Consider the following 288,358-nt stretch of genomic DNA (forward strand, 5'->3'; position numbering starts at 1 on the left):
AGCACACAAAGTGTTCCTCCGGTAAACGGGAGTTGCATAATCTCATAGTCATAGGAACATGTATAAGTCATGAAGAAAGCAATAGCAACATTCTAAACGATCAAGTGCTAAGCTAACGGAATGGGTCAAGTCAATCACATCATTCTCCTAATAATGTGATCCCGTTAATCAAATGACAACTCATGTCTATGGCTAGGTAACATAACCATCTTTGATCAACGAGCTAGTCAAGTAGAGGCATACTAGTGACACTCTGTTTGTCTATGTATTCACACAAGTATTATGTTTCCGGTTAATACAATTCTAGCATGAATAATAAACATTTATCATGAAATAAGGAAATAAATAATAATTTTATTATTGCCTCTAGGGCATATTTCCTTCAGAATTTACCACCGATATGAAGATATTACCGCTTGGAGCTTATGATGCCATTGTGGGCATGGACTGGCTAGAAGAACACAGCCCCATGAACGTGGACTGGCGTGGCAAGCATATGTTGATTACCACACCGCAAGGGCTGTCTCATTTGCAAGGTCACTCAGATGGCATCGCTCCATGTTCAGAAATCAACGGCCTGCAACTGTACTCTCTTCAGCGACAGGGGGCTTTGTCCCAGGTCATTCAGCTCTGCCAAATCACAGAGGGGGATGAAATTTATGCACCAACTCCTGACAACATCCAGGCCGTCATCGACAAGTTTTCAGATGTCTTTGGTGAGGATTCGTTCCGGAGTTGTGAGGATTCGTTCGACTCCGTCTGCTTGTCTTCTTCATGGACTCGTTCTTCTTCCTTGCGGGTTTTCAGGCAAGATAACCATACCCTCGAAATCACTTCTATCTTTGCTTTGCTAGTTGCTCGTTCTATTGCCATGCTGTGCTACCTACCACTTGCTATATCATGCCTCCCTTATTGCCATGTCAGCTCCTAACCTTTTCACCCTTCCTAGCAAACCGTTGTTTGGCTATGTTACCGCTTTGCTCAGCCCCTTCTTATAGCGTTGCTAGTTGCAGGTGAAGATGAAGATTGCTCCATGTTGGATTATGTTTATGTTGGGATATCACAATTTCTCTTATTTAATCAATGCATCTATATACTTGGTAAAGGGTGGAAGGCTCGGCCTTATGCCTGGTGTTTTGTTCCACTCTTGCCGCCCTAGTTTCCGTCATACCGGTGTTATGTTCCTTGATTTTGCGTTCCTTACGCGGTTGGGTGATTTATGGGACCCCCTTGACAGTTCGCCTTGAATAAAACTCCTCCAGCAAGGCCCAACCTTGGTTTTACCATTCGCCTACCTAAGCCTTTTTCCCTTGGGTTCTGCAGACTCAAGGGTCATCTTTATTTACCCCCCGGGCCAGTTCTCCTTCGAGTGCTGGTCCAAACCGAGCGATGTCTGGCGCCCCCTGGGCAACCAGGGTCTATGCCAACCCGATGTCTTGCTCATCCGGTGTGCCCTGAGAACGAGATATGTGCAGCTCCTATCGGGATTTGTCGGCACATCCGGGCGGCTTTGCTGGTCTTGTTTTACCATTGTCGAAATGTCTTGTAAACCGGGATTCCGAGACTGATCGGGTCTTTCCGGGAGAAGGTTTATCATTCGTTGACCGTGAGAGCTTATGATGGGCTAAGTTGGGACACCCCTGCAGGGTATTATCTTTCGAAAGCCGTGCCCGCGGTTATGTGGCAGATGGGAATTTGTTAATATCCGGTTGTAGAGAACTTGGCACTTGACCTTAATTAAAACGCATCAACCGTGTGTGTAGCCGTGATGGTCTCTTCTCGGCGGAGTCCGGGAAGTGAACACGGTTTCTGGGTTATGTTTTGACGTAAGTAGGTGTTCAGGATCACTTCTTGATCATTGCTAGTTACGACCGTTCCGTTGCTTCTCTTCTCGCTCTCATTTGCTTATGTTAGCCACCATATATGCTTAGTCGTTGCTGCAACCTCACCACCTTACCCTTGCCTACCCTTAAGCTTAAATAGTCTTGATCTCGCGGGTGTGAGATTGCTGAGTCCTCGTGACTCACAGATACTTCCAAAACAGTTGCAGGTGCCAGGGATACCAGTGCAGGTGACGCAACTGAGCTCAAGTGGGAGCTCGATGAAGATCTTGTTCGTTGTGTTGTTTATTTTCATGTTGATCAGTAGTGGAGCCCAGTTGGGACGATCGGGGATCTAGCAGTTGGGTTGTCTTCTTTTCTTTTGGTTCCGTAGACGAACCTATGTGTGTACTCTTGAATGATGTATGAATTCATTTATGTATTGTGTGAAGTGGCGATTGTAAGCCAACTCTTTATCCCATTCTTGTTCATTACATGGGATTGTGTGAAGATGACCCTTCTTGCGACAAAACCACAATGCAGTTATGCCTCTAAGTCGTGCCTCGACACGTGGGAGATATAGCCGCATCGTCGGCGTTACAAGTTGGTAATCAGAGCCATCCCCGACTTAGGAGCCCCCGGCTTGATCGAATCGCTGGCGTTGTTGAGTCTAGAACAAAAATGTTTTGAGTCTTAAGATTATATATATCGGAGAGTAGGATTCTTTTTACTCCTCAGTCCCTTCGTCGCTCTGGTGAGGTCCCCTAACGTAGAAGTTTTGACTATTCTCTCCTCAAATTTCACAAAAAAAAAAATTTAGGATCACGCGGGTATCTTGGAATCGTTCCGATGGTTTTGTGACGAGAACATTGTTCTTGGTGCCTCCTGACATTTAGGGGTTGTGGCAGTGTCCCGGGGAGTTGAGCTCCGAGGTGTTGTCGTCACAATTTTATCGTTGCAGTTCTGGAATACCTGAGTTTCGCCGACATCGAAATCTCTTTTATGCAGTTGTTGGTGAGATCACCTCGACGCCACCCAGTACTGGGGCGGGAGTTCGGGAGTATTGCCATAACTCGTATAACGGATGTTTTTCGAAGGTTGAGGTAAACGATTTTCGAAGGTTTCTTGGTTATGTGTTGACGGATGGATACAGCTGGATCTAGGGATTGCTAGTTTGGGTGATATATTTTGTGTCCCCTGTATCCCCAACACCAGATTGCATAACCAGAAAGTTTTCGGGAGTTTATAAGTGGGAATTCAAGTAGCTCTTAGGATATCTTTCCGACAGATGCATGATATGAGATTGGGGTTCGACGTCTAGTGGTCCGCCTGTACACGGTTGGTTTTACAGTGGTCTCGTAGTGTCTTAAAGAGTCCTTGGCTATGCCGACTCGGGGACGCTTCGTATGTCATGTGCACTGCCTTGTACATGATGGTGTTGTATGATCGAGCCCGTGTGGGCCCCACCACGAAAACTTCGGACGAAATCTCTATCATATGTTTGTTCCGGCTTATTCTGCGAGCCAATCCTTTGTTTTGTTTTTATTTGTGGTATTCGAGTTGCTTCGAAGTCAAATGTTGAATCCATACTTTTCCTAAATGGTGTTCTCATATTGCTATGTGAATACTAATCCTTCTTGATCATCGAGGTCGTCATGGTAATTTCTTTTCCAACCGGCGTGCTTCTCTTCAAGTGGATCCAATCATTTCAACATTCGCAAGATCACCTCTCAGTTTCCCAACATTGTTCGTTTCATCCGTTTCCAAGTTGTCTTTGTTTTCCCGCCCTCCCACCCTTCTTCCTTCAAGGAATCAGATTGCTTAATCTAGTATCCATTTTATTCATGTGAAGTCCCTTCATTCTTTTCAATCAATGTTCTTACCCGGTGGTTCTCATGAAGTTGTTCTTCAAGTTCATCATTCTTCATTCTTTTTCTTCTCCGGTGGATTCAATTCAAGCTTTGTCGATCATACCCTTTCCTCGTTTCAAATACTTTCTCATGTCGGTGCATCTCTTAATCATCCACCTCTTGCTATTCATGTTATCTGGAGTGTTGAAGATATCTATGAAGATTCGCATTTCCATTCCAAATCCATTCAAGCTATTTCGAGGTTGTTATCACATTCAAGCCATGTAATTCAACCGGCGTGATCTTTCTTTTAATCATTTCAACGGCGTTTCTTTTGAGTGGGCCTTAACCCACAGGTCTTTTTCCAGGATATTACCTGACTCTTCTAATTTTCCCGGAGTTTCTAAAATTCATTGCAAAGTTTGATGTAAGAATGAATTATCATCAGTCAAATGTCTTTCTCCTAGATCTTTCAAATTCTTTTCGTCATTGGTTCAACCTTTCCAATTTTCGTTCCGGAGTGCCTCAATAATTCTTGATGGTGTTTCTTATCATCATTCTCAACATTTGAAGACCGAAGAAGAATTTCTCCTAAATCTTGGTCCGTTCTCTTGAAGATTCATAGTTCTAACTTGATGCCATCCTCTCATAATTGTTTTCGATTGCGAGAATTCTTTTCATACCCATCCGGAGCATCTCATGAGTTGTTTTCGCTTCTTGATCATCCAAAGGCCATCATTTCAGAAGATTTCTTCCTTCTAAGTTTTCAGCTTCGTTCTCCAATTATTCTAAATTGATGTCTCTTCGTTCTTCTCCATATTCTCCTGGTGCATCACTCAAATATCCTCTAATCAGTTCATGATCTCTTCGTTTCACTTTTATCTAAATTCTGTCTAGTATCTTCATTCGTTTTTCCAATTCTTCCTGGTGAATTGCACCTTTGCTACTTTGTTTTCCAATTCTTACGGTGATTCGTTCTCTTTTCTTCATTCATTTTAAATTCTTACGGTGGTTCGTTCAAGAGTTCTCTTCCTTGGTTATCATATAAATTTATTCGTTCCTTCCAATCCTACCGGTGGTTCGATGAAGACCTTCCCAAGTTTTCGCTATATCTATCTTAATCCTTTCTACGAGAATAAGTAGTATGCAAAAATCCGTTGCTTGTCATCAATTTATATTGGTGAAGGATAAGCATAACATAATTCTTATCCTTGTTTCCTCCAAGTGATTAATTCCTTCTTCCGGAGTTCGTTCATGATATCGAACTATCGGTTCCAAGTTGTTCATCTTTCTTTCCGGAGTTCCAAGTTATTTCAATTATATCATTTCAAAGCTTCATCTAATCATTGCAAGGCTTCTCCCGGAGTTCTTTTCTACTTTCCATTTCGTTTGATCATTCTTTTATTACCGGAGTTCTTCATGGAGGCTCTACATGGTGGCTCATCAAGGATTCGTTTCATTCTTCAATTGTTCTTCAAGATTTCTCTCGGAGTTAAGATCCGCCAGGCTATACTCAAAAAATTAACATGGTGTTCAACACATGTCTTGTTTTGAGGAGTTCAAGTACTCTTCATCTTGCATTCCGAAGTGCAATTCTTTCTACCTCATTTTGAGATGGTGTTATGTCCTTCTTGACAATTTCCATTCATGTTCCATGTTTCACTTGTTGTTAAGAATGAGGTATTTTAAATCCATCAATCTCGTCGTTGGATTTATCTTGTGTCATGTTTCACCTAAAGCTTTCCCTAAGGATTTTGCTATTTATGGTGCTCATAAATGACCCAAGTTCTTCATTTGTCCTCCCGGTGAAATAAGTTTCTCGTCTCCTTGTTGATATCAATCTAATCATTTGTTTCCGTTGGTGGCAGAAGCTCACCTCATAATTTTGAGAAAGTGTTTCCATAAGCCCACTACAAGCTTATTCTTTTCGTTGTTGGTTTTTCCAACAAACTCCGTTCTAATCTTCTTGGAACGGTACTTTCCAAGCTCATTTGTGGCAGAAGTTGGCATTTTCTTCTCCATTCTTACTTCAAGGATCTATCTTCTATTATTTATTTCTTCCGAAGGCATCGTGATGTTGCTCTCTTCACTCATCTTCTCGGTTTGTGAGGACCGTGTTTTTTTTCGTGCTTATCCATTTAACCGGAGTGTCGTGTTTTCATTCGAGTTCTCTCATCTTATCAAGTTTTGTCTCCTCCCTCAACCGGAGTCCGGTCTGAAATCTTTTTTCCCCTTGTGCCATTCTTGCATTAGTTCCGGAGGCAATGTGTTGTTAATTTCATCGAGTATCCCCTCATCTTGTCAAATTCATGTTCAATTCCTTCCAGTTACAGTCGGAGTGCTGCCCAAATTATATCACTCTTATTCCTTCCCTATCTTGTTTTAACCGGAGTGGTTTAAATATCTATCGTGTCAATTAACCTCAAGGTTCACATGGTGTTCCTTGTCTCTCTTTTCTACCGGTGTGCTGTCATATTCCTTTTGATCCGTTAAGCTCTCGTTTCATATTCTTCAACCTATAAAGGTTCTTGTAATGGTCCTTGTTCCTCTTGCTGAACGAAGTGCTGTAAATTTTGTTCACCTTCGTCGTGTCATTTCTTCGAGCTTTGCAACATCTCAAGGTTCAATGGGTTCACTCATTTGTCAAAGAAGCAATTTGTTTTACCTCTTCCACTTCCGCTTTTCTCCGGTGCCATCCTAGATCTCAGGACGAGATCCTCTTGTAGTGGTGGAGTGTTGTAACGCCCCGAGGCCGACGCTTCAGAAGACTTCCTTATTTTCGTGATCACCGCGTGTTTCTTTTGGTGCTTGCTCTTTTATTTTTTTGCATTGCATCATGTCATCATGCCATCATGTCATTAATCTTTGCATCAACTCAACTAAATAAATTGCATGGATCTTCGATCCATTTAAAATCGAGGGAATTCACATGGTGTTTTCTCTTTATAACATATCCTCCCAATATTATTAGGGATCTATTAAAAATATTCCATTCTTTAGGAATAAACCATAACACACTTACAGTTTAAGTTTCATGCCTTTTCCTTCTCAATTCCCGGCCTCCATCCTTGCTATAAATTCTTTTGTCACCTTCCCAAGCTCCTCCATTAATGTTCATCTTCTACCCATAAATCTTGCTACATGTCCCGAACCTCTCTGCCTAATTTCACCTCTATTGAAGTTCTTTTGGTCAGGTTCAAAAATGACCCAAGCTTGAATTAATTCAAACTTGTTTAAATTTTCTGCCTCTAAAATTGCCCAACTCAATTTTATCAAATAGTGGGTAATTCCAGGAGCTCGAGGATATTTTTATATCTGCAAAACTCCTCTCCTAGCCCCCTGGCCTTTTTATTTTTCCTTGCAGCTGCTTGTTAGTTCTAGCAAATAAAGGGAAGGGAGCCCAGCAGCCAGGCCGGCCCATTTGCGTCATGCCCATCCATCCCTCCTAACCCTAGCCCGATCCCCTCGCAGCATCTCTTCCTCTCGCTCCCGTGCCCGCCGCCACACCCGCACGCAGCCCGGATCCCATCTCTCGATCCCCTGGCCACTCCTGCATTCCCCGCTCGTGCTGCCGCCTCCTTCCAGCAAGCGCGCCCGCCGGCGTCGACCACCACCACCAGGAGCTCCGCCGCGCCCGGCTCCGGCCACCCTCGAGTGTCGCCCCGCGCCGCAGCCGTCGTCATCCACGCTAGCAGGAGCATCGCACCGTCCTCGCACGGATCCCCTTCGCCATCCACAAGGCCCTGTGCCAAGTCCTACTGCCGGGCGCCTCCTTCTCCTCCCCGTAGCTCCTCCGCCGTGGCTGCACCTTCACCACCACACGCGCGTCGCTGCCCGCGCCACGACCAAGCTGGCCTCCTGCTCCGACGTGGTTGCGCTGCAGCGCGTCCTCCCTTGCCGGCGTGAAGCCTCGCCTGAGTCCGCCCTGCCTTGCCTCTGCGCCGCTCCGCCCCTCGTCTCGCCGCGTCCTCCCTCTGCCTCCTCGCCATGGCCCTCGCGAGCTTCCTCGCGCTGCACCCTCCGCTGCGCCCTCGTCCCGATTCCCTCCTACCCGTGCTCCTCGTCTGGCCCCGCCGTCCAGCCGCGCCGCGCCCTCAAGCGCCTCGCCTCGCCGCTGCCTCCCCGCCACCCAGCAGTATCTCGTCTACCGTCGCCGTGGGTTTTCCATCAAGTTCGGCTACAGCACAAGGATATGTACAACTACGCGTAGTCGCCGAGTACGATTACTCACGGGACCCGTCAAGTTCATCTACGTGCGTGCACGACTACACATCCGGGATGCGTCCAGTACCTCTACGGAAGACACGAACGTCTATGAACCGTGTACGACGAACATTGCCAAAGACCGTCGAGTACCACTACGTTGGCCAAGTACACCTTCGTCAAGACCGATGCCCGAACAAGCACCGTTGGCATGGATTGCGTCAAGTACCTCTACCGATGACCCTAAACATCTACGGAGTTTGCACGATTGCGAGATGTGAACCACTACTTCTAATACCGTCCCCGTGAACAACTACTTCCACTTCGAATGCGTTCCGCCCCGAATGCACGCTTCGAAGGTATAACCCCGAGACGACGTCCGTGGACCGAATGCATGTGTGTTGTATGAGATGCTCGTGGTTGCACCGTTTCCGAGTTGTCATTCCATGTTCCTCCTCGTTGTCATGCCATCGTCCCGTGGGAACCCGGTAACCGGGATCACCCCACCATCTTTTGCATGTTCCGCACATCCACATCTTCGTTTGCACCGGTCGCTCAATGAGTTATCGGAACCGGGACGTTGCCATGGCATCGTTTCCGTTTTTATCGCCGTGGCACCCAATTCTTTCTGCCATGGTGACCAAATGCTCCTAATCATCTTCATGTCAACATTTTCATAAAATTGCATATAACTTACATCTGTCATTCGCATCATGATAACAACATTTAAAATGTCTAAAATTGATGTTTGCATTAAAATTGCTAAATGACATATGGGGTTTTCCTGTATTGTCGTTTGTTATTTCCGGCCTCATTTAAATGTGCCTAGATAGGTTGTTTAATTATGCTTCACCCCTTGCCATGGTTAACAACATTTAATATTGTTGGTTACTTAAACAAGAGCGAACTAAATAATTAAATGTGGTGTTTCGTCAATATGCAACTCGTTGCATATTGAGCTCCACTTAATTTGTAGTGTTGTTTGTTGCACTTTGCCATGCCATGCCTCTTTAAACCGGACATGCATCATACTTGTTTGTGCATCATGCCATGTTTCTGTGGTGGTTGTTTACTATGTTGTTTGTTTCTTTCCGGTTTGCTTCTCCCGTTAGCTTCGGTTTCGTTCCGGAGTTGTGAGGATTCGTTCGACTCCGTCCGCTTGTCTTCTTCATGGACTCGTTCTTCTTCCTTGCGGGTTTTCAGGCAAGATGACCATACCCTCGAAATCACTTCTATCTTTGCTTTGCTAGTTGCTCGTTCTATTGCCATGCTGCGCTACCTACCACTTGCTATATCATGCCTCCCTTATTGTCATGTCAGCCCCTAACCTTTACACCCTTCCTAGCAAACCGTTGTTTGGCTATGTTACCGCTTTGCTCAGCCCCTTCTTATAGCGTTGCTAGTTGCAGGTGAAGATGAAGATTGCTCCATGTTGGATTATGTTTATGTTGGGATATCACAATATCTCTTATTTAATCAATGCATCTATATACTTGGTAAAGGGTGGAAGGCTCGGCCTTATGCCTGGTGTTTTGTTCCACTCTTGTCGCCCTAGTTTCCGTCATACCGGTGTTATGTTCCTTGATTTTGCGTTCCTTACGCGGTTGGGTGATTTATGGGACCCCCTTGACAGTTCGCCTCGAATAAAACTCCTCCAGCAAGGCCCAACCTTGGTTTTACCATTCGCCTACCTATTTCTTTTTCCCTTGGGTTCTGCAGACTCAAGGGTCATCTTTATTTACCCCCCCCCCGGGCCAGTTCTCCTTCGAGTGCTGGTCCAAACCGAGCGATGTCTAGCGCCCCATGGGCAACCAGGGTCTATGCCAACCCGATGTCTTGCTCATCCGGTGTGCCCTGAGAACGAGATATGTGCAGCTCCTATCGGGATTTGTCGGCACATCCGGGCGGCTTTGCTGGTCTTGTTTTACCATTGTCGAAATGTCTTGTAAACCGGGATTCCGAGACTGATCGGGTCTTTCCAGGAGAAGGTTTATCATTCGTTGACCGTGAGAGCTTATGATGGGCTAAGTTGGGACACCCCTGCAGGGTATTATCTTTCGAAAGCCGTGCCCGCGGTTATGTGGCAGATGGGAATTTGTTAATATCCGGTTGTAGAGAACTTGGCACTTGACCTTAATTAAAACGCATCAACCGCGTGTGTAGCCGTGATGGTCTCTTCTCGGCGGAGTCTGGGAAGTGAACACGGTTTCTGGGTTATGTTTTGACGTAAGTAGGTGTTCAGGATCACTTCTTGATCATTGCTAGTTCACGACCGTTCCGTTGCTTCTCTTCTCGCTCTCATTTGCTTATGTTAGCCACCATATATGCTTAGTCGCTGCTGCAACCTCACCACCTTACCCCTTGCCTACCTTAAGCTTAAATAGTCTTGATCTCGCGGGTGTGAGATTGCTGAGTCCTCGTGACTCACAGATACTTCCAAAACAGTTGCAGGTGCCAGGGATACCAGTGCAGGTGACGCAACCGAGCTCAAGTGGGAGCTCGATGAAGATCTTGTTGTTGTGTTGTTTATTTTCATGTTGATCAGTAGTGGAGCCCAGTTGGGACGATCGGGGATCTAGCAGTTGGGTTGTCTTCTTTTCTTTTGGTTCCGTAGTCGGACCTATGTGTGTACTCTGAATGATGTATGATTTATTTATGTATTGTGTGAAGTGGCGATTGTAAGCCAACTCTTTATCCCATTCTTGTTCATTACATGGGATTGTGTGAAGATGACCCTTCTTGCGACAAAACCACAATGCGGTTATGCCTCTAAGTCATGCCTCAACACGTGGGAGATATAGCCGCATCGTGGGCATTACAAGTTGGTAATCAGAGCCATCCCCGACTTAGGAGCCCCCTGCTTGATCGAATCGCTGGCGTTGTTGAGTCTAGAACAAAAATGTTTTGAGTCTTAGGATTATATATATCGGAGAGTAGGATTCTTTTTACTCCTCAGTCCCTTCGTCGCTCTGGTGAGGTCCCCTAACATAGAAGTTTTGACTATTCTCTCCTCAAATTTCACAAAAAAAAATTAGGATCACGCGGGTATCTTGGAATCGTTCCGATGGTTTTGTGACGAGAACATTGTTCTTGGTGCCTCCTGACATTTAGGGGTTGTGGCAGTGTCCCGGGGAGTTGAGCTCCGAGGTGTTGTCGTCACAATTTTATCGTTGCAGTTCTGGAATACCTGAGTTTCGCCGACATCGAAATCTCTTTTATGCAGTTGTTGGTGAGATCACCTCGACGCCACCCAGTACTGGGGCGGGAGTTCGGGAGTATTGCCATAACTCGTATAACGGATGTTTTTCGAAGGTTGAGGTAAACGATTTCGAAGGTTTCTTGGTTATGTGTTGACGGATGGATACAGCTGGATCTAGGGATTGTTAGTTTGGGTGATATATTTTGTGTCCCCTGTATCCCCAACACCAGATTGCATAACCAGAAAGTTTCGGGAGTTTATAAGTGGGAATTCAAGTAGCTCTTAGGATATCTTTCCGACAGATGCATGATATGAGATTGGGGTTCGACGTCTAGTGGTCCGCCTGTACACGGTTGGTTTTACAGTGGTCTCGTAGTGTCTTAAAGAGTCCTTGGCTATGCCGACTCGGGGACGCTTCGTATGTCATGTGCACTGCCTTGTACATGATGGTGTTGTATGATCGAGCCCGTGTGGGCCCCACCACGAAAACTTCGGACGAAATCTCTATCATATGTTTGTTCCGGCTTATTCTGCGAGCCAATCCTTTGTTTTGTTTTTATTTGTGGTATTCGAGTTGCTTCGAAGTCAAATGTTGAATCCATACTTTTCCTAAACGGTGTTCTCATATTGCTATGTGAATACTAATCCTTCTTGATCATCGAGGTCGTCATGGTAATTTCTTTTCCAACCGGCGTGCTTCTCTTCAAGTGGATCCAATCATTTCAACATTCGCAAGATCACCTCTCAGTTTCCCAACATTGTTCGTTTCATCCGTTTCCAAGTTGTCTTTGTTTTCCCGCCCTCCCACCCTTCTTCCTTCAAGGAATCAGATTGCTTAATCTAGTATCCATTTTATTCATGTGAAGTCCCTTCATTCTTTTCAATCAATGTTCTTACCCGGTGGTTCTCATGAAGTTGTTCTTCAAGTTCATCATTCTTCATTCTTTTTCTTCTCCGGTGGATTCAATTCAAGCTTTGTCGATCATACCCTTTCCTCGTTTCAAATACTTTCTCATGTCGGTGCATCTCTTAATCATCCACCTCTTGCTATTCATGTTATCTGGAGTGTTGAAGATATCTATGAAGATTCGCATTTCCATTCCAAATCCATTCAAGCTATTTCGAGGTTGTTATCACATTCAAGCCATGTAATTCAACCGGCGTGATCTTTCTTTTAATCATTTCAACGGCGTTTCTTTTGAGTGGGCCTTAACCCACAGGTCTTTTTCCAGGATATTACCTGACTCTTCTAATTTTCCCGGAGTTTCTAAAATTCATTGCAAAGTTTGATGTAAGAATGAATTATCATCAGTCAAATGTCTTTCTCCTAGATCTTTCAAATTCTTTTCGTCATTGGTTCAACCTTTCCAATTTTCGTTCCGGAGTGCCTCAATAATTCTTGATGGTGTTTCTTATCATCATTCTCAACATTTGAAGACCGAAGAAGAATTTCTCCTAAATCTTGGTCCGTTCTCTTGAAGATTCATAGTTCTAACTTGATGCCATCCTCTCATAATTGTTTTCGATTGCGAGAATTCTTTTCATACCCATCCGGAGCATCTCATGAGTTGTTTTCGCTTCTTGATCATCCAAAGGCCATCATTTCAGAAGATTTCTTCCTTCTAAGTTTTCAGCTTCGTTCTCCAATTATTCTAAATTGATGTCTCTTCGTTCTTCTCCATATTCTCCTGGTGCATCACTCAAATATCCTCTAATCAGTTCATGATCTCTTCGTTTCACTTTTATCTAAATTCTGTCTAGTATCTTCATTCGTTTTTCCAATTCTTCCTGGTGAATTGCACCTTTGCTACTTTGTTTTCCAATTCTTACGGTGATTCGTTCTCTTTTCTTCATTCATTTTAAATTCTTACGGTGGTTCGTTCAAGAGTTCTCTTCCTTGGTTATCATATAAATTTATTCGTTCCTTCCAATCCTACCGGTGGTTCGATGAAGACCTTCCCAAGTTTTCGCTATATCTATCTTAATCCTTTCTACGAGAATAAGTAGTATGCAAAAATCCGTTGCTTGTCATCAATTTATATTGGTGAAGGATAAGCATAACATAATTCTTATCCTTGTTTCCTCCAAGTGATTAATTCCTTCTTCCGGAGTTCGTTCATGATATCGAACTATCGGTTCCAAGTTGTTCATCTTTCTTTCCGGAGTTCCAAGTTATTTCAATTATATCATTTCAAAGCTTCATCTAATCATTGCAAGGCTTCTCCCGGAGTTCTTTTCTACTTTCCATTTCGTTTGATCATTCTTTTATTACCGGAGTTCTTCATGGAGGCTCTACATGGTGGCTCATCAAGGATTCGTTTCATTCTTCAATTGTTCTTCAAGATTTCTCTCGGAGTTAAGATCCGCCAGGCTATACTCAAAAAATTAACATGGTGTTCAACACATGTCTTGTTTTGAGGAGTTCAAGTACTCTTCATCTTGCATTCCGAAGTGCAATTCTTTCTACCTCATTTTGAGATGGTGTTATGTCCTTCTTGACAATTTCCATTCATGTTCCATGTTTCACTTGTTGTTAAGAATGAGGTATTTTAAATCCATCAATCTCGTCGTTGGATTTATCTTGTGTCATGTTTCACCTAAAGCTTTCCCTAAGGATTTTGCTATTTATGGTGCTCATAAATGACCCAAGTTCTTCATTTGTCCTCCCGGTGAAATAAGTTTCTCGTCTCCTTGTTGATATCAATCTAATCATTTGTTTCCGTTGGTGGCAGAAGCTCACCTCATAATTTTGAGAAAGTGTTTCCATAAGCCCACTACAAGCTTATTCTTTTCGTTGTTGGTTTTTCCAACAAACTCCGTTCTAATCTTCTTGGAACGGTACTTTCCAAGCTCATTTGTGGCAGAAGTTGGCATTTTCTTCTCCATTCTTACTTCAAGGATCTATCTTCTATTATTTATTTCTTCCGAAGGCATCGTGATGTTGCTCTCTTCACTCATCTTCTCGGTTTGTGAGGACCGTGTTTTTTTTCGTGCTTATCCATTTAACCGGAGTGTCGTGTTTTCATTCGAGTTCTCTCATCTTATCAAGTTTTGTCTCCTCCCTCAACCGGAGTCCGGTCTGAAATCTTTTTTTCCCCTTGTGCCATTCTTGCATTAGTTCCGGAGGCAATGTGTTGTTAATTTCATCGAGTATCCCCTCATCTTGTCAAATTCATGTTCAATTCCTTCCAGTTACAGTCGGAGTGCTGCCCAAATTATATCACTCTTATTCCTTCCCTATCTTGTTTTAACCGGAGTGGTTTAAATATCTATCGTGTCAATTAACCTCAAGGTTCACATGGTGTTCCTTGTCTCTCTTTTCTACCGGTGTGCTGTCATATTCCTTTTGATCCGTTAAGCTCTCGTTTCATATTCTTCAACCTATAAAGGTTCTTGTAATGGTCCTTGTTCCTCTTGCTGAACGAAGTGCTGTAAATTTTGTTCACCTTCGTCGTGTCATTTCTTCGAGCTTTGCAACATCTCAAGGTTCAATGGGTTCACTCATTTGTCAAAGAAGCAATTTGTTTTACCTCTTCCACTTCCGCTTTTCTCCGGTGCCATCCTAGATCTCAGGACGAGATCCTCTTGTAGTGGTGGAGTGTTGTAACGCCCCGAGGCCGACGCTTCAGAAGACTTCCTTATTTTCGTGATCACCGCGTGTTTCTTTTGGTGCTTGCTCTTTTATTTTTTTGCATTGCATCATGTCATTAATCTTTGCATCAACTCAACTAAATAAATTGCATGGATCTTCGATCCATTTAAAATCGAGGGAATTCACATGGTGTTTTCTCTTTATAACATATCCTCCCAATATTATTAGGGATCTATTAAAAATATTCCATTCTTTAGGAATAAACCATAACACACTTACAGTTTAAGTTTCATGCCTTTTCCTTCTCAATTCCCGGCCTCCATCCTTGCTATAAATTCTTTTGTCACCTTCCCAAGCTCCTCCATTAATGTTCATCTTCTACCCATAAATCTTGCTACATGTCCCGAACCTCTCTGCCTAATTTCACCTCTATTGAAGTTCTTTTGGTCAGGTTCAAAAATGACCCAAGCTTGAATTAATTCAAACTTGTTTAAATTTTCTGCCTCTAAAATTGCCCAACTCAATTTTATCAAATAGTGGGTAATTCCAGGAGCTCGAGGATATTTTTATATCTGCAAAACTCCTCTCCTAGCCCCCTGGCCTTTTTATTTTTCCTTGCAGCTGCTTGTTAGTTCTAGCAAATAAAGGGAAGGGAGCCCAGCAGCCAGGCCGGCCCATTTGCGTCATGCCCATCCATCCCTCCTAACCCTAGCCCGATCCCCTCGCAGCATCTCTTCCTCTCGCTCCCGTGCCCGCCGCCACACCCGCACGCAGCCCCGATCCCATCTCTCGATCCCCTGGCCACTCCTGCATTCCCCGCTCGTGCTGCCGCCTCCTTCCAGCAAGCGCGCCCGCCGGCGTCGACCACCACCACCAGGAGCTCCGCCGCGCCCGGCTTCGGCCACCCTCGAGTGTCGCCCCGCGCCGCAGCCGTCGTCATCCACGCTAGCAGGAGCATCGCACCGTCCTCGCACGGATCCCCTTCGCCATCCACAAGGCCCTGTGCCAAGTCCTACTGCCGGGCGCCTCCTTCTCCTCCCCGTAGCTCCTCCGCCGTGGCTGCACCTTCACCACCACACGCGCGTCGCTGCCCGCGCCACGACCAAGCTGGCCTCCTGCTCCGACGTGGTTGCGCTGCAGCGCGTCCTCCCTTGCCGGCGTGAAGCCTCGCCTGAGTCCGCCCTGCCTTGCCTCTGCGCCGCTCCGCCCCTCGTCTCGCCGCGTCCTCCCTCTGCCTCCTCGCCATGGCCCTCGCGAGCTTCCTCGCGCTGCACCCTCGCGCTGCGCCCTCGTCCCGATTCCCTCCTACCCGTGCTCCTTGTCCGGCCCCGCCGTCCAGCCGCGCCGCGCCCTCAAGCGCCTCGCCGCTGCCTCCTCGCCACCCCGCAGCATCTCGTCTACCGTCGCCGTGGGTTTTCCATCAAGTTCGGCTACAGCACAAGGATATGTACAACTACGCGTAGTCGCCGAGTACGATTACTCACGGGACCCGTCAAGTTCATCTACGTGCGTGCACGACTACACATCCGGGATGCATCCAGTACCTCTACGGAAGACACGAACTTCTATGAACCGTGTACGACGAACATTGCCAAAGACCGTCGAGTACCACTACGTTGGCCAAGTACACCTTCGTCAAGACCGATGCCCGAACAAGCACCGTTGGCATGGATTGCGTCAAGTACCTCTACCGATGACCCTGAACATCTACGGAGTTTGCACGATTGCGAGATGTGAACCACTACTTCTAATACCGTCCCCGTGAATAACTACTTCCACTTCGAACGCGTTCCGCCCCGAATGCATGCTTCGAAGGTATAACCCCGAGACGACGTCCGTGGACCGAATGCATGTGTGTTGTATGAGATGCTCGTGGTTGCACCGTTTCCGAGTTGTCATTCCATGTTCCTCCTCGTTGTCATGCCATCGTCCCATGGGAACCCGGTAACCGGGATCACCCCACCATCTTTTGCATGTTCTGCACATCCACATCTTCGTTTGCACCGGTCGCTCAACGAGTTATCGGAACCGGGACGTTGCCATGGCATCGTTTCCGTTTTCATCGCCGTGGCACCCAATTCTTTCTGCCATGGTGACCAAATGCTCCTAATCATCTTCATGTTAACATTTTCATAAAATTGCATATAACTTACATCTGTCATTCGCATCATGATAACAACATTTAAAATGTCTAAAATTGATGTTTGCATTAAAATTGCTAAATGACATATGGGGTTTTCCGGTATTGTCGTTTGTTATTTCCGGCCTCATTTAAACGTGCCTAGATAGGTTGTTTAATTATGCTTCACCCCTTGCCATGGTTAACAACATTTAATATTGTTGGTTACTTAAACAAGAGCGAACTAAATAATTAAATGTGGTGTTTTGTCAATATGCAACTCGTTGCATATTGAGCTCCACTTAATTTGTAGTGTTGTTTGTTGCACTTTGCCATGCCATGCCTCTTTAAACCGGACATGCATCATACTTGTTTGTGCATCATGCCATGTTTCTGTGGTGGTTGTTTACTATGTTGTTTGTTTCTTTCCGGTTTGCTTCTCCCGTTAGCTTCGGTTTCGTTCCGGAGTTGTGAGGATTCGTTCGACTCCGTCCGCTTGTCTTCTTCATGGACTCGTTCTTCTTCCTTGCGGGTTTTCAGGCAAGATGACCATACCCTCAAAATCACTTCTATCTTTGCTTTGCTAGTTGCTCGTTCTATTGCCATGCTGCACTACCTACCACTTGCTATATCATGCCTCCCTTATTGCCATGTCAGCCCCTAACCTTTACACCCTTCCTAGCAAACCGTTGTTTGGCTATGTTACCGCTTTGCTCAGCCCCTTCTTATAGCGTTGCTAGTTGCAGGTGAAGATGAAGATTGCTCCATGTTGGATTATGTTTATGTTGGGATATCACAATATCTCTTATTTAATCAATGCATCTATATACTTGGTAAAGGGTGGAAGGCTCGGCCTTATGCCTGGTGTTTTGTTCCACTCTTGCCGCCCTAGTTTCCGTCATACCGGTGTTATGTTCCTTGATTTTGCGTTCCTTACGCGGTTGGGTGATTTATGGGACCCCCTTGACAGTTCGCCTTGAATAAAACTCCTCCAGCAAGGCCCAACCTTGGTTTTACCATTCGCCTACCTAAGCCTTTTCCCTTGGGTTCTGCAGACTCAAGGGTCATCTTTATTTACCCCCCGGGCCAGTTCTCCTTCGAGTGCTGGTCCAAACCGAGCGATGTCCGGCGCCCCCTGGGTAACCAGGGTCTATGCCAACCCGACGTCTTGCTCATCCGGTGTGCCCTGAGAACGAGATATGTGCAACTCCTATCAGGATTTGTCGGCACATCCGGGCGGCTTTGCTGGTCTTGTTTTACCATTGTCGAAATGTCTTGTAAACCGGGATTCCGAGACTGATCGGGTCTTTCCGGGAGAAGGTTTATCCTTCGTTGACCGTGAGAGCTTATGATGGGCTAAGTTGGGACACCCCTGCAGGGTATTATCTTTCGAAAGCCGTGCCCGCGGTTATGTGGCAGATGGGAATTTGTTAATATCCGGTTGTAGAGAACTTGGCACTTGACCTTAATTAAAACGCATCAACCGTGTGTGTAGCCGTGATGGTCTCTTCTCGGCGGAGTCCGGGAAGTGAACACGGTTTCTGGGTTATGTTTTGACGTAAGTAGGTGTTCAGGATCACTTCTTGATCATTGCTAGTTCACGACCGTTCCGTTGCTTCTCTTCTCGCTCTCATTTGCTTATGTTAGCCACCATATATGCTTAGTCGCTGCTGCAACCTCACCACCTTACCCTTGCCTACCCTTAAGCTTAAATAGTCTTGATCTCGCGGGTGTGAGATTGCTGAGTCCTCGTGACTCACAGATACTTCCAAAACAGTTGCAGGTGCCAGGGATACCAGTGCAGGTGACGCAACCGAGCTCAAGTGGGAGCTCGATGAAGATCTTGTTCGTTGTGTTGTTTATTTTCATGTTGATCAGTAGTGGAGCCCAGTTGGGACGATCGGGGATCTAGCAGTTGGGTTGTCTTCTTTTCTTTTGGTTCCGTAGACGAACCTATGTGTGTACTCTTGAATGATGTATGAATTCATTTATGTATTGTGTGAAGTGGCGATTGTAAGCCAACTCTTTATCCCATTCTTGTTCATTACATGGGATTGTGTGAAGATGACCCTTCTTGCGACAAAACCACAATGCGGTTATGCCTCTAAGTCGTGCCTCGACACGTGGGATATATAGCCGCATCGTGGGCGTTACAGCTTTCTTGTTCCATCTTACTGAAAACGAGGCCTTTCAGTCATCTTGCCCATGTGGTATGATTTGCATGTCTCAAGTGATTCAAAATCAAGTGAGTCCAAACGATCCATCTGTATGGACTTTCTTCATGCATATATACTAATAGACATGGTTCGCATGTCTCAATCTTTTCAAAAACGAGTGAGTCCAAAGATCCATCAACATGGAGCTTCTTCATACGTTTTATACCAATATGACTCAATTGGCAGTGCCACAAGTATGTGGTACCATCATTACTATCTTATATCTTTTGGCATGAACGTGTGTATCACTACGATCGAGATTCAATAAACCATTCATTTTAGGTGCAAGACCATTGAAGGTATTATTCAAATAGACAGAGTAACCATTATTCTCCTTAAATGAATAACCGTATTGCGATAAACATAATCCAATCATGTCTATGCTCAACGCAAACACCAAATAACAATTATTTAGGTTTAACACCATTCTCGATGGTAGAGGGAGCATGCGATGCTTGATCACATCAACCTTGGAAACACTTCCAACACATATCGTCATCTCACCTTTAGCTAGTCGCCGTTTATTCCGTAGCCTTTTATTTCGAGTTACCAACACTTAGCAACCGAACCGGTATCTAATACCCTGGTGCTACTAGGAGTACTAGTAAAGTACACATTAATATACTTCTGTCGACCTTGCCTGCCTTCTCATCTACCAAGTATCTAGGGTAGTTCTGCTTCAGTGACCGTTCCCCTCATTACAGAAGCACTTAGTCTCGGGTTTGGGTTCAACCTTGGGTTTCTTCGCTGGAGCAGCAACTGATTTGCCGTTTCATGAAGTATCCCTTCTTGCCCTTGCCCTTCTTGAAACTAGTGGTTTTACTAACCATCAACAATTGATGCTCCTACTTGATTTCTACTTTCGCGGTGTCAAACATCGCGAGTTGCTCAAGGATCATCATGTCTATCCCTGATATGTTATAGTTCATCACGAAGCTCTAATAGCTTGGTGGCAGTGACTATGGAGAACCATCACTATCTCATCTGGAAGACAACTCCCACTCGATTCAAGCGATTGTAGTACTCAGACAATCCGAGCACATGCTCAACGATTGAGCTTTTCTCCCTTAGTTTGCAGGCTTAAGAAACTTGTCAGAGGTCTCATACCTCTTGACGTGGGCACTAGTCTGAAATCCCAATTTCAGTCTTTGGAACATCTCATATGTTTTGCGACGTTTCAAAAACATCTTTGGTGCCACAATTTTAAACCGTTAGCATCACACACTGAACTATCACGTAGTCATCAAAACATGTATGTTAGATGTTTCGCAACATCTACAGACGACGCTCGAGGTTCAACACACCGAGCGGTGCATTAAGGACATAAGCCTTCTGTGCAGCAATGAGGACAATCCTCAGTTTACGGACCCAGTCCGCATAATTGCTACTATCAACTTTCAACTAAATTTTCTCTAGGAACATATCTTTAGTAGAACTAAAGCGTAAGCTACGACATAATTTGCAAAGACCTTTTGACTATGTTCATGATAATTAAGTTCATCTAATCAAATTATTTAATGAACTCCCACTCAGATAGACATCCCTCTAGTCATCTAAGTGATACATGATCCGAGTCAACTAGGCCGTGTCCGATCATCACGTGAGACGGACTAGTCATCATCGGTGAACATCTCCATGTTGATCGTATCTACTATACGACTCATGTTCGACCTTTCGTCTCTTGTGTTCTGAGGCCATGTCTGTACATGCTAGGCTCGTCAAGTCAACCTAAGTGTTTCGCATGTGTAAATCTGGCTTACACCCGTTGTATGCGAACGTTAGAATCTATCACACCCGATCAACACGTGGTGCTTCGAAACAACGAACCTTCGCAATGGTGCACAGTTAGGGGGAACACATCTCTTGAAATTTTAGTGAGGGATTATCTTATTTATGCTACCGTCGTTCTAAGCAAATAAGATGTAAACATGACAAACATCACATGCAAATCATAAAGTGACATGATATGGCCAATATCATCTTGCGCCTTTTGATCTCCATCTTCGAGGCGCGGCATGATCACCTTCGTCACCGGCATGACACCATGATCTCCATCATCGTGTCTTCATGAAGTTGTCTCGCCAACTATTACTTCTACTACTATGGCTAACGGTTAGCAATAAAGTAAAGTAATTACATGGCGTTTTTCATTGACACGCAGGTCATACAATAAATTAAGACAACTCCTATGGCTCCTGCCGGTTGTCATACTCATCGACATGCAAGTCGTGATTCCTATTACAAGAACATGATCAATCTCATACATCACATATATAATTCATCACATCCTTTTGGCCATATCACATCACATAGCATACCCTGCAAAAACAAGTTAGACGTCCTCTAATTGTTGTTGCATGTTTTACGTGGCTGCTATGGGTTTCTAGCAAGAATTTCTTACCTACGCAAAAGCCACAATGGTCATATGCAAATTTCTATTTACCCTTCATAAGGACCCTCTTCATCGAATCCGATCCGACTAAAGTGGGAGAGACAGACACCCGCTAGCCACCTTATGCATCAAGTGCATGTCAATCGGTGGAACCTGTCTCACGTAAGAGTACGTGTAAGGTCGGTCCGGGCCGCTTCATCCCACAATGCCGCCGAATCAAGATAAGACTAGTAACGGTAAGAAAATTGAACAAATCATCGCCCACAACTACTTTGTGTTCTACTCGTGCATAGAATCTACGCTTAGACCTAGCTCATGATGCCACTGTTGGGTAACGTAGCAATAATTCAAAATTTTCCTACGTGTCACCAAGATCAATCTAGGAGATGCTAGCAATGAGAGAGAGGGAGTGCATCTTCATACCCTTGAAGATCGCTAAGTGGAAGCGTTACAAGAACGCGGTTGATGGAGTCGTACTCGCAGCGATTCAAATCGTGGAAGATCCGATCTAGCGCCGAACGGACGGCGCCTCCGTGTTAACCACACGTACAGCCCGGGGATGCCTCCTCCTTCTTGATCCAGCAAGGGGAGAGGAGAAGTTGAGGGAGAACTCCAGCAGCACGACGGCGTGGTGGCAATGGAGCTCGTGGTTCTCCGGCAGAGCTTCGCTAAGCACTACGGAGGAGGAGGAGGAGGAGGTGTATGAGGAGGGAGGACTGCGCCAGGGAAGAGGTGCGGCTGCCCTCCCACCCCTACACTATATATAGGGGCAAGGGGAGAGGGGGATGTTGGGGAACGTAGTAATTTCACAAAATTCCCTACGAACACGCAAGATCATGGTGATGCATAGCAACGAGAGGGGAGAGTGTTGTCCACGTACCCTCGTAGACCGAAAGCGGAAGCGTTAACACAACGCGGTTGATGTAGTCGTGCGTCTTCACGATCCGACCGATCAAGTACCGAACGTACAGCACCTCCGAGTTCAGCACACGTTCAGCTCGATGATGTCCCTCGAACTCCGATCCAGCCGAGTGTTGGGGGAGAGTTTCGTCAGCACGACGGCGTGGTGACGATGATGATGTTCTACCGACGCAGGGCTTCGCCTAAGCACCGCTACGATATTATCGAGGTGTAATATGGTGGAGGGGGCACCGCACACGGCTAAGAGATCAATAGATCAATTGTTGTGTCTATGGGGTGCCCCCTGCCCCCGTATATAAAGGAGCAAGGGGGAGGCCGGCCGGCCCTTGTTGGCGCGCCAGGAGGAGGAGTCCTCCTCCTAGTAGGAGTAGGACTCCCCTCTTTCCTACTCCTACTAGGAGGGGTAAAGGAAGGGGGAGAGGGAGAAGGAAAGGGGGGCGCCGCCCCCCCTCTCCTAGTCCAATTCGGACCAGAGGGGGAGGGGGCGCGCGGCCCCTCCTGGCTGCCCCTCTCTCTCTCTCCACTAAGGCCCATAAGGCCCATTACTTCTCCCGGGGGGTTCCGGTAACCCTCCGGCACTCCGGTTTTCTCCGAAATCACCCAGAACATTTCCGGTGTCCGAATATAGTCGTCCAATATATCGATCTTTATGTCTCGACCATTTCGAGACTCCTCGTCATGTCCGTGATCACATCCGGGACTCCGAACAACCTTCGGTACATCAAAACATATAAACTCATAATATAACTGTCATCGTAACGTTAAGCGTGCGGACCCTATGGGTTCGCGAACTATGTAGACATGACCGAGACACGTCTCCGGTCAATAACCAATAGCGGAACCTGGATGCTCATATTGGCTCCCACATATTCTACGAAGATCTTTATCGGTCAGACCGCATAACAACATACGTTGTTCCCTTTGTCATCGGTATGTTACTTGCCCGAGATTCGACCGTCGGTATCTCAATACCTAGTTCAATCTCGTTACCGGCAAGTCTCTTTACTCGTTCCGTAATACATCATCTTGCAACAAACTCTTTAGTTGCAATGCTTGCAAGGCTTAAGTGATGTGCATTACCGAGAGGGCCCAGAGATACCTCTCCGACAATCGGAGTGACAAATCCTAATCTCTAAATACGCCAACCCAACAAGTACCTTCGGAGACACCTGTAGAGCACCTTTATAATCACCTAGTTACGTTGTGACGTTTGGTAGCACACAAAGTGTTCCTCCGGTAAACGGGAGTTGCATAATCTCATAGTCATAGGAACATGTATAAGTCATGAAGAAAGCAATAGCAACATACGAAACGATCAAGTGCTAAGCTAACGGAATGGGTCAAGTCAATCACATCATTCTCCTAATAATGTGATCCCGTTAATCAAATGACAACTCATGTCTATGGCTAGGAAACATAACCATCTTTGATCAACGAGCTAGTCAAGTAGAGGCATACTAGTGACACTCTGTTTATCTATGTATTCACACAAGTATTATGTTTCCGGTTAATACAATTCTAGCATGAATAATAAACATTTATCATGAAATAAGGAAATAAATAATAACTTTATTATTGCCTCTAGGGCATATTTCCTTCAGGGGAGGTGCCCTAGGGTTTCCCCTAGGGGGTGGCGGCCAAGCAGATTGGATCTCCCTAGGGAAAATCCTAGGGAGACTTGCCCCCCAAGCCAAGCAAGTGGAGGCTTGCCTCCCAAGCCAGGTGGAGGTGCCCCACCTCCCCAAGTAACGTGGGAAAGGGTGTGGGGGCGCACCACCCCTTAGTGGGCTGGTTTGCCCCTTCCCCTTTCGCCCATGAGGCCCTCCAACACTTGCCGGGGCTCCCGAAACACCTTTCGGTCATGCTGGCCATAGCCAGGTACCCCCGGAACACTTCCGGACTCCAATACCCTTCGTCCAATATATCGATCTTCACCGCCGGACCATTCCGGAACTCCTCGTGATGTCCGGGATCTCATCAGGGACTCCGAACAACCTTCGGTAACCACATACTATTTCCCATAACAACTCTAGCGTCACCGAACCTTAAGTGTGTAGACCCTACGGGTTCGGGAACCATGCAGACATGACCGAGACACCTCTCCGGCCAATAACCAATAGCGGGATCTGGATACCCATATTGGCTCCCACATGTTCCATGATCTCATCGGATGAACCACGATGTCGGGGATTCAATCAATCCCGTATACAATTCCCTTTGTCTATCGGCATGTTCCTTGCCCGAGATGTGATCGTCGGTATCCCAATACCTCGTTCAATCTTGTTACTGGCAAGTCTCTTTACTCGTTCCGTAACGCATGATCCCGTGGCTAACTCCTTAGTCACACTGAGCTCATTATGATGATGCATTACCGAGTGGGCCCAGAGATACCTCTCCGTCATACGGAGTGACAAATCCCAGTCTCGATTCGTGCCAACCCAACAGACACTTTCGGAGATACCTGTAGTGCACCTTTATAGCCACCCAGTTACGTTGTGACGTTTGGTACACCCAAAGCATTCCTACGGCATCCGGGAGTTGCACAATCTCGTGGTCTAAGGAAACGATACTTGACATTAGAAAAGCTCTTAGCAAACAAACTACACGATCTTGTGCTATGCTTAGGATTGGGTCTTGTCCATCACATCATTCTCCTAATGATGTGATCCCGTTATCAATGACATCCAATGTCCATGGTCAGGAAACCATAACCATCTATTGATCAATGAGCTAGTCAACTAGAGGCTTACTAGGGACATGTTGTGGTCTATGTATTCGCACATGTATTACGGTTTCCAGTTAATACAATTATAGCATGAACAATAGACAATTATCATGAACAAGGAAATACAATAATAACCATTTTATTATTGCCTCTAGGGCATATTTCCAACAGTTGGTTCAGAGACCATCGGACCTCGACACAGCCTGCGCTCTGGCGCTACTTCAGGAGGAGGTGGCGGACGGGGTGGCTCGGGAGCGTGTGCGCACTCCACCAGCGAGGTAGAACACCACCGACTGGGCGGGGCGGGGCAACTCAAGCACGCCCATGGTATTGCCCCCGCCTCCACCTCAAGGGCGCCCGCCTACTCCAACGACAGCCACCGACCGGCGGGCGATCGACGCCAACCGCGCCGAGGGAACCAAGCTCAAGGCCCTGCGTGAGTATCGGCGCGCTCGCGGTCTATGCTTCAAGTGTGGCGAGCGCTGGGGGCAAGAGCACACCTGTCCTACCAGCGTTCAACTTCACGTGGTGGAGGAGCTCCTGGAACTCTTCAGCATTGACAGCCCGGACGGTCCACCCACTCCAAGACGCGAAGAACAACATACAGAGACAGCAATGGCAATTTCCCGTCACGCTCTCACTGGCAGTTCAACCCCGAAGGCAATTCGTCTACACGCGTGGCTGCAAGGGCGCGAGGTCCTCGTTCTAGTGGACTCGGGGAGTTCAACTTCCTTCCTCGATGCGGGCCTCGGTTCCTCACTGTCAGGCGTGGTACACTTGCGTCGGCCCTGCCGTGTCAAGGTAGCCGACGGAGGCGAACTCTGCTGTGTATCTCACATTCCCAAGTGCTGTTGGACAACACAGGGCCAAGAATTTGTTGGGGAACGTAGTAATTTCAAAAAATTTCCTACGAACACGCAAGATCATGGTGATGCATAGCAACGAGAGGGGAGAGTGTTGTCCACGTACCCTCGTAGACCGAAAGCGGAAGCGTTAACACAACGCGGTTGATGTAGTCGTACGTCTTCACGATCCGACCGATCAAGTACCGAACGTACGACACCTCCTAGTTCAGCACACGTTCAGCTCGATGACTTCCCTCGAACTCCGATCCAGCCGAGTGTTGAGGAAGAGTTTCGTCAGCACGACGGCGTGGTGACGATGATGATGTTCTACCGACGCAAGGCTTCGCCTAAGCACCGCTACGATATTATCGAGGTGTAATATGGTGGAGGGGGCACCGCACACGGCTAAGAGATCAATAGATCAATTGTTGTGTCTATGGGGTGCCCCCCTGCCCCCGTATATAAAGGAGCAAGGGGGAGGCCGGCCAGCCCTTGTTGGCGCGCCAGGAGGAGTCCTCCTCCTAGTAGGAGTAGGACTCCCCTCTTTCCTACTCCTACTAGGAGGGGGAAAGGAAGGGGGAGAGGGAGAAGGAAAGGGGGGCGCCGCCCCCCTCTCCTAGTCCAATTCGGACCAGAGGGGGAGGGGGCGTGCGGCCTCTCCTGGCTGCCCCTCTCTCTATCCACTAAGGCCCATAAGGCCCATTACTTCTCCCGGGGGGTTCCGGTAACCCTCCGGCACTCCGGTTTTCTCCGAAATCACCCGGAACATTTCCGGTGTCCGAATATAGTCGTCCAATATATCAATCTTTATGTCTCGACCATTTCGAGACTCCTCGTCACGTCCGTGATCACATCCGGGACTCCGAAAAACCTTCGGTACATCAAAACATATAAACTCATAATATAACTGTCATCGTAACGTTAAGCGTGCGGACCCTACGGGTTCGAGAACTATGTAGACATGACCAAGACGGGTCCGAGAACTATGTAGACATGATCGAGACACGTCTCCGGTCAATAACCAATAGCGGAACCTGGATGCTCATATTGGCTCCCACATATTCTACGAAGATCTTTATCGGTCAGACCGCATAACAACATACGTTGTTCCCTTTGTCATCGGTATGTTACTTGCCCGAGATTCGATCGTCGGTATCTCAATACCTAGTTCAATCTCGTTATCGGCAAGTCTATTTACTCGTTCCGTAATACATCATCTTGCAACAAACTCTTTAGTTGCAATGCTTGCAAGGCTTAAGTGATGTGCATTACCGAGAGGGCCCGGAGATACCTCTCCTACAATCGGAGTGACAAATCCTAATCTCGAAATACGCCAACCCAACAAGTACCTTCGGAGACACCTGTAGAGCACCTTTATAATCACCCAGTTACGTTGTGACGTTTGGTAGCACACAAAGTGTTCCTCCGGTAAACGGGAGTTGCATAATCTCATAGTCATAGGAACATGTATAAGTCATGAAGAAAGCAATAGCAACATTCTAAACGATCAAGTGCTAAGCTAACGGAATGGGTCAAGTCAATCACATCATTCTCCTAATAATGTGATCCCGTTAATCAAATGACAACTCATGTCTATGGCTAGGTAACATAACCATCTTTGATCAACGAGCTAGTCAAGTAGAGGCATACTAGTGACACTCTGTTTGTCTATGTATTCACACAAGTATTATGTTTCCGGTTAATACAATTCTAGCATGAATAATAAACATTTATCATGAAATAAGGAAATAAATAATAATTTTATTATTGCCTCTAGGGCATATTTCCTTCAGAATTTACCACCGATATGAAGATATTACCGCTTGGAGCTTATGATGCCATTGTGGGCATGGACTGGCTAGAAGAACACAGCCCCATGAACGTGGACTGGCGTGGCAAGCATATGTTAATTACCACACCGCAAGGGCCGTCTCATTTGCAAGGTCACTCAGATGGCATCGCTCCATGTTCAGAAATCAACGACCTACAACTGTACTCTCTTCAGCGACAGGGGGCTTTGTCCCAGGTCATTCAGCTCTGCCAAATCACAGAGGGGGATGAAATTTATGCACCAACTCCTGACAACATCCAGGCCGTCATCGACAAGTTTTCAGATGTCTTTGGTGAGCCTACGGAGCTGCCCCCGCGCCGCGCGTGCGATCATCGGATACCTCTCATGCCCGGCGTGCAACCGGTGAACTTGCGGTCGTATTGGCACAAGCCAGAGCACAAGGATGAGATAGAAAAACAAGTGCGAGAGATGCTGAAGGCTGGAATTATACAACGCAGTCATAGCCCTTTCTCTTCGCCGGTGATCCTAGTCAAGAAAAAAGATGGAACGTGGCGACTGTGTGTTGACTACAGACACCTTAACGCAATGACAATAGTGGGCAAGTACCCGGTGCCAGTGATTGAGGAGCTGCTTGATGAACTACACGGCGCCCGATGGTTTTCCAAACTAGACTTGCGCGCCGGGTACCACCAGATAAGATTGGCAGAGGGAGAGGAATTCAAAATAGCTTTCCAAACGCACTTGGGGCACTTTGAGTTCAAGGTGCTGTCATTCGGGCTAGCAGGAGGGCCAGCCACTTTCATCGAAGCTGTGACTGATACTCTACAGCCACTACTGCGTGAGTGTGTGTTGTCATTCTTCGACGACATATTGGTGTTCAGCAAAACATTGGAGGCACATGCAGAACACCTCCGACAGGTCTTCACCCTCTTGTGCCGTGATCAATGGAAGGTGAAGCTGAGCAAGTGCGCTTTTGGGCAGCAGCGGATCTCTTATCTGGGGCATGTTATCAGCATGGAAGGCGTTGCCACGGATCCAAGCAAAATCAAAGATGTGGTAGCTTGGCCGACTCCGACCAATGTCAAAGAAGTGAGACAGTTCTTGGGTCTAGCTGGGTACTATCGCCGCTTTGTCAGGCAATTCGGTATTCTGGCACGTCCCCTTTTCAATCTCCTCAAAAAAGGGACACCATTTGTGTGGACGAATAACACTGAGCAGAGCTTTCAACTCCTCAAGACGAGCCTGACATCCGCCCCAGTCCTTGCCTTACCCAATTTCCAGAAATAGTTTACAGTGGAGACAGATGCGTGCGATACAGGAATCGGCGCGGTATTGCAGCAAGAGGGGCACCCTATCGCGTTCATGAGCAAAGCACTCTGCCCAAAATACCGAGGCTTATCTACCTATGAGAAAGAATATTTGGCTATTATCGCTGCAATCGATCAATGGAGACCGTACCTGCAGTCTGCAGAGTTTGTGATCAAAACGGATCAGCGCAGCTTGGTGTATCTGCAGGAACAGCGACTCAGCACACCGTGGCAACAGCGTGCATTTACAAAGCTGTTGGGGCTCCAATACAAGATCAGCTACAAGAAGGGAAGCGAGAACAGCGCGGCAGACGCCCTTTCTCGCCTTCAGCAAGCAGAACAAGTCTTGGGCATCTCAAGTTGTCAGCCATCCTGGCTTGACGACATTGTGGCCAGTTACAATGCCAATCCACAAGCACAACGCCTACTCGAACAGCTAGCTGTTAAGCCAGACCCCAAGGGGCATTTCGCTCTGTCCCAGGGAGTGCTGCGATTTCGCGACCGCATCTGGCTTGGCGGGAGCACCTCTCTACAACAACGAATCATCTCTGCTTTTCATGACAGTCCCGTCGGCGGGCACTCGGGTTTCCCTGTCACCTACAAACGCATCCGGCGGCTCTTTGCTTGGCCCAAGATGAAGCATCACATACTCCAGTACGTCCAGTGTTGCACAATCTGCCAACAAGCGAAATCTAAACGGGTTGCTTCCCCGGGGCTGCTACAACCTCTCCCAGTTCCTTCTGCACCATGGGATATGATTACAGTGGATTTCATTGATGGACTTCCCCAATCAGGTCAGGCAAACTGCATTTGGGTTTTGGTCGACAAAATGACCAAATTTGCTCATTTCCTTCCACTCACCCACCCATATACTGCTTCTCGAGTGGCTTTTCTCTACATGCAACGCATCTATCCCATCCATGGGTTTCCTCAGTCCATTGTTTCCGACCGTGATCCGGTCTTCACAAGCCATTTTTGGCAAGAACTTTTCCGCCATGCTGGTACTGAGCTTCGGATGAGCACTGCCAACCACCCACAGACCGACGGGCAATCCGAGCGCGTCAATCAATGTCTTGAAACTTTCCTCCGGTGCTTCACTCACTCATGTCCAAAAAGATGGAGCCACTGGTTTCCTTTGGCGCAATTTTGGTATAATGCTGCTCCACACACAGCCATCCAAATGACTCCGTTCAAAGCCATGTTCGGCCATGAACCACGCCATTGGGGAATTAGTGCTACCAATGCTTGCTTCGTCCCAACACTACAGACTTGGCTGGACGAGCGCACTCTTATTCAAGAATTGTTCCAGCAACATCTTCAGTGAGCGCGCCTGCGCATGAAATAGCAAGCAGACAAGAGGAGGTCTGAACGAACCTTTGAGGTCGGCGACAAGGTTTTTCTGAAACTCCAACCGTACGTTCAGACTTCAGTGGCCAAAAGAGCAAACCACAAGCTCTCGTTTCGCTACTATGGACCGTATGAGATTGTCGCCAAGATCAATGAGGTGGCGTATAAGCTTGCGCTGCCAGCGCACGCCTCCGTACACCCGGTCTTCCACGTATCCATGCTCCGGCGAGCTGTTCTACCAAGTACGCAAGTTCAACAAACACTGCCAACACCTTCTGATGTACCTGCAGTTCCAGCTGCTGTCCTAGATACACGTTGGCGCCGCAAGAGAGGAGCAATGGTGGAACAGGTACTGGTTAGGTGGTCGGACCCTGCTGTGATCGCCGACACTTGGGAAGACAAGAAAGAACTTCAAGCCCGCTTTCCAGAAGCTGAGGCTTGGGGGCAAGCCTCATCACAAGAAGGAGGGGGTGTCAAGGCCACTGGCAGGAGGGCTCCATCAACTGACAGCCTCACGGACCCGTATGCGCCACGGCCCAACCGCCAGCGACGGCCCAACCCAAAGGTGCATGGGCCAGAGTGGGTGTGATCTGCCAACCGCTCCCTATACCTACACTGTGACGCCCCCGATTTGACCGTACACTAATCATGCACGCAAATGTGTACGATCAAGATCAGGGACTCACGGGAAGATATCACAACACAACTCTAAATCATAAATAAGTCATACAAGCATTATAATACAAGCCAGGGGCCTCGAGGGCTCGAATACAAGTGCTCGATCATAGACGAGTCAGCGGAAGCAACAATATCTGAGTACAGACATAAGTTAAACAAGTTTGCCTTAAGAAGGCTAGCACAAAAGTAGCAACAATCGAAAAGGCAAGGCCTCCTGCCTGGGACCTCCTAACTACTCCTCGAAGCCGAACTCCATGTAGAATCATCCTCGGGATCTCTAGCTCCTGGACTCCAGCATCTGGTTGCAACAACCAGGTATAGAAAGGGGAAAAGAGGGAGAAAAGCAACCGTGAGTACTCATCCAAAGTACTCGCAAGCAAGGAGCTACACTACATATGCATGGGTATATGTGTAAAGGGGCATATCAGTGGACTGAACTGCAGAATGCCAGAATAAGAGGGGGATAGCTAATCCTGTCGAAGACTACGCTTCTGGCCATCTCCATCTTGCAGCATGTAGAAGAGAGTAGGCTGAAGTCCTCCAAGTAGCATCGCATAGCATAATCCTACCCGGCGATCCCCTCCTCGTCGCCCTGTTAGAGAGCGATCACCGGGTTATATCTGGCACTTGGGAGGGTGTGTTTTATTAAGTATCCAGTTCTAGTTGTCATAAGGTCAAGGTACAACTCTGGGTCGTCCTTTTACCGAGGGACACGGCTATTCGAATAGATAAACTTCCCTGCAGGGGTGCACCACATAACCCAACACGCTCGATCCCATTTGGCCGGACACACTTTCCTGGGTCATGCCCGGCCTCGGAAGATCAACACGTCGCGGCCCCACCTAGGCTCAATAGAGAGGTCAACACGCCGGTCTAAATCCTATGCACGCAGGGGTCTGGGCCCATCGCCCATTGCACACCTGCACGTTGCGAGGGCGGCCGGAAGCAGACCTAGCCTAGTAGGCGTTCCAGTCCAATCCGGCGCGCGCCGCTCCGTCGCTGACGTCAAGAAGAGCTTCGGCTGATACCACGACGCCGGGATACCCATAACTACTCCCGCGTAGATGGTTAGTGCGTATAGACCAAATGGCCAGACTCATATCAAATACTAAGATCTCGTTAAGTGTGTTAAGTATCCGCGAACGCCGACCAGGGCCAGGCCCACCTCTCTCCTAGGTGGTCTCAACCTGCCCTGTCGCTTCGCCACAAAGTAACAGTCGGGGGCCGTCAGGAACCCAGGCCCACCTCTACCGGGATGGAGCCACCTGTCCTTTCAGCCCCCTCATCAGAATCACTTGCGGGTACTCAACGAGCCGACCCGACTTTAGTCACCACATGTGTCATGTATATAAACTATATAGTATATACCCGTGATCACCTCCCGAAGTGATCACGGCCCAGTAGTATAGCATGGCAGACGGACAAGAGTGTAGGGCCACTGATGGAACACTAGCATCCTGTACTAAGCAGTAGGATAGCAGGTAAGGGTAACAACTGTAGCAACAATGACAGGCTATTCAACAGAATAGGATTAACCGAAATCAGTAACATGCTACACTACTCTAATGCAAGCAGTATAGAGAAGAATAGGCGATATCTGGTGATCAAAGGGGGGCTTGCCTGGTTGCTCTGGGAAGTAGGAGGGGTCGTCAACTCCGTAGTCGAACTGGGCAGCAGCAGTGTCGGTCTCGTAGTCTACCGGAGAGAAGAGGGGGAAGAAACAGTAAATACAATGCAAACATAAGCATGACGATGCGTGAGATGACAATGAGCAGTGCTAGGTGTGTCCTAACGCGACAGTAGGTGGTACCGGCGAAGGGGGGGAACATCCGGGAAAGTATTCCCGCTGTTTCGCGTTTTCGAACAGACGGACCGGAGGGGGAAAGTTGCGAGTTCGATAGGTTAGGGAGGTGTGGTGGACAAACGGACTGCGTATCCGGATTCGTCTCGTCGTTCTGAGCAACTTTCATGTACAAAGTATTTTCATCCGAGTTACGGATTAAAAGATATGATTTTCAAAAGAATTTATTAATTTCTGGAATTTAATTAATTATTTAATTTAATTCGAAATTTGGATTTATGGCATCAGCATGATGTCATGCTGACGTCAGCAGTCAACAGGGGTTGACTGGGTCAAACTGACGCGTGGGTCCAGTGGGACCCACGTGTCATACTCTGTTAGGTTAATTAGGGTTTAGTTAAACTAATTACTGTTTAATTAAACTAACATGTTAATTAGATTAATTAATTAGGATTAATTAACTTAGTTAATTAATTAATTATTTTAATTATTAATTATTTATTAATTATATATATTTATTCATTTATTATTATTATTATAATTCCTTTTTGTTATTATTCATTTATTTATTTTTATTAATTAATTTAATTTTTTTAAATCATTTTTTATTAAAACGTTCTCTGGGGGTGGGGCCCCTTTGTCATAGGGCCCTGGGGCCAACAGGGTTAACGGGCGCGGGGTGTGGGCGTGGGCGCCCGTGCACCCGAACGGGGCAACAGGGGGCGCCGGCGGTGGCCGTAGCCCGGCGCGGCGGGGCGAGGCTCATGGGCCGGTGCGGGAGGAGCGGTGCGGGGCGGCGGTGAGCGCTGCCGCGGCGAGCAGGGCGAACACGGGGTGTATGGCGGAGCGCACGGCGAACGCGAGGGGCGGAGCCCCGGGGCGGCCACGGCGGAGCAGGGAGGCGCGGTGGTCGGCGTGCGATAGAGGAGAGACGGAGGGGGGTTCCTCACCCTACGTTGCAGGGGATCGGGCAGCGAGGGTCGATGGCGCTCGTTGGGGAGGAGGATGGGGATGAGCGGCGGAGACGGGGAGCGGTCCGGCGACGATGTGGCGTCCGCGAGGTGGTGGCGGGACGAGGCAGCGACGTCGGGGGCGACGGTGACGAAGAGGAAGCAGTCCGTCGAGGGCGGAGGCGCGGCGAGCTCCAGGCGGCGAGGGACGGCGACGGGCCGTCGGGGGCGACGCGGCAGGCGTGGCGAGGGGCGCCGCTGAGGGAGAGGGGACGGGAGCGCGAGGATGAGGGCGGGGGCCGGCGAGGTGGAGGAAGCAGGCCGGTGATGGAGCTCCGGCGACTGGCGGCGGCGGCGTCGACGTGCAGGAGGTGGCGAGGCGTCGGCGTTAGTAGGCGCCGGGTCGATGAGGGAGGAGCTGCGAGGAGGCCGGGAGGGGCGGCGATTGGCGCGGAGATAGTCCGGCGAGGGGGTCCGAGAGGCGACGGGGTTCGGTGCAGGGGCGCCCGATCTGGATTGAGGCGAGAGAGGAGCGGGCGTGAGGGGAGAGTGGGGATCGTGGGGGATAGGGTTTCCCCAGGGGGTTATGGAGAGGAGATGGGTGGGCCGGCTGGGTTAGTGGCTGGCCGGCTGGGCCATTTGGCCCAGTTGGCCGGGGGTTCTCTCTCTCTCTTTTTATTTCCTGTTTTATAAAATATAAATACAACTCCTAAATTAATGTTATAATTTATTCTACTGCCCAAAAAGTTTGACACCTAATTAAAGTAGTTTGCATCATTATTATTTTTAAAAGGCATTTAATTAATTGTCATAGCTTCTGTTTTAATTACTTTAGAGCCTTTAAACATTTTATAAAAGTGTGGTTTCTCCACAATAATTACCTATGCATTATTTGGCAACACCCCAACATTTTAGTTTTAATATTTAAAAATCTTTACCGTTTGACTTTATTTTAAGTTTGAATTTCGAATCGATTTTGAACTAACACGAGATTAACAACAGTAACCGTGGTGACGTGGCATCATTAACGTGGGATTACTGTAGCCTAATTATCCGGGCGTCACACGCTGGCGTAGAAGCGAAGACTCATCCAGTGGATCACCGAACCCGGCGGCGGCGGCTCTTGTTCTTTCCCTTCCTTCCTTCTCAATTCGTGTATTCCTAAATTGTACCCTGAACCACCACTGAATTCGTATGAGAAGCAATAGATCGAGAAGACTACTACTGGGCTGCTAACAAAATTATAGTACTCTTTCTAGATCACGGGTTATACTTGCTCTTTTTTAGGGCTACACTTGCTTGTTATTGTACTATCTCTACCTTTCTCAGATGGATTCCTGATCAAGGCTTGCACATGCACTGCAGCAAGGCGCTGTGATTTCAGTTGAAATTATTTAACATGTACTCCTATATGTGTGTAGTAGAAAAGAAAGGACCCTGCTACATATCTGATGCCAGATTTTTTAAAACGGCAATCGAACATTTTTATGGCAAATTACGTGTCACGAGGCTAGAAATTCCCTTATGCAAGAATGACAAATTCTGGAATGCTTATTTTATTTTTTCTGCTAGGATTTGTCATGTTTGCTGAAGAGAATTTTCATGCTCGGCACATAATTGTCATCTAAAATGCTCTATTTGCCATGCTTAAAATCTGATGTCGGATTTTTAGCATTGCCAAAAAGAAAGCATGATCTATGCATATGAAGCTAATTTGAAAGGACATGTGTTGTGCTTGTTCCGGGGAAAGTCACCTTCTTAGCATGAGCTCAAATGTTTTAAGAATTTCATCCTGAAATAACATTTGTGGAAGTCGAGGCAAAAAAAAAGAAACAAAATCGATGCTCCAAAATACTTTCGAAAGTACCATTGGCTTTCAGGAATGTTATTTTATAATGAAATTTTGCAAGCTCTCAGAGCATTTATCAATGCCTGTCATAAAAAAATCAGTTCTTTTTTGAATTTACTGTTCATCCGAGCTGATTTGAGCTCGGATTGAGAAACTCCACTTCGTTGAAGAAACTAGTCAATATACAGAAACCTATACAGACGAGAAGGTGCATCTGGTTGTTGGAGTAGAAAAGACTAATTACAGTCAGCGCTCGTGGGTCAATGACTATGGTAGATCGAGCGATGGATGATTCGATCGGGGAGCAGGACAAGAACATACAGTATTATGGAGTATCGTACTTTGCCTAGATGCTGATTTAATTTATTGTGTTGCAAGTGCACATGAATCTTGCGTGTCCCAACGGCCCGGTTAGGCAGCCCAGGCATGGTGTTCATTGGTGTTTGGTTCCGGCGCTGATTTGGCAGGGGCAAAAGCCGTTCCGTGGCCGCACTTGTTTACCCGATGATGAAGCGTGCCGGCTTCATGCCTGCCTCGGGCGGTTGAAGGAAAGGCCAAGAAGAGAACATGCCCGCCTCGCCGGCCGAAACCGAACTCCGCGCCGGAATGTACTGTTGCGCCGGACGCGATGGATGGTCCATGGACGGACAGCGGCACTGTTGCGCCGTTGAGCGGCGGCGGAGGAAGAGGAGGAGCGCCCTCTGTCTGTTCCCTGCGCCACAAGCAACAGCACCGCTCCCAATTTATTTACCCGCCGGCCAGGGCGCTTCGCTCCGAGATCTGCAGAAGCACAGTTCCCGATTTTAATTCCGCGCAGGCACATGCGGGGCCCACGCGGCAGGGGAAGGTCCCGGTCTCGGCTCTGACGCCTGCGAGATCGCGAGCTGCGACCGTACGCCGCGGGTTTGCTTGCTCGGCTGCTTTGGCCTTTTCAGCCTTGGGGGCCCGAGTCCCGGGTCAGTGCAGTTATAGTGTACCACAGGCCGCAGCCGCACAGACGCCATCTCCTCATGTTTGAACGAGCGTGGCCGTGTAGGCGTACGTGCGAAATGGTCTGCGTTGGGAGGGACCGCCTGCTTGCTGTTGAACGCAGACTGCCCGGTCGGTCGTGCCTGCGGACACCAGATTTTGTAATGATTTCTTGCTGTATCCGATCATTCATTCCATCACGCGATTCGATTTCGACCATGCACGTCTTCTCAAAACAAAAGAAATCCACCGAGTTTGTTTGTGGTCTCGACACCACCGTGGCAGTGCGCCCCTTCCATTAACGCGTTCGCGTGCGCCAAAATAATACTCCTATATACTCCGTTCCTAAATATAAGTCTTTGTAGAGCTTCCATTATGAACCACATACGAATGTATATAGATGCATTTTAAGTATAGATTCATTCATTTTGCTCATCTAGTGGAATCTCTACAAAGACTTATATTTAGAGACGGAGGGAGTACTTACCGTACATACAAAATCTGCAAAGCCTGCAGCCCCGCAGGTCAGTCGCTGCCGAGGCAAAGGAAGATCTCACGTGTCGCTGTTGGACCCAGTGGCTTGCTGCATAGAGTAGCGCATGGCCGCGACACGATTTTGCCCTGGCTGGTGGGTCCGTACAGGGCGTTCCTAGTGCATGGACATCTCGGACTAGTCGGCTGCCCTCCCTTTCCGTTTCGCCCCTACAGATAGGTGCCCACCGTTTCGTTTCGGAAGTTTCAGTGGCCATTTAGGAAAGCAGTAAAGACCACCTCAAGAAGAAGATGCGTTTTTTCTCTCCCTGCCTGACTGCTATGCCTCCTTCCGTTTACCCATGTTTTATAGGCCTTCTTTTCCGTTTCCGTTCGTTCGCAGTTGGAAGCCTCCCATCCCAACGAACGAAATGCAAGAACATGACGCAAACATGATTGAATTTGCTTTGCGCGGACCGATCGAATTTGTTCTCCACTAGCGACCTACTACTACTGATAAGAACTACTCCTACTACTAAAGCAGAAGGAAGCATACTACTACTAGGAGGGAATACAGTACAGTACTAGAGTACTAGTTGAGGTCGAGCACAAGCACAAGAGGCATTGGAGTTGGAGGGGAAACCCCTGCAGAAAGTGAAGATCTTATACCTAGCTTGCGAGCACCAGCCTATTGCCTGTCAGGCTCAGGTTCAGGCTTCCCGATTAAGAGATACCTTTCTCCTGCCATTACCGAACTTGCTTCATTCCCTCCCTTCCTATTGCCCGTCGCCCTCTGCAAAATGCCATCCGCGCGCTAGCTACCAAAGCGGTTAGTCGCCAAACCCCGAAGCGATTCCTCCTCCTCGTGCTCCTGGCGTGTCCTGCCTGCACGCACGTAACTCCTCCGCCGACTGGGCATGAAGGACCTGGTGTCGTGCTTCAGCGAGCACGCCGTCAGGATCTCCGACGTCGCCTGCTCCGGCTCCGCCGCCGCCAATGCGGCCGCGGCAGCGCCGACGGGGCCAGCGGACGGCGGGGGCAGGGCGGCGGGGATCAGCGCGGTCACCACCGTGTACCGCTCGCGCCTCTCGGCGTCCGGCAAGGACCTGCTCGTCGACGTCACGTGGGCGCGCTCGCCGGACGGCCCCGCGCTCTCCGTCGCCGTCCACGACGCCGGCGCCCCGCGCCACCGGGCCGCCGCCGCCGCCGCCCGCGCACCTGCACAGGCGGAAGGGGAGCGGCACCTTCACCGCGGGCAGCTGCGTGGTGGGCGTCTTTTGGGACTACGCGGCGGCGCGGTACGGCGCGGGGCCCGAGCCCGTCTCCGGGTTCTACGTCGCCGTGGTCGCCGACGCGGAGTTCGTGCTCCTGCTCGGCGACATGAGCCGGGGCTACGTGGAGCGGCTGCACGGCGGGATACCGGTGGCCGAGTCGCGGATGGCGCGGCGGCGGGAGCGGTTCGTCGGGTGCGGGTGCTGGCACACCAGGGCGCGCTTCCTGGAGTCCGGCGCGGAGCACGAGATCGGCGTCGGGCTGGAGGGCGACACGGAGGCGTGGGTCACCGTGGACGGCCGGAAGGTGGTGCAGCTGCGGCGGCTGCGGTGGAACTTCCGCGGCAGCCACACCCTCATCCTGGACGGCGGCGCGCCGGTGGACATGACGTGGGACCTCCACGGCTGGCTCTTCCACGCGATCGACCCCTCCGCCTCCTCGTCCAGCGCCGTCTTCACGTTCCACGCGCGCGGTGCGTCGGAGACGAGGCTGTGGATGGACGACGACGACGGCGCCGCCAGCAGCAGCGGCGAAAGCGACAAGGAGCACGACAAGCCTCTGGCGCCGGCGCCGGCGCGCGGCCAGCGACAGAAGCAGGGGCCGTCAGGGCAGGGGTTCTGCCTGCTCATCCAGGGCTTCAGGAGATCCTCCAAGACCACCTGATCTGTACATTCCGCCACAGGATTTCTTCACCAATCCTTTTCGACTTCTTCTTGGTTTGTGTGCCTGGAAATGAAATTTAGGGTCGATGTACTTACTGATTGATGCTGGTTGTGAATTGATCCGATGCTTCACAGAATCACACGAGCGTGAAGCTGTGAATGGTAGGTAGACGTGCGTGGGGAGGTTCATGTTGACATAAGAAGGCGTTGGTTTTCCGTTTTTTGCTTGCTGATTTGATTGATACCTGACTGTGAATGTGTTGTGGATTCCAGAAATATACAGCAAAGAACAAAGGTTGCAACATTTTGTTTTAACCGTTTGCTCCTTTTCATTACACATAGCCACAGCATTTTGTTTGAGCATGTTTGTATGGGTCGTGTAAGCTGATTTGCACCCTTAAAACCGCAATATTTGGGATGCTGACACGTGCTAATCAAGCAAGTTAAGAAAACTTTATGGATATGTCAAGCCGGGTGGAGATGGGCATGAAAACACTTTTTCTCCACAATCCTTGTCATTCTCTAGCTTTGAGTAAGCCGCGCACACAACCATAGCCATCGCCGACGTCGATTGTGAGCTTTAAACAAAACTTGTGTTTGTCATATCAACTCTTCTTCTAATCTAAAATAGAATTGGGTCCCTCTCAATTATTCCAGGACATGACTGCCACTCTAATGAATCCGAGAGGTCCCGAAGAGAAGAAGCAAATGAAGCATGGTCCAGCCTTACAATCGTGGAATTCTGAAATGAAACATGGCCCCTACTCAAATGAAACATTGTGGGATTCTGAAAAACAAAACCAATCAGATATTATATTGATTGCACAAAGATTTGGGGACGTTTATCCGATGCAATGATGGCATAAATTCAGGATTCGCTCGGAAACCAGAGTCGCTAGTGGCTATTCCTTCCTCCCTCTTGATCAAGATAAGCTTTGCTAATTTGTTGACCTACTGCTTGGCTTCGCTGTGGCCAACTTATGCCATTCACCTGCCGCGAAAGGTCAACATGTTAGGCTAGTGACAAGAGAACTAGCCCAACTAACCGGCCATTCATGGGATTCACAGTAACACAAGAGTACCCACTTCAGCAAAGTCTCCTAGTTTTAACTGTACTAGGTGTTTTCTTGGTTAATTCACACTCCCTCGGCTTCGAAATGCTTGAAGTTCTAGCTTTGTCCCAAGCCAGACATCTTAAAGTTTGGCAAGTCTACTACCAGTATCTACAACATCAAATTAGTTTCATTAGATTCATCATAAAATATATTTTCATACTTTATATAGTTGATGTTGTACAATGTACATGTTGACATTATTTTCTGCAAACTTGCTCAAAATTAAAAAATGTTTGAGTTAGGACAAACTTAGAACTTCAAGTATTTTGGAACGGGAGGATAGGATATCGCAACATAGAAAACATGCACACAATAAATCTGTAATTCCGGTACATGGAGGATACCTCTCAGCATCCAATGACCAGTTGGAAAAGGGGTGTACTACTTAAGCTGCTATACATTATTGCTTTATAAAGCTGATGATTCACGCAACAGTAGGTTGCGCAATACATCATCTTCAGACGTCAGCTCCTACGCTGAACTCACATGAACACAACAGACGCCATGACCATCACGCAGAGGCAGTACCTGTAGCTTCAATCAGGGCATGAGTGATTGGTTTATGCCAGCAGATTACATGTGGTCCAGGACACGTACAGGCAGCAATCTTCATCTTCCATTACTGCTGGGCGGCCACCATGCCTTCCTCTTCCTGAATAGAGGACAGCAACACTGATGAACAGACATCCGATCCAGGAGGACGGTATAACATGTGAATTGCGTACTGAACAAGACAATGATTCCAAATGAGGTACAATGGTACAAACTAGAGTTGAGTTTGTAATCAATGGGAAAAAAATAAGGAATCAAGGAGGGAAATGCCGATTTGGCAGCGAGCAAAATGACAGCAGGGACTCCTATCATATTTGAGCAGGAGCCTTGGTGTTTGTTCAGTGATCATGCCAAATGTTTGTCGGAGACAGGCGTGGAAGATGACAGTAACAAGTGTGAGTGATAAACATGCTAAGGCTTAAACATTATGGATCGCCAAGTCCAGTTGAGGTAAGGATCGATCCACTTTCTCCATAGTGCTGCACAGATGCTGTCACTTCTCAAGGAAACCGCACAAAGCCATAGCAATCACAGATGTTGATTACTCATTTTGTAAGAAAACAACTTAAGTTTGACTGATCAACTACTGCTGTAAAATGGACCTATGTGCGTTATACCACATAGTACACAATCTATGACATATCAATTTACCAGTACAAAGAAATGTGCAGGCTAGAGAGTGGTCATTTAACAAAATAGAACAAACCAAATAAAAATTTCTTCAAGCTTAAGGTCTTAATCATTGCTTTAACATTCCAGGCATATTGGACTGGCTTTAATCACGTCGGAATTATGAAAAATTATTTACCCAGACATGTCCACAGATTTTGTTCATGCACTGGTTCCAGAAAGGTATGGAATTTATACATGTTTTGTCAACTCTATAAGTAATTTTAAAAAATGTCGAAGTTAGGGCTTGTAAGGCACCCTGGTGTTGCAGTCCCCAGAAAAATGTCGATCACCTCTTTCTTGATCATGATAGCTTTGCTAATTTATTCAGCTACTAGCCCTAACCATGCCAAGAACTTTATGAAAACCTGCTTCACAACGCAACTTTACCTGCCTGCTAGGTCAGCATGTTAGGTTAGTGAAAACTAGCGACCTAGTCAGCCATTTATGGTACGACTGACACAAGAGTACCCACATTAGAAAGGTCTCCAATTTGATTGTGGATGGTTTATTTCACCGTCACAGCTGATTGCAAATGCACCTCTGGGTGGTCCGCTTTAAATTGCAACAGCAAAAACATGCACACAATTAAGTGGTAATTCCAGGACATTTTTTCCTTTCAAAAAGGATAATTCCAGGACATGGATGATACCTCCCAGCATCTGATGTCCAATCATCCATGGAACTTCGAGTGACCAAGAGACATGAGTGTGCTTCAGTTGGTAATCCACACGAACAGGACAGCAGTAGGTTGCAAAATACATCATCTGCAGACGCCAGGCCGTCTGTTGAAGCTTCACATGGACGGAACAGAAGTCATGAGGCAGTACCTGTAACTCAAATCAGAACATGAGTCATGCAAGCAGATTACTTGTGGACCAGGAAACATACACCAATCTTCTTCCATTACTGTCAGGCAACCATATGCCTTTCCGGATAGATGGTAGCAAGATGGACGAACGTCTGAGAGCTACAACGCTTTCAAGATGACAACAAAATATAAATCGCGTACTGAACAAGACAATTATTTGAGAGGAGGTACAAGGGTACAGACTAGAATTGAATTTGGAATCAATGAAGAAAATGAATTCACTGTTGAGTATCAAATCAATGAAGAAATTGTATCCCCTTCCTGTGTTTCCTGTCTTTTGATTGTCATCATTAGATCATCTGTACTAGGACATTAAATCGACATGAAAAGAAGAACCAGTGAGGAAAATGATAACTCGGGCTTGAATCATGGTTCAGTGATATCACAGATACTTGTTTAAGAAGATAGTCACATATTAGCCTTCAGCTCAAAAAAGTAGAAAATATATGCCATCGAACTATGTCGCTATACAAAAACTATCCCTAAAAAAAAACTATACAAAAACTTGATGCTGGAATACAATAATCAGGAAAAGGAAGCCTTCTGCTGCACTGCTAAATTAACATTGAACTAAACAAGTAATTGCATAAAAACTACAATGACCTTCTTGATGATGTTTAGAAAGGCAATCAGGGATGGCACCAAGGTAAGAAAAACAAAACAATGTTAGAATACATGCCACATGATTTCTTATTCCAACTTCCAAGTCTCTATTTGGAAGAAGTGTGATGTTACTCCCCATCAAAGAGCAGATGATTAGTCACATTGATAGTATGCTTAGTGCGGCTCAGTCACCAAGATAACGACGATTTTAGAATAGAGAAATATTGACTTCATCATAACACCAGTTTATTCACAGTGTCAAATTATACTTGGATGGACATGATGGTTTCTGAAGCAAAAGGGCATCTGAAGGTGGAAGCACTATGCACTTGCAGTATGATTTCAGAAGCAAAAGGGCGTTCTTAAGGTTGCAGCAGTATGCACTTGCAGTATGATTTCTGAAGCAAAAGGGAGTTCTTAAGGTTGCAGCAGTATTGCTTACAGTTCGTTGGGGTCTCATTTCTAGAATAAGGAGCACTATCTAAGGAATCCTTAAGCATCATTTGACACGCAGGCCCACATAACCCTACAGAGTGACGCGTGAGATGACTGGGTGGAAAAATAGTGTTCTGGGAACACCAAATCCACAATTTACGTAACACCAAATCCACAGTTTACATACTTGTGTTTCCCATGTCTTGAGGGAGATGTTGGGAAGCAATACTATGATTTTGAATACTGAACTATTGGGTGTATCTTTTTTCTTCTTCTCAACTCCTGTTTGGCTTCCTACCCTCTATTTTCTACCAACTTCTAGGCCAGTCTGTTGTACATTGTTAAGTACATTGACATCTCCTTTTTTTTTACTGAATAGAGAAGTCCAATCTGTTTTAGATCTACGATGAACCTACAAACCTCAGTTTCAAACATCTGCAGCGCGTCCACAGAAAATGCAGTTATACAATAACTGAGATGGCATTTTGACACACCCTACTATACTGCGATGAGAGAGCATCCTGATCTTCCTTCTCAGCTATGAAATGGTTTTTATCAGGTGTAAACATGCAGCACATAACATGGTGGCAAATGAAGGCGTTGTTATTGTTAAAAACTTTTATTCCTAAGATTAACCGAACCAATGATTTGGTATAGTAGTTTCTATGTTCTTTTCACCAAGTTTTATCTACTTTATTGAGTCATTAAGCATTGAGTTCACATTCTATTTATTGTGCAATCGTATCACTTTTCGCACTTGCTAAGTTGTGCTTGTTTAACCCCATAAGGATCAAGTAAACGGTTGAGTTAATTCATGCACAGTTGACTTCAAATTCTATTTATTGAATTCTTTTGTGTAGAACAATTGGCAGCAATGTAGTTGATTTATCTGCATTTTCATGCGGTGAGGTAGCTGATTCAACTGTATTTTTCGTGCAATTGACTGGATTTAAGTTCAGCTGCATTCCCCATGCAGCTGACTTGACTGAACTGCATTTTTTGGTACAGTTGAGAGCATTGCGGTTGATTCGACCGCATGTTTTTGGGTGCAGTTGACTTGATTTAACTGCATTTTACGTGTAGTTGACAGTTATGCAGTTGATTCCACAGAATCGTGTCTCAACTGCACTGTTTGCTAGTTAAGAAATTGTAAACATTTTCTCCAGAGTTATGCCCTACTTTTTTACATATGCCCAGTAGTTACAAAACCTGCTTTTCAGAATTGAATGGATTGAGTTGCCAAGCTAGTCACGCAATAACCAATCCGAAGCTACAATCCTTTTACCATACAATTGTTCTGCTACTTCCCAACTGGTAAAACCTAGCATCAAGGAAACAACATCTGGCGCCATTATCCAAACATACTGCATCTTTTTGGGGAGCACTCCGATATTTCACTCATACTAGCTAAACGAAATAACCTACAAAATTAATTACAGGGGATCATCCCCTAGACAGTAGACTAGGGCAGCCAAAAAATGGGTGGTGGAATGGCCCCGCCTCGCCTCTTTACGGCGGGTCGCACTCCCAACACTCCTAATCTCAAGTGCAACCAAGGAACAAAGATAACTGGGCAGACGCGCACATACAGAAAAAGTAATCAACAATTGTACGAGACGAACCGCGATGAAAACATTTTCTTAAAACCCAAATAGTTTTTGAAAATCCTTAATTTATGAAAAAAACATGAGATTTTTTTTTCAAATTCCCAAAAACACTAAAAGCAAAAACATTTTTAAAATGTTCGGACATTTTTAAAAAACATGAACATTTCAAGCTTGCAAACATTTTTCGAAATTCCTGAATACTTTTTGAATTTGAGAACAAAATTTAGAGAAGCTGAATATTTTTCGAATTTGTGAATAAAATTTGAAAAAGAAGGGATTTTCTTGAAGTTGTTAACAAATTCGAAACTTTGATTAATAATTGAAAATAGGAACGTTATTTGAACTTATTAATAAATAATGAAAAGCGCAAACATTTTTAGATCCCCGAACATTTTCTGAATTCCTGAAAATATTAGAAATAGGGTCAATTTTGAAGTTTGAAGAATTTGTGAAAAAGCAAATATTTTTGAAATTTACAGTTTTTTAAAATAATCAAGAACACTTAAAAAAATGTAAAAGTAATCTTGAAAAAAGGGGGGGAAAGAAAAAAGAGAGATAATAATAATAATAATAATAATAATAATAATAATAATAATAATAATAAAGAAGCAGGAAAAAAGGAAAAATGAAGAAGAAACAAAACAAACCTGGTTTAGGAACCTCCCAGAATTTCCCCAAACCAAAAAACAGCTTGGACCCTTCCAGAAGGTTCCTAAAATCAGGATCATGTATCCCTGCTGTGGGGTCGTTCGCCTCTGCGAAACCCCGACAACTTGACGCAGTGACCGTCCAATAGGGATTTCTGAAACACTAAAATCAGACGTCAGATTTTAGGCATGGCAAATCAAACTTTTTTATGGCAATTTATATTGGTGCGATAATGGCAAATTTAATTTGCAAGCATGGCAATTTCATCGCAAAATATTGAATTGAGACGGATTTACCATGCTCGCCAACTAAAGTTGTCATCCTCGATGAACATAATTTGCCATGAAAAATGTTCGATTTGGCACACCTAAAAATTTGAAGCGTTCGCGAATTTTTTTGAACTCTTGAACTTTTTTAAATCTACAAACTTTTTTTGAATCAATGATTTTTTTAATTGGTGAAACTTTAAAATCCATGATTTTTTGAATTCCTTTTTTATGATTTTTTTTGCATTTCCCCAAAAAGTCAACAGTCAACTACGAACCGAGCAAGCTGGCTCACCACACTGTTAGGCCGGCCCACTGAGCGACGGTATGAGCGTTGGTTCTCCTATCTCACAAGAAGGCCTAATTTGGACACCCCCGCTTCGAAACGTTGCAAGCACATCTTGATGATGACTTCGCACAAACGAATATCATGATGATCCCGTTCGTAAATATATGGTTGTAAGAGTAAGTCGTCATATCCATGCCTATTTTTATGGGTTTTTACATCTGTGTCCCTGGTTCCTTAGATGTACTCATTCATCCCACGCTCTTAACTTTTGCCCACTCCTTACCCGAAACCCTCAGAACTGGTCATAGCGGACGTTGTCGTCGGGTCAATGGCTTGACCGTTAACTCTAACGAGTGGGGCCGCGATGGACTGTGTCGCCCGTTGGACCTGAGAGCGGGTTGGACCTGACAAGTGGGGCCGCGTTTGGCGGTGTCGTTGTTTGACCGTTGGGCCGTGGTCTCGTTGGACTGTTGGGCCTTTGCATGAAACGCCTGCGTGCGCCGCCACGACAGAAGGCTGTTATGCATGCACGACGTATCCAGCTAGCCTGCTATGCATGCACCCAGCAAGCCTGCCTGCATGCGTCGATGCGCGTCGGCACGATGCGTTGACCGAGCCTACATGCGCCTACCGAGCCTGCATGTGCCGATGTGCGCCACCACGATGCGCTGACCGAGCTGCTTTCCTGCACATGAGCCGCCACGGACGCAACGACGGTCGCTGTTGCTGGTTCTCTCTTGTCGCACACGTGTCACATCGATTTAGCGTGGCAATTAAAACCGGTTGGCAATTAAAGTGGCATATCGATCGACGCGGCTCGTCTGAACGTAGCAAATGCAGAGCGCGGCCGGTGCCCTTATTTAAACCACCCCACCGCTCCACCTATTCTGCACACATCCATTTGCGCCGCCTCCTTCTCTTCTTCACCCAAATCCAGATCACTCTCCGAGCGAGGTGAGGATGCAGTACTACGGCCCCACCTTCCAGGTGCCACCCACCGCGCCGGAGAGGCGGTACCCCGCCGGCGTCGTCCTGGAGACGATGCTCCGTGTGTGGGCGATCTCACGCTGGAGGGGTGCCAGGGAGTTTGCCCAGTGGTTCCTCCGTGCGGGCTACACCCAGCTCCCGGTGGGCTCGCCGGTGATGTTCCGACTGGAGGAAGTGCGCCCAAATGCCAGCTCTTCGCCGTCAGGCCTCATCGCCCACTTCACCAACAGATTCGATGCGTACTACCTCCTCAGCAAGGTGTTTTTGTGTGGGTGGGAGTTCATCGCATTCACCACCTACAACATCTTCACGGACTTCGATAGCATCTTCCCCACCCGCAACGGCATGCACAACCTCCCCTACTACCTCGGCAAGGACGACATGGAGGAGGAGCACTGAAGAGAAGGTGCAGTGAAGATGGTGATGAAGGCCCGGCCGGTCTCGTGAAGCTTGTCTTGCCTGTTAGGGCTTTTTTTGTTGTTGGTTGTACCGTGAACTCTTTTATGTACAACGTGTTATATATTTTTATGTTATGTCGTTGGCTACCCTCGAAGCTGAACTATGTGCGTGTATGGAGGGTTTGTCATTATCTCTTCCAGTTATGATCCAGATGGACTCCCTTGTTGCCGTGAAGTTGACCCAGGCAAAAGAGGTGGATAGATCTATCTATGCATCGCTTATTAAGGAGATTAGATACTTTATGTCTCTTCATGAATCTTGTATTACTCATATCAATCATAGCCAAAATAAAGTTAGTGATAGCTTAGCTAAGTTTGCTCATTTAGAAGGCAGAACTATGACTTGGATAGGGTCGGGGCCTTTAGTAGCGACAAAGCTAGCTGTCATTGATTGTTTGAACCTTTCGTGATGAGTAATACATTATTTCACCCACAAAAAAATGTTTTAGAGAACCCTATGTTTTTTGTAAGAACTACGCTATGCTTGCTACTTTCTGTGTTATGGATGTATGCTTGCTACGTGAGATATCGGTAGATGGATATGGTGCCGTAGCCGAGCCCTAGACATGCTCTCTAGATGGATATGGTGGCTAATGGTGCCACCGGACATTACTTTAGACGTGGTTTCTGATGGATATCATGATCTACATAATTAAATCTAACATGCTCTTAATAATAAATTTGCCATGTTCTACAAAAAAATCGTGAATAAAACAAAAACAAAAACAAAACCAAAAAATTGTGTATACAATATTTTCTTGCAACAAAAACATGTTTATAATACCCGCATGTCAAAAATCAAAGTGTTGTGCCATAGGCTATATATAGAAGGAAATTGCCACGATATGTACAAATAAATTTGACATGGGCAAGTACAATAAATAATTTGTCATAGTATCTACACTAACAATGACATGGAAAAAGTTATTCTTAAGTTCGCCATGGCAATTATCTGTACAAAAATGCCATGGGACAAAAGTTGTACTGCTAACAATAAATCGATTTACCATCATGCACTATTTTTGTTCGGCATGGCAATAAATGGATTTACCATGGAAATAATCAAGAAAAAAACAAAGCCAGCGCGTGCACTATTTTCTAGGCCTCTTTTATCTTTGTGGGCCTTCGACACTCAACGCAAGGCGACAGCCCAACCAGAGCTTAGTTTCAATTTGGGCCCAAGAAGTACGTTTTTTTCCTTCTGCGATCGGTGTTGTCTCACGAAACTGAAGAAACTGAAAGTGTACAAAACTGACATGATCCACAAACTAAGCAACATAGAGCATAGAGAACATGATCCACAAATTTAAGCAAATCCTAGAGCACATGATCCACAAATTTAAGCAAATCCTAGAGCACATGATCCACAAATTAACCAAATCCTAGAGCACATGACACCACACTAATAACATCTCTAACGAGTGATGACCAGCAAGTAAGCAAATCGTAGAGCAACTATACAAAAATAAAATCCTAAAGCTATCAGATTCACTTGCTTGTTCAATTGAATCATCTACTTCAAGTTCTTGTTCATCTTCTTTAATTCCCCCCTTCAGATCTGCATCCCCAACTGTCAGAGCAGCACTTTGAGAGACCAAATTCGTTGGTGCTGACGGCAAATTGAGCTCTGGGGCTGGGGCCCCATTGAATTGAATCCGCTTAACGTAGTCATCCAGCCATTCAAAATGTGTGCATTTCTTCATGATCTGAAATGAAAACATGAACCCTAAATCCTAGATCCAAGGAAAAAGAATTAAAAGAAAATAGAAAAAGAAATCAGAGAAAAATCATGAGATCTAACCTGCCCCTCTAGCCTGCTCTTGCATTTCACGAACTCGCGCCCGTAGTTGCCAGTCTTGACCTTCTTCGAAGTCAGCCGTATTAGTGGCATGCTGCGTGGGCAGTCAGGACATCGCTCCATGGGAAGTGGACCATACTGGGTCCATGAGGGGCGGGAGGCTGAAGTGGAGCTCGACATATCGCCCAAAGTTGTCGGAGAAGAAGAAGCAGAGGAGTGGCTCCTCTCATTGCCAGAGAAGAAGCAGCAGAGGAGTGGCTCCTCTCGTCGTCGCAGAATAAGCAGCGGAAGAAAGGGGAGGCAAGGGTGGGCAAGCACAACCAACAACTCTCGCGGATCGCCCCACGATCCAACGATGCAGAGCCATCCATGTGATCCAACGGCGCGGAGCCTGCACGCAGCCTGCTCTCGGAATTCCTTCTAGAAGACCACATCTGAGGGCTGTCGCTTGGTGCTAGGGTATAATCGGATGGCTGACGTTCGGAGCTAGTGTTAGGCGAAACCACGCGGGGTTTAGAGGGGTTTTGAGTTGGTCAACGGGGTTTCCAAGGCTTTGACTGAGCATAACTAATTTTAAAAAAATCGAAAAAATATGAAACCTTCACCGTTCGTTGTTTTATAAGACACACTAACGAGGAAAAATACTAAACTCAGTATACAAACATTTACAAAAAAAACTAGCTGGCACGATCGAGGTCAAATGAGCACCATTAATTAAAAAAATAAAAAATAAAAATAAAACCCGCGCACAATGTTGTCTTGTGTGACATGTTACCAACCAAAAATCATAAACTTTGTCTATGGACATTCTCATGAAAAAACCTTCACATATATGAGCTATCACGTACAACATTTCATAAAGTCCAAGGAGAGGAGGTAGGGTTCCCTTCGGTTTTTGAAAATTAAAAAGAATCAAAAAAATCACCAAAGCTTGATTTCAAAGTGATCTGAACTTAGTTTTCCATTTTCATATTTTAAACGTGTTTTAATGGTTTTCTATCAAAGTATATTTTTTTTCAAAAAAATGTAAAATATGAAGATTAGTTCAGTAAATAGTGATACTTCGACTCTACACTATATAGATTGAATAAGTGTTAATAAAAAATATTTGGCCCAATTAGTGTAGGTCCAAAGAAAACTTGATTACAAATGGGGCCGTTTACCCTAGCTTGGGAGCTCATTTGGAGCATATTTCTCATGACTACAAGTTTTACCACGCAAAAGAGATCGGATTGGTCACCTAATGTTTATAATAGTTCAACAAACTTTGCAACTCACACCACAGAGCAATGGACTTCAAGTGTTGGTTCAAATTCAAACTTTGCCTAAAATTCAAATTTTGCCTCAGTTTTGTATTCTACCTCAAATTTCACATCAAATTACAAATAGAATTATTACACATTACAAGTTTTCATAGTAGTTCAAATTGATGAAGAATCCTTATTACAAATCCTTAAAGTTCAAAGTTTATGACTTGCATTCAAGTTCAAATTCAAATCTTTGCCTTGCTCCTTGTGTTCCGGGATGGGTTAATGTAAGTGCAGCTAGTGCCCCTTAGTGATTTTGGTGTATTGAAGACTTATAGGTTAAGGGACTAATGCGTTTGTGAGTGTACACAGGTCTATAAGTCTATGGGGAGTTTGATATTTACAGAGAAAGTCGACCCCTAAAAATGAATGTCTTCAATTGAAGACTTTGGCTTTCTAAAGACTTTGAAAGTGAAGAAATTGGCGTGACCGTGAAGACTTAATATTCATGCGAGGAATATGAAGCGTGAAGACTTTTGTTTTCGTAGTTTCATTTTCTCTTTCTTGAGTCATAGGAAACACCGTACTGTTAAAGGGGGTCGAGGTAAAACTAAGGAAATGTTTCCAAGTGATGCTCATCTCAAAATTCTACACCTACCAATCCTTTCGAGTGAAGCCATTGGAAATATCATACAGTTCAGTCAATTTCTTCAGTGACAGAGACGAAGATCTTCTGGTCTCTAAGGAATTTGTTCTGACCGAGGAGTTAGGAATTCGCCAGTGCGGATTGCCTACAAGTGAGGAACATGATAGCCATGGGGAATTTGAGAGCTCAAATTTCTGACCGTTGCTGTGCTACGCGCCAGCTGTTCCAAAATATCTACCCACCTAACGGTCATATCATTGAAGGGCATTTATGTCTTATCATGTCAGGCTGCTCCCTAGGCTATAAATAGCCGCCCCCTACAACCACTAGCTTGTAGCGATCCGACCTCAGACGGTCAAATCTTTGTGCATAAGTGTCATTCCTGAATCGGTAATGCTGACACACACAGTACTTGAATGGATTTATAACAGAGTAGCAATCACACACTTATTACATCGAATGTCTCAAGAGAGAACTTATTACAATAAATATGGCTTAAGGCCATGTAAATAAGATAACAGCGGAAGGCTTGGAAGATAAAGTGAGTCCGTCAACTCCAACGGCATAGCTGAGTGCACGACAAATGACCTAGCGCACCTTACTCTTCGTCTGAAAAGTCTGCAACATGATATGTTGCAGCCCAAAACGGGCCAGCACATGGAATATGCTGGCAATTTAACACAATAGAGCAATGAACAAATAAATGCTATCACTACATGCATATATGGCTGGTGGAGGCTCTATGGTTATAATGTTTTGCGAAAAGCCAATTTTTTCCTACATCAAAGGAATATATTTTGTTTAACTATCATGGTAGTTGAAACATTGAGAATGGTAAATCCCCATCTCAATCCCAATTAAGAAGTAATTAGCAACCCAACAAATCAATTTAAAGTGATGAGATCAACATGATAATTCAAGAACCAGATACTCAAGATGTCCATAACCGGGGACACGGCTAACCATGATTAGTTTGTACACTCTGCAGAGGTTTGCACACTTTTCCCCACAAGACTCGATCTCCTCCGTTGGATTTCTCGCACTTCATGGTGTTTGAGAAACGGATGACCGAGACACAGTCTTTTAGAAGCATTAACTCTTTACTCTGGATGGACAGTTACACCTACTTTCCCCTACATCTGCTAGCCCACCACTGAAAGAGGTCATGCAAGATACTCAACTATGCTAGAGCCCATAATAGCTTGTGGCTGCACACGGAAGTTTCTAGCATGAATAACCTTATGATCCCTTTGAGCCTGGGTGGCGAACCAAATGGACAGCACTGGTATATCCCCAGGTGCCCGCAACCAATGCACCAGATGTGTGTTTAAGTAGCCACCTTAAGTTAACCATTAATTAACAATCTCACATCTGTCATGGATACACTCAAACACAATCCTCGTCTACGAGCATAGCATGGCAACATGAGCATAGCGTAGAAGTAACTCCCAAGGTTTGATAATAAAAGGGCAATTGGTTCTACCTCATCATCTACTTCCCAAAACCCACATGTTATCAATCCTACTCATGCAATGTTTGAGGGTTGAGACTAATGCATAAAAACTGGGTATGAAAAGAGTATGATCAATGTGTTACTTGCCTTGCTGACGATCCGCAAACCCTTGAGACTCGTAGTAGCACGCTTCGAACTCCGGGAATTCTATCGCAAACAAACAATAGCATACATAAGCACTCAAGCATAGATGCACGGGTAAAACTCAAATAAGAAGATCGAATCTGAAAATTCAACTGAAGAGATTCGATCTGCAAAAAGAATCAATCGAATCGGAGCTACGTAACTGAAACTACGGTCAAAAGAACTTCGAATTCAAATCTGCTTGAAACCAAATTTTAAATTGTCAAAACCTTGTTCAAGTTGACTAAACACAAAGAGGGGCTTGAGACGAAGATTTTGACGTTGGTTTCACTGGATTTGGACAAACGGTTGTAAAGTTACGAGGGTTTAAATATCAGGGGCTAATCTGCAATAAAAATAATCGCGGATAGGTCCCTGGCAGAAAAAGAAAATAAAAAGAAAAGACTAACGAACGAACGTTCGCTGTCTGAACCTAAATGGTGAACATCGTTCGCTAAAACGAACGAACGGACGAACGTCCGCTAAATAAAAGAAAAAACCCGACGAAAACTGATCTAGAAAAAAAACGCATCTAGGGTTAAAAAACCGATCGGTTTACCTAACCGAAAAAAACAATGGCAGCTCGGGAGTCAACGGCTCGGTGGCTCCGGCGAGGCGGGGCTTCGGCTCCGGCGCGGGGCGGCATGCGGCGGAGCTGGCGGGAAGCGGCGCGCGGGCAACGGCGGCAAGCGGCGGCGCGAGCTGCTGCTGCGGCGGTGCGGGCGGCGATGTGGGGCAAGGGGAGGGCGGTGACGGTATTTAAGGGCAGGGGGTGCGGGTGCTTGGGGGAGGGGGCGGTCGAGGTGGCGGCGGCGTCGGACTCCTCGTGAAGTCCGGCGTCGGCCCAGTCGGTCCGGAACAGTTTTTTTTAAATAAATTCCACCGAGAAAAAATCCTAATAATCATTAAAAAAATCTAAAAATACCAAAAACAATTTTCACCGTCTAAATAAAATATTTAGAACAAAGTGAACATTTTCTTGACCTAAAAATGCAATTTTGAAAAATGCATATTTTTCTAATTCAAATAAAATTATTTATTTGATTTTAACATTTTTCCTCCAATATTTCATTTATTTTGGAGAAGTCCTTTTTTCCCCTCTCATATATTTTTAATATGAAATAATTTTGGAGAGAAAAATAATTAAAACCAAAGTGATCCCCTTTTCAGTATTTGAGAAAAATCAAATATGAAAACAGTTAAATCCCCAACTCTCTCCGTGGGTCCTTGAGTTGCTTAGGATTTTTAGGGTCACAACTGAGATGCAAATAAAATATGATATGCATATGATGACCTATGTATAACATTCCAAATTGAAAATTTGGGATGTTACATAGCTGGTTGGCTGCTCCGAGAGAAACTGACACTTGTCATTGAGAGCATCCCATCCTCCGAGGACTTTGAACGAAAATCATCAGTGAGGAAAACCCAAACCCAAACACCTACAAACCCAAAGTGATTGAGCATCACTGAAGAGATTGTTCCTGTGTGGAACCGATGCTTGTTACCTTTGAGTAATGTGCATCCTCCAGACGATTAGGCGTCATGGTCCAGAGCATCCAAGAGGAAACTGTGGATCGTCGAGTGACCGAGTCTGTGAAGGTTTGGAAGTCACCTGAAGACTTACCGCGAGTGATTGGGTGATGTCTGTGTGACCTTAGCTCAAGGAGAATACGGTGAGGACTGTGTGTCCGGGACTGTGTGCCCTCATGTTTAAATACCTACCCGCTCCAACCAGACGTACGACTGTCACAACAGTTGGAACTGGTCTACCAAATCACTGTCTTCACCGAGCTACTGGTCTATTTCCTCAACCCTTTCATTTCCTCATTACTGTGTTGTTATACTTGATCGTTTCTGTTTGAAGACCTTGACTGAAGACTTTCTCACTTTCCTCAGTCCTAATTCTTCAGTCACTTTGTCTTCAGCCCGCTTATCCTGTGTTTACGCTACTTGTACTCTGTGCTTGTTTTCATTTCATTGTGATGTATGTGCTACTGCTCTGTTAAGTTTGCATCTGAGGATTTATTCCGCTGCTAGTTGTTCATGACTTAGGAATTTCCTGACCTTGAAATTCCTCATAAAAATCGCCTATTCACCCCCCTCTAGTCGATATAACACACCTTTAATTGGTATCAGAGTAAGGTACTCCCTTGTTCTGTGTGATTTTGGTTTAACCGCCTGGAGTTTTAGTTATGTCGACTGCAGGTATGATCAAGGTCTCTGCTGGGTGTCCTACCTTCGATGGGATGGACTACCCCTACTGGAAGAATAAGATGCGAATGCATCTTGAGGCAATTGACAATGATCTCTGGTACGTTGTGGAAAATGGCGTTTCCCTCTGCTCACACCTTACTCTGAATGCTACTGTGTGAGAGATTTCAAGCAACTCGATTTTCCAGCGAAGAACATCAATATATGGCCATCTGACAAAGGAAGTGATGGAAGAGTGAGTGCTTTGGAGAACAACTAAGCTATCTGGGACTAGGCTGTCCAACGTGAACTGAATGGAGTCTCAACCTCAGAGCGTGATCTCGTGTTGCACGTTCTTCGCAATCTCTTCAACCGCTTCCAAAAGACTCGAACAATGAAAATGTTCAGCAAACCTTCGATCGCCTCACTGATCATCTCAAGGAGCCTTCAAAGCACTTGGGTGCCGACTGACATCATCGACCATGAGGTGGGTGAAAGAAATTGCTGAGATCACTTGATTCCTCATTTCGACACTCTGGCAGTTGATGATACAAGACGAGCTTGACTACATAGTCATTTTGTCCCACTGATATCCTCGAGAGACTAAACACTCATGAAGTTCCAGCTTGCTGAGAAGAGATCTCTATGGTTCGAGCTATGGCTATGTCACGTGCTCTGAAGGCCAAGGCAGTCTCTGAATCTGAAGGTGAGGATTTCTGGTAGCAGCCTGGTGATCCGAGAACTGATCCAGAGAGATAGCAATGCTTGTGAGGAAATTCCAGAAGTTCTCAAGGCGTGGTCGCTTGGTAAATCCTCAAAAGAAGTGATGACATGAGATCAGATTCCTCATCCCGTGACTACAGAGAAGAGAACTTGCCACAAATGCCAAGAAACCTGGTCAGTACATTCAAGATTGTCCACTGTGGGAAAAGAAATCAAAGAAGAAGAAATACAAGGATTGCAGTTCTGAGGACTCAAAGAAGAAGAAGAAATCTTCAAAGTCCTCATGGTCAAAATCCTCGAAGTTCCATCTCACAAGAAGAGCTGCTCCAAAAGGCTCGGGCATTCATTGGCAAGGAAATGGAATTGAAGCTGAATCTGAGAAAATGAGGAAGAGGGAGGCATCTGAGGAGTCAGAATCTGGTGTGGCGAGCCTAGCCCTCGCTACTGCTTTTGTCAGCAAGTCCATCTTCAACTCTGAGGAAAATGACTTCCCCAACACGGCTGACAACGGCGACGATGACTACGCTCCCAGCTATTGCTTCATGGCAAAGGGTTCCAAAGTACTCAAATATCCCTCCTCCGAATCAAGTGAGGATGAATCTGATGAAAACCTCAAGCCTAGCTACTCTAAACTTGCTAAGATTGCTGTGAAACATCAAAAGGCTTTTGAAAAGGTTCAAAATATGCTAGACAAAAGCGATGATCTGTTGGGTGAAGAAATGGATCACACTCAAACCTTGACTGATAATCTTCAGAGACTTCAGTCTAAGTTTGACAATCTTCAAAGTCATCATAACACTCTCTTATCTGGTCATGAGAAGCTTTCTTATGAATTTATTCAAATAAAGCAAGATCTTGAAAAGCTAAGGGAGAGTTATGAAGATCTTCAGAAGGAACGTGATTCATTGCTTGCTCAACAGATCAGTGCCGCTCAGGAAGAATTCATTCCACCGTGTTTGAAATGCATTGAATGTGAATTTGCTAATTCTTCACCTGAAAGTTCAAATGCTTCTATTGCTGCAAATTTTTCAACTGTCTCTGCTATCACAAATTCCTCATATGAGGATGCTACTAGTATTACTGACAATGCAGGGCTGAAGGAATTGTATGTGACAGGCATGTACAAAAGCCTCAAAGGGCATCAGGCTCTTTGCGATGTGCTTAAAAAGCAGATCCTCAACAGGAACCCTAGGAAACAGGGTATTGCCTTTGAGAGGAAACTCAATGCTGATGGGACCTACTGGAAACCTGAGCAGTATCCCAAAACCTCATGGGTTGCTGCAAAGGGACCTCCCGTAGATCCATCCACTTTATCTGGCTTTACATGTGAATCTTCATATTCTTCTGATGAGTATTTGACTCCAACTATAAACTGTTCAAAAATCAGAACGGTGAAGTATTTGCTAGATATGTTGGCACTAACTGCAGGAACGGTCCCCCTATGAAGAAAATCTGGGTTCCCAAAAGCTGCCTTGAAAGTCTTCAGGTGAATGTCATCATGACACCGCCTGTGAAGAATAGGAACCCCGGATCAAATTCTTCATATGGACCAAAGTCTTCTATGGATCCAAGTCCTCATATGGACAAAATTCCTCACGTGGATCAAATTCCTCATATGGATCAAAGTCCTCATATGAACATCATCGTGCTAACACTTCTGTTTGGCAGGGAAAGCCTAAGGGCTATGAATATGTGCATTATTCTTCAAATCATTATGTTCATATGTCCTCGAAGAATTTCTTTGCTTATTCATATGCTTACACTACAAAAAAAATACACTTCCGTGATGATACGTGTTTGTCACAGTAGGTCGCGTTTTTTGTCATGCATGTACATCCATGACGATTTTATGACAAATCAAGATAGTCATACCTGTGCTGTCGTAGAAGTTTCATGACATTACAAAATTATCATCAGGAAGTGTCCACTTCCATGACGATAAATCGCGCGTCACAGAAGTGCTTTCGTCAAGGGTGACCGACACGTGGCATCCACCGTAACGGAACGCCGTTAAGCTATCGGGTCGGGTTTTGGATCCGATAACCCGTTAACAGCCCCGACCAATGGGAAATTTCCACGTGTAAAATTCTTATTGGCCGGACGAAACACGTGTCAGCTCGTCAGTGGGTCAGATAGGCGCCTATGATATGTCGACACGTGCCACGGCCCACCACTGGCCCATTTAGCTTACAAAGCCGGCCCGTTTGACTTGGTGAAAAGTTAACGGGCTGGCCCATGAAAAGCCTGTTAACGGTCTCTTCGCAAATAGCCCATTTTACGGCCCGTTAACTCACGGCCCGTTAGGCCCTAAAGGAAATCGGCCCAACAACGTCATGTGGGCCGTCGAATATAACACCAGCCCATTTCACTTTCGGCCCATGTATGGCCCACGACGTCTTTCGGCCCATATGAGGCCTTCGTATCTTTCGGCCCTTTACAGGCCCACGGTGACTCTAGCCCATAATGAACAGTAATTTTCTTTATACCCGTTAACGACCCGTGATTTACATGGGCCGTTTCCAGCCCGTGTTAGCTTTCGGCCTATTGACGGCCCATACGTTCTTGGGCTCCTTTTCGGCCCTCGATTACTTCCGGCCCGTTACTGGCCTGTTCCCCTAATGGGCCAAATTCGGCCCATGGCAAGAGTCGGCCCGTTACTGGCCTGTTCCCCTAATGGGCCAAATTCGGCCCATGGCAAGAGTCGGCCCGTTACTGGCCTGTTACCCTAATGGGCCAAATTCGGCCCATGGCAAGAGTCGGCCCGTTTCTGGCCTGTTAACCCGTTGCGCCGTTTCCAGCCCGTCCTATATTCTGGCCCATTAACGACCCGTTATGCCTGTGACAGAATTAAGCCTTTGCTGTCCTACGCCTGTAACGCTGTTACCGTGCTGGGCCGATACCAATTACGCCCGATTACGGCCCATGTAGACCCATTTATCCGACGGCCCGAGGCCCACCGATTACAGGCCCATTTATCGACGGCCCGTAGGAGACCCATGGATCCTACGGCCCGTATATGGCCCATGGTAGTTGCGGCCACTAGCAAACCAGGGAAAAAGAAGACTAGGAAATAAATAAGGCCGAAACTAACGCTAGGCTATTAAGGCGATTGCACAGATTACATCCACTCGCATCAAAGATCGCCACCAGTGCAAATATAGGGAACACCCTACACTATACAAAAATGGCTTGCTGTTTTCTTCAGCCGGTGGCTGCACGTTAAGAATAAATTTTGTATCGCACCAAAACAAATTACAACTATATAACAAAAGGAAGGTTGGCATAAAACTTAATAGTCTAGCAGATAAATGCACCACCAGAAGTTCAGAAGCTCAGTTCATTTGACCTGACTGTTACGTTTTCATGCTGTATTGTCCGATGGAGCACCATAACCCTCGCCTTCATTTCCCCTAGGCTCCTGAACAACATAGCAAATGTCTGATAGTCTGGTTTCAAAACCATGCATATCTTGACGACATTGAGCAATGTTTCTCCTTGTTTCACAAAGGGTCTCTGTTAGGGAATGGACTTGTGTCTGGAGCGCAGATACAACATTGCTTTGAGCTTGCATATCTTGATCATGAGGCAGTTTGGACGATATTGCCTTAACAACCAACCCAGTATTACGCAGGAACGTGCTTTTGGCACTGTTAGTGGACAGGTACTGACCCACTGCAGCAAGAGCTGACATTGCGGTTATAGTTGCCTCGCCACCTTCAGAAGGTGGCGGTTCCACCATTTTTTCCATAGCTCGCTGAAAAGTTGAGGTTTTACATTAGTAGTACCAGAACAGAAGATATTAAGGAGGCAGCAAAACCAAACAAAATAGCTTTGGTCTATATACAGAACTTATTCTGGTGAACCCATGTAAAATATTAGTTGTATTTTATTGCAAAGTACATAATAAAACCAGGTTCCAAACATATGACCATGTACCATCGCTAATGTATTGTCTATTTCTTCACATTGTATTGAGGGCTAAGGATAAAGAGACGAAGTTTATAATACGGTAAGCATAGTATGACATCATTCATATCACAAAACAACTGAGAACAGACAAACAGGCAATTGTAACGTTGTGTGGGCAAGTCCAGCACGGAACTAGATTACGGGTCAAGATCAAAGGAACATCACTCCTCTCTTTTAAACCTTGTAAGGTGCAATGATACGCTAAGACAATTGTGTATAAAATTGAAAAGAGTAATAGACATTGGCTGCAAACCATGCAGTTCAAGGCACAAGTCAGAGTAAGTAGTAGTTAAAAGGCATGAGGATTAAGGACTTACAACAGCGGCTTTGACTGGTGTAGTCATGCCCTTCTTCTTGCTGGTGTGACAGTCCTTGAAGATTTCCACAACATTTGGTTCAGGTACTTTTTGGTCCTTGCGGGCTTTCCTCTGCATTTCGAACAAGTCAATATAGATCTGATAATATGGTACAGCGAAAAGAGTGAAACAGCAGCTAATTACAAGAGCCTCGCAGTGTGCAATATAGCTACGAGATCCTGTCGTCTGTTGGAATTTCACTTTCGTACGGTTGGCCTTGTTCTTTGAACAGTTCACCTACAAGAAGATAGATTTGTGTGGCACATGCGTAAATAGGACTTCAACATGTGATCTGATCACATATATATAATGTACCTGATACTTCGGATCAGACCAGTGTTTAACAAGGCCCCTCCAGTCTTCATCCGATATATTTTCCACTGGAGATGTTTGGGAAAGTTCACTGTTAGCCTTGCCTTCAAAGTGAGTTTTCCTCAAGTTATACCGATACTGTCGCAGAGCAGACTTGAAAACATGGGTGCAAGCTTGTCTGGTTGCATCATCTTGGCTATCCAACTTGAACCTCATCTGTTGAAAATTATGGGAGTCTCATTATCAGCAACCTAGAAAGTATGGGACAGAGCAAGACGATATTACTAGTTTCCATACATAACCATACTTACAGATAAATGGTCGAGGAAGGTGTTGAACTGGGTTTCGTCTTTGTCATTCCTGTACTGAATCCATGTTGGGAGGATACGTACATGACACCTAACGGCAACCGCTGCCTCTGATACTAACTTGGCTGACTCTGTAGCATCACGTGGCCTTTTTAAACCTGCCTCAAAACGGATCTCCATTCTTCCTCCTCTAGATTTAGTTAACCTATCGAGCATTATCCCTGATGTTTGTTTCCTCTTGCGCCTAGGTGCTAGTCCAACAACGAACATAGGAAGTGTTAGTGTACATCAAACTGTGAGACTACATATAAAGAAGCATGCAACTGTAACTTGACTCCAGCAACTACCTTCTTGTTGTTGAAGCTCACAAGGTTCATCTGATATTGCCAACTCGTCTTGTGTCAAGAGTGCTTGGGAAGTAGTGTCAGGTGGCAAGGGAGCTTGGGAACGTGCTGCTAGCTCAGTTGACGCACGAGTAAGTCGTGCAGCTGGTAGTACTGTGGTAGGTGTTGCAAGAACTAGGGCTGCCTCTGCTTGTTTGGTGGCAGCTATTTGTTTCTGTTTGGCTTTTTTTGCAACTCGTGTAGCATGGGATGCCGTGTTTGTAGAATTTTCTGCTGGACTTTGACCTTCTATTGCACCATCAGTACCAGCAGAATCTGCAGGATTCATCCGCTTCTCATTCCCTGCCATTTTGTGTTTCTTCCTCTTTCTCTGTGCCATGTTAAGTCAAGCCGACAAGAAAAACGAATAACAATTTAGTTCTTCAGAACAAATTGATGCGTGATGCAGACGAACTGAACTTTGATGTTAGACAACCACATGATAGGAGGATGTAATATGTATGAAAAACAGGACGGAAGAGATAACCAGAACTATGATGTGTAAACTAAGAAGAAGACATTTCACCAAATTAGAAGTAATGCAATGGAAGGTAGACACCATATGAAAGATGCTACAAATATCGCTCTGCCAAGTTAACAGTGTCTCATCATAAATGGCGTTTAAACAAATGTGAAGCAGTACAAGAAATAAATCATATGCAAGATGCAAACAACATCACACTACCATGTTAGAGGTCTCTCGTCATTAGTGCCATTGCATATTCACAGCATTGCATATTCACAGCTTATGATGTGTAAACTAAGGAGAAGGCATTTCAACAAATTAGAAGCAATGAAAGCTAGACACCATATGAAAGATGCAACGAATATCACTCTACCAAGTTAAAACTGTCTCGTCATAAGTGCCATTTCAACAAATTAGTAGTACAAGCTAGAAAAGAATGTGAGATGTAACCTATATCACACTCCGAAGTCAAACGTGTCTTATGATAAGTGATTGTTGCAGGTTACACAACAGTAGTAATTTGATGTAAGAACATGGTGTGATAGACAGATATTGTATGTTCTAGAAACAGGAACATGTGTCTTATTCAAGTATAATGTGTAAAGTAAGCAGATGGAATTCAACAAAATTAGAAGCAATACAAGCTAGACATCACACATAACATGCAACCACATATAACAGTGCCAAGTTAGAGGGAGCACCGATGATGCTGCACTAGGGGAGACGTGCTCATCATAAACACAGCTTTGTTGAGTGTCTATGCATGTGTTGTCTTGGAAATCATCTTGGGGTGTGGAGGAGTAGAAACTGTAGAGGCCCTCCATTCGGAAGGAGCACCTTTATCCGCTGCCTTGCTAACTTCCTTCCGCTTTATTGATTTTGAATTGTCAAGTAAAACCGACAAGAAAAAGCAATAAAATTCTCTCTTCAGAACTCATTCATGCATGATACTGACAATCACTACTTTGATGTAAGGCAAACACATGATACCAGGATGGAATATGTACGAAAAACAGGACGGCATGGCATGTTCACAACTGTTTGTGTAAACTAAGCAGAAACCATTCCAGCAAATAAGAAGCAATGCAAGCTAGACACCACATGAAAGATGCAACCAATATGACTCTGCCAAGTTAAAAGCGTCCCATCATAAATGGAATTTCAACAAATTAGAAGCAGCGCATGCTATAAATCATATGAAAGATGCAACTAATATCGCACTGCATATACTAAAGGTGTCTCGTCATGTTGATTGATGCGGGATACAAAAAACAATAGTTTTATGTAAGGACATGCTTAATAGACAGATGTACTATGTACTAAATACAGGAAGGCATGTCACATTAACAGGTATAATGTATAAGCTAAGCAGACTAGCACATGCAGTTTAACCAGATTGGAAGAATTACAATCTAGACACCATATGCAACATGCAACCACATATCACGCTGCCAAGTTAGAGCAAGCACCTGCGATGCTAGTGTAGGGGAAATGCTGTAATCAACTACAGAGCTACGTTCACTATCTTCATCTAGCATTTCTGTTTCTTGAGAATCATGTCGGGAGGCTGACGCTGCATTCTTTAAATGAGGAGTAGTCCCCTTGCCTGCCTGCCTCGTCATAAGTGATTGATGAGGGATACACAAGAACATTAGTTTGATGTAAGAACATGGTTAATACACAGATGTACTAGTATGTACCAAAAACAGAAAGGCATGTCATATTCAAAGGTATAATGTGTAAGCTAAGCAGATGCAATTTAACCAAATTGGAAGCAATACAAGCTAGACATCCGGCTGGAGTGGTGAGCATGATCATCTAGGACCTGAGAGCCTGGTGGGAGGCGGGCTGCTTCGCCACCATCGCAGCTTTTTAGTTGGCTTCCAGGTGATGCCTATCTTTGCTGGGCTTGTCACTGGCTCGGCCAGTGCCCTGACTAGCTATTTGTCTTCTGGTGCTCATGGGATGGTGGTTCATGTAAAAAAATATCTTTCCTTATCTTACCGACTTCGGCCTTTCGAATACAAGCTAGACACCATATGGAACATGCAACCACATATGACACCGCGAAGTTAAAGCAAGCACCTGGGATGGTGGTTCATTGCGAGCGAGGTCATCAACTCCAGAGCTACGTTTACCGTCTCCATCTGTTGACACTGCACCCTTTATAGCGCTGTAACGTGTCTTGCCTACCCGCATACGAAGCTGGAGCGACTTCTCTCTTTCTTTTTGGCTTCTCTCATGGCAGCAGAGTCTGAAATACCCTTGCATAAAAACACAATAGTGAGAGTAAGGGTGAAGTGTGTGCAGAACTAGTGCACTGTAAAAGTAGCAGATAGCAGGTGGCTGAAAAATAAATGACAGGAGACATATGATAGCTCTACAACATTGCATGGCAAACAAAATTAGATTCTACTCCGTATGATTTTGTAATATATGAGCACAGGAAATGCAGGTACTCCTCCAGCACACCACCACATGTGGTCATATCTAAGATAACAGTCGACTGAAAATAAATAGGTCAGTCGATTTTTTAATGAACCGTCCGATCTATAAGGAACGGGCAGATGGCCTTCGTCTACCTCCCGCCAGTCACTGTTGACGATCTTTCTCGAACCGCCAGCGACCACCGGCCCAGACCCCTGCCTCCGCCGCCCCGCCCTCCCATCGACCTCACACCACCGCCGTGCTTGGCAGCGCCCCCAGGCCATCCCTTTAATCCCGGCCGACCTCCAGATCGGGCGCCAGTAGCTCTAGGCCGCACACGCCCCTAAGATAAACACCAAGGCGCTGCTTCCCCGGCGTAATAGGCGTACTAGCGCCTGTTACGCCGGGGAATGCTTCCGTTAATTGGGAATCAACTGGCCAGAAATTGAAATTCAGGGGGCGACGGACCTCTAGCTAAGGTGAAATAGTATATGAGGAGAAACCTTGTGCATCGCGAGTTACTAGGAACATCTAGTATCAAGAAGAAGCGGTCAACTAGTGTCTTCTGTGGGATGAATACCGTGCAAGTCAGAGATGTAAGATTTGCACGAATAAGGGAAGAGGAGTACCTTTTTCGGTTGCCGGTGTGGTCACCTCCACATGTCGCGCCGATCTTCTTCTTTTTACCGGGGAAACCGATGTTCTGGAGGGTGCAGGCTTGGACGAACCCATGGCCAAATTGTTGACTGTGTTGCCGTGGCCGTATGTCGCGGAGGGGAAGCAGATCCGAGGCGGTGAAGGACGGCGTAGCAGGAACAGCTCCGGTGCGGTGGAGGGTGGCGAAGTTGGAGCGGCAGCGGTGAGGCGCAGGACGGCGTGGTTGAACTGGCTCGGGTACGGACGGCTCGGCCTCGGCTTCAACTACTAGCCGTGGAGGGCGTTGCGGTTGAGGTTGCGGTGGACGACGACGTCGGGGTATCGGCTCCGGCGTGATGGAGGAGGGCGGCGGTTGATGGGTGGGATGGGGTGGCGGACGGAGGACGCCGGGGTTCGCGGCTGGTGGAGAGGTAGTTTTGGCGCCCATGGAGTACGAATGGGGAATCGGACGGGTGGGGGGGGAACCATGTTTCGGTCTGGGACGCGCTTGTTTTTGGCTTTTTTGAACAGAAGATGGGACGCGCTTGTTTGAAATTTGGGGAAAGTACAAAACTTTGCCCCCCTCTTAAATTTCGGACCTACTGCGGGTCGGGGGTAGGATGGTAATCCCAGGTGTCCCAAATAGTGGGCGGGAGCGATTTCGGCCGCGCGCATGTGTGCTTAGGCGACCATTGTGTATGAATGTTTTTCGGATGCGGTTGCGTGGCGTCTAGATGAAGCTACAAACCTACCCCGGTTTAGACCTTTGGACGTCGGGCCGGTAGGTTTCACGGGTCGGAGTTATTAGAAAAGTAATTTCCTTGTACTACCAAACATTGGTCTCACGCGGTTTCGGGCGAGTAGAGGCTCTTTTGGCGCTTCGTTCGAAATTTTGAAACACAAGCATTCACGTTTAGAGTACTCTTGAACTATGAGGATTGACCTAAATAGACAACGTTATATTTGACCTTGTATGTTTGAAAACCTCATTAAATTATCCGCTTCTTTTTGAAATTTTGACACTTGAAAATCCTATAACTACGATTATTTTGGAATGGAGGAGCTAAATTTGAATCTATTTTGTACACGACTACATATGCTATTATGTACAAAATCAGAGCAAAGATTGGTGCCCCCATAATTTAGGTATGGTTTACAAATGCCATGATATCAAATTCAAATAATTGAATGGACTTCATGTTGAATTCGATTTTTTAAACCACCTTAAGTTGAAGTCAAATGTATGCTAGTTCATAGGTAGCTATTTATAATGTCCATTGTGTAACTTTCGTATGTGCTTTACACACACAACATGAACTATACTCACGTTTATATTCGATTGCTAAAGCGATGCATTGTCTGGAGTTCAAAATACTAACTATGTGGATCAATTGTGTCGAATAATAACATAGACATGCTCAAATTCGATAGAATCTAGATGTCTGATGGATCAATGACCGCTCCTTACGCGAATTGCAAATATCATGACCCCATCCTAATATTTGGATACAATTTATATCTTTAATCAATGTGTAGAGCAGTCTTTTACGTGTAGTTTCACTCTCCATCGGTGGTCTCTCACACATGCTCACACACTCTCTCCCGAGGTGTCTTTCTCGCACACATGCTCTAGATATAACCCTCCCTCCCTCTCGTAACCATTTACAACTGTTTTCACTAACCTTTATCACAAGCACTCTTCCTCTCGCAAACATACACACGCACAATCCTCATCGACCCTTTCTATATACATGGACCTGCCTACGTGTCTCATGTACGCACATTATCTTTACGCCTGTCTCTCACGCATTGTCTCACACCTCTCTTCCTAATCGACGAGTATGATTCTAGCAGAGCATTCTGTAGGATGCCCCTTAAAGTTAGGTTGGATGAATAGTAATATCAGAGATAAAGGGGTTACCTTAGTCCGAGAACCTAGGGTTACAAATCCTAGCCGGCTTTGTCAGTGGACACAGAGTCCTTCACAATTCTGCTATCTTTGTCTTGTACGACTAGTCATCCATGGGTCTTCCTAAATGCGTCACGGGCCGACCAATGTGGCGCAGGACGGAACCGAACGAAGGGCCTCACCTCGACCCACCGGACCTCACGCGGTGACACACCCTCTGCCCCCACGTCTCATTATCTTCTCACACCCACACATACGAACACAAACACCACACACACAGAAAATTTCTCCTGGTGCCTCTATTCCCTCCCCCCTTGCATATACACACTCAAGGGAATGGAATCTCTTGTCGTGACGTCATATTCGTCTCTCTCTCTCTAGACCACTCTCATTTCTCGTGCTATCTCTCCCACGCCCCCCGTCGGCCCCTCTATCCATGCCTCTCTTGAATACGTAATACACACACATACATCTCTAGGCCCCGCCAAATGCATCAACTACACATTCACACATGTTACATCACGTACCCCATTGATCTAAAAAGCCCTCTCTTCACGTTTATTTCACATATAACATTCCTTTTGAATAAAGTGTGGCCAAAAAATTATTTTAGAGTTTCTACATATATACAACATTACAAAGTTATGTGGAGGAGTACGAACGCTAATTTGCATTGCATGGTGCCCACAATGATATTTATTCCGCACTGTGAATTTGTATATTTTATACTATATACAAAGTTAGTCATAATAAAGAGAAACGAAGAGCATCTCTCTCCATCACATACCCCCCTGTACGCCCCTTTCACGTATGCACACAAAACTATCTCCAGGTCCTCTAAAAGTAAGCCCCCAGAAAATTCATGCATGTTTCATCTTTCTCTCGCGATATATGCAATGACGATCATTGTATTTGAAGCGAAAGCACGATACGTACATTGGACTTCAGAATCCACTCCTTACGGTCACCATTTACGTTTAGTGGTTATATACAGTCACGGGCTCACCGTACAACTCTGTATTTGCTCATGACATGACTAGTTGACCAGTTAAACGCTCCACATGGCACCTCTAGTGTTGCATCACATTATCTCACTACCATCGTGCCCACCTGTCGACTTGTATGTACTCTACATCTACACTCTTATAAAATACATAAAATACACTCTTATAAAAAACAGAGTTGGTGATGATGGTGTGCGTGCCATCCTGCAATATAGGCTGTCTGATTTATATCTGATGGATAGGAAAGAAACTATGGCAATTTTGCAAAAAGGTACCCACACACCTCTCCACATTTGCAAATAAGGCCTTCCCTCATTCATCCTTTTCTCTCACAAGATAAACAAGTCATACAAATGCATCTTGATGTTACGTGCAACGCACGGGCATCTTGCTAGTAAGAATGAAAACAAACGACAAAAAAATATTTGGACGGTGGTTCGAAGTCATGACCGCGGGCACAGCGGACAAGGTGGCCTTGTATTGGTATGCTGAGCCGTCTGTTTTAACACACAGGAGCTGGTGTGGTGATTATACACACATGCACGCATGCACACGAACTGCATCCACGCAACACTCACACAAACACATGCACCCACGCACGCACGCAACACTCACACGTACACACGCAGCCACGCACGCACGCAACACTCACACGCACGCACGCAACACTCACACGCACACACGCACGCATGCATGCACACACCAGTACACCACACGACCAACACACACTCTCACGCTCAAGTGCTCAACCTACACGTGCATGCGCACACATCAGGCCCTGACAGACACATACACAACCAGGTGATTCCCGCGCACGGGTTGGAGCCTTGTCGCGCCTGCATAAATTTGTGTTTATCTGACCTTTTGCCTATGCGAACTAACAGGTGGGACCCACAAGGAACGTGGTCAATTTAACTAGTCAACATGGCGCCACGCAAACTATTTGGCCGGTCAACAGAGTGCAATCCGATGCTGAACTGTGAGCAAGTGACCGTTTAATCACCGCAAAACGTATATAGTGACCGTAATCAGCTTATTCTGAAGTTCGGTGACCGTATTACGCTTTTCTCTCTGTAGGCCCTCCAAAACTACATCTCTACATGTTCTCGCATGTTACATCTAACAACTATGCAATACAGCACTACTACTACACTCTAACACAATAAATCATGTGTTTTTAGTTTTACTAGATATCATATTGTTACTTATAATTATTCAGTTTGCATACATTAAAATTGCCTTTGAAATGTATGGCCAGTATCATCTACCGTGCGGGAAAAATCCCGCGCTTTCCTGTTTAATCGGGTTTGTATCAATGGACCGTGCGAAACAGCAAAACTATAGTACTATACAGTACTACAAGTGACAGTTCACTGGGCCGTCGTGTCGTCTACTCCTCCGTCGTAAGAGTGGAGCGCTCGCTTTCATAAAGCTACCGGGTCCACGTGCCATACCGGAATACAGTGCAGAGCAGCCGGGGTGAAGCACCCCAGTCATGGCGCCGGCGTAGTAATGAGCAATGAGGCGTCAAATCACAAAGCTGCACCTTTCCCGCAGTTAAGTTGGAGGGACGAAGCAACCATCATTTCACTCGTTGCCGAATCCGCTTCTCCCTCATCTTCTTCAACTTAACCACGTGTTGCTTCTGCCGTTGTTCTGCCTCATGTGGGACGCAGATCGGCTTGGTAAAGCACTGACATGTGGGACTGCATGTTAGCAAACCGCCAGGACAACGTCCTCCGAAAATAAGAAGCCTAATCCTAGACTTACAAAGGGCTACGTAGCTGCTACGTATACTTTCCATCTAATCTATATATGCCCCCCTGATTTTCAGGTGGGGTGGGCCTAATCCTCTCCTTTAATCCAATCAAATAGTCCCACATCACATCAGTTCGTAACTTTACGTAAACCATTACGTGGATGTAGCATTGCTCAAATAAGAAACCTCCCCCGCCATCCGCGCGGCAAAATCACCTCCTTTTTACTAATCTTGATTCTATAATTTTTTAGATCAATATAATTGAGATTTGTATAGATAGCACACAGGAGCAAAACCAAGTGGTACGGTTAAGGGCATCCACAATGTGTAGCCAAATGTGAAAATAGCTTTTGGCATCGTGGGAACCATTGTGGACGGTGTTGCCAAAGCCAAAAAGATGGAACCGAAGCTCCCTGATTGATTGATTGAAGGAATAGAAAAATGCAACGTCTCTCCTCTTTCTCCCATGCTTGGACGCATGTAGTACAGTATAGAGCATAGAGTCTACTCCCCTGTCCCTTCTATCACAAATCACAAAGCAGTGAGGCGTCAAATCACAAAAGCACGGACGAAGCAACCATCATTTCACTCTTCGCTGACTCCGCTTCTCCATCGTCTTCTTCGAGAAACCATCTCACCGCACTAGTACTCCTAGTAGTACTAGTAAAGGACTTCCTGGATGCAAATAAGGCGGTTGTCTCGGCTTGCAGGCGGCACTTGCGAACGACTTACCGTGGTCTCCCTCAATGGTGTTCTCCGTCGAACGCACTTCGCCAAACCACCAAAAAAAAGATATCGTCGACGTCACCGCAATGGGGAAGGAAGTCAAATATAGTTACTACCTCCATTTTTTTGTACACAAGGCCAGTATATCAAAATTACAATTTGCAAAGGGCCACTAACACTAATCGAGGCAAAATTGATGGGGTTAGCAACCAAGGACATTAATATCCCCTGCATGCATGCGGAAGTGAGAAGGTTGGTTTGCATGGCGCTGCATTAATCAAGCGATGAGGAGTGAGATGGTTAGCTCTTTGGTCTTTGGAGAAAAAAATACGCATTAATTGACACGTGAAACGAGGATTTGTATCGATTAAATCCCGCGAAGGAAAACCCCGCCTTTCTTTTTTAACACTAGTACTCCTAGTACGTACGTACTTATCCTGTTTGGGTCTAGGCCTTGCATTGCCAAACTTCGTCACACATTTTTGCCAAGCTTGCCTAAAGTTTTCAAAATGAGAAGGAGGTACACTTGCGCACGGCTGTCGCGGTCGCACCGCATCCTCACACGGTCGCTCCTGCACGCCGCGGTCGCACCGCACCCTCACACAGTCGCTCCTGCACGCCGCAAACCCAACCAAGGGAACGCACCCTCACTGACACGTGCTGTCGCATGTGAACAAACCAAACTCAGCCATCCTATCGCTGACACATAATTTTCGTTCATAGAGTATGTTTATCCAACCGCATGTTGGGGAGTATCCGTACGGCCCGTGCGGTGGTCTGTTGGGGAAGAAGAAGAGGTGAGGAAGAAGGAAAGAAGGGTTAGGAGACGTAGGATATTCATCCAACCGCCTGGAAATGGTAGACTGACCCAAGTCAGGCGACTTGCATAACAAATATATGTTTTTACACAGCAAAAGATCCATAAAAACAACAACATAAAGAAAAACTATCACTGCTCGCGGAAAGAGACAGCCTCGTCGTCTTTGGCTGCCGGCGTGAACCAGCCATCGCTGCCGACGTGTGTCTCCGCACCGTGGTTGTCCTCGGCCTCCAGCTACTCGTTCAAGCGGAGCGTGCGGGCGCTCTGCACGGACGAGAGCACAGCCCGGTTCAAGTCGAGGACGTCCGGTTCCGCCTGCAGGAGGGCCTCGATGGCAGCGGCATCCGCGCGCTCCGCATCGAGTCGAGCCTCCGCCGCCCGGTTCAAGTCCAGGACGTCCGGTTCCGCCTGCAGGAGGGCGTCGATGAGAGTGGCATCCGCGCACTCTGCGTCGAGTCGAGCCTCTGCCGCCCGGTTCAAGTCCAAGACGTCCGGTTCCGCCTGGAGGAGGGCCTCGATGGCAGCGGCATCCGCGCGCTCCGCCTCAAGTTGAGCCTCCGCCGCCCGGTTCACATCCACGACATCCGGTTCCGCCTGCAGGAGAGCCTCGATGGCAGCGGCATGCGCGCGCTCCGCGTCGAGTTGAGCCTCTGCCTCCCGGTCCTCCTTTAGTATCGCCATGTTGAACCGCTGGTCCGCCTGCACCATGGGGGACTCGGACGCCGGCACGAAGTCGACGTCCATCGTCTCATACCCATCGGGGGCCTTCTATGCCGCGACCTCCGCCATGAACATTGGATCGTCTTCCTCCTCCTCGTAGCTTGGCTCCAGAGAACTCGAGGATTGGCCCGCCGCAAAGCGAGCTTGGGAACGGAGGTCTGTGGCGCCGACCGCCGCCGCGATTTCTGCGCGGCGCTCCGGCGTCAGCATCTTGTAGTAAGTGATCTTGCGGCGCACCATGGCTTTCCGGCGAACTAGGGGATGCTTGATGCGGGCTAGGGGATCGAAAGGTGGGGGAATGGGCTGGAGATTTGGTGTGGTTTTAGGGCAGTGGCTGGCGTAGGCCGAGCAGCGAAGGTTCTGGTGTGAATAGTGGTTCCGGTGACGACCGGTCAATCGGTTTTGACTATACATCGCTCTTGTTGCGTTCGCGTTGCAGCCCGGCACGCTGGACCCTCCATGTCGCTCACCGAATGGAACGCGCTTCGTCTTGCGTTTTCGCTCGCTTGTGGGACCGCAGTTGAGAGCAAACCGACGTCCCTCCCCCTCCCTCGCCCGCGTCATTTATTATACCACCACTCCCTCCGTTTTATGCGGAGTAAATAAAAACAGAGGGAGTATACTACGGATGAGGATCCCCTGACGTGGCCGAACCCATTGAGTAACTGACATGCGGGGCCTAGCAAGCATGGGGTCCGCCAGTAAGTGACCGAAAGGGAGGGTAAGGCAGGGATACCTACGTCAGAGGATCCACTTCCACTATACTACTTTGACCAAATGTTAGAGTAATAATATATGACATGCAACTTACACAAAGCATACAGGGTCTAATGTGTTTTTCGAGGCTAACTTTGACCAAATGTTAGAGTAATAATATATGACATGCAACTTACACAAAGCATACGGTCAAATTCGTATGTGAAAGGAGTTTCCAATGATATAATTTTCACATTATACATCTCATGTACTATTAATCTTGTCAATAGTGAAATTGGAAACCATCTCGAGTACAAATCTAGGAGTACGTACAAATCTAACAATATTGATTGGGCGTTGTTGAATGTTGATACCTTTTTGATCAAAGTAGAGATACTTTAACTACACATAAAACTTATATGTAAACTAGAAAGGATAGGGGGGGGTATATTGTACGTTCAAAAACGAAACGAACATTGAATACCCTTTATATATGATTTGTGGATGCTATGATCACCGGTTCAAAATTTTGAATCCGCCTTAGGTATCACGTGCCCCCACTCGTTCCCTCTTGATTTCATCTCGGGGTCCGGAGATCTATTGAAAGAGGACTAGGGTGGGTACATGCGAATGATACTCGGCGGAATGTTCAAATGAGGCATGCGGGAGGATGGACTCGACTGGAGGGCGACATGATCGATGGAGAAGAGGGTTGGAGAGGAATGAGAAATAAGCAAACGCCACATGATTATACTTGAACAGCTCAAATAAACAATAAGTTGTCTCGCTTGGCCTACATAGTGAAAGGCCTAATGCGGAAAACGTGGAGCACTGACACTTGAATATGGCCGGGAAAACAGGGAAACCGACATGTGGGGCACATCCGTCGGGACGACGTAGCGCAGACTAGTCCAATGGAGGAGCTGTCCCACGACCTCCTCGCCACCGACAACCGTTCATGTGGGTCATTGGGGCCAACAACGGGGCGCAGCTCCAGCAGCGCCTCTGGACACGGCGACCGCGGTGAGCGACACGCTCATATCGTCGCTAGACACGGTTGGTTTCAGTGTGCCGAGGGTGGCGTTAGTGCTGTGGCACGATCAACGGTATGTTTGGTTTGTGCCCAAGGTTGCCCCATCAAAGCATTGGGTAGCCAAAATTTTGGTTGAGGTATTGGTTGCCCATGATTTGGCCGACATTGGCAAGAAAAATGAACTAGAGTTGGCTAGAGTTCATTGGCATGCCAAAGAAATGGCTGTTGGAAATATGCCCTAGAGGCAATAATAAATGGTTATTATTATATTTCTTTGTTCATGGTAATTGTCTATTGTTCATGCTATAATTGTATTGTCCGGAAATCATAATGCATGTGTGAATACATAGACCACAACGTGTCCCTAGTAAGCCTCTAGTTGACTAGCTCGTTGATCAACAGATAGTCATGGTTTCCTGACTATGGACATTGGATGTCATTGATAACGGGATCACATCATTAGGAGAATGATGTGATGGACAAGACCCAATCCTAAGCATAGCATAAAAGATCGTGTAGTTTCGTTTGCTAGAGCTTTTCCAATGTCAAGTATCTTTTCCTTAGACCATGAGATCGTGCAACTCCCGGATACCGTAGGAGTGCTTTGGGTGTGCCAAACGTCACAACGTAACTGGGTGACTATAAAGGTGCACTACGGGTATCTCCGAAAGTGTCTGTTGGGTTGGCACGGATCGAGACTGGGATTTGTCATTCCGTGTGACGGAGAGGTATCTCTGGGCCCACTCGGTAATGCATCATCATAATGAGCTCAATGTGACTAAGGCGTTAGTCACGGGATCATGCATTGCGGTACGAGTAAAGAGACTTGCCGGTAACGAGATTGAACAAGGTATTGGGATACCGACGATCGAATCTCGGGCAAGTAACATATCGATTGACAAAGGGAATTGTATACGGGATTGATTGAATCCTCGAGATCGTGGTTCATCCGATGAGATCATCGTGGAACATGTGGGAGCCAACATGGGTATCCAGATCCCGCTGTTGGTTATTGACCGGAGAGGCGTCTCGGTCATGTCTGCATGTCTCCCGAACCCGTAGGGTCTACACACTTAAGGTTCGGTGACGCTAGGGTTGTAGAGATATGTGTATGCGGAAACCCGAAAGTTGTTCGGAGTCCCGGATGAGATCCCGGACGTCACGAGGAGTTCCGGAATGGTCCGGAGGTAAAGAATTATAAATAGGAAGTCAAGTTTCGGCCACCGGGAAAGTTTCGGGGGTTACCGGTATTGTACCGGGACCACCGGAAGGGTCCCGGGGGTCCACCGGGTGGGGCCACCTATCCCGGAGGGCCCCGTGGGCTGAAGTGGGAAGGGAAACAGCCCCTAGTGGGCTGGGCGCCCCCCCATGGGCCTCCCCCCATGCGCCTAGGGTTGGGAACCCTAGGGTGGGGGGCTTCCCACTTGCCTTGGGGGGCAAGGCACCCCCTGGCCGCCGCCCCCCACCCTAGATGGGTTTGGCCGGCACCCCCCTCCCAAGGGGGCCTATATAAAGGGGGGAGGGAGGGCAGCAAGATAGACAGCTTTGGGCGCCTCCCTCCTCCCCTGCTACACCTCTCCCTCTCACAGAAGCTCGGCGAAGCCCTGCCGAGACCCGCTACATCCACCACCACGCCGTCGTGCTGCTGGATCTCCATCAACCTCTCCTTCCCCTTGCTGGATCAAGAAGGAGGAGACGTCGCTGCACCGTACGTGTGTTGAACGCGGAGGTGCCGTCCGTTCGGCACTCGGTCATCGGTGATTTGGATCACGGCGAGTACGACTCCATCATCCACGTTCATTGGAACGCTTCCGCTCGCGATCTACAAGGGTATGTAGATGCACTCCTTTCCCCTCGTTGCTAGTATACTCCATAGATGGATCTTGGTGAGCGTAGGAAAATTTTAAAATTATGCTACGATTCCCAACAGTGGCATCATGAGCCAGGCCTATGCGTAGTTACTATGCACGAGTAGAACACAAAGAAGTTGTGGGCGTTGATGTTGCCAATTCTTCTTGCCGCTACTAGTCGTTTCTTGTTTTGGCGGCATTGTAGGATGAAGCGGCCCGGACCGACCTTACACGTACGCTTACGTGAGACAGGTTCCACCGACTGACATGCACTAGTTGCATAAGGTGGCTAGCGGGTGTCTGTCTCTCCTACTTTAGTCGGAACGGATTCGATGAAAAGGGTCCTTATGAAGGGTAAATAGAAATTGGCAAATCACGTTGTGGTCATACGTAGGTAAGAAACGTTCTTGCTAGAAACCTACAAACCACGTAAAAACTTGCAACAACAATTAGAGGACGTCTAACTTGTTTTTGCAGCATATGTTATGTGATGTGATATGGCCAGAAGATGTGATGAATGATATATGTGATGTATGAGATTGATCATATTCTTGTAATAGGAATCACGACTTGCATGTCGATGAGTATGACAACCGGCAGGAGCCATAGGAGTTGTCTTTATTATTTTGCATGACCTGCGTGTCATTGAATAACGCCATGTAAGTTACTTTACTTTGTTGCTAAACGCATTAGCCATAGAAGTAGAGGTAATCGTTGGCGTGACGACTTCATGAAGACACAATGATGGAGATCATGATGATGGAGATCATGGTGTCATGCCGGTGACGAAGATGATCAAGGTGCCCCGAAGATGGAGATCAAAGGAGCATAATGATATTGGCCATATCATGTCACTATTTGATTGCATGTGATGTTTATCATGTTTTTGCATCTTATTTGCTTAGAACGACGGTAGTAAGTAAGATGATCCCTTATGATAATTTCAAGAAAGTGTTCACCCTAACTATGCACCGTTGTGAAGGTTCGTTGTTTCAAAGCACCACGTGATGATCGGGTGTGATAGATTCTAACGTTCGCATACAACGGGTGTTGACGAGCCTAGCATGTACAGACATGGCCTCGAAACACACGCAATACACTTAGGTTGACTTGACGAGCCTAGCATGTACAGACATGGCCTCGGAACACGGAGGACCGAAAGGTCGAGCATGAGTCGTATAGAAGATACGATCAACATGGAGATGTTCACCGATCTTGACTAGTCCGTCTCACGTGATGATCGGACACGGCCTAGTTAACTCGGATCATGTTTCACTTAGATGACTAGAGGGATGTCTATCTGAGTGGGAGTTCATTGAGTAATTTGATTAGATGAACTTAATTATCATGAACTTAGTCTAAAATCTTTACACTATGTCTTGTAGATCTAATGGCCAACGTTGTCCTCAATTTCAACGCGTTCCTAGAGAAAACCAAGCTGAAAGATGATGGCAGCAACTATACGGACTGGGTCCGGAACCTGAGGATCATCCTCATAGTAGCCAAGAAAGATTATGTCTTAGAAGCACCGCTAGGTGAAGCACCAATCCCTGAGAACCAAGACATTATGAACGCTTGGCAATCATGTGCCGATGATTACTCCCTCGTTCAGTGTGGCATGCTTTACAGCTGAGAACCGGGTCTCCAAAAGTGTTTTGAGAAACATGGAGCATATGAGATGTTCGAGGAGCTGAAATTGGTTTTCCAAGCTCATGCTCGGGTCGAGAGATATGAAGTCTCCGACAAGTTCTTCAGCTGTAAAATGGAGGAAAATAGTTCTGTAAGTGAGCACATACTCAGAATGTCTGGGTTGCACAACCGCTTGTCTCAGCTGGGAGTTAATCTTTCGGATGACGCGGTCATTGACAGAATCCTTCAGTCGCTTCCACCAAGCTTCAAGAGCTTTGTGATGAACTACAATATGCAGGGGATGGAAAAAACCATTCCCGAGGTATATTCAATGCTGAAATCAGCGGAGGTGGAGATCAGAAAAGAACATCAAGTGTTGATGGTGAATAAAACCACTAAGTTCAAGAAGGGAAAGGGTAAGAAGAACTTCAAGAAGGACGGCAAGGGAGTTGCCGCGCCCGGTAAGCCAGTTGCCGGGAAGAAGTCGAAGAATGGACCCAAGCCTGAAACTGAGTGCTTTTATTGCAAGGGAAGTGGTCACTGGAAGCGGAACTGCCCCAAATACTTAGCGGACAAGAAGGTCGGCAACACCAAAGGTATATGTGATATACATGTAATTGATGTGTACCTTACCAGTACTCGCAGTAGCTCCTGGGTATTTGATACCGGTGCGGTTGCTCATATTTGTAACTCAAAACAGGAACTACGGAATAAACGGAGACTGGCGAAGGACGAGGTGACGATGCGCGTCGGGAATGGTTCCAAGGTCGATGTGATCGCCGTCGGCACGCTACCTCTGCATCTACCCACGGGATTAGTTTTAAACCTCAATAATTGTTATTTAGTGCCATCTTTGAGCATGAACGTTGTATCTGGATCTCGTTTAATTCGAGATGGCTACTCATTTAAATCTGAGAATAATGGTTGTTCTATTTATTTGAGAGATATGTTTTATGGTCATGCCCCGCTGGTTAATGGTTTATTCTTGATGAATCTCGAACGTGATGTTACACATGTTCATAGTGTGAATACCAAAAGATGTAAAGTTGATAACGATAGTCCCACATACTTGTGGCACTGCCGCCTTGGTCACATTGGTGTCAAGCGCATGAAGAAGCTCCATGCAGATGGACTTTTGGAGTCTCTTGATTACGAATCATTTGACACGTGCGAACCATGCCTCATGGGTAAGATGACCAAGACTCCGTTCTCTGGAACAATGGAGCGAGCAACCAACTTATTGGAAATCATACATACCGATGTGTGCGGTCCAATGAGTGTTGAGGCTCGCGGAGGATATCGTTATGTTCTCACCCTCACTGATGACTTAAGTAGATATGGGTATGTCTACCTAATGAAACACAAGTCTGAAACCTTTGAAAAGTTCAAGGAATTTTAGAGTGAGGTTGAGAATCAACGTGACAGAAAAATAAAATTCTTACGATCGGATCGTGGTGGAGAATATTTAAGTCACGAGTTTGGTACACACTTAAGGAAATGTGGAATAGTTTCACAACTCACGCCGCCTGGAACACCTCAGAGAAATGGTGTGTCCGAACGTCGTAATCGCACTCTATTGGATATGGTGCGATCTATGATGTCTCTTACCGATTTACCGCTCTCATTTTGGGGCTATGCTTTAGAGACTGCCGCATTCACTTTAAATAGGGCACCATCGAAATCCGTTGAGACGACACCATATGAATTATGGTTTGGGAAGAAACCTAAGTTGTCATTTCTAAAAGTTTGGGGATGCGATGCTTATGTCAAGAAACTTCAACCTGAAAAGCTCGAACCCAAGTCGGAGAAATGCGTCTTCATAGGATACCCTAAGGAAACTATAGGGTACACCTTCTACCTCAGATCCGAAGGCAAGATCTTCGTTGCCAAGAACGGGTCCTTTCCGGAGAAGGAGTTTCTCTCGAAAGAATTGAGTGGGAGGAAAGTGGAACTTGATGAGGTGATAGTCACCCCTTCCGAACCGGAAAGTAGTGCAGCGCGGGAAGATGTTCCTGTGGTGCCTACACCGACTGGGGAGGAAGTTAATGATGATGATCATGAAGCTTCGGATCAAGTTACTACTGAACTTCGTAGGTCCACAAGGACACGTTCCGCACCAGAGTGGTACGGCAACCCTGTCCTGGAAATCATGTTGTTAGACAACGGTGAACCATCGAACTATGAAGAAGCGATGGCGGGCCCGGATTCCGACAAATGGCTAGAAGCCATGAAATCCGAGATAGGATCCATGTATGAAAACGAAGTATGGACTTTGACTGACTTGCCCGATGATCGGCGAGCCATAGAAAACAAATGGATCTTTAAGAAGAAGACGGACGCGGATGGTAATGTGACCATCTATAAGGCTCGACTTGTCGCTAAGGGTTATCGACAAGTTCAAGGGGTTGACTACGATGAGACTTTCTCACCCGTAGCGAAGCTGAAGTCCGTCTGAATCATGTTAGCAATTGCCGCATACTATGATTATGAGATATGGCAGATGGACGTCAAAACGGCATTCCTTAATGGCTTCCTTAAGGAAGAGTTGTATATGATGCAGCCAGAAGGTTTTGTCGATCCTAAGAATGCTAACAAAGTATGCAAGCTCCAGCGCTCAATCTATGGGCTGGTGCAAGCATCTCGGAGTTGGAACATTCGCTTTGATGAGATGATCAAAGTGTTTGGGTTTACACAGACTTATGGAGAAGCCTGTGTTTACAAGAAAGTGAGTGGGAGCTCTGTAGCATTTCTCATATTATATGTGGATGACATACTATTGACGGGAAATGATATAGAATTCTTGGAAAGTATAAAGGCCTATTTGAATAAGTGTTTTTCAATGAAGGACCTTGGAGAAGCTGCTTATATATTAGGCATCAAGATCTATAGAGATAGATCAAGACGCCTCATTGGTCTTTCACAGAGTACATACCTTGACAAGATATTGAAGAAGTTCAATATGGATCAGTCCAAGAAGGGGTTCTTGCCTGTATTGCAAGGTGTGCAATTGAGCACGGCTCAATGCCCGACCACGGCAGAAGATATAGAAAAGATGAGTGTCATCCCCTATGCCTCGGCCATAGGGTCTATTATGTATGCCATGCTGTGTACCAGACCTGATGTAAACCTTGCTGTAAGTTTGGTAGGAAGGTACCAAAGTAATCCCGGCATGGAACACTGGACATCGGTCAAGAATATCCTTAAGTACCTGAAAAGGACTAAGGATATGTTTCTCGTTTATGGAGGTGACGAAGAGCTCGTCGTAAAGGGTTACGTCGACACTAGCTTCGACACAGATCTGGATGACTCAAAGTCACAAACCGGATACGTGTATATTTTGAATGGAGGAGCAGTAAGCTGGTGCAGTTGCAAGCAAAGCGTCGTGGCGGGATCTACATGTGAAGCGGAGTACATGGCAGCCTTGGAGGCAGCACAGGAAGCAGTCTGGATGAAGGAGTTCATTACCGACCTAGGGGTGATTCCCAATGCGTCGGGCCCGATGACTCTCTTCTGTGACAACACTGGAGCTATTGCACTTGCGAAGGAGCCCAGGTTTCACAGGAAAACCAGGCATATCAAGCGTCGCTTCAACTCCATTCGTGAAAGTGTTCAAAATGGAGACATAGATATTTGTAAAGTACATACGGACCTGAATGTAGCAGATCCGTTGACTAAACCTCTCCCTAGAGCAAAACATGATCAACACCAGGACGCAATGGGTGTTTGATTCATCACAATGTAACTAGATTATTGACTCTAGTGCAAGTGGGAGACTGTTGGAAATATGCCCTAGAGGCAATAATAAATGGTTATTATTATATTTCTTTGTTCATGGTAATTGTCTATTGTTCATGCTATAATTGTATTGTCCGGAAATCGTAATACATGTGTGAATACATAGACCACAACGTGTCCCTAGTAAGCCTCTAGTTGACTAGCTCGTTGATCAACAGATAGTCATGGTTTCCTGACTATGGACATTGGATGTCATTGATAACGGGATCACATCATTAGGAGAATGATGTGATGGACAAGACCCAATCCTAAGCATAGCATAAAAGATCGTGTAGTTTCGTTTGCTAGAGCTTTTCCAATGTCAAGTATCTTTTCCTTAGACCATGAGATCGTGCAACTCCCGGATACCGTAGGAGTGCTTTGGGTGTGCCAAACGTCACAACGTAACTGGGTGACTATAAAGGTGCACTACGGGTATCTCCGAAAGTGTCTGTTGGGTTGGCACGGATCGAGACTGGGATTTGTCATTCCGTGTGACGGAGAGGTATCTCTGGGCCCACTCGGTAATGCATCATCATAATGAGCTCAATGTGACTAAGGCGTTAGTCACGGGATCATGCATTGCGGTACGAGTAAAGAGACTTGCCGGTAACGAGATTGAACAAGGTATTGGGATACCGACGATCGAATCTCGGGCAAGTAACATATCGATCGACAAAGGGAATTGTATACGGGATTGATTGAATCCTCGACATCGTGGTTCATCTGATGAGATCATCATGGAACATGTGGGAGCCAACATGGGTATACAGATCCCGCTGTTGGTTATTGACCGGAGAGGCGTCTCGGTCATGTCTGCATGTCTCCCGAACCCGTAGGGTCTACACACTTAAGGTTCGGTGACGCTAGGGTTGTAGAGATATGTGTATGCGGAAACCCGAAAGTTGTTCGGAGTCCCGGATGAGATCCCACACGTCACGAGGAGTTCCGGAATGGTCCGGAGGTAAAGAATTATATATAGGAAGTCAAGTTTCGGCCACCGGGAAAGTTTCGGGGGTTACCGGTATTGTACCGGGACCACCGGAAGAGTCCCGGGGGTCCACCGGGTGGGGCCACCTATCCCGGAGGGCCCCGTGGGCTGAAGTGGGAAGGGAACCAGCCCCTAGTGGGCTGGGCGCCCCCCCATGGGCCTCCCCCCATGCGCCTAGGGTTGGGAACCCTAGGGTGGGGGGCTTCCCACTTGCCTTGGGGGGCAAGGCACCCCCCTGGCCGCCGCCCCCCACCCTAGATGGGTTTGGCCGGCGCCCCCCCTCCCAAGGGGGCCTATATAAAGGGGGGGAGGGAGGGCAGCAAGATAGACAGCTTTGGGCGCCTCCCTCTCGCAGAAGCTCGGCGAAGCCCTACCGAGACCCGCTACATCCACCACCACGCCGTCGTGCTGCTGGATCTCCATCAACTTCTCCTTCCCCTTGCTGGATCAAGAAGGAGGAGACGTCGCTGCACCGTACGTGTGTTGAACACGGAGGTGCCGTCCGTTCGGCACTCGGTCATCGGTGATTTGGATCACGGCGAGTACGACTCCGTCATCCACGTTCATTGGAACGCTTCCGCTCGCGATCTACAAGGGTATGTAGATGCACTCCTTTCCCCTCGTTGCTAGTATACTCCATAGATGGATCTTGGTGAGCGTAGGAAAATTTTAAAATTATGCTACGATTCCCAACAATGGCAACCATCCAAACAAAGACCAATCTTTGGGTCATGACCAAAATTTTGGTTGAGGTATTGGTTGCCCATGATTTGGCCGACATTGGCAAGAAAAATGAACTAGAGTTGGCTAGAGTTCATTGGCATGCCAAAAAAATGGCAACCATCCAAACAAAGACTAATCTTTGGGTCATGACCAAAATTTTGGTAAGGTTCACTTTGGCCACAATCCAAACACACCCCAACACCCGGCTCGTCGAGGATGCATGGGGCGCCGCAACGCGTCCGCGGAGTGGTGTAGCGCGACCAACTGCATCCTCTAGACCTGAGACCATGCCGGGTCGTCTTGCTTTTTCAGTGACATGCGGGGATCGCATGTGAGCAAAGGGCATCTCCAACGTTGCCACGACCGCAGCTGACTACCCTGGCACACCAAAACCCTTGTCCCTCGCGTCGTCGCGCGGTGCGTTCCCAGCCGGCGCCAGCTGCCCGCATTCATGCCGTCCGTTCGTATGTCGTCGTTAAGAGGCTCGGTGCCCGAGGAACCAACTCCGACGACTTAATGAGTAAGGTGGCGTGACACCAAATGAACTCTAGCATCAAGGTGGTGTGTCATGCAAGAAAATGGAGATATGCAGTGCGTAAGTGAGTCATGCACTTCGATGGCACCTAGTACTACGCAATATTTTTTCTCCTCGATGGCACGTGAATAGTGCACGTACTCAATGACAGAGCACGGGATGGTAGCCATGGACATGGTCGGCCCTTTTTGAAGAGAGTACTAATAAATAACTTTGATGTGTCCCGTCAACTCGCAGAACGACGAGAAGCTTGCTTACTATGCCTTCTCCCTCGCCAACGCGTGCACGGTGGCTCGCAGCACGAGGAGAAACTTTTGCTTACAAGCGGTGGACGTGCAGCAGTTCATTTGGTGTCAGATTGCCAAAAGTATTACTGTAGTACCATAATTATTGTTCGACTTCCGGAAGAGGAGAAGAGCCAAGCGCAAGGTCACCTACTAACCTAGTACAGTACTACTATAGCCAAAGTTGGTCCACCTTTTTAGAGCATGGTTAATTAATATAGGCGGCTCTTGCAGCGGCACATCATTTAGAGCAAGTACTCTCTTCGTAGGAACAAAGGAAGTGAAACAAAAGTTGGAGTGGATGCTAGATTGCCAATTAAAACATGATTACATAGAAAAAAATCCTATAGCATTTCCTATGAATCAAACGACCAATGTAGGAAAATTATGAGGGGGGTCTCTCCAACAGTGTTCCTTGGCTCGCACCTAGCATCACGGTGGTCGAACTTGGAGTCATTCATCTGGTACACGTGGCATCTCAGATCTTGACACAAGGTGACGCGACCTCTCACTTCCTCCGCCATTTGAAGCGGCGCGCCGGTGGAGGGCTAGCATACTCCAATATTAGGTTGGCTCTATGTGATGTGGCAACTTCATATATTAACCAGATGCTGACTATACTACTACGGTACTCACACTCCAAGAAGTGACTCGAAAACCATTCATAAATTGAGTCTATGACATGCATTCGCAACTGAAATGTACCATTCATTAAATACAACAAGTCATCAACACACAACGACAACGAGGATACATGTTGGATTATAGATTATTTCCAACAAAACATTCTAGCAAATACTAAAGTTTTCATCACACAACAAATAACAAGCAATGAAATGAACTTCAACTCAACCAATCCTCGGCGTTGGATCGCCTTTCACCATCATTGGATAGTTTTGTCCAAGGAAGAGCGAGTTTGCTCCAAGACTATCAATACTGAACCAGGGAGAAGGTGTTGGCGCTAGCACACTAGTATCCGTCCTGAATACCATGCAACGGGTGTTGGAATAGGTCAGGAGAGGGCGACCATGGGAGACAACACATGCTTCCTCAGTAGTAACAGTCTGAGTGCACTGTATACAGACAAGAAGAGGTGATCCATCGGAATTAGTTGTCAGGCACCACTGAGTATATAAGTTCTGCTCCTCCTCATGCTCGTGATCATCACCATCGTCATCTCCCCCTTGCTTATAATTTTTTTCAAGTATAGGTGGTGGAATGTTCACAGGACCTTGGAAACACAAGAAGAAGGTTAATTAGTAAAGGGAAACTTGCTAACCCGCATGCATGTGGATGAAACAATTATAATTACGGTGGAAGACAAACATACCGAAACTACGAGGATCCCATGCAAAAACAGTGCCACGAGTGGTGGCAGCAAACACAAGATCCTCGTATTCAATTGCATCACAGTACACATCCGTGTATAGAAACTGATTTTTAAGCAATATCCATCCAGTCGAACCACGAAGGACGGCAACAAGCTTGTCGAAGATAGCAACAACTTGATAGTTCTTGTAATTCCAAGAGCGGTTGGGAACTCAACAAATTGCTATCTTCAGTAGAAGACAGTCACCATGATCGTATTTGAACGTACGTAGATCATCTGTGTGCTCAACCTCAGGGCACTCTGAGATTTTTGGAAGTGGAATCCGCTGACGAGTGTACACATTCACAAGTTCCCACTCGAAATTGTACCCAATAAAAACAACCCAATCTCCATTTGCGCCAGCCCAGGACTTACCCTTAAGCGATGGCATCTTGACATCACACGTATCATTATCAAGAGGCATCAACTTGCAAGGCGAGGCCTCCGTCGTCCGCGCCCATGCGAATAGGCTTATAGCAAAGAAGATAAGGGAGATCAAACCGCTCCTGGACCCTTGGGTTCCTTGTAATGATGTTATTAGTTGAGTCGAGAATGGGCTTGAACGAACCAGCCATGCTAGCCGAGGTGATGACGTCGCACCGATCAATGAGTTCCCTCACCACGTCATCTTTCAGATCGGGGCAAGAATAACGGGGTCGTTTCCGGCTTGTTCCCTCCATGGAGAAGACGATCGAACAATGGCAGAAGGAAGGGTGAAGGCAAATGGAGGAGGGAGGAAGAGCGTGCGACAGCAGTTCCAAATCAAGAGGGAAAGGCGAAGAGTCGGTGGACGGTTGCCAGTTTGCCACGGTACACGAAGAGGCGCCCCGGCCTACACGTCCTTTCGGAAATTGTACAAAGGACTCGCCGTCGTCTCACTGCATGTTGGAACGGGACCACATGTCAACGAAACATCGTGTGTAATTTCTCGTGCAAAATGCGACCTGGCCACGTTGGCCCGAGGTGCCGCATTATTTCTCGACTTTATTTTTTTAATGGCGTGCCGTTCAGTTTTGAAGCACGACTAACTGGTACTGTTTGCAGAGAAAATATAAACTACTCTACCACTACTCCACCTCTAGTACTACTAGTATAAAAAAGATATATAGGCTGGAGCTTCAGAGCTTTCTTGCTAAGGGCTACCCACTTGCTTCTCACACTATCACCCTCTCTCCAGATCTAAAAAAGACGGCCTGTCTCTCCCTCCTCACCGGTGGTCACAGGTCCGCCGGGGAATAAAAGGACGTGCAGTGTTGACGCACTCGTCGTCGGCGAGCGAGGTCACGCACTGACGACAAGGCCGTCCTCTCAGACCTAGCGCCCGCGCGGGATGGCCTCCGTCCCCAAGCTCGCTGTCGTAGTGCGTGTGGAGGACGATGACCACGAGCGAAGCCACTTCCCGCTGACCCTCAGGTATGCTACCTCTTTTCGAACCATACCCTTGTTCTATTGCCCCATCTGCCATGTCGCTGCATGTGGATCTTTTTCCACTCCACCATCTTCCCAATTTGCTATCCCCTGCTCTACTGGTCATGCAGACGAAAACCTTAATTTGCACTATTAAAGGAAACCCTACTTCATGCAGACTAATCCATGTCTGGGTTGAATAAGGAAAGGAAGGGAGACTGTACTGTCCAAGAGAGTAGGCATCGAACCCGCATCTAGGTTGAGAAGGGGAAAATCAGTAGCTAAGGAACGAGTCTCGTGTCTCTTGGTTGAAGAAGGGTAGAAAGGCATGACAACGCAATAGAGAATGACCAGGTCGATCGGTTTGTTGTCCTCACATAGGAAAAAGGTGGCTAAATAACAAAAATGGGACGTAATCCACATATGCTACCTGGATATTTGTTGCTCTGGGCAACCATACCTCCCTCACCACTCTATGCGTCCGTGGAGGTACATCGTACTGGTGCGCCCACTGTCCGAATGGGCCTCGCATGCTCTTAGTCTAACTTTTTTGCTGTTAGTATAACGCCAGCAGTCAAATCAAGCAATGCTACTGCTAAAGTGATGCCACATTTAACTAATGCCGCACTCAGTCTAATGCCACCGATAAATTTAAGCAATGCCATTTAATGTCACTGGATTATTTCAGTGTTAGCTGTTGATTGTGGATGTATTAAAGATTTTTCAACTAAGGCATTCTAATGATGTTGCACAGCCAGTATACCAACGATGAAACTTGTTACTACCTTCAGATTTTTGCACTGTTAATGCTTATAGATTACATGCCTCACTTTCATGAGATAATTTAATTTTTTTGTACAGTGTCACCAAAATGCCAAGGCGCTGATGTCATTTTATTTTGGTTAAACTGCACAAAAAATTATGAAGACAAGAGGAAAGGTTAAGAGTGGGCACCTCCTCCTCCGGCTGTTCTCTTGATTCGTTCGATCAAGTTTTTATGTTTATCGATTATCAAGATTGGGATAGCAATTTTTAAGGTCCGCCCTAGTTTGAAATGATATTTACCTTGGAGGTACATGGTTTGCAATTTTTTTATACTGTCATTAGTTAATAATGCTAGTTACCTTCAGACTTTTGTATTTGGTTTAATGCTCATGCACAGCTAGTATACCAATGCTGAAACGTGTTACCTTTACATTTTGTATTGTTAATTCTTATAGAAATCTTCCAGTGCCAGAGTTTATTGAAATATGTTCAGTAAAACCATTGTACTGTACCCTGTAATAAAATAACTACTCTACTATTGCACTAGCCACTGGATTAGTGTATATTTGTAGTATTCGAAATTTCGAATGGTGTTGCATTAGCGTATGGACATAAATAAAGGGTGGCAAGCTTTCCCAGATATGTGCTCAAGAAAACTACTACCTGTTTTTCTAAATACTAGTAGATGTTTGGGTACTTTAAACTGAACCGGAAAAACCTCTTATATTAAGGAACAGAGGGTGTAGAGTTCACTCAAATTATCCCGGTAAAGCTAGTCACACCTTTGTTAAAATTAATGTTCATTATGTTATCGGAGGAGGTCTGTAAGTTTGTCTCTAATGCCTGTCGACTACATACCTGACATCATGATGTAATGTTAAGTTATTTCGTTTTGTACAGTATCACTGAATTGTCAAGGCGGTGATGGCATTTTATTTTAGTTGAACTGCACAAAATATGCTTAAAAGAAGAGGAAAGGTCAGGAATCGATCATTCTTTCAGAAAGAACTATATATGCCTTTCTGACATCAGCCTCTGTTGCCTTATTTATTCCTTCAAAAAGGTGGTTGGAAACAGTCTTGCTACCTTTTCCCATTAAGAAATTGGAATGCTTATATTTGTGAGTCTATGCTTAACCTAGTGCCACTTTTATAGTAATCACACTTTCAATATCTATGCAAACAGGGATGCTCGAGTTTAGTGGAACTGCACAAAAAGTCCAACTGGTTCAACATTAGGAGCATGTTTTCTCCCAAATCTTTATATCCAATTGGTGGCACTATGAGCTGTTCATTAAGAAGGTACATGGTTTGCTACTATCTTGCTACTCTTTTTGTACTGTCATTAGATAGTAATACTAGTGGTTTGCATGTGAATTTATTGGCAGGGTGGACCTACATTGGAGGTGCAGGACATGATTCAATGACTGGATGCTCAATTTCGGTTGTATCGATTTCACCTCTTCCATCACTGCGAACATGGATATCCTTGGTCTGATGAAGAATAGGCGCTATATTTCTGCTCTGAACAAGCAAATCAATTCAGTATGAAATTGTCCAGGGCAAAACATGACTGTATCAAATTGTCCAGTGCAAAACATGACAGATCTAAGCGGAAGAGACATGTTTAAACCGAAAATACAAGGTGGGGTATATGTTTACTAGCTGCTTGATATTTGTGCAGACAGAGATGTCTGCCCGTTGCTATTTAGCAAACACACAAAGTGACCGCAATTTTGGTTGAACTGCACAAGAGAATAGTATAGTCACTGCATGCAGTGCCATTTGAAAATAGACACAGAAAGATTGGATAGTCACTTCATGGACTGCAGAAAAGTAGTACTGTACTATTTATTGGCCAACACTAGGTGCTTCATTACTTTGGTCTGATTATACAATGGGCATCATTTTGCCTAAGTTAAAGTTTTTATTCCGAAAATAGTCTCGCCGTGTGATCAAGAGAAGACCAAATCATATTGCAGTGGATGTTCCTCCATCATGTGTGGTTCATTCCCATGGTTCCAGCTGTTGGTGAAACCACTTACTTTTGCAAGAGGAATTGTAGACTTCACAAACAAATTTGTCATTCAGTCTGTACTGAATGTTGGCCAAGAGAAGCATCCATGTTAGTAGGAAGAACATATGTTTTTTCTAGATCTTTGCTTTTGGAGCTACATATTTGTATATGATCTGTGAATCATTGAGATGCATTAACATGTTGATCTTATGTATGGGAATCGTACTAGTTGGTTTTAGTTGTGGCTGATCTTTGCTTTTGGAGCTACATATTTGTATATGTCTGTGAATCATTGAGATGCATTAACAGTTCCTTATATCTGTTCGCTCAGTGTTTACAAGTTACCGATCGATCACTAGCTAGCCTACTAATGCGCTTCTGGCTGTTTTAATTGCGACGCAAGATCCAAAGTGGTAGTTTTTTGAATAAAAATGCCTACCCCTGAAGAAACTGACAAGCATCTCTGAAGAAAATGCCACGTGAATCTGAAGAAACTGCTAGCAAAAACGTTCGCAAATGCCTTATCTCCCAGCTAAAGTTCATCAATTAATGCCCTCGGCTGCGACTCGTTGCATGCTGCTCCGCGTACTGGCTGTGAGCGATTTTGAGTGCCCGCATGCAGCCGGCCGTAATTAAGGCAGCTAACTGATGCGAAAAAAGATGCGCTTTAATTGTTGCGGGCCTTTTAAATCCGTGGAATCATTATTGACAAGGAGGGAGATGATTCGAGTGCACTCGTTTGACTGTAATGCCGGCGTGCGACCCAGCACGGACGGGACGGGACGGCATAGTCAGAATTTCAGTTTCTCTAGTTTTCCACGGCAAGCTGGCGCGCTAAGCCATGCCTGCTTCATTATGCATTGAATTCCGATGACCGTCGCGCTACCTTCCGCTTATAAGTACTGTTTCTCGACCTTCTATGGTGGCACCGTGACCCAACTCGCCCTATCCTCATAAGCCCCCACCGGCCCGACATTGCTCGCCACTTATCCTCGCTCTCGCCACATCCGCCATGCCCCCGCCCGTCCGTGATAGGCGTGGCCGGAGGCGGTCACCGCCGGAACTAGTGTTCGGTTTTTCACCGGAAGGCAGACGGAGGGAGGAGGCATTCTATCGGTCTTTAGATGGCAATGCGGAGATCGAGGAGTTGTTGGAGCGCGACCGCCTGGCGAAGGAGTAGGAGTTGTTGGAGCGCGACCGCTTGGCGGATGAGCAGCGTATCGCCGATTTGCGCCGCCAGCGGGACATGGAGCAGCAGCGCACCGACGCTCTGAGTCGCAAGCAGAGCGCCCGCACGTGGGCCGACTACGTGGAGGCCGGCGCCCGACAAATAGCCCTGGAGGCTGTCGGGCACGCACGCGTTCGCGACGCCGATTTTTACTACCAGCTCGTCAAGTGGGTTTCCCGCTTAGAAGCCGAAGCTTCGGTGGACCACGCCGGCATGGAAAGGGCCAACGCGCGCGAGCAACACGCCCTATCGCACCTCTGGCAAGTCCGAGGTGAGGCGGAGGACGCCGGTGCCGGCGTTTAGCGTGTACCGCAGATGGCGGCCGGCATCGTCTAGTTAGCTAAGAGTAAGTTAGTACTTGTACGCTACTAGAGTATTAGTGGAAGTAGATAGTTAACTTGGCTATGATGGTTGTCAACGTGGAAGTTCAGTACTCTATATGTGGATCAGACCTGTTACTTTGCTCTGAATGTTGAACTTTCTATTTGAACATATGGAATGGGCTGTTATTTTTTTAAATGGGTTGTATTTGTCCTCCACGGGTTTAGAGGCTGACTTGTGGGCCTACCAAGTTGACGCATACACAACCAGGAGATGATTGTACGTGGAGAGGATGACAGCAGGGACCCGCCAAGGTTATGGCAGTACGCAAGCAAAGTGCCTCCTTATTTCAATCCAATAAAAAAATGGCTCCTCGTACTGGATTTCTGACATCTGGGTCCCATGCCATTGTCAATGTAGTCAATAAACGAGAGAGTTGCACAACGAGCGGCTGACTCAGGGACCCAGCAGCTCGCCTAGTTATTTTTGGTTTGGGTTAAGTTGATAAATGCCACTCCAAATCTGGTGTTTCTAAGAAATGCCATTGCAATTTCCAAACTTTGAAAAATGCCATTTCATGCCATCCCCAGTGGCATTTTTCGAAGTCTGGAGTGGCGTTTTTCAAAGTTTGCAAATTGCAGTGGCGTTTTCCAAAGTTCGCAAAAATTGCAGTGGCATTTTTCAAAGTTTGGAAATTGCAGTGGCATTTTTATGAATCGCCATATTTGTTGTGGCATTTATCTAATTTTTTTTTGAGACGGAAGCAGGGTGTCAACTGGGCTGTGCGGGGCACTCTGGCATGTCTAGACAGCCTTCTCTTTTATGTTTACCACAGACCAGCCCAGTAGTTTTTTTTCTTTCCGAAAATGGCTAGCCCAGTTTTTTTGTGATTTGCCAAGTAAGTCGCTTTGTCAGGCCTATTGGGATGCAAATCTTTCAAGACGAGGAGCTTCATTCGGCTGGACGAGAAAATGGCCTATCAGTAATGAGAAATGGGCTGTACATTTTTAAAACACATCAAACCGACAATTACTTTCAAATTTCTTTTTTTCATTTCAAGATTTTAAATTGCATTAATTTTAATGCGTCGACAATTTGTTGGATTTTATATTGATATACATTTATTTTTAAAATCAGTTTGAATGTGACTCAAAATTTCGGGATTAAAAACAGTTCGGACCGCACCGAAATATGCAACATTTCGTATAATTTTTTAACCGTGGCCACAATATGGGCTGTAATGCTAACAAAGAGAATATGGGCTCCAAAAAAACCTTCAGAATTAGCAAATGGGCTGTAAATTATTAGAAATAATGGCAGATGGGTTGTATGCTATTTTCCACAGATTTGAGGCTTTCCTAAAAAAAGGTTGACGCACAAGCAGTGACTGTTGGATGTCCATCCAACAGCCGTCGTGCTTCTTCAATCTCTGCTCTTCCTGCTCCAGCCGCTCAAACAAGCGCCGGCGGGACTGCCTGCTCCCTCCTCCCCGCGGCCGGCTGTGCTACCACGCAGGCTTCACCACCCCATCGTACTCCCATCGCTGGCCTAGCCATCCCTCTACTCACCCACACCTGTTGTTATTCTCCGGTGACGGCAGACGAACCAGTAAACCCTCGTATAGTCGTACTCCCCTCCGCGTGGGAAACAACTGCTGAGTCTTCCCTGCCTCCGTGTCGTTCCCTTCCTAGGCCTCGCCGTCGTCCACCGCCCTGGTGCCCCAGCGCGGCCTGGTCAACGTGGTCAACGACCAACATGCATCTGAAGTGGACTGTACGTGGAGAGGCTGACAGCTGGGTCCACGGCCGCACGCAAGGAAATGCCTCCTTATTACGCGCAAAATAATGATTCCTCCACCTGACATCTGGGACCCACCGAAAGGGCCTTCGTGAAAAAAACGTTACCGCCGCTGACAGCTCGGACCCACCAGCTATATCTTCGCATGCAAGGAAGTGCATCCTTATTACGCACAAAAAAATGAATACTCCCCCTGCTAGCTAGGACCCGGTATAGTGGCAGGCTGACTTGTGGGCCTACTAAGTTGACGGGGACGGAGGGCTTTGTCAACTTAGTCAATATGCACGATTCTAGCTCCAGTGACCGTATGATGTCCATCCAACGACCGTAGTGCTTCTTCAACCTCTGGTCTTGTTGCTCCAGCCGCCCAAAGCAGCGCCGGTCGTGCCGCATGCTCCTGCCTCCCGTGGCCGGCTGTGCTGCCGTGGAGAACTCACCGCCCCCTACTATTCCCACCGCTGGCTAGGCCCTGCGGCGACGGCAGCCTCACACCGCAACCGAACCAGTGAACCCTTGTACTCCTCTCCGCGCGGGCTTCCACTGCCGCGTCTTCCCCGGCTCCGCGTCATCCCCTTCCTAGGCCTCGCCGTCGTCCACCGCCCTGGTGCTCTCCACGCGGCGTGGTCAACGTGGTCAAGGAACGGCTTCCATCGGACGTGGACTGTACATGGAGAGGCTGACAGCTGGGTCCACAGCTGCAGCAAGGAAGTGCCTCCTTATTACGCGCAAAATAATTATTCCTCCACCTGACAGCGGGGACCCACCAGACGGGCCACCGTATTTCGCAAAAAAAACGTTTCCCCCTGACTGCGGGGACCCACCAGCTACATCTTCGCACGCAAGGAAGTGCGTTCGGGCAAAAAAAAAACGATTCACCCCCCTGACTGCTGGGACCCACCAGCTACATCTTCGCAGGCAAGGAAGTGCCTGACAGTCGGGACCCACCTGGTCGAAGCGTACGTAGCATTGTCATTCTGGTCGCGAACGTGTACGTACATACTGATCGATGTAGAGGCGCGCATGTGTTGTAGTAGAGGCGCGCACGTAGCATGTACACATACGTACAGCGGCCAGTGTGCAAGAAAGAAAATACGGCCACGTACGTACATACGGGCAGGGTCTCGAACGCCTACTCGCGCATACATATGGCCAGGGCTCGTGTACATGGCTGGGTCGGAACGGAGAAACAGCGTCGTCGTCGTGTTCATGGGGAGCCAACCGGCTGGGTCAGAACGGAATGCGTCTTCGTGTTCATCGGGAGGGCTTGGATGGAACAGCCAATGGAAACGAGGCCTGGCGTACCGCAGAATGGAGGAAACGGCCTTGTGTTCGACCGGCCACGTTTGAAACGGGATCCTGTTCATCGGGAGGGGTCTGGCGTACCGCAAAACGGAGGAAACGGACCTCCTACGGTCGAAACGGGGGTCCTGTTGATCGGGAGGGGTGTGGCGTACCGCAAAACGGAGGAAACGGACTTGTGTTGGAGTGCTACCGTCGAAACGGGGGTCCTGTTCATCGGGAGGGGTGTGGCGTACCGCAAAACGGGACTCCACGGGATACTGTTCATCTCCACCGTCGACCCCTCCAGCCTCCACGGGCTATTGTTCATCCACCGGCGACCTCCTCCAGCCTCCACCTGCGACTGTTCATCCACGGGCTCCTGTTCATCCAGCCTCCACCACGCGCTACTCCACCGGCTACTGTTCAACCAGCCCTCTCCACGGGCTCCTGTTCAACCACCCCTCAACGGGCTACTGTTCATCCAGCCCTCCACCGTCTACTGTTCATTCTGCCCTCCACGGGGTGGTCCTGTTCATCCTGCCCTCCATGGGGTCCTGTTCATCCAGCCCAAACCGGCTCGATCGATCGGGGTCCTGTTCATCCAGAGGCAACACCACGGGGTCCTGTTCATCCACCCCCACCGGGAACTGTTCATCCAAACCCCCCAGCAACGCTCACTGTTCATCCAGAGGCAGCATCGATCGGCTTCAGTTAGCAGCAGTAGCGAAGGAATCGCTCGATCGGGTTCAGTTAACAGCCATCGATCGATCACTCGGGTTCAGTAACGCGTAGCCTGCAGTGCAATCACTCGAGTTCAGTTAGAGCCCAACGCTTCGCTCGGGTTCAGTTAGAGCCCAACGCCTCGCACCCACGCGCGTGCGTGTACGAGAGAAACGCGCATCGCTCGGCCCCGACCACCCACCGTAACCGGGAACACCCCGATATTTTCCTCGCCCTCGCTTCTACCACGGTTTTTTCGTCATGGACGGCCGAAAGAATGTCATGCAGCTGCGTCTCCGGCCCGCCCAGGACGAAAATCCCATTTTCTGTCATGATTTTTTGTCATAGAAGTAGGACCCCACCACATCTATGATGATACCGGGTTTTGTCACAATTATCGTCATAGAAGTGTCATAAGTATGACAGAAAAATTTTTGTTCGGCCCAAAATGTCACGGATGTGTCTTTTTTTTGTAGTGTTACTCTAACCCCTCTTATGTGAAACGAAGTGGACTGGCCTCTATGCCACCTTTCTCATATGGAGATTGCAGAATGATGAACTCTTTGCCACCCCTCCAGATGTGGGTGGTAAAGAAAAAGAACTAATCTCTTATGCAGGGTCAGGTCTCCAGACGAACCTAATCATCTAAAGAATTTACTGGAGACCTGAAAATGCTTGATAGGACGTAAGCTAATCATGAAGAAATGAATTTTCATTTCTCACATCCTCATACTGCTATAATCTGTTCTATTCCTTGATGAAATCGATCTGATGAATTGAATGTCATATTCTTCACTGATGAAGTATATGAGTTTGTAAGTTGCACTAATTCATCTGCAGGATGATCAACCAAAAGCTACTGAGTGGGTCCTCGACAGTGGATGTACAAATCACACGACTGGTGACAGGAACTTATTGATGGACACCCCTTTATCTCCATCGCATCTGAAGCATATCACCTACACTGACAAAGGCAAAAGCAAGGTATTGGGTCTAGGTAAGGTTGCGATCTCAAAGGATCGACACATGGACAAAGTCATGCTTGTCGAGTCCTTAGGATTCAACCACATGTCTGTCTCAATGCTTTGTGATCTTGATATGGTTGTTGTCTTTGGCAAGTATCGTTGTGTTATGATCATGGAAGCTGACCATTCCAAAGTCTTCGAAGGCTTTAGGAGAGGAGACTTGTATATTGTTGATTTCTCTACAGGACCACAACCTACTACATGTCTACTTGCAAAAGCTTCAGAAGGCTGGCTATGGCATCGACGACTTGGTCATGCTGGCATGAGGAACTTGCACACGCTCGCGAAGAAGAAGCATGTCATTGGCATCGAGGATGTCAAATTCCTCAAGGATCACCTGTGTGGAGCTTGTGAAGCTGGAAAGATGACCAAGACCAAGCATCCCTCAAAGACTATCATGACTACCACTTGTCCATTTGAATTGCTTCACATGGATCTCTTTGGCCCTATGAGGGAGTCCTGGACTAAGGGGTCCTCGGGCGTCTGGCCTGTTATCCATGGGCCGGACTGATGGGTTGTGAAGATACAAAGGCCGAAGACAATACCCGTGTCCGGATTGGACTCTACTTTGCATGGAAGGCAAGCTACGCGACCTGTTATGAAGATTTCCTCCTATGTAACCGACCTCATGTAACCCTAGATCTCTCCGGTGTCTATATAAACCGGAGAGCATGTAACACCCCGAGAATCATGCTACAGTAATCCCCTTCTAATGATGCCTTGTCATCATTGTTACTGTTGCTAATCTCACTTTGATTCTAATCCAGCCCAGATCTCAAATTCAAATTAAAGTCAAAATTAAAACTTCTCAAATATGCAAACTAAAATGTTCATTTTTGTGGGAAATTTTTCATTTGTTAATATTGGTGGTGAACCATTTTTTTGCAAAGTGGTTAATGCCCTAATCTAAAGAAAACAGGGAAGGTTAAATAAAAAAGAACCCCCTACCCTTGGGCCTCGGCCAACTAGCCGGCCCGGCTGGCCACCGTACCCACCCCCCTGGGCCAACCAAGTCGCCGGCCCACCCCTGCTGCCCCCTGGCCTTTTAGGCCACCCCACTCCCTGAACCCTAACCCCTCCCGATCCCCACTTCCCCCCACTCGCTTCCCCCGCACGCCTCTCTCCCCTTTCCCCGCCTGGATCGGGGCAGAGGACCCCGACCCCTTCGCCACGCCGTCGCCGCCCGACGCCTCCGACCACCCCTCGCCGGCGTCCGCTTCTCCGTCTCCTCCCGCAAGGCGCCCGCCCCACCTCGACCCAAGATTTATCGGGATCGACCCTGCTGCCCTGACGACCGCGCCCTGCCGCCCGGTGCTGCTCGACGCCATCGTCCACGACCACGCCATCGTTGGACCTCGCCCGAAGCTACCTGACTCCGCCTCCCCGACGCCGCGACGCTGACGCCCCGTCCTCAGCCTCCTCCCCGCCGGCCTCCTCAACCCTCGCCGCCCCCTGCACCTCCCCGAGTCGCCCCAACCTCCCCTGTGAGCTCCCGCGGCTGCTCCCCCTCTTCCTTCCCTCGATTATTGTCGTAGGCCGTCGTCCACGCCGCCCATTCTTCTGACCGAAGCCGTAGTCGCCGTGTGCCCTCATCACGGTCGCCGCGGTGGTTGACGCGCCCCCACGTGCCTGCGGTCCCGCTTGTTGTGCACCGGATATGCCCGGGCTGCGCCGCGTGCGTGCGCCCGCGCCTGCCCGCGATGCTGCCTACTGCTGCCTTGCCGCTGAAGCTCTGTTGCTCCTCTTGCTAGTTGTTGCTGCCCTGCTATAGCTGCTGCTGCTGATGGGCACGACCATGGCCATGGCCATGGGTGTGTGTTGTGTGTGCGTGTAGTGTGTGCGCGTGCGTGTGTAATTAGCTTAGGGACTAACTACTAGTTAGTTTAACTACTAGCCTATGACAAGTGGACCCCTAGACTAATTAATCTAGTTAACTAGAATGTGTTAGTTGCTGCCTATGACATGTAGGCCACACCCTCCCCATTTGACCAGTCTAGTTGACTTGGTCAACTCGAATTAAAATAAATCCAGAAATTCCAAGGTACAAGTGTTCTCCCTGAGTATGCACCGTTGCGAAAGTTCTTCGTGCTGAGACACCAAGTGATGATCGGGTGTGATAGGCTCTACGTTCAAATACAACGAGTGCAAAACAGTTGCACACGCGGAATACTCAGGTTAAACTTGACGAGCCTAGCATATAGCAGATATGGCCTCGGAACACTGAGACCGAAAGGTCGAGCGTGAATCATATAGTAGATATGATCAACATAGTGATGTTCACCATTGAAACTACTCCATCTCACGTGATGATCGGACATGGTTTAGTTGATATGGATCACGTGATCACTTAGAGGATTAGAGGGATGTCTATCTAAGTGGGAGTTCTTAAGTAATATGATTAATTGAACTTTAATTTATCATGAACTTAGTACTGGTAGTATTAGCATATCTATGTAGATCAATAGCTCGCGTTTAGCTCCCCTGTTTTATTTTGATATGTTCCCAGAGAAAACTGAGTTGAAAGATGTTAGTAGCAATTATGCGGATTGGATCCGTGATATGAGGATTATCCTCATTACTGCACAGAAGAATTATGTCCTTGATACACCGCTAGGTGACAGACCTATTGTAGGAGCAGATGCAGACGTTATGAACGTTTGGCTAGCTCAATATGATGACTACTTGATAGTTTAGTGCACCATGCTTAACGGCTTAGAATCGGGACTTCAAAGACGTTTTGAACGTCATGGATCATATGAGATGTTAAGGAGTTGAAGTTAATATTTCAAGCAAATACCCGGGTTGAGAGATATGAAGTCTCCAACAAGTTCTATAGCCAAAAGATGGAGGAGAATAGCTCAAGCAGTGAGCATGTGCTCAGATTGTCTGGGTACTACAATCGCTTGAATCAAGTGGGAGTTAATCTTGCAGATAAAATAGTGATTGACAGAATTCTCTAGTCGCCATCACCAAGTTAGTAGAACTTAGTGATGAACTATAATATGCAAGGGATGACGAAAACAATTCCCAAGCTCTTCGCGATGCTAAAATCGGTGTAAGGTAGAAATCAAGAAAACATCAAGTGTTGATGGTTGACAAGACCACTAGTTTCAAGAGAAAGGGCAAAGGGAAGAAGGGGAACTTCAAGAAGAACGGCAAGCAAGTTGCTACTCAAGTGAAGAAGCCCAAGTCTGTACCTAAGCCTGAGACTAAGTGCTTCTACTGCAAAGGGACTAGTCACTGGAAGCGGAACTGCCCCAAGTATTTGGCGGATTAGAAGGATGGCAAAGTGAACAAAGGTATATTTGATATACAGATTATTGATGTGTATTTTACTAGTGTTCGTAGCAACCCCTCGGTATTTGATACTGGTTCAGTTGCTAAGAGTAGTAACTCAAAACGGGAGTTGCAGAATGAACAGAGACTAGTTAAGGGTGAAGTGACGATGTGTGTTGGAAGTGGTTCCAAGATTGATATGATCATCATCGCACGCTCCCTACACTTTTGAGATTAGTGTTGAACCTAAATAAGTGTTATTTGGTGTTTGCGTTGAGCATGAATATGATTTGATCATGTTTATTGCAATATGCTTATTCATTTAAGTTAGAGAATAATTGTTGTTCTATCTACATGAATAAAACCTTCTATGGTCATACACCCAATGAAAATGGTTTGTTGGATCTCGATCGTAGTGATACACATATTCATAATATTGAAGCCAAAAGACGCAAAGTTAATAATGATAGTGCAACTCATTTGTGGCACTGCCGTTTAGGTCATATTGGTGTAAAGCGCATGAAGAAACTCCATGCTGATGGGATTTTGGAATCACTTGATGCTTGCGAACCATGCCTGATGGGCAAGATGACTAAAGACTCCGTTCTCCGGAACAATGGAGCGAGCAACTGACTTATTGGAAATAATACATACTGATGTATGCGATCTGTTGATTGTTGAGGCTCGCGGCAGGTATCGTTATTTTCTGACCTTCACAGATGATTTGAGCAGATATGGGTATATCTACTTGATGGAACATAAGTCTGAAACATTTGAAAATTTCAAAGAATTTCAGAGTGAAGTTGAAAATCATCGTAACAAGAAAATAAAGTTTCTATGATTTGATCGTGGAGGAGAATATTTGAGTTACGAGTTTGGTCCTCATTTGAAACAATGCGGAATAGTTTCGCAACTCACGCCACCTGGAACACCACAGCGTAATGGTGTGTCCGAACATCATAACCATACTTTATTAGATATGGTGCAATCTATGATGTCTCTTACCGATTTACCACTATCGTTTTGGGATTATGCATTAGAGACAGCTGCATTCACGTTAAATAGGGCACCATCTAAATCCGTTGAGACGACACCTTATGAACTTTGGTTTGGCAAGAAACCAAAAGTTGTCGTTTCTTAAAATTTGGGGTTGCGATGCTTATGTGAAAAAGTTTCATCCTGATAAGCTCAAACCCCAATCGGAGAAATGTGTCTTCATAGGATACCCAAAGGAGACAGTTGGGTACACCTTCTATCACAGATCCAAAGGCAAGATATTCGTTGCTTATAATGGATCCTTTCTAGAGAAGGAGTTTCTCGCGAAAGAAGTGAGTGGGAGGAAAGTAGAACTTGATGAGGTAACTGTACCTGCTCCCTTATTGGAAAGTAGTTCATCACAGAAATTTGTTCCTGTGACTCCTACACCAATTAGTGAGGAAGCTAATGATAATGATCATGTAACTTTAGATCAAGTTACTACCGAACCTCGTAGGTCAACCAGAGTGAGATCCGCACGAGAGTGGTACAGTAATCCTGTTCTGAAGGTCATGTTACTTGGCCATGACGAACCTACGAACTATGAGGAAGCGATGATGAGCCCAGATTCCGCGAAATGGCTTGAGGCCATGAAATCTGAGATGGGATCCATGTATGAGAACAAACTGTGGACTTTGGTTGACTTGCCCAATGATCGGCAAGCCATAGAAAATAAATGGATCTTCAAGAGGAAGACGGACGCTGATAGTAGAGTTACTATCTACAAAGCTAGAATTGCCGCAAAAGGTTTTCGATAAGTTCAAGGTGTTGACTACGATGAGAATTTCTCACTCGTATCTATGCTTAAGTCTGTCCGAATCATGTTAGCAATTGCTGCATTTTATGAAATCTGGCAAATGGATAAACAAAACTGCATTCCTTAATGGATTTATTAAAGAAGAGTTGTATATGATGCAACCAGAAGGTTTTGTCAATCCTAAAGGTGCTCAAAAAATATGCAAGCTCCAGCGATCCATCTATGGACTGGTGCAAGCATCTCGGAGTTGGAATATACACTTTCATAAGTTGATCAAAGCATATAGTTTTATACAGACTTGCGGTGAAGCCTGTATTTACAAGAAAGTGAGTGGGAGCACTACAACATTTCTGATAAGTATATGTGAATGACATATTGTTGATCGGAAATAATGTAGAATTATTCTGCAAAGCATAAAGGAGTGTTTGAAAGGAGTTTTTCAAAGAAGACCTCGGTGAAGCTGCTTACATATTGAGCATCAAGATCTATAGAGATAGATCAAGACGCTTGATAAGTTTTTTAAATGAGTACATACCTTGACAAGATTTTGAAGTAGTTCAAAATGGAACAGTCAAAGAAAAAGTTCTTGCCTGTGTTACAAGGTGTGAAATTGAGTAAGACTCAAAGCCCGACTACGCCAGAAGATAGAAAGAGAATGAAAGCCATTCCCTATGCCTCAGCAATAGGTTCTATAAAGTATGCCATGCTGTGTACCAGATCTATTGTATACCCTACACTGATTTTGGCAAGGGAGTACAATAGTGATCTAGGAGTAGATCACTGGACAGCGGTCAAAATTATCCTTAGTGGAATAAGGATATGTTTCTTGATTATGGAGGTGACAAAAAAGGTTCGTCGTAAAGGGTTATGTCGATGCAAGTTTTGACACTGATCCAGATGACTATAAGTCTTAATCTGGATACATATTGAAAGTGGGAGCAATTAAGCTAGAGTATCTCCGGCAGAGCATTGTTGACATAGGAATTTGCAAAATACATAGGGATCTGAATGTGACAGACCCGTTGACTAAAATTATCTCACAAGCAAAACATGATCACACCTTAGTACTCTTTGGGTGTTAATCACATAGCGATGTGAACTAGATTACTGACTCTAGTAAACCCTTTGGGTGTTGGTCACATGTCAATGTGAACTATGGGTGTTAACCACATAAATATGTGAACCATTGATGTTAAATCACATGACGATGTGAACTAGATTATTGACTCTAGTGCAAGTGGGAGACTGAAGGAAATATGCCCTAGAGGCAATAATAAAATTATTATTTATTTCCTTATATCATGATAAATGTTTATTATTCATGCTATAATTGTGTTAACCGGAAACATAATACTTGTGTGAATACATAGACAAACAGAATGTCACTAGTATGCCTCTACTTGACTAGCTCGTTGATCAAAGATGGTTATGTTTCCTAGCCATAGACATGAGTTGTCATTTGATTAACGGGATCACATCATTAGGAGAATGATGTGATTGACTTGACCCATTCCGTTAGCTTAGCACTCGATCGTTTAGTATGTTGCTATTGCTTTCTTCATGACTTATACATGTTCCTATGACTATGAGATTATGCAACTCCCGTTTACCAGAGGAACACTTTGTGTGCTACCAAACGTCACAACGTAACTGGGTGATTATAAAGGTGCTCTACAGGTGTCTCCAAAGGTACTTGTTGGGTTGGCGTATTTCGAGATTAGGATTTGTCACTCCGATTGTCAGAGAGGTATCTCTGGGCCCACTCGGTAATGCACATCACTATAAGCCTTGCAAGCATTGCAACTAATGAGTTAGTTCCGGGATGATGTATTACGAAACGAGTAAAGAGACTTGCCGGTAACGAGATTGAACTAGGTATTGAGATACCGACGATCGAATCTCGGGCAAGTAACATACCGATGACAAAGGGAACAACGTATGTTGTTATGCGGTTTGACCGATAAAGATCTTCGTAGAATATGTGGGAGCCAATATGAGCATTCAGGTTCCGCTATTGGTTATTGACCGGAGACGTGTCTCGGTCATGTCTACATTGTTCTCGAACCCGTAGGGTCCACACGCTTAAAGTTCGATGACGATTATATTATGAGTTTATGTGTTTTGATGTACCGAAGGTAGTTTGGAGTCCTGGATGAGATCTGGGACATGACGAGGAGTCTTGAAATGGTCGAGACGTAAAGATCGATATATTGGACGACTATATTCGGACATCGGAAAGGTTCCGAGTGATTCGGGTATTTTTCGGAGTACCAGAGATTTACGAGAATTCGCCGGGGAGTATATGGGCCTTATTGGGCTTTAGGGGAAAGAGAGAGGAGAGGTTGCGCGCCCCCCCTAGGCCTAGTCCGAATTGGACTAGGGGGAGGGGCTGCGCCCCCTCCTTCCTTCTCTTCTCTCTCCCCTTTCCTTGACTCCTACTCCTACTACTTGGAAGGGGGGGGGGAATCCTACTCCCGGTGGGAGTAGGACTCCTCCTAGGGCGTGCCATAGAGAGGGCCGGCCCTCCCCCTCCTCCACTCCTTTAAATACGGGGAGGGGGGCACCCCTTGGAGACACAACAATTGATTGTTTGATCTTTTAGCCGTGTGTGGTGCCCCCCTCCACCATAGTCCACCTCGATAATACTGTAACGGTGCTTAGGCGAAGCCCTGCGTCGGTAGAACATCATCATCGTCACCACGCCGTCGTGCTGACGAAACTCTCCCTCAACACTCGGCTGGATCGGAGTTCGAGGGACGTCATCGGGCTGAACGTGTGCTGAACTCGGAGGTGCCGTGCGTTCGGTACTTGATCGGTCGGATCGTGAAGACGTACGACTACATCAACCGCGTTGTGCTAACGCTTGCGCTTTCGGTCTACGAGGGTACGTGGACACACTCTCCCCTCTCGTTGCTATGCATCACCATGATCCTGTGTGTGCGTAGGAATTTTTTTGAAATTACTACGTTCCCCATCATGCCTACCTGTTTGAAGCTTCTTATTGCACCTTCTTACCTTGCTCTCCATGACTCCCTTGAATTTCAACTCGAGATATGCCTCTTTGCAACATTCACTAAGATAGTCCCCAGGTAACTATCTTGTGTTGAGCTCTGTCCTTCCCGAGTCTTTCCCCCTTACTCCACCCCTTAAATCTCGGGACACCCCGAGAATCAAGCTACAGTAATCCCCTTCTAATGATGCCTTGTCATCATTGTTACTGTTGCTAATCTCACTTTGATTCTAATCCAGCCCAGATCTCAAATTCAAATTAAAGTCAAAATTCAAACTTCTCAAATATGCAAACTAAAATGTTCATTTTTGTGGCAAATTTTTCATTTGTTAATATTGGTGGTGAACCATTTTTTTGCGAAGTGGTTAATGCCCTAATCTAAAGAAAACAGGGAAGGTTAAATAAAAAAAAGAACCCCCCTACCCTTGGGCCTCGGCCAACTAGCCGCCCCGGCTGGCCACCGTACCGACCCTCCCTGGGCCAACCAAGCCGCCGGCCCACCCCTGTGCCCCCTGGCCTTTTAGGCCACCCACTCCCTGAACCCTAACCCCTCCCGATCCCCACTTCCCCCCACTCGCTTCCCCCGCACGCCTCTCTCCCCTTTCCCCGCCTGGATCGGGGCAGAGGACCCCGACCCCTTCGCCACGCCGTCGCCGCCCGACGCCTCCGACCACCCCTCGCCGGCGTCCGCCTCTCCGTCTCCTCCCGCAAGGCGCCCGCCCCACCTCGACCTGAGATTTATCGGGATCGACCCTGCTGCCCCGACGACCGCGCCCCGCTGCCCGGTGCTGCTCGACGCCATCGTCCACGACCACGCCATCGTTGGACCTCGCCCGAAGCTACCTCTACTCCGCCTCCCCGACGCCGCGACGCTGACGCCCCGTCGTCGTCCTCCTCCCCGCCGGCCTCCTCAACCCTCGCCGCCCCCTGCACCTCCCCGAGTCGCCCCGACCTCCCCTGTGAGCTCCCGCGGCTGCTCCCCCTCTCCCTTCCCTCGATTACTGCCGTAGGCCGTCGTCCACGCCGCCCATTCTTCTGACCGAAGCCGCAGTCGCCGTGCGCCCTCATCACGGTCACCGCGGTGGTTGACGCGCCCCACGCGCCTGTGGTCCCGCTTGTCGTGCATCGGCTATGCCCGGGCTGCGCCCCGTGCGTGCGCCCGTGCCAACCCGTGATGCTGCCTACTGCTGCCTTGCTGCTGAAGCTCTGCTGCTCCTCTTGCTAGTTGCTGCTGCCCTGCTATAGCTGCTGCTGCTACTGATGGGCACGACCATGGCCATGGCCGTGGGTGTGTGTTGTGTGTGCGTGTAGTGTGTGCGTGTGCGTGTGCGTGTGTAATTAGCTTAGGGACTAACTACTAGTTAGTTTAACTACTAGCCTATGACAAGTGGACCCCTAGACTAATTAATCTAATTAACTAGAATGTTTTAGTTGCTGCCTATGACATGTGGGCCACACCCTCCCCATTTGACCAGTCTAGTTGACTTGGTCAACTCGAATTAACATAAATCCAGAAATTTCAGAATATTGCTAAAAATTAAAAAATTAATATAAAATAAACCGTAGCTCGGATGAAAATGTTTTTTACATGAAAGTTGCTCAGAACGACGAGACGAATCCAAATGCGCGGTCCGTTTACCTGTCAGATGCCTCTAACTATCTGAACATGGAACTTTCCCCCTCCGGTCATCTATGTGACACAGGTCCAGAACCGGGAAAACATTCCCGGTTGACTTCCCCCTTCATCGGTATCGTGTAGCACCGCGTTAGAACACGTCTAGCTCTACCTGTTGTCCTGTTATGCACTTGCTTGCTATGTATTTACTGTTTCTCCCCCCTCTTCTCTTCGGTAGACCCCGTGGCGGCTGCCGATGCCGCTGTGATCGACTACGTCACCGACGACCCCTCCTTCTTGTCTGAGCAACCAGGCAAGCCCCCCCCCCTTTGATCATCCCGATATCGCCCATTCCATTCTCCCATGCTTGCATTAGATTTTGCTGCTGTTATTGTTTGCTCCTATTCTGATGCATTGCCTGCTTTTGTATCTGCTATTGTACCTTACCTGCTTATCCTAAACTGCTTAGTATAGGTTGGATAGTGATCCATCAGTGACCCCCACCTTGTCCTTGTTGCCCCTGCTTCATCATCGAAGACCCGATCAACGGGATTGAAGACCAAGCCCCGACACCACACATCACTTTCCCCTTAGTTGCTCGACACTACTGGGTTACTATCGAGTGCCGAGGGTGAGACCTCTACAGCACTTCTGATGTTAACCCCGTAGTGTAGCTATTCGGTCGTGGTCATCGAGGGTGATTCCGCCTTAACCACTTCCGATACGACTCTGTCGTGCAACCCCTCAAGTGTGAACCTCGGGGTGGTTCCTCTTACGTTCACCTTGATGATTACATCGAGTGGAATTCACCGGGGGTGATTCCTCGGGTTTTCCCCTTGACGTTTGGACACACAGTTACACGGATACTTGGAATTTACAACTGTTACTTGGAATGGCGGGTCGACCCTGAGGGGTACCCGCAAGTGATGTGGAGACAGGTTGACCTGGAGGGTGCCCGCGAGATAATTACGAGGCGTGGCCGGGCATTCCTAGCCCTTGCCGCAAGTCCTCGAGACGGGGCAACGGGGTCACATCTTTCGTGAGTCTCCACTTGTTACCGCACGTTCCTAATCCACTACGATTTGGATATTTGATCCGAGGGGCCTCTGGCCTGATAGCACTAACCATCATGTGGGCATAGTATGGGCGTTCTGCGTCGTATGCATCAGCCGAAGCTTAATAGACGTCAGCGACTGAGCGGCGCGCGCCGGGTTGGACTGGTAAGCTCCTGCCTTTTTAGGGAGGTAGCTAGGTCTGCTCACCGGCCGCGTACGCAACGTGCAGGAGTTCCCGGGGCGATGGCCCATGACCCCTGGGGGCATAGGTTTAGTCCGGCGTGCTGACCTCTCTATTAAGCCTAGGTAGGGTTGCGGCGTATTGTTTGGCCGAGGCCGGGCATGACCCAGGAAAGTGTGTCCGGCCGGAGTTAATCGAGCGTGGTGGGTAAGTTGGTGCACCCCTGCAGGGAAGAAAACATCTATCGATAGCCTGTCCTACAGTAACAGACACTTGGAGTTGTATCCCGATCGATACAACTAGAACTGGATACTTGTGATGAGAACTGGATGGTGATGAGAATTGGATTGTGATGACACTTGGATAGTATGGCTCTGGGATTGCTTTCTTGCAGGAAGTCGAGAAAGGATCTCTGGCTGAGGTTGATAACACTACTACTACTACTACTACTTTACTTTATGCTACTCTACTCCCTCCTGTTGCTGCAAGATGGTGGTTTCCAGAAGATGCTAGTCTTCGATAGGACTAGCTTCTCCCCCTCTCTTCTGGCATTCTGCAGTTCAGTCCACATATACATCCCATTTCTTTGACACTGATGCATATGTAGTGTAGATCCTTGCTTGCGAGTACTTTGGATGAGTACTCACGGTTGCTTTGCTCCCCTTTTCCCCCTTTCTTCTTCTTTCTGGTTGATGCAACCAGATGTCGGAGCCTAGGAGTCAGATGCCATCGCCGATGCATACTACTACGTGGAGACCGCCGACGACCAGGAGTAGTTAGGAGGCTCCCAGGCAGGAGGCCTTGCCTTTTCAATCGTTGTTGCTTTTGTGCTAGCCTTCTTAAGGCAAACTTGTCTAACTTATGTCTGTACTCAGATATTGTTGCTTCCGCTGACTCTTATGTTTTCGAGCTTATGTATTCGAGCCCTCGAGGCCCCTAGCTTGTAATATAAATCTTGTATTATTTTCAATTTGTGTCTAGAGTTGTGTTGTGATATCTTCCCGTGAGTCCTTGATCTTGATCGTACACATTTGCGTGTATGATTAGTGTACGATTGAATCGAGGGCGTCACAGAGCATAGTCCGGATAGGACAGATTCATTACCATATTCACATAGGCTAAACTTCTAGGGTTTAATCATTACGATCTCGTGGTAGATCAACTCTTGTAACACTCATATTCATCAAGATCAATCAAGCAGGAAGTAGGGTATTACCTCCATAGAGAGGGCCCGGACCTGGGTAAACATCGTGTCCCCCGTCTCCTGTTACCATCGATCCTAGACGCACAGTTCGGGACCCCCTACCCGAGATCCGCCGGTTTTGACACCGACATTGGTGCTTTCATTGAGAGTTCCACTGCGCCGTCGACGAAAGGTTTGATGATCCCATCAACTATCAATAATGATGCTGTCCAGGGAGGGACCTTCCTCCCCGGACAGATTTTTGTGTTCGGCAGCTTCGCACTGCGGGCCAACTCGCTTGGCCATCTGGAGCAGATCGATAGTTACGCCCCTGGCCACCAGGTCAGGTTCAGAAGCTTGAACTACGTCGCGGATATCCACGGAGACTTGATCTTCGAGGGATTTGAAACCGCGGAGATCGCTCCCCCTTTCTCCGATGAACATGACTTAAATTTGTCATCGGAGCACACCCAAGAGATGGATCCTGTTGGTGCAACGACCTCAGTACCGAAGCAGATCATCCCCTCCGAGGCCATAAAATCCACGGCGTTGAAGCCGCACACGGACTCGACATCCTGCAAAGCTGGCGTCAATGGAACTCCGGACTCGTCTCCAGCTACATGTTCCGGATCAAGTGCGCGTGCGGACACCGAGCTGGATCGGTTATCGATTTTCGAATTTAGCGCCGCAGACATCTTCCAGCATTCACCTTTGGGTGACGTACTAAATTCTTTGAAGAACTTGTCCTTGGAGGAAGACTCACAGCCAATCTATGTTCGGTTCGAGCTAGAGGCGGACGACGAGGAATTTTGCTTCCCACCTGCCACCCACTTCATAGCCACCGTCGACGATTTAACCGATGTGCTTGACTATGGCTCCGAAGACATCACCGGTATGGACGACGATGCCGAGAATGAGCAAGGCCAAGACCTGCCATTTACTGGACGTTGGACGGCCACCTCTTCGTACGACGTATACATGGTTGATACACCCAAAGGATCTGGCGACGACAAAGAAGCGCCAGATTAGAATAAACCTTCTCAGACGCAGTCCAAGTGCCGGTGCCCCAAACGCCGTTCTAAGCCTCGCCGCTCAAAAGATAGCAACACTGGTACCGGAGAAAATAGCACTCCGGGCGACGCCGAAAACAATGAAGACCCTGTCGGTGATGCATCCGAACAGGAGGAACATGACGACAGGCAAGACAACCCTGATGAGCAGGCCATAGAAGATGACTCGGGGGACGATAGTTACCGTCCACCCTCCGAAGAGGAGACAAGCCTCGGCAACAAAGATTTCATCGTGCCTGAGGACCCTCTGGAGCAAGAGCGCTTTAAGCTTCAACTCATAGCCACTGCAAGAAGCCTGAAAAAGAAACATCAGCAACTTCAAGCTGAACAAGATCTGCTCGTCGACAGATGGACTAACGTCCTAACAGCAGAAGAATACGGCCTCAAACGCCCAGCCAAGAGCTACCCGAAACAAAGACTGCTACCTCAATTCGATGAGGAGGCACCAGAGCACACATCTCCCTCGCATAATGCAGAACGACCACCACGTGGTCGCGATAGGGCGGTTGACCGGCCACCACGCGGTCGGGATAAAGCGGCAACTCATGCCGAACAACAGCCTGCCCAACCGCCCCGCAAAAATAAAGACGGAAGAGTCCGGGGTCACACGTATGACCTCCAGCAGACCCTGGACAATAGAGCAGGACATACAAGATCGATCTATGGATCACGAGGACGTGCCTCGAGCCACGAAGACGGCTACCTATTCAGATGTTACAAACCTAACCACGCCCGGTCCGAATGCCGCAGACGGACTCCATCAGAGCTACGCCGCGACACGGCCCGGTACAGAGGTTCTGCACACCCTCTCTGCTTCACAGACGAGGTACTGGATTACGAATTCCCCGAGGGATTCAAGCCCGTCAATATCGAATCGTACGACCGCACAACCGATCCCGCAGTATGTATCGAGGATTTCATTCTCCATATTCATATGGCTCGAGGAGATGACCTCCACGCCATTAAATACCTCCCACTCAAGCTCAAAGGGCCAGCTCGGCACTGGCTTAACAGCTTGCCTGAAAATTCTATCGGCAGCTGGGAGGACTTGGAAGAAGCTTTCCTTGACAACTTCCAAGGAACCTCTGTCCGGCCACCAGACGCCGATGACTTAAGCCACATGGTTCAACAACCTAGAGAATCAGCCAGAAAATTCTGGACTAGGTTCCTAACCAAAAAGAACCAGATCGTTGACTGTCCAGATGCCGAGGCCTTGGCAGCCTTCAAGCATAGCATCCGGGACGAATGGCTCGCCCGCCACCTCGGCCAAGAAAGGCCGAGGTCCATGGCAGCCCTCACGGCACTTATGCCCCGCTTTTGCGCGGGAGAAGATAGTTGGCTGGCTCGAAGTATAAACACGGCCAACGAAACAAGCCCCTCCGAGGCCAAAAATAGCACCGGAAAGCTCCGGCGCAACAGAAAAAAACGCCGAAGCAATGGCGATAACACCGATGACACAACAGTCCACGCCGGATTCAGTGGCTCCAAGTCCGGCCAGCGAAAGAAGCCCTATAAAAGAAGCAGTGGAAAACCATCCAGCTTGGACCGCATACTCGACCGTCCTTTCCAAATACATGGCACCCCAGACAAACCAACCAACCATACTAACCGAGATTGTCGGGTCTTTAAACAAGACAGCAAGGTAAATAGCAGAAACAAAGAAGGGGAATCGCAGAGCGAGGACGATGACGAAGAGCCCCGACAGCCGAACACCGGGGGGCAAAAGAAATTTGCCCCTGAAGTCAAAACAGTGAACATGATATACGCTACACATATCCCCAAAAAGGAGCGCAAACACGCACTCAGGGACGTCTACGCGGTAGAGCCCGTCGCCCAAAATTTAATCCATGGTCATCATTCCCGATCACATTCGACCGCCGAGACCATCCAATTAGTATCCGGCAGGGCGGTTCAGCCGCACTGGTCCTCGACCCAATCATCGACGGATTCCACCTGACTCGAGTCCTAATGGACAGCGGTAGCAGCCTCAACCTGCTCTATTAGGATATAGTACGCAAAATGTGCATTGACCCCTCACGAGTCAAGCCCACAAAGGCTACCTTTAAAGGAGTCATACCAGGCGTAGAGGCCCGTTGTACGGGCTCAATAACGCTGGAGGTAGTATTCGGTTCCCCGGATAACTTCCGAAGTGAAGAACTAATCTTCAATATCGTCCCATTCCGCAGCAGCTATCACGCGCTGCTCGGACGAACCGCATTCGCTAGATTCAACGCGGTGCCACAGTATGCTTATCTCAAGCTAAAAATGCCCGGTCCACGGGGAATCATCAAAGTAAATGGAAACACGGAATGCTCCCTCCGTACAGAGGGACGCACCACCGCCCTAGCAGCAGAAGTACAGAGTGGCCTTCTCAAGCAACACTATAATCCGGTTGCCGAGCCCCTGGACATCATTAAGAGGGTCTGGACTACACTGCAGAAGGATAGCTCGGCTCGTCACGAGCCAGTCTAGCAAATTCGGCCTCCGTCCCAGCCCCGACGAGAAAATGGTATTAGTAGCGTGCGCATTTAAACTACGCACTCATGGGGTGCTGACGGAGGCACAACTCGCTCGCAAGCCACAGTACGGCTTGATAGACCCTGGGATTTGCACGTTTATGCTTTTTCTTTGTACAGGTCTTCCTCTCTTTTCAAGGGCTATACGGACAACCTGCTGGCAGAACACACCAAGGAGACAAGGAGCTCTGGCGTACAAGGGAACCCCCCAGGTGGTTTCTAATAAACGATTACTATACTTGTTTTACATACCCGCACGCAGCTCGCCCTTGGTTACGACATTTTCAATAGCCTTACTTGCTTATCGCATCACTTGTACAAAGTACGCCTTGACGTACTGATTACACCACAACGGTGAATAAATGGTGGCGTCAGCCCATCACTTCATTTTTTCCGTTTCCTCACCTCGGTATTTATTACTCATTGCACACGTACACCATGGTACGTACTAATACGCCAGGGGCTTAATAACACCTGCATCACGGCAATAAAAGTCCGAACACTTTTACAGTATAGTTCGGCACCCCGAACTTATAGCATTATATGCATCGGCTCCGAATCATGTCTTTGGTCAATAGTTGGGTTGCCCGGCTCCTGTGCTTACTACCTTACGTTTCGCTATATCGGCTAGGGTAGTAAAGGGAGAACTACTGTGATTGTGTCCCGGTTCTTCCGGATGAGCACCTCAGTAGAGAAAGCCGAAAACTGACTGTCATGATGCGGCGAGAGCCGGTCAGCTGTTCGTGAGGTTCTAAATCGTTGGAGATTTTTCCCGCTTCTTGCGACGTGTGTAGCACCCCTAATTCGGCCTTCCGAACACCAGGGGCTTCGCCAACTTTATTAATTGTCAAACTCCTATGGCTAAGTGGGGGCGGTAAAGGCCGCATAGTCTGATTGCCTTGTTCGCTGCGCTAAACACCTCCTTTAAGGACCAGAATGTGGAGTAAAGAGTGTTTAGATTTATCCCGAACACCCCGTACTATCTACGTCGGGGCAGAAGCCGACGACTGGTCATCCCTCAGATTAATAAACGGCCGCACAGGAGGTAAAATTTAAAATCATAAACATTACACTACATAACATCTCTGTTCCATATTATAGGGAAGATATTACACATGTTCTTATGGGAATATAATATCCTTCGAACATTGCTCCGCCGCAAGGCGGGACCCCTCCAGGACACCATCAAAATAGTGCTCGGGTCGACGATGCTCCTTGCCCTCCGGCGGTCCTTCAGTCATTAGCTTCTTGGCATCCAGCTTCGCCCAAGGCGTCTTGACGCGGGCAAAAGCCATACACGCACCTTCAGTGCAGACCGACCGCTTCACGGCTTCGAGCCGCGGACAGGCACTCACAAGCCGCTGCACAAGTCCGAAATAGCTGCCAGGTGTAGGATCGGCAGGCCACAGCCGGACTATCAGGTCCTTCATGGCCAGCTCTGCCAATCTGTGCAGCTCGACCAACTGCTTTAGCTGGTCGCTGAAGGGCACCGGATGTTCGGATCCCAGATATTGGGACCAGAACAGCTTCTCCGTAGACATCCCTTCTTCGGCTCTATAATGCTCGGCCGCGTCCGACACACTGTGCGGCAAACCTGCAAATGCCCCTGGAACCAAAATTCAGGACAAGTACAAGGGACGTTTTCTCTACATACTTGATCGACATGGTGAAACACTCACCCGCCGCAATTTTCTGGGCCACTTGAATCTCCTGGAGGGCGCCCTGGGCTTCGGCTCGTGCATCCTGCGCGCTCTGGCGAGCCTTCGCCAATTCGGACTCCTGCGCCTTAAAATCGCGCTCCAAGGACTCAAATTTCTCTATCGCGCTCAGGAGCTATTGCTGCGCCTCGCCAACCCGGGCCTCATGCTTCTCGCGCAAAGCGCGTTCCTTGGCCACTTTGTCCTCGGCCTCAGCTAGCGCCTTCTTAAGGGTTGCCACCTCGGTCGTGGCCCCTAATAAAGTTTATGACACTTTCAGTCCGGTCGGACTATTCATTTTCTCGAAATGCACCCGCGGGTTACTGCATACCTTGGCTATCCTCCAACTGCTTCTCCACGCGGCCGAGCTCCTCCTCGGCCCACTCCAATTTCTGCTTCAGTCTGGAGACCTCCGCAACATGAGCAGTGGCAGCCTGCAGCGATACCTGCTTATTCACATAGACAACTTATGTTAGACTCCTGCGATTTTTTGATCCTCTGTTAGGCTTTTCTTACCGAACACCAAACAGAGTATCAGGGGCTACTGACTATACTGTGATATTTTCCTATAATCACATTACTTACCTCAAAGCCTGTTAGAAGGCTAGTACAGGCTTCGGTCAGTCCGCTTTTAGCGAACTGAACCTTCTCTATTACCGTGTCCATAAGGACACGATGTTCATCCACGATAGAGGCACCTCGCAGCGCCTCCAGTAGATTATCCGGTGCCTCTGGTTGGACAGAGGCCACCGGTGGAACAGGCGCGCTTCCTCCTTGGGGGGAATGCCGTTCGCTGGACCCCGGAGCCGTATAGATTTCCGGAATGGTATCCGGCTGAGGTCCGAAGGGAACTCGGACCCCGTCACCAGCCTCCATGGGGGCTTTTTCCCCGTGTGTCCGGCGTCCGAGGAGTCATCCTGGGGCGTCACCCCGATGATCTCCGGAACCTCCCCCCAGCCTGGGAAGGCCTTTTTGGACACCACCTCGTCATCACCCCTGGGTGAGACGGAATGAGCAGGTGGCGGAGATATGCTAGCCATCTCCTCTGTGTCCAGCGAATCCTCCGTCGAGGATCGCGGGGAGTCACCGCGCGCCGGACTGCAATGACAAAAGTTTACAATATGTCAATATTACGAACCAGGAAGGCCAGAATTTTGCGAGTTCTGGTACTTACGAAGCGGCCCGAGGCTTGGTCCGGCAAGGTCGTTCCGGACTGCTGTCAACATCCCACGCGGAGTTATCCGCGAGGGAGCCTTTAACCCTCTTAGGCGCTTTCGCCTCCGGACTTGTGGAGGCCGCTCTCTTCTTCCTCCCCGCTTCGGGTGGGGAGTCGTTTTCCTCTTCCTCTTCATCATCGTCATCAGCAGACGAAGAGGAAGTCTCGCTTCTGGACGTCGCGTCCGGAGTGCGTTTTCGGCGAAGGCTCTTCTTGGCCCCTTGGGCCGCCTTCTTGGCCGTCTTCTCCGGCACCTCATAAGGTGCAGGGAATAGCATCTTCTCCAATAATGGAAATTCTTGGTCCTCGGGCAGCGGAGCCGGACAGTTAATCTCATCGGCCAACTTAATCCAGGCCTGAAAATAGGGGAAGGAAGCTTAAAATTCCTCTCAAAATATGCTAATAGGGGATACTCCTTGAAAACTTTAAAGGAGCTTACCGGGTTGGGCTGGTGCTTCAAGCTAAGCCCGCGGCCTTCGGTCGTAGGCGGTGGCGCCTCGCCGGCCTTGAAGAGCACCTTCCAGATTTCTTCGTGCGTCGTGCCGAAGAGCTCCAGTAGCGTCCGGTGCTTGGCCGGCTCGAACTCCCACAAATTACAAGTTCGGCGTTGGCATGGAAGGACCCGACGAACAAGCATGACCTGGACCATGTAAACAAGCTTGATTTTCCTTTCTATCATGTTTTGGATGCACGTCTGGAGCCCAGTCAACTCATCCGACGGACCCCAGGTTAGGCCCCTCTCTTGCTAGGAGGTGAGCCGCATCGGGATTCCGGATCAGAATTTGGGAGCCGCCAACCAGTCAGCGTCGCGTGGCTCGGTGATGTAGAACCTCCCCGATTACCACCCTTTACCGTCTCCGCAAAGGAACCTTCAGGCCAGGTGACGTTGGGCATCTTGCCCACCATAGCGCCTCTGCATTCCGCTTGTTGACCGCACACTACTTTCGGCCTCACATTGAAGGTCTTCAGCCACAGGCCGAAGTGAGGCGGGATGTGGAGAAAAGCCTCACAAACGACGATAAACGCCGAAATATTGAGGATGAAGTTAGGGGCTAGGTCATGAAAATCCAGCCCATAGTAAAACATCAACCCGCGAACGAATGGGTGAAGAGGGAACCCAAGCCCGCTGACGAATGTGTAAGGAACACAACCCTCTCATGGGGCTCGGGAGTGGGGACGATTTGTCCCTTGGCCGGGAGTTGATGAGCGATCTCTTTGGCCAGATATCCGGCCTCCCGGAGCTCCTGGATGTCCTTCTTTTTGACGGAAGAGGCCATCCACTTACCTCCAGCTCCGGATCCGGACATCTTTGGAGTATTTTCTCGAACGAGAGAGAAGCTAAGTCTTGGGCGCTGGAGCTCAAGGACGGAAGGGCTGAGGAAGAGAAAGGGCGTGGGTAGAAGAAGGGAGTCCTTACCCCTTTATAGAGGCCGCGAATGTCAAACGCCTCCCTACTCGCCTTAAACTCGCCTATTCCCAAGGGCCATGTAAACGACACGGTTGGGTTACCCATGCCCGCATTGATGAGAATCCTGCAATAGAGGGACACGATCTCTGCTTCTACAAGACGTGCCAGTAGCAACCGCGTTTTGAAACGTGGGATGGCAGAAGAAAAACGGTTCGAAATTATGACCGAACGGGCGTGATATCACGTTGTAGGAAGCTGTCAGCGGATAGAGCTCGTGTGAAATATATATATTCTCTCCGCGGTGGAATATGGTGTGTAACAGGTCCGGATACAATCATCACGTCCGAAGACTATCTTGGAGTTCGGAAGGAGGGGAACCCGCCTTGCAATGCCGAAGACAATCTGCGCGCCGGACTCCTCGTCATTGAAGCCAGGTTTAGGGGCTACTGAGGGAGTCCTGGACTAAGGGGTCCTCGGGCGTCCGGCCTGTTATCCATGGGCCGGACTGATGGGCTGTGAAGATACGAAGGTCGAACACAATACCCGTGTCCAGATTGGACTCTACTTGGCGTGGAAGGCAAGCTAGGCGACCTGTTATGAAGATTTCCTCCTATGTAACCGACCTCATGTAACCCTAGATCTCTCCGGTGTCTATATAAACCAGAGAGCATAGTCCGGATAGGACAGATTCATTACCATATTCACATAGGCTAGACTTCTAGGGTTTAGCCATTACGATCTCGTGGTAGATCAACTCTTGTAACACTCATATTCATCAAGATCAATCAAGAAGGAAGTAGGGTATTACCTCCATAGAGAGGGCCCGAACCTGGGTAAACATCGTGTCCCCGTCTCCTGTTACCATCGATCCTAGACGCACCCCTACCCGAGATCCGCCGGTTTTGACACCGACACCCTACTCATTATGCCACATTCACAAATGTTGCATCTTTATATGGCTTTGTTATTGTTGATGACTATTCTCGTTACACATGGGTGCATATCATCACGTACAAATATGAAGTGCAAGAAGTCTTCAAACGATTTTCCTCGAGGGCTTCAACCAACTTTGGTGTGAAGATCAAGCACATCAGAAGTGACAATGGGACCGAGTTCAAGAATACTGGTCTTGATGATTATCTTGATGAACTTGGTATTACTCACGAGTTATCTGCTCCTTATACTCCTCAGCAGAATGGCACCATGGAGTGCAAGAACAGGACACTTGTTGAGTTGGCTCGCACTATGCTTGACGAATACAAGATGCCTCGTCATTTTTGGCCTGAGGCAATTGATACTGCGTGTCACATCATCAACAGGGTATATCTTCATAAATTCTTCAAAAAGACCTCATATGAACTCCTCACTGACAAGAAACCCAATGTGAGTTATTTCAAAGTCTTCGGTGCTAAATGTTGTATTAGAGATCCTCATCACAATTCTAAATTTGCACCGACATCACATGAAGGTTTTATGCTTGGTTACGGAAAGGACTCGCACACCTACAGAGTCTTCAACACCGTTCATCACAAGGTTGTTGAACTGTAGATGTCCGGTTTGATGAAACTAATGGCTCGCAAAGAGAGCACCTACCTCCTGTGCTAGATGAAAAGTCACCTGAGGAAACCATCAAGTTCAAGGCTACTGAGGATGTCATTCCTACTGAAGAATCTGCTGCAGAAGTCATTCCAGAACATGAAGAACAGCAAGCTGGTGCACCTGAAGAAAATGGCTCTGAAGAAAATGCTGAGCCAACTCAGCGTCGCCAACCCGCTCATCCTCGCGTTGCAAATGAAGTGCAGATCGAGAAAATCATCAGCGACATCAATGCACCAGGTCCTCTCACATGCTCAAAGGATTCACATTTTTCTAAATTTTGTGGGCACTTTGCTTTTGTCTCTATCATAGAGCCCACCAAAGTAGATGAGGCATTTCTGGAGCCTGAGTGGATTCAAGCGATGCAAGACAAATTACATCAATTCGAGCTCAACAATGTTTGGGAACTTGTCAAGCGACCAGACCCACTCAAGCACAATATCATCAGCACCAAATGGATCTACCACAACAAGCAAGATGAAAATGGCCTTGTGGTAAGGAATAAGGCATGGCTTGTAGCTCAAGGCTACACACAGGTTGAAGGAATTGATTTTGATGAAACTTTTGCACCTGTTGCTAGACTTGAGGCTATTCGCATATTGCTTGCTTATGCTAACCATCATAATATCATCTTATATCAAATGGATGTGAAAAGTGCATTCCTCAATGGTAAGCTTGAGGAAGAAGTATATGTTGCTCAACCCCCAGGTTTTGAAGATCCAAAGCATCCTGACAAAGTCTTCAGACTCAATAAGGCCCTCTATGGCCTCAAGCGGGCCCCTCCGGCGTGGTATGATACTTTGAACGAATTCCTCATGAAGAAAGGCTTGAAACCCAGTTCACTGGACCCAACTCTTTTCACCAAAACCTATGATGATGAATTATTCGTGTGCCAAATATATGTTGATGACATTATCTTTGGCTGTACTGACCAACGTTACAGTGACGAATTTGCCTATATCATGAGTGAGGAATATCAAATGTCTATGATGGGAGAATTGAAATTCTTCTTAGGTCTTCAAATTCGTTAACAGTGCAACGGCATCTTCATATCTCAGGAGAAATACCTCAAGGATGTGTTGAGGAAATTCGGCATGCAAGATTGCAAAGGCGTCAAAATCCCTATGCCCACAAATGGCCATCTATGCACTAATGAAAATGGTATTGACTTCGATCAAAAGGTATACCGCTCCATGATTGGCTCTTTATTGTATCTATGGGTATCTAGGCCAGATATTATGCTTAGTGTTTGCATGTGTGCCCGATTTCAAGCTATACCAAAGGAATCACACCATAACGCCGTGAAGCATATTCTTTGATATCTAGCTCACACTCCAACACTTGGATTATGGTATCCCAAGGGATTGGCTTTTGATCTCATTGGATGTTCTGACTCTGATTATGCTGGTGATTGTGTGGACCGCAAGTCAACATCAGGCACATGCCATTTCCTCAGATGATCCTTGGTATGTTAGTCCTTGAAGAAGCAGAACTGCGTATCACTCTCTACTGCTGAAGCTGAGTACATTGCTGCTGGTTTGTGTTGTGCTCAATTGCTATGGATGAAGCAAACCCTCAAGGACTACGGCATCAGTGTGAAGAACGTGCCTCTCTACTGTGACAATGAGAGTGCCATCAAGATTGCTCATAACCCAGTTCAACACTTGAAGACAAAGCACATCCAGATTCGTCATCATTTTCTTCGAGATCATGTGTTGAAGGGCGACATCTCTATCAAGCACGTGAAGACTGAAGAACAACTAGCCGATATCTTCACAAAGCCCTTGGATGAGAAGAGATTTAGCAAGTTGCGGTGTGAGCTAAATATCTTAGAATCTTCGAATGTCCTTTGAAAAGGACACACATCCTAACACTTATGCAAAATTGATGACTTAGTTGTGCAACACACGAAGTAACATTTTTCTTCAATCAATGAAGACTAACCCTCTAAGTGTGAAGAAATTAACGAAGAGTTTGATTCTCAGAGCCCTACGATAATTGTACGCGGCGTCTGAAATCATCATTCTTATACGGTGGGTCACGCCACCAACAAAAGTTGAAAATCTTCAATGTTAGTTTTTCTTCAGTTTTTGAAATTCCTCAGTTGTTCAAATTCTTCAACTTTGCAGAGTCTTCACTCTTTCCGTCATTGTTCTTCGTTGGCTATATTTATTTGAGTTTTCTGTCCTCTACAGCATTCACTTATTGCTAATTCTTCAAGCTGACTTTTCTGCTAAGTGAATGTGATCGGACCCGTCCCCCTCTATGCTAAACTCAACCCAGTCTGTTCACAAATTCTTCATGTGCGTTCTATTTGAAACCTGTTCAAAATCTTCACTGTGTCCTTGTCAGCTGAAAGAATTTGCGAATGAAACTTTAAAATATTCTTATCTGAATTTTCGGTTTTTGCCGCTCAAACTGCTCCACATCCCACGATATGATTATCCTATTCACCCACGATCTCACACGATCTCCACCTCACTGTACGTGGGTGACACATGTCTCTAGGATGAGAAGGATCAGGGGCACGTTCGTCCATTTTCCTCAGACGAGCGGTTTTTCACCTCGGTTATAAATACCCCTCACCCTCCTCAGACCGCATTTACCCCGCTCAACCTCACTCCCCTTGCTCGAGCTCTCAGACCTGGCGCTGCCGCTACTTCCATCGTTGCCGGTGAGGAAGATCTTCACTGCATCGACCTCGTCGCCGTCATACTCGCGCCGGCCGCGGAAATCTTCACTCCGCCGCCGCCATAGCTGTCTTCCTCCGCCAAGTTAGGGTGTGGAAGATCTGAACGGACGAACCTCCCATCTACCACTCCCAGTTCATCGTGTTCTTCGTCAAGGGTAAATAAAATTTATTTTTACTGCCCTTGTTGATTCTGATGATTTCCACAAAATCTTCAGAAGGTGTTTATTCTTCAACTTCCACACTCTTAAACACCACAGTTGCATCTGTTCTTGATTTGTTTCTCTAAGCAATGTTTTTCCTCAAGATTCATCAATTGCATGGATTTTCAATCTATACAACTCTGGAACCTAAGTCAAAGACCGCTTAGTGAAATTCCTCAAGACATTCCTGGTCAAATTCCTCAAACTTGTTCTTTTGAAAAACTTCTGAGAACACATATGACCTCTCCAAATTCTTCGCACCCATACTCTGTTCACAGGTACACATGTCCGCTGCTCAATCTCTAGGTTCTCATCAACTTAACTCATTTGCAACGTTCCTTGAAGACAAATTGCATACATCGTCAGAGAATTCCATTGTTCAAAATCCTCAGCTGAAGAAAATGGCTGATGGCAAAAGACCTTAGAAGGGAGGAAAGAGACCAGAAGCAAACACTGCTTTTGAGATCCCAGATGACATCTATGAGGAATATTGCACTCCTGATGAAGCCAAACATGGCAAGGAAAACAAAAATCAGCGCAAGGTGCGCATGCAGAGGATAGAGAGGAGATGGGCCAGAGAATGAAGGGAGTACAGATATGTGACTCCCAAGTACATGAAGAAATTCACAGTACACCCTCCATGCCCAAGACCTCCATTGGCACCAGGCCAAGTTGCTGATCCCTCTAGCATCAGAAGATGTGAGGAATTTCCCAAGGAGTGGGCTAAACGGCAAGCCAAGTTGGCCAAAATGGCCAAAGAAGCAGTGAAGAAATTCAATGAAGATTCTGCCGCTGCCGCTGCTGAGGCCTCTGCTAGCAAGCCCAAGAAGGCTATGCCCAAGAAGCCAGCCCACAAGCCCAGTTCCTCAAAAATGCCCTCACGGCCAAGCTCATCCAAGCCCTCACAGCATATTCCTCAAGCAGCTCCAGTTCCCCCTGTTGCAAAACCTTCAGCTGCTCCTGCAAATTCCTCGGCACCTGCGCATCTCGCCTCTTGCCAAAGGACCAATGGTATCTCTATTGCTTCAAGAGCATCTGCAAGTTCTTCAGCTCCTCCTAAGACATCAACAGACCCAACTTTGCTAAAGACTAAGGCCACTGCTGGACGAGGCACAAGGCCAAGTCCTCACAAGAAGCAGGTTGCCTTCCATGTGCCGTCAAGTGAAGACGAAGCTGATGATGAGGAACTAGCTGAAATCATCAGAGACAGACAGCAAAGGGCCACTAGAGCCAAAGGTAGCAATGTGCCTCTTCTGTTGGATCCCAAGTTGATCCTTGATTTCATTGATCTCTGGCATAAGGACTCCAACACTCCTATGCCTGACTTCAATCTCACATCCAGCCAAAGTCATATGTTGACTGTCTTCATAGGCGAAGAAAAATGGAAGTTGGAGAAGGCCAGGCAACTGAAGAAATCTTAGTACAAGAAGGAGCGATTTCTGAAGAAGAATGTTGTCAAAATGACAACTGATGAACTTATTGCCATCCAAACTGAGATCAAAGCACTCAGTGATGAATTTGACGCATACCGTGCAGATTGGCTAGGAGCCAAGGTCAGATTCGTTAGAACGGCAAAGGGATTCACGTCAAATGTTGCAGCCTCAACGCAACGTGAAATTCCTTAGGCTGAAGCATCTGACCAGCCTACTGAAGAACATGCAAGCACAGCTGATGACAATCAGGCTGTTGATGATTCTGAAAGCACCAGGACTGATGAAGATATTCCAGCCGCTGAAGAAACTGCCAGGGCAACCTCTAGTGTTGCGCCTGAGGAACAAGCTAGGCCAGTTGAAGCATCTGCTACTGCGCCTGAAGAAACTAAACATGCCAGGGCAATTGCATCAGTTGCGCCTGAAGAAACTGAACCAAATTCCTCTGCTCCTCCTTCACAGACGACAAGTCCTACCCTTCCTTCTGCATCAAAACTGAATAAAACCAAAGTTGCAGAGCGAGCAGCTGTGAAGAAAAGGAAATCATCTGCTTCCTCAGAGCCTTCCGCTCCAAAGAAAGTGAAGACTTTGACAAGCTCCTATGCAAATCCCATAGATGTTGTTCCTCTATCAAGCATGCCATCAAAGGAGATTCTTCCCTTTGGTGAGGATTATATGATTCTAAGTGAATCTGATGAAGATGAACCATCTGCTACTACGTCAGAGCAGATTGATGAAGAAATTGAAGTTGACAATGTCAGTTCAACTCCACTGGTATCATCGCCCATGCCTCAGTTCACAGCTGAAGAGGCAGGCATTGAAGAATTAGATGAAGAAGAAGAAGAAGTGGATATTGGGTGTTCAATGCAAATTCTGAATGATGACTACTAGGACAGTCATCACCCCAATTCACCACTTTACACTCTGCAACAGATTCCTCAGTCCCTGGTTCAAACTAAAGAAGTTCACACGGGCTCTAAAGAACATCAAGCTTCTCTTATCAGTATTCCTGAAGAAGTTCCAGCCACTAGTGCTGATGTAAATGTAGCTGAAGAAATGGAGACCCAGGCTGCTGCTGACGACACTGTTCCTGAAATTCCTCAGCCTGCGGCTCTAGAGTCTGTGTGCTGTGAAGACTTCGACTAACAATCCTCAGCCCAAGCCACAGAATCCTTTCTCCAAGAAACAGAAGTTCAAAGCTGAAGATTTCTTCAATGAGCACATTTTTTTCACTGACTACAATCCCTATGACTCTGCTCATCTTCGACGGAAGCGTTTTTTGGATTGCAAGCCAGATGAACTTCTATTCTTCACTGCTATCCGATAACGACAAGATCTTTGACCATGAGCAAATTCCTCATGTGGACATGGAGTCTCTACCCTGCTTCACCCCAGTCCTCAGTGTTCTTCATGATGCTAGGCTGCTCAACTTCTGCACCGACATCTGCGACTGGAATGAAGAACTCATTCTTCAGTTCTATGCCACGTTGCACATCACTAGCAACGTTGAAGATGTGAGTTCATGGGTATTGGACTGGATGACTGAAAATACTCACTTCAAAGCACCGGCCATTGAATTGTTTCATGTCGTCCCAGTCAGTCCTCCCGTTGAAGGTGCAAGGCTCATCTATGCTGACCCTGAACTATCTGATCATCTGATGCAAGTGCTGATGAAGCCTTTGAAGCCAAGCCAAGCTCCAAGGACCAAATTCCTTGTCAAGGAATTGCTCTATGTGCCAAGGACAGTGTACAAGATACTGACCAAAACCCTCAGTCCTATCAAGGGCCACAACTCTGATGAAGAAGAGGTTGTTGTCATCATGAAGAATCTGCTTTTCAACATCATACATGGTATTCCTATCAACTACCACGATTTCTTCATGAGGACTTTGGCCAATGTAGCTCTGTCACCATTTGAAATGAAGCCTTACGCTCCCTGGATCATGAGATTCATCAGATCAAGGTCTTCAATCAACTACAAGGCTGACATTCTCAATCATGCCAGCTACTTGCCCCCAATAGAGGTCCTCGAACGACCTATTTCCTCAACTGATGAAAAGGGCAAGGCTGCTGTTATTGATGAAGGCACTCGTCCATTGGATGGACAGTTTCGCAAAGCTGCATCCTACTCCACCAATGATGACTCTGCCACTCATGACACTGCTGCAAATGCTTCAAAGAAAAATCGTCAAGCCACTGCTCCAAAGGTAATGAATCATCATGAGCTTCTCCTCAGTCTTCATCAGAAGGTCGATCACAACCACAAAGTGGTCAAGCGACAGTTTGGTTCAATTCTTCAGAAAATGACAATCACGCAAAACACTGTGAAGAACCATTACTATCTGCATGAAGTTTTTGATCGCACCTGGGCTGTATTGTCTCACCTCTATGGTGATGAAGATCTCAAGCAAATGGGCTTCAAGCAGGACTTTGACTGGTCTCAGCCACCGTTGAAGAAATTCAAGAAGGTCAAAGTTCCTCACTTGGTGGCCAGCTCATATTCTTTATCGCGCGAGACTAATGAACATGAAGATTTGACAACACCGCGGCAGGCCCTACATCAACGGACGACCCCAACAACACTGGCGCTCCTCCATCGACATCTTGATGATATTCTTCAGGGGCGTTAGTCCTCATTTTTCGTCCCTTTTGGTCATTCAATGACAAAGGGTATTTATGTCTTATCATGTTAGGCTGCTCCCTAGGCTATAAATAGCCGCCCCTACAACCACTAGCTGGTTGGCTACTCCGAGAGAAACTGACACTTGTCATTGAGAGCATCCGATCCTCCGAGGACTTTGAGCGAAAATCTTCAGTGAGGAAAACCCAAATCCAAACACCTACAAACCCAAAGTGATTGAGCATCACTGAAGAGATTATTCCTGTGTGGAACCGGCGCTTGTTACCTTTGAGGACTGTGCATCCTCCAGACGGTTAGGCGTCATGGTCTAGAGCATCCAAGAGGAAATGTTGGATCGCCGAGTGACCGAGTCTGTGAAAATTTGGAAGTCACCTGAAGACTTACGACGAGTGATTGGGCGAGGTCTGTGTGACCTTAGCTCAAGGAGAATACGGTGAGGACTGTGTGTCCTCAGGTTTAAATACCTACCCGCTCCAACCAGACGTATGACTATCACAGCAGTTGGAACTTGTAGCGACCCGACCTCAGACGGTCAAGTCTCTGTGTTCAGTGTCATCCTTGGATCGGTAATGCTGACACACATAGTACTCGAAGGATTTATAACAGAGTAGCAATCACACACTTATTACATCGATAGTCTCAAGAGAGAACTTATTACAATAAATATGGCTTAAGGCCATCTAAATAAGATAACAGTGGAATGCTTGGAAGATAAGTGAGTCCATCAACTCCAACGGCATAGCTGAGTGCACGACAAATAACCTAGCGCACCTTACTCTTCGTCCGAAAAGTCTGCAACATGATATGTTGCAGCCCGAAAACGGGCCAGCACATGGAATATGCTGGCAATATAACACAGTAGAGCAATGAACAGGATAAATGCTATCACTACATGCATATATGGCTAGTGGAGGCTCTATGGTTATATTGTTTTGCGAAAAGCTGATTTTTCCCTACAACAAAGGAATATATTTTATTTAACTATCATGGTAGTTGAAACATTGAGAAGGTACCCCCAACTCAATCCCAATTAAAAGTAATTATCAACACAACAAATTAATTTAGAGTGATGAGATCCACATGATAGTCCAAGAACCAGATACTCAAGATGTCCATAACCGGGGACACGGCTAACCATGATTAGTTTGTACGCTCTGCAGAGGTTTGCGCACTTTTCCCCATATAAGACTCGATCTCCTCCGTTGGATTTCTCGCACTACATGGTGTTTGAGAAACGGATGACCGGGACACAGTCTTTCAGAAGCATTAACTCTAACCCCGGGTAGACAGCACCAACCTATATCCCCTACATCTGCTAGCCTACCACTGGAAGAGGTCATGCAACATACTCAACTATGCTAGAGCCTATAATAGCTTGTGGCTGCACACGGAAGTTTCTAGCATGAACAATCTTATGATCCCTTTGAGCCTGGGTGGCGGACCATAGGAGGATCACACGGTATAACCCCGGGATCTACTAGGACAACACTGGTATAACCCCAGGTGCCCAAACCAACAATCCACCCAAATGTGTATTAAAGTTTCCACCTTAAGTTGAACCATTAATTAACAATCTCACATCTGTCATGGATACACTCAACCCCAATCCACGTCTATGGGCATAGCATGGCAATATAAGCATAACGTAGAAGTAACTCCCAAGGGTTTGATAATAAAACAGGTAATAGGTTCTACCTCATCATCTACTTCCCAATACCCACATGTTAATCACATCCTAATCATGCAATGTTTTAGGATTGTAACCAATGCATAAAACTGGGTATGAAAAGAGTATGATCAATGTGTTACTTGCCTTGCTGACGATCCGCAAAACCTAGTGACTCGTGGTAGCACGCTTCGCACTCCGGGAATTCTATCGCAAACAAACAATAGCATACATAAGCACTCAAGCAAAGATGCACGGGTAAAACACAATAAGAAGATCCGATCTAAAAACTCAACTGAAGATATTCGATTTGCAAATAGAATCAACCAAATCGGAGCTACGGAACTGAAACTACGGTCAAAAGAACTTTGAAAACAAATCTGCTTGAAACCAAATTTTAAATTGTCAAAACCTTGTTCAAGTTGGTTAAATAGAAAGAGGGTTTCGAGACGAAGATTTTGGCGTTGGTTTCACTGGATTTGGACAAACGGTTGAGAAACAGCGAGGGTTTGAAGATCAGGGGCTAATCTGTGATAAAAATAATCGTGGATAGGTCCCTGGCCGAAAAAGAAAATAAAAAGAAAAGACTAACGATTGAACGTTCGCTATCTGAACCTAACCGGTGAACAGCGTTCATTAAAACGAACGAACGGACGAACGTCCGCTAAACAAATAAACCGACGAAATGAACGGAACCGATCTAACAAAGAAAAACCGATCTTGGGTTTTTTAAGAAAACCGGGGTTTTACCTAAAAACTAAAAAAAACTGGCGGACGAGATCCGACAAAAGGCTGCTCGATCCGGCGAATGGGGTGGCTCCGGCGGCCTAGCGCGGCGGTTGCGCGCGGCGCGGGGCGGTACGCTGCGGGCGGCGGCGAGCGCGCGAGGCGGCGCGGCAAGCGGCGGCGGCGGGGTGCGGCGGCTCCGAAGTGGGGCTGCAGCGGCGGCGGCGCTCGGGAGGCGGGGCGGCTCGGCGAGGGCAGGCGGCGGCGGCTTGGGGCTCCAGGGGGGCCCCGGGTCTGCTTATAAAGGGGGGCGAGGTGGCGTGCGGGAGGGGGCGGCGAGGCGCGGCGGCGTCGGACTCCCTCGAGGAGTCCGGCTCGGGGACGACGATGGCAGCGGCGCCGGAGTGGGCCGGCCGGGCTTCGGCCCAGTCGGTCCGAAACTTTTTTTTTAACCGATTCCATCGAGAAAAATCCTAATAAAATAAAAATAAAAATCTAAAAATGCCAAAACAAATTTTCACCGTCTAAATAAAATATTTAGAACATGATGAACTTTTTCTTGGCCTAAAAATGCTATTTTGAAAAATGCATAATTTTTCTAATTCAAATAAAATAGCTATAAAATGCAAATAAAATTACTTATTTGATTTTAAAAATTTTCCTCCAATATTTCATTTATTTTGGAGAAGTCATATATTTTAATTTGAAATATTTTTGGAGAGAAAAATAACTAAAACCAAAATGATCCTTATTTCGATATTTGAGAAAATTCAAATATGAAAACGGTGAAATCCCCAACTCTCTCCGTGGGTCCTTGAGTTGCTTAGAATTTCGAGGATCACAAAACAAAATGCAATAAAATATGATATGCAGGAATGACCTATGTATAGCATTCCAAATTGAAAATTTGGGATGTTACAAACCTACCCCCCTTAAGATCAATCTCGTCCTCGAGATTCGGGTTGGCTAGAAAATAGGTGTGGGTGGTCTTTGCGTAGATCATCCTGTCGTTCCCAGGTGGCTTCATCCTCGGTATGGTGGCTCCACTGAACTTTGCAAAACTTGATAACCTTGTTGCGTGTAACTCGGCTGGCAAACTCGAGAATCTTGACTAGTTTCTCCTCATAGGTCAGATCACTATCCAACTGAATTGCTTCCAGGGGAACAATATCTCTTAGAGGAATATCGGCCATCTCAGCATGACACTTCTTCAACTGGGAAATGTGAAACACATCATGAACTCCTGACAGTCCTTCGGGTAACTCCAACTTGTAGGCCACTTCTCCCATACGTTCCAAAACTCGGTATGGGCCTACAAATCTCGGGGCTAACTTTCCCTCGACTCCAAAACGTTTAAGTCCTCGCAGAGGTGATACACGAAGATATGTTTTGTGTCCGACTTCATAGACTACCTCCTTGCGTTTCGAGTCTGCATAACTCTTCTGCCTGGACTGACCTAACTTCAGTCTATATCGAATCAGCTTAACCTTCTCTTCTGACTTTTTGATCAAATCTGGTCCAAACAACTGATGGTCTCCAACTTCATCCCACATCAACGGCGTTCTGCACCTCCTTCCATACAGGGCTTCAAAAGGTGCCATCTTCAAACTGGCCTGGTAGCTATTGTTGTATGAGAACTCCGCGTAAGGTAAATTATCATCCCAACTAGATCCATAATCTAGCGCACAAGCTCTCAACATGTCCTCCAGAATCTGATTGACTCTCTCGGTCTGTCCATCTGTCTACGGATGAAAGGCTGTACTAAACTCTAGCCTGGTCCCCAAAGTCTGGTGCAGTTGATGCCAAAACTTTGAAGTGAACTGTGTTCCTCTATCTGATACGATGGTCCTCGGAACTCCATGCAGACATACGATCCTGGTCATATATATCTTTGCCAACTTCGCACTTGTATAAGTGGGTTTCACTGGGATAAAGTGAGCCACTTTGGTCAAACGATCCACTACTACCCAAATAGAATCATATCCCGATCGGGTCCTGGGTAATCCGGTGATAAAATCCATGCCAAGCTTATCCCACTTCCATTCGGGTATCAGCATAGGCTGCAGTAATCCTGCTGGCTTCTGATGTTCCGCTTTCACTCTCTGACATACATCACATACGGCTACATACTCGGCAATATCCTTCTTCATACCTGTCCACCAGAAATGCTCCTTCAAATCCAAATACATCTTGGTGTTCCCGGGGTGTATCGAGTATGGCGAGTCATGAGCTTCCTGAAGTATCAACTTCCTGATCTCTGCATTATTGGGCACATAAACACGGTCCTCGAACCACAAGGTGTCGTGCTCATCCTCACGAAAACCCTTGGCTTTTACTTTGCTCATTCTCTCCTTTATCTCGGCAATTTCCTTATCATCCTTCTGAGCCTCTCGAATCTTTCCCAATAATGTTGACTGAACCTCCAATGCTACAACAAAACCAATAGGGACTATCTCCAAACGAAGCTCCCTGAGATCCTCGGCTAACTCCTTTGGCAATCCTCCGCTTACGAGGGTATTGGCATAACTCTTCCAGCTCAAAGCATCTGCTATGATATTGGCCTTTCCTGGATGATAGTGCAGCTTCATGTCATAATCCTTTATAAGTTCCAACCATCTCCTTTGCCTAAGATTCAGCTCCTTCTGTGTGAAAATGTACTATGATCCGTGTACACATCACAACGATTTCCAATAAGAAAATGTCTTCAGGTCTTGAGTGCATGCACTACAGCTGCTAACTCCAAATCATGTGTGGCATAATTCAACTCATGTGGTCGAAGTTGTCGCGAGGCATATGAAACAACTCTTCCGTCCTGCATAAGCACACCTCCAAGTCCTAAGCGAGAAGCATCGCAATACACTTGGAAATCCTTGCGTATATCTGGCAGAATCAACACTGGGGCTGTAGTCAAACGTTTCTTCAACTCCTGAAAACTTGCCTCACATTCTTCTGTCCATTTGAACTTGGTGTCCTTCTTCAACAATTCCGTCATGGGCTTCGCAATGTCATAGAAATTCTCGATAAATCTCCGATAATATCCCGCGAGTCCAAGAAAACTGCGGATCTCTCCAACTGAGGTGGGTGATAGCCAATCCGTGACTGACTTAACCTTGGTGGTGTCTACTGCTATACCTTCTCCTGATATAACATGTCCAAGGAATCCAACTTCCTTCAACCAAAACTCACATTTGTTGAACTTGGCATACAACTGATGTTCCATGAGCTTCTCGAGAACTAAGCGCAAATGCTCCTTGTGCTGCTCTTCATTCTTCGAGTATACCAAAATATCATCAATGAACACCACAACAAACTTATCCAAGAACTCCATGAACACCTAATTCATCATACTCATGAAATAGGAAGGGGAGTTAGTCAATCCAAATGACATAACCGTATACTCATATAGCCCGTACCTTGTGGTGAAGGATGTCTTAGGTATATCCTTTTCTCGAATCTTCAGCTGGTGGTATCCTGATCGCAGATCGATCTTTGAAAACACTTTAGCTCCTTGGAGCTGGTCAAACAAATCATTGATCATCAGCAGCGGGTACTTGTTCTTGATCATCACTTCATTCAATGCACGATAATCAACAAACATTCTCAAATATCCATCCTTCTTCTCAACCAAGAGCACTGGGGCTCCCCACGGTGATGAACTTCGTCTAATGTACCCTTTCTCCAATAACTCCTTAATCTGCTTCTTGATCTCCTCCAGATCATTTGCGGGCATCCGGTATGGTCTCTTCGATATCAGTCCGGCGCCTGGCAATAACTCTATCAAAAACTCAATGTCTCGATCCGGCGGCATGCCTGGTAATTCCTTTGGAAATACATTCGGATAATCCTTCACTACAGGCACTTCCTCCTGAACAACTCCCGTGAGAGAATTTACTTGGGTCCTCCTCGGCGAATGCCTGGATATATACTTGATCCTTTTCCCCTCCGGGATAGTGAGTAGAATTGGCCTACTAGCACAGTCAATGTTTCCTCCATACTTCAATAGCCAATCCATTCCTAGTATCACATCCAATCCTTGCGACTCCAAAATTATAAGGTTTGAGGGAAAAATATGGCTACCAATGGTTAAGGGTATCCGGTCGCACCATCGGCTGGCCATATACTCTGCTCCGGGTGAGCTTACTAGCAAGGGTGTCCTAAGGGCTAAGGTGGGTAACTTAAACTTGTCCACAAATCCCCTTGAAATGTATGAATGCGATGCGCCAGTATCAAAAAGAACGAGAGCGGTAAATGACTTAACCAAAAACTTACCGATAAATGCATCTGGCTGCTCTTCAACCTCCTCCACGTTAACGTGGTTCACTTGTCCCCTGTTGAAAGGGTTGGGCTTCTTCCCAGAGCTTCCATTCCCATTGCCATTCTTCAACTCAGGACAATCATTGGCGTAGTGTCCAGTCTTCCCGCACTTGAAACAAGTAATGTGACTTTGATCCTTCTTGGCGGGTGTGGCTGGGTTAGAGCGGTTCTGATTGCTGCCTGCTCCATTCCCGTTTCCATTCTTGGGGCCACTGTGGTTATGCGAACTTCCTCCATTGTGGGTATGGCCTCCATGGTTATGGGTATATCCTCCTGAGTTCGGGGTTAAACGAGGCTTCTGCTGAGCTCCAGAATTGTGCTTCCCTTGTCCATACTTCCTCTTGCGGCTATCTATCTACTGTTGCTTCCCTTCAATCATAAGAGCCTTGTCTACCAACTCCTGGTAGTTGTTAAATGTTGCCACAATCAACTGCATACTCATCTCATCGTTTAGCCCTTCCATAAACTTCTCCTACTTCGTGGCATCTGTGGCCACATCATCAGGGGCATAGCGAGATAACTTACTAAACTCATCCACGTACTGAGCTACAGTACGGTTCCCCTGGCGTAAGTTGCGAAACTCACGCTTCTTCATGCTCATAGCTCCAGTTGAGACATGAGCAGTGCGGAATGCCTGCTGAAACTGATCCCAAGTGACATTGGCTATAGGGAAGGTGGTTGTGTAATTCTCCCACCATGCGGCTGCGGGTCCATCCAATTGGTGTGCGGCAAAACGCACCTTCTCCACATCTGTGCAACCTGCGGTGGTCAACTCCCTTCCTATCCTGCGTAGCCAGTCGTCAGCAACTATTGGCTCGGTGCTACTAGAAAACACCGGCGGGAACCTTAGAAAATGGGCTAAGTTGTCAACTGGAGGTGGTGGCGGCGGGTTGTTGTCGTTGTTGTTGTTGCCTTGGTTCTGAACTAGTAGCTGCATCAAGGCATTCTGCTGTTGGATCAACTGAGTGATCTCCGGTGGGAAGACAAATCTGGTGTCACGTCTCGGAGGCATCTGATGGGTTTAGAGGGGAGAGATTATAATAGAATGAGGTCTAATGAGAAAGCACTACCCATATGCACATGAGACAAACACAATCATATCACACCAAATCAATTCAAGCAAGGGCATACAATCGATCTAACTATCGTTATAGTGCTCGGACTACTACTATATACATGGGGGAATACTACAGATCGTATGGTGGTCTACTAGAAATTTTGATCAGTGGAAGACTCCATGATATCTTCTCCAGCTTCGTCTTCATAATCATCATCACTATCATCTGGGTCGGAGTCGGTGTCGTCGATGATGATGTAGTCTTCAGAATGAACTTCCTTGGGTTTGTCGTCTTCTCCTCCTAGCGCGGGGTCTCCCATGAATACTCCTAGCTTCCTTGTCAGGTCGTCATTCTTCTCCACTAGTATTGCGATTTCCTCCTCATATCCGTCGCGTGTAGACTTGAGTTCCTCTTCTAGCTCCGTGTTCCTGGTCATCGCCTTCTTCAAGTCTATCATGCTTGCGCACATCTGGTTCTCCTGTCAATGAATGTGCTGGTTTAACTCCTGGATGAAAGCTGCAATGGACCTGTCTCTCCTGGTGCTAATCATCTCCCATTGCTCATCTCGGCACCCACATATCTGGTAGATAGTGTCCTTAAGCTCCTTGTGATAGACTTCGCCGATGCGTCCCATCACGATGTGGGCTGCCATGCTCTTTCCTAGACTCCAGGTTGGTGCATCGAAGGAAAACTCTATGGGCTCAGTAACTGGCGTGAATGTCCTTCCTAGAACTTGAACTCGAATCATCCATCGCTCCTCTTCTGGTAAAGTGGCAGTGTTGGTCCCGGTGAAGCTTGGTATTCCAATGTTCGAGTACCTAGTGACTTCCTTCAAGTGTCGTCCAAAGGGAGTGTCTTCATCCGGTTGTGCAAACTTGTTCCTTGAGTCCGCCATCCTAAAGAGTAGAAAATGGAGAGGAGTTAGAAATGAGTAGAGAAGAGTGACTTATGGCTTAACCTAGTGGTCGTGTCCTACATTCAGCGTGTGCTCTGATACCATCTTGTAGCGACCCAACCTCAGACCGTCAAGTCTCTGTGTTCAGTGTCATCCCTGGATCGGTAATGCTGACACACACAGTACTCGAAGGATTTATAACAGAGTAGCAATCACACACTTATTACATTGACAGTCTCAAGAGAGAACATATTACAATAAATATGTCTTAAGGCCATCTAAATAAGATAACAGCGAAAGGCTTGGAAGCTAAGTGAGTCCATCAACTCCAACGGCATAGCTGAGTGCACGACAGACGACCTAGCGCACCTTACTCTTTGTCTGAAAAGTCTGCAACATGATAGGTTGCAGCCCGAGAACGGGTCAGCACATGGAATATGCTGGCAATATAACACGGTAGAGCAATGAACAGGATAAATGCTATCACTACATGCATATATGGCTGGTGGAGGCTCTATGGTTATATTGTTTTGCGAAAAGCTGATTTTTCCCTACAACAAAGGAATATATTTTATTTAACTATCATGGTAGTTGAAACATTGAGAAGGTACCCCCAACTCAATCCCAATTAAAAGTAATTATCAACCCAACAAATTAATTTAGAGTGATGAGATCCACATGATAGTCCAAGAACCAGATACTCAAGATGTCCATAACCGGGGACACGGCTAACCATGATTAGTTTGTACACTCTGTAGAGGTTTGCGCACTTTTCCCCACATGACTCAATCTCCTCCGTTAGATTTCTCGCACTACATGGTGTTTGAGAAACGGATGACCGGGACACAGTCTTTCAGAAGCATTAACTCTAACCCCGGGTAGACAGTACCAACCTACATCCCCTACATCTGCTAGCCTACCACTAGAAGAGGTCATGCAACATACTCAACTATGCTAGAGCCCCTAATAGCTTGTGGCTGCACACGGAAGTTTCTAGAATGAACAATCTTATGATCCCTTTGAGCCTGGGTCGCGGACCATAGGAGGATCACACGGTATAACCCCGGGATCTCCTAGGACAACACTGGTATAACCCCAGGTGCCCAAACCAACAATCCACCCAGATGTGTATTAAAGTTGCCGCCTTAATTTGAACCATTAATTAACAATCTCACATCTGTCATGGATACACTCAAACCCAATCCACGTCTATGGGCATAGCATGGCAATATAAGCATAACGTAGAAGTAACTCCCAAGGGTTTGATAATAAAACAGGTAATAGGTTCTACCTCATCATCTACTTCCCAATACCCACATGTTAATCACATCCTAATCATGCAATGTTTGAGGATCGTAACTAATGCATAAAACTGGGTATGAAAAGAGTATGATCAATGTGTTACTTGCCTTGCTAACGATCCGCAAAACCTAGTGACTCGTAGTAGCACGCTTCGCACTCCGGGAATTCTACCGCAAACAAACAATAGCATACATAAGCGCTCGAGCAAAGATGCACGGGTAAAACTCAAATAAGAAGACTGAATCTGAAAACTCAACTGAAGAGATTCGATTTGCAAAAAGAATCAACCAAATCGGAGCTACGGAACTGAAACTACGGTCAGAAGAACTTCAAAAAAAATCTGCTTGAAACAAAATTTTAAATTGTCAAAACCTTCTTCAAGTTGGTTAAATAGAAAGAGGGCTTCGAGATGAAGATTTTGGCGTTGGTTTCACTGGATTTGGACAAACGGTTGAGAAACAACGAGGGTTTGAAGATCAGGGGTTAATCTGCGTTAAAAATAATCGCGGGTAGGTCCCTGGCCGAAAAAGAAAATAAAAAGAAAAGACTAACGATCGAACGTTCGCTGTCTGAACCTAACCGGTGAACAGCGTTCGTTAAAACGAACGAACGGACGAATGTCCGCTAAACAAATATCTAACTAAAAAATGAACCGATCTAGGGTTTTTAAAGAAAACCGGGGTTTTTACCTAAAAACCAAAAAAAACGGCGGACGAGATCCGGCGAACGGCGGCTCGATCCGGCAAACGGGGCAGCTCCGGCGGGCTAGCGCGGCGGTGGCGCGAGGCGGTGCGCTGCGGGCGGCGGCGAGCGCGCGAGGCGGCGCGGCGGGGAGCGGCGGCTCGCGGTGGGGCTGCAGCGGCGGCGGCGCTCGGGAGTCAGGGCGGCTCGGCGAGGGCAGGCGGCGGCGGCTTGGGGCTCCAGGGGGCCCCGGGTCTGCTTATAAAGGGGGGGCGAGGTGGCGTGCGGGAGGGGGCGGCGAGGCGCGGCGGTGGCGGACTCCCTTGAGGAGTCCGGCTCCGGGACGACGATGGCAGCGGCGCCGGAGTGGGCCTGCTGGGCTTCGGCCCAGTCGGTCTTAAACTTTTTTTAAACCGATTCCGTCGAGAAAAATCGTAATAAAATAAAAATAAAAATCTAAGAATGCCAAAACAAATTTTCACCGTCTAAATAAAATATTTAGAACATGATGAACATTTTCTTGGCGTAAAAATGCTATTTTGAAAAATGCATAATTTTTCTAATTCAAATAAAATAGCTATAAAATGCCAATAAAATTACTTATTTGATTTTAACATTTTTCCTCCAATATTTCATTTATTTTGGGGAAGTCATATTATCTCCTCTCATATATTTTAATTTGAAATATTTTCGGAGAGAAAAATAACTAAAACCAAAATGATCCTTGTTTCGATATTTGAGAAAATTCAAATATGAAAACGGTGAAATCCCCAACTCTCTTCGTGGGTCCTTGAATTGCTTAGAATTTCGAGGATCGCAAAACAAAATGCAATAAAATATGATATGCAGGAATGACCTATGTATAACATTCCAAATTGAAAATTTGGGATGTTACAGAACTGGTCTACCAAATCACTGTCTTCACCGAGCTACTGGTTCTATTTTCTCAAACCTTTCATTTCCTCATTACTGTGTTGTTGTACTTGATCATTTCTGTTTGAAGACTTTGACTCAAGACTTTCTCAATTTCCTCAGTCCTAATTCTTCAGTCACTTTGTCTTCAGCCTGCTTATCCTGTGTTTACGCTACTTTACTCTATGCTTGTTTTCATTTCATTGTAATGTATGTGCTACTGCTCTGTTATGTTTGCATCTGAGTACTTATTCCGCTGCTAGTTGTTCGTGACTTAGGAATTTCCTCACCTTGAAATTCCTAACTGACGAATTTGTAAAAATCGCCTATTCAACCCCCTCTAGTCGATATGACGCACTTTCAGTTAACCGTCTTGCTCCTGGTTTCCCTAGCTGGTATATTTTGTGCTTTTGAAAGCTTTGTCTTGTTGCTTCTGATCTTCACTTCTGGTGGTGGCGGTTTTGTTGAGCTTTGACGGACCGAGCAAGTGATGACCAGTTGACGGTCATTTGTGGATTCACTAATCCTTAAAGGAACTTCAGACAAAATAACTTCCTCATCTCTTATAGCTTCAAAACCTTCATAAGCCATGGTTTAAAATTCTACATCAGATGATGGTTCAACCGAAGTTTCTTCCTCTCTAGGTCTTTTCTGTCCTGTGCCTCTAATTATCCTAGAGCTGGGTCAAACAGAAATAAGCTTAGCCATCGATAAAAAAGAGAACAAATGCAAAAAAGGGGAAATGTTGCACACATACCAAGCTGCTACTTTAGTTGCTTCATTTCCCTCTAAACTTCCTGAATTCTCCTCTGATGCTACATTCTCCTCTAAACTTGTTGCATTCTCCTCTGCTGCTGCATTCTCCTCTGCATTTCCTGCTGCCCATTGTTCCTCTTCTCCAAATGATGCATCAACTGGATTGGTACAAAGCCTAGCAATATGCCCTAGGATACCGCATTTTTTGCACTTACATTGTTTTTTTACACGACCCTCTTCACCAACTCTTATCCTGTTTTTCCTTGGTCTTCCTGGTGGTCTAGTTAGTACAGGAGAATGGAGTTTGAACCTTGGGTCTACTATGTTCCATTGGTCTTTTCCCAAGAGTTCATGCACATTTTCAGCATAAGTAGCCCTAAATTTGGCAACAGAGAAATGTTCAGAGCAATACTGATCAACTTCACCATCTTCACCTCCAATAATACTCATGAGATGTAGGGCATGTATGCATGGCTTCCCGCGGATCTGCCATTGCCTACAACTGCATCCCTTAGTTGCAAGGTTCACTGGATATCTCCATTCCCTATTTTTACTGCCATTGTATGTCACCTCAGCCTCGTATGTCGACGGTCGAATGCATTTCATCCTTAGTCCTCTTGCCTTGGCATGCAATGCCTTAATCAGAGATGGGAGCATAAGATGGCCAACATATTGTGTTTCTGCAATTCTTTTACGAAGAGCCATCTTTATCATGATCATCTGCCTGATCTTATCAAATGCTTGCTGATACGGCTTGAACTATGTCGGTATTTCCCCAAAGAGGAAGGGATGATGCAGCACAGCTACGGTAGGTATTTCCCTCAGTGATGAGACCAGGGTTATCGAACCAGTAGGAGAACCACGCAACACCACGTAAACAACTCCTGCTCATAAAGAACAAATACTTGCAACCCGACATAAGAGAGGGGTTGTTAATCCCTCACGGGTAAAAAGATAGGTAAAACTGTAGTAGATTGGATAAATAGATCTCGCAGGAACGCGAGATAAAATAAATAACAATAAATTGCAGCAAGGTATTTTTGTATTTCTGGATTAATAGATCTGAAAATAAAAGCAAATAAAAATAGATTGTGAAGGCAAATATAATAAAGAAGAGACCCGGGGCCGTAGATTTCACTAGTGGCTTCTCTCGAGAAAAATAGCATATAGTGGGTAAATAAATTATTGTTGGGCAATTGATAGAACTTCAAATAATCATGACGGTATCCAGGCAATGATCATTATATAGGCATCACGTCCAAGATTAGTAGACCGACTCCTACCTGCATCTACAACTATTACTCCACACATCGACCGCTATCCAGCATGCATCTAGTGTATTAAGTTCATGGAGAAACGGAGTAATGCAATAAGAACGATGAGATGATGTAGACAAGATCTATTTATGTAGAAATAGACCCCATATTGTTATCCTTAATAGCAACGATACATACGTGTCGGTTCCCCTTCTGTCACTGGGATCAAGCACCGTAAGATCGAACCCATCACAAAGCACCTCTTCCCATGGCAAGAAAAATTGATCTAGTTGGCCTAACTAAACCAAAGATTCGAAGAAGAAATACAAGGCTATAAGTAATCATGCATATAAGAGATCAAAGAAACTCAAATAACTTTCATGGATAGAAACATAGATCTGATCATAAACTCAAAGTTCATCGGATCCCAACAAACACACCGCAAAAAGAGTTACATCAAATAGATCTCCAAGAGACCATTGTATTGAGAATCAAAAGAGAGATTGGAAGCCACCTAGCTACTAACTACGAACTCGTAGGTCTACAATGAACTGCTCACGCATCATCGGAGAGGCACCAATGAGGATGATGAACCCTCCGTGATGGTGTCTAGATTGGATCTGGTGGTTCTGGAACTTGCGGCGGCTGAAATTGGTTTTCGTCGACTCCCCAGGGTTTCTGGAGTATTGGGGTATTTATAGAGCAAAGAGGCGGTGCGGGAGGCCACCGAGGTGGGCACAACCCACCTGGGCACGCCTGGGCCCCAAGGTGCGCCCTGATCGGTTGTGCTCCCCTCGGAGCACCCCTCAGGTACTTTCTTGGCCCAACAGGAGTCTTGTGGTTCTGAAAAATCCACAAAAAGTTTCGCTATATTTGGACTCCGTTTGATATTGATTTCCTGCGATGTAAAAAACAAGTAGAAAACAGCAACTGGCACTAGGCACTATGTCAATAGGTTAGTCCCAAAAAATGATATAAAGTTGATATAAAATGATGGTAAAACATCCAAGAATGATAATATAACAACATGGAACAATAAAAAATTACAGATACGTTGGAGACGTATCAGCATCCCCAAGCTTAATTCCTGCTCGTCCTCGAGTAGGAAAATGATAAAAACACAATTTTTGATGTGGAATGCAGCCTAACATGTTCATGACATATTCTTTTCTTTGTAGCATGGACATTTGGACTTTTATATGGTTCAAAGCAATAGTCTAGTTTTGACATGAGGACTTTAATACTCAAGCATATCAACAAGCAACCATGTCTTTCAAAATATCAACACTAAAGCAAGTTATCCCTAGCCCATTATGCTAAATCATTGATCCATTCATGAAACACACTCGCATATTAGCTACACCCAATGCTCAAGTACGATCATAGTGCCCCTTAGTTGGTGCTTTACAGGAGAAGATGGAGACTCAAGTAAAAATAAAAATTGCATAAAGTAAAAGAAAGGCCCTTCGCGCAGGGAAGTAGGTATTTGTAGAGGTGCCAGGAGCTCAAGGCGAAAAAGATAGAGATAAAACATTTTGGTTGGCATGACTTTCCTGTCAACGAAAACGATCGAGAAGTTTCAAATACTTTCCATGCTAGATGTATCATAGGCGGTTCCCAAATAGAAAATAAAGTTTATTCCTTTTTCCACCATAGTTTCACTTTCCATGGCTAATCGTATCCACGGGTGCCTTCCATACCAACACTTTCCAAGGAATTTATTATTTGACAACATAAAGTAAATTCATTTTTCATTTCGGGACTGGGCATCCCTAATACCATTATCGTGCTCTCGTGCAATGACAAGTGAATAAACACTCATCTTGAGAATAACACATCTGGCATGGAAATATATCAGCCACCCCCCTGCCGTTTCATGAGCGGTACGAACGCACAAAAGCGAAGTTTATTTTGAAAATTAGAGATGGCACATACCAATTTGCTTAGAACGACAAAAGAATACCACTTATAGGTAGGTATAGTGGACTCATGTGGCAAAAACTGGTTTGAAGGATTTTGGATGCACAAGTAGTGATCATACTTAATGCAAATGAAGGCTAGCAAAAGATTGAGAAGCATCCAACCAAGAAATGAAAAATCTCATAAGCGATCATTAAGCATAACTAACACCGAATAATGCACCATAAGTAGGATGTAATTTCATTGCATAACTATTGACTTTCGTGCTTGCATCGGGAATCACAAACCTTAACACCAATATTCTTACTAAAGCATAATTACTCATCAACATGACTCACATATCACTATCATCATATCTCAAAACTATTACAAAGAATCAAGCTTATTTTGTCCAATGATCTTCATGAAAGTTTTTATTATATCCTCCTTGGATATCTATCACTTTGGAACTAGTTTCATATGTTGCTTTTAATAAGCTCAAACAAATATAAGTGAAGAACATGAGCATCATATTTCTTTCTCTCAAATTAATCTAAGTGAAGCAAGAGAGAATTTCTTCAAAAATATTACTAACTCTCAAATAAATCTAAGTGAATCATGAGAGAATTTCTTGAAAAACAAAAAAGCATACCATGCTCAAAAAGATATAGTCAAGCACTAGAGCAGTTTCGTAGCTCATAAAGATTTAAGTGAAGCATAGGACCAAGCATAGCATAATTTGGCTCCCTCAAATAGGTGTGTCCAGCAAGTATACTTATTAAAAATTAAAAAGAAAAACAAGCAAAGAGTCATATCATACAAGACGCTCCAAGAAAAACTCATAATATGTGATGAATAAAAATATAGTTTCAAGTAAAATACTGATGGTTGTTAGAAGAAAGAGGGGATGCCACTCAGGGCATCCCCAAGCTTAGTTGCTTGATGCTTCTTGAATATTATCTTGGGGTGCCTCGGGCATCCCCAAGCTTAGCCTTTTGCTAATCCTTATTCCTTCATCCATCACGATCTCACCCAAAACTTGAAAACTTCAACCACACAAAACTCAACAAAACTTTGTGAGATCCGTTAGTATAAGAAAGCAAATCACCACTTTAAGTGTTGGAAAACGTAGCATGCAATTTCAAATAAATTCCTACACTCACGCAAGATCTATCTAGGAGATGCATAGCAACGAGAGTGGGAGAGTGTGTCCATGTACCCTCGTAGACCGAAAGCGGAAGCGTTTACTTAACGCGGTTGATGTAGTCGAACGTCTTATCGATTCAACCGATCAAGTACCGAACGTATGGCACCTTCGAGTTCTGCACACATTCAGCTCGATGACGTCCCTCAAACTCTTGATCTAGCAAAGTGTCGAGGGAGAGATTCGTCAGCACGACGGCGTGGTGACGGTGATGGTGAAGTGATCCGCGCAGGGCTTCGCCTAAGCACTACATATGATCGGAGGAGCAAACTGTGGAGGGGGGGCGCCGCACACAGCTTGGAACAATTGATGTGTCTTTAGAGGCGCCCCCACCCCCATATATAAAGGAGGAGAGGGGAGGAGGCCGGCCCTAGGCGTGCCCCAAGTGGGAGGAGTCCCACTTGGGCACCTAGTAGGATTCGCCCCCCCCCTTCCTTTTATCGGAAGGGGAAAGGGGGAAGGAGAGAGAGGAGGAGAAGGAAAGGGGCACCGCCCCTCCCCTTGTCCAATTCGGACTCCTCCCTTGGGGGGGGGCGCCACCCCCTTATGGGCTGGCTTGCCTCCATCCTATGGCCCATATGGCCCATATCTTCCCTCGGGGGGTTCCGGTAACCCCCTCGGTACTCCGATATGTACCCGATATATTCCGAAACAATTCCAGGTCCAAATATTGTCGCCCAATATATCAATCTTTAACTCTCGACCATTTCGAGACTCCTCGTCATGTCAGTGACCTCATCCGGGACTCCGAACAACATTCGGTCACCAAATCACATAACTCATAATACAAATTGTCATCTAACGTTAAGCGTGCGGACCCTACGGGTTCGAGAACTATGTAGACATGACCGAGACACATCTCCGGTCAATAACCAACAGCGGAACCTGGATGCTCATATTGGTTCCTACATATTCTACGAAGATCTTTATCGGTCAAATCATAATGACAACATACGTGATTCCCTTTGTCATCGGTATGTTACTTGCCCGAGATTCGATCACCGGTATCTTCGTACGTAGTTCAATCTCGTTACCGGCAAGTTTCTGTACTCGTTCCGTAATGTGATTAACACCCATAGTTCACATCGCCAATAGTTCACATCTTTATGTGATTAACACCCATAGTTCACATCGCCATGTGACCAACACCCAAAGGGTTTACTAGAGTCAATAATCTAGTTCACATCGCTATGTGATTAACATCCAAAGAGTACTAAGGTGTGATCATGTTTTGCTTGTGGGAGAAGTTTAGTCAACGGGTCTACCACATTTAGATCCGTATGTATTTTGCAAATTTCTATGTCTACAATACTCTGCATGGAGCTACGCTAGCTAATTGCTCCCACTTTCAATATGTATCCAGATTGAGACTCAGAGTCATCCGGATCAGTGTCAATGATTGCATCGATGTAACTCTTTACGACGAACTCTTTGTCACCTCCATAACCGAGAAACATTTCCTTGGTCCCCTTTAGGTACCTAAGGATAATTTTGACCGCTGTCTAGTGATCTACTCCTAGATCACTATTGTACCCCCTTGCCAAACTCATGGCAATGTATACAATAGGTCTGGTACACAGCATGGCATACTTTATAGAACCTATGGCTGAGGCATAGGGAATGACTTTCATTCTCTCTGTATCTTCTGTCGTGGTCAGGTTTTGAGTCATTGTCGGGGATATCTTGCCACATATGCCAGGGGGTGGCTTATCATGGTGGGGGACAAGAGCACGTCGCCGGTGCCTGGAAACGGGGTGAGGCGTAAACACGTACGCCGACGCATCTTACCCAGTTTCGGGGCTCTCCTAGGAGATAACACCCCTAGTCCTGCTCTGCGAGGTCTCCGCATCATCACTATGTCAATGGAGCGGTTACAAGGTTGCTCCTTGAGCTATTTAGCTAGAGGAGGAAGAAGAACTAGGCTTGCTCTACTCCACTCTCTCTATGTGTGGGTGTAGTAACTTGGGTGCTGAACCCTTTGCATGGGTGCCCTGGGGGGTTTATATAGGCCTACCCCCCAGGGGTACAATGGTAATTTGGCCGGGTGTGGGACCCGGCTATCAGTGTCTCTGGGCGCCGGCTTCTCCGCTGGCTGCTGGGGCCCGCCGCCTGGTGGGTCTCGCCGACTGTCGGTCTCTTGGCTGACAGGTAGGGCCCGCCGCTTGTCGGTCCTGTCGGCTGCTCTGCACTGTAGCCTTGCCCCTGATGATGGAGGATTTGTTGGGGGGAGCGTGGCTACAGTCCCGCCGCCTGGCGGGCGCTCAATATAGCCACACCCCGTCTTATCTAGTTAATGGCGCACAAACTCCAAGGGGGGGGACGGCCGCCTGTTAGGAGTCGGCCTTCCCCGTGCCGACTGGTCAGGGCTTGCCGCTTTCCGGCATCTTACGGACAGGTGGGGCCCGCCGCCTGCGGGCCGTACTGACAGTCCGTCATGGGAGCATGGCCTCCTCTGCCACTGATGATGTCACGGGCGGCGTGGCAACAGTGCTCCGCCGGGCAAGGGATGTTCGCCTGGTACGATGCATTGTGGCCACGTTCGGCCCTGGATTCGGGGGTGGCAGGCTGCACTGTAGCCACGCCCCATCTCGTCGTTGTAATGAGGCGCTAACTTCAAGGGAACGAGGGGGCCGCCTGGTAGGAGCCGGCCTCTCTGGAGGCCGCCTGCTAGGAGTCGGCCCACCTCATGGCCGTCTTTTGGGCTCCGCCGCCTTCTAGCAGCCGGCCGCTTGGACCAGCCGCCCCCAAAAAGGCGGTCCTTTGTCTTTGATGCTTGCGGGGCGCAGCCGGCCCCGATGTCTTGAAATACCATGGGGGGCTGATGAGGCTACCCGTGGTTATTTACTCCGACAGTAGTCCCCGAAGCTGGTGGGGCGCCGTGGCTGAAAAGGCGAGAAGCGTCAGCAGCTTCCTACTCCGAGTGGTCTGGTAGTCTTGCTTCGTCCGTCTTTCGAACTACCGACTGCTGGGAGCCGGCCGTGACGAGGCAGGCTGCCTGGTGATTTTGAAACGTCGTGGCGGGGGCCAGGTGGCACGTCAGGCTTGCCGCCCGTTGCCCACACGACACATGGCGCCAGCAGGCCAGGCCGGCCTGCCAGCCCACGCGCGCGACGGGACGTCGCTGCAGGCTGGGGCCCGCCACTACAAGGCCTCGGCATGCGCGCGGATCTGCTGCGGCCGAGCCAGACGGTTGAGCTTCTGTGGCGCAGTTAATACACGCTGTTATGGCCCGGTAAATGGGGGGCCGTGGGCGCAGTTAATCCCACGATCCCTCATGTTCCGCCCCCTCGGCTCCGCCGCTAGGGGCTATAAGTAGGGGGGAGGGGGGCGGCAGACGCACGCGCGTCCTCCTCTCCCTTTGCCTTCGCCATTCCTCTGGTCCCTCTCCTTTTTTCTGCCGCCGCAGCGCCCCTTCCTCCTGCCGAGGCGCTGCCGCAGCCCACCGTCGCCGGGCTTCTTCTCGCCATGGCTTCGCCCGTTCGCCGCCGCGCCGCGCCTCCGACGAGCTCCTACGTCCATGGTGCGCTTACGGGTCGGCAACTGGTACGGCTCCAATGTTCATGAGGGTCACCTCTCCTTCCTTCACAAGACACGGCGGCTGCCCTGGGAGACGAACGTGAAGGTGCGTGTCCCCCCCCCCCCGAGGCAGAAATCTTGATGGCGCCAGAGGACGACGAATGTGTCGTCTTTTGGTCCCATTTTCTTCGCGGCTTCGGCCTTCCGGTGAGCGGCTTCTTGCGCTCCTTCCTCAACTTCTATCGATTCCAGCCGCACCACCTCATGCCAAACATGGTGGTGCTGCTGGCCGCCTTTGTCACCCTCTGTGAAGGCTACCTCGATGCTCTCCCCACCCTCGAGCTCTGGGGAGAGTGCTTCTACCTCAAGCTTGGCACCGCCGCCAAGGGCACGGCGGTCCAGTGCGAGGCCTGCGTAGCGGTGCGGCGTCCGGGTGCCGGGAACCGCTTCCCGCCCGTCTCCAAACTGTGGCAAAAGTCCTACTTCTACGTCAAGAACATACATCCAACGAGGGACTACATCAACTTGACGGCTTACGTAGCCGGCCTGCCTGTTGAGTAGCGCGCCAACTGGCAGTATAAGCCGAGCTCCCTATCGGCCGCCTCCTCCGCTGCCCTTGCCCAACTTCAGGTGATGACGGAGTCGGAGGGCCTCAAGGGCTCGGACCTGCTGGCCGCCTATGTGGCGCGTCGAGTGCTTCCCCTCCAAGCCCGGCCCCACATCATCAGCAGCATGAGCGGGCACCGGGACCCATGCCGGATGTGCACATGGGAGCTGCCGGATGTGGAGGTGGTCCAGCTGGTCAACTGCTTCTCCAACTACAAGTTGTCAGAGGAGGAGTGGCAATTCGGCAAGCGGGCGTACGACCGCGCACACCCGCCGCATGCGGTGAGTCTTGTAATTCTTTTTCTTCTTTGCTTGTCCGAGTTCTTGTTTTGTCGACTGATCAGTCGGCCATGGCACAGGTCTTCTCGACCCAGTCAGCCGCCGACGCTTTGGAGCCAAGTCACTAGTACATGCCGGACCGGTCGAGAAGCGACGTGGACGACCCCGACTTGTGGGCGGCCGCCATGGAAGAGGACGACGCCACATGTGGCGGTGGTGGAGCAGGCGGCTCTGGAGGAGGAGGCCTTGAGGACTGGCCGAATGACGATGTAGAGGAGAACGAGCCGCGCCGCACGCACGGCACTGACAAGGCGGGCGCGAGTTCATCAGCCGCGCCATCTGCACCAGGTGGCGGACCGAAGCACCGAGCTGACTCGTTGCTGTTCGGCAGCTGGCCAAAGAAGCCGAGGAACACGGCCGCCGCGACCAAGCGGCAGGAGGCCGCCGCGAAGGCGGCCCAATTCCAGAGGGCCCCGGAGCGGCTCCCGCCAGTGTCCAGGTGAGTACTTCGACTTTTCCATTGTTGCCTTCACGTTTGCTTTTCTTCTTTCTTCTAGTCTTCTTACTGGTTTCATGTCGCCGTGCCTTCATAGGACCCCGCTCTCTCTTTCGCGGGACCTGGCCGCCTAAGTGATTGGGGCGGTGGACGGCTCTGCAGAGCCCCGCCGTGTGGACCCGCGCGCCGAGCTCCAGGAGGCGACAGAGCGGAACGCGAGGGAGGCGGGCGAGGAGCGGGAGAAGGCGGAAGCCGATGCCACCGCCAAGGCTCAGGCCGAAGCCACGACCAAGGAGCAGGCGGACGCAGCCGCCAAGGCGCAGGAGGCGGAGGTGGCCCGCAGCTGGGCTCCGCTGCTTGTCGTCCCGCTGTGCGCCGTGCCACCGGTGCCGGAGAGCCAGGCGCCGACTGGAGGAGCCGGCGACGACCAGCCGGTCCTGGAGAGGGGAGGGGGCGACCCCGTCATCTTGAGGGCGGAAGTGCCCCCGCCTACACCGACTGCCGACGCCCAGACCAGTCGGCCTAACGCGCCGCAAGCGCCGCTAGTCGGTGGTGAGTTGGTGGTGGGCCCGACTCCCGCAGTCCGCACTCCGGTGTGCCATCGTGCGGCGAAGGCGGCTTCAGCACCGCGGGCGTGGAGATCGGGACCGCAAGCTCATCGGCCCCTGACGCCGAGGCCAGCAGTGCCCCCCCCCTCCGGAGTGGACTCTTGGGGCGGAACGGGCGTCCTGAGCAAGGCCGCACAGGACGTTCAGGCCCAACTTCAGCCCCAAGGCGCCGCCATCCAGCAGTACACGAAGGCGTTCTTGGCGACGCGAGCGGCCGTCCGGGTATGTTTCTTGTGCTTTGCTTTTTGGTTCTTGTAATCTTCCGTGGAGGCGCGCCAGCGCACCCACTGGGTGTAGCCCCTGAGTTCCGGGCCGGCTGCTGAGCAGGCGGCTCAGAACTTAAAGGTAAGTTCCGAGTGCTAACTTTTTTCATTTCTTCTGTTGTCTTCGTTGCAGGATTACCACAACATCTACGCGGCCGCCTTCAACTCCCATGTCCGGCCCGTGGCACGTGAAGAAACTCGCACCCGTCAAAATATCCGCTGATTTGCTGGACGAGGAAGCGGTAGCTCGCCATGTTTGCATCCTTGGTGTCCCAGTCGCCAGATGACTATTGGACCACCAAGTCCGAGTCGCCGTAGCACAGGATCCGGCGGATGCCGATCTCTTTGGCCAGCCGTAGTCCGTGTACTAGTGCCTCATACTCGGCCACGTTGTTGGAGGCGGCAAAGTGGATTTGCAGTGTGTATCTGAGCTTGTCGCCTTTGGGAGAGGTGAGGACGATGCCGGCTCCCAAGCCGGTGCGCATCTTCGAGCCATCAAAGTACATCCGCCAATGGGTGGAATCCGGCGCTGGCGGTAGGTACTGGGTCTCGGCCCAGTCGACGAGGAAGTCAGCCAGCGCTTGGGACTTGATGGCAGTGCGAGGCTGGTAGAAGATGGTGTAGGGGGGCAGCTCGATGGCCCACTTGGCCAGTCGGCCTGATGCATCTCTGTTGCCTATGATATCAGCAAGCGGGGCGGTGTAGACAACCGTGATGGGGTGCTCTTGAAAGTATGGCTTGAGCTTCTTGGCAGCAAAGTGCACGCCGTAGCACATCTTCTGGTAGTGGGGATAGTTCTGCTTTGACGTTGACAGCACCTCGCTCAAGTAGTACACATGCCTCTGGACAGGCTGTGCCTTGTCGTCCTGTGGGCGCTCTACCACAATGACAGTGCTGACCAGCCGGCTAGTGGCGGCGATGTACAGGAGCATGGGCTCCTTAGCAGCCGGAGCCGTCAGGACAGGCGGCATGGTCAGCATCTTCTTCAGCTGGAGAAAGGCCTCGTCCGCCTTGTTGTTCCACTCGAAGTGAGTGGTTTTCTTCATTAACTGGTACAGGGGAAGAGCCTTCTCTCCCAGCGGACTGATGAAGCGGCTAATGGATGCCAAGCACCCAGTGAACTTCTGGACGTCTCGTAGTCGGGCAGGTCTCTCCATCCTCTCGATGGCCTTGATCTTGATAGGGTTGCACTCGATGCCGCGCTCTGAGACAAGGAAACCAAGGAGCTGGCCGGCTAGTACTCCGAAGACACACTTCTCTGGGTTGAGCTTCATTTGAAAACAACGTAGATTATCAAAAGTCTCCTTGAGATCTTCCAAGAGGGTGCCGCGCTTCTCCGTCTTCACCACAATATCGTCTACATAGACGTGGGCATTTCTTCCCAGTTGCTTAAGGAGGCACTTCTGCATGCAACGCTGAAAGGTGGCACCGACATTTCTCAAGACGAATGTCCTGGTCAGGTAGCAGAAGGCTCGGAATGGTGTGATGAAGGTGGTCTTCAGCCGATCGGACGGGTTCAGCTTGATCTGGTGGTAGCCGGAGTAAGCATCAAGGAAAGACAGCAGCTCGCATCCGGCTGTGGAGTCTATCACTTGATCTATCCGGGGCAGAGCAAACAGATCTTTGGGGCAGGCTTTGTTGAGGCTGGTATAATCAATACCCATACGCCACTTGTTGTTCTTCTTTAGTACAAGGACTGGGTTGGCAAGCCATTCTAGAAAGAACACTTCCATAATGAAGCCGGCTGCTAGAAGCCGAGCTATCTCTTCACCAACAATTGTTCTCTTCTCCTCTAATAGGCGGCGGAGGGGTTGCTTGACTGGTTTGGCATCTGCCCTAACATGTAGCTTGTGCTCGGCGAAATCCGTCGGAACACCCGGCATGTCTTTGGGAGACCATGCGAAGATGTCCCGATTCTCACGGAGGAAATCGACGAGCTCAGTTTCCTATTTGCTATCGAGGTTGGTCCCCACGATAGCAAACCTCTCCGGGTGGTTCGGGTCCAAGGGAATCTTCTTGGTTTCTTTGGCCGGCTGGAAGGAGCCCTGGGTCTCTGACTCCTTGGGATCTGGTGACAGGTCCGGCTGCTTGCTGGCCATGGCCACAACCCGGTCAAGGAGCTTCTTCTCGGCGGCAATCACAAGAGACTCGGCCAGCCGACTACTAGCTGCAGCACAGGCGGCCGACTTCTTGTAGTCTCTGGCTACGGTGATGATGCCCTTGGTTCCTGGCATCTTCATCTTGAGGTAGGCATAATGTGGTACTGCCATGAATTTGGCCAGAGCAGGCTGGCCACGCAGTGCATGGTAGGGGCTCTCCAGGTCAACCACCTCAAACCAAATTGCTTCGCGGCAGAAGTGATCTTTATCTCCGAAGAGGACATCTATCTTGATCTTGCCGATTGGTGAGCAGGAATGGCCGGGCACAATGCCATGGAAGACAGTCTGACTGGGCTGGAGCTGCTTCTCTTTGATGCACAAGTTCTCCATGGTGTCGCAGTAAAGGATGTTGATGCTGCTACCGCCGTCTATCAGAATCCGAGAGAAACGAGCAGCTCGCCTCTCTGTTGCAAAGGTGGCATCCAACACCAAGGCATAGGAACCCGGAGAAGGTATCACCTCCGGGTGGTCAGCTCGGCTCCAACTAATGGGCTTCTCGGACCTGTGCATGAACTCTGGGGCTTCTGAAGCGACAACATTCACCTCTCGGTGCTGCTGACGTCGGCTATGCTTGTCGTCGGCCATGCTGGTGAAGACGACGTAGGCTCCATGTTCTTCAGGGAATTCGTCTTGGATGGCGGCGACTGGACGGGCCGGCTGCTGCTGAGCAGGAGGCGGCGCCGGCTGGCCAGCAGACGGAGGAGGCAGCAGTCCTTCGCCCTTGGAGATTCGGGTGAGCCAGTGCCACTTCCGGGTGGTGTGGTTGGACGGCTTCGTGCCGCTATGGAACTTGCAAGGAGCATCGAGGGTTTGCTCATAGGAGAAGGCGGGCAACCAGGCAGGCTTGCCGCCCTTCTGACGCTTGGGGCCGGGTTGTCCTTCCGACTGCTGATCCTCAACTGTCGCCGCCTGCCGGCTGGTGGAAGTCGGCTATGGGGCCTTGCGCTTGTTGTCGTTCTGTTGTTGGCGCCAACTGTTGTCACCAGCCGGCGTCCGAGGAGCCGGAGGGAGCACCTTCCCAGACGCGTCCACCTAGAGCTCCGACTTCATGGAGGAGTCGGCAGTGGCGTACTTGTCTGCTATGATCAGCAGTTCGTCGAGTGTGCCGGCTCGTCGCAGAGGAGTCGGTGCTTGAGCAGGGTGCCTTCTTTGCACCCGGCGGTGAAGTACTCTATGGCTTGCACCTCGTGCACCCCTTTGCAGGAGTTACGCAGTTTAGCCCACCGTGTCAAGTAGTCGCGGGTGGACTCGGTGGGGCCTTGGATGCACAGAGAAAGCTGGCGAGGCTTGGGTGGCCGCTTGTAGGTGCTGGTAAAGTTGCGATGGAGACTTCGGTGAAGTCCAGCCAGCTATTGACGCTGTAGGGCTTGAGGCTGTTCAGCCATGTCCGGGCCATGCCCTGAAGCATGAGGGGGACGTACTTCACGGCAACGCGCTTGTTGCCGTTTGCTATGTTGACCATGATGGAGTAGTCCACCAGCCAATCCTCCGACTTCATGGAGCCGTTGTACTTGGGCGTGTCTCGAGGGAGCGAGAACCCTTTGGGGAAGGGCTCGTCGCGAATGCGGGGCTGAAACAAGGCAGACCGATTGCATCTTCTTCTATCGCCAGGGACCGAGCCAGTCGGTCGATCCAGTGGCGGGCGTCTTTTTTCTGACTCCTTCACGGGGGCCCAGCCGGCCTCCGAGAGTCGGGTGCTCAACAGGTGGCGGGGAGGCGCGCCTCTCCCTGCGCGGGGGAGGCGGGCGGTCGTCCCGTCGTTCCACTGCTCGTGGGCGGCCGTCCTGGTCGCGCTCGATGGTGAGACGTGTCCGGCTGTGGCTAGCAGCCGGCTCTCGATCTCTTTGGTCGCGGACGCCGCTCGTCGGTGTCCGGGAGGTCGCGCCGTGCTCTCGGCGAGGGGGAGGTTCTCAACTTGCAGGCCGGGTTCCACCATGCGGTGACCGGCTTCTTGCTGCGCGGTGGCCGTATCGAGGAGCTGTTGAACGCGCTCCGTCATGCAGCGACGCTCGTCGCCCTCCAGGTGGTCCAGCTCGTCTGCTGCTGCCTGGGCAGCACGTAGGTTCTCCATGGGCGTGGCGTAGACAGGGCGGTCTACCCTGAACATGCTGGCGACGGCAGCGCCGCGTTGTCGGACCGTGCCCACACGGTTGGGCTCGCCCACAGCCGGCGTGCCGCCGACGGCGCGGTCGATCTCACGCTGCTAGGCCCTGGAGAGGCGTCTCATGGTGGCCAACTTCTTGGCGCTCTCGACGAGCGCGACGTGGCAGGCCTCTAGTGTCTCGGTGTTGGCGTCTGCCGCGATGGGCGCGGACAGGTCCCGCAGCGCCGCTTGCAGTGGATCCTGGCTGGCTCCGGCAGATGCTCCGTCGTGGCTGATGACGAGCACCTCCGTGACGGTGCTACCGCCGCTGTTCGCACGAGGGAGTGGGTCGACGATGACCACCACGTTGGTGGGGAAAGCGTCGAGGGATGCCGTGTCGGAGTCAACAAGCATCGGGTCGGTGGAGCCAATCGACTCTAGGTCAGAGGCCGGCTCGTTGGCGATGTGGAGCTTGCCAAGGAGGTCGACGAGGCTGCACTCAGAGCTGGCTGCTCCTGCGCCGGGTGCGGGCTCGTCGGAGAGGCGGATCCCGCCGATGAGATCGATGAGGCAACTTGCCGCGCAAGCGGCTTCCACGCCATGCAGCGCGTCGTCACATACGCTGATACGTCTCCAACGTATCTACTTTTCCAAACACGTTTGCCCTTGTTTTGGACTCTAAGTTGCATGATTTGAATGGAACTAACCCGGACTGGCGCTGTTTTCAGCAGAATTGCCATGGTGTTATTTTTGTGCAGAAATAAAAGTTCTCGGAATGACCTTAAAATCCACGGAGACACATTTTGGAAATAATAGAAAATACTCGCGAAAGAATCAACATCAGGGGGCCCACACCCTGTCCACGAGGGTGCAGGGCGCGCCTACCCCCCTGGGGCGCGCCCCCTGCCTCGTGGGCCCCCTAAGACTCCACCGACCTCAACTCCAACTCCATATATTCACGTTCGGGGAGAAAACAATCAGAGAGAAGGATTCATCGCGTTTTACGATACAGAGCCGCCGCCAAGCCCTAATCTCTCTCGGGAGGGCTGTTCTGGAGTCCGTTCGGGGCTCCGGAGAGGGGAATCCGTCGCCGTCGTCATCATCAACCATCCTCCATCACCAATTTCATGATGCTCACCGCCGTGCGTGAGTAATTCCATCGTAGGCTTGCTGGACGGTGAGATTTATCATGTAATCGAGTTAGTTTTGTTAAGGTTTGATCCCTAGTATCCATTATGTTCTGAGATTGATGTTGCTATGACTTTGCTATGCTTAATGCTTGTCACTAGGGCCCGAGCGCCATGATTTCGGATCTGAACCTATTATGTTTTCATGAATATATGTGAGTTCTTGATCCTATCTTGCAAGTCAATAGTCACCTACTATGTGTTATGATCCGGAAACCCCAAAGTGACAATAACCGGGACCAGTCCCGGTGATGACCGTAGTTTGAGGAGTTCATTTATTCACTAAGTGTTAATGCTTTGGTCCGGTACTCTATTAAAAGGAGGCCTTAATATCCCTTAGTTTCCAATAGGACCCCGCTACCACGGGAGGGTAGGACAAAATATGTCATGCAAGTTCTTTCCCATAAGCACGTATGACTATATTCAGAATACATGCCTACATTACATTGATGAACTGGAGCTAGTTCTGTGTCACCCTATGTTATAACTATTGCATGAGGAATCACATCCGACATAATTATCCATCATTGATCCATTGCCTACGAGCTTTTCACATATTGTTCTTTGCTTAGTTACTTTTCCGCTGCCACTGTTATGATTACTACAAAACTGCTACTGTTACTTTTGCCACCGTTACCGTTACTTCCATACTACTTTGCTACTAAATACTTTGCTGCAGATATTAAGTCTTTCAGGTGTGGTTGAATTGACAACTCAGCTGCTAATACTTGAGAATATTCTTTGGCTCCCCTTGTGTCGAATCAATAAATTTGGGCTGAATACTCTACCCTCGAAAACTATTGCGATTCCCTATACTTGTGGGTTATCAAGACTATTTTCTGGTGCCGTTGCCGGGGAGCATAGCTCTATTCTTTGAGTCACTTGGGATTTATATCTGTTGATCACTATGAGGAACTTGAAAGATGAAAAAACCAAGATTTATCCCTCAACCACGAGGGGAGGTAAAAATCTGCCATCTAGCTCTGCACTTGATTCACCTTCTGTTATGAGTAAACTTGTGACACGTACTCCTGCTATTGATTCTGATATATCGCATGTTATTGATGATGCCACTTATGCATTGCATGATACTTATGATGAAACTACTTCTATGCTTGATAATACTGTGCCATTAGGTGAATTTCTTGATGAACAACTTGCTAGGGTTAGAGAGAATGAAATTATTGAAACTGGTAATATTGATGAAAGTGATGATGAAGATTCTCCCCCTAGATATGAATTGCCTGATGTGCCTGAGGGCTATGTTATGGATGAAGAAACTGCTAGAGACTTTTTTGCTTGGAAAGATAGATATGATCTTAAGAAACTGTTAGCTAAGCTGAAAGAAAAATCTCTGAATGCTAGAATGAAATATGACCCTGCTTTTGCTACTTCACCTATCTGTATCTCTGATAAGGATTATGATTTCTCTGTCGATCCTGAGTTAATTACTTTGGTTGAATCGGATACTTTTTATGGCTCTGAATCTGGAACTGTTGTGGCACATCTTACTAAATTAAATGATATAGCCACCCTATTCACTCATGAGGAAAAATTTTGTTACTACTATATCCTTAAGTTATTTCCGTTCTCATTAAAGGGTGATGCTAAAACATGGTTTAATTCTCTTGCTCCTGATTGTGTGCGTAGTTCCCAGGATATGATTTATTACTTCTCTGCTAAATATTTCCCCACTCATAAGAAACAAGCTACCTTAAGGGAAATATATAATTTTTTGGAAATTGAAGAAGAGAGTCTCCCACAAGCTTGGGGGAGGCTTCTCCAATTACTTAATGCTTTGCCTGATCATCCTCTCAATAAAAATGAAATACTTGATATCTTTTATAATGGACTAACCGATGCTTCCAGAGAACACCTGGATAGTTGTGCTGGTTGTGTTTTCAGGGAGAGAAATGTTGAGCAAGCTGAATTGCTATTGAATAATATATTGAGTAATGATAATGATTGGACACTTCCTGAACCAACTCCTAAGCCAACTCCGAAGAAAAGGGGTATTCTATTTCTCAGTCCTGAATATATGCAAGAGGCAAAGAAATCTATGAAAGAAAAGGGTATTAAAGCTGAAGATGTTAAGAATTTACCACCTATTGAACCTTTTCATGTTAATGGTAATGAGTATACGGTACACTTTCCGAGGAAACAACCTCAAGTCCACAGTATAAATTCTATTGGAAAAACTTCAACGATTATTATTGGAGGGTTTGAATTTCCTCTTCCTACTGTCAAGAAGAAATATGATATTCTTATTGTTGGGGACGTGCATATCCCCGTTGAGGTAACCTAGTGTTATTCAAAAATTCTCCGGTTTCATGCGATTCAGAAAGAGCTTGTTAACAAGACTTGATCAACCTTGTTAGTGGATTGCTTTTGATGAGCATGAGAAGGATGAAGTTAGAAAGCACAACTCTCTGTACCCTCCTTTTACTTTCTGTTATTTAGATTAAATAAAGTAAAAATAGAATTTTCTGTCTGTTTTCTGAATTATCCTCGCAAAAAAAATACCCCGAAAATAAAAGTTCTCCAAACATCTTGAAAATGAAATATGATTTTTTGTAGAATATTTAAGAACATCTGGCACTGAGAACACACCAGGGGCCCCCACCATTTGGCCACGAGGGCACAGGGCGCGCCCCCTGCCTTGTGGGCCCCACGTGGACCCCCTCCACTTATTCCTGCACCCACTCACTTTGTCTTCCTCCAGAAAAAATCCTCCCATAGCTCAAACCCGTGTTCTAGCTCATCTTGCTGCCATTTTCGATCTCCTTGCTCAAAGCTCCATTCACAAAACTATTTTGGGGGATTGTTCTTCGGTATGAGACTCCTCCAATGGTCCAATTAGTTTTTGTTCTAGTGCTTTATTTATTGCAAATTTTTGCTGCTAAGGTAACCCTGTTCTTGAGCTTGCATGTCAAATTTATATGGTCCAAAGTAGTTTTAATACATGATATAGCCTCTAGGCACTTGTGGGAGTAGTTGCTATCAATCTTGTTGAGTTTGGTTCACTTTTATTTTGAGTCACTAAAAATTTCAGAAATTTTTCAGAGAAAGAAAATGATAAAAAGATTGTTGAGGGGCTCTTCGAGCCGAAGCTCGAAGGATAAGCAAAATGAGGAGAACAAAAAGCCCAAATACAATCTTCCTCGCACCGCGGAGGTTCGGCCGTGCGAATGGCCTTGTGATGCGTTCTTGAGAGCCGTCGGAATTTATGATGATTTTTATCACTTGGCTGAGAATGCAGGCCTCACCGACTTCCTCCACGACCAGCGCGAACAGTATCCCCTACTCACTAATATTTTTGTGCAAATTTTTTATTTCCATGTGTAGAAATCCCCACCTTCAGTGGAGTTTCACTTATATGATGAGGTTAAGGAGATGTCACTCCATGATTTTTGTCGGGTCTACAAGATACCCTTTGTAGGCAGCATCGAGGAACCACACCGTAGTGATGTGGATGGATTTATTGATAGAATCGCTGTAGGGGAAACGAGAAAAGTTTCCGATGCGAGATTACTAGTATACACTTTCCTTTTCTACGTTACTTTGCAATATTTGCTAGTAGATGCTTAATTGGTCGCGGGAACAGTGGAAATCTTAGTGCCCCTGATCTAGTCATTTTGCTCCATGCTTTGTTTCGTGATACAACTTTCAGCTTAGGCGCTATTATTGCTAAGCGATTAAGTTTGAACCGTACAAAGGGCCCCATCTTTGGAGGCATCTTTGCTTCATGCCTTGCTGCACACTTTGAGATACCTATTAGGCATTATGAGAAAGAGGAAACGTTGCTGCCCCCTGTTTTTCTAGATTATAAGAGTATGGTAGCACATGACTTTATTGTTAAAAATAATAAGAAGAAGCTTAAGTACAATCTGATATTTGATAAAACTCACTATGAGATTATTACCTTGCCTGCGCCCTCTTTGTTCAATATACTTTCAGGCACGTACTCATCTTGCCAGAGGCCATTTATGCATACTGGAGCCTGGCACAAGTTCCAGAGCCTGAGCCTGAGCCACCACTTGACCCTTATCGACAGTCTGTTTACCAGTGGGATCCAGAGGTGATAGCCAACCAGTGGCACCCTGAGGACCCTCCTTAGTACACCGGAGAGGGTAGCTTCGATCCGTGGCCATAGACCAACTTAGGCCAAAAGCCTAAGCTTGGGGGAGTACGTATTTCTCACAGACATTACATTCATATTCACACACTCATTCCACTTGTCTGTGCTCATACTTTTTCATTATACTATCCATGCTAGTTTATTTTCTTTTCTAAGCCTTCTTCTTGTGTGTTTGAAAAACCTTAAGAAAAACCAAAAAAATTAGTTGTAGTTTTTAGCTAGTTTACTTGCCATGCCTGTAGTAGTAGTAATTAAAAGAAAACCCAAAAAGATTTCTCGTTCTTCTTTTGCTTGTTGGGAGCTTTCCCGTGTAAATAGTTTTATTTCTTTTCTTTTCTTTGGGGGTCGAGAGGAGAAGACCATGATGAAAATGTTTAGTGGCTCTCATATGCATTATTGTTGATTTAACCAAGAGCCCATATTACCTTGTCTTCTCCCTTATATAAAATGCTTGCAGATTCCAGCTTAGTCCAGTGCACATGCACTACTATTATTATCCACACCGTTCGGTCGTGCAAGTGAAAGGAAATAATGACGATATATGATGGACTGATTGAGATGAGAGAAGCTGGTATGAACTCGACCTATCTTGTTTTTGTAAATATGATTAGTTCATCGTTCCTGATTCAGCCTATTATGAATGAAACATGTTTGCAATGACAATTAGAGATTATAGTTGCTCATGCCATGCTTAATTTGCTAGGAGTTTATAATGGTTTACCTTGCATGCCAACATGCTATTAAAATAGTTGTGATGTGGTATGATGGGTGGTATCCTCCTTTGAACGATTCGAGTGGCTTGACTTGGCACATGTTCACGCATATAGTTGAAACAAAATCAACATAGTCTCCACGATATTTATGTTCATGGTGATTTATATCCTACTCATGCTTGCACTCAGTGTTGATTAATTTTAATGCATATTCATGAGTGTTGCCATTCTCTAGTTGGTCGCTTCCCAGTCTCTTTCTAGCCTTCACTTGTACTAAGCGGGAATACTGCTTGTGCATCCACTTCCATAAACCCCAAAGTTATTCCATATGAGTCCACCATACCTTCCTATATGCGGTATCTACCTGTCGTTCCAAGTAAATTTGTATGTGCCAAACTCTAAACCTTCAAATGAAATTCTGTTTTGTATGCTCGAATAGCTCATGTATCAACTAGGGTTGTCTATATCTTCCATGCTATGTGGGTTATTCTCACGATGAGTGGACTCCGCTCATCACTCACGAGAAAATGGCCGGTAACAGGGATGCCCAGTCCCATGCTCAAATCAAAACAATTGCAAACACAACTCCCCCAGGACTGTTGTCAGTTGGAGGCACCCGTTGTTTCGGGCAAGCCATGGATTGATGCTTGTTGGTGGCGGGGGAGTATAAACTTTACCATTCTGTTTGGGAACCACCTATAATGTGTGTAGCATGGAAGATATCGAGATCTCTTGGTTGTTATGTTGACAATGAAAGTATGCCACTCAAAATATTATTTATCTCTGTTTCAAAACTCGAGCTCTAGCACCTCTACAAATTCCTGCTTCCCTCTGCGAAGGGCCTATCTATTTACTTTTATGTTGAGTCATCATCCTCTTACTAAAAAGCACCAGTTGGAGAGCACCGCTGTCACTTGCATGCATTACTATTAATTTACATTAAGTATGACTATGACTGGATCTCTTTTACCATGAATTACAATGTCTAGTCAGTCCTTGATCTTCAGAGGTGCTCTGCATTTATGTTTTGCGGTCTCAAAAAGGGCTAGCGAGATACCACCTTGTTATATCATATTATGATTGTTTTGAGAAAGTGTTATCATCCAAGATTTATTATTATTGCTCGCTAGTTGATTATGACATTGATATGAGTAAACATGAGACCTAAATGTTATTGTGAATATGGTTAGTTCATAATCTTTGCTGAAAACTTGAACACTGGATTTACATATTTGCAACAACAAGATCAAACAGAGTTTGTAAAAGTTTTTCTTTATCACTTTCAGTTTGTCAACTGAATTGCTTGAGGACAAGCAAAGGTTTAAGCTTGGGGGATTTGATACGTCTCCAACGTATCTACTTTTCTAGACACTTTTGCCCTTGTTTTGGACTCTAACTTGCATGATTTGAATGGAACTAACCCAGACTGACGCTGTTTTTAGCAGAATTGCCATGATGTTATTTTTGTGCAGAAATAAAAGTTCTCCGAATGACCTTAAAATCCACGGAGACACGTTTTGGAAATAATAGAAAATACTCGCGAAAGAATCAACATCAGGGGGCCCACACCCTGTCCACGAGGGTGCAGGGCGCGCCTACCCCCTGGGGCGCGCCCCCTGCCTCGTGGGCCCCCTAAGACTCCACCGACCTCAACTCCAACTCCATATATTCACGTTCGGGGAGAAAATAATCAGAGAGAAGGATTCATCGCGTTTTACGATACAGAGCCGCCGCCAAGCCCTAATCTCTCTCGGGAGGGCTGTTCTGGAGTCCGTTCGGGGCTCTGGAGAGGGGAATCCGTCGCCGTCGTCATCATCAACCATCCTCCATCACCAATTTCATGATGCTCACCGCCGTGCGTGAGTAATTCCATCGTAGGCTTGCTGGACAGTGATGGGTTGGATGAGATTTATCATGTAATCGAGTTAGTTTTGTTAGGGATTGATCCCTAGTATCCATTATGTTCTGAGATTGATGTTGCTATGACTTTGCTATGCTTAATGCTTGTCACTAGGGCCCGAGTGCCATGATTTCAGATCTGAACCTATTATGTTTGCATGAATATATGTGAGTTCTTGATCCTATCTTGCAAGTCAATAGTCACCTACTATGTGTTATGATCCGGCAACCCCAAAGTGACAATAATCGGGACCACTCCCGGTGATGACCGTAGTTTGAGGAGTTCATGTATTCACTAAGTGTTAATGCTTTGGTTCGGTACTCTATTAAAAGGAGGCCTTAATATCCCTTAGTTTCCAATAGGACCCCGCTGCCACGGGAGGGTAGGACAAAAGTTGTCATGCAAGTTCTTTTCCATAAGCACGTATGACTATATTCGGAATACATGCCTACATTACATTGATGAACTGGAGCTAGTTATGTGTCACCCTATGCTACTAAATACTTTGCTGCAGATATTAAGTCTTTCAGGTGTGGTTGAATTTACAACTCAGCTGCTAATACTTGAGAATATTCTTTGGCTCCCCTTGGGTCGAATCAATAAATTTGGGTTGAATACTCTACCCTGAAAACTGTTGCGATCCCCTATACTTGTGGGTTATCATACGCCATCGGGCGTGCCGGGCTGGCTGCGTTCGCCAGGAAGGAAAAGGGTTCCCGTCCAGAACAGGTCTCCGGACGACGGTGCACCTAGCCCCATGGTGGGCGCCAAATGTCGGGGATATCTAGCGACATATGCCAGGGGGTGGCTTATCATGGTGGGGGACAAGAGTACGTCGCCAGTGCCTGGAAACGGGATGAGGCATAAACACGTACGCCAACGCATCTTACCCAGGTTCGGGGCTCTTCTAGGAGATAACACCCCTAGTCCTGCTCTGCGGGGTCTCCGCATGATCACTATGTCAATGGAGCGGTTACAAGGTTGCTCCTTGAGCTGTTTGGCTAAAGGAGGAAGAGGAACTAGACTTGCCCTACTCCACTCTCTCTATGTGTGGGTGTAGTTGTAACGCCCCGAGACCGACGCTCCAGACGGCTTCCATATTTTTCGTTATCGTTGGGTGTATTTATTTGTTTGTTGCATTCATCATCGCATCATCCGCATTGCATCCGCATGTTTTCATAAAACTTGCATCTGCTCGTAGTTGCCGCTCCTCACTTTGTCTCCGTTGACCTTTTGTCAGGCCCCTAGTCTTTGTCGACCTCTCTCAGACCCCCTCTCGTGCGCGTCCAAAAACTTCCCCGAACTCGATCCGGGCGGTCATGACCGTTGGAGTCAGATCATCCCCAAACATCTATAAAACATCTCCGTTTTCTTAATTGGACTCCCTAGCCTATTTTTTCTCGACCGTCCGATTTAATCGGAGGGTCCAAACTTAGCCCTCCTGTTCTATATATATGGTCCTATTGGCCTAACCCTAAAACCTAGGCTTCTTGTCCCATCGCGCCGCCACCCGCTCAATCCCCATCGGGATCACCCACAGCCAACCACCATCCTCCCATGCCTCCCAGGTTTTCCTCGGCGCCGCCGCCACCCCGATCCTCTTCCTTGGGATCCATCCCCGTCCTCTGCTCGATCCACCCCATCCCTCGAGCCAGGAGCTCGTCCTCGACCCGAGCCACTTCTCCCGCCGGAAATCAAAGCCGCCGACCAGGACCCCTTCGTCCTCCAGCAGCAACCAGGAGCTCAAGCCCCCTCCACTCTGTCCATGGTGCCCTCGCCCCGAGCACACAGGAACGTGCCCTTCCTCCCTGCTCTTCCTTCCCTCCTCACGCTGCTCCTCCCTGACCGTGCCTTCCCCGTCCGTTGTTCCTCGCAGAGAACCATGGCTGCCGCCTGGAGCAGCAGCAGCGCCCGAGCGCTCCTCCACCTCGCACCGCCGTCCTCGCCGCCCTGGCAACCACGGCCACGCCTTCGCGCCTCCGACGACCGTCCTCATTGTCGCCGGCAACCCCAGGCCGGCCCCGTCGCGCCCATGCCATCTCCCTTGCCGTCTCCTTCTTCTTCACTTCCCCGTTTTCTTCTTTGAATTCCCTTGTCATCGTTCTGCAGGCAACAGCGAACGTCGTGGACACCAACCGCTAAGCCGTCGCCTTCCTCCGCCGACCTTGCCTGTTCTCGGCCGATCCTGCCGCCAGGGCCCCGTCCCTGCCGCCGGCACCCCCAAGTCCAGATGTCGCTGCCGTTCCCTTGCCATGGCGCCTCGGCCTCCTCTGCTTCCCGCTCGCCCGCTCGTTGACCGCATCGACCTCCCCCGCTCCATCTCGTGGACCGCAAGGCGTGCCCTTGCAGCGCGTCTCCAGATCCGGCCCAGCTAGCCTGGCTTCGGCCCAGCGCCCCCCCTTCCGGCCTCACGTCACCTCCGACTGGGCCTTGCCCCATGGTGAGAGCCCAGCCCAGCGCCCAGCTATTCAGCCCGTCATGTTTTTTTTTCCTGTCCAGTGCTTTTAGCATTTATCCTGAGATAACAGATTTACAGTTTGGACCCCCGAGATTCATGCATATAATAACTCATGATCTATGCAGCATATGTAAAAACTTCATATGTGAAACTTTCTTAGAATTTTGCCTAGTTTCATAATATACCACTTTCATCCATGTTAAAATGTTTAAATTGCTGTTTGTTTAAATTTGCTCAAATGTCATGCTAAAATGATTTATTTCATAACTAATTAACCATAGCTCCGAATTTAATGAACTTTATATGTAAATGGGGTGAAAAAATGCATAGATTAACATGGTAGCATTACTTTGCATGTTTAACAACTCTAAAATATGCTTTAGGACAGAACAGTACCAAATCTAAAATATGGACATGAGGATTTTCCGGAATTGTTGTTTGTTGTTCCGGCCTCATTTAAACTTGCCTAGATAGGTAGTTTTCATATGCTTCAACCCTTTGCCATGTTTAATAAAATTTAATATTGTTGGGTACATAAACGAGAGAGAACTAAATAATTGATGTGGTGTTTCGTCAATATGCAACTCGTTGCATATTGAGCTCCACTTAATTTGTAGTATTGTTTGTGCACTTTGCCATGCCATGCTCATTAAATCAGACATGCATCATACTTGATTGTGCATCATGCCATGTTTATGTGATGATTGTTTACTATGTTGCTTGCTTCTTTCCGGTTGCGCTTCTCCTTGATAGTTCCGGTTATGTTGCGATTGTGAGGATTCGTTCGACTGCGTCCATTTGTCTTCTTCATGGACTCGTTCTTCTTCCTAGAGGGATCTCAGGCAAGATGATCATACCCTCGAAATCACTTCTATTTTTGCTTGCTAATTGTTCGTTCTATTGCTATGCCGCGCTACCTACCACTTGCTATATCATGCCTCCCATATTGCCATGTCAAGCCTCTAACCATCCTTCCTAGAAAACCGCTGTTTGGCTATGTTACCGCTTTTGCTCAGCCCCTCTTATAGCGTTGATAGTTGCAGGTGAAGTTGAAGGTTGTTCCTTGTTGGAACATGGATATTTTTGGGATATCACAATATCTCTTATTTAATTAATGCATCTATATACTTGGTAAAGGGTGGAAGGCTCGGCCTTATGCCTGGTGTTTTGTTCCACTCTTGCCGCCCTAGTTTCCGTCATACCGGTGTTATGTTCCTTGATTTTGCGTTCCTTACGCGGTTGGGTGATTTATGGGACCCCCTTGACAGTTCGCTTTGAATAAAACTCCTCCGGCAAGGCCCAACCTTGGTTTTAACATTTGCCACCTAAGCCTTTTTCCCTTGGGTTCTGTAGACTCAAGTGTCATCTTTATTTTAGACCCCCCGGGCCAGTGCTCCTTCGAGTGTTGGTCCGAACCGAGCTGCCTGCGGGGCCACCTTGGGGAAACTTGAGGGATGGTTTTACTCGTAGCTAGACTCATCCGGTGTTGCCCTGAGAACGATATATGTGCAGCTCCTATCGGGATTTGTCGGCACATCGGGCGGCATTGCTGGTCTTGTTTTACCATTGTCGAAATGTCTTGTAAACCGGGATTCTGAGACTGATCGGGTCTTCCCGGGAGAAGGAATATCCTTCGTTGAATGTGAGAGCTTATAATGGGCTAAGTTGGGACACCCCTGCAGGGTATAAACTTTCGAGAGCCGTGCCCGCGGTTATGTGGCAGATGGGAATTTGTTAATGTCCGGTTGTAGAGAACTTGACACTTGACTTAATTAAAATACATCAACCGTGTGTGTAGCCGTGATGGTCTCTTTTCGGCGGAGTCCTGGAAGTGAACACAGTCTAGGTTATGTATGAACATAAGTAGTTTCAGGATCACTTCTTGATCATTTCTAGCTTCGCGACCGTTGCGTTGCTCCTCTTCTCGCTCTTATTTGCGTATGTTAGCCACCATATATGCTTAGTGCTTGCTGCAGCTCCACCTCATTACCCCATCCTTTTCCTATGAGCTTAAATAGTCTTGATCTCGCGGGTGTGAGATTGCTGAGTCCTCGTGACTCACAGATTCTACCAAAACAGTTGCAGGTGACACAACCGAGCTCAAGTGGGAGTTCGACGAGGAACGTGGTCGTTACTATGTTTCGTTTCCTGATGATCAGTAGTGGAGCCCAGTTGGGACGATCGGGGATCTAGCATTTGGGGTTATCTTATTTTCATTTGGATTTGACCGTAGTCGGTCTATGTGTGGATTTTGGATGATGTATGAATTAATTTATGTATTGTGTGAAGTGGCGATTGTAAGCCAACTCTCTTTATCCCATTCTTGTTCATTACATGGGATTGTGTGAAGATGACCCTTCTTGCAACAATACCTACAATGCGGTTATGCCTCTAAGTCGTGCCTCGACACGTGGGAGATATAGCCGCATCATGGGCGTTACAAGTTGGTAATCAGAGCCATCCCCGACTTAGGAGCCCCCTACTTGATCGAATCGCTGGCCTTGTTGAGTCTAGAACAAAAATGTTTTGAGTCTTAGGATTATATATATCGAAGAGTAGGATTCTTTTTACTCCTCAGTCCCTTCATCACTCTGGTGAGGCCTCCTGACGTAGAAGTTTTGACTTTTCTCTCCTCAAATTTCACTAAAAAAAATTTAGGATCACGCGGGTATCTTGGAATCGTTCCGATGGTTTTGTGACGAGAACATTGTTCTTGGTGCCTCCTGACATTTAGGGGTTGTGGCAGTGTCCCGGGGAGTTGAGCTCCGAGGTGTTGTCGTCACAATTTTATCGTTGCAGTTCTGGAATACCTGAGTTTCGCCGACATCGAAAATCTCTTTTATGCAGTTGTTGGTGAGATCACCTCGACGCCACCCAGTACTGGGGCGGGAGTTCGGGAGTATTGCCATAACTCGTATAACAGATGCTTTTTGAAGGTTGAGGTAAATGATTTCCGAAGGTTTCTTGGTTATGTGTTGACGGATGGATACAGCTGGATCTAGGGATTGTTAGTTTGGGTGATATATTTTGTGTCCCCTGTATCCCCGACACCAGATTGCATAACCAGAAAGTTTCGGGAGTTTATAAGTGGGAATTCAAGTATCTCGTAGGATATCTTTCCAACACACACATGATACGATATGGGTTCTATCATATGTTTGTTTCCGGCTTATTCTGCAAGCCAAATCCTTTGTTTTCTTTTGAATTGTGGTATTCGAGTTGCTTCATTGCCAAGTGTTGATCAATACCTGCCCTAACCGGTGTTCTCATATTTCTATGGGAGTGCTAATCCTTCTTGATCTCTGAGGTTGTCATGTCAACTCTTTTCCAACCGGCGTGCTTCTCTTCAAGTGGATCCGATCATTTCAACATTCGCAAGATCACCTCTCAATTTTCCCAATGTTGTTTGTTTCATCCGTCCCAAGTTGCCTTTGTTTTCCCGCCCTCCCACCCTTTTTCTTCAAGGACTCGGATTTCTTAATCAAGTATCCATCTTATAGATAGGAAGTCTCTCCATTCTTTTCCGTAAATGTTCTTATCCGGTGATTCTCAGGAAGATACTAACGGAGCCTTAACTTCATCATTATTTGTTCTCTTTCTTCTCCGGTGGTTTCAATTCAAGCTTGCGGTGTTGATCATATTCATTTCCTTGTTTCAAATGCTTTCTCATGCCGATGCAGCTCGTAATCATTCAGCTCTCGCTATTCATTTGTTCCGGAGTGTTGAACATATCTCAGAAGATTCGTGCTTTCCATTCTCAATCCGTTCAAGGGATTTTGAGGTTGTTATCTCATTCAAGCCATTTAATTCAATCGGTGTAATCTCTCTTTCAAGTAATATTTTCAACGGTGTTTCTCTTGAGTGGGCCCTAACCCACAGGTCTTTTTCCAGGATCTTACCTGACTCTTCTAATTTATCCGGAGTGATTCTCAAATTCTTTCGAAGTTTGACGTAAGAATGAATTTTCATCAGTCAGATGTCTTTTTCCAAGATCTTCCAAATTCTTTTCATTGTTGGTTCAACCTTTCTTATTTTCATCCCGGAGTATCTCAACAATTCATGGTGGTGTTTCTCGTCGTCATTCTCGGATTTTGAAGACCGAAGAGGAGTTCCTCTTAAATCCTTACCCGTTCTTCCAAAGATTCATGGTTCTAGCTTCATGCCATCCTCTCATAATTGTTTTCGATTGTGAGATTCTTTTCACCCATCCAGAGCAATTCAGGAGTCTTTTCATTTTGATTCTCCAGAGCCCATCATCTTAGAATTATTCATTCTCAGCTTTCAGACATCCTCGAATCAGTTCATGATCTCTTCGTTCTCATGTATCTTAATCTCTCAAGTATCTTCGTTCATTTTCTAATTCTTCCCGGTGTTTCTTTATCTTTTCTTCGTTCATTTTCAATTCTTACGGTGGTTCATTCAAGAATTCTCTTCCGTTGTTATCGTATCAATTCATTCATTCTTTCCAAATTCTCTTCCGTTGTTACCGGTGGTTCGTTGAAGACCTTCCCAAGTTTGCGCCATATCTATCTTAATCCTTTCTACGAGAATAAGTGGCATGCCAAATCCATTGTGGGTCATCAATTTAATTGATGATTATTCTTGTTTCATCGAGTAAATTCAATTCCTTATTCCGGAGGGTCATCAAAATTCTTGATTTCATTTGTTCATCTTTCTTTCCGGAGTTCCGAGTTTTCTCGGTTATATCATCTCAAAGCTTCATCTTATCACTGCAAGGCTTCACCTTGTGTTTTCAACTTCTATTTCTTTCTATCATCCTTTTTTTACCAGAGTTCTTCATGGAGTTTCTTCATGGTGGTTCATCAAGGATTTAATCCATTCTCGAAGTGTTCTCAAGATTCTTGTTGGAAGAGCTCAAATATTCTTCTTCCTACATTCCAAAGTGCAATTCGTTCTACCTTGTCATTTGAGGTGGTGTTATGTCATTCTTGACAATTTGAGTTCGCGTTTCATGGTTCACATGTTGTCAAGAATGAGATATTTTAAATCCACCAATCTCTTCGTTGGATTTATCTTGTGTCATGTTTCACCTAAAGCCTTCCCTAAGGAATGTTGCTAATATGGTGCTTATCAATGATCCAAGTTTTCTCCTATCCTCTTGGTGAAAGAATTTTTTCATCGCCTTGGTGCTCTCACTCAAATCAATGGCTTCCTTTAGTGGCCATTTGTCACCTCATAATGTTGAGATGTTTCCATAAGTCCACTACAAGCTTATTCTTTTCGTTGTTGGTTTTCCAACAACTCCGTTCAATCCTTCTTTTTAAGGAGGCTCTTTTAAATTCAATTGTGATAGAAGTTGTTGTTCTCTTCTCTGTTCTCTTGATTCCACTCTTTTCATTTGTCCCGAAGGCATTGTGATGTTTTCTTAGACCCATCATCTCGTTTTGCCAAGATCATATTCTTTTCTTGCTTATCCATTTAACCGGAGTGTTGTATGAAATCTTTCTTACCCCTTGTGCCATTTTTCAATAGTTCCGGAGGCAGTGTGTTGTTGATTTCATCAAGTATCATCCCATCTTCTCAAGTTCATGTTAATTGCTTCCATTTTCAGTCGGAGTGCTGTCCAAATTATATCATTCTTAATCCTACTCTATCTTGTTTTAACCGGAGTGGCTTCAAAATCTATCTTGTCCCTTAACCTCTTGGTTCTCGTCGTATTCCATGTTCCTCTTATGTAATGGAGTGTTCTCAACTTCATTCATCTCCGCCGTATTCTTTCCTTGAAATTGGTTAACCTCTCAAGGTTCGTGGTTTCACACTTTTGTCAAGAAGCAACTTAGCTTTACCTCTTCTCTTCCTCTTCCGCTTTTTGCCGGTGCCGTCCTTAGATCTCGGGATGAGATCCTCTTGTAGTGGTGGAGTGTTGTAACACCCCGAGACCGACGCTCCAGACGGCTTCCATATTTTCCGTTATCGTTGGGTGTATTTATTTGTTTGTTGCATTCATCATCGCATCATCCGCATTGCATCCGCATGTTTTCATAAAACTTGCATCTGCTCGTAGTTGCCGCTCCTCGCTTTGTCTCCATTGACCGTTTGTCAGGCCCCTTGTCTTTGTCGACCTCTCTCAGACCCCCTCTCGTGCGCGTCCAAAAACTTCCCCGAACTCGATCCGGGCGGTCGTGACCGTTGGAGTCAGATCATCCCCAAACATCTATAAAACATCTCCGTTTTCTTAATTGGACTCCCTAGCCTATTTTTTCTCGACCGTCCGATTTAATCGGAGGGTCCAAACTTAGCCCTCCTTTTCTATATATATGGTCCTATTGGCCTAACCCTAAAACCTAGGCTTCTTGTCCCATCGCGCCACCACCCGCTCAATCCCCATCGGGATCACCCACAGCCAATCACCATCCTCCCGTGCCTCCCTCGTTTTCCTCGGTGCCGCCGCCACCCCGATCCTCTTCCTTGGGATCCATCCCCGTCCTCTGCTCGATCCACCCCATCCCTCGAGCCAGGAGCTCGTCCTCGACCCGAGCCACTTCTCCCGCCGGAAATCGAAGCCGCCGACCAGGACCCCTTCGTCCTCCAGCAGCAACCAGGAGCTCAAGCCCACTCTGTCCATGGCGCCCTCGCCCCGAGCACACAGGAACGTGCCCTTCCTCCCTGCTCTTCCTTCCCTCCTCACGCTGCTCCTCCCTGACCGTGCCTTCCCCGTCCGTTGTTCCTCGCAGGGAACCATGGCTGCCGCCTGGAGCAGAAGCAGCGCCCGAGCGCTCCTCCACCTCGCGCCGCCGTCCTCGCCGCCCTGGCAACCACGGCCACGCCTTCGCGCCTCCGACGACCGTCCTCGTTGTCACCGGCAACCCCAGGCAGGCCCCGTCGCGCCCATGCCATCTCCCTTGCCGTCTCCTTCTTCTTCACTTCCCCGTTTTCTTCTCTGAATTCCCCTATCATCGTTTTGCAGGCGACAGCGAACGTCGTGGACACCAACCGCCAAGCCGTCGCCTTCCTCCGCCGCCCTTCCCTATTCTCGGCCGATCCCGCCGCCAGGGCCCCGTCCCTGCCGCTGGCACCCCCAAGTCCCGATGTCGCTGCCGTTCCCCTACCATGGCGCCTCGGCCTCCTCTGCTTCTCGCTCGCCCGCTCGTTGACCGCATCGACCTCCCCCGCTCCATCTCGTGGACCGCAAGGCGTGCCCTTGCAGCGCGTCTCCAGATCCGGCCCAGCTAGCCTGGCTTCGGCCCAGCGCCCCCCCTTCCGGCCACACCTCACCTCCGACTGGGCCTTGCCCCATGGTGAGAGCCCAGCCCAGCGCCCAGCTATTCAGCCCGTCATGTTTTTTTTCCTGTCCAGTGCTTTTAGCATTTATCCTGAGATAACAGATTTACAGTTTGGACCCCGAGATTCATGCATATAATAACTCATGATCTATGCAGCATATGTAAAAACTTCATATGTGAAACTTTCTTAGAATTTTGCCTAGTTTCATAATATACCACTTTCATCCATGTTAAAATGTTTAAATTGTTGTTTGTTTAAATTTGCTCAAATGTCATGCTAAAATGATTTATTTCATAACTAATTAACCATAGCTCCGAATTTAATAAACTTTATATGTAAATGCGGTGGGAAAATGCATAGATTAACATGGTAGCATTACTTTGCATGTTTAACAACTCTAAAATATGCTTTAGGACAGAACAGTACCAAATCTAAAATATGGACATGAGGATTTTCCGGAATTGTTGTTTGTTGTTCCGGCCTCATTTAAACTTGCCTAGATAGGTAGTTTTCATATGCTTCAACCCTTTCCCATGTTTAATAACATTTAATATTGTTGGGTACATAAACGAGAGAGAACTAAATAATTGATGTGGTGTTTCGTCAATATGCAACTCGTTGCATATTGAGCTCCACTTAATTTGTAGTATTGTTTGTGCACTTTGCCATGCCATGCTCATTAAATCGGACATGCATCATACTTGATTGTGCATGATGCCATGTTTATGTGACGATTGTTTAATATGTTGCTTGCTTCTTTCCGGTTGCGCTTCTCCTTGATAGTTCCGGTTACGTTGCGATTGTGAGGATTCGTTCGACTGCGTCCATTTGTCTTCTTCATGGACTCGTTCTTCTTCCTAGCGGGATCTCAGTCAAGATGATCATACCGTCGAAATCACTTCTATTTTTGCCTGCTAGTTGTTCGTTCTATTGATATGCTGCGCTACCTACCACTTGCTATATCATGCCTCCCATATTGCCATGTCAAGCCTCTAACCATCCTTCCTAGCAAACCGTTGTTTGGCTATGTTACCTCTTTTGCTCAGCCCCTCTTATAGCGTTGATAGTTGCAGGTGAAGTTGAAGGTTGTTCCTTGTTGGAACATGGATATTTTTGGGATATCACAATATCTCTTATTTAATTAATGCATCTATATACATGGTAAAGGGTGGAAGGCTAGGCCTTATGCCTGGTGTTTTGTTCCACTCTTGCCACCCTAGTTTCCGTCATACCGGTGTTATGTTCCTTGATTTTGTGTTCCTTACGCGGTTGGGTGATTTATGGGACCCCCTTGACAGTTCGCTTTGAATAAAACCCCTCCGGCAAGGCCCAACCTTGGTTTTAACATTTGCCACCTAAGCCTTTTTCCCTTGGGTTCTGCAGACTCAAGGGTCATCTTTATTTTAGACCCCCCGGGCCAGTGCTCCTTCGAGTATTGGTCCGAACCGAGCTGCCTGCGGGGCCACCTTGGGGAAACTTGAGGGCTGGTTTTACTCATAGCTAGACTCATCCGGTGTTGCCCTGAGAACGAGATATGTGCAGCTCCTATCGGGATTTGTCGGCACATCGGGCGGCTTTGCTGGTCTTGTTTTACCATTGTCTAAATGTCTTGTAAACCGGGATTCCGAGACTGATCGGGTCTTCCCGGGAGAAGGAATATCCTTCATTGACCGTGAGAGTTTATAATGGGCTAAGTTGGGACACCCCTGCAGGGTATAAACTTTCGAGAGCCGTGCCCGCGGTTATGTGGCAGATGGGAATTTTTTAATGTCCGGTTGTAGAGAACTTGACACTTGACTTAATTAAAATACATCAACCGTGTGTGTAGCCGTGATGGTCTCTTTTCGGCGGAGTCCGGGAAGTGAACACGGTCTAGGTTATGTATGAACGTAAGTAGTTTCAGGATCACTTCTTGATCATTTCTAGCTTCGCGACCGTTGCATTGCTCCTCTTCTCGCTCTTATTTGCGTATGTTAGCCACCATATATGCTTAGTGCTTGCTGCAGCTCCACCTCATTACCCCATCCTTTTCCTATGAGCTTAAATAGTCTTGATCTCACGGGTGTGAGATTGCTGAGTCCTCGTGACTCACAGATTCTACCAAAACAGTTGCAGGTGTCGACGATACCAGTGCAGATGACACAACCGAGCTCAAGTGGGAGTTCGACGAGGAACGTGGTCGTTACTATGTTTCGTTTCCTGATGATCAGTAGTGGAGCCCAGTTGGGACGATCGGGGATCTAGCATTTGGGGTTATCTTATTTTCATTTGGATTTGACCGTAGTCGGTCTATGTGTGGATTTTGGATGATGTATGAATTAATTTATGTATTGTGTGAAGTGGCGATTGTAAGCCAACTCTCTTTATCCCATTCTTGTTCATTACATGGGATTGTGTGAAGATGACCCTTCTTGCGACAATACCTACAATGCGGTTATGCCTCTAAGTCGTGCCTCGACACGTGGGAGATATAGCCGCATCGTGGGCGTTACAGTAGTAACTTGGGTGATGAACCCTTTACATGGGTGCCCTGGGGGGTTTATATAGGCCTACCCCCAAGTGGTACAATGGTAATCTGGCCGAGTGTGGGACCCGGCTGTCAGTGTCTCTGGGCGCCGGCTTCTCCGCCGGCTGCTGGGGCCTGCCGCCTGGTGGGTCCCACCGGCTGCCGGTCTCTTGGCCAACAGGTAGGGCCCGCCGCCTGCGGGTCCTGTCGGCTGCTCTGCACTATAGCATTGCCTCTGATGACAGAGGCTTTGTCGGGGAGAGCATGGCTACAGTCCCGCCGCCTGGTGGGCACTCATTGTAGCCACACCCTGTCTTATCTGGTTAATGGCCCACAAACTCCAAGGGAGGGGGACGGCCGCCTGCTAGGAGTCGGCCTTCCCCGTGCCGACTGGTCAGAGCTTGTCGCCTTCCGGCATCTCACGGACAAGTGGGGCCCGCCGTGGTATGCTGCACTGTGGCCACGTTCGGCCCTGGATTCAGGGGTGGTAGGCTGCACGGTAGCCACGCCCCGTCTCGTCGTTGTAATGAGGCGCTAACTTCAAGGGAATGAGGGTGCCGCCTGCTAGGAGCCGGCCTCTCTGGAGGCCGCTTGCTAGGATCGGCCCACCTCATGGCCGTCTTCTGGGCTCCGCTGCCTTCTAGAAGCCGGCCGCTTGGACCAGCCGGCCCCAAGAAGGCGGTCGTTGTCTTTGATGCTTGAGGGGCGCAGCCGGCCCCGATGTCTTGAAATACCATGGGGGGCTGATGAGGCTACCCGTGGTCATTTACTACGATAGTCTTACTCAACTTCACACCTTACAATACAGGCAAGAACTCCTTCTTTGACTGATCCATTTTGAACTTCTTCAAAATCTTGTCAAGGTATGTGCTTTGTGAAAGTCCTATTAAGCGTCTCGATCTATCCCTATAGATCTTGATGCCCAATATTTAAGTAGCTTCACTAAGGTCTTTCATTGAAAAACTCTTATTCAAGTATCCTTTTATGCTATCCAAAAATTCTATATCATTTCCAATCAACAATATGTCATCCACATATAATATTAGAAATGCTACAGAGCTCCCACTCACTTTCTTGTAAATACATGCTTCTCCAATAGTCTGTATAAAACCATATGCTTTGATCACCTCATCAAAGTGTATATTCCAACTCCGAGATGCTTGCACCAATCCATAAATAGATCGCTGGAGCTTGCACAATTTGTTAGCACCTTTAGGATGGACAAAACCTTTTGGTTGCATCATATACAACTCTTCTTTGAGAAATCCATTAAGGAATGCAGTTTTGACATCCATTTGCCAGATTTCATAATCATAAAATACGGCAATTGCTAACATGATTCAGACATACTTAAGCATCGCTACGGGTGAGAAAGTCTCATCATAGTCAACTCCTTGAACTTGCCTAAAACCTTTTGCAACAAGTCGAGATTTGTAGACAGTAACATTACCATCAGCGTCAGTCTTTTTCTTGAAGATCCATTTATTCTCTATGGCTTGCCGATCATCGGGCAAGTCAACCAAAGTCCATACTTTGTTCTCATACATGGATCCCATCTCAGATTTCATGGCCTCTAGCCATTTTGCGCAATCTGGGCTCAGCATTGCTTCCTCATAGTTCGTAGGTTCGTCATGGTCTAGTAACATGACTTCCAGAACAGGATTACCGTACTAGTCTGGTGCGGAACGTACTCTGGTTGACCTACGAGGTTCGGTAGTAACTTGATCTGAAGTTTCATGATCATCATCATTAGCTTCCTCACTAATTGGTGTAGGCATCATGGGAACAGTTTTCTGTTATGAGCTACTTTCCAATTCGAGAGAAGGTACAATTACCTCATCAAGTTCTACTTTCCTCCCACTCACTTCTTTTGAGAGAAACTCCTTCTCTAGAAAGGATCCATTCTTAGCAACAAATATCTTGCTTTAAGATCTGTGATAGAAGGTGTACCCAACAGTTTCTTTTGGGTATCCTATGAAGACGCATTTCTCCGATTTGGGTTCGAGCTTATTAGGCTGAAGCTTTTTCGCATAAGCATCGCAACCCCAAACTTTAAGAAATGACAGCTTGGGTTTCTTGCCAAACCATAGTTCAGACGGTGTCGTCTCAATTGATTTAGATGGTGCCCTATTTAACGTGAATGCAACTGTCTCTAATGCATAACCCCAAAACGATAGTGGTAAATCGGTAAGAGACATCATAGATCGCACCATATCTAATAAAGTACGGTTACGACGTTCAGACACACCATTACGCTGTGGTGTTCCAGGTGGCGTGAGTTGTGAAACTATTCCACATTGTTTTAAATGAAGACCAAACTCGTAACTCAAATATTCGTCTTCGCAATCAGATCGTAGGAACTTTATTTTTCTTGTTACAATGATTTTCCACTTCACTCTGAAATTCTTTGAACTTTTCAAATGTTTCAGACTTGTGTTTCATTAAGTAGATATACCCATATCTGCTCAAATCATCTGTGAATGTCAAAAAATAACGATACCCGCCGCGAGCCTCAACACAACGGACTGCATACATCGGTGTGTATTATTTCCAATAAGTCAGTGGCTCGCTCCATTGTTCCAGATAACGGAGTCTTAGTCATCTTGCCCATGAGGCATGGTTCGCAAGCATCAAATCATTCATAATCAAGTGATTCCAAAAGTCCATCTGCATGGAGTTTCTTCATGCGCTTTACACCAATATGACCTAAACGGCAGTGCCACAAATATGTTGCACTATCATTATCAACTTGCATCTTTTGGCATCAATATTATGAATATGTGTATCACCACGATCGAGATTCAACAAAAATAGACCACTCTTCAAGGGTGCATGACCATAAAAGTTATTACTCATATAAATAGAACAACCATTATTCTCTGATTTAAATGAATAATCGTCTCGCATCAAACAAGATCCAGATATAATGTTCATGCTCAACGCTGGCACCAAATAACAATTATTCAGGTCTAAAACTAATCCCGAATGTAGATGTAGAGGTAGCGTGCCGACGGCGATCACGTCGACCTTGGAACCATTCCCGACGCGCATCGTCACCTCATCCTTAGCCAATCTTCGTTTAATCCGTAGCCCATGTTTCGAGTTGCAAATACGAGCAACAGAGCCAGTATCAAATACCCAGGCGCTACTACGAGCATTAGTAAGGTACGCATCAATAACATGTATATCAAATATACCTTTGTTCATCTTGCCATCCTTCTTATCCGCCAAATAGTTGGGGTAATTCCGCTTCCAGTGACCAGTCCCTTTGCAGTAGAAGCACTCAGTTCAGGCTTGGGTCTAGACTTGGGCTTCTTCCCGGGAGTGTCAACTTGCTTGCCATTCTTCTTGAAGTTCCCCTTCTTTCCCTTGCCCTTTTTCTTGAAACTAGTGGCCTTGTTAACCATCAACACTTGATGCTCTTTCTTGATTTCTACCTCCGCTGCTTTGAGCATAGCGAAGAGCTCGGGAATTGTCTTATCCATCCCTTGCATATTATAGCTCATCATGAAGCCTTTGTAGCTTGGTGGCAGTGATTGAAGAACTCTGTCAATAACACTATCATCCGGAAGATTAACTCCCAGCTGAGTCGAGTGGTTATGGTACCCAGACATTCTGAGTATGTGTTCACTGACAGAACTGTTCTCCTCCATCTTGCAGCTATAGAACTTGTTGAAGACTTCATATCTCTCAACTCGAGCATTTGCTTGAAATATTAACTTCAACTCTTGGAACAACTCATATAGTCCATGACGTTCAAAACGTCTTTGAAGTCCCGATTCTAAGCCGTAAAGCATGGCACACTGAACTATAGAGTAGTCATCAGACCACGTCTGCCAGACGTTCAAAGCGTCTACATTAGCGGGAGGGGGCTTGTCACCTAGCGGTGCATCAAGGGCATAATTTTTCCGTGCAACAATGAGGATAATCCTCAAGTTACGGATCCAGTCCGTGTAGTTGCTACCATCATCTTTCAACTTAGCTTTCTCTAGGAACGCATTAAAATTCAAGGGAACAGTAGCACGGGCCATTGATCTACAACATAGATATGCAAAAACTATCAGGACTAAGTTCGTGATAAATTAAGTTCAATTTAATCATATTACTTAATAACTCCCATTTAGATAGACATCCCTCGAGTCATCCAAATGATCACGTGACCCATATCAACTAAACCATGTCCGATCATCACGTGATCTGGAGTAGTTTTCAATGGTGAACATATCTATGTTGATCATATCTACTATATGATTCACGTTCGACCTTTCGGTCTCTAGTGTTCCGAGGCCATGTCTGTACATGCTAGGCTCGTCAAGTTTAACCCGTGTATTCTGCACGTGCAAAACTGTCTTGCACCCGTTGTATGTGAACGTAGAGCTTATCACACCCGATCATCACGTGGTGTCTCGGCACGACGAACTGTCGCAACGGTGCATACTCAGGGAGAACACTTGTACCTTGAAATTTAGTGAGAAATCATCTTATAATGCTACCGCCATACTAAGCAAAATCAGATGCATAAAAGATAAACATCACATGCAATCAAAATATGTGACATGATATGGCCATCATAATCTTGTGCCTTTGATCTCCGTCTCCAAAGCACCATCATGATTTCCATCATCACCAGCTTGACACCTTGATCTCCATCGTAGCGTCGTTGTCGTCTCGCCAACTATTGCTTCTACAACTATCGCTAATGCATAGTGATAAAGTAAAGCAATTACATGACGATTGCATTTCATACAATAAAGCGACAACCATAAGGCTCCTGCCAGTTGCCGATAACTTTTTACAAAACATGATCATCCCATACAATAACGTATATCACATCACGTCTTGACCATATCACATCACAACATGCCCAGCAAAAACAAGTTAGACGTCCTCTACTTTGTTGTTGCAAGTTTTACGTGGCTGCTACGGGCTTTTAGTAAGAACCGTTCTTACCTACGAATCAAAACCACAACGATGTTTCGTCAAGTTTGTTGTTTTAACCTTCAACAAGGACCGGTCGTAGTCAAATTTGATTCAACTAAAGTTGGAGAAACAGACACCCGCCAGCCACCTTTATGCAAAACAAGTTGCATGTCTGTCAGTGGAACTGGTCTCATGAACGTGGTCATATAAGGTTGGTTCGGGCCGCTTCATCCAACAATACCACCGAATCAAAATAAGACATTGGTGGTAAGCAGTATGACTATCATCGCCCACAACTCTTTGTGTTCTACTCGTGCATATCATCTATGCATAGACCTGGCTCTGATGCCACTGTTGGGAAACATAGCATGCAATTTCAAAAAAATTGCTACGCTCACGCAAGATCTATCTAGGAGATGCATAGCAATGAGAGGGGGAGAGTGCGTCCACGTACCCTTGTAGACCGAAAGCGGAAGCGTTTACTTAATGCAGTTGATGTAGTCGGACGTCTTCTCGATTCAACCGATCAAGTACCGAACGTACGACACCTCCGAGTTCAGCACACGTTCAGCTCGATGACGTCCCTCGAACTCTTGATCCAGCAAAGTGTCAAGGGAGAGTTTTGTCAGCACGACAGCATGGTGACGGTGATGGTGAAGTGATCCGCGCAGGGCTTCGCCTAAGCACTACGACAACATGACCGGAGGAGAAAACTGTGGAGGGGGCACCGCACACGGCTTGGAACAATTGATGTGTCTTTAGAGGCGCCCCCACCCCTGTATATAAAGGAGGAGAGGGGAGGAGGACGGCCCTAGGCGCGCCCCAAGTGGGAGGAGTCCCACTTGGGCTCCTAGTGGGATTCGGCCCCCCTTTCCTTTTACCGGAAGGGGAAAGGGGGAAGGAGAGAGAGGAGGAGAAGTAAAGGGGGCGCCGCCCCCTCCCCTTGTCCAATTCGGACTCCACCCTTGGGGGGCACCCCTTATGGGCTGGCTTGCCTCCCTCCTATGGCCCATATGGCCCATATCTTCCCCCAGGGTGTTCCGGTAACCCCCCGGTACTCTGATATGTACCCGATACATTCCGTAACACTTCTGGTGTCCGAATACTATCGTCCAATATATATCAATCTTTACCTCTCGACCATTTCGAGACTCCTCGTCATGTCCGTGATCTCATCCGGGACTCCGAACAACATTCGGTCACCAAATCACATAACTCATAATACAAATCGTCATTGAACGTTAAGCGTGCGGACCCTACGAGTTTGAGAACTATGTAGACATGACCAAGATACATCTTTGGTCAATAACCAACAACGGAACCTGAATCTCATATTGGTTCCTACATATTCTATGAAGATCATTATCGGTCAACCGTAATGACAACATACGTAATTCCCTTTGTCATCGGTATGTTACTTGCCCAAGATTCGATCGTCGGTATGTTCATACCTAGTTCAATCTCATTACCAGGAACTCTCTTTACTCGTTCCGTAATGCATCATCCCGCAACTAACTCATTAGTCACATTGCTTGCAAGGCTTATCATGATGTGCATTACCGAGAGGGCCCAGAGATACCTCTCCGATACTCGGAGTGACAAATCCTAATCTCGATCTATGCCAACCCAACAAACACCTTCGGAGATACCTATAGAGCATCTTTATAATCACCCAGTTATGTTGTGACGTTTGATAGCACACAAGGTATTCCTCCGGTATCCGAGAGTTACATAATATCATAGTCAAAGGAATATGTATAAGTCATGAAGATAGCAATAGCAATAAAACTTAACGATCATTATGCCAAGCTAACAGATGGGTCTTGTCCATCACATCATTCTCCTAATGATGTGTTCCCGTTCATCAAATGACAACTCATGTCTATGGTTAGGAAACTTAACCATCCTTGATTAATGAGCTAGTCTAGTAGAGGCTCACTAGGGACACTGTGTTTTGTCTATGTATCCACACATGTATCAAGTTTCCGGTTAATACAATTCTAGCATGAATAATAAACATTTATCATGATATAAGGAAATATAAATAACAACTTTATTATTGCCTCTAGGGCATATTTCCTTCATTAAGTACTGTTGCAAACCCATTCATATTTTATTTTTGCATTATATCTATTGTATTCCAACTTTTATATGGAAAAAACTCTTCAAATAAACCATAGAATCATCCAAACAAGCACACAACGCAAAGAAAACAGAATCTGTCAATAACAGAATAGTCTGTAGCAATCTGAATATTCCGAATACTTCTGTAACTCCAAAAATTATGAAAAATTGAGACAACATGGGCAATTTGTATATCAATATTCTATAAAAAATTCAGAATTTTTCGTCGCTTCTATGGTTTTTAAAAATTATTTTACTGGACGCAAAAGTTTCTGTTTTTCAGCAAGGTCAAATCAACTATCACCCAACATGATCCCGAAGGCTTTGCTTGGCACAAACACTAATTAAAACACAAAATACACAATCATAAGAGTAGCATAATTGTGCAAACACTCAAGAACAGAAAGAAAAAGAAAAAAATATTATTCATTGGGTTGCCTCCCAACAAGCGCTATCGTTTTATGCCCCTAGCTAGGCATAAGATTTCAACGATGCTCACATGAAAGATAAGAGTTGAAACACAAAGAGAGCATCATGAAGCATGTGGAAAACATATTTAAGTCTAACGTACTTCCTGTGCATAGGCATTTTATAAGAAAACAAATTATCATGGCAAGCAAAAACTAGCATATGCATAGAAGTGGAATAAAACATTGACGATCCCAACATAACGAGAGGTAATCTAGTAACATGAAAATTTCTACAACCATATTTTCCTCTCCCATAATAATTAAATGTGGGATCATATTCAAATTCAATAATATAACTATCACGTAAAATATTCTCTTGATGATCCACATGCATGCAAAGTTGACACTCTTCCAAAATGGTGGGATTATCATCAAATAAAGTCATGACCTCTCCCAACCCACTTTTAGCAAAAAATTCATAAGATTGAACACTCTCCAAATATGTGGGATTATTTTTACCTAGAGTTGACGCTCTTCCAAACCCACTTTCAATATTATTGCAAACATTATTATCAATTTCATATTCATCATGAGGCTTAAATAAATTTTCAAGATCATAAGAAGAATCACCCCAATCATGATCATTACAATAAGTAGTGGACATATCAAAATTAGCATCCCCAAGCTTGGGGTTTTGCATAAAATTAACACAATTGACATCAATAGAATTTATAATAACATCATTGCAATCATGCTTTTCATTCAAGGAGCTATCATGAATCACTTTATAACTTTCTTTGTTTAACACTTCATCACAAATTTCAGATTCATAGATCTCAAGCAAAACTTCATAAAGATAATCTAGTGAACTCAATTCACTAACAATTGGTTCCTCATAATTGGATCTTTTGAAAAGATTAGCAAGTGGATGAGGATCCATATCAATAATTTTTTAGCAAGCGAAGATGCAAGCAAATAGAAGACACATGGCAACACAAGCAAAGATAGGAAACAAGATTGCACACGAAATTAGATCTGACGCGAAAACGGTAAACAAAAAAGAGGGCGAATAAAACGGCAAATTTTTGTGAAGTGGGGGAGATGAAAACAAGAGGCAAATGGCAAATAATATAAATTGCAAGGAGATGAGATTTGTGATTAGGAACCTGGTAGATGTTGATGATGTCTCCCCGGCAACGGCGCCAGAAATTCCTTTTGATGCTGCTTGAACTACGTCGGTATTTCCCCAAAGAGGAAGAGATGATGTAGCACAACTACGGTAGGTATTTCCATCAGTGATGAGACCAAGGTTATCGAACTAGTAGGAGAACCACGCAACACCACGTAAACAGCTCCTGCACACAAAGAGCAAATCTTGCAATCCGACGTAAGAGAGGGGTTGTCAATCCCCCACGGGTAAAAAGATAGGTAAAATTCTAGTAGATTGGATAAATAGATCTCGCGGGAACGCGAGATAAAATAAATAACAATAAATTGCAGCAAGGTATTTTTGTATTTTGGGATTAATAGATCTGAAAATAAAAGCAAATAAAAATAGATCGCGAAGGCAAATATAATAAAGAAGAGACCCGGGGCCGTAGATTTCACTAGTGGGTTCTCTCGAGAAAAATAGCATACGGTGGGTAAACCAATTACTATTGGGCAATTGATAGAACTTCAAATAATCATTACAATATCAAGGCAATGATCATTATATAGGCATCACGTCCACGATTAGTAGACCGACTCCTACCTGCATCTACAACTACTACTCCACACATCGACCGCTATCCAGCATGCATCTAGTGTATTAAGTTCATGGAGAAATGGAGTAATGCAATAAGAACGATGACATGATGTAGACAAGATCTATTTATGTAGAAATAGACCCCATCTTGTTATCCTTAATAGCAACGATACATACGTGTCGGTTCCCCTTCTTTCACTGGGATCAAGCACCGTAAGATCGAACCCATCGCAAAGAACCTCTTCCCATGGCAAGAAAAATCGATCTAGTTGGCCTAACTAAACCAAAGATTCGAAGAAGAAATACGAGGCTATAAGTAATAATGCATATAAGAGATCAAAGAAACTCAAATAACTTTCATGGATAAAAACATAGATCTGATCATAAACTCAAAGTTCATCGGATCCCAACAAACACACCGCAAAAAGAGTTACATCAAATAGATCTCCAAGAGACTATTTTATTGAGAACCAAAAGAGAGAGAGGAAGCCATCTAGCTACTAACTACGGACCCGTAGGTCTACAATGAACTACTCACGCATCATCGGAGAGGCACCAATGAGGATGATGAACCCCTCTGTGATGGTGTCTAGATTGGATCTGGTGGTTCTGGAACTTGCGGCGGCTGGAATTAATTTTCGTCGACTCCCCTAGGGTTTCTAGAATATTCGGGTATTTATAGAGCAAAGAGGCGGTGCGGGAGGCCACCGAGGTGGGCACAACCCACCTGGGCGCGCCTGGGCCCCCAGGCGCACCCTGGGCCCAGGCGCGCCCTGGTGGGTTGTGCTCCCCTCGGAGCACCCCTCAGGTACTTTCTTGACCCAACAGGAGTCTTCTGGTCCAGAAAAAATCCACAAAAAGTTTCACTGCATTTGGACTCCGTTTGATATTGATTTCTTGCGATGTAAAAAACAAGCAGAAAGCAACAACTGGCATTGGGCACTATGTCAATAGGTTAGTCCCAAAAATGATATAAAGTTGATATAAAATTATGGTAAAACATCCAAGAATGATAATATAATAGCATGTAATAATAAAAAATTATAGATACGTTGGAGACGTATCACTTGCCACAACAAAAGCCCTTTCACTGACTTGAACTTTGCATTGAAACACTCAGCCAGCGAGGTTATTGGCCACATAGTCTACTTTGCAGATTTCATTGAATTTGCTTTTTGACCACACCTTTCCATGATGTTCATCCATGTACTCCTTCACCAAAGGATTGTGAGCATACAACACTCTCAAATGGTGCTCATGCTTCCTCAAGCTGCATGTGTATGATGCTGGCCATAGGTTCTCATCATAAACTTTGCCTTTGAATTTCTTTTTAAAATGCTATGCTAGGTCTTGCATACATTCCCTATGTTCCACTCCAGGGAATAAAATTTCTACTGCACTCTCTAAACCCTTGCAAGCATCTGTGTGTATAACTACACCTGAGGGTGTACCTATAATGTTGCGCAACTGCTGCAGAAACCAGACCCAAGTCTCCTCAGACTCTGCCTCCAACACACCAAATGCAACTGGGAATAGCCAGTTGTGTCCATCAACTGCAGAAGCTGCTGCTAGCTCGCCTCTCCATCTTCCATTCAAAGCAGTTGCATTGACAGCCAAATAGGGCCTACAACCATTCAGAAACCCCTGCCAGCAAGCCTTGAAACAAACAAAAGCCCTCTTGAAGCACTCCTTCTCCACTTTCTTCCCTTTTAACTTGTAGTGAAATGTATGCTTGTCAATCTCTACAACACTCCCTGGACTAGCCGTCTCCACTTCAGCTTTGAAGGTGTAAAGCAACTGAAAACTCTCATTCCATGGACCATTAATCCTATCAAGAGCCCTTTCCTTAGCATAGAAAATCCTCATGTGAGGTATATTAATCTTGTACTTCTCAAATAGCTTCCCATGCAGTGCTGTTGGACCAATTGTTGGTGTTTCCCTCACCCAATCCAAGGTTGCATCTGCCACCCACCTAGTCTTTGCAAGCTTTGATTTGTCCTTTCCCCCTCCCCCTCCAGGTGGGAAAGTGTGCCCATGTGGTTTTTTTATTTGAAACAAAATGAAAAATGATGTCAAATATAATTAAGAAATAGTACACATGATCTGAATATAGAATGGATAAATAATCTGAAAAAAGGTTCAGTTGTAATACCTGAATCAATTTGCTCTTCAGCATAGTGGATGCATGCAACCTCCACCTATCATAAGGGCAATGAACAGTGAATCTTCTTGGCTCACTCCTATCAACCTCATAGGAGTTTTCAGTGAGAATGCAATATGTAGTCACTGCATTACGACAGTCCACCATCGATTCGAATACGGTTCCTGGAGTAAGCTAAGGATTCTCCCTATTCCACTCAATTGTTGGCATGTCCTCACCATTATATTCTTGTAAAACTAAGGAGTCGATGTTCTCATCCCTCTCTTCATTGTCAGTGTCATCAAATCTAGCACGGCTGCTAGGCTCCTCTGGATATTCATCTTCCATTGCCTGTTGACTGACTCTATCTACCAGTTCAGGGAATAGAGTCTCATCCTCATCATCATGTCGAGGCACTTCCTTGTCAGGCTCTGGATCTACTTCTACATCAGGTGCGGAAGGGAGAGGAGAAGTGGCAGAATTAGCGGTAGCCGACATGTTGTGGCTTTCAGAACCACTAGGTTTACTTGGTGTCGACCTGCAAGGAGTGCGAGGATGCTTGCTATTAGCAGAGACAGATGATGTCTGAACACCCTTCCCCTCTGGGATACGTTGTTTGCGTGCCTGAAGCACACCGATATGGATTTTACCGAAACGGCTGTCAGCATTCAAACTAAATAGCAATCCTAGATGCTCATCACAAGTTAATGGGACAAATCTCTACTCGGTACTGTCGAAATATCTCAGTTCAACAACATCGGCAGGGCTCCACGGATACTCACAACAGAGTGCCTCGCTGAAATCTATGAATGAAACGATGGTTTCTACCACTTTTGGATAGAAAAATCCAGAAATCAGATACGTTTTAGTTCCATGCAGCTCGCTAGTTTCCATTCTAACCGCCAGCCGAAAAGCAAGTGCAGGATCAACCCCATTTGATTGAAATAAAGGGCACAGTTAGGCCAAAAAATTTCAGAAAAAATGCACTGATTCACACCAACAGTGGTCAAATACAGCCTAATTTACAGATCTCCTAATCAATTTGAGAGGAAAACGATGCTTACCCAGGTGGAATCCATGAATTATCCGCCTCTGATTCGACCCAATCATCTCCACGGTCGATGGGCCGGATGGGGTGCTCCCCCGACATCGCTTCCTAATCCTAGATGGGGAGAGAGGGTAGATGAGGTGGAGGCGGCACGACGGTGGCGGAGGTGGCACGACGGCGGCGGAGCGGGCCGGCGCATAAGAGACTCAATCTGATTCAGGTTACAGTGAGCGTCAGTTTTGCGGCCCCACTCGTTAGCACGTAACGGTCAAAATGTGTACTCGGCCCTACGCGGCCCTACTCGTCAGAGTTAACGGTCAAGCCATTGACCCGACGGCAACGTCCGCTGTGACCAGTTCTGAGGGTTTCAGGCAAGGGAGTGGGGAAAAGTGAGCAAAAGTTAAGGGTGCGGGGATGAATGAGTAGAACTAACGAACCAGGGGCACAGAAATAAAAATCCCTATTTTTATTTATAAGTGTTCAATTGTGCAACTTTTTTTGACAGAAAGACTGTAAGGGAACCCCCTACAGTATAATTGGTGCAACAACCCCAAATTGCAAGTACCATGCCTTGAACCTGGGTGGGTGGGAAGGCATCAGCCCCTTCCCACCACTAGGCTATGACTTAGTCTACTTCAATTGTGCAACTTGATTTCGATCCGGTTAAAAACTGGAATTTAATACTCTTGCAAAGCTTAGTAGAAACCCTTATCTTAAAGATGCACTTCCTCTCGTGTGTTTGACAGCTCAGGGTCATGTCTGGGCAAAAAGGCGAGAATCATTTCTGCTCCTTTACTGGATCACTAAAGGGACTCATCACATGTTCATGCAATTTTCTTACACGAGTGGCCCTAGATAGTCCCGAGTGGCCTCGGTTGTTTTGAGTAAGTGTCCTCGGTTCTGACAGTTTAGGTCATGTGTCATAAGTTCTTATGGTCATTTTTTTATTGATCCGGTTATTGGGTTGCCCCGGCCGACGAAAGAAGAACATGGGAAATGATCATCGATGTACGCCTTTCATTGGCAAATTTACATGCTAGACATAAACACGATATAACATAATCACTTGCAGTCAATTCATGTTAAACATCCTCAAGTGTATTCGTCACAAACTCCTCAAAAAGCGAGACAAAATCGACATGAAAAATGGCCCCCATGTTGTTGATATCTTTGTAGCGGGCGAATAAGTACAATGGCCAGAGCACACCCGACTGGCCGTTTTGCTTGGGTCCGCCCTGCTCGGCTGGCGCGTGATAATTGTTCATCACTAATCCTCGTATTTGGTAGTCGGTCATTTGTATTTGCTCAAATGTTATTCGAACGATTTTTCATGTTGCTCAACGAGAGTGTGTGATAACCCACAAGTATAGGGGATCGCAACCATTTTCGAGGGTAGAGTATTCTACTCAAATTTATAGATTCGACACAAGGGGAGCCAAAGAATATTTGCAAGTATTAGCAGCTGAGTTGTCAATTCAACCACACCTGGAGATTAATTATCTGCAACAACGTGATCAGTAGCAAACTAATATGATAGTTTTGATAATAGTGATAGCAGCAATGGTAACGGTAATAGTGATAGCAGTAGTTTTGTAGCAAGTGCAATAGTAACAACAACAGTAGTAACTTAGCAAGAACAATATAAGATAAATTCGTAGGCATTGGATCGGTAATTTGTTGGATGATATTCATCATGTGACAGTCATAACCTAGGGCGATACGGCACTAACTCCAGTTCATAAATATAATGTAGGCATGTATTCCGTAAATAGTCATACGTGCTTATGGAAACAACTTGCATGGCATCTTTTGTCCTACCCTCCCATGGCAGCGGGGTCCATATTGGAAACTAAGGGATATTAAGGCCTCCTTTTAATAGAGAACCGGAAAAAAGCATTAACACACAGTGAATACCTGAACTCCTCAAACTATAGTCATCACCGGGAGTGGTCCCGACTAATGTTACTCCGGGGTCCCTGGGTCATATCATGTAGTAGGTGACTATAACTTGCAAGATCGGATCTAGAACATGGATATAATGGTGATAACATAAACGGTTCAGATCTGAACTCATGGCACCCGGGCCCAAAGTGACAAGCATTAAGCATGGCAAAGTCATAGCAACATCAATCTCAGAACATAGTGGATACTAGGGATCAAGCCCTAACAAAACTAACTAGATTACATGATGAATCGCATCCAACTCCTCACCGAACAGCGAGCCTACGAAGGAATTACTCACTCCCGGTGGAGAGCATCATGGAATTGGTGATGGAGAAGGGTTGGTGATGACGAAGAACGAAGATCCCCCTCTCCGGAGCCCCAAACGGACTCCAGATCCAGCCTCCCGATGAAGAACAGGAGGTGACGGCAGCTCCGTCTCGTGGATCACGATAATTCTTTCTCCCTGATTTTTTTCTGGAAAATTAGGATTTTATAGGGTCTATTTTAGGGTCTGCGGGGCCACCAGGTGGGGACAACCCACCTGGGCGCGCGTGGGGGGGCATGTGCACCCTAGTGGGTTGTGCCCACCCAGGTGCCCCCTCAGGTGACTCTTGGCTCCAGAAATTCTCTTTTATTGTATAAAAAATCCTCGCAAGTTTCGTTCCATTCTGAGAACTTTTATTTCTGCACAAAAACAACACCATGGTAGTTCTGCTAAAAACAACGTCAGTCTGGGGTTAGTTTCATTCAAATAATGTAAATTAGAGTCCAAAACAAGACGAAAAGCGTTAGGAAAAGTGGATACGCTGGATACGTATCAACTCCCCCAAGCTTAAACCTTTGCTTGTCCTCAAGCAATTCAGTTGATAAACTGAAACTGAAAAAGAAAAAACTTTTACGAACTCTTTTGCTCTTGTTTGCATAAATAAGCTTAAACAACACCCATGTTTTCAGCCAACATTATAACTAACCATGCCAACAATGACTCTTAAAAATTATATTAACTCATATAAATGACATAATCAACTAGCGAGCAATAATAAGATATCTCAAACAACAACACATTATCAAAACAACCACAATATAATATGACAATAGTGGTATCTCGCTAGCCCTTTTTGAGACCGCAAAACATAAATGCAAAGCACCTCCAAAGTTCAAGCAGCGACTAAACATTGTAATTCATGGTAGAAAAGATCCAGTCATGATGCACCCAACATTAGCTACACACAATGCATAAGCATGACAAAAGTTGTCTCAGGTTCTGGCGCTTATTTTAGAAGGTGATGACACAACATAAAAGTAAATAGATAGTCCCGTCGCAGAGGGAAGCAGTGACTTGCAGAGGTGCCAGAGCTCAAGTTTTTAAATAGAGGTAAATGATATTTTGAGACATGCACCCTTCTCATTTACTTCATGACTATCAGTTATCAATATCTTCCATGCTAAGCACGCTAGTGGCGGTTCCCAAGCGATAAAATTAAAGGTTTTGACTCCATTGGGAGTTTTTATTTGATTATTTGTAAGCTTTTTCTGTTTGCAGTTTGGGACTGGGCACCCCTATTACCGCCCTTTTCTTGTGCAATGGCGAGTAAATAAACACTCGACCTGAGAATAACCCGCTTAGCATGGAAGATACCGACCACCTCCTGTCATTCCATGAACGATCCAGGCACGCAAAAGGATATTTATTAGAAGTTTTTAGAGTTGGCACATTCAAATTTACTTAGGACGACAAGGTAATGCCGCATATAGGTATGTATGGTGGACTCATCTGGAATAACTTTGGGTTCAATGTTTTTGATGTACAAGCAGAATTCCCACTTAGTACAGGCGAAGGCTAGCAAATAGATTGAGAAGCGGCCAGCTAGAGAGCAACAACGGTCATGAACATGCATTATGCATAATTAACATTGGACACTAGCATGAGTAGGATATGAACACCATGAATATAAATATCATAGAGGCTATGTTGGTTTTGATTCAACTACATGCATGAACATGTGCCAAGTCAAGCCACTCGAACATTCAGAGGAGGATACCATATCATCATACTACATCACAATCATTTTAACGCAATGTTGACATCCAAGATAAATCATTATCCACTCCTACCTACTTATGCATGGCATGAGAAACTATAATCTCTAATTGTCATTGCAAACATGTTTAATCATAATGGGCTGAATCATGGATACTAGGTTAAACATATTTACAAAAACAGAACAAGTCGAGTTCATACCCGTTTCTCTGCCACAGCCAGTTCATCGAATATCGTCATTATTGCCTTTCACTTGCACGACCGAACGATGTGAAAATAATAATAGTGCAAGAGTGACGTGGACTAAGCTGGAATCTGCAAATATTTTATTCAACAGGAGAAGACAAGGTAAATTGGGCTTTATTAGATCAACAATTATTCATATGAGAGCCACTCAAGATTTTCATCGTGGTCTTCTCCTTGGTACGACTTGAATAAAAAGAAAAGAAATTCAGAGAAACACACTGAAATATTTTTGGAGTTTTTGGTTTTTCTAGAAGAAAGCAAACAGAAGGAAAAAGCAAAAACGAGAAAAACTATTTACACGGGGAAGCTCCCAACAAGCAAAAGAAGAACAAGGAAATCTTTTTGGGTTTCCTTTTTAGTGCTACAGCTAAACATGCATAGAAAGTAAATTAACTACAACTAATTTTTTTTGGTTTTCTAAGGTTTTTCAAACACACAAGAAGAAGAAAGCAAGAAAATAAATTTAACATGGATAATACAATGAAAAAGTGTGGACACCGACAACTGGAATGAGATGTGTAAACATGAATGTAATGTCAGTGAGAAACATGTACTCCCCCAAGCTTTAGGCTTTTGGTCTAACTTGGTAAGCAGTCAGTAGTCTGGATAGTAGTCGGCGTGGTAGCTCACGGAGGCTCTCGGTGCGGATGCCTCGGCCTGCCGTGCTGCCTCCACCGCCGCGTTGTGAGCTCGGGCCTCGCTATCAAGAACAAAATATCTTTCCTTGCTGTGATAGTCAAAGAGAGCAGGCGCATGCAAATATGTATGCACAACGGAATCTTGGTTAAATAGCACATTGTAAGTAAAATTATGAATTTTTCCTTTGAGGATCTTATGACTTTTCATAGCATCAAAGTCTAAATACTGCGTGGGTAGGATAGGGTTAAAGGGCAAATGTGAAATGTGAAACACCCAGCCCTCATGCTAAACGCGTGGCATAAATTCCACCATAGAAATAGCCACTATTAGCGTTATGCTGCAGTCTGCGTGCAACAATCGCTCCAAGATTATAACTCCTACCACCAGTAAGAGTGGTGCGTATGAGGCTCAAGTCTGGAGCACAAAGTGTACTACAATCTTGCTTGCCTACTATACATTTCCCGTTAAATAATGCAAAGTACTGAATTGCGGGAAAATGAATGCTCTTTATTCTACCTTGTGCCACTCCCCTCGTCTCACCATAGCGAAGACTAGTCAAGAATGATTGGTACTCAGCCCTTGGCGGTTCATCAAGCGAACCCCAGAATGGGAGTTTGCAGTGGTGAGCAAAACTCTCTAGTGAAATAAATGGATTTTCATAAAGTTTAAATGACACCCTAGACTCACGGGGATGGAATTTAAATCCTTTGACAAATGATTCAGTGAGAGTGTGGTGTTGATCACACTTGTCTGAAATGTAGGGACCGAGACCAGCATTGTGAACATATTGCTCAAATTCCTCCTTAATGCCCACACGCACCATATAATCATCACAAGGCCATAAGCATATTTTGGTGGCGGCATCTCGAATGGAACTTTCGCTTGGTTCAACATAAGACCGTCGAGCGGAGTTGTCTAAGAGCTCCTTCCAAATAGGTTCATCATGTTTGCGTACAATTTTCTGAAAAAAAATTAGGTGAAAAAAATTTATCAACAAAACTTCTTACAATCGATAGCAACTACTCATAGGGATACATAGAGGCATAGCAAGCATTCAAACTACTTAGAACTCTAAGAATTCAACATTCAAGCTCATCTATAGCAGCACCAAGAGTAGCTAATTATTCAAAATATAAACCACTAAAACAAAAAATAATTGGACAAATAGTGAATACATGAACTCCTCAAACTACGGTCATCACCGGGAGGGGTCCCGACTATTGTCACTCCGGGGTTGCCGGATCATAACACGTAGTAGGTGACTATAACTTGCAAGATCGGATCTAGAACATGGATATAATGGTGATAACATAAATGGTTCAGATCTGAATTCATGGCACCCGGGCCCAAAGTGACAAGCATTAAGCATGGCAAAGTCATAGCAACATCAATCTCAGAACATAGTGGATACTAGGGATCAAGCCCTAACAAAACTAACTAGATTACATGATGAATCTCATCCAACTCCTCACCGACCAGTGAGCCTACGAAGGAATTACTCACTCCCGGTGGGGAGCATCATGGAATTGGTGATGGAGAAGGGTTGGTGATGATGAAGAACGAAGATCCCCCGCTCCGAAGCCCCAAACGGACTCCAGATCTGGCCTCCCGATGAAGAAGAGGAGGTGACGGCAGCTTCGTCTCGTGGATCGTGATAATTCTTTCTCTCTGATTTTTTTTCTGGAAATGTGTGATTTTATAGCGTCGGTTTCAGGGTCTGCGGGACCACCAAGTGGGGACAACCCACCTGGGCGTGCTTGGGGGGTCATGCGCGCCATTGTGGGTTGTGCCCACCCAGGTGCCCCCCTCAGGTGACTCTTGGTTCCAGAAATTCTCTTTTATTGTATAAAAAATCCTCGCAAAGTTTCGTTCCATTCCGAGAACTTTTATTTCTGCACAAAAACAACACCATGGTAGTTCTGCTGAAAACAGCGTCAGTCCGGGGTTAGTTTCATTCAAATAATGCAGATTAGAGTCCAAAACAAGAGGAAAAGCGTTAGGAAAAGTGGATACGTTGGAGACGTATCAGTGTGAAACTGAGATGCATTCATGCATCATTGTTTTTCTCGAGAAGGTAAGCAAAATATTTGAAACTGTAGGCAAGTTGAGTGAACCACTTGAACAATTGTTTTTCTTTGTTGTCTGTAGATGATTACATTTGTTGTATATCTGTATTTGTCTTGACGATTATCGTTCACTGTGGTCGGCAACGAGATCGACCGCCAGGGCACCGCCAAACAAACAAATAGAATAAGAAATGACATTCCGCTGCTACAATAGCGATTTTTTTGCTCGAAGCAGAACAGGAAAAAGCTGCAACCAACAACTGCCAAAAGTGGAGATAACGGTCTCCGATGCTACAAACGGCAAGTGTTTTTGCTGGAAATGGCCGGCAAAAAGCTGCATCCACACATGACCGGTGCTGGAACCAGATGATCGTCGAGTTGTTTTGCTGGCACCGGTTTTTTTGCTACAACCGGCAAAATATTTGTTGGATCCGGTGAGATTATTTTGTTTGCAACCATAGGAGACGGCTCATTTTTGCTGGAACCATGATGTTTTTTAGCTGGAACAATTTTTTTGCTACCACCAATGAAACATCGTTTTGTTGCTGAGTTTTTTTGTTGCACACAGTGGTGGGAGCCTACGTTGATGGAAAATAGAGGCGGTGACGGCGGGGGTGCTGCAACCATGATGCTACATGTTGGAACCACTTGATGAAGAGCTGCAAACGACAGAAGTTGGATTTCACAGGTAGCCGTGTTGCAATACTGACGGCCGCACCGGGAGAGGCGGCAAGCCGGCAGTGCCGGCGGCGCATGCGACGGTGCTATAATAGGAGGACGAGGAGGGAAGGCGAGGCGGTCGTCACGCTGGGGTCGGTGGCCATGAGCAGGGGAGAGAAAGGGGGACGCATGGTGCGTTGACCCAGCGAGGTGGAAAGAGACCGATTCCAGGTTGCATCCAACGGCTCGGAGAGGGGCAATCCGCCGGCGGACCGGCCGGAATTTGGGCCATCACCTAGCATTGGCCTAATTAAAAACATTATGCACTACGCGGAGGAAAAGGCATGTTTGTTCGAATATTAGGCAAATTCATGATTAATTTCAGTAAATAATACATGACTATGACAGAAATTAACATGCAACAATCTAGCATATTAGGTGAGCAGGAAAACATGCACAACAACATCGCACCTGAAACAATAACTACATATAGAGACATGAACCAATCACGATGGATGTATAGTTCGTTAGCTACTGCAGGAGCGACGGTATTGATGAAGGTGTTAGCGATGACCTGTTGTTGACGGCAATGGAGGCGACGATGAGTAGCACTGCCTGACTTGAACGGAAGACGACCCGTGATGATGAACTTTAGTAGTCGTGTAGAGCTCTTCCTAGAAACCTAATTGGTCCTCTCCCGGTGCAGAATCGTAAAGACGAATGGTTCCGGAGACCTGCTCTCCCGCATGCCATTGCATGCCTACGTCCAGGATAGAGTAGGCTGCGGTGGCGGCGCAAGTTGCGAGATGAGGCAAACCCATGGTGTATTTCGATCTGTCTTTGCCGTGGTCGGTCGCACTATATATAATTGGACCAGAGGTGGTATCATGTTGCTGAAGGAAATATGCCCTAGAGGCAATAATAAAGTTATTATTTATTTCCTTATATCATGATAAATGTTTATTATTCATGCTAGAATTGTATTAAACCGGAAACATAATACATGTGTGAATACATAGACAAACAGAGTATCACTAGTATGCCTCTACTTGACTAGCTCGTTAATCAAAGATGGTTATGTTTCCTAGCCATAGACATGAGTTGTCATTTGATTAACGGGATCACCTCATTAGGAGAATGACGTGATTGACTTGACCCATTCCGTTAGCTTAGCACTTGATCGTTTAGTATGTTGCTATTGCTTTCTTCATGACTTATACATGTTCCTATGACTATGAGATTATGCAACTCCCGTTTACCGGAGGAACACTTTGTGTGCTACCAAACATCACAATGTAACTGGGTGATTATAAAGGTGCTCTACAGGTGTCTCCAAAGGTACTTGTTGGGTTGGCGTATTTCGAGATTAGGATTTGTCGCTCCGATTGTCGGAGAGGTATCTCTGGGCCCACTCAGTAATACACATCACTATAAGCCTTGCAAGCATTGTAACTAATGAGTTAGTTGCGGGATGATGTATTACGGAACGAGTAAAGAGACTTGCCGGTAACGAGATTGAACTAGGTATCGAGATACCGACGATCGAATCTCGGGCAAGTACATACCGATGACAAAGGGAACAACGTATGTTGTTATGCGGTCTGACCGATAAAGATCTTCATAGAATATGTGGGAACCAATATGAGCATCCAGGTTCCGCTATTGGTTATTGACCGGAGAGGTGTCTCTGTCATGTCTACATAGTTCTCGAACCCGTAGGGTCCGCACGCTTAATGTTACGATGACAGTTTTATTATGAGTTTATGTATTTTGATGTACCAAAGGAGTTCGGAGTCCCGGATGAGATCGGGGACATGACGAGGAGTCTCGAAATGGCCGAGACGTAAAGATCGATATATTGGACGACTATATTCGGACTTCGGAAAGGTTCTGAGTGATTCGGGTATTTTTCGGAGTACCGGAGAGTTACGGGAATTCGTATTGGGCCTTAATGGGCCATACGGGAAAGGAGAAAAAGGCCCCAAAGGGTGGCCGCACCCCTCCCCTTGGTCTAGTCCGAATTGGACTAGGGAGGGGGGGCCCCTTCCTTCTTTCTCCTTCTCCCTTCCCTTCTCCTATTCCAACAAGGAAAGGAGGAGTCCTACTCCCGGTGGGAGTAGGACTCCCCCCTTGGCGCGCCCTCCTCCTAGGCCGGCCGCCTCCCCCCTTGCTCCTTTATATACGGGGGCAGGGGGCACCCCATGGACACACAATTGATATACGATATTTTAGCCGTGTGCGGTGCCCCCCTCCACCATATTACACCTCGATAATATCGTAGCGGAGCTTAGGCGAAGCCCTGCGTCGGTAGAACATCATCATCGTCACCACGCCGTCATGCTGACGAAACTCTCCCTCAACACTCGGCTGGATCGGAGTTCGAGGGACGTCATCGAGCTGAACGTGTGCTGAACTCGGAGGTGCTGTGTGTTCGGTACTTTATCGGTCGGATCGTGAAAACGTACGACTACATCAACCGCGTTGTGTTAACGCTTCCGCTTTCGGTCTACGAGGGTACGTGGACAACACTCTCCCCTCTCGTTGCTATGCATCACCATGATCTTGCGTGTGCGTAGGAAATTTTTTGAAATTACTACGTTCCCCAACAGTGGCATCCGAGCCTGGTTTTATGCGTTGATGTTATGCACGAGTAGAACACAAGTGAGTTGTGGGCGATATAAGTCATACTGCTTACCAGCATGTCATACTTTGGTTCAGCGGTATTGTGAGATGAAGCGGCCCGGACCGACATTACGCGTACGCTTACGCGAGACTGGTTTCACCGTTGCGAGCACTCGTTGCTTAAAGGTGATTGGCGGGTGTCTGTCTCTCTCACTTTAGTTGAACCGAGTGTGGCTACGCCCGGTCCTTGCGAAGGTTAAAACAGCACCAACTTGACAAACTATCGTTGTGGTTTTGATGCGTAGGTAAGAACGGTTCTTGCTAAACCCGTAGCAGCCACGTAAAACTTGCAACAACAAAGTAGAGGACGTCTAACTTGTTTTTGTAGGGCATGTTGTGATGTGATATGGTCAAGACATGATGCTATATTTTATTGTATGAGATGATCATGTTTTGTAACCGAGTTATCGGCAACTGGCAGGAGCCATATGGTTGTCGCTTTATTGTATGCATTGCAATCGCCATGTAATTGTTTTACTTTATCACTAAGCGGTAGCGATAGCCGTAAAAGCAATAGTTGGCGAGACGACAACGATGCTACGATGGAGATCAAGGTGTCGCGCCGGTGACGATAGTGATCATGACGGTGCTTCGGAGATGGAGATCACAAGCACAAGATGATGATGGCCATATCATATCACTTATATTGATTGCATGTGATGTTTATCTTTTATGCATCTTATCTTGCTTTGATTGACGGTAGCATTATAAGATGATCTCTCACTAAAATTTCAAGATAAAAGTGTTCTCCCTGAGTATGCACCGTTGCGAAAGTTCTTCGTGCTAAGACACCACGTGATGATCGGGTGTGATAGGCTCTACGTTCAAATACAACGGGTGCAAAACAGTTGCACACGCGGAATACTCAGGTTAAACTTGACGAGCCTAGCATATGCAGATATGGCCTCGGAACACGGAGACCGAAAGGTCGAGCGTGAATCATATAGTAGATATGATCAACATAGTGATGTTCACCATTGAAACTACTCCATCTCACGTGATGATCGGACATGGTTTAGTTGATATGGATCACGTGATCACTTAGAGGATTAGAGGGATGTCTATCTAAGTGAGAGTTCTTAAGTAATATGATTAATTGAACTTGAATTTATCATGAACTTAGTCCTGATAGTATTTTGCAAATTATGTTGTAGATCAATAGCTCGCGTTGTTGCTTTCCTGTGTTTATTCTTGATATGTTCCTAGAGAAAAATTATGTTGAAAGATCTTAGTAGCAAAGAAGCGGATTGGATCCGTGATCTGAGGATTATCCTCATTGCTGCACAGAAGAATTATGTCCTTGATGCACCGCTAGGTGACAGATCTATTGCAGGAGCAGATGCAGACGTTATGAACGTTTGGCTAGCTCAATATGATGACTACTTGATAGTTTAGTGCACCATGCTTAACGGCTTAGAATCGGGACTTCAAAGACGTTTTGAACGTCATGGACCATATGAGATGTTCCAGGTGTTGAAGTTAATATTTCAAGCAAATACCCGAGTTGAGAGATATGAAATCTCCAACAAGTTCTATAGCTAAAAGATGGAGGAGAATAGCTCAAGCAGTGAGCATGTGCTCAGATTGTCTGGGTACTACAATCGCTTGAATCAAGTGGGAGTTAATCTTCCAGATAAAATAGTGATTGACAGAATTCTCTAGTCACCATCACCAAGTTAGTAGAACTTCGTGATGAACTATAGTATGCAAGGGATGACGAAAGTAATTCCCGAGCTCTTCGTGATGCTGAAATCGACGAAGGTAGAAATCAAGAAAAACATCAAGTGTTGATGGTTGACGAGACCACTAGTTTCTAGAAAAGGGCAAAGGGAAGAAGGGGAACTTCAAGAAGAACGGCAAGCAAGTTGCTGCTCAAGTGAAGAAGCCTAAGTCTAGTCCTAAGTGTTGGAAATATGCCCTAGAGGCAATAATAAATTGGTTATTATTATATTTCCTTGTTCACGATAAACGTTTATTATCCATGCTAGAATTGTATTGATAGGAAACTCAGATACATGTGTGGATACATAGACAACACCATGTCCCTAGTAAGCCTCTAGTTGACTAGCTCGTTGATCAATAGATGGTTACGGTTTCCTAACCATGGACATTGGATGTCGTTGATAACGGGATCACATCATTAGGAGAATGATGTGATGGACAAGACCCAATCCTAAGCCTAGCACAAGATCGTGTAGTTCGTTTGCTCAGAGCTTTTCTAATGTCAAGTATCATTTCCTTAGACCATGAGATTGTGCAACTCCCAGATACCGTAGGAATGCTTTGGGTGTACCAAACGTCACAACGTAACTGGGTGACTATAAAGGTGCACTACAGGTATCTCCAAAAGTGTCTGTTGGGTTGGCACGAATCGAGACTGGGATTTGTCACTCCGTGTAAACGGAGAGGTATCTCTGGGCCCACTTGGTAGGACATCATCATAATGTGCACAATGTGACCAAGGAGTTGATCACGGGATGATGTGAGTTACGGAACGAGTAAAGAGACTTGCCGGTAACGAGATTGAACAAGGTATAGGGATACCGACGATCGAATCTCGGGCAAGTAACATACCGATGGACAAAGGGAATTGTATACGGGATTGATTGAATCCCCGACATCGTGGTTCATCCGATGAGATCATCGTGGAACATGTGGGAGCCAACATGGGTATCCAGATCCCGCTGTTGGTTATTGACCGCAGAACGTCTCGGTCATGTCTGCATGGTTCCCGAACCCGTAGGGTCTACACACTTAAGGTTCGATGACGCTAGGGTTATAGGGAAAGTATGTACGTGGTTACCGAATGTTGTTCGGAGTCCCGGATGAGATCCCGGACGTCACGAGGAGTTCCAGAATGGTCCGGAGGTAAAGATTTATATATAGGAAGTATGGTTTTGGCCACCGGAAGTGTTCCGGGCATCACCGGTAGTGTACCGGGACCACCGGAGGGGTCCGGGGGTCCACCGGGAGGGGCCACGGGGCCCCGGAGGCATACATGGGCCAAGTGTGAGAAGGGACCAGCCCCTAGGTGGGCTGGGGCGCCTCCCCACCAAGGCCCATGCGCCTGGAGAGAAGAGGGGGCAAACCCTAGGGCAGATGGGCCCTAAAGGCCCATGCCTGGTGCGCCTCCCTCTCCCCCCCACTTGGCCGCCACCCTAGATGGGTTTTGGGGCTGCGGCACCCCTTGGGGTGGAAACCCTAGAGGGGGCGCAGCCCCCTCCCTCTCCCCTATATATAGTTGAGGTATTGGGGGCTGCAAACACATGAGTTTTCCTCTCCCTGGCGCAGCCCTACCTCCTCCTCCTCCTCTCCCGCGGTGCTTGGCGAAGCCCTGCGGGATTGCCACGCTCCTCCATCACCACCATGCCGTTGTGCTGCTGCTGGACGGAGTCTTCCCCAACCTCTCCCTCTCTCCTTGCTGGATCAAGGCGTGGGAGACATCACCGGGCTGTACGTGTGTTGAACGCGGAGGCACCGTTCTTCGGTGCTTAGATCGGAATCAACCGCGATCTGAATCGCTACGAGTACGACTCCCTCATCCGCGTTCTTGCAACGCTTCCGCATCGCGATCTACAATGGTATGTAGATGCACTCCCCTTCCCCTCGTTGCTAGATTACTCCATAGATTGATCTTGGTGATGCGTAGAAAATTTTGAATTTCTGCTACGTTCCCCAACAGTGGCATCATGAGCTAGGTCTATGCGTAGTTTCTACGCACGAGTAGAACACAAAGTAGTTGTGGGCGTAGATGTTGCCAATTCTTCTTGCCGCTACTAGTCTTATCTTGTTTCGGCGGCATTGTGGGATGAAGCGGCCCGGACCGACCTTACACGTACGCTTACGTGAGACAGGTTCCACCGACTGACATGCACTAGATGCATAAGGTGGCTAGCGGGTGTCTGTCTCTCCTACTTTAGTCGGAACGGATTCGATGAAAAGGGTCCTTATGAAGGGTAAATAGAAATTGGCAAATCACGTTGTGGTTTTACGTAGGTAAGAAACGTTCTTGCTAGAAACCTATACAAGCCACGTAAAACTTGCAACAACAATTAGAGGACGTCTAACTTGTTTTTGCAGCATGTGCTATGTGATGTGATATGGCCAGAAGATGTGATGAATAATATATGTGATGTATGAGATTGATCATATTCTTGTAATAGGAATCACGACTTGCATGTCGATGAATATGACAACCGGCAGGAGCCATAGGAGTTGTCTTTATTTTTTGTATGACCTGCGTGTCATTGAATAACGCCATGTAAATTACTTTACTTTATTGCTAAGCGTGTTAGCCATAGAAGTAGAAGTAATCGTTGGCGTGACAACTTCATGAAGACACAATGATGGAGATCATGATGATGGAGATCATGGTGTCATGCCGGTGACAAAGATGATCATGGTGCCACGAAGATGGAGATCAAAGGAGCAAAATGATATTGGCCATATCATGTCACTATTTGATTACATGTGATGTTTATCATGTTATGCATCTTATTTGCTTAGAACGACGGCAGCATAAATAAGATGATCCCTCACTAAAAATTTCAAGAGACGTGTTCCCCCTAACTGTGCACCGTTGCGAAGGTTCGTTGTTTCGAAGCACCACGTGATGATCGGGTGTGATAGATTCTAACGTTCGAATACAACGGGTGTTGACGAGCCTAGCATGTACAGACATGGCCTCGGAACACATGCGAAACACTTAGGTTGACTTGACGAGCCTAGCATGTACAGACATGGCCTCGGAACACAAGAGACCGAAAGGTCGAACATGAGTCGTATAGCAGATACGATCAACATGGAGATGTTCACCGATGATGACTAGTCCGTCTCACGTGATGATCGGACACGGCCTAGTTTGACTCGGATCATGTATCACTTAGATGACTAGAGGGATGTCTATCTGAGTGGGAGTTCATTAATCAGATGAACTTAATTATCATGAACATAGTCAAAAAGGTCTTTGCAAATTATGTCATGCGCTTTAGTTCTACTGTTTAAGATATGTTCCTAGAGAAAAAATTTAGTTGAAAGTTGGTAGTAGCAATTATGCGGACTAGGTCCGTAAACTGAGGATTGTCCTCATTGCTGCACAGAAGGCTTATGTCCTTAATGCACCGCTCGGTGTGCTGAACCTCAGCGTCGTCTGTAGATGTTACGAAACATCTGACATACACGTTTTGATGACTACGTGATAGTTCAGTGCTTATTGCTAACGGTTTAGAATTGTGGCACCAAAGATGTTTTTGAAACGTCGCAGAACATATGAGATGTTCCGAAGACTGAAATTGGGATTTCGGACTAGTGCCCACGTCAAGAGGTATGAGACCTCTGACAAAGTTTCTTAAGCCTGCAAACTAAGGGAGAAAAGCTCAATCGTTGAGCATGTGCTCAGATTGTCTGAGTACTACAATCGCTTGAATCGAGTGGGAGTTAATCTTCCAGATGAGGTAGTGATGGTTCTCCATAATCACTGCCACCAAGCTAGTAGAGCTTCGTGATGAACTATAACATATCAGGGATAGTTATGATAATCCTTGAGCAACTCGCGATGTTTGACACCGCGAAAGTAGAAATCAAGAAGGAGCATCAATTGTTGATGGTTAGTAAAACCACTAGTTTCTAGAAGGTCAAGGGCAAAAGGGAAACTTCATGAAACAACAAATCGTTTGCTGCTCTAGTGAAGAATCCCAAGGTTGAACCCAAACCCGAGACTAAGTGCTTCTGTAATGAGGGGAACGGTCACTGAAGCAGTACTACCCTAGATACTTGGTAGATGAGAAGGCAGGCAAGGTCGACAGAAGTATATTGGATATACATTATATGAATGTGTACTTTACTAGTACTCCTAGCGGCACCAGGGTATTAGATACCGGTTCGGTTGCTAAGTGTTAGTAACTCGAAATAAAAGCTGTGGAATAAACGGAGACTAGCTAAAGGTGAGATGACGATATGTGTTGGAAGTGTTTCCAAGGTTGATGTGATCAAGCATCGCATGCTCCCTCTACCATCAAGATTTGGTGTTTGCGTTGAGCATGATTGGATTATGTTTATCGCAATACGGTTATTCATTTAAGGAGAATAATGGTTACTCTATTTATTTGAATAATACCTTCAATGGTCTTGCACCTAAAATGAATCTCGATCGTAGTGATACACATGTTCATGCCAAAAGATATAAGATAGTAATGATAGTTCCACATACTTGTGGCACTGCCATTTGAGTCATATTAGTATAGAACGCATGAAGAAGCTCCATGTAGATGGATCTTTGGACTCGGTCGTTTTTGAAAAGATTGAGACATGCGAACCATGTCTATTGGTATATATGCATGAAGAAACTCCATGCAGATGGATCGTTTGGACTCACTTGATTTTGAATCACTTGAGACATGCAAATCATACCACATGGGCAAGATGACTGAAAGGCCTCGATTTCAGTAAGATGGAACAATAGAGCAACTTGTTGGAAGTAATACATTTTGATGTATGCAGTCCAATGAGTGCTGAGGCATGTAGTGGATATCGTTATGTTCTTACTTCACAGATGATTTGAGTAGATGCTGAGTGTATTTACTTGATGAAACACAAGTCTGAATTATTGAAAGGTTCAAGTAATTTCAGAGTGAAGTTGAAGATCGTCGTGACAAGAGGATAAAATGTCTGTGATATGATCATAGAGATGAATATCTGAGTTACGAGTTTGGCACACAATTAAGACATTGTGGAAAGTGCTTCACAATTAATACCGCCTGGAACACCATAGTGTGATGGTGTGTACGAACATCATAACTGCACCCTATTGGATATGGTGCATACCATGATGTCTCTTATCGAATTACCACTATCGTTTATGGGTTAGGCATTAGAGATAACCGCATTCACTTTAAAAGGGGCACCACGCAATTCCGTTGAGACGACACCGTTTAGAGAAACCTAAGTTGTCGTTTCTTAAAAGTTTGGGGCTGCGATGCTTATGTGAAAAAGTTTTAGGCTGATAAGCTCGAACCTAAAGCGGATAAATGCATCTTCATAGAAAACCCAAAACAGTTGGGTATACCTCCTATTTCAGATCTGGAAGCAAAAGTAATTGCTTCTAGAAACGAGTCCTTTCTCGAGGAAAAGTTTCTCTCGAAAGAATTGAGTGGGAGGATGGTGGAGACTTGATAAGGTTATTGAATCGTCACTTCAACTAGTGTGTAGCAGGGCACAGGAAGTTGTTCCTGTGGCACCTACACCAATTGAAGTGGAAGCTTATGATAGTGATCATGAAACTTCGGATCAAGTCACTACCAAACCTCATAGGACGACGAGGATGCGTGCTACTTCAGAGTGGTACGTGATCCTGTCTTGGAAGTGATGTTGCTAGACAACAATGAACCTACGAGCTATGGAGAAGCGATGGTGGGCCCATATTCCGACAAATGGTTAGAAGCCATGAAATCCGAGATAGGATCCATGTATAAATGGATCTTTAAGAAGAAGACGGACATGGACGGTAATGTTACCGTCTATGAAGCTCGACTTGTGGCAAAGAAAATTTTCACAAGTTCAAGGAGTTGACTACGATGAGATTTTCTCATCCGTAGCGATGCTTAAGTCTGTCGGAATCATGTTAGCATTAGCTGCATTTATGAAATCTGGCAGATGGATGTCAAAACAAGTTTCCTTACCAGTTTTCGTAAGGAAAGGTTGTATGTGATACAATCAGAAAGTTTTTTTCGATCCTAAGGATGCTAAAAGGTATGCTAGCTCCAGCGATCCTTCCATGGACTAGAGCAAGCATCTCGGAGTCAGAATATAAGCTTTGATGGAGCGATCAAAGTTTTTGGGTTTATACAAAGTTTGTTAGAAACTTGTATTTACAATAAAGTGAGTGGGAGCGCTACAACATTTCTGATAAGTATATGTGAATGACATATTGTTGATCCGAAATGATGTAAAATTTCTGGAAAGCATAAAGGGTTGTTTGAAAGGAGTTTTTCAAAGGAAGACCTGGATAAAAACTGCTTACATATTGGGCATCAAGATCTATAGAGATAGATCAAGACGCCCGATGATACTTTCAAAGAACGCACACCTTGACATGATTTTGAAAGAGTTCAAAATAGATCAGCAAAGAAGGAGTTCTTGGCTGTGTTACAAGGTGTGAGTATTGAGTAAGACTCAAGACCTGACCACAGCAGAAGAGAGAGAAAGGACGAAGGTCGTCCCCTATGCTTTAGACGTGGGCTCTACAGTTTGCTATGTTGTGTACCGCACTTGAAGTGTGCCTTGCCATGAGTTGGTCAAGGGGTACAATAGTGATCCGGGAATGGATCACATGACAGCGGTCGAACTTATCCTTAGTGGACTAAGGAATTTTCTCGATTATGGAGGTGAAAAGGAGTTCGTCGTAAAGGGTTACGTCGATGCGAACTTTGACGCTAATCCGGATGACTCTGAGTAGTAAACCGGGTTCGTATAGTAGAACAATTATTTGAAATGGCTCCAAATAGCGCGTGGTAGCATCCACAAGATGACATAGATATTCGTAAAGCACACTCGGATCTGAAAGGTTCAGACCCGTCGACTAATAACCTCTCTCACAAGCATAACATGATCAAACCAGAACTCATTGAGTGTTAATCACATAGTGATGTGAACTAGATTGTTGACTCTAGTAAACTCTTTGGATGTTGGTCACATGGTGATGTGACCTGTCAGTGTTAATCACATGGTGATGTGAACTAGATTATTGACTCTAGTGCAAGTGGGAGACTGTTGGAAATATGCCCTAGAGGCAATAATAAATTGGTTATTATTATATTTCCTTGTTCACGATAAACGTTTATTATCCATGCTAGAATTGTATTGATAGGAAACTCAGATACATGTGTGGATACATAGACAACACCATGTCCCTAGTAAGCCTCTAGTTGACTAGCTCGTTGATCAATAGATGGTTACGGTTTCCTAACCATGGACATTGGATGTCGTTGATAACGGGATCACATCATTAGGAGAATGATGTGATGGACAAGACCCAATCCTAAGCCTAGCACAAGATCGTGTAGTTCGTTTGCTCAGAGCTTTTCTAATGTCAAGTATCATTTCCTTAGACCATGAGATTGTGCAACTCCCGGATACCGTAGGAATGCTTTGGGTGTACCAAACGTCACAACGTAACTGGGTGACTATAAAGGTGCACTACAGGTATCTCCAAAAGTGTCTGTTGGGTTGGCACGAATCGAGACTGGGATTTGTCACTCCGTGTAAACGGAGAGGTATCTCTGGGCCCACTTGGTAGGACATCATCATAATGTGCACAATGTGACCAAGGAGTTGATCACGGGATGATGTGAGTTACGGAACGAGTAAAGAGACTTGCCGGTAACGAGATTGAACAAGGTATAGGGATACCGACGATCGAATCTCGGGCAAGTAACATACCGATGGACAAAGGGAATTGTATACGGGATTGATTGAATCCCCGACATCGTGGTTCATCCGATGAGATCATCGTGGAACATGTGGGAGCCAACATGGGTATCCAGATCCCGCTGTTGGTTATTGACCGGAGAACGTCTCGGTCATGTCTGCATGGTTCCCGAACCCGTAGGGTCTACACACTTAAGGTTCGATGACGCTAGGGTTATAGGGAAAGTATGTACGTGGTTACCGAATGTTGTTCGGAGTCCCGGATGAGATCCCGGACGTCACGAGGAGTTCCAGAATGGTCCGGAGGTAAAGATTTATATATAGGAAGTATAGTTTTGGCCACCGGAAGTGTTCCGGGCATCACCGGTAGTGTACCGGGACCACCGGAGGGGTCCGGGGGTCCACCGGGAGGGGCCACGGGGCCCCGGAGGCATACATGGGCCAAGTGTGAGAAGGGACCAGCCCCTAGGTGGGCTGGGGCGCCTCCCCACCAAGGCCCATGCGCCTGGAGAGAAGAGGGGGCAAACCCTAGGGCAGATGGGCCCTAAAGGCCCATGCCTGGTGCGCCTCCCTCTCCCCCCCACTTGGTGTAACACCCTGGGAATCATGCTACAGTAACTCCCTGTGATTAAGCTAATCATGTTGCTAAACAGGGCTTGATCACATTGGAATCACCTTCCTTTTCTAACTCCTAGTTCAAACTTCAAATATAATTAAAGTGAAAAATAAAAGTTTTCAAAAACTCAAACAAAAATGTTCTGTGGGTGCTAAATAATACACTGGCAATTATGGTGGAGAAAACTCCTTTTTATAAAATGCCTAAATATTTTAAATGAAATAAAACAGAAAAGGAAATAAACAAATAAAAGGAAAACAGAAAACAAAACAGAACAGAAAAAGAAAAAAAGGAGAAGGCCCGTTCCCCCACGGCACCCCGGCCCAAACTGGGCCACCACCCCCGAACCCCCCCGGCCCAGTCGCCCCAGCCCACTCTCCCCCCCCCCCCCGCGTCCCCTTCCCTGTTCCCCCGACCGGGTCGGAACAGGGGCGCGCGCTCCCGCCCGACCACCTCGCCGGCACCGACGCCGGAGAGGATAAGGGCGCCAGCGGCCCCCGCCCCCTCGGGTCTCTCTCCCACTCACCCCGCTCACTCCCTCGGCCTCTGCGCCTCTTCCCCCGCCAGATCCACCTCTCTCTCCCCTTCGATCCCCTCTGCCCGCGCGTGCTCGCCGCCGTTCACCGTCGAACTCGCGGCCACCGTGCCCCGATCGCCCCGACGACGTGCCCGAACGACTTCCCGCCGTCGACTACGTCGACTACGCCCTCGGGAACGAGTCGAGCGCCTCTGCACCGGCCTCCCCGAGCTCGTCTTCAACCTTCGGCCGCCGTCGTTCGTCGCCGATTCCGGCTACCCCGCGCCCTCCCCGAGCTCACTGCCACTCCCTACAGCCTCGCAGTGAGCCTCTCCTTCTCCTCCCCCTCTCCGTTAGCTCGCTCGCGCTCCGTAGCTGCTCCCCCACGCGCGCCCGAACGCCACGCCGCGGAGCTCGCCGCCGGCGTGTCTCCGGTGACCAAATGGTCACGGGCGTAGGCCCGCTAGCCCGACCGCACCGTGCCGCACCCGCCTAGGTAGTTAGTTCGGCCGTTCGCGCGCTCTAACGCAGCTTCCGTCGGGCACCCGTAGCACCTCGCCGCCGGCGAGCTCGTAGCGGTCGTCCCCGGCCGTTCCAGCCCCTCCGACCACCGCCGTTGGACGCGCGACGTCGAGCCGCGTCGAACGCGCCCAGCCCCGCCCCCGCAAACCCACTGTGGGTGAAACCCGCGCCCCTCCCGCGCGCGCCGCCGTGCGTTTTGGTCGCCGGCGTTGCTCCGGCGCCGGCCGCCGACGTGGCAGGCCTGGGGCCACCCCAGTGCCCCTGCCAGTGGCCCCCACGGGCCCCAGTTGACTGGGTTGACCCAGTCAACTGCTGACTGGGCAGGCCCAGTCACTGACATGCGGGCCCCGCCGCAAAAATAAAAGAAAAAGAAAATGTTTTATAAATAAGAATAATTATTTTAACTAATCACTCACTCACATGTGGGGCCCACCCCTCTAATTATACTGTTAGATTAGTTTAAATAGATATTAGAATAACAGAGACTGACATGTGGGTCCCACTGGACCCACCTGTCTGGTTTGACTGGTCAGCCGACCTGTTGACTTGCCGACGTCAGCATTGCCTCATGCTGACGTCATAATTCATTTTTCTTAATATAAATAATTCCAGAAATTCAAATAAACTTTGAAAATTCATATCTTTTAAACCGTAACTCGGATGAAAATGTTTTCTATATGAAAGTTGCTCAGAACGACGAGACGAATCCGGATACGTAGTCCGTTCGTCCACCACACCTCCCTAACCTATCGAACTAGCAACTTTCCCCCTCCGGTCCGTCTGTCCGAAAACGCGTAACATCGGGAATACCTCCCGGATGTTCCCCCCCCCCTTCACCGATACCACCTGCTGTCGCGTTAGGACACCCCTAGCACCGCTCATTGTCATGTCACGCATCGTCATGCTTATGTTTGCATTGTATTTACTGTTTCTTCCCCCTCTTCTCTCCGGTAGACTACGAGACCGACACTGCTGCTGCCCAGTTCGACTACGGAGTCGACGACCCCTCCTACTTGCCAGAGCAACCAGGCAAGCCCCCCCCCCTTGATCACCAGATATCGCCTACTCTTCTCTATACTGCTTGCATTAGAGTAGTGTAGCATGTAACTGCTTTTCGATATCCTATCCTGATGCATAGCCTATCCTTGCTACTACTGTTGTTACCTTTACCTGCAATCCTACATGCTTAGTATAGGATGCTAGTTTTCCATCAATGGCCCTACATTCTTGTCCGTCTGCTGTGCTATACTATCGGGCCGTGATCACCTGGGCGGTGATCATGGGTATATACTTATATACTAAATACATGACACATGTGGTGACTAAAGTCGGGTCGGCTCGTTGAGTACCCGCAAGTGATTCTGATGAGGGGGCTGAAAGGACAGGTGGCTCCACCCCGGTAGAGGTGGGCCTGGGTTCCTGACAGCCCCCGACTGTTACTTTATGGCGGAGCGACAGGGCAGGTTGAGACCGCCTAGGTGAGAGGTGGGCCTGGCCCTGGTCGGCGTTCGCAGATAAACAACACGCTTAACGAGTTCTGGGTATTTGATCTGAGTCTGGCCATTTGGTCTATACGCACTAACCATCTACGTGGGACTAGTTACGGGTATCCCGAGGTCGTGGTATCAGCCGAAGCTCTTTTGACGTCAGCGACTGAGTGGCGCGCGCCGCATTGGACCGTAAGCTCGCGCTTGTATTAAGGGGGGTAGGTCTGCTTCCGGCCGCGTACGCAACGTGCAGGTGTGCATAGGGCGATGGGCCCAGACCCCTGCGCGCATAGGTTTAGACCGGCGTGCTGACCTCTCTGTTGAGCCTAGGTGGGGCTGCGACATGTTGATCTTACGAGGCCGGGCATGACCCAGAAAAGTGTGTCCGGCCAAATGGGATCGAGCGTGTTGGGTTATGTGGTGCACCCCTGCAGGGAAGTTTATCTATTCGAATAGCCGTGTCCCTCGGTAAAAGGACGACCCGGAGTTGTACCTTGACCTTATGACAACTAGAACTGGATACTGAATAAAATACACCCTTCCAAGTGCCAGATACAACCCGGTGATCGCTCTCTAACAGGGTGACGAGGAGGGGATCGCCGGGTAGGATTATGCTATGCGATGCTACTTGGAGGACTTCAATCTACTCTCTTCTACATGCTGCAAGATGGAGATGTCCAGAAGCGTAGTCTTCGACAGGACTAGCTATCCCCCTTTTAATTCTGGCAATCTGCAGTTCAGTCCACTGATATGCCCCTTTACACATATACCCATGCATATGTAGTGTAGCTCCTTGCTTGCGAGTACTTTGGATGAGTACTCACGGTTGCTTCTCTCCTTCTTTCCCCCTTCCTATCTATCTGATTGTCGCAACCAGATATTGGAGTCCAGGAGCCAGACGCCACCGTCGACGACGACACCTACGACACTGGAGGTGCCTACTACTACGTGCAGGCCGCTGACGACGACCAGGAGTAGTTAGGAGGTCCCAGGCAGGAGGCCTACGCCTCGTTCGATCTGTATCCCTGTTTGTGCTAGCCTTCTTAAGGCAAACTTGTTTACCTTATGTCTGTGCTCAGATATTGTTGCTTCCGCTAACTCGTCTATGATCGAGCACTTGTATTCGAGCCCTCGAGGCCCCTGGCTTGTATTATAATGCTTGTATGACTTATTTATGTTTTAGAGTTGTGTTGTGATATCTTCCCGTGAGTCCCTGATCTTGATCGTACACATTTGCGTGCATGATTAGTGTACGGTCAAATCGGGGGCGTCACACTTGGCCGCCACCCTAGATGGGTTTTGGGGCTGGCGCACCCCTTGGGGTGGAAACCCTAGAGGGGGCGCAGCCCCCTCCCTCTCCCCTATATATAGTTGAGGTATTGGGGGCTGCAAACACATGAGTTTTCCTCTCCCTGGCGCAGCCCTACCTCCTCCTCCTCCTCTCCCGCGGTGCTTGGCGAAGCACTGCGGGATTGCCACGCTCCTCCATCACCACCATGCCGTTGTGCTGCTGCTGGACGGAGTCTTCCCCAACCTCTCCCTCTCTCCTTGCTGGATCAAGGCGTGGGAGACGTCACCGGGCTGTACGTGTGTTGAACGCGGAGGCACCGTTCTTCGGTGCTTAGATCGGAATCAACCGCGATTTGAATCGCTACGAGTACGACTCCCTCATCCGCGTTCTTGCAACGCTTCCGCATCGCGATCTACAATGGTATGTAGATGCACTCCCCTTCCCCTCGTTGCTAGATTACTCCATAGATTGATCTTGGTGATGCGTAGAAAATTTTGAATTTCTGCTACGTTCCCCAACACTAAGCCTGAGACTAAGTGCTTCTACTGCAAAGGGACTGGTCACTGGAAGCAGAACTACCCCAACTATTTGGTGGATAAGAAGGATGGCAAAGTGAACAAAGGTATATTGGATATACATGTTATTGATGTGTACTTTACTAGTGTTTATAGCAACCCCTCGGTATTTGATACTGGTTCAGTTGCTAAGAGTAGTAACTCGAAACGGGAGTTGCAGAATAAACAGAGACTAGTAAAAGGCGAGGTGACGATGTGTGTTGGAAGTAGTTCCAAGATTGATATGATCATCATCGCACACTCCCTATACTTTCGGGATTAGTGTTGAAACTAAATAAGTGTTATTTGGTGTTTGTGTTGAGCATGAATATGATTTGATCATGTTTTTTGCAATACGGTTATTCATTTAAATTAGAGAATAATTGTTGTTCTGTTTACATGAATGGTCATACACCCAATAAAATGGTTTGTTGGATCTCGATCGTAGTGATACACATATCCATAATAATGAAGCCAAAAGATGCAAAGTTAATAATGATAGTGCAACTTATTTGTGGCACTGCCGTTTAGGTCATATTGGTGTAAAGCGCATGAAGAAACTCCATACTGATGGGATTTTGGAATCACTTGATTATGAATCACTTGATGCTTGCGAACCGTGCCTCATGGGCAAGATGACTAAAACGCCGTTCTCCGGAACTATGGAGAGAGCAACAGATTTGTTGGAAATCATACATACAGATGTATGTGGTCCGATGAATATTGAGGCTCGTAGCAGGTATCATTATTTTCTGACCTTCACAGATGATTAGAGCAGATATGGGGATATCTACTTAATGAAACAGAAGTCTGAGACATTTTGAAAAGTTCATATAATTTCAGAGTGAAGCGGAAAATCATCGTAACAAGAAAATAAAGTTTCTACGATCTGATCTGGGAGAAGAGTATTTGAGTTACGAGTTTGGCCTTCAGTTAAAACAATGTGAAATAGTTTCACTACTCACGCCACCTGGAACACCACGGTGTAATGGTGTGTCCGAACATCGTAACCGTACTTTATTAGATATGGTGCGATATATGATGTCTCTTACCGATCTACCACTATCGTTTTGGGGTTATGCATTAGAGACAGCTGCATTCACGTTAAATAGGGTACCATCTAAATCCGTTGAGACGACATCTTATGAATTGTGGTTTGGCAAGAAACCAAAGTTGTCGTTTCTTAAAGTTTGGGGTTGCGATGCTTATGTGAAAAAGTTTCATCCTGATAAGCTCAAACCCAAATCGGAGAAATGTGTCTTCATTGGATACCCAAAGGAGACAGTTGGGTACACCTTCTATCACAGATCCGAAGGCAAGACATTCGTTGCTAAGAATGGATCCTTTCTAGAGAAGGAGTTTCTCTCGAAAGAAGTGAGTGGGAGGAAAGTAGAACTTGATGAGGTAACTATACCTGCTCCCTTATTGGAAAGTAGTTCATCGCAGAAACCAGTTTCTGTGACGCCTATACCAATTAGTGAGGAAGTTAATGATGATGGTCATGGAACTTCAGATCAAGTTATTACTGAACCTCGTAGGTCAACCAGAGTAAGATCCGCACCAGAGTGGTACGGTAATCCTGTTCTGGAGGTTATGTTACTAGACCATGACGAACCTACGAACTATGAAGAAGCGATGGTGAGCCCAGATTCCGCAAAATGGCTTGAGGCCATGAAATCTGAGATGAGATCCATGTATGAGAACAAAGTATGGACTTTGATTGACTTGCCCAATGATCGGTGAGCCATTGAGATTAAATGGATCTTCAAGAGGAAGACGGACGCTGATAGTAGTGTTACTATCTACAAAGCTAGAATTGTCGCAAAAGGTTTTCGACAAGTTTAAGGTGTTGACTACGATGAGAGTTTCTCACTCGTATCTATGCTTAAGTCTATCCGAATCATGTTAGCAATTGCCGCATTTTATGAAATCTGGCAAATGGATAAACAAAACGGCATTCCTTAATGGATTCATTAAAGAAGAGTTGTATATGATGCAACCAGAAGGTTTTGTCAATCCTAAAGGTGCTAACAAAATATGCAAACTCCAGCAATCCATTTATGGACTGGTGCAAGCATCTCGGAGTTGGAATATACGCTTTGATAAGTTGATCAAATCATATAGTTTTATACATACTTGCGGTGAAGCCTGTATTTACAAGAAAGTGAGTGGGAGCACTACAACATTTCTGATAAGTATATGTGAATGACATATTGTTGATCGGAAATAATGTAGAATTATTCTGCAAAGCATAAAGGAGTGTTTGAAAGGAGTTTTTCAAAGAAAGACCTCGGTGAAGCTGCTTACATATTGAGCATCAAGATCTATAGAGATAGATCAAGACGCTTGATAAGTTTTTCAATGAGTACATACCTTGACAAGATTTTGAAGTAGTTCAAAATGGAACAGTCAAAAAAAGAGTTTCTTGCCCGTGTTACAAGGTGTGAAATTGAGTAAGACTCAAAGCCAAACCACGGCAGAAGATAGAAAGAGAATGAAAGTCATTCCCTATGCCTCAGCCATAGGTTCTATAAAGTATGCCATGCTGTGTACCAGATCTATTGTATACCCTACACTGATTTTGGCAAGGGAGTACAATAGTGATCTAGGAGTAGATCACTGGACAGCGGTCAAAATTATCCTTAGTGGAATAAGGATATGTTTCTCGATTATGGAAGTGACAAAAGGTTTGTCGTAAAGGGTTATGTCGATGCAAGTTTTGACACTAAACTAGATGACTCTAAGTCTCGGTCTAGATACATATTGAAAGTGGGAGCAATTAGCTAGAGTAGCTCCGTGCAGAGCATTGTAGACATAGAAACTTGCAAAATACTTACGGATCTGAATGTGACAGACCTGATGACTAAAATTATCTCACAAGCAAAACATGGTCACACCTTAGTACTCTTTGGGTGTCAATCACATAGCGATGTGAACTAGATTATTGACTCTAGTAAACCCTTTGGGTGTTGGTCACATGACGATGTGAACTATGGGTGTTAATCACATGGTGATGTGAACTATTGATGTTAAATCACGTGGCGATGTGAACTAGATTATTGACTCTAGAGCAAGTGGGAGACTGAAGGAAATATGCCCTAGAGGCAATAATAAAGTTATTATTTATTTCCTTATATCATGATAAATGTTTATTATTCATGCTAGAATTGTATTAAACCGGAAACATAATACATGTGTGAATACATAGACAAACAGAGTGTCACTAGTATGCCTCTATTTGACTAGCTCGTTAATCAAAGATGGTTATGTTTCCTAGCCATAGACATGAGTTGTCATTTGATTAACGGGATCACCTCATTAGGAGAATGATGTGATTGACTTGACCCATTCCGTTAGCTTAGCACTCGATCGTTTAGTATGTTGCTATTGCTTTCTTCATGACTTATACATGTTCCTATGACTATGAGATTATGCAACTCCCGTTTACCGGAGGAACACTTTGTGTGCTACCAAACGTCACAACATAACTGGGTGATTATAAAGGTGCTCTACAGGTGTCTCCAAAGGTACTTGTTGGGTTGGCGTATTTCGAGATTAGGATTTGTCACTCCGATTGTCGGAGAGGTATCTCTGGGCCCACTCAGTAATACACATCACTATAAGCCTTGCAAGCATTGTAACTAATGAGTTAGTTGTAGGATGATGTATTACGGAACGAGTAAAGAGACTTGCCGGTAACGAGATTGAACTAGGTATCGAGATATCGACGATCGAATCTCGGGCAAGTACATACCGATGACAAAGGGAACAACATATGTTGTTATGCGGTCTGACCGATAAAGATCTTCGTAGAATATGTGGGAACCAATATGAGCATCCAGGTTCCGCTATTGGTTATTGACCGGAGAGGTGTCTCGGTCATGTCTACATAGTTCTCGAACCCGTAGGGTCCGTACGCTTAACGTTACGATGACAGTTTTATTATGAGTTTATGTATTTTGATGTACCGAAGGAGTTCGGAGACCCGGATGAGATCGGGGACATGACGAGGAGTCTTGAAATGGCCGAGACGTAAAGATCGATATATTGGACGACTATATTCGGACTTCGAAAAGGTTCCGAGTGATTCGGGTATTTTTCGGAGTACCGGAGAGTTACGGGAATTCGTATTGGGCCTTAATGGGTCATACGGGAAAGGAGAAAAAGGCCCCAAAGGGTGGCCGCACCCCTCCCCTTGGTCTAGTCCGAATTGGACTAGGGAGGGGGGTTGCCCCCTTCCTTCTTTCTCCTTCTCCCTTCCCTTCTCCTATTCCAACAAGGAAAGGAGGAGTCCTACTCCCGATGGGAGTAGGACTCCCCCCTTGGCGCGCCCTCCTCCTAGGCCGGCCGCCTCCCCCCTTGCTCCTTTATATACGGGGGCAGGGGGCACCCCATGGACACACAATTGATATACGATATTTTAGCCGTGTGCGGTGCCCCCCTCCACCATATTACACCTCGATAATATCATAGCGGAGCTTAGGCGAAGCCCTGCATCGGTAGAACATCATCATCGTCACCACGCCGTCGTGCTGATGAAACTCTCCCTCAACACTCGGCTGGATCGGAGTTCAAGGGACATCATCGAGCTGAACGTGTGCTGAACTCGGAGGTGCCGTGCGTTCGGTACTTGATCGGTTGGATCGTAAAGACGTACGACTACATCAACCGCGTTGTGTTAACGCTTCCGCTTTCGGTCTACGAGGGTACGTGGACAACACTCTCCCCTCTCGTTGCTATGCATCACCATGATCTTGCGTGTGCGTAGAATTTTTTTTAAAATTACTACGTTCCCCAACAGTCGCGATCACGATCTCAAACAATTTGGATTCTAAGTCGTATACTTACCGGGCAAGAAATAATTAATGTCTGCCAAGCCATCAAAAAATAAAACGACAAAAGTAAGCTGCGCCCCTCAAGGCATCAGACCGGATTTTGGCGGACAATTTACCCACATGTTGCATGTGCGCGCCACCCCGTGCCATTTTTTCACTGTATAAAGAGGTCCAACACTTTCTTAACTAGCAGTATGGGACTAAACTTTAGCACTACCATCTGGCGTTTTTTTTCTCATGTGCCACTTTGAGGTTCATAAATTGTTAATGAGCCAAGCTCATTTACTTTTAACAGAGGCGACTGCAGGTTACGCATCTCCGGCAAATAGGAGGGTTTTGATGGCGATCCCTATTTGACGCTTCAGGCGCCACTTCCCATTGTTTTCGCAAACAGGCACTCACAGCGCGTCTAGTTGAGCTCGGCCCATCTTTTTTTACTGTTTGTAAAACAAAAAATAGGGTGTACGCCCGGATTCAAACCGGCGACCTCCTGATAGATGGCTTGCTGCTCTAACCACCCTACTGCGTTAACCTTATATGCTCAATAAGAACTTCTTCTCTCTTTTCTTCTGAAAGTCCTTTTCCTTTTTCTATTTCTTTTTCTATTTTCACATTTTTCTTTTTTATTCAGAACGGTCTTGTTTGGCTTTTTTATGCTAATTGAATGAACATTTTTTTAAGTTGATGAACTTTTTCAAAGATGTTGAACCTTTTTTCAAAATTGATGCACTTTTTTTTCAAAATGAACAAACTTTTTTGAAAATAAATGTACATTTTTTTAATTTAGTGAACCTTTTCAAATCTGATTTTTCTTTCAAATTTTGTGAACTATTTTTCAAAATCGATATTTTCTTGAAATTTTCGAACTTTTTACGTAAAACGATGAACTATTTTCAAAATTGATGTACATTTTCCAAATTTAACAAACGTTTTCAAAATCAAATGAACTTTTTTTCAAAGTCAATGATTTTTTTCGAATTTGATTTTTTGAAATTTGTGAACTATTTTTCAAAATTGATGATTTTTTTTCAAATTTGTGATTTTTTTTGTAAAACGATGAACTTTTTTCAAAATTGATGAACTTCTTTCAAATTTGTGAACTTTTTTGAAAAATGATTATATTTTTTCTAATTCGTGAAATAATTTTGAATTCATGATTTATTTGTGAATTTTCAAATTTTCTTCACTATTTTTCAAAAAAATCATGTTTTTCTAAAATCTATGTGTAATAAATAATGCGGCTACACTTATTCTTAAAAGTTCGTGCTGGTATCATTGACTAGTGGCTAGTTGCCTTACTCTAGTGGTAACGCAACCTACACTGTTGCTAAACGGCGCAAGATTGATAACTTATCGGAGCAATATTTTATGGGTTTTTTGCGCTACAGATAAATTTACGCTGCGCTACGTGTTGCGGGCCGGCCCACCTGGCGTGGCAGTGAGTGCCAGCTGCCTGAGCGGAGCTCTTCAGACTGCCAAAGCAAACAGAAAAATAAGCATACCTAAAAAATAGAAAAATCTTTACTTCTAAATGGGAGTTGGTAGTCTCGCTTCACCTCCATCAACCTCTCGACAAACCCTAGATTACGCCCTCGAGCGTCATACATGCGACCTTTCGCTGGAGCGCATCCAATTTGGCCGGCCCAATTGATGCGTGCATTAAGTCAATCAAATCAACACTTATCCAAATCAACGTCGTGCATTAACTTATTCAAATTTTCGTTTTTTCTGTGTTCTATGTTTTTTCTATTCCTTTCTCTTTCTCTTTTTTCATTTTTGCCTTCCAATTTTAGTTTTTTTTCTTTTTTCGTAAATCAAGAATTTTAAAATAAACAAATAAATAAGAATTTCAATTTTTTTTGTTCAAAATTTAGGGAAAAAAATCAGAATTCTAAAATTTAGTTCCTCTTTTGAAAAATGTTTGAACTTTAAGTTTTTATAGCACAAATGCCCGTGCATTGCAACGGGAGAAAATTTATGCATCACCTGTGCTCGTGCGTTGCAACGGGAGAGAACTGACCTATAATCAAATTTAGTGAGAACTGTATATGCAAAGATAACACCACGTGCTTCATACAAAGAAACCGCTAGTTCATGAAAATGTCCACCAGCGCAGATATATCAAGAATCAAAACAACTCACTGAAAATGTCCGTCGCTGCAGCCATGGGGATCGCTCTCGCCGGGCTACGCCGACGGCGACGCGCACGGTGAGTTCAACCCAAACGTCACCTTCCCCCCATGGACACCCGGCCCAGCGCACGCCCTCGCTCGCCTTCGCCGGCGTGCAGTACCCTCCATACAACTACTCGCCGCCCACCTACGCTTCCTCCCCGACGCCCCCACTCCGCCGTGGCGCGCTGCCCTTCTCGCACCTCGGCGACACCGACGAGACCGAGGCCGACATGGACGACATCATCGCGGCAGGTTCGGCCGCGGCCGCCGCGTCTCCCGGGTTCGTCACCCAGGACGAGACGGTGGATCTCAGCGGCGGCATGGACGGCGAGCTCGGCTACGTCTACGGCGAGGACGAGCAAGAGGAGCAGGAGCAGGAGCAGGAGGAGGACGAGGAGGAGGAGGAGGAGCCGGCGCCTATTCCGGCGAAGGGGCGCAAGAAGAAGAAGCGGGCAGCCAGGTTAGGCGAGCCGCGCATCAAGTGGGCGTCCAAGGAGGAGGAATGCCTCGCCGAAGCATGGAAAGTCGTCTGCCTCGACCCGACCACCGGCACGAACCAGAGCATCGAGACGTACTGCACACGGCGACTTCACCGACGCCTGAGGCCGACCCCGCCGAGTGATGCGTTGCGCAGGCGAACTTGTGGCACTCTGTTTTTTGTACGCCAGACTACATCCGATCGCCGAACTGTGACTTGTGATCGCCGGACTTGTGGCGTCTTTTGTGATGAGCGGGAACGAGCAAGTTCGAATTTTCCGCATCCTGGGGGCGGCGCCTGGGGGCGTGACTGGGAGCTAGGTCGCCCCCAGGGGCCGAGCTAGCGCCGGTTCGCCCCAAGGCCGCTTTTTTTAGGCGCCCTGGGAGGCCGAACGGCCGGAGATGCTCTAAGTTTCAAGTGTTGAAACTTAACATTTAATTTTAAAATCCATCCAAACATATTTAAGATGGATCTTATTTGAAAGCCCTTGTCACGAGAAATACGGATTTGAAAAAAAACTTAATTTAAACTTTTCATTTAAAAGATATAAAAGTTTAAAAATCGAAAGCCCGAAATAAAATCACATCCGAGGGACCGCGACACAAATCCTCACCCGCTCCTGCCGCATTGCTTTTGGTTCTAGAGTCGCTAGTGCTGCGGCAAATTAGCTCTAAGTTTCTGTCATTACCATATGATCAGTTGGAGGCCTATTTTAGCCTCCAGTGAGGAAAGAAAGCAGTTCCCGGCTATGCTTTTAAGCCTGCCGTCGAAGACCAAGCAAAATCCTGCTTAGTAATTAGAAACCAATTAAGGCATCATCATGTAGCAATGTAGTACATTCATTATTCTACGGATGAATCCACTGAATTTGGCCACGTCGTGCGCCCTTCTTCCTAATCTCCTTTAATTCTCTTTTATTAGGGATGAATCCATTTAATTTGCCCACATCGTGAGTCAACCTTCCTAAATTTTTTTAATTACGAATGAATTCGCTTAATTCAAGGATGCCATGCGCCGGAGGCCCGGAGCCTTGCCTTCCTAATACTCCTTTAATACCGTTCGTGTGTCATGTTAGAAGGGAGAGAGGATTGATGGAATATGATGGATGTATTATTGAGCCTCGAGGACGAGTATATATTGAGTACAAGACTTGGAGGGTAAGACGCCTCTCCTAGAGATAAGGCAGGAATCCTAAACTACCAAATACATGTAAGCCAAATATATCTCTAACATCCCCCCGCAGTCGTAGCGGTAGCGTTGCGAACAACATGAGCGTCGCTGACGGTCAGACTGGAGAGAGTAGCAGCCGACGGGCTGACATCCCCCCGCAGTCATAGCGAGAGCGTCGTGGACGGTGTCGTGTTGCGGACGCGTTGACTGTAGAGGAAGCCGACGAGTTGCTCAAGCGGATGAAAACCCTTTGTGTCGTTGTCGAGGTAACCGAGTGCGTGGGTGGTGTAGCCGTGTCGAGGTAGCCGTGCGAAGAATACCGTGGTCGATGTCGAGTCGGGGAGCCGGTGTCGAGGATGTTGTCGTGAAGCCGCGGGCGCAAGAGGCGCCGAGTTAGCATGGGCGCAGTGGTGTCGAAGTAGGGGTGCGCCGGGGAAAAGATGTTGTTGACGACGTGTCGCGGCGGGTTTGCCAAGCCCGGGGACACATCGTAGACGAGGGCACGCACCGGTGTTGCCAGAACCGGGCATGCGTAGACGGACGAAGACGAAGTTGACGAAGCGCCGACCAGGCTTGCCAGGCCCGGGGACACGTCGTGGATGAAGACACGCATCGGTGTTGCCAGCACCGGACATGCGTAGACGAGGGACCTGCACGAGCTGTACGCCATGTCGGAGAAGTCGGAGGGGCCAGCAGAGAAGGACTCGACGACGATTGCGGCGTCCATCGGCGCGGGGCCAATGTCACCAACGGTGGTCGGAGTAGACGAAGTGGTCGGGGTAGATGATAGCGACGCTGGCGACGGGCTCGTGCTTGGACGAAGACGAATGGGGAGGACGGGCGGCGGCGGCTAGGTTAGGAGTGCGGCGACGGTGCTCGAAGTAGGCGAAGAACCCTGACAGCGTGACGAAGACCGGCGCGGACGGTGGCGTTCCCGCGCCAAGGGAGACGGCGCGGCGCATACCACGGGAGGTCGACGCGCTGTGACGGCGGAGTGGAGCGCGGGCCGCGGCGCTACGACCCGAAGGGGCAACGCAGCGGCGGCAGGCGGGTCGGGGCGACGGCGGGAAGACCTCAGGGCGGCGGCGGGGACCGCGGGCCGCGACGCTGCGGCCCGAAGGGGCGGCGCAACGGCAGTTCGCGAGTCGGTGCAGCCGCGGGGACGTCCACGGGGCGGCGGCGGGGACCGCATATCGCGACACTACGGCCCGAAGGGGCGACGCACGAGTCGATGCAGCCGCGAGGAGAACCACAGGGCGGCGGCGCTGCGGCCCGACGGGGAGACGCAGCGGCAGCCCTATGCTCGATCGGTGGAGAGGCGCGCTGAACTCGGGGACGATTTTCACGGGGCCTGCGGAGGCGCGCGCAACCGACGGGCCAGGTCGGCCGCACGGCGTAGATGAGGCGGATCGCAGCGGCGGGGGGTGATCAATCCGATCGCACGCGAGATCAGGGACGCCGCTCGGTGGAGGCGCGGTGGCGGCGGAGTCCGAGATGAAGCCGGCGGCGGCGGGCGGCAGGGCGGCTATGATTGGCCGCCGCATGGCGCGAGGCCGTCGGGTCGGGGTGATGCAGGAGTCTCGGTCGGAGCAGGGCGGTGACGGCCGGCGTAGATTGACGGGCGGGCCGTCGCGCGAACGGCGGCGGTGAAGGGCCGCCGCATGACGCGAGGCCGCCGGGTCGGCGCGACCGGCGGGCCGACGCGCGGACGACGCGCGAGGCCGCCGAGTCGAGGCGGTCGACGGGCAGACGCACGAGGCCTCCGGGTCGGTGAAGAAGCCGGTCAATCGCGCCAGTGTTGGAGTAGAGGCGCACGGGGTCGACGGCGGCGGTGGGCAACGCAAACTGGATCACATAGACCGGAAAACCAAAAAGTAGACGCCGATCAAAGCGACCGGCGAGAGAGAGAAAACCCGGATCAAAGAATCGGAAAAAAAAGACTCTCTAGGGCAGCCGGCCAACACGGCCGGCTGACGAACCCTAGGTACGGGCGGCGCGGCCCCCGGCGGCGGTCATGGAGGCCGATCGCCCCGGGGGCGGCGCGCAGGTGCGGAAGCGGCGGCGGCTAGGGTTTAGGATCGACTTGTGATAGATACCATGTTAGAAGGGAGAGAGGATTGGTGGAATATGATGGATGTATTATTGAGCCTCGAGGGCGAGTATATATTGAGTACAAGACAAAGATAAGACGGCTCTCCTAGAGATAAGGCAAAAATCCTAAACTATCAAATACATATAACCCAAATATATCTCTAGCATGCCAGACCCTTCATCGTCCTCCTTTAATTCCATTTAGTTTACCCTTCCCTCGTTATCTCACATGTCCGTGTACATTAGTACTTTGGAGATCGCTAGTTCGATTCTGGAGAGCAAGTTTTTTTTTCCTTCTATTTTCCTAGACTGCAGTCAGCCCGCCGGGGTGTGTGATTTAAATGGGCTACAACTAAGATATAAGATGGGCCACAGCGACACAACTCGGGTTGTGCTCGACGGACGTGCGTGCGTGTGTCATATGTCCCTGAATTAGTACCATCTCGCATATATCTTAAATAGAAAATAAAATCACCGCGGGATGAAACCAAAAATATCATCTTGCTTTATTAGTAGGTAATAGATATAGATATAGATATAGATTCTCATTCCAAAATTTGTTCAAAATTCAAAAAAAAATCCCATTTTTTCCAAAAATGTTGTGCCCCCCCCTAAAATCAAGATTTTCATAATAAAATTGCATTTTAGAAAATATTCTAGATTGTAAAAATATTTCTGTAGTAGTGACATGTTAAAAAAATCAAAATAGTGTTTGCGGTTAAAAAACATATTTTCTGAAAATACATGACCCCACCACTATCAAGATCTCGCGGGCTAAACATGACCCGCAAGAAGACCACATCTCCTCGCTCGGTCACCCCAACGCCGCGGAGACCATTTTTTTGTGGACATAACAATTATCTCTCTCGTTGCTTCTCAAAAAATATCTCTCCCATTGTATCGCACGACCATATGTGCTAGTGAAATCTTTAACAAAAATGTCAACTAAATCCAAACTTTCCTTGCCTTCCACTACTTATACCCAAATTAAATCAAATCTTAACATAACATCAACTAAAATCAAAGTTGGCTGGCACATTTGATGCGTGTGTGCATTTTTTTCCTATGTTTCATTTTTTTGGTTTCATTTTTTTATGAGCAACCTGTTATTTTGTGCTCGACAAACTATTAGAATCGATACTTCCCCAAAACGAAATCCAACCAAATCAGCACTTTTCTAAAACCACGCCATGCATTTACTCAACCAAATCAAATCTTAAAAAAAGCTCAACTAAAATCAAACTTTCTGTGCTTCCACTACTCATACCAAATGAAATCAAATCTTATCAAAACATCAACTGTAATCAAAGTTGGCTGGCCCATTTGACGCGTGCACGCGTTTTTAATTTCTGTTTTTTCCTAAGGTTTGTTTCTTGGTTTCTTTTTTTGTATTCACTTTTTTTAAGACCAACCTATTATTTTAATCTCGGCATACTAACAGAATCGGCATAGACTTATACTCCATGGTTAGTTGGTAGCGTGCCCCCATTCCGAATAAACCTCCCCCATTGACTTCTTCTATCCCACCAATTTATTTAAACCGGTTTATTAGCCCACTGATCTACTTTTGGTTTTTATTTGTCAAATCAACACAAATCATGCATATCGATCTTCGGTATATTTGATAATGTTTTTATGGAAAGGAATCAATCACGGTGATCTCTAATCAATCTTTAATGACTAAATCTATGAAAAGAATCAATGTCTTGTAACGCAAGGCAACACTTGTGTAAAGGAATCAATCACATGTCTATAATTTATCTGTATTATTAAAGGGCAATCTATGATTAAAAAGAAATCCGTAGTAGTCCTTGTTGCTACCCACCATTCCCACTGATTTTCCACTCCCATCGGTTTTACTGAAAAACATTATTTCTGATTCAGCTCGTACCGCACGAGTCTCTTCTCTCTCTCTCTCTCTCTCTCTCTCTCTCTCTCTCTCTGCTGATTCCCCTCCGTGTAGGGATCCTCCTATAGAGTGAGGTTGCGCCTTCGCCGCTCAACTCCTCCCCTCCCCTTGACTACGGTTTCTATATCAAGCTGCCAGCACCACGATGCGCACCTACCTATGGATGTCACCCTTCTTCCACCATGGTGAGCGACCCCGATCCCGGCATCAACTTGTGCCTGCTTTGCGGTAGTTCGAGGACCATGCGCAAAGGATGAGGTGTGGTGTCATGCTCTCCCCGACGATTTAAAGTCGTCTACCCTGCAGCACCGGCTCGATTCGGCTCCTCCACAGTTGGTCCTTAAATTGTTGATGTGTCACAGGAGCCTCGACGAAGGCGGCCGACGAATATGAAATTTGATGTTGACGGTAATAGAATTGTTGTCGATTTGTGTTTCTTGAAATTAAATGGTTTGCCATAGAATATGAAATTTCAATATGACACTTGTTGAACTAAAAATAATCTGGCAAGCAATAATAAAATAAAGAATTTCTCGGACATTCCTCGTGGTGGTGGAGTCCACAATGGCATCGCGAAGTAGTGGGTGGCGATATCGTAGGCCACAACATCTCGGACCGGTAGGTGGGGGCGGCCCAGGGCTAGCGCGTGAGCGGAGATGCTCCTCACAACCGGCATATGGATCCGCTCCATTCAGCCATGCCCGAGCTTCTCGACTGTTCCTCGTGATGGAGGCAGCGACCGCGGCGTCGCGGAGCGATGGGTGGCGGCGTCCCAGGCCCTGCGCACGGGCAGACATGCTATTTAAGACGTTTTTTCGCGGGATGTTATTTAAGAGTGATGAGGACATAACTACCTTAGATACGACCAAAAATATTGCATACATGCATATTTTTCAGGTGATTTCTAGTGCAAACTATTCAATAATCTATTTATGTTATCCAGAACAAAAATACTTCACAGATTTTTGTATTTTGTCTAATTGCAGGTGTATGGGACATTTGTACAATCCACATATGAAGATAAGGCAAAAGAAGAAGTTTAGGTTCTGTTCAAAAAGTCCTCTCACGTCACTTTTGGGCCAAGAGAAGATAGAGTCCAAGTCTCTCACGTTCTGGATTCAGATTCGGACTGCACAGACATACCTGACTAAAAACGCCAACAACTTTTTCATACGGACTTCGAATTGGGTGATTCTTTTTTTGTTGGAAAGTAGATTTCGTCCTCTTTCCAACCCAATTGGATTCACCTTTAAATTCGTCCGGAGCGTTGAGATATGGACGAAACAATCTGACGCTGCAGTAGAATCCGAGTCAAACAACAAGTCCAAAGGTGTTGCATCACCTCCACTTGGGCCCATGAGCCTTGTACGACCTAGGGTTGGTTTTAGGCTGCCTTGGGACGTCCTCCCACCTCCTTGGCCGCCACCCCTTGCTCCTATATAAGTAGATCCATCTAGTAGCTTTTTCCTTGGGATTTGTTTAGTTAAAAGTTAGCCAACGCAACTTCGTGTACTTCGTTTGTGTCCAACGACCAGACCAAGACCGCTTTCGGATCCCCACCATTATCAATACTTCATCCATATTCGCAATATTCAGATTGCTTCATCATATTCTTGCATGTTCTTCGGGCTTGCAGGAATAGACCTTCGTGGTCAGGCTGATCGTGCTTCCAGCATCGTCAGTAACCTCGGGAGATTGATTTAGCGATTGCTAAGGCGCAACGTCGTGCACGTTTGTAGTCGGATCGTCAAAGTCATCTCCACCAAATCGATAGTTATCATCTCATCGAAAGATCGGGACACCCTCGCCTCTATCAAGTGGTATCAGTTTTCAGGTTGCTCGGTGAGAATTTCCAGTTATCCCTAGGTTAGATTTATTTTATTACCTATTGTCCAAGAAAAAGCCACAAAAAAAAGTTAGATCTATTCATCCTTTGTCCAAGCCAGTTTGGGCCTTTGCAGTTTTCTTTTCATTGTTTGCATTATTGAATTATTGGTTGCATCGTCGTGTCGAGTTGCTGGTCTTAGTGTCTAGTTCCTTTAGAGTTTCGAGTTCTGTTCACATTAGTCACGCCGCCGCTGCATCATTATTCCTTTCGCTGTCCACCATCCCATTCATCAATTTCCACCACGTGCTACCCACCGTTCATTGTCTTCATCATAGTTGAGGTTGTTCACATCTTCGTTTGATCCAATCTGCATCTTATCTATTTTGTTTTGGAAAGAGGGGGAGAAAAAAAAGAGAGAAAAAAAGTTCAGAAAAAAGAGAGAAAGAAAAAGAGAGAAAGAAAAAGAAAAAAAAGTGTGAGGAAAAAAGAGAGAAGAAAAAAAACAAAATTCGGATCTATCTAGACTCAATCTCGTAGTTGAATTCGGATTGGAATCTGTTTTGTGCACTGTTCAGTAAAACAGGCATAACTTCCTCATACGAAGTCAATTTTGGCTCCACGAGTACTCAAATGTAAGCTAGCGACGAGCCACATCTAAATAGTTGTAGAGACTAGTTCACTATTTGACACCTCAAAATCGGCTTATAAATAGGTCTTTTTGCCCTCCGAAGTTCGTGGACACAGCTTATTCCAGTTTTTCAGGCCAGTTTTAGAATTTTTTGACTCCTCATATCAATTCGGAATTCAGTGATTCTTTTTGCATTGGAAAGCTTGAGTTAGTAGCATTCTTTGAAAAAATATATCAGAAAATTGGCTCAAACTTTTCAAGAGGAAAGTTGGAGAGAGGGTTGTTGTATATCCTGCTTGGCAATTGTTTTTCATCATTATCTTTACTGCCGTTGTGATCTTCACTTATATCTTGCTTTCCAGAGCTACTTAGTATTCTTCATTGATGCTAGTTGTGCTACGTCGTGACCTCATTAGTGTTCTAGGCTCGCGTCTCTAGTCCGGTCTAGCCTAGGACCAGCACAGTACCGTCGTTGAGCGTTTATTCAATATTGCATCTCTGAATTGATTATTGCTAATATTTTGCTACCATATATAGCCAACCCAGCTCCACATATTTCTCCACCGTGTATACGTACGTTCCCCTGGCAATCGCTTTACACAATCTTCAGAGTTATTTGACACCGCTGGTTGCCTGTCACCACCTGCTGCTTGGTAAGAACTTGTAAGATATTGATATTTGCTTTACTGTGAGCGCTTTACCACCACATCCTAGTAGTTCATAGGAACATTATTCTTGAATTTTGTTTCTTGTTTCTACTAATCATGACAGGATCTAGAGTCAATTCATGGGGTTTGTCGATCGTGGGAGACGTGCCATCACCTATGCAAATACCACAACCGTCACGAGAGGTGCACAAACACCCAATTGCACATGATTAGGTTAATGTTTCTATACCACCATTTAATGGTCGTTTTAGACCTGCTTTATATATTGAATGGGAGTTTGACATAAATAATATATTTGCTTCCAATAATTTTGATGTACGTAAAAAAATTAAGGTTGCGGTTGGTTCTTTCACTGGTTATGCTGTAGTTTGGTGGAGTGAATATTGTCGGTTGCACCCTAATGATATACCTACTACTTGGGATGATTTCAAACTTGCCATGCGACATACATTCGTTCCCGCTTATTATACTCGTGACATGATTACAAAGTTGCAACATTTAAAACAAGGTAGTGACACCGTAACGAAATATTATGATACTTTACAAACTACCTTGCTGCATTCCTCTTTAGCAGAAAGTGAAGAAGATTTTATGGATAGATTTTGGGGAGGATTAAATCGTGACATTCAGGAGATACTAATTCATGAAGAGTGTTATCCTATGGACCATTTGTTTCATCTTGCTTGCAAAGCTGAACAGGAAATAAAACGACGTGTTGCCCACAAGGAGAACAAGCACGAGATGCACATTCCAAGAGTTGATACGGTTGTCCCTTCCACTACTAGGCATACTATGATAACCACATCCGTTGTTGTGAGGACTACATCACCTCCACCATGTGACACATCATCACCGAGAGTGCCTACATCATCCGAGTTGATCATAAGAGGTAATGACAAAGGTACTAATCTTCCACCTCCACATGAGTATGATGAATGTCTTGTCAATTTAAATGCACCATGCGGTGAGCTACCCACTACTTTGATCACACCAGCTACTTTAGAGGACTATGTTGATGATTTGACTTTGCCATGTGATCAAACAATTTTGAGTGAACCCATTGAATTAACTAGCGATGCAAAAGAATCAAGTGAATCAGGGAATAAATCAGATTTGGCTCAAATATGTTTGAAAATAATTGTGCCAATGTTTAATCATTTTGATATGACCTCTAATCTTGGTGATGGTTCATCAATGTTGGGACTGTTTAATGATAAGCATTGTCAATCTTTTGATATGAATAAGAGCTTCACTTATATGTGCAAACTGAGTTGCAATATTTTCATGCCTTTGACTTCTTGTGATAATATATTGGCTTTACAATTCACGACTTTTGAAGGGTGCTTTTGTATAACTGTGTCACATGTGCACCAAATGAGATCAGTAAAAACGGATGACATATACATATACAACGTGTACACCTTGTCTCTTGTGTTAGCCGGATTTCAGATTAAGCAACGCCGAGGACGGCTTTGTTTTCAAGAAGGGGAGGATGATGAGGACATAACTATCTTGGATACGACCAAAAATATTGCATACATGCATATTTGTCACGTGATTTCTAGTGCAAACTATTCAATAATCTATTTATGTTATCCAGAACAAAAATACTTCACACACTTTTGTATTTTGTCTAATTGCAGGTGTATGGGACATTTGTACAATCCACATATGAAGATAAGGCAAAAGGAGAAGTTTAGGTTCTGTTCAAAAAGTCCTCTCACGTCACTTTTGGGCCAAGAGAAGATAGAGTCCAAGTCTCTCACGTTCTGGATTCAGATTCGGACTGCACAGATATACCTGACTAAAAACGCCAACAACTTTTTCATACGGACTCCGAATTGGGTGATTCTTTTTTTGTTGGAAAGTAGATTTCGTCCTCTTTCCAACCCAATTGGATTCACCTTTAAATTCTTCCGGAGCGTTGAGATATGGACGAAACAATCTTGACGCTGCAGCAGAATCCGAGTCAAACAATAAGTCCAAAGGTGTTGCATCACCTCCACTTGGGCCCATGAGCCTTGTACGACCTAGGGTTGGTTTTAGGCTGCCTTGGGACGTTCTCCCACCTCCTTGGCCGCCACCCCTTGCTCCTATATAAGTAGATCCATCTAGTAGCTTTTTCCTTGGGATTTGTTTAGTTAAAAGTTAGCCAACGCAACTTCGTGTACTTCGTTTGTGTCCAACGACCAGACCAAGACCGCTTTCGGATCCCCATCATTATCAATACTTCATCCATATTCGCAATATTCAGATTGCTTCATCATATTCTTGCATGTTTTTCGATTGCTTGCAGGAATAGACCTTCGTGGTCAGGCTGATCGTGCTTCCAGCATCGTCAGTAACCTCAGGAGATTGATTTAGCGATTGCTAAGGCGCAACGTCGTGCACGTTTGTAGTCGGATCGTCAAAGTCATCTCCACCAAATCGATAGTTGTCATCTCATCGAAAGATCGGGACACCCTCGCCTCTATCAAAGAGCGTCTATTTTTCTAAAGAAAAAAGAATTTATTCTTTAAGAGGGTCTATGTTTCATTTTAGTTAGTTGTGAGTGGTGTTGTTTAAGTTTTCTTTCAACTAATTGAATTCCATCGAAGAAAGGCCATTATGACTCTCTTGCATTATTTATGAGATTACATCAAAGAAAGGGGTTCATCGACCCAATATGATGTTTCTTATAATTAAATCAAAATACATCTAACTCTTGGGACACGGATTTGGTGAACATGGGTGCGCGCGCACCCTTTATGAATAGTAAATTCAAAAAAATGCTAAAAAATCAAAAAAATCTGAATTTATTTTTTAAATATACATAGTCAACCGGTATACTCGCATATGAAGTTTCACGAAGAAATCACATCCGTGGTAATCTGGGCAAAAATGACAAAATCGAAGCTATATTAAAAAACACTGTTTACTGAATAATATGATCGCATTTGTATTTTCTTCACTAAGAATACCATGGGTGTTAATACATCATGAAACTTCACACGATGAGTAGAATGATCGATTAAGATTCATACCGCGAAATTTCAGAATTTTTTAAAATTTTCTAGTATTTTCTATGAATTTACTATTCACATGGGTGCGCGCGCACCCATGTTCACCTTTGTATTTCCGTAACTCCTGCACCATAAAATTTGCTTCTCTTTGGGAGTGCTTTAATTTGGCCTTCCCATTTGATTGTCAGTGGTCATTGGAAAGGCGGGATATGGGAGAAGAAGCGCGCACCCATGTTCACCTTTGTATTTCCGTAACTCTTGCACCATAAAATTTGCTTATCTTTGGGAGTGCTTTAATTTGGCCTTCCCATTTGATTGTCAGTGGTCATTGGAAAGGCGGGATATGGGAGAAGAACATTAGCGCTTGTTGTAACGTGCTTGTGGCATTTCTCGCCTTCTGCCGATAGTAACGTGCGAGCATTTCTTTGCCACTATAGACCCATGGTGAAGATGAGGTGGGAGTCGTCCAGTTTTAAAGGGCTGCAACGAGAAATGTCCTGCTACGTTGGAAAACTGGGCGGAAAGAGGAGAGTCCGATAGAAAAAGAGAAGGGTGCGTCGTAGTGTGGGTTTTTTGCGTGGGGTCCTTATGTTGATGATAACATGGCGGATAGTCCAAACAACCACATTTCTCCATCACATATGGTCTTGATTTGAAGGAACCCGGACTGTCCGGATGGTTGGAATTTGGAGAGGCTGCTCGGCACCCGTACATGCCTGGACATATGAGGGAGAAATGAGTTTCAACCTTGAAGACGAACTTTATATTTGTTTGATTCATTTATATGCATTGTAGTCTCTAGCAACTCACAAACGTTAAACTAGTAAGCATTGGTGGACGACTCTTCGAAATGACTATTTGGTGCAAATTATAAGTACGCATCTTCCGGTAGAGGCGACCTGTGATGAGATGACGGACAACGGCCAGTACAAGTACATTCCGCTTGTTGATTGATTTGTGAGATTACATTCCTCTTGTTTAGCAGATGAGGGAGAGTTCCATTCCATCAAACCGCCCTTCAGGACCAATGAAAACATAACATAAGTACAATTTGGCAGGGAACCAGACCGGATTAACAAAGCGCGCAATCGATTAGCTAGGTATACCAACATGCACTCGCACCCGGACACTATTCAACAGTTATGGCGCACACCAGCACAGGTACGCCGGCCATCGCCGCTCCCGACCGGCCGGGGCCGCCAGCTTCTAGAAGCTCTAGTAAATTCTTCTGCTCTCACCATAGGACTTGTGGAGCAACACGAAAACATCTACAGCGGTTTTTCAATTTCGGTTGGCCCAGGCCGTACTGCGGGCAAGGCGGGGGCACTCTGTTCTGACCCGGCCGCGGATGGAACGCCGGTTGGCCCAAGAAAGGCGGCGAGTAATTGTTGGCAAGCGGGTCTTTCCCGATGCAGGCAACCCGCGCCCTCCGCTGCCAACCGAATTGCTGTCGCCATTGTGATGAGAGAACGGAATAATCTACGCAAGTACTGGGCCTGGGATCTGGAGGCGGTGCCGCCGTGGCCCGTGGGTCACGCCGACGAACAGTCGCCGAGCATGCTTATTTTTCTGTTTGCTTTGGCGGTCGAATCGCAGAGCACGGTGCGGTGCAAGCCGACGAATCGGTCATCACTGGTATGTTTATGCGAATGAATAGGGACGAGTATGATCCAAAAGCCTTGATTCGAGAGCACGTGCAAGGCCGTCAAGAGTTCAAATCTGAAAAGATTGTTCTAATACAGTGTAGAATCTCAAAAGAGAAATAATGCTACCGCCAACAATATGCTCAATGTGTCGAGGCTTAACAAGTGAGACTGGGGATCATACACGGTTGGGGATCGACCAGTGTTTGTTTCCTGTCACAGAGAAGAACATCAAGGTGTCAGGCTAATTAAGATGAGACATCGCTTTTGTCGCTGCATTTTCAGGGCGCACAATGACGGATACCAGCAATTTTTATCTAGGTGGTGCGGAGCAAACATCATTTTCCTCTTTTCCTGCGGGAAAGATCAAACACCATTGACACTGACTTCGCCACCTTATTTCGATATTTCGTTTGTAAATATAAATACGGATAGAGATGTCAAATGCATATGCAATGTTGTCTCGGTTAAGTACAAGAGTGGATACCCGCTCAAGGCGACCAGGTGTGAATATTTCGTAAAGAAAATCAGGCGTCAATATGCTCAAGTTTAGTGGCAATTTTTTTGTAAAATAAGTGTGGTTTCAGTCATGGCTAATAGGGGTACTAGGGAGTATTCGATTTCTTCAAAGTAGTTTCTTCAAAGTATTTGTTGACACCAGATTTTGGCACGACAAAACCGCAATTATGATTTCCTCAAATGAAAAAAAGCAACAACATGAGAAGCCTTAGTAGGGTTGAAACGAAAAACTTTGATGTTTGAGTCATCTCTATTGGAGCTCATCTCGGAGGCCGAAATAATGCTCAGGCGCTGGTGCTCAAGGTGTTTGGTGCTCAGAGTGCTGCCTATTCGGCTTCTAAAACGACTACAAACGAAAAAGTGTTCAACACAAAATCTATTTGTCTCATCAAAATGAATATTCTTGCTGTTTGGGTCATCTCCATCCGAGTTCATCTCGAAGACCAAAACAGTGCCCGGGATGTTGGCCCTTGAAGAGTTGTGCTCATAGTGCTGAGAGTTGATACTCGTGGTACTGTTCTTCCGATTGTGCCCCCAAGATGACATCAGATGAGAAGGTGTTCTACAGAAGAAAAAAATCATCTCATCGAGGGGAACGGTTTTGCTTTTTTTTACATCATCTTGTTCTGAGGTCGTATGTGGATTCTACAGCCAACGCAGTGTGGCCTGACCATGACTAAAATATGGCACCCGACCAGACACCCATGTGCACTCATGTCTAATACATGGCGCCGGCCATAACTTTTTTAGCGCGAGTGATTCGGACCTCAAGATGGCCTCAAATGAAAAAAAATTTAACATGAAGTTTCTTCGTCTCGTCGAGACGAGCTTTTCCTTTTAGATCATTTCGATTCGAGACAATATATGGGTTGTGGGTCCCAGAAACCGAACTGGTGTATCTGGCCCACAAGTAATCCGTGTTCGGATAATTTTGAAAAGATTTGTAGAGGATTTGGAGTCCTTTTCTTATAGGGGAGTTCAGCCGCCTCATATAGATGGAGGTGATAGTCGTTGAACAAACACAATTGATCTATCAATCTATCACTTTTATGTTGTATCTTTTCTCCTTTATCCTAGTTCTTCTTCTTCGCGTTCTTTGGTGTACTTCTTGTTGCAGGGCGGCGAACCTCAAGGCCCTAGGGGTGATTAGCTGGACCTAGGGCAGCTCATAGCCGCCGCACGCCCTGACGGGGTCCGTCTTGGGCGCATGTGGTTTCAGATCCTCAAAAGACCTTACTGACGTGTCTTGCGCATCGCGATCCCGGCGAGGCCCCTCCCGCGGTGTTTCCTGCGTATCGCGCTCGACACCGGGTGTGCACGGTGACGTATGCATGCACGAGCCCACTTTTTGATGACTCTGTTGGAGACGAAGTTTAGATAGATCCATTGTGATTATTCTTTCTGTGAAGAGATCATCATCAAGGGTTTGCAATCTACAAAGGTAATCTGAATACCCAATCCCCTTGAGTAGATGAAAATAATTCATATGGTGTTACTAGATCGTTCAATGAGTATACTTTATTAGCAAACCCTAGTTTTTTCAATCATGCATCTAATTATGTGCAAGAGCCGATTCAAAGTAATTTACATGCTTCAACTTCTTATAATACTAGTAACGTGCACCATGTGTATTTCAACTATCATGCATCGGTAACCCTACAAATCTTTATGCCGATGAACAACATGATGAGTTCGGTTAATCAACTTGAAACACTCCATGTTAGGACTTCCAATAGCATGCAAGAAATGTCCCACCTTTTTATTCATTAGCAACTAATTTGCAATATACTAGCCAAAACATGCGGATGGATAGGGGAATTGGCCATGTTACTATTAGTTATTCAGCCAATTACTATCAATCGTCATATGTTATGCCTTATGTTACTAATTTTTTAGCACCATATACAATTTTAGATGTTTGTAATTTACATCCGCACCTTGTCCATAGTCGAATAAGTGAAAAAATTGCAAGAGAGCACATGCCTTCACATAATATTATAGCATATTATGCATCCTCTACGCAATTGCAAAATTCGGCAACACCCACAAATCATTGCCAAAAGATTCAAAAAGTGTTGTGGAGCAATCCTTCCAAAATGGGAAGTGGATGCATTAAAAATTGATATAACCCGAAACAAGATTAGTGTTCTTTTCTTTGAACAACGTGATAACATGGTGGTTCTTTATTATGCTGCAATAAAAGCTAGAGTTTTGTAAGAAGGGGAAACCTTGTCGGTTGATAGAATTGGCAAGAAAAAAAGATGGCTCTACAATAGTGCATATGCCTTCACCTAGTACCACAACATATTATACAACCCCTACACAACTACGAAGTTTCAGCAACAACCATGCTTCATTACCAGAATTGTCTAAAGCCTCGAGGGCAATTCTATCTAGAGCGGGCTTAAATTGAGAGAGGAGTTAAAGCTTTACAGGATACGGTACAAGTTCTTCGCTGGGAGCAAATTGAAAGAATACTAGCTCGAAAAGAATATTTGCCAAATAATGAAATTGGCAGTAAGAAGAATGATTTGGATAATAAAAATAATTCGGTTATTGAAAAATGCAAATAAAATCCTATACGTGCCAAATCTACTAAAGACTAGAACGCCTTGCCCGTTGGTAGAATTGATGAAAAGAAGAATGATTCACAGAGTGAAACTGCTTCGGTTGAAAATGCTGAATCAAATAGTGTACTTTCCGAATCCATCAATCCAAAGAGCCAAACACCATTAATGAAGGGCATGGAAAGCATAGCAAAATAACTGCGCTTGATTCTTCTGAATTTAATGGAACCTACTTCCTGCCCTATGAGCTCCGTGCCATAGAAATTGAAGAGTATCAACGACAATAACAAGTAGACTGAAAAAGTTCGATTAACAAAGATCTTCGAAGTGATGCGGCACGAAATAAAAAAATAGGGCGACAAGGCATTGAAGAGCCATCCAAAAGCGGAGCAAGGTATTGTTCAAGTGATACAACTATCATGCTCCCCCAACGTATTTGAAGAGGTATGTCTAGCAGGTAATTTACCTATATTCTGGTTTGGTAATAACTTTGTTGTTGATGCGTCTGTTAGAAAAAAAATCCTTATAAGCAATATTGAGAGACTAGTGAAGAAGGGTAGTTTATTTGTTAGCAATACAAATTTTACAGAGCATATCGGTTAACACATTATACCTACAATTTATTACGATTGCAAAATTTCCCATTATTTCAATTAAAGCTATATCTAAATGGGTAACTTTGTTTGTTTCATACTTGGATTGTATTTGGTCTCAAATTAGACATGTTTGTTCTAACTATTTTTTTTCTCAGAAACATAAAGCCAAGGTTTGAATCTTTTGAGGAAACTAATTCTAGTATAATATCTTATCCAAGGACATCAGAGAAAAATTGCAAAAGACAATTCATAGCCGAATCGAAAGATGTCAAATCCGAACCATTCGTTTTCTTAGCTCCAAAGATGTTCTCACAACAAGATTGGCTAAAAAATAACACTTATGCCTTCAATTCAAGCATATGTGATCAAATCTTTGATTGGTTGATGAAGAATCATTATATTAGAATTCTTGATCACCATGTCAAGCCATCAATCCAAGGAAGAATGTATTTAAAATGAATGATTCGTTTGATTATAATTTTGAGGCTTGCGACATGTTTCATCAAATACTTAAATAGGCCATTGATGAAGGACAATTGAAACTTGTTGAAATACCAATGGATGACCAGTCTATTATGATTGATCTTGATGGCAAAAGGTTTTTGCATCAACTGCTTTAAACCAATCCATTTAAACACGAGAAGGTAAAATCATCAAGTGATGTGATCAAACTTTCAAGTAAAGAGACTGATCAAGAGTACAATGAAGATATTCTCGAGAGCGAGAATTCCATAGAAGTTATAATGAAGACACAAAGCACCAAGGGAAATAGGAAAACCCAAAGATCAATGCAGACAAAGCCAAACAAGACGAAGGCCTCAGTAAGTAGAAGCGCAAAAGATCAAAGTCACTTTCACACAGTTATTAGATAAATGTCAAGAAGTATGAAGAGAAAAATGCTTATCGGGCAAATAATGTAAAGAATTCAAGATCATCCACTAGGCGCCAGTTTCATGATCAGTATTGGCAAATGAAGAATTTTAATGCAGCATATTCATATCCTCTTTTGTGGAGCCAACGACAATGTTATGGATACTTCCCTATGCTGATTTTAACCCATATGCATCATGGGATAGGTATGATTCAAGGGCACATTCTCCATCTTATTTTAGTCCATCTCTCCAAAATTATGCAGCTCCAAGAAGATCAACATTTGATTCAAAATCACATGTCAAAGACCGTTTTAATAAAAAAGAATCGGTCTGGAGCTCAAGGATGGAGAAAGAGGTGGTCAAGCAAGTCTATCATGTAAAAAGAGATGGTCAGAAGTGACTTCATATTTTATTTCAAATGCTAAAAAGTCAGTCAAGGATTTAAATTGGCTACTAATGGCAATGCGATGAAGTAAGCAATTATTGAAAGTCAAAGTGCCAAATCCGAAGAAAAGAAAGTGAGAGTGCACAAGGTCAAAAAAGAATTACCATTGCTTGAAACGGAGTCATAGCCGAGGTGCCTAATCGGCTTATCAATTTGACAAAAGAAGAGATTATGAAAGCTTAGTGCAAAAGAACATAAAAAATAAGAACATTGCATGGGTTACCAAGATGAAAGCTCGAAAAAAGAATGATGTGCACGCTTCTATTGCAACAAGTGTTACAAAAGTGAAGAAGAAGAAGAAGAAGAAGAAGAAGTGAAATAGAAGCAATAAACAACTAAGCCAAAGGTTTGCATCCACCCACCAAAATCTTCGGTTGGCTGATGGCCTACAAGACACACAGGGTAACGTAGTACCTTTGTGTAAGTATCCCAATAGTTATCGTCACAACAAAGAGTGGAGGAGAGTATTACGTGAAGCATTTCGGTAGCACATAAGTTGTCACCGGTCTTGTGTGAAGTAACTGTCTGAAAATCTATAAATATTGTCACCAGTGTAGAAACCACTTATAGGATTTTCCTATTAGCAACATGTGAGTAAAATTGAACGTCGTGGCCATTAAGACTAAGTACTAGCTGCATGTGCCGGTAGGACGAACGCTGCTAATGCGGGAGTACTTGCGGCGTGCGGAAATATTGCACACCACGAGTGTAGGCTGCCCAGAAGCTTTCATGGATGAAACTAGTAGCCTTGCACAAAATAAGGTACGTCGCAGGTGTGTGAAGTACTACCAGCGTTCCGCTATGTAGCGTGCTGCTCAACTTTTAGTTCCTAGCACACCTATGGAGCCTGCGCATTAGCAGTGTGCGGGACGGGCGCACACTGGTAATCTTATCACTTGTAGTGCCGTGTGATTTTCTGGCACGCCTCTAATATATATGATAGGGGCAGCCCTGTCCACTTAGATCAAAGGGGTCTCCCCCACTTTCTTCTTCCCCCTCTCCTCTCCCTCACTTCTTCCTCTCCCACTTCTTTGTAGCTAGCTAGTTATTCTCTCTCACTCCACACACCTTATTAGATATATAAGATTACTTAATGTCTCTCCCATCCTTTCCATGCAATAAATTAAGTATCTCTCTCTACTGTATACCCTCCCCGTGTCCTTTTGAGATATCTCCCTCTTCAGTAGTAACTATGTCACACTATATGAATGCATAGGGCCGGGGCGCCTCAGTCTTGATCAAGCCATACATATCTAGCTTGAACGGTCTCCTTTTTGGTGAGTAACCTCACTCTTGAATGTAATGAAACCGTATATATAAAACAATTAAAGTGGCTAAGCTAGGGCTGCTATGGTGCATTTGAAGTGTATTGCATGAGTCATCTCCTAGCTGACACGTGTTTCATTTTCTATTTGGTTCATTGCTGATTTTTCTTCTTCTGTGTTTTGCTACTAATTTTTTAACGCAGTAAAACACATATGCCCACATACATTCACATAAACCACACCTATAAACGCACCCACGCACACCCTACCAGTATGAGCACCCTTAAGATACCGAGCCAGTAAAATACAGATGCTCACATACACTCATACCTATAAACGCACCCACGCGCACCCTACCAGCATGAGCACCTTTGAGATACTGAGCCGGCAAAACATCTTGAGATTGACAAAGTCACTGCAAGTGTCTTCATTGTCGACATCGATGCCCACATACACATACATACACACACCCATATGAACGTGCACCAACACATAGTACCTCTATGAGCAAGATACTGAGCCGACACAATATTTTGAGATTGACGAAGTCACTGCAGGCGTCTTCATAGTCGATGTTGATGCCCACATAAACGCACATACACTCACCCCTATGAACACACACATGCACACCATACCTCTATGAGCACTTCCGAGATAGCGAGCCAGCACAACATCTTGAGATTACGAAGTCAACGCAAGCGTGTTCGTAGTCGATGTTGATGCCCACATACACACATAGACTCACCCCTATGAATGCATGCACGCACACCCTATCTCTATGAGCACCTCCGAGATACTGAGCTGACACAACATCTTGAGGTTGACGAAGTCACAACAGACATTTTCGTAGTCGACGTTGATGACCACGTACACACACACACACACACTCACCCCTATGATCCACATTTCATCTTCATCTCTCTCTCTCTCTCTGTGTGTGTCTCTCCAAGTTGATTTATAATTACCCATTTGAAGTGTATCTACCTTTATATATTTCACCAGTATTTTTGAATAAATTAGGATTTATGGGACTTAGAGATGCATTGTCTGTGTGCTTGCTTGCCACTCTTCCTCCAGACCCCAGATTTTTATTTCCCAATGTCTTGTCTGCGGGTCTACGGCAAGGAGGAGGAGTCGTTTAGGACACTTCTGCTGCTTCGTTGATTAATCTTTTCATGGTGCCCTTTATTTTTTCATCTTTAGATCTCGGAGTCTTTTGTCGCATGTTTTTTCGTTCAACCCAAGATCGTCATCCCTGAAGTCAAGGATCAACCGATGATAATCATGCCACACACCTCAGATAATTCATGTGGACAGGTCATGTAGTCGCGAATGATATTTTGTAGTACAAAGTACACTGATCTACTGTGGAGCTAATTAGCCAATAAGCAAGTCAGTTTAAATTTAGATGGTTATTTAGTTTACCTTTTTTTTACATTTTATGCAGTTGCAAGTAGCCCAGTAGCAAAGCTGCTAGCTTTTAGTTTACTTAATTTTTTTCACGTGGTTTAGAAGTACCTCTTTTTAAAAATAGTTATCTTTAGGACGACATTATACTTTTTACAAATTATATTTGTTTATCTCGGTCTGGTTTATCCAATTCTTTCTTAAACATCGACTTCACTGTATATGAAGAAAATCCCATTCTCTTCTTGGGAATAATTACTTTTAGTTATCAATTTTCTAATTTTAATTCGTCATGTTTCCGCCATGCAAAAGAACTACATATGCAAAGTTGTACCCTATGTAATAATACAAATAACACAATTTATTTTCTCAGATTAGAAATGTATAGATGAATTGCTTTTCAAGTTATCGGTGATCCGATGACAATTCCAGATCTTAAGGGTGTACCAACACATTGTTTTGATGCTCCATGTAAGTTTCCCCATCCTTCCTTCCACATGTTGTCAACAAGCATTTTCACTTCAAAGATGAATATTCTTGGATTGATCAAGCAAACATATGCTTCAGTTCAGAAGTTCTTTCTAGCATTGTCCTATAGTTAGCTAGGCATGTATGTTTGGCACTTTCCAACATTTTTTATATGATGTCTTTGTCATGTGTATCCGTTGGAAAGAATTGAGTATATTGATTATCATCTACCGTGGAAAAGGACAAATCTTGCCTGTTTGTCCATCCGAGTATTATTGTGGCAATTTTTGTGTGTGCCCCTTTTCTTACATGGAATGACAATATTCTAGTACTAGCCTCGGTTCATTTCTATTAAACACCATTGCTAGCGTCTAAATCAGTAAGTTTTGGGGGGGGGGGATCTCTTTATGCGGGTCAAAGCAAAAATCGAATTAGCATAAGGTTGGTTCTTTGGCAGTCAAGCAAATTTGACTTTTTGCAAAAAGAACTCTTTTTGGTGTTAAATTGCCTTGGATAATGAGTTGTTTCCAGTTTGGTGAGTTTAACTATTAGTTTTCCTTCTTTTATCTCTCAGTGGTTCGAAGCGACCAGTAATATTTTGAGATGCCATAAGCTCGCTTTATCATGGCACTATAATTGGACCTAACTTCCCTATTTATTTCGGACTTGTGATTAATATAAATTTGATGTTTTGGTTCAATAAGTCATAAACAAAACCATGGCTTAATATAGTTTTGCTCAAATATAGAGCCATAGAGAATGTTTAAATGATAATCAGAACACACTGATTTGTATGACATAAGATTATATAAGGACCGTGTTGTGAGCCCCTGTTCTCTGATTATGGTGTCATTTGTGTGAAAAAATATCTTTTTTACCTATTAGAGCTCCAGAAAATGTGATGAGAAGGCAACGTAAAGCTGACTTTTTAATGTCATTGCATAGGGTACCTCCAACATTTATAAACATGAGAGGAGCTTCTCCATGGTCGGCTTCGTACTTGGGAGTAGCTATTTGAAGATTTTAGTATAAATGAAAAAACAAGAATGTAGTATCTGAAGGAAATATGCCCTAGAGGCAATAATAAAGTTGTTATCTTATATTTTGTTATTCATGATAAATGTTTATTATTCATGCTAGAATTGTATTGATCGGAAACCCAAATACATGTGTGAATACATAGACAAACACTGTGTCCCTAGTGAGCCTCTACTTGGCTAGCTCGTTGATCAAAGATGGTTAAGGTTTGCTAAGCATGGACATGAGTTGTCATTTGATAACGAGATCACATCATTAGGAGAATTATGTGATGGACGAGACCCATTTGTTAGCTTAGCATATTGATCGTTCAGTTTTATTGTGATTGCTTTCTTCATGTCAAACACATATTGCTTCGACTATGAGATTATGCAACTCCCGAATACCGGAGGAATGCCTTGTGTGCTATCAAATGTCACAACGTAACTGGGTGATTATAAAGATGCTCTACAGGTATCTCCGAAGGTGTTTGTTGGGTTGGCATAGATCGAGATTAGGATTTGTCACTCTGAGTATCGGAGAGGTATCTCTGGGCCCTCTCGGTAATACACATCATAAGAAGCCCTGCAAGCAAAGTGACTAATGAGTTAGTTGTAGGATGATGTATTATAGAACGAGTAAAGAGACTTGTCGGTAACGATATTGAACTAGGTATATAGATACCGACGATCGAATCTCGGGCAAGTAACATACCGATGGACAAAGGGAATAAGGTATATTTTCATAACTGTTCGATCAATAAAGATCTTCGTAGAATATGTAGGAGCCAATATGAGCATCCAGGTTCCACTATTGGTTATTGACCGGAGAGGTGTCTCGGTCATGTCTACATAGTTCTCGAACCCGTAGGGTCTGCATGCTTAACGTTCGATGACGATTTAGTATTATATGAGTTATGTGATTTGGTGACCGAATGTTGTTCGGAGTCCCTGATGAGATCACGGACATGACGAGGGGTCTCAAAATGGTCGAGAGGTAAAGATTGATATATAGGATGATAGTATCGGACACCGGAAGTGTCCCGGAGTGTATCGGGTATTTATCGGAGTACCGGGAGGGGGGGTTACAGGAACCCCCGGGGGGAAGTGGCCATATGGTCCATAAGAGGGGAGCACACCAGCCCACAAGGGGTGGCGCCCCCCCCCCTCATGGAAGGAGGCCGAGTGGGAGAAGGGAAAGAGGGGGTTCGGCCCCCCTTTCCTTCTCTCCTTCCTCTTCCCCTTTCCCCTCCGGCAATTATGGAAGGGGGAGGCCGAATTGGGGAAGACCCCAAGTAGGATTCGGCCTACTTGGGGCGCCCCTTGGCTGCCTATGCTCCCCTCCCACCTATATATATGTGGGGAGGGGGCACCTAGAACACACAACATCAATTGTTAGCCGTGTGCGGCGCCCCCCTCCACAGTTTACACCCCCGGTCATATCTTCGTAGTGCTTAGGCGAAGCCCTGCACGGATCACATCACCATCACCATCACCATGCCGTCGTGCTGACGGAACTCATCTACTACCTCGACATCTTGCTGGATCAAGAAGGCGAGGGACGTCACCGAGCTGAACGTGTGCAGAACTCGGAGGTGCCGTACGTTCGGTACTCCATCGGTGGAGCGCGAAGAAAGTTCGACTACATCAACCGTGTTGTGAAACGCCTCCGCGTACGGTCTACGAGGGTATGTACACACACTCTCCCTCTTGTTGCTATGCATCTCCATGGATAGATCATTGCGTGTGCGTAGAATTTTTTTCCATGCAATGATTCCCAACAGTGGCATCATGAGCCAGGTCTATGCGTAGATGATATGCACGAGTAGAACACAAAGAATTGTGGGCGGTGATAGTCATACTGCTTACCACCAACGTCTTATTTTGATTCGGCGGTATTGTGGGATGAAGTGGCCCGGACCAACCTTACATGTCCATGCACATGAGACCGGTTCCGCCGATAGACATGCAACTAGTTTTGCATAAAGCTGGCTGGCGGGTGTCTATTTCTCCTACTTTAGTTGAATCGAATTTTACTGTGGCTGGTCCTTGAAGAAGGTTAAAACAACAAACTTGACGAAACACCATTGTGGTTTGATGCGTAGGTAAGAACGGTTCTTGCTAGAAGCCCGTAGCAGCCACGTAGAACTTGGAACAACAAAGTAGAGGACGTCTAACTTGTTTTTGCAGGGCATGTTGTGATGTGATATGATCAAGACATGATGTGATATACATTATTGTATGAGATAATCATGTTTTGTAAAAGTTATCGGCAACCGGCAGAAGCCTTATGGTTGTCTCTTTATTGTATGAAATGCAAATGCCATGTAATTGCTTTACTTTATCACTATGCGTTAACGATAGTTGTAGAAGAAATAGTTGGCGAGACGACCACGACGCTATAATGGAGATCAAGGTGCCGAGCCGGTGACAATGGAGATCATGACGATGCTTTGGAGATGGAGATCAAAAGCACAAGATGATGATGGCCATATCAAGTCACATATTTTGATTGCATGTGATGTTTATCTTTATGCATCTTATTTTGCTTAGTACGGCGGTAGCATTATAAGATGATCCCTTAACTAAAATTTCAAGGTATAAGTATTCTCCTTGAGTATGCATCGTTGCGATAGTTCGTCGTGTTGACACACAATGTGATGATCGGTTGTGATAGACTCTACGTTCACATACAACGGGTGCAAGACAGTTTTGCACATGCGAAATACTTGGGTTAAACTTGACGAGCCTGGCATGTACAGACATGGCCTCGGAACACTGGAGACCGAAAGGTCGAACGTGAATCATGTAGTAGATATGATCAACACAGAGATGTTCACCATTGATGACTACTCCATCTCACGTGATGATCGGACATGGTTTAGTTGATTTGGATCACGTATCATTTAGATGACTTGAGGGATGTCTATCTAAGTGGGAGTTCTTAAGTAATTTGATTAATTGAACTTAATTTATCATGACCTTAGTCTTGATAGTTTTTGCATATCTATGTTGTAGATCAATGGCCCGTGCTACCGTTCCCTTGAATTTTAATGCGTTCCTAGAGAAAGTTAGGTTCAAAGATGATGGTAGAAACTACACAGACTGGGTGCGTAACTTGAGGATTATCCTCATTGCTGCACAGAAGAATTATGTCCTTGATGCACCGCTAAGTGAAAGGCCTGCTGCAGGAGCAGATGTTGATGTTATGAACGTCTGACAAGCTCGATCTGATGACTACTCGATAGTTCAGTGTGCCATGCTCTACAACTTAGAATCGGGACTTCAAAGATGTTTTGAACGTGATGGACCATATGAGATGTTCCAGGAGTCAAAGTTAATATTTCAAGCAAATGCCCGAGTTGAGAGATATGAAGTATCCAACAAGTTCTATAGCTACAAGATGGAGGAGAACAATTCTGTCAGTGAACACATACTCAAAATGTCTGGGTATCACAATCACTTGACTTAGCTGGTAGTTAATCTTCCACATGATAGTGTTATTGATAGAGTTCTTTAATCACTGCCACCAAGCTACAAAGGCTTCATGATGAACTATAATATGCAAGGATGGACAAGACAATTCCTGAGCTCTTCGCAATGCTCAAAGTTGCGGAGGTAGAAATCAAGAAGGAGCATCAAGTGTCGATGGTTAACAAGACCACTAGTTCAAGAAAAAGGGCAAGGGAAAGAAGGGGAACTTCAAAAAGAATGGCAAGACAGTTGCCACTCCCGGGAAGAAGCCCAAAGCTAGACCCAAGCCTGAAACTAAGTGCTTCTACTACAAAGGGACTGGTCACTGAAAGCGGAACCGCCCCAAGTATTTGGCGGATAAGAAGGATGGCAAAGTGAACAATGGTATATTTGATATACATGTTACTGATGTGTACCTTACAAATGCTCGTAGTAGCGCCTGGGTATTTGATACTGGTTCGGTTGCTCATATTTGTAACTCGAAGCAGGGGCTACGGATTAAACGAAGATTGGCTAAGGACGAGGTAACGATGCGTGTCAGGAATGGTTCCAAGGTCGATGTGATCGCCGTCGTCACGCTAGCTCTACATCTACCTTCGGGATTAGTTTTAGACATGAATAATTGTTATTTGGTGCCAGCGTTGAGCATCAACATTATATCTGGATCTTGCTTAGTGCGAGATAATTATTCATTTAAATCAGAGAATAATAGTTGTTCTATTTATATCAGTAATATCTTTTATGGTCATGCACCCTTGAAGAGTGGTCTATTTTTGTTGAATCTCGATTGTGGTGATACACATATTCATAATATTGATGCCAAAAGATGCAAAGTTGATAATGATAGTGCAACATATTTGTGGCACTGCCGTTTAGGTCATATTGGTGTAAAGCGCATGAAGAAACTCCATGTAGATGGGCTTTTGGAATCACTTGATTATGAATCATTTGATACTTGCGAACCATGCCTCACGGGCAACATGACTAAAACTCCGTTCTCCGGAACAATGGAGCGAGCTAATGGCTTATTGGAAATAATACATACCGATGTATGCGGTCCGATGAGTATTGAGGCTTGCGGCGGGCATCGTTATTTTCTGACCTTCACAGATGATTTGAGCAGATATGGGTATATCTACTTAATGAAACACAAGTCTAAAACATTTGAAAAGTTCAAAGAATTTCAGAGTGAAGTGGAGAATCATCGTAACAAGAAAATAAAGTTTCTACGATCTGATCGTGGAGGCGAATATTTTATTACGAGTTTGGCCTTCATTTAAAACAATGTGGGATAGTTTCACAACTCACGCCACCTGGAACACCACAGCGTAATGGTGCGTCTGAATGTTGTAACCATACTTTATTAGATATGGTGTGATCTATGATGTCTCTTAGCAATTTACCACAATCATTTTGGGGTTATGCATTAGAGACAGTTGCATTCACGTTAAATAGGGCACCGTCTAAATCCGTTGAGACGACACCGTATGAACTGTGGTTTGGCAAGAAACATAAGTTATCGTTTCTTAAAGTTTGGGGTTGCGACACTTATGTCAAAAGGCTTCAGCCTGATAAGCTCGAACCCAAATCGGAGAAGTGCGTCTTCATAGGATACCCTAAGGAAACAATTGGGTACTCATTCTACCACAAATCCGAAGGCAAGGTATTTGTTGCCAAGAATGGAAACTTTCTAGAGAAGGGGTTTCTCTCAAAAGAAGTGAGTGGGAGGAAAGTAGAACTTGATGAGGTAATTGTACCTTCTCTCAATTTGGAAAGTAGTGCATCACAGAAACCTGTTCCCATGATGCCTACACCAACTAGAGAGGAAGCTAATGATGATGATCATGAAACTTCAGATCAAGTTACTACTTGACCTCGTAGGTCGAACAGAGCATGTTCCGCACCAGAGTGGTACGGTAATCCTGTTCTGGAAGTCATGCTGCTAGATCATGACGAACCTACAAACTATGGCACTAGTAGAAAACAGGGCTTTGGTTCAGGCCTGGCTAGCCCATTAGTCCCGGTTCAGTCAAGATGCATACGTCCTGGTTCGTGAGCCCAGGGGGCCGGCCGGGCCTTGTGGGGCATTGGTCCCGGTTCGTCTGGACCCATTTGTCTTGGTTCCAGGCAGTAACCGGGACCAATGGTCCTCGCTCCTGGCCCATATCCATTGGTCCCGGTTCGTGGCTGGAACCGGGACACAAGGGGGCCTTTAGTCCCGGTTCCAGCCATGAACCGGGACCAATGAGGTGCCTATATATACCCCATCGCCGGCGAGCAGAGCACTCCACACTGCTCTATTTTTTCTGGCCGGCGAGGGGAGAGCTTTGTGGTGCTCTAGCTCACCTCCTATGCACATGAGGTGTTCGATGAAATGGCCGAGCCATACTAGTTAAGTTTTCTCCTCTCAAAGCTCGACCTCCAAGCTCCATTTTCCTCGAGATTTGTCTAGGCTTAGCGGTCCGTCAGTCCCGTCCCCATCTTCACGCCGTCGATCGCCCACGCCGATCTCGTCGCCGGCACCACCATGGTGAGCCTCTTGTTCTTATCTTCTTTCTAAAAGAAAAAATTCTTACTTGTATGATTAGATAGATACTTGTCTAATTTTCTTACTTTTATTATTGCTTGTTATTATATAGTGCGATGGTTTTGGTATCCGCCCCCGCGGCCCTCGTCCTGTCTATGATTCGGATGTGGTATATATTATCTTTTATAACTATTTGGTTCATTTATTGTTTATGACGATTATGCCGACCAACGTGACATAGATTTTATTTATCTAGGAGGTATGTGAATCGGAAATTCCAACCGACCCTATTGTCGAGAGGTTAAATTTAGTTGAAGAAGAAAACAATTACTTGAAGGAAAAAATTAAAAAAATTGAGGAGGAGAAGATGATATTGGAGTTGCATGTTGAGGATGTCGTCGATGATCACAAGATCAAGATGGATGCAATGCGCTTGAAGATTAGAAAGATTAGAAAATATGCCATTCATACTGATGCTTGGTATCATTATGCCGTTGGATCAATTGTTACCTTGGTTGCGATTATGATCGCATTTGTTATTGCATTGAAAAGTTTTACATAGTTTCAATGTATGGTTTAATTAGATGCTTTGGAGAGCTATATGTTGTTCAATGAGAACTATGTATGTACTTTGGTTTTAATGTGATGATGAACTTCTATTAATTTGGTCACTTATCTATTCATGATGTTCTGTAATGGTTTTTGACACACTTAATTATATATAATGCACGCAGATGAACCGGCAACGGATGTACGGTGATAGACACACCTCTGAGTACATTAAGGGCATGCATAATTTTCTCGAAGTGGCTGAGGCAAACAAGCAGAATGGTTTTATGTGATGTCCATGCCCTATATGTGGGAATACGAAGTCTTACTCTGACCGTAAAATCCTTCACACCCACCTGCTTTATAAGGGTTTCATGCCACACTATAATGTTTGGACCAAGCACGGAGAAATAGGGGTTATGATGGAAGACAACGAAGAAGAAGAGGACGATGACAACTATGTGCCCCCTGAATACGGTGATGCTGCAACGGGGGAAGCTGAAGATCAAGAGGAACAAGACGATGTGCCCGATGATGATCTCCGCCGGGTCATTGTTGATGCAAGGAGACAGTGCGAAAGTCAAAAGGAGAAGCTGAAGTTTGATCGCATGTTAGAGGATCACAAAAAAGGGTTGTACCCCAATTGCGAAGATGGCAACACAAAGCTCGGTACCATACTGGAATTGCTGCAGTGGAAGGCAGAGAATGCTGTGTCTGACAAAGGATTTGGGAAGCTACTGAAAATATTGAAGAAGAAGCTTCCAAAGGATAACGAATTGCCCGACAGTACATACGCAGCAAAGAAGGTCGTATGCCCTCTAGGATTGGAGGTGCAGAAGATACATGCATGCCCTAATGACTGCATCCTCTACCGCGGTGCGTATGAGGATTTGAACGCATGCCCGGTATGCGGTGCATTGCGGTATAAGATCAGACGAGATGACCCTGGTGATGTTGACAGCGAGCCCCCCCAGGAAGAGGGTTCCTGCCAAGGTGATGTGGTATGCTCCTATAATACCACGGTTGAAACGTCTGTTCAGAAACAAAAAGCATGCCAAGTTGATGCGATGGCACAGAGAGGACCGTAAGAAAGACGAGAAGTTGAGAGCACCCGCTGACGGGTCACAGTGGAGAACAATCGAGAGAAAGTATCGGGATGAGTTTGCAGGTGACCCAAGGAACGTATGGTTTGGTTTAAGCGCGGGTGGCATTAATCCTTCCGGGGAGCAGAGCAGCAATCACAGCACCTGGCCCGTGACTCTATGTATGTATAACCTTCCTCCTTGGATGTGCATGAAGCGGAAGTTCATAATGTTGCCAGTTCTCATCCAAGGCCCTAAGCAACCCGGCAAAGACATTGATGTGTACCTAAGGCCATTAGTTGAAGAACTTTTCTAGTTGTGGAATGGAAATGGTGTACGTGTGTGGGATGAGCACAAACAGGAGGAATTTAACTTGCATACGTTGCTGTTTGTAACCATCAATGATTGGCCTGCTCTCAGTAACCTTTCAGGACAGACAAACAAGGGATACCACGCATGCATGCACTCTTTAGCTAACACCGAAAGTATATACCTGGACAAATGCAGGAAGAACATGTACTGATACGTCTCCACTGTATCTACTTTTCCAAACACTTTTGCCCTTGTTTTGGACTCTAACTTGCATGATTTGAATGGAACTAACCCGGACTGACGGTGTTTTCAGCAGAATTGCCATGGTGTTATTTTTGTGCAGAAACAAAAGTTCTCGGAATGACCTGAAACTTCACGGAGATTATTTTTGGAAATAATAAAAATACTGGTGAAAGAATCAAGGCCAGGGGGCCCACACCCTGTCCATGAGGGTGGGGGCGTGCCCCCCTGCCTCATGAGCCCCCTGGTGCTCCATCGACCTCAACTCCAACTCTATATATTCGTGTTCGGGGAGAAAAAATCAGAGAGAAGGATTCATCGCGTTTTACGATACGGAGCCGCCGCCAAGCCCTAATCTCTCTTGGGAGGGCTGATCTGGAGTCCGTTCGGGGCTCCGGAGAGGGGAATCCGTCGCCATCGTCATCATCAACCATCCTCCATCACCAATTTCATGATGCTCACCGTTGTGCGTGAGTAATTCCATCGTAGGCTGGCTGGACGGTGATGGGTTGGATGAGATTTATCATGTAATCGAGTTAGTTTTGTTAGGGTTTGATCCCTAGTATCCACTATGTTCTGAGATTGATGTTGCTATGACTTTGCTATGCTTAATGCTTGTCACTAGGGCCCAAGTGCCATGATTTCAGATCTGAACCTATTATGTTTTCATGAATATATGTGAGTTCTAGATCCTATCTTGCAAGTCAATAGTCACCTACTATGTGTTATGATCCGGCAACCCCGAAGTGACAATAATCAGGACCACTCCCGGTGATGACCGTAGTTTGAGGAGTTCATGTATTCACTATGTGTTAATGCTTTGGTCCGGTACTCTGTTAAAAGGAGGCCTTAATATCCCTTAGTTTCCAGTAGGACCCCGCTGCCACGGGAGGGTAGGACAAAAGATGTTATGCAAGTTCTTTTCCATAAGCACGTATGACTATATTCGGAATACATGCCTACATTACATTGATGAATTGGAGCTAGTTCTGTGTCACCCTATGTTATAACTGTTACATGAATGATCGCATCCGACGTAATTATCCATCACCGATCCAATGCCTACGAGCTTTTCACATATTGTTCTTCGCTTATTTACTTTTCCGTTGCTACTGTTACAATCACTACAAAACTATCACTGTTACTTTTGCCACCGTTACCGCTACTATCATACGACTTTGATACAAAATACTTTGCTGCAGATATTAAGTTATCCAGGTGTGGTTGAATTGACAACTCAACTGCTAATACTTGAGAATATTCTTTGGCTCCCCTTGTGTCGAATCAATAAATTTGGGTTGAATACTCTACCCTCGAAAACTGTTGCGATCCCCTATACTTGTGGGTTATCATGTACCTAGGGCATCGTCGATTTCTTCCGACCAACCATCAACGTCGAAAGAAAGGCAAGCTTTCAAAGGCGAGGCAGATCACCGGAAGAAGCCCACCACATGTACCGGTGATCACATACTTGCTATGGTCAATGATTTACACATAATCTTTGGAAAGGGTCCCGGGGGACTATCTATTCCGAATGATGCTGAGGGACGCGCACCCGTGTGGAAGAAGAAATCTATATTTTGGGACCTACCCTACTGGAAAGACCTAGAGGTCTTCTCTTCAATCAACGTGATGCACGTGACGAAGAACCTTTGTGTGAACCTGCTAGGCTTCTTGGGCGTGTATGGGAAGACAAAAGATACACCGTAGGCACGGGAGGACCTGCAACATTTGCATGAAAAAGATTGCATGCCTCCAAAGCAGTATAAAGGTCTTGCAGCTACGCTCTTACCAAAGAAGAGAAGGAAATCTTGTTTGAATGCCTGCTCAGTATGAAGGTCCCATCTGGCTTCTCGTGAATATAAAGGGAATAATAAATATGCCAGAGAAAAAGTTCCAGACCTAAAGTCTCATGACTACCACGTGATTATGACGCAACTTCTTTCGGTTGCATTGAGGGGGCTTCTATCGGAAAACGTTTGATTAGACATTGTGAAGCTATGTGCATTCCTCAATGCAATCTCTCAGAAGGTGATCGATCCAGAAATCATACCAAGGCTAAGGAGTGATGTGGCGCAATGTCTTGTCAGTTTCAAGCTGGTGTTCCCACCATCCTTCTTCAATATCATGACACACGTCCTAGTTCATCTAGTCGACGATATTGTCGTTCTGGGCCCTGTATTTCTACACAATATGTTCCCCTTTGAGAGGTTCATGGGATAAAGCTGAAATCCCGCCTACTAAGTTTGCTAGCCAATGCTTAGATGAGTTCGATAATTTTATGGTTAAGCAAGAAGATTTAATGCTTATTTTGGTAGACAACTGAAACGCAATGCTTATATGATTGAATACTTGAGTGATTATATGTCTAGAGTTAAAGGTGAACTTAAACTCATTACTAAACATGCTTCTATGGTTACCACTCAAGTAGAACAAGTACTTAAAGCTCAGAATGATTTTCTCAATGAATTAAATAATAAGAAGAATGATAATGCTGTTAGAGTTATGACTAGAGGGGGTAAAATGACTTAGGAACCTTTGTATCCTGAGGGTCACCCTAAGAGAATTGAGCAGGATTCTCAGAGAACTAATGTTGATGCACCTAGTCCTTCTAAAAGGAAGAAAAAGAAAAATGATAGGACTTTGCATGCTTCTAGTGAACCTATTGTTGACACACCTGAGAATCCCAATGATATTTCCATTTCTGATGCTGAAACACAATCTGGCGATGAACATGAACCTAGTGATAATGTTAATGATGATGTTCATGTTGATGCTCAACCGAGCAATAACAATGAAGTAGAAATTGAACCTGATGTTGATCTTGATAACCCACAATCAAAGAATCAACGTTATGATAAGAGAGACTTTGTTGCTAGGAAGCATGGTAAAGAAAGAGAACCATGGGTTCAGAAACCCATGCCTTTTCCTCCCAAACCATCCAAGAAAAAGGATGATGAGGATTTTGAGCGCTTTGCTGAAATGATTAGACCTATCTTTTTGCGTATGCGTTTTACTGATATGCTCAAAATGAATCCTTATGTTAAGTACATGAAAGATATTGTTACTAATAAAAGAAATATACCGGAAGCTGAAATTTCCACCATGCTTGCTAATTATACTTTTAAGGATGGAATACCTAAGAAACTTGGAGATCCAGGAGTACCAACTATACCATGCTCCATTAAAAGAAACTATGTTAGAACTGCTTTATCTGATCTTGGAGCCGGTGTTAGTGTTATGCCTCTCTCTTTATATTGTAGACTTGATTTGAATAAGTTGACACCTACTGAAATATCTTTGCAAATGGCCGATAAATCAACTGCTATACCTGTCGGTATTTGTGAGGACGTGCCTGTTGTGGTTGCAAACGTCACTATTTTAACGGACTTTGTTATTCTTGATATTCCCGAGGACGATAGTATGTCTATTATTCATGGAAGACCCTTTTTGAATACTGCAGGGGCTGTTATTGATTGCAACAAAGGCAATGTCACTTTTCATGTCAATGGTAATGAGCATACGGTACACTTTCCGAGGAAACAACCTCAAGTCCACACTATCAATTCTATTGGAAAAATTTCAACTATTACTATTGGAGGTTTTGAATTTCCTCTTCCTACTATCAAAAAGAGATATGATATTCTTATTATTGGGGATGTGCATATCCCCGTTGAGGCAACATAGTGTTATTCGAAATTTCTCCGGTTCCATGTTATTCGGAATGAGTTTGTTAACAAGACTTGATCAACCTTGTTAGTGGATTCCTTTTGATGAGCATGAGATGGATGAAGTTAGAAGGCACAACCTTCTGTACCCTCCTTTCACTTCCTGTTATTTAGATTAAGTAAAGCAGAAATAGTATATTCTATCAGTTTTCTGATTTATCCGTGAAATAAAAAATACCCCGAAAATAAAAGTTCTCAAAATGCCCCAAAAGTGGAATATGATTTTTTTCTGGAATATTTGAGAATATCTGGCACTGAGAACACAACAGGGGAGCAAGCACCTGGCCACGAGGGTCCAGGGCGCGCCCACCCCACCTGGGCGCGCCCCCTGCCTCGTGGGCCCATCGTGGCTCCCCTCCACTTATTCTAGCCACCACAAACTCCTTCTTCCTCCCAAAAAAATCACCAACCAACTCAAGCACGAGTTCTAGCTCATTTTGCTGTGATTTTCGATCTCCTAGCTCAAAGCTCCACTCACAAAACTGCTTTGGGGGATTGTTCTTCGATATGTGACTCCTCCAATGGTCCAATTAGTTTTTGTTCTAGTGCTTTATTCATTGCAAATTTTTGCTGCCTAGGTGACCCTGTTCTTGAGCTTGCATGACAAATTTATATGGTCCCAAGTAATTCTAATGCATGATATAGTCTCTAGGCACTTGTGGGAGTAGTTTCTATTAATTTTGTTGAGTTTGGTTCACTTTATTTGAAGTTACTAAAAATTTCTGAAATTTTTCAGAGGAAGAAATATGTTTAGGAAAATGTACCAAGGTGGTTCTTCAAGGAAGCAAGGACCCAGGCCCGCAATACGCGATGCGGACGATGAACCACCGAGGGAAGATCAAGTGCGGCCTTATGAATGGCCGTCAGACGATTTCATGGTCCAAGCAGGAATTAAGGAGGAATTTGATGCATATGTGCGTAATGCTGAACTCGAGGGCTTCATGCTAGATAAGTGCCCTCAATACTATCACCTAACTGATTCCTTTGTGAGAAGGTTCATATTTTCATCTTCACGTAATTCTCACACTGTCCTATTTGATATCTATGGCCAATCTTACACTATGGACTTAGAGGATTTTAATACTGCTTGCAAACTTCCACAATGGGGTAGTGCTAGTGAACCTCGCAAATCTGAGCTTAGAGATTTTCTTTCTAGTATTACAGTGGGGGAGTCTAGAGATATAACACAAGCTACCATAGGGAGCATTCATTTTCCTGCTATACATTATTTTGCTCTCTTCATAGGTAGGTGAATAAATGGTAAGGATGAAGCATGTCACATGTGTGTCCCTGACCTTAGTGTTCTCAGGAGTGCTGTTTTAGGAGATAAACACTATAACTTGGGGGCCATTGTTGCACGGAGGTTGCATAATAATGGTTTAAGTGGAGACCTTTTTGCGGGAATTTATGCAACCCGTGTGGCTAATTTTCTTGGGATACCCATACATTAGAGTGATATGGAATTGCCTCCCACTTATCTAGGATATGAGGCTATGGTTCACCATCAGTTTATTGAGAGGAATGAACAACCTCTCCAGTACCGACTAATGTTTGACAGGCGCAACATTTTCCATGTTGCTCTCCCTGCTCCTACTTTCTTTGACTTTCAGACAAAGGGAGATTTATTATAACCAGGGAGGAGGCGAACGAGTATAAGAGGAGGATGAAGACGGCTCATCTCCAAGTGGCAGCTCATGAGGCAATAGCTGCTGCATCACAGTACGACCCCAACTATAACTTTGGATATCTGCCAGGCCAGCCATGGCCATAGACCAACTTAGGCCAAAAGCCTAAGCTTGGGGGAGTACGTATTTCTCACCGACATTACATTCATATTCACACACTCATGCTAGTTGTCGGTGCTCATACTTTTTCACTGTAATATCCATGCTAGTTTATTTTCCCTTTTTATGTTTTCTTCTTGTGTGTTCGAAAAAAACTTAAGAAAAATAAAAAAATTAGTTTAGCTTTTAGCTAGTTTACTTTTCACGCTGTAGTAGTAATAATTAAAAGAAAACCCAAAAAGATTTCCTGTTCTTCTTTTGTTTGTTAGGAGCTTTCCCGTGTAAATAGTTTTATTTCTTTTCTTTTCTTTGGGGGTCGATAGGAGAAAACCATAATGAAAATGTTGAAGTGGCTCTTATATACATTATTATTGATTTAACCAAGAGCCCATATTACCTTGTCTTCTCCTTTGTCTTAAATGCTTGCAGATTCCAGCTTAGTCCAAAGCACGTGCACTATTATTATTATGATTGTTCGGTCATTCAAGTGAAAGGGGATTATGACGATATATGATGGACTGATTGAGATGAGAGAAGCTGGTATGAACGCGACCTCTCTTGTTTTTGTAAATATGATTAGTTCATCGTTCCTGATTCAGCCTATTATGAAGAAACATATTTGCAATGACAATTAGAGATTATAGTTGCTTATGCCATGCTTAATTAGCTAGGGGTTTATAATGGTTTATCTTGCGTGCCAACATGCTATTAAAATGGTTGTGATGTGGTATAGTAGGGTGGTATCCTCCTTTGAATGATTCAAGTGGCTTGACTTGGCACATGTTCGCGCATGTAGTTGAAACAAAATCAACAGAGCCTCCATGATATTTATGTTCATGGTGGATTATATCCTACTCATGCTTGCACTCAATGTTTATTAATTTTAATGCATGTTCATGGCTGTTGTCACTCTCTAGTTGGTCGCTTCCCAGTCTCTTTCTAGCCTTCACTTGTACTAAGCGGGAATACTGTTTGTGCATCCAATCCCTTAAACCCCAAAGTTATTCCATATGAGTCCACCATACCTTCCTATATGCGGTATCTACTTGCCGTTCCAAGTAAATTTGTATGTGCCAAACTCTAAACCTTCAAATGAAATTCTATTTTGCATGCTCGAATAGCTCATGTATCAACTAGGGCTGTCTGTATCTTCCATGCTAGGCGGGTTATTCTCAAGAGGAGTGGACTCCGCTCCTCACTCACGAGAAAATGGCTGGTCACTGGGATGCCCAGTCCCATGCTTTAAGCAAATCAAATCAAAATAATTGCAAACAAGACTCCCCCAGGATTGTTGTTAGTTGTAGGCACCCATTGTTTCGGGCAAGCCATGGATTGATGCTTGTTGGTGGAGGGGGAGTATAAACTTTACCATTCTGTTTGGGAACCGCCTATAATGCGAGTAGCATGGAAGATATCGAGATCTCTCGGTTGTTATGTTGACAATGAAAGTATGCCACTCAAATTATTATTCATCTCTATTTCAAAAATCGAGCTCTGGCACCTCTACAAATCCCTGCTTCCCTCTGCGAAGGGCCTATCTATTTACTTTTATGTTGAGTCATCACCCTCTTATTAAAAAGCACCAGCTGGAGAGCACCGCTGTCATTTGCATCCATTACTATTAATTTATATTGAGTATGACTGGATCTCTTTACCATGAATTACAATGTTTAGTCAGTCCTTGATCTTCAAAGGTGCTCTACATTTATGTTTTGCGGTCTAAGAAAGGGCTAGCGAGATACCATCTTGTTATATCATATTATGACTGTTTTGAGAAAGTTTTGTCATCCAAGATTTATTAATATTGCTCGCTAGTTGATTATGCCATTGATATGAGTAAACATGAGACCTAAGTGTTATTGTGAATATGGTTAGTCATAATCTTTGCTGAAAACTTGAATGCTGGCTTTACATATTTACAACAACAAGAGCAAATAGAGTTTGTAATAGTTTTTCTTTATCACTTTCAGTTTATCAACTGAATTGCTTGAGGACAAGCAAAGGCTTAAGCTTGGGGGAGTTGATACGTCTCTGTCGTATGTACTTCTCCAAACACTTTTGCCCTTGTTTTGGACTCTAACTTGCATGATTTGAATAGAACTAACCCGGACTGACGCTGTTTTCAGCAGAATTGCCATGGTGTTATTTTTGTGCAGAAACAGAAGTTCTCGGAATGACCTGAAACTTCACGGAGATTATTTTTGGAAATAATAAAAAATACTGGCGAAAGAATCAAGGCCCGGGGTCCCACACCCTGTCCACGAGGGTGGGGGCGCGCCCCTGCCTCATGGGCCCCTTGGTGCTCCACCGACCTCAACTCCAACTCTATATATTCGTGTTCGGGGAGAAAAAAATCAGAGAGAAGGATTCATCGCGTTTTACAATACGGAGCCGCCGCCAACCCCTAATCTCTCTCGGGATGGCTGATCTAGAGTCCGTTCGGGGCTCCGGAGAGGGGAATCCGTCGCCATCGTCATCATCAACCATCCTCTATCACCAATTTCATGATGCTCACCGCCGTGCGTGAGTAATTCCATCGTAGGCTTGCTGGACGGTGATGGGTTGAATGAGATTTATCATGTAATCGAGTTAGTTTTGTTAGGGTTTGATCCCTAGTATCCACTATGTTCTGAGATTGATGTTGCTATGACTTTGCTATGCTTAATGCTTGTCACTAGGGCCCGAGTGCCATGATTTCAGATCTGAACCTATTATGTTTTCATGAATATATGTGAGTTCTAGATCCTATCTTGCAAGTTAATAGTCACCTACTATGTGTTATGATCCGGCAACCCCGAAGTGACAATAATCGGGACCACTCCCGGTGATGACCGTAGTTTGAGGAGTTCATGTATTCACTATGTGTTAATGCTTTGGTCCGGTACTCTATTAAAAGGAGGCCTTAATATCCCTTAGTTTCCAGTAGGACCCCGCTGCCACGGGAGGGTAGGACAAAAGATGTTATGCAAGTTCTTTCCATAAGCACGTATGACTATATTCGGAATACATGCCTACATTACCTTGGTGAATTGGAGCTAGTTTTGTGTCACCCTATGTTATAACTGTTACATGAATGATCGCATCCGACGTAATTATCCATCACCGATCCAATGCCTACGAGATTTTCACATATTGTTCTTCGCTTATTTACTTTTCTGTTGCTACTGTTACAATCACTACAAAACTATCACTGTTACTTTTGCCACCGTTCCCGCTACTATCATACTACTTTGCTACTAAATACTTTGCTGCAGATATTAAGTTATCCAGGTGTGGTTGAATTGACAACTCAACTGCTAATACTTGAGAATATTCTTTGGCACTCCTTGTGTCGAATCAATAAATTTGGGTTGAATATTCTACCCTCGAAAACTATTGCGATCCCCTATACTTGTGGGTTATCATGTACCTGGGGCATCGTCGATTTCTTCCGACCAACCATCAATGTCGAAAGAAAGGCAAGCATTTCAAAGGCGAGGCAGATCACCGGAAGAAGCCCGCCATGCGTACCGGTGATCACATACTTGCTATGGTCAATGATTTACACGTAATCTTTGGAAAGGGTCCCGGGGGACTATCTGTTCCGAATGACGCCGAGGGACGCGCACCCATGTGGAAGAAGAAATCTATATTTTGGGACCTACCCTACTGGAAAGACCTAGAGGTCCGCTCTTCAATCAACGTGATGCACGTGATGAAAAACCTTTGCGTGAACCTGCTAGGCTTCTTGGGCGTGTATGGGAAGACAAAAGATACACCGGAGGCACGGGAGGACCTGCAACGTTTACACGAAGAAGACGGCATGCCTCCAAAGCAGTATAAAGGTCCTGCAGCTACGCTCTTACCAAAGAAGAGAAGGAAATCTTGTTTGAATGCCTGCTCAGTATGAAGGTCCCGTCTGGCATCTCGTCGAATATAAAGGGAATAATAAATATGCCAGAGAAAAAGTTCCAGACCTAAAGTCTCATGACTGCCACGTGATATGACGCAACTGCTTCCGGTTGCATTGAGGGGGCTTCTACCAGAAAATGTTCGATTAGCCATTGTGAAGCTATGTGCATTCCTCAATGCAATCTCTCAGAAGGTGATCGATCCAGAAATCATACCAAGGCTAAGGAGTGATGTGGCGCAATGACTTGTCAGTTTCGAGCTGGTGTTCCCACCATCCTTCTTCAATATCATGACACACGTCTTGGTTCATCTAGTCGACGAGATTGTCGTTCTAGGCCCCGTATTTCTACACAATATGTTCCCCTTTGAGGGGTTCATGAGAGTCCTAAAGAAATATGTCCGTAACCGCGCTAGGCCAGAAGGAAGCATCTCCATGGGCCATCAAATAGAGGATGTCATTGGGTTTTGTGTTGACTTCATTCCTGGCCTTAAGAAGATTGGTCTCCCTCAATCGCGGTATGAGGGGAGATTGACTGGAAAAGGCACGCTAGGAGGGGACTCAATAATATGCAGGGACGGGCATTCTTGGTCTCAAGCACACTACACAGTTCTACAAAACTCTACCTTGGTGACCCTGTATGTCGATGAACACAAGAACAGTCTGCGCTCCAAACACCCGGAGCAGTGTGATGACTGGATTACATGTGAACACATCAGGACTTTCGACAGTTGGTTGGAAACACGTCTCAGAGGTGACAACACTATTTGTGATGAGTTGTACTCGTTGTCCAGGGGACCATCTTTGACTGTATTGACTTACAAAGGATACGAGATAAATGGGAATACATTTTACACGGTCGCCCAAGATCAAAAGAGCACCAACCAAAACAGCGGTATGCGCTTTGATGCAGCAACCAAGAGGGGAAAGGACACATATTATGGTTACATAGTGGACATATGGGAACTTGACTACGGACATGATTTTAAGGACCCTTTGTTTAAGTGCAAATGAGTCAATCTGTCAGGAGGCGGGGTACAGGTAGACCCACAGTACGGAATGACAATAGTGGATCTGAACAATCTTGGGTACACAGACAAACCATTCGTCCTAGCCAATGATGTGGCGCAAGTTTTCTATGTGAAGGACATGTCTACCAAACCGAGAAAAAGAAAAGATAAGGAAGCAAACACATCATACGATGAGCCAAAGCGCCACATAGTTCTTTCAGGAAAAAGAGACATCGTGGGAGTGGAGGGCAAGACAGAGATGTCCGAAGATTATGAAAAGTTTCATGAAATTCCTCCCTTCAAAGTCAAGGCTGACCCAAGCACCCTGTTAAACGATGAAGACTATCCATGGTTACGACACAATAAGCAAAGGACACAAGCGAAGAAAAAGTGAAGACTTTCTCTCCACAACTATTATGATGATGCCTTTCATCTAGAATATCCATGTAACAGACGAGTTTCCGTATGAAACCCTGATACTTCAAAAGAGATTGTCCGTTTTGTACACGAAGTGCATCCAGTTTTTGCCGTAACCCTCTCAACTTTTTAGCACATGCAATGTGGGTGAAATGATGATACCATGCCAATTTCAACCTTTTTAGAGTTCATTTGTAGTGCTTTTCATTTTCAGGGTCATATAGCTCAAAAAAATCAGTAAATGCATGAAAAATAACAAATGAAGTCAGAAAGGGTTGAAAATTGATGATGTGGCTTTGAATGGTGCATTTTGAACACACAAAAACTCTAGAGTTCAAATAAGTTCAAAAAAATCAAATCCCTTTATAACAGATGAGCTTTCGTTCAAAACCCTGATACTTCGAAAGAGATTGTCCGTTTTGTACACGAAGTGCATCCAGTTTTTGCCGTAACCCTGTCAACTTTTTAGCACATGCTATGTGGGTGAAATGATCATACCATGCCAATTTTCAACCTCTTCAGAGTTGATCTGAAGTGCTTTTCAATTTCAGGGTCATTTAGCTCAAAGAATGAACTAATATAAAAAGAATGAACTAGAAAACTTTTATGAACTCCAATAGCAAAAATAATAAACTAAAAGATGAACTAGAAAACTTTAATGAAACTCTAATAAAAAAAGAATGAACTAGAAAACTTTAATGAAACTCTAATAGCTAAAGGAATCAACTAAAAAGCTTTTATAAACCTCTAGTATTATTGAAACTAAAATTATATAAAATTTATGCAACTAAAATTATCAAAGTATTTTCTGTTCAAAACATTAAAAGCAAAAAGAATTTTCATAAAATAAATAAAAAAGCAAAAAATAAAATAAAATAAATAAGTAGAAACAAAATAAAATAAAATAAAATTTAATAAAATAAATAAGTAGAAACAAAATAAAATAAAATAAAATAAACTTTGATAAAATAAATAAGTAGAAACAAAATAAACTTTAATAAAGTAAAATAAATAAACTTTAATAAAATAAATAAAAATAGCAACAGTAAGTATTTTGTTGTAAGTAGAAACAAAATAAAATAAATAAAGCAACAATGAAAATAAAAAAAGTGCCACCTATTGGGCCACCATGGCCTGAATACGACTAGAAACCCAACCATGGGCCAGGATTCAGGCCCGCAGCAGGCCTAGTAGGCCCACAGGCACATAGTGACAGATTAGGCCCGAAAGCCTCCAGTTGAGAGGAGCTCGAGAGGGTGGGCGCAACAGCGCTTATAAACCACTCTCGAGCTCTCTCAACTAGCAAGGTGGGACTAAACTTTTGGCCGCGACGCGGGCAGCACCAGGCCTTCTGTCCCGGTTGGTGCGGAAAGGTCCCTGCTTCCCGACAAAAGGTCCCTGCTTCCCGCCATTTGGGCTGCTGAAAAGAGACCTTTGGTCCCGGTTGGTGGCACCAACCGAGACTAAAGGGGAGCATTGGTCCCGGTTGGTGCCACGAACCGGGACCAATGCTTCGTGTATCTAAGTAAGACTTGTGAAAATTTTCAGTTTCATCGCAGTTCCCCTCCGACGGCCCCGACCTCCTCGACGCCGCCAGGCTGCACGACGCCGTTGCCCGTGCCCCGCCACCGAACCCACGCCGATGCCGTCCGCCGCCCATGCCTCGTCGCCGTCGCCAACTCCCCTGCGCCCCGACGCCGCCCGCTCCTCGTCACTGTTGTCGCCCCCGTCGCCACCCGCTCCTCGTTGTCGTCGCCGTCGCCGACAGCCTCCCGAACCTCCCTGTCGCCCCCCCCCGCGCCGGCCCCTGCCCTGCCCCGCGCGCGCCGCCTCTGCCTCTGCCTGGCCCCGACCTCGCCGTCACCGACGCCGCCCCCAGTGAGCCCCCGCGCCCCTGCAATGCCCCTCCCCCCCCCGCCGTCGCCGTCGCCGCCGTAGACGTGGCCGCCGTGGCCCTCGCATATATGTTTTTTTCTGCATATATATATGATGTTTTTTGCATATATGTTGATGTATGGATATATATGTATGCATATATGATGATTTTTTGTTCAGCGTCATATATGATGTTTTTTTCTGCATATATATATGATCATATGAATTTTTTTGTTCATAGATGTGATTTTTTTGTTCATATATCATATGATGTTTTTATTGTTCATAGATGATCGATCATATTTGTTCATATGTATGCAAGCGAAGTCGTAGTCGTTAGTTGTACTGTTTAGGGTTAGGGTCGTCGAGGAAGAAGGAAAATAAGGAAAAAGAAGAAAAGAGGAAGAAGGAAGAAGAAGAAAAAGAAGGAGAGGAAAAAGGAAAATAAGAAGAGGAAGAAGGAGAAAGAAGAAGGAGAAGAAGAGGAGAAAAAAATAAGAAGAGGAAGAAGAAGAAAAAAAGGAGAAGAAGAAGGAATAGAGGAGAAGAAGAAAAAATAGAATTTTTTTCTATTTTTTCTTCTTATCCTCTTTTGTTTTCTTCTATTTTTTCTTCTTCTTCTTCTCCTCTTTTTTCTTCTTCTTCCTCTTGAGGGGGTCGAGGGTCGTTGACGGGTCGAGGGTCGAGGATCGCCGAGGGGTCGACAGGTTGCCTTGTGTCAAAGTATTGAAGAAATCCATGGCTTCATCATTAGCCGGAAGTAACTGGGGCATGATGGTACGAAGTTTTGCAAATTTGTTCTGGAACAGAGTCCCGGAAAGGATAATTCGCCTTTTGGTACAAATTTCAGCAAAGGCCTTCCAAATAGCGATATTCGGAAGGCTCTTGCTGAACTTTGTACCAAAAAGTGAATTATCCTATCCGGGACTCCGTTCTAGAATAACTTTGCAGAACTTCGTACCATCATGCGCCTATTACTTTCGCCTAATGATGAAGACATGGTTTTGTTGAATCCTTTGACACTAGACAAATGTGACATGAGGGGGTCAAGGGTCGGGAACTAGGGTAGAGGGTCGTGGATCGCCAAGCGGTCGAGGGTCGTGAACTAGTGTAGAGGGTCGTGGGTCGCCGAGGGGTCGAGGGTCGAGGGTCGTCCAGGGGTCGAGGGTCGTCCAGGGGTCGAGGGTCCAGATTTATCAAGAATGCCCCCATTATGGACGTGCACAAGTTGATCCAATTTTTTTTCTGATCTCATATATATATATATATATATATATATATATTCTTCTATATGTCACGTTGTCTGTCAAAGTATTGAAGAAATCCATGGCTTCATCATTAGCCGGAAGTAACCGGGGCATGATGGTACGAAGTTTTGCAAAGTTGTTCTGGAACGGAGTCCCGGGTAGGATAATTCGCCTTTTGGTACGAATTTCAGCAAAGGCCTTCCAAATAGCGATATTCGGAAGGCTCTTGCTGAACTTTGTACCAAAAAGCGAATTATTCTATCGGGAACTCCGTTCCAAAACAACTTTGAAGAGCTTCGTACCATTATGCGCCTGTCATTTTTGGCTAATGATGAAGTCATGGTTTTCTTGAATTCTTTAACACTAGACAACGTGACATATAGAAGGGTAGATGAGATCAGGAAAAATACGGACCATTTTCTGCACATCTAGAATGGCACCATTTTGTTAAATCCCTTGTCGGTCCGGACGTCGGACAATCATGAGAGAGGCGGTCCGGCCCAAACCCTAGAAGCGCTACAGAGGCCACCCAAATTTACCAAGTTAAAAGAGCGTTGTCGTCGAGGCCACCCCAAACCCTAGAAGCGTTGCCGTGGCCACCCCAAACCGTAGAAGCGTCGAGGCCACTAATATGATTCCTTGTTGTGATTAGCTAGCTAGATCTACGTTTGCCACTAATATATCCATCTGTCATGTTTGTATATTAATTGCCATGTTGTAATATTTGCACAAACTATGGAGCACCGATACTTGGAAGCAGAACAGGTGTTCGGGGGACATAATCCTTGCCGGAGGTGATCTCTTGTCATATCTCAATGACACCGATGGTCTGGAAGGAGAGGGTGAAGCAAGCTACCGTGATCGAACAATGGAGGGGGAAGGACATGATTATGATGGCTCCGGTGACCGAATGCCGGTGGAAGAAGGAGACTGTCATGACGGCTCCGGTGACCGAATGGAGTCCGGCCAGGTATATATATTAATTAAGCCTGTGCTGACTAGCTAATTGATGCATTTATTGTTTTGGTATGTATACATATTAACTCTCTTCTTTCTTCTTTTCTAGCCCTCCGAATCGAGCAAAACTTCAGTAACGAGACGAGGCCCGAAGAAAAAGTTGCACCAGGATGAAAGGTTCACGATCACAGCAATCACGCACGATGGCCAACCGATTGAACCCATCCGGACCAAGGAAGCATTTTCTGCCTAGTGTGGGGTTCTTGTTAGGGACATGATCCCGATCAGCATCCAGCAATGGTATAAGCCTAAGAACGAAGACTATCAGGTGTCTTATGTCAACGATAGGCAGAAATATGATCTTTGGACCGCGCTGAAGGCAAATTTCACCCTACCTCCAGAGGAGGATCCGGAGAAGCCAGCTATAGAGCCATTGGTCAAGGCTCATGCTCTTAAGAAGATGGCAGATCTATTCAGGAGGTGGAAGAATGAGTTGAAAACAATGTTTGTCGACAAAGACAAGACTCCAGAATTCACCGGCCGATTTGAGAAGATAAGATATCACTAGGACACATTTGTGGCCCACAAGACATCGGAGAAGAGTAAGAAGATGTCAGTGACAAAAAATAAAATTCTGCAAAGAAGGAGCTTCACCATCGCACGGGGTGAGGTGGCTACCTCAAAGCCCGGCCGTTGTGGGACAAGGCTGAGAATGACCTGCTTGATAAAGGGGTCGAACCAGAGACATTGCACTGGCCAGACCGTTCAAGGACTTGGTTCTTCGGGGTTGGGGGAACGTTGGACCTTGAAACAGGGAAGTGCGTTTGGACGAACCAGCAACTAGGAATACCCGTCACGAAGCTTCATGTAAGTGCATCTAGTGCCCCTTAGTGATTTTGGTGTATTGAAGCCTTATAGGTTAAGGGACTAATGTGTTTATGAGTGTACACAGGTCTATAAGTCTATGAGGAGTTTGATATTTACAGAGAAAGACGACCCCTAAAATGAAGTGCTTCGACTGAAGACTTTGGATTTCTGAAGACTTTCTGAAGACTTTGAAAGTGAAGAAATTGGTGTGACCTTGAAGACTTGGTATTCATTTGAGGAACATGAAGCGTGAAGACTTCTATTTTCTTAGTTTCATTTTCTCTTTCTTGAGTCATAGGAAACACCGTACTGTTAAAGGGGGTCGAGGAAATACTAAGGAAAAATTTCCAAGTGATGCTCAACTCAAAATCCTACACCTACCAATCCCTTCGAGTGAAGCCATTGGAAATCTCATACAGTTCAGTCAATTTCTTCAGTGACAGAGACGAAGTTGTTCTGGTCGCTGAGGAATTTGTTCTGACTGAGGAGTTAGGAATTCGCCAGTGTGGATTGCCTACACAGTGAGGAACATGATAGCCCTGAGGAATTTGATACTCAAATTTCCGACCGTTGCTGTGCTATGCGCCAGCTTTCCCAAAATATCTACCCACCTAACGGTCATATCATTGAAGGGCATTTATGTCTTATCATGTCGGGCTGCTCCCTAGGCTATAAATAGCCGCCCCCTACAACCACTAGCCGGTTGGCTGCTCCGATAGAAACTAACACTTGTCATTTGAGAGCATCCCATCCTCCGAGGACTTTGAGCAAAAATCATCGAGTGAGGAAAACCCAAACCCAGACACCTACAAACCCAAAGTGATTGAGCATCACTGAAGAGATTGATCCTGCGTGGATCCGACGCTTGTTACCTTTGAAGACTGTGCATCTTCCAGACGGTTAGGCGTCATGGTCTAGAGCATCCAAGAGGAATTGTGGATCGCCGAGTGACCGAGTTTGTGAAGGTTCGGAAGTCACCTGAAGACTTACCACGAGTGATTGGGCGAGGTCTGTGTGACCTTAGCTCAAGGAGAATACGGTGAGGACTGTGTGTCCGGGACTCTGTGTCCTCGGGTGTAAATACCTAGCCGCTCCAACCAGATGTACAACTGAGACAGCAGTTGGAACTGGTCTACCAAATCATTGTCTTCACCAAGCCAACTGGTTCTATTTCCTCAACTCTTTCATTTCCTCATATCTGTGTTTGAAGACTTTGACTGAAGACTTTCTCAATTTCCTCAATTCAATTTCTTCAGTCTGTTTGTCTTCATCCTGTGTTATCCTGTGTTTACGCTTTTTGTACTCTGTGCTTGTCTTCATTTCATCATGATGACCATGCTTGTGTTCTGTTATGTTTACTTTTGAGTACTTATTCCGCTGCTAGTAGTTCTTCGCTAAGGAATTTCCTCAGCTGCAAATTCCTCAGTGAAGAATTCATAAAAATCGCCTATTCACCCCCCTCTAGTCGATATAATGCACTTTCAATTGGTATCAGAGCAAGGTATACTCCCTTGTTCTGTGTGATTTTAGTTTAACCGCCTGGAGTTTTAGTTATGTCAACCGCATGTATGAAGAAAGTGACATGCCCCATCTTTGACGGTCATGATTATCCCAAGTGGAAGGCCATGATGAAGAAGCGCCTCATGGCGATGAACAGCGAGCTATGGACCGTCACCGAGATTGGCCTTACCGATCTGTGCAAGATGGCAGACACTGATGATATTCGCAAGTACACTCGACTTGACATCATGGCGAAGGATACCATCTGTTCCTGCCTATCCAGAGATGAATTCAGGCGCATTATGCATCTTTGCAATGCGAAGCTTATCTGGGACCGAATCTCTGACGTCTATGAAGGTCATCGAACTTGTCATGATCCCAGGTTTGAGGATTTCAAGGAATCACTCAAAACAATGACTTTCGAACTTGAACCATCATCTTCTGCACCATGCCTCATGGCAAAAGGTGCCAAGGTAACCGAATGTTCCTCATCCGAGTCTAGTGATGATGAATCTAATTATGACTTTGGATGTAGCTATACCAAGCTTGTTTGTATTGCCACTAAACAACAAAAGGCCTTGTAAAAGGTTCAAAACATGCTAGACAAGAGCGATGATATGTTGGGTGAAGAAATGGATCGCACTAAAACTTTGACTGAAAATCTTCAGAGACTTCAGTCTAGGTTTGATAACCTTCAAGGTCATCATAACACTCTCTTATCTGATCATGAGAAGCTTTCTTATGAATTTCTTCAGAGAAAGCAAGATCTTGAAAAGCTAAGAGTGAGTTATGAAGATCTTCAGAAGGAGCGCGATTGATTACTTGCTCAACAAATCAATGCTTCTCAGGAAGAATTTGTTCCTCCATGTTTGAAATGCATTGAACGTGAATCTGCTAATTCTTCACCTGAATGTTCAAATGCTTCTAATGCTACAAATTCTTCAACTATCTCTTCTATCACTAATTCCTCCTCTGAGGACATTGCTAGTATCACTGATGATGCAGGGATGAAGGAATTGTACATGACAGACATGTACAAAAGCCTCAAAGGGCATCAAACTCTTTGTGATGTGCTTAAAAAGCATATCCTCAACAGGAACCCTAGGAAAGAGGGTATTGCCTTTGAGAGGAAACTCAATGTTGATGGTACATATTGGAAACCTGAGCAGTACCCCAAAACCTCATGGATTGCTGCAAAGGGACCTCCAGTTGATCCATCCAATTTATCTGGCTTTACATGTGAATCCTCTCATTCTTCTGATGAGTCATTTGACTCCAACTATAAACTGTTCAAAAATCAGAATGGTGAAGTATTTGCTAGATATGTTGGCACTAACTGTAGGAACGGTTCCCCTATGAAGAAAATCTAGGTTCCCAAAAGATGCCTTGAAAGTCTTCAGGTGAATGTCCTCATGACTCCACCTGTGAAGAATAGGAACCCCAGATCAAACTCTTCATACGGACCAAATTCTTCATATGGATCCAAGTCCTCATACGGACCAAATTCCTCACGTGGATCAAATTCCTCAACAGGATCAAAGTCCTCATATGAATATCATCGTGCTAACAACTCTGTTTCACAGGGAAGAGCTAAGGGCTATGAATATGAGCATTATTCTTCTAACCATTATGTTCATAAGTCCTCGAAGAATTTCTCTGCTTATTCATATGCTTATCCTAGCTCCTCTTATGTGAAACGAAATGGACTGGCTTCTATGCCACCTTTCTCGTATGGAGCTCGCAGAGAGATGAACTCTTTGCCACCCCTTCAGATGTGGGTGGTGAAGAAAAAGAACTAATCTCTTCTGCAGGGTCAGGTCTCCAGACGTGCTCAAACGTCTGAAGAATTTGCTGGAGACCTGAAAAGTGCCTGAAAGGACGCAGGCTAATCATGAAGAAATGAACTCTCATTTCTCACGTCCTCATATTGCGTTATCTATTCTGTTGCTTGATGAAATTGATCTGATGAATTGTGATGTCATATTCTTCACTGATGAAGTATATGAGTTCGTAAGCTGCACTAATTCATCTGCAGGATGATCAACCCAAAGCCACTGAGTGGGTCCTCGATAGTGGATGTACAAATCACATGACTGGTGACAAGAATCTATTGATGGATGCTCCCTTATCTCCATCTCATCTGAAGCATATCATCTTCGCTGACAAAGGCAAAAGTCAGGTATTGGGTCTAGGTAAGGTTGCGATCTCAAAGGACCGACACATGGACAAAGTCATGCTTGTCGAGTCCTTAGGATACAACCTCATGTCTGTCTCAATGCTTTGTGATCTTGATATGGTTGTTGTCTCTGGCAAGTATCGTTGTGTTGTGGTCATGGAAGCTGACAATTCCAAAGTCTTCGAAGACTTTAGGAGAGGAGACTTGTATATTGTTGATTTCTCTACAGGACCACAACCAGCCGTGTGCCTACTTGCAAAAAATTCAGAAGGCTGGCTATGGCATCGACGACTTGGTCATGCAGGCATGAGGAATTTGCACACGCTTGCAAAGAAGAAGCATGTCATTGGCATTGAGAATGTCAAATTCCTCAAGGATCACTTATGCGGAGCCTGTGAAGCTGGAAAGATGACCAAGGCTAAGCATCCAGCGAAGACTATCATGACTACTACTCGTCCATTTGAATTGCTTCATATGGATCTCTTCGGTCCTAACCATTATTCTGCAGTTTCAAATGATGCATCTCAATATGGCTTTGTTATTGTTGATGATTACTCTCGATACACATGGGTACACATTGTTACTTACAAACATGAAGTGTAGGAAGTCTTCAAACGATTTTCCTCGAGGGCTTCAAGCAACTTTGGTGTGAAGATCAAGCACATCAGAAGTGACAATGGAACTGAGTTCAAGAATTCTGGTCTTCATGACTATCTTGATGAACTTGGTATTACTCATGAGTTATCTGCTCCTTATACTCCTCAACAGAATGGCGTCGTGGAGCGCAAGAACAGGACTCTTGCTGAGATGGCTTGCACTATGCTTGATGAATACAAAACGCCTCGTCGTTTCTGGATTGATGCAATTGATACTGCGTTCCACATCATCAACAGAGTATATCTTCTCAAATTCTTCAAGAAGACTTCCTATGAACTCCTCACTGACAAGAAACCCAATGTGAGTTATTTCAAAGTCTTCGGTGCTAAATGCTGGATTAGAGATCCTCATCACAACTCTAAATTTGCACCGAAAGCACATGAAGGGTTCATGCTCGGTTACAGAAAGGACTCGCACACCTACAGAGTCTTCAACAACGTTCTTCACAAGGTTGTTGAAACTGTAGATGTGCGGTTCGATGAAACTAATGGCTCGCAAAGAGAGCACCTACCTTCTGTGATAGATGAACCAGCACGTGAGGAATCTATCAAGTTCAAGGCTACTGAGGATGTCATTCCTACCAAAGAATCTGCTGAAGAATTCATTCCAGAACGTAAAGAACGTCGAGCTAATGCACCTGAAGAAAATACTGAAGAAAATAGTGCTAAAGAAAATGCTGATCAAATTCCTCGACGACAACCAGCTCATCCTCGCGTTGCAAAAGAAGTGCAAGTTGAAAAGATCATCAATGACATTGAAGCACTAGGTCCTCTCACACGCTCAAGAGCTTCACATTTATCTAACTTTTGTGGGCACTATGCTTTTGTCTCTATTACAGAGCCCACTAAGGTAGATGAAGCATTTATGGAGCCTGAGTGGATTCAGGCCATGCAAGAAGAATTACATCAATTCGAGCTCAACAACGTCTGAGAACTGGTCAAACGTCCAGATCCTCGCAAGCACAATATCATTGGCACAAAGTGGATCTACCGCAACAAGCAAGATGAAAATGGCCTTGTGGTGAGGAATAAGGCACGTCTAGTAGCTCAAGGCTACACACAGGTTGAAGGAATTGATTTCGATGAAACTTTTGCACGTGTTGCTAGACTTGAGGCTATTCGCATATTACTTGCTTATGCTAACCATCATGATATCACTTTATATCAAATGGATGTGAAAAGTGCATTACTCAATGATAAGCTTGAGGAAGAAGTATATGTTGCTCAACCCCCAGGTTTTGAAGATCCAAGGCATCTTGACAAAGTCTTCAGACTCAATAAGGCCCTCTATGGCTTCAAGTAGGCCCCTTGGGCGTGGTATGATACTTGGAAGGTATTCCTCATGAAGAAAGGCTTCAAACCCGGTTCACTCGACCCTACTCTTTTCACTAAATCTTATGATGGTGAATTGTTTGTGTGCCAAATATATGTTGATGATATTATCTTTGGCTGTACTGACCAACGTTATAGTGACGAATTTGCCTATATGATGAGTGAAGAATATCAAATGTCTATGATGGGAGAATTGAAATTCTTCTTAGGTCTTCAAATTCGTCAGTAGCGCAATGGCATATTCATATCTCAGGATAAATACCTCAAGGATGTACTAAGGAAATTCAGCATGCAAGATTGCAAAGGCGTCAAAATTCCAATGCCCACAAATGGCCATCTATGCACTGATGAAAATGGTATTGACTTCGATCAAAAGGTATACCGCTCCATGATTGGTTCTTTATTGTACTTATGTGCATCTAGGCCAGATATTATGCTTAGTGTTTGCATGTGTGCCCGATTTCAAGCTACACCGAAGGAATCACACCATAAGGCTGTGAAGCATATTCTTCGATATCTAGCTCACACACCAACACTTGGATTATGGTACCCCAAGGGCTCGGCTTTTGATCTCATTGGATATTCTGACTCTAACTATGCTGGTGATCATGTGGACCACAAGTCAACATCTGGTACATGTCATTTCCTCGGATGATCTTTGGTCTGTTGGTCCTCGAAAAACAGAATTGCGTATCACTGTCTACTGCTGAAGCTGAGTACATTGCTGCTGGTTCTTGCTGTGCTCAATTGTTGTGGATGAAGCAAACTCTCAAGGACTATGGCATCAACATGAAGAATGTGCCTCTCTTCTGTGACAATGAGAGTGCCATCAAGATTGCTCACAACCTAGTTCAGCACTCAAAGACAAAGCACATTCATATTCGTCATCATTTTCTTCGTGATCATGTGTTGAAGGGCGACATTTCTATTGAGCATGTGAAGACTGAAGAACAGCTAACCGATATCTTCACAAAGCCCTTGGATGAGAAGAGATTTAGCAAGTTGTGGTGTGAGCTAAATATCTTAGAATCTTCGAATGTTCTTTGAAAAGGACACTCATCCTAACACTTCTGCAAAATTGATGACTTAGATGTGCAACACATGAAGAAACGTTTTTCTTCAATCAATGAAGAATAACACTCTAAGTGTGAAGAACTTAACAAAGAATTTGATTCTCAGAACCCTACGACAATTGTACGCGATGTCTGAAATCATCATTCTTATACGGTGGGTCACGCCACCACCAAAAGTTGAAAATCTTCAATTTGAGTTTTTCCTCAGTTTTGAAATTCCCCAGTTGTTCATTTTCTTCAACTTTGCATTGTCTTCACTGTTTCCGTCGTTTTTCTTCATTGGATATATATATATATATATGAGTTTATGTCCTCTACAACATTCACTCATGGCTAATTTTTCAAGTTGGTTTTTCTGCTAAGTGAATGTGATCGGACCCTTCCCCCTCTATGCTAAACTCAACCCATTCTATTCACAAATTCTTCATGTGCGTTCAATTTGAAACTCGTTCAAAATCTTCACTGTGTCCTTGTCAGCTGAAGAACTTGCGAACGGAACTTTTACCTTATCTTATCCAAATTTTCGGCTTTGCCGCTCAAACCGTTCCGCATCCCACGAAATACTTATCTATTCACCCACGATCTCACACGATCTCCACTTCTCAGTACGTGGGTGACACATGTCAAGTGAATGAGAAGGGTCAGGGGCACGTTCGTCCAAATTCTTTGGGCGAACATTTTTTCACCGTGGCTATAAATACCCCTCCCCTTCCTCACTTCTCTTTTACTCCGCTCGACCTCACTCCAGCTCGAGCTTCTCAAACCCTAGTGCTGCCGCTACTTCATCGTCGCCAGTGAGGAAGAGCTTCACTGCCTCGACCTCGTCACCATCGTACTCGTGCTGGCCGCAGATTTCTTCACTCCGCCGCCGCCGTAGCTATCTTCCTCAGCCAAGTTAGGGTGTGGAAGATCTGCACTGACGAACTTCACATCTACATTTCCCAGTTCGTCATGTTCTTCGTCCAGGGTAATTAAAAGTTACTTTTACTGCCCTCTTTGATTCAAATGATCTCTACAAAATCTTCAAAGGTGTTCTTATCTTCAAATCCTCACGATTCATTTCTCTAAGCTGCGTTTTTCTTCAAGATTACTCAATTGTGTGGATTCTCTATCTATACAACTCTGGAACCTAAGACAAAGAACGCTTAGTGAAATTCTTCAAGACTCATATGGTCAAATTCCTCAAACTTGTTCTTTTTACGAAACCTTGTGAGAATGCATATGACCTCTCCAAATGTCTCGCAACTATACTCTGTTCACAGGTACTCATGTCCGCTACTGAATCACTAGGTTCTCATCAACTTAACTCATTTGCAGCGTTCCTCGAAGAAAAGTTGCATACATCTTCAGAGAATTCCATTGTTCAAATTCCTCAGCTGAAGAAAATGGCTGATGGAAAGAAGCCACAGAAAGGAGGAAAGAGGCCTGAAATCAATACTGCCTTTGAGATCCCTGATGACATATACAAAGACTATTGCACTCCTGATGAGGCCAAGTTTGGTAAGGAGGACAAAAATCAGCGCAAGGTGCGCATACAGAGGATAGAGAGGAGATGGGCAAGAGAATGGAGGGAGTACAGGTATGTTACTCCCAAGTACATGAAGAAATTCGCACTCAATCCTCCATGCCCAAGACCTCCATTGGCACCTGTCCAAGAAGCAGATCCCACCAGCCTCAAGCGCGGTGAGGATTATCCTAATGAATGGGCCAAGCACCAGGCCAAGTTGGCTAGACAAGCCAGAGAAGCTGTGAGGAAATTCAACGAAGACTCTGCTGCTGCTGCTGAGGCCTCTGTAAAACCGAAGAAGGCCATGTCAAAGAAGCCTGCTCACAAGCCAAGTGCTTCTTCTTCAATGCCCTCACGGCCGAGTTCCTTAGCTATACCCTCACGGCCAGAATCCTCTATGCCCTCACGGCCAGATTCCTCAAAGCCCTCACGGCCAACTCCTCAAACTGCTCCTGCTCCTCCAAAGTCCTCAGCTCCTCCGCCAAAGTCTTCGGCTGCTCCGTCCAAATCCTCAGCACCTGTGCATCTCGCCAAGTGCCAAAGGACTACAGGCATCTCTATTGCCTCAGGAGCTTCTGCTAGTTCCTCAGCTGCACCGAATTCTTCAACTGGCCCCTCTCTGCTGAAGACAAAGGCCACTGCTGGACGAGGTTCTCGCCCAAGTCCTCACAAGAAGCAGGTTGCCTTCCAAGTGCGGTCTGATGAAGACGAAGCTGATGATGAGGAACTTGCCGAAATCATCAGAGACAGGCAGGTCAGGGCCGCTAGAGCCAAGGGCACAAATGTGCCTCTGCTTTTGGATCCAAAGTTGATCCTCGACTACATTGATCTCTGGCACAAGGACCCAAACACTCCTATGCCTGATTTCAAATTGACTCCTGGCCGAAGTCATATGCTAACTGCCTTCATACAAGAAGAGAAATGGAAATTTGAAAAGGCCAGGCAGATCAAGAAAGCACAGTACAAGAAGGAGGGTTTTCTGAAGAAACACGTTGTCTCTATGACAACTGAAGAACTTGTCAATGTTCAATCTGAGATCACGAAACTCAGTGATGAATTTGACGTATACCGCGCTGACTGGCTTGGAGCCAAAGTCCGTTTTGTGAAGTTGACAGAAAAGTTCACTCCAAATGTTGCAGCTCCATCGCAACCAGAAATTCCTCAGGCTGAAGCATCTGCTCAGCCGACTGAAGAACATGCCAGCACCGCTGATGACATTCAGGCTGCTGAAGAAAATGTGAGTTCCAGGGCTGATGACTGCATTCTAGCCGCTGATGAAATTGCCAGGGCATCCACTAGTGGTGTGCCTGAAGAAAATGAAGATGTCAGGGAAACTGCATCAGTTCTGCATCAGTTGTGCCTGAAGAAACTCAACCAAATTCCTCTGCTCCTCCTGCGCCTACCCCAACTCCGATCCTTCCATCTGCTTCAGATGTGAAGAAGACTAAGGCTGCAGAGCGTGCAGCAGTGAAGAAAAGGAAAGCATCAGCTTCATCAGATTCTTCAGCTCCGAAGAAGATGAAGTCTTTGACCAGCTCATTTGCAAATCCCATTGATGATGTTCCTATCTCAACCATGCCATCAAAGGAAATCGTCCCTTTTGATGAAGATTATGTGATTCCTAGTGAATCCGATGAAGACACTCCCTTTGCTTCTTCCTCAGAGCAGATGGATGAAGAAATTGAAGTGGATGCAATCCCTTCAACTCCAGTTGTTTCCTCGCCTATGCCTCAGTTTACTGCTGAAGAGGCCGGCGTCGAAGGAATGGAAGATGAGGATGTGGACATTGGCTGTACCACACCTGTGATGAATGATGACTTTTGGGAAAGTCAGCACCCCAACTCTCCACTGTTCACACCGTTGCAACAGATTCCTCAGTCCCTAGTAACTACAGTTCAAATGGGATCTGATGAACCACATGCCACACCGTCTGTCCATGAAGAAATTCCAGCCACTAGTGCTGAAGAAAATGTAAATGAAGAATTGAAGACCCAGGCTGTCACTGAAGAAGAAGCTGAAATTCTTCAGCCCGTGGAGCCTGAGATTGCGATTCCTGAGGTAATAATGCAATTGACTGACACTCCTCAGCCCAAACCAAAGGATCCATTCTCAAAGAAGCAGAAATTCAAGGCTGATGATTTCTTCGGCGAGCACGTGTTCTTCACTGACTACAATCCCTATGATTCTGCTCGTCTTAGAAGGAAGCGCTTCTGGACCGCCAGCCAGGCCAACTTCTATTCTTCACTGCTCTTCAACAAGGACAAAGTCTTCAACCATGAGCATATTCCTCATGTGGACATGGAATCACTGCCATGCTTCACACCTATCCTTAGTGTGCTTCATGACACATGCCTCCTCAACTTTTGCACAGACATAGTTGATTGGAATGACGAGCTCATTCTTCAATTCTACGCAACACTGCACATCACAGGAGATGCTGACGATGTGAACTCCTGGGTTTTGGACTGGATGACCGAAAACACTCACTACAAAGCACCGGCCTCTGAATTACTTCACGCCCTGCCCATCAGTCCTCCACCCGAAGGAGCTCGTTGCATGTACCAAGAGCCTGAGCTTACAGATCACTATATGCAAGTGCTGATGAAGCCATTGAAACCTGGTCAAGCCTCAAGGACAAAATTCCTCGTGAAGGAATTGTAGTATGTACCAAGGACAGTCTATCGCATTCTGACGAAGACTATGAGTCTAATCAAAGGCCACGACTCATTTGATGAGGAAATTGTTGGCATCATGAAGAATCTGGTATTCAACATCATTCATGGCATACCCATCAACTATCATGATTTCTTCATGAGGACTCTGGCAAATGTTGCACTTTCTCTGTTTGAGCTGAAGCCTTATGCACCTTGGATTATGAGATTCCTCAGGACAAGGTCTTCACTCAACTACAAGGCTGATTTTCAGAATCACCTCAGCTACTTGCCCCCGATTGAAGTCCTCAAGCGGACCTATTCCTCGGCTGATGAAAAGGGCAAGGCACCAGCTGTTATTGATGAAGGCATTCGTCCATTGGATGGTCAGTTTCGCAAAGCTGCATCTTATTCCACCAATGATGACTCTGCCACTCATGATTCTGCTGCCCATGCCTCCAAGGCAAATCCTCAAGCCACTGCTCCTCGTGTGATGACTGACCGTGAGCTTCTGCTAAGTCTTCACCAGAAGGTGGATCGAAACCATAAATGGGTTAAGCGTCAGTTTGGTTCAATTCTTCACAACATGACTGCTACACATAATGCAGTGAAGAAAAATCATTACTACCTCCATGAAGTCTTCGGTCGCACCTGGGCTATTCTGTCACATGTATATGGTGAAGAAGATCTGAAGCAAATGGGTCTCAAGGAGGACTTTGACTGGTCTGCACCTCCACTGAAGAAATACAAGAAGGTCAAGGTTCCTTCCTTGGTGGCCAGCTCCTATTCTTCATCGCACGACACCGATGAGCATGAAGACTTCGACGACACTGCGGCAGGCCCTACATCAACAAACGACCCCAACAACGCTGGCGCTCCTTCATCATCTTGATATTCTTCAGGGGCGTTAGTCCTCAGTTTCGATCCTTTTGGTCATTCAATGACAAAGGGGGAGAAATTTGAGTTAGTCTTCAAGCGGGTCTATCTTATATGGGCGTTTTTTTCTTAAGTTACAACTCTCGTTCTTCTGATGACTTTGCTGGATCGAGTTGTAAACTTAAACTCTATGGTGACCTGATACTTTTGTTGTAGTTTTTCTGCATGCTTATTCCTCATAAATGTTTATGCACGCATGCTGAATTACATCAGTCACCATATTTCATCATGCATTTCAAATTCTTCATATACTATGTCAAATGCGTGTATGAATTACAGGATATAGGGGGAGATCTCCATGATTCAACTCTTCAAGTGTGCATTGCTTCAAAAGCAAATTCCTCACACATCTTCAGGGGGAGTTCTTCTATATCTTGCAATCAAATTCCTCAATATCAGTATTTACACTTCATATGTTTATCCCCGTTGAAAACTTAACCTATATTGTCATCAATCACCAAAAAGGGGGAGATTGTAAGTGCATCTAGTGCCCCTTAGTGATTTTGGTGTATTGAAGACTTATAGGTTAAGGGACTAATGTGTTTATGAGTGTACACATGTCTATAAGTCTATGAGAAGTTTGATATTTACAGAGAAAGTCGACCCCTAAAAATGAAGTTCTTCGATTGAAGACTTTGGATTTCTGAAGACTTTCTGAAGACTTTGAAAGTGAAGAAATTGGTGTGACCTTGAAGACTTGGTATTCATTTGAGGAACATGAAGCGTGAAGACTTCTGTTTTGTAGTTTCATTTTCTCTTTCTTGAGTCATAGGAAACACCATACTGTTAAAGGGGGTCGAGTAAATACTAAGGAAAAAATTCCAAGTGATGCTCAACTCAAAATCCTACACCTACCAATCCCTTCGAGTGAAGCCATTGGAAATCTCATACAGTTCAGTCAATTTCTTCAGTGACAGAGACGAAGTTCTTCTGGTCGCTGAGGAATTTGTTCTGACTGAGGAGTTAGGAATTCGCCAGTGTGGATTGCCTACAGTGAGGAACATGATAGCCCCGAGGAATTTGATACTCAAATTTCCGACCGTTGTTGTGCTATGCGCCAGCTGTCCCAAAATATCTACCCACCTAACGGTCATATCATTGAAGGGCATTTATGTCTTATCATGTCGGGCTGCTCCCTAGGCTATAAATAGCCGCCCCCTACAACCACTAGCTGGTTGGCTGCTCCGAGAGAAACTGACACTTGTCATTTGAGAGCATCCCATCCTCCGAGGACTTTGTGCGAAAATCATCGAGTGAGGAAAACCCAAACCCAAACACCTACAAACCCAAAGTGATTGAGCATCACTGAAGAGATTGATCCTGCGTGGATCCGACGCTTGTTACCTTTGAAGACTGTGCTTCTTCCAGACAGTTAGGAGTCATGGTCTAGAGCATCCAAGAGGAATTGTGGATCGCCGAGTGACCGAGTTTGTGAAGGTTCAGAAGTCACCTGAAGACTTACCACGAGTGATTGGGCGAGGTCTGTGTGACCTTAGCACAAGGAGAATATGGTGAGGACTGTGTGTCCGGGACTGTGTGTCCTCAGGTGTAAATACCTAGCCGCTCCAACCAGATGTACAACTGAGACAGCAGTTGGAACTGGTCTACCAAATCATTGTCTTCACCAAGCCAACTGGTTCTATTTCCTCAACTCTTTCATTCCCTCATATCTGTGTTTGAAGACTTTGACTGAAGACTTTCTCAATTTCTTCAGTTCAATTTCTTCAATCTGTTTGTCTTCATCCTGTGTTATCCTGTGTTTACGCTTTCTGTACTCTGTGCTTGTCTTCATTTCATCATGATGACCATGCTTGTGTTCTGTTATGTTTACTTTTGAGTACTTATTCCGCTGCTAGTAGTTCTTCACTAAGGAATTTCCTCACCTACAAATTCCTCAGTGAAGAATTCATAAAAATCGCCTATTCACCCCCCTCTAGTTGATATAACTCACTTTTAATTGGTATCAAAGCAAGGTACTCCCTTGTTCTGTGTGATGTTGGTTTAACCGCCTGGAGTTTTAGTTATGTCGACCGCAGGTATGAAGAAAGTGACATGCCTCATCTTTGACGGTCATGATTATCCCAAGTGGAAGGCCATGATGAAGAAGTGCCTCATGGCGATGAACAGCGAGCTGTGGACCGTCACCGAGATTGGTCTTACCGATCTGTGCAAGATGGCAGACACTGATGATATTCGCAAGTACACTCGACTTGACATCATGGCGAAGGATATCATCTGTTCCTGCCTATCCAGAGATGAATTCAGGCGCATTATGCATCTTTGCAATGCGAAGCTTATCTGAGACCGAATCTCTGACGTCTATGAAGGTCATTGAACTTGTCATGATCCCAGGTTTGAGGATTTCAAGGAATCACTCAAAATGATGACTTTCGAACCTGAACCATCATCTTCTGCACCATGCCTCATGGCAAAAGGTGCCAAGGTAACCAAATGTTCCTCATCCGAGTCTAGTGATGATGAATCTAATGATGACTTTGGACCTAGCTATACCAAGCTTGTTTGTATTGCCACTAAACAACAAAAGGCCTTGGAAAAGGTTCAAAACATGCTAGACAAGAGCGATGATATGTTGGGTGAAGAAATGGATCGCACTAAAACTTTGACTGAAAATCTTCAGAGACTTCAGTCTAGGTTTGATAACCTTCAAGGTCATCATAACACTCTCTTATCTGATCATGAGAAGCTTTCTTATGAATTTCTTCAGAGAAAGCAAGATCTTGAAAAGCTAAGAGTGAGTTATGAAGATCTTCAGAAGGAGCGCGATTGATTACTTGCTCAACAAATCAATGCTTCTCAGGAAGAATTTGTTCCTCCATGTTTGAAATGCATTGAACGTGAATCTGCTAATTCTTCACCTGAATGTTCAAAGGCTTCTAATGCTACAAATTCTCCAACTGTCTCTGCTATCACTAATTCCTCATCTGAGGACATTCCTCAAAGTCAAGGCGGCTGTCGGCTCTGTTCCACCTCCTGAACCCGGCACAACTTTTCACTGCCGTCCGATTCCAGAAGGATATGCTGTTGTGATGGTGGATGAAATAACGGAGGGATTTGAGGAGCTCGAGCTTGACCACCCTACCGGTGAAGGGGAGACTCGGATGGGTCTTGCTCTGAAGACTCCATGTCTATGGAGGAAGGAGCTCATCAACCTTTCAAATTGGACGCCTCCGCCTCCTCCTCCTCCTCCTTCGGCGAGTCAGGGCACTCCGCCTCCTCCTCCGGCGAGTGATCAGGGCACTCCGCCTCCTTCTCCGGCGCGTGGCATCACTCTGCCTCCTTCTCCGCCTGCGCCGGCGTGTCCGAGCAGCCCGCCTCCTCCTCCGCCTTGTCAGCAAGGGCGGAAGAGAGCCGACGCCGCTCCGGCTGCTCTGGCGCGTTGTAGCACTCCGCCAACTTCTCCGCCTCGTAAGCAACAAAGGAAGATAGCCGCTGCCACTCCGGCCACTCTGGCGTCTAGCAGTACAGCCAGAGGCGGGAGGCAATACAGATTCGGTCCATCTCTCAAGCCTCTAGAGAAGTTACCATACGAGAGGACCATGGAGGAAAACACGGAGATCTGTCAAGCCTATGTGAAGGACTTATTTGAAATGCAAAGAGCTAAGAAAAATCCACCTCCGGAGGAGAAGATAGATCCAGTGAAATTGAAGCGCACTTTGGATGCCCTAAAGCGACCAGCACCGCCTCCGCCGGATGACAACCATGTCCGGGCTCTTAAAAAGGCAGCGCAAGAAGCGCGCTAGTCGGGAACTACTTCAAGTGACAAAAGGTTACAAGAACGAAGAAGTGGGAAAAAATTCCCCAGCTCGGCAAACAGGCGAACCAATCGTGCCCCCCGCTGAAGGTGTCTAGCGATATCGTTGCAAATCTTCCGGGGATGCTGCCTGGTACCAATCCTGGTGATTACATGCCCGACTCTACACATTTTGATACAATGGAGGTGGATGAACACAAATACTGGTTCGGGAAGCCTCTCGTCAAACCTGGTCATCCTCCTCTAACAACGATGATGCGAAGATTCCATAAGTGGTACATGGACACCTGCAAGTCTGGGAAGGATATTTTGATGCTAAGAGTTAAAGAGGAGCACGATCTCGTTGGAATTGATCTGTTGTCTGTTCCATTTGAGGAGTTCTTCCAGTTTTTCAATCAAAAGGCCCTCGATAAAATAATCATCACTTGTTACTGTCTGTAAGTACTACTTCTGTAATTAAGTCTCTACATATAGCTCAGCTCTTTCATTGCATGTATATATAATTATCCTCACTATATTGTGCAGATTGAAGATCGCCGAATGCAAGAAAAGACAAATCTATGATATTGGGTTCATTAACACAAATCCCATAGATAAATGGATGGTTAAACATGATGCCAAAGAAGCTGAGGCCAACTTGCTAAAATTGTTGCTTCAAAATCAAAACAAATATAAAATACTCTTTCCTTACAACTTCAAAGTGAGTGTTACTATCTTGTGCATATTCGGTTTCCCTTATTACTCGAGGTTATAGTAATGTAATTGATGAGTTATGCATGCGTGCGCAGCTTCCACTTTATTCTCCTAGAGATTGAGCTTGAGCAGGGACTAGTAACCATCTTAGACTCAAGATGAAAAGATCCCAAGGAGTATGCGGCCATGACTAAAATGCTCGAGAAGTAAGTTCAATCGATCATTATCGCACCATAACGGCAACTTTGTTCATTTCCTCATATCAAGTAATAATTATTTTCTTTGTCTCGCAGGGTTTGGAAAGTGTTCACCGCAAAAGCTTCGAGACTGCCGGGGAAGCTGCGATTTACACACCCGAAAGTAAGTACTACTAGCTAGTTTCGCGCATCTCCTATTGATTCTAGCTAGTTTCATCAATACCATTTATAATGCTTGATTATCAGTTTGATTGACCTCTATTTCTCGTAAAGTGGTTGTGGCAGGAAGGCGGGAATAATTTTTGTGGATACTACGTTTGCGAGTACATCTACAACGCGACGACCTCTAAGCGGGGCTACTCTAAAGAAGATTATGAAGTTTGTAAGCAATAATATTCACAATTTTATTCTATTACCGTCATTTGTGTTCAGTTTCATTCATATATATGTATTGACCCCCTTCTTCAGATTAGCTTTGGCAGCTGCGGGATGAACTCCTACCACAGGATCGCATAAAAGCAATTCAAGTGGAATTGGCGGGATTCTTTCTTGACCACGTCATAGATAAAGACGGAGAATACCATGTGGAACTTGACATCGGATGCTAGGGATTGTAAGAGATCTTATATTGTATATGTGTAGCTAGTAGCGTCGGATAGATGTATGAAAACTTGTTGTTCGACCAATCTCTCAGAGAAAGAGAGGTCGGTCACTTCTCTTTGTATCTGTTCATGACGATCTTGTGTACTTAATGGTTTCCTTCATTTGCTTACTAGCTAGCGTGTCGAGTCCTCTCTATACGTATAGTACATAGCATCGACCAAGCACGTAGATATGAGAGGGCACTTCTCTCTATTAGCTAGCTAACACAATATATGAAACCCCTAAATTAACCCTACAAAACCCCCAACCCCCCCCCCCTTTCAGAAAAAAACAAAACCCCAGCCCCTGAACTGCTGACGCGTGGATGCTTATTGGTCCCGGTTGGTGCTACCAACCAGGACAAAAGGCCCCCCTGCCTGGGCAAGCCGCAGTGGCCACGTGGAGCCTCATTTGTCCCGGTTCGTATAAGAACCGGGAATAAAGGTATTGGGCTTTAGTACCGACCCTTTAGTCCCGGTTCCCGAACCAGGACAAATGGGCCTTATGAACCGGGACAAATGGGCCTTTTTCTACTAGTGTGTAGAAGCTATGATGAGCCCAGATTCCGATAAATGGCTTGAGGCCATGAAATCTGAGATAGGATCCATGTATGAAAACAAAGTGTGGACTTTGGTGGACTTGCCCGATGATCGGCGAGCCATAGAGAATAAATGGATCTTCAAGAAGAAGACTGACGCTGATGGTAATGTTACTGTCTACAAAGCTCGACTTGTCGCAAAAGGTTTTCGACAAGTTCAAGGAGTTGACTATGATGAGACTTTCTCACCCGTAGCAATGCTGAAGTCTATCCAAATCATGTTAGCAATTGCCGCATTTTACGATTATGAAATCTGGCAAATGGACGTCAAAACTGCATTCCTTAATGGATTTCTTAAAGGAGAGTTGTATATGATGCAACCAGAAGGTTTTGTCGATCCTAAAGGTGCTAACAAAGTGTGCAAGCTCCAGCAATCCATCTATGGACTGGTGCAAGCATCTCGGAGTTGCAATATATGCTTTGATGATGTGATCAAAGCATATGGTTTTATACATACTTTCGGAGAAGCCTGTATTTACAAGAAAGTGAGTGGGAGCTCTGTAGCATTTCTAATATTATATGTGGATGACATATTGTTCATTGGAAATGATATAAATTTTTTGGATAGCATAAAAGGATACTTGAATAAGAGTTTTCAATGAAAGACCTCAGTGAAGCTGCTTATATATTAGGCATCAAGAATTCAAGATCTATAGAGATAGATCAAGACGCTTAATAGGACTTTCACAAAGCACATACCTTGAAAAAGTTTTGAAGAAGTTCAAAATGGATCAGTCAAAGAAAGGGTTCTTGCCTGTGTTACAAGGTGTGAAGTTGAGTCAGACTCAATGTCCGACCACTGCAGAAGATAGAGAGAAAATGAAAGTCATTCCCAATGCCTCAACCATAGGTTCTATCATGTATGGTATGCTGTGTACCAGACCAGATGTATGCCTTGCTATAAGTTTGGCAGGGAGGTACCAACGTAATCCAGGAGTGTATCACTGGACAGCGGTCAAGAACATCCTGAAGTACCTGAAAAGAACTAAGGATATGTTTCTGATTTATGGAGGTGCGACAAAGAGCTCGTCATAAATGGTTACGTCGATGCTAGTTTTGACACTGATCCAGATGACTCTAAGGCACAAACCGGATACATATTTATATTAAATGGTGGAGCTGTCAGTTGTGCAGTTCCAAGCAGAGCGTCATGGCGGGATCTACGTGTGAAGCAGAGTACATAGCTGCTTCTGAAGCAGCAAATGAAGGAGTCTGGATGAAGGAGTTCATATCTGATCTAGGTGTAATACCTAGTGCATCGGGTCCAATGAAAATCTTTTGTGACTATACTGGAGCAATTGCCTTAGCGAAGGAATCCAGATTTGACAAAAGAACCAAACACATCAAGAGACGCTTCAACTCCATCCGTGATCAAATCAAGGAGGGAGACATAGAGATTTGCAAAATACATACAGATCTAAATGTGGCAGACCCGTTGACTAAGCCTCTTCCACGAGCAAAACATGATCAACACCAATACTCCATGTGTGTTAGAATCATTACAATGTAATCTAGATTATTGACTCTAGTGCAAGTGGGATACTGAAGGAAATATGCCCTAGAGGCAATAATAAAGTTGTTATTTTTATATTTCCTTATTCATGATAAATGTTTATTATTCATGATAGAATTGTATTGATCGCAAACCCAAATACATGTGTGAATACATAGACAAACACTGTGTCCCTAGTGAGCCTCTACTTGGCTAACTCATTGATCAAAGATGGTTAAGGTTTCCTAACCATGGACATGAGTTGTCATTTGATAACGGTATCACATCATTAGGAGAATGATGTGATGGACAAGACCCATCCGTTAGCTTAGCATTTTGATCGTTCAGTTTTATTGCTATTGCTTTCTTCATGTCAAATACATATTCCTTCGACTATGAGATTATGCAACTCCCGGATGCCGGAGGAATGCCTTGTGTGCTATCAAACGTCACAGCGTAACTAGGTGATTATAAATATGCTCTACAGGTATCTCTGAAGGTGTTTGTTGGGTTGGCATAGATCGAGATTAGGATTTGTCACTCTGAGTATCGGAGAAGTATCTCTGGGCCCTCTCGGTAATACACATCATAAGAAGCCTTGCAAGCAAAGTGACTAATGAGTTAGTTGCAGGATGATGTATTACGGAACGAGTAAAGAGACTTGCCGGTAACGATATTGAACTAGGTATATCGATACCGACGATCGAATCTCGGGCAAGTAACGTACCGATGGACAAAGGGAATAACGTATGTTGTCATAACGGTTCGACCGATAAAGATTTCGAAGAATATGTAGGAGCCAACATGAGCATCCAGGTTCCGCTATTGGTTATTGACCGGAGAGGTGTCTCGGTCATGTCTACATAGTTTTCGAACCCGTAGGGTCCGCACGCTTAACGTTCGATGACGATTTAGTATTATTTGAGTTATGCGATTTGGTGACCGAATGTTGTTCGGAGTCCCAGATGAGATCACGGACATGACGAGAAGTCTCGAAATGGTCGAGAGGTAACGACTGATATATAGGATGATAGTATTCGGACACCGGAAGTGTTCCGGAGTGTATCAGATATTTATCGGAGTACCGGGGGGGGTTACCGGAACCCCCGGGGGGAAGATATGGGCCATAAGAGGGGAGCACACCAGCCCACAAGGGGTGGCGCCCCCCCATGGAAGGAGGCCGAGTGCGAGAAGGGAAAGAGGGGGTTCCCCCCTTTTCTTTTCTCCTTCCCCTTCCCATTTCCCCCTCCGGCAATTATGGAAGGGGTGGAGGCCGAATTGGAGAAGACCCCAAGCAGGATTCGGCCTACTTGGGGCACCCCTTGGCTGCCTCTGCTCCCCTCCCACCTATATATATATATATGTGGGGACGGGGCGCCTAGAACACACAACATCAATTGTTAGTCGTGTGCGGCGCCCCCTCCACAGTTTACACCCCCGGTCATATCTTCAAAGTGCTTAGGCAAAGACCTGCACGGATCACAGCACCATCACCGTCACCACACCGTCGTGCTGACGGAACTCATCTACTACCTCGACACCTTGCTGGATCAAGAAGGCGAGGGACGTCACCGAGCTGAACGTGTGCAGAACTCGGAGGTGCCGTACGTTCGGTACTCGATCAGTGGAGCGCGAAGAAAGTTCGACTACATGAACCGCATTGTGAAACACTTTCTCTTACGGTCTACGAGGGTACGTAGACACACTCTCCCTCTCGTTGCTATGCATCTCCATGGATATATCTATTGGAAATATGCCCTAGAGGCAATAATAAAATGGTTATTATTATATTTCCTTGTTCATGATAATTGTCTATTGTTCATGCTATAATTGTGTTATCCGGAAATCGTAATACATGTGTGAATACATAGACCACAACATGTCCCTAGTGAGCCTCTAGTTGACTAGCTCGTTGATCAACAGATAGTCATGGTTTCCTGACTATGGACATTGGATGTCATTGGTAACGGGATCACATCATTAGGAGAATGATGTGATGGACAAGACCCAATCCTAATTATAGCACAAGATCGTGTAGTTCGTTTGCTAGAGCTTTTCCAAATGTCAAGTATCATTTCCATAGACCATGAGATTGTGCAACTCCCGGATACCATAGGAGTGCTTTGGGTGTGCCAAACGTCACAACGTAACTGGGTGGCTATAAAGGTGCACTACGGGTATCTCCGAAAGTGTCTGTTGGGTTGGCACGAATCGAGACTGGGATTTGTCACTCCGTATGACGGAGAGGTATCTCTGGGCCCACTCGGTAATGCATCATCATAATGAGCTCAATGTGACCAAGTGTTTGGTCACGGGATCATGCATTACGGTACGAGTAAAGTGACTTGCCGGTAAGGAGATTGAACAAGGTATTGGGATACCGACGATCGAATCTCGGGCAAGTAACGTACCGATTGACAAAGGGAATTGTATACGGGATTGATTGAATCCTCGACATCGTGGTTCATCCGATGAGATCATCGTGGAACATGTGGGAGCCAACATGGGTATCCAGATCCCGATGTTGGTTATTGACCGGAGAGTCGTCTCGGTCATGTCCGCATGTCTCCCGAACCCGTAGGGTCTACACACTTAAGGTTCGGTGACACTAGAGTTGTAGAGATATTAGTATGCGGTTAACCGAAAGTTGTTCGGAGTCCCGGATGAGATCCCGGACGTCACGAGGAGTTCCGGAATGGTCCGGAGGTAAAGATTTATATATGGGAAGTCCTATTTTGGCCACCGGAAAATGTTCGGGATTTTTCGATATTGTACCGGGAAGGTTCTAGAAGGTTCCGAAGTGGGGCCCACCTGTATGGGGGGACCCACATGAACGTGGGTAGTGGGGGCAAGGCCCCACACCCCTGGTCAAGGCGCACCAAGATCCCACCTTAGAAGGAATAAGATCATATCCCGAAGGGATAAGATCAAGATCCCTAAAAAAGGGGGATAACAATCGGTGGGGAAGGGAAATGATGGGATTTCTTTCCCCCACCTTTGCCAACGCCCCAATGGACTTGGAGGGCAAGAAACCAGCCCCCTCCACCCCTATATATAGTGGGGAGGCGCATGGGAGCAGCACCCAAAGCCCCTGGCGCCTCCCTCTCCCTCCCGTGACACCTCTCCCTCTCGCTGAGCTTGGCGAAGCCCTGCCGAGATCCCCGCTGTTTCCACCACCACGCCGTCGTGCTGCTGGATCTCCATAAACCTCTCCTTCCCTTGCTGGATCAAGAAGGAGGAGACGTCTTCCCCAACCGTACGTGTGTTGAACGCGGAGGTGCCGTCCGTTCGGCGCTCGGTCATCGGTGATTTGGATCACGACGAGTACGACTCCATCAACCCCGTTCACTTGAACGCTTCCGCTCGCGATCTACAAGGGTATGTAGATGCACTCTTTTCCCTCTCGTTGCTGGAAGACTCCATAGATTGTTCTTGGTGATGCGTAGAAATTTTTTAATATCTGCAACGATCTCCAACAGTGGCATCATGAGCTAGGTCTATGCGTAGTTTCTATGCACGAGTAGAACACAAACTTGTTGTGGGCGTAGATGTTGTCAATTTTCTTGCCACTACTAGTCTTATCTTGTTTCGGCGGCATCGTGGGATGAAGCGGCCCGGACCGACCTTACACGTACGCTTACGTGAGACAGGTTACACCGACTGACATGCACTAGTTGCATAAGGAGGCTAGCGGGTGTCTGTCTCTCCCACTTTAGTCGAATCGGATTCGATGAAAAGGGTCCTTATGAAGGGTAAATAGAAGTTGGCATATCACGTTGTGGTTTTACGTAGGTAAGAAACGTTCTTGCTAGAAACCTATAGAAGCCACGTAAAAACATGCAACAACAATTAGAGGACGTCTAACTTGTTTTTGCAGCATATGCCTTGTGATGTGATATGGCCAAAAGGATGTGATGAATGAAATATATGTGATGTATGAGATTGATCATGTTCTTGTAATAGGAATCACGACTTGCATGTCGATGAGTATGACAACCGGCAGGAGCCATAGGAGTTGTCTTTATTTTTTGTATGACCTGCGTGTCATTGAATAACGCCATGTAAATTAGTTTACTTTATTGCTAAACACGTTAGCCATAGAAGTAGAAGTAATCATTGGCGTGACAACTTCATGAAGACACGATGATGGAGATCATGATGATGGAGATCATGGTGTCATGCCGGTGATGAAGATGATCATGGCGCCCCGAAGATGGAGATCAAAGGAGCAATATGATACTGGCCATATCATGTCACTATTCGATTGCATGTGATGTTTATCATGTTTTACATCTTATTTGCTTAGAACAACGGTAGCTTAAATAAGATGATCCCTCGCAATAATTTCAAGAAAGTGTTCCCCCTAACTGTGCACCGTTGCGAAGGTTCGTTGTTTCGAAGCACCACGTGATGATCGGGTGTGATAGATTCTAACGTTCGAATACAACGGGTGTAAGTAAGATTTACACACGCAATAATCTTAGGTTGACTTGACGAGCCTAGCATGTACAGACATGGCCTCGGAACACGGAAGACCGAAAGGTCGAGCATGAGTCGTATAGAAGATACGATGAACATGAAGATGTTCACCGATGTTGACTAGTCCGTCTCACGTGATGATCGGACACGGCCTAGTTGACTCGGATCATGTTTCACTTAGATGACTAGAGGGATGTCTATCTGAGTGGGAGTTCATTGAATAATTTGATTAGATGAACTTAATTATCATGAACTTAGTCTAAAATCTTTACAATATGTCTTGTAGATCAAATGGCCCACGCTAATGTTGCCCTCAACTTCAACGCACTCCTAGAGAAAACCAAGCTGAAAGATGATGGCAGCAACTATACGGACTGGGTCTGGAACCTGAGGATCATCCTCATAGCTGCCAAGAAAGATTATGTCCTAGAAGCACCACTAGGTGACGCACCCATCCCAGAGAACCAAGACGTTATGAACGCTTGGCAGCAACGTGCTGATGATTACTCCCTCGTTCAGTGCGGCATGCTTTACAGCTTAGAACCGGGGCTCCAAAAGCTTTTTGAGCAACACGGAGCATATGAGATGTTCGAAGAGCTGAAAATGGTTTTCCAAGCTCATGCCCGGGTCGAGAGATATGAAGTCTCCGACAAGTTCTTCAGTTGTAAGATGGAGGAAAATAGTTCTGTCAGTGAACACATACTCAAAATGTCTGGGTTACACAACCGCTTGACTCAGCTGGGAGTTAATCTCCCGGATGACGCGGTCATTGGCAGAATCCTTCAGTCGCTTCCACCGAGCTACAAGAGCTTTGTGATGAACTTCAATATGCAGGGGATGGAAAAGACCATTCCTGAGGTATATTCAATGTTGAAATCAGCGGAGGTGGACATCAAAAAGGAACATCAAGTGTTGATGGTGAATAAAACCACTAAGTTCAAGAAAGGCAAGGGTAAGAAGAACTTCAAGAAGGACGGCAAGGGAGTAGCCGCGCCCGGTAAGCCAGTTGCCGGGAAGAAGCCAAAGAATGGACCCAAGCCTGAGACTGAGTGCTTTTATTGCAAGGGAAGTGGTCACTGGAAGCGGAACTGCCCCAAGTACTTAGCGGACAAGAAGGCCGGCAACACCAAAGGTATATGTGATATACATATTATTGATGTGTACCTTACCAGCACTCGTAGTAGCTCCTGGGTATTTGATACCGGTGCGGTTGCTCATATTTGTAACTCAAAGCAGGAGCTGCGGAATAAACGGAGACTGGCAAAGGACGAGGTGACGATGCGCGTCGGGAATGGTTCCAAGGTCGATGTGATCGCCGTCGACACGCTACCTCTACATTTACCTACGGGATTAGTTTTAAACCTCAATAATTGTTATTTAGTGCCAGTTTTGAGCATGAACATTGTATCAGGATCTCGTTTAATTCGAGATGGCTACTCATTTAAATCCGAGAATAATGGTTGTTCTATTTATATGAGAGATATGTTTTATGGTCATGCCCCGCTGGTTAATGGTTTATTCTTAATGAATCTCGAACGTAGTGTTACACATATTCATAGTGTGAATACCAAAAGATGTAAGGTTGATAATGATAGTCCCACATACTTGTGGCACTGCCGTCTTGGTCACATTGGTGTCAAACGCATGAAGAAGCTCCATGCAGATGGACTTTTGGAGTCTCTTGATTACGAATCATTTGACACGTGCGAACCATGCCTCATGGGTAAGCTGACCAAGACTCTGTTCTCCGGAACAATGGAGCGAGCAACCAACTTATTGGAAATCATACATACTGATGTGTGCGGTCCAACGAGTGTTGAGGCTCGCGGTGGCTATCGTTATGTTCTCACTCTCACTGATGACTTGAGTAGATATGGGTATGTCTACCTAATGAAACACAAGTCTGAGACCTATGAAAAGTTCAAGGAATTTCAGAGTGAGGTTGAGAATCAACGTGACAGAAAAATAAAGTTCTTACGATCAGATCGTGGAGGGGAATATTTGAGTCACGAATTTGGCACACACTTAAGGAAATGTGGAATAGTTTCGCAACTCACGCCGCCTGGAACACCTCAGCGAAATGGTGTGTCCGAACGTCGTAATCGCACTCTATTGGATATGGTGCGATCTATGATGTCTCTTACCGATCTACCGCTCTCATTTTGGGGCTATGCTTTAGAAACTGCCGCATTCACTTTAAATAGGGTTCCATCGAAATCCGTTGAGACGACACCGTATGAATTATGGTTTGGGAAGAAACCTAAGCTGTCGTTTCTAAAAGTTTGGGGATGCGATGCTTATGTCAAGAAACTTCAACCTGAAAAGCTCGAACCCAAGTCGGAAAAATGCGTCTTCATAGGATACCCTAAGGAAACCATTGGGTATACCTTCTACCTCAGATCCGTAGGCAAGATCTTTGTTGCCAAGAACGGGTCCTTTCTGGAGAAAGAGTTTCTCTCGAAAGAAGTAAGTGGGAGGAAAGTGGAACTTGATGAAGTACTATCTCTTGAACCGGAAAGTAGCGCAGCTCAGGAGGATGTTCCTGTGGTGCCTGCACCGACTAGAGAGGAAGTTAATGATGATGATGATCAAGTTACTTCGGATCAAGCTCCTACTGAACTTCGTAGGTCCACAAGGACACGTTCCGCGCCAGAGTGGTACAGCAACCCTGTCTTGGAAATCATGTTGTTAGACAACGGTGAACCTTCGAACTATGAAGAAGCAATGGCGGGCCCAGATTCCGACAAATGGCTTGAAGCCATGCAATCCGAGATAGGATCCATGTATGAAAACAAAGTGTGGACTTTGAAATACTTGCCCGATGATCGGCGAGCGATAGAAAACAAATGGATCTTTAAGAAGAAGACAGACGCGGATGGTAATGTTACCATCTATAAAGCTCGACTTGTCGCTAAGGGTTATCGACAAGTTCAAGGGGTTGACTACGATGAGACTTTCTCACCCGTAGCGAAGCTGAAGTCCGTCCGAATCATGTTAGCAATTGCCGCATACTATGATTATGAGATATGGCAAATGGACGTCAAAACGGCATTCCTTAACGGCTTTCTTAAGGAAGAATTGTATATGATGCAGCCAGAAGGTTTTGTCGATCCTAAGAATGCTAACAAGGTATGCAAGCTCCAGCGCTCCATCTATGGGCTGGTGCAAGCATCTCGGAGTTCGAACATTCAATTTGATGAGATGATCAAAGCGTTTGGGTTTACACAGACTTATGGAGAAGCCTGTGTTTACAAGAAAGTGAGTGGGAGCTCTGTAGCATTTCTCATATTATATGTGGATTACATACTGTTGATGGGAAATGATATAGAATTCTTGGGAAGCATAAAGGCCTACTTTGAACAAGTGTTTTTCAATGAAGGACCTTGGAGAAGCTGCTTATATATTAGGCATCAAGATCTATAGAGATAGATCAAGACGCCTCATTGGTCTTTCACAAAGTATGTACCTTGACAAGATATTGAAGAAGTTCAATATGGATCAGTCCAAGAAGGGGTTCTTGCCTGTATTGCAAGGTGTGCAATTGAGCACGGCTCAATGCTCGACCACGACAGAAGATAGAGAAAAGATGAGCGTCGTCCCCTATGCCTCAGCCATAGGGTCTATTATGTATGCCATGCTGTGTACCAGACCTGATGTAAACCTTGCCGTAAG

General features: G+C 45.8%; 1 pseudogene; it reads left to right on the forward strand.

The window, feature by feature from the left end:
- The first annotated feature begins 37,513 nt into the window (after positions 1–37,513).
- Positions 37,514–39,201, forward strand: LOC123049359 (uncharacterized; annotated as a pseudogene).
- Positions 39,202–288,358: the final 249,157 nt, after the last annotated feature.

This window comes from Triticum aestivum, chromosome 2D, assembly GCF_018294505.1.
Source record: "Triticum aestivum cultivar Chinese Spring chromosome 2D, IWGSC CS RefSeq v2.1, whole genome shotgun sequence".
NCBI classification, from domain to species: Eukaryota; Viridiplantae; Streptophyta; class Magnoliopsida; order Poales; family Poaceae; genus Triticum; species Triticum aestivum.